The 288,358-nt window shown below is 43.7% G+C and overlaps 1 protein-coding gene across 2 annotated transcripts; it reads left to right on the forward strand.

The window, feature by feature from the left end:
* Window positions 1–75,612: 75,612 nt before the first annotated feature.
* Window positions 75,613–205,125, forward strand: ALKAL1 (ALK and LTK ligand 1). 2 transcript variants are annotated; one of them, XM_044295127.1, is made up of 6 exons: window positions 75,613–76,154; window positions 196,259–196,312; window positions 197,899–197,970; window positions 202,968–203,051; window positions 204,036–204,112; window positions 204,724–205,125. In XM_044295127.1, exons 1-6 carry the CDS (start codon window positions 75,821–75,823, stop codon window positions 204,727–204,729), a joined length of 627 nt encoding a protein of 208 aa, XP_044151062.1. In that variant the 5' UTR covers window positions 75,613–75,820; the 3' UTR covers window positions 204,730–205,125. The 2 variants fall into 2 exon arrangements, with proteins under 2 accessions (XP_044151062.1, XP_044151063.1); XM_044295128.1 differs by lacking the exon at window positions 197,899–197,970.
* The last annotated feature ends 83,233 nt before the right edge of the window (window positions 205,126–288,358 follow it).

The following is a 288,358-nucleotide window of genomic DNA, read 5'->3' on the forward strand; positions in this document are numbered from 1 at the left end:
GGAGGAGGAGGAACCATGTTCACAGCAGGGTGGCACCCAGACCAGCTCATGGCCATCACTGGTGCATTGTTAGGGGGATACAGAACAGACAATACACCTCCCACAGCTTTTCGTTGCCTCTGGGCAGCCTCGCACACATGAGCGATTACATGCTGCAGTGTCTCCGCAACGACCGAGGAGTTGCCCACATTCTAACTTGTGCTGATTACTGGGTGGCCACGCTGCTGGATCCCTGTTACAAGCAGTGGCGTACACACAATCCATGGGGCCCCTGTGCGAAACTGATCCAAGGGCCCCCCCGCCCCCCTAGTGTCCCCGCCCCCCCCAGTGTCCCCGCCCAGTCGCCCACCCTCAAGCCACACCTACGCACAGCCCTACCTATATATCGCGCCCATACCTCTTACATCCAGTGACGTCTCCTTTGATGTAGATGTTCTCTTTCTTCATCTTCTCCATTCAGACCGGACCACCATGATGATTTCTTTCAGCCATCTCTCATCTCTGCAGAGTTTGACAGACAGACATCTTAGTTTCCTACCCCCAGTCAGCCCCCATGAGACCTCAGATCAGCCCAAAGACCCCCAGTCAGCCCCCATGAGACCTCAGATCAGCCCCCATGAGACCTCAGATCAGCCCAGACCCCAGTCAGCCCCCATCAGACCTCAGATCAGCCCAGACACCCAGTCAGCCCCCATCAGACCTCAAATCAGCCCAGAGACCCCAGTCAGCCCCCATGAGACCTCAGATCAGCCCAGACCCCCAGTCAGCCCCCATCAGACCTCAGATCAGCCCAGACACCCAGTCAGCCCCCATCAGACCTCAAATCAGCCCAGAGACCCCAGTCAGCCCCCATGAGACCTCAGATCAGCCCAGACCCCCAGTCAGCCCCCATCAGACCTCAGATCAGCCCAAAGACCCCCCATCAGCCACTTTTGGGGTCATGGTAGGCCAGGGCCCCCAGGGGCCCTCACTATTCAAGTCAGGGGCCCAGCCTGAGGCGGGCTTTTCCTGCCAGGCAGCTCAAACCCCCCCCCCCGGGTGCCTGGGGGGCTGGGGGCCTAATGTGCCCTGCTGCTGCGGCCTGCCGCTGCCCCCCCCCCCGGTCATCTGGCAGGGGGGATGCCGGGGGCCTAGTTTGCCCTGTGCCCCAGAGAGCCGACGATTGCCAGGCCAGCCCAGGGTCCGGTCGGGTCCGGTCAGGTCCGGTCGGGTCGGGTCGGGTCGGGTCCGCTCCCGCCCGGCTTTTACTTACCGTAGAGTTACCGGCTGGCAGGGCAGGGGAACTTCAGTTCTTCTGTTCTTCCGGTCGGCGCCTCGGCGGTCCTCTTCTCGAATCTGACGTCCTCTCTGAATTCCCGCGAGACCTGCACAGGAGTTCACACAGGTCTCGTGGGAGTTCACGGGCCCGGCGCCGGCTGCAGGGAGGAAGGAGGAGGGAAGGAGGCGGGCCTGGAGGAGGGAAGGAGGCGGGCCCGGGGGGGGGCAACTTAAATGTGATGTGAATCAGACGGATGGATGGCAGACGCAGCTGCAGCAGGGGCCAGGGGTCCGCAGGCGGCCGGGCCCCCCTGGGGTGCCGGGCCCGGTCGCAAGTGCGACCCCTGCAACCCCTATATGTACGCCACTGGTTACAAGGACATCATACCATCCTTAATTCCCTCACTGGAGCATGATCGTAAGATGCGCGAGTACAAGTGCACGCTGGTAGACGCGCTGCTGGTGGCATTCCCACCTGACAGCGGGGGCACAGTGGAAGCACAAGGCGAAGGCAGAGGAAGAGGTCGCTAACGCAGCTGGGGCACCGCCAGCACCTCAGAAGGCAGGGTTAGCATGGCCGAAATGTGGAAAAGCTTTGTCAGCACACCACAACAACCAGCACCACCAGCTGACATGGAACGTCTTAGCAGGAGGCAGCATTTCACCAACATGGTGGAGCAGTATGTGTGCACACGCCTACACGTACTGAATGACGGGTCTGCCCCTTACAACTTCTGGGTCTCCAAATTGGGCACATGGCCTGAGCTTGCCCTTTACGCCTTGGAGGTGCTGGTCTGCCCTGCAGTCAGTGTATTATCTGAACGTGTGTTTAGCACGGCAGGGGGCGTCATCACAGACAAGCGCAGCCGCCTGTCCACAGCCAATGTGGACAAGCTCATGTTCATTAAAATGAACCAGGCATGGAACCCTCAGGACTTGTCCGTACCTTGTGCAGAATAGACATGTATACCGGCACTAACCAGCCATTGTTATACTGCAGCGCAATTGCTCATTCTTGTATTTTGGATATTTCACACTCTTTTAGAGTGTACCCTAATTTTTTTTATTATATATTTTTATTTTGTTTTAAATATAAGAGCATAAGTACAAGCAAATGGTGACGGACACGTATTTGTGTAATACAGCATCACCTTACATTAGATGATATGACAAGTAACAATAACAGAAACACAAACCTGCGGGGGTCTGAACATTAGATCAAGGACGCATTCTGCATCAAATGGATTGTATCTCCATAATGGATTAGAATCACAGAGAATATTTCCTGAAGTCCAGCCATAGTTTCCAAAGAGTGCTGAAGTTTCTGTGAGAGTGGTTCTCCCATGCAGACATGTCTTCAAACCTGTAAATGGAGTCAATTTTGTTAAACCAGTGATCGAGCGGGGGAAGGTCAGGGGACAACCAATGCCTGGGTATCAGCAGACGGGCAGCTATCAATAGCTTTTTGAAAAGTTTTAAGTGCAAGGAGCTAAGCAGAGGAGAGTGAAGTCCCAGGAGAGCTAGTTTGGGAGAGGGGGAAATTTGTGTTTTGCTAATGAAATTGCATTGCTTGAATATTTCAGACCACCATGATAAAATTGATGGACATGACCACCAGACATGATAAAATGTCCCCCTTCCGGACCCGCACCTCTAGCATGCGTTAGAACCCGAGGAGGAGAAACGGCAAGTTACATCTGGGGTTTCATACCATCTGGTAAGGAGTTTGTATCCATTTTCTTGGATCCTGATGCATCTGGAGGAAGAATGGGGTTCAATAAAGAGGCGTTGTTGTTCGTCTATGGTAAATGGTGTGCCTAGGTCCTTCTTCCAAGAACCAATTAAAGATGGTTTAGGCATAGCAACAGGGTAGGTGAATTTCCTGTACATGAGGGAGATGAGTTTTCGGGGGGAAGGGGGGGGATTTGCACAGATCAGGCTTTCAAACCATGTCAGGGGCCTAAGCATGTCTTTGTATTGGATATGCTTAGAGATAAAGGAGTGGAGGAAAGATATAAATAATATGGAGGAAGTGACTGTGGGGAAAAAACTCTGAATGGTATTTCTATCAACCAATTTGCCATCTTCTCCAAATAGGGAAGTCACTGGTAATGTGGAATATCTGATTAATGGAGGGAGGCTTTGTAGTAGTTCTATCGGAGCTAGATTCAAAAGATCCCTTACCGGAATAAGGGGGAGGGTAAGGGGACCGCTAAAGCCGATTTTTGAAATTTATTCCAGGCTTCCAAAGTGGCCCTGATATTCAAATTGTGGTGAATAAAGTTCGGGTGGGAGTTTTTGGGGCGTATTAGGAGAACTCTATCTGATGAAAGGAAGAAAGAAGATTCCATTCCAAACCAGGATTTAAATGGAGTTTCTCTAAACCATTTTATGGTTCTAGATAGTAGGCTAGCCATATTATATGCTGCAGGGTCAGGAAGATTGATGCCACCTAAAGATTTGGGTCTCTGCAGAATATGGAGGCCAATGCAAGCCTTTTTCTTGTTCCAGATGAATTTTACAGATATCTCCATTAAGGGATTGGAAGTAAGTGTTGGGGATAGGAAGAGGTAGGACCTGTTGCAGATAATTTAGTCTTGGTAGGACAAGGGAAGTAAATACGTTTTTTCGGCCAAACCATGATAGTGTTGGGAAGTATAAGTTATCAATTTGAGATTGCATGGATTGTAGTATAGGAACATAATTAAGATTTAATAGATTGGAGAGATCAAAACCAATTTTGACTTCTGGGTGAATCCCAGTTAAAAGGTGAACGGGAAGCGAGTTTAGATTTGGTGTGGGGGTTTAACCCTATATCTAGGACATGGGATTTTAAAGTTAGACAGGGGACTAAATCTTTCAAGGGACGTAACCTACACCGCTACGTCCACCGCCTCCTCAAACTCCTACTCAATATGGAACTCCACTGCATAAATCAATTTTTTTTTATTTATTTGTACGTATTTTATTTTATGTCATTTCACTACTTTGTCATTTACATTTTCTGGTGAAATTCATGAATTTTTGGGTGTGAAGTACCACTGCTATACCTAGTAGACAAGTAAAAAAAAAATTGTTATTTACTTTTTCAGTTGAAATTCAACAATTTTTGTGTGTGATGTACCACTGCTATACCGAGTAGACCGGTAAAAAAAAAAAAAAATTGGTCTGTTAAATTTTTGGGTGAAATTCACCAATTTTTGGGTGTAATCTACGCTTCCTCTATCTAGTTCACAGCTTAATAAATTTCAATAATTTTTCTTTAACATTTTCGAGTGACAATAAACTATTTTTTTCTGTCATAGACCCCTGCTCTACCAAGTAGACAGGTTAATACATTTCACACATTTTTCTGTTACATTCTTGGGTTGACATTATACAATTTTAGAAGTGAATAAACCCCTGCTCTGCATAGGTGACAGGGACTAAAATGTAATAAATTCTTCAGTAATTAATGCGCGCCACATCCTTTCATTCAATGCTTAAACTTTAAAAAGTTGTCACACTTTTATGCTTTAATAATTTCTCCCATAATTCAACTCTATAATTTTAAATTTGAAAAAATTAATCCTCCCTTGGATGTGGTCTCTCTTTCTCATGCTTTCTCTCTGGCGTGGAACCCTGATCCCCGCCACCCGTAATCACCATGGTAGGCGCAGAAAAGAACATCGAAAGTTGATAGAGCAGATGTCCAATTGGATCATGTACATCACGGGGACGTGCGACATGGTGGGGCAGTAAGTTTGAACACGCCTACACGAACTGACTGACAGGGGTCAGCCCCTGCAACTTCTGGGTCTCCAAATTGGGCACATGGCCTGAGCTTGCCCTTTACCCCTTGGAGGTGCTGCCCTGCAGCCAGTGTATTGTCTGAACGTGTGTTTATCACGACTGCAGGGGGTTATCACAGGTTATATTTCCCAATGTTTTGGGGTGTACTCTAATAAAAAATAAAATAAAAAATTAAAACCAAAAACCAGTGTAGGCTACCTCCTCCACCGCCGCTTCCACCTACACCGCCACATCCACCGCCTCCTCAACCTCCTACTCCATATGGACCTCGTCCTCCTAGTTCAAGATTATAATTTTTTATTTTTACGTATTTTATGTTATTTAAAGTCATTTCCCTATCCACATTTGTTTGCAGAGCACTTGTCATGCTCTTAACCACATTTTGATGCCATTTGCAGCCCTCTACCCATTTCCATGACATTTTTACAGCGATTTTAGTGCTCAAAAGTTCGGGTCCCCATTGACTTCAATAGGGTTTGGGTTCGGGGTTAAGTTCGGGTCCCGAACTCAAACTTTTTTCCAAAGTTCGGCCGAACCCGTCGAACCCGAACATCCAGGAGCCCGCTCAACTCTATTCAGGGCCTGTACTCCACTGGCTTGCAGTTAAATTGTTATCCACTGACCGTTTAATATACCTCCAGCCACATAATCCCTTATTCTTTTCTGTCCAGTGCATGCATAATTTTTGAGGCCTGTACTCCACTGGCCCACAGTAAAATTGTTATCCACTGACTACCTAATCTACCTCCAGCCACATAATCACTTGTTCGATCCGGTCAGGTAAATGCCTAATTTCTGGGACCTGAAATCCACTGGCCTACATTAAAATTGTTATCCACTGACTGTCTAATATACAGCCAGCCATATAATCACTTTTTCTTTTCTATAAGGTGAATGCCTAATTTTTAGGGCCCGTACTCTCGTGGCCTAAAATAAAAGTTTTCTAGGCTCCAGCAGGGCACATTTTTGAGAGTTTCCCTTTAAGACGCATAGAAATGGCCCCTGATTAAAATACATATTTTTGTGGGAATTCTTGCCATTGATCCCCCTCTGGTATGTCACTGTCTATGTTGTGGAACTATTAACATTAAAGTGAATGGGGCACGCCACGAAGGCGCGGTTCGCAAACATTTGATGTCCTGGCCGATGATCGGCTATCACTAATGCTATGCTCATTACATAAATGGGTGTCACCGCCAGATCTCTGAGAAGTTCTGACAGACGTTCTTCAGTACTTCCTGCATGATGTTCTTTTGTTTTGGTTTCGCTTTGACATCTCTTCTCCCTCTTCCAGCTGTCATCTATTAGCAGTGATTGCCTCCCTTTATATCCCCTCCCATACTGCCTCACTTTGCGGTTTATACTACTTCCTGGATTGTGTTCATTGCTAGATGCTACTACTGCTGGTTCCTCAAATAAGTCTATTTCTGTATTTGTTTTTTCCTGTTGGCTTGATTCTAGGTGACCCTAACTCCCTCCATATTAAGTGCAGGGAGCCGGTGGTCGTGTCCCCTCACTATTATAGGGTTTGCAGGTGTCACTCAGTCTAGGTACGTGGACATGCAACTTTCTATCATAAAGATCTTTGCATGGGCTGAGCAGTCAGGGAGAGCTCTAGGGCATTTATAGGGCTCACCCATTTGTTCCTTAGTTTGGGATCAAGCCAGTCGGGTTTTTATTTGTTACTTCTTGTTTTCTGCAACACCATCCGTGACATTATAAACCGCCCTGGAGTTAAGAATGTGAAGGCTGATGCCCTGTCACGTTGTTTTCCGGGAGGGGGGAACTTTAAAGACCCGGGTCCCAATTTGGCTGAAGGGGTGGTTGTCTCTGTTCTTTATCCTGATTTGGAGGCAGAGGTTCAGGCAGCCCAGGCAGAGGCTCCTGATCTTTGTCCTCCTCCGCTTTACGACATAAGGTTTTTAAGGAGCACCACGATACTATCCTTGCTGGGCACCCCGGGGGGTAGAGCCACAGTGGATCTCATTGCTCGGAGATTCTGGTGGCCGGCTCTTCGTAAGTCGGTTGAGGGTTTTGTGGCAGCCTGCGAGACCTGCGCTCTTGCCAAAGTCCCTCATTCACGGCCATCAGGTCCTCTCCTCCTGTTACCCATTCCTTCCCGTCCTTGGACACATCTCTCCATGGACTTCATTATGGACCTGCCTCGTTCCTCGGGGAAGACTGTGATTCTGGTGGTGGTGGACCGTTTTAGAAAAATGGCGCATTTTATTCCTTTTCCTGGGTTGCCCAATGCTAAAACGCTGGCACAGGCATTTGTTGATCACATTGTCAAATTGCATGGCATTCCTTCAGACATAGTCTCTGATAGGGGCACACAGTTTGTTTCCAGATTCTGGAAGGCTTTCTGTTCTCGCTTGGGGGTTCGGTTGTCATTCTCTTTTGCTTTCCACCCGCAGTCGAATGGCCAGACAGAGCGCGCCATTCAGAATCTGGAGACATATCTGTACTTCCTGGATTGTGTTCACTGCTAGATGCTACTACTGCTGGTTCCTCAGTTAGTCTATTTCTGTATTTGTGTTTTCCTGTTGGCTTGATTCTAGGTAACCCTGACTCCCTCCGTATTAAGTGCAGGGAGCCGTTGGTCGTGTCCCCTCACTATTATAGGGTTTGCAGGTGTCGCTCAGTCTAGGTACGTGGACATGCAACTTTCTATCATAAAGATCTTTGCATGGGCTGAGGAGTCAGGGAGAGCTCTAGGGCTTTTATAGGTCTCACCCATTTGTTCCTTAGTTTGGGATCAAGCCAGTTGGGTCTTTATTTGTTACTTCTTGTTTTCTGCAACACCATCCGTGACAATGGGAGATTCTTGGCAAATACATTTTGTACAAAAATATTTGTGCCTGTCTGCCAGTGTCAAAGCGATCTCTTTTAGACATGAGACTATGTTAAATACTACCTCTTTAGGTGCCAAATGGCCCCCATTAAATTCATGGGATGCAGGTTCCACATGTATGCTGAACCCACTCTGTATTTTACCTCTCCTGGTGCCAAAAGGCCTCCAGGGAATGCAGGGAGAGTAGGCTACACATTTATACTTAATAATTCTAATTAGTACAGTATTAGAATGTATTTGTTCCAATGAGCCAAAGTTATTACTTTGCAAAGTCTCACAAGACTTCATGTAATAACATCAAAGATTGATTTCTACTGTAAAAAAAACATTTCCCGAACTCAGGAAATGTTGCAGGAAATTACCTGAATGAGGCTTGCAGAAATCCATTTGCTTGCTGCCCCATTTAAATCAATAGAACTGATTTTCAGTTGTGGAAAAATCTGCTGGATGTGAAGGCCCCCCTTTAGGCACCTGCACATGGGTGCGGATGAACAGGCATAGGATCCACACAAATTTCTGTGCGGATTTATGTGCAATTTTGCAGCATATCTGCACCAAAATCATGGTTATAACGGAAAATAATAGAATTCTTAACACAGAATGCTAAATAAAATGGCCATTGAGGGGTTAAAGATAAAAAAAAAACTCATCTCATCCACTTGATTGCGCAGCCGGTATCCTCTTCTTTCTGCAGGACTTGCAATGACGTCACCACTCTCACCACGTGGTGAGCGTGGTGACGTCATCGCAGGTCCTGGTGAATGAAGATAGAAGGACCTGCGGTGACGTCACCGCGCTCACCACATGGTGGGCACGATGATGTCACCGCAGGTTTTTTTGCAGGTTCTGCAGAAAGAAGAAAGAAGAGGATACCGGCTGCGCGATCAAGTGGATAAGGTGAGTTTTTTTTATTATTTTTAACCCCTCAATGGCCATTTTATTTAGCATTCTCTGTTAAGAATTCTATTATTTTCCGTTATAACCATGTTGTAATGGAAAATAATAAAGTGAAGTACGGGTCCCCATTGACTCTAATGGGGTCCGGATTCGAGGTCAAGTTCGGGTGCCGAACCCAAACTTTGACCTGAAGTTCAGTTGAATCCGGCGAACCCGAACTTCCACGGGTTCACTCGCCCCTAACTGCAAACATTTGGAAATCTGCACGGCAGATCAATTTCCACACAGAAACAATCTGCAAAGTGTACATGAGAATTGTGTAATCTTTTACACTTTTCTGGTTATGTACTACGCTGTGTTTTTTCCTCACATGAATCTGCATGGAACAACTGCACAAATTCCGTAATGTGTGCAGGTGGCCTTATTGTGAGTATGGCATTTTATATATTTTGGTATTTGTGTTTGTAGATTGCTGTTGCATTGTGTTATGTTTTTTATATAACAGTAAGTTCACATCACTGTTTAGCTTTTTGTTCTCATCCATTTTAAGCATTCATTATGTACATTTTGCATCTATTTTAGCCATTTCCATATGAGATTAAAAAAATAAATAAAAAATTTGTGGCTAAAGGATGCTCAGTATCCTTTTTTTTCAGGATCCATTTTTTTTTCTGTTCTTCTGACGGATCAGAAGAAGGGAAAATGAAACAGTGATGAGAACCCAGCCTAACATAGTAACATAGGGGGTCATTTATTAAGACCAGGCGAATTGTACGCTGGTCTTAATTCCCATGCGCTGGCAGCGAATGCAACAAAATCACGTAGAGGCGCAGGCCGTGCGGCATGGTTTAAAGGGGTTCTCCGGGTATAAAAAAAATGAAAATACTTAAATATTGCTTTATTATAAATATACTCCCAAATACCTTTCATTAGTTATAATGGATCGTTTTGTCTGGGGAACAATCATTAGGAGAAATAAAATGGCTGCCATCCTATTAGTACAATAGAGTTCATGAGGAGTAGTGTTGAGCATGAATATTCGAATAGCAAATTTTTATTGCGAATATCGCCACTTTGAGAATTCGCGAATATTTAGAATATAGTGCTTTATATTCGTTATATTGAATATTCAACATTTTTTCCATCTGAACACCGATTCGTCTCTGCTTCTTGCTTGTGGGCCAATGAGAAGGAAGCAATGTCAAGTTTACAACAATACTTAGTGCACCAATCAGTAATCTGTAGTCAGACCTGCTAAAATGTGAAGTTGCACATTGAAAAACTCAGTCATTACCACACAGACGAGGCCCCTCAGTCATGAGGAATGCTCTCTGCAACATCTGGACATAGCCAGCAGCCGTTTGACACCCCTGCACTTCCTGAAGCTCCATTGTTCCACTGAAGGAAAAAGCATCCCAGACCATTATGGTGCCCCCTCCACTATGGTGCGTAGAAAACATCTCAGGTGGGATCTGCTTGTCATGCCAGTAACGTTGGAAACCATCAGGACCATCAAGGTTAAAAAAATTCTCATCAGAGAATAAAACTTTCTTCCACCTTTGAATGTCCCATGTTTGGTGCTCTCTTGCAAAGTCCAAACGAGCAGTTCTGTGGCATCCAAGGAGACGAGGTCTTTGAAGACGTTTTTGAAGCCCTTCAGTCTCAGATGCTGTCTGATGGTTATGGGTCTGCAATCAGCACCAGTAAGGGCCTTAATTTGGGTCGAGGATCGTCCAGTGTCTTGACGGACAGCCAATTGGATCCTCCGGCTCAGTGCTGATGAAATTTTTTGGGTCTTCCACTTGACCTTTTGTTCCATAACTCTCAGGATCATTTAAGAATTTAAGAAATTCCAAATGACTGTCTTACTGCGTCCCACCTCAGCAGCGATGGCGCGCTGTGAGAGACCCTGCTTATGCAGTTCAACAACCCGACCACGTTCAAAAAGGGAGAGTTTTTTTGCCTTTGCCATCACAACGTGTGACTACCTGACAGAAAATGACAATGAATCCACATCTTTGCACAGATTTGGCCTTTTAAAGGCATGTGGTCCTACAATTTTGATCAGCTGAAAAACTGCCTGTTTCAGTTTATTTGTTTTCATTAAATTGAATACTCAAAAAATGTTTTGTCTCACTCCCATTTCTTCTTGTTGCATGTTGAAGCTCTACTTGGAACCTTGTTAAGATCCAACAATGTAAAATATGATTTTTTTTGCCATTTTTCAAGTGGTCTTAAACTTTTGATCAGGACGGTATTATTACACTCCAGAAACGCATCCAGGCCCCTATTGAACTCTTTTAGTGAATTCACCATCACCGCGTCCTCAGGCAGAGAGTTTCATAGTCTAACTGCTCTTACCTTAAATAACACTCTTCTATGTTTGTGTAGAAGCCTTCTTTTCTCTAGACATAGTGTATGTGGATTTTGGTGCAAATATTGGTGTGGAGAAATCCACATTGAAATTCAGTTTGACAACCTGCACTCATGTGCAGGTATAGTATCATTACTAATTGTGCAGAACCCTGCAGCCCCTCTTGCTTCACTATCACCCCAGTGTGTCTCTGAACATTGCAATGGTAGGGAGAGTAGCAGGGCTACGGCATTCTTCACTGACTATACACTTACAGAATGCCATCAATATCTGGCAAATACCAACCATTAGATAAATTGGGAGTGGGTAGGGTGGTATAAAATATTATTATTAACCCCTTCCCGGCATGCTCCGTACTAGTATGACACAGAGGGAAGTGAGTTCCCAACACATACTGTACATGTACAGCACGCTGATTTAAGCGGGTGAAGAAGTTGTGACCGCTTGATTAGAAGCAGGGGCCCAACTGTTACTGATAGCTCAGCCCCTGCTGTATCTGCTGGCATTGCTGACAACTCAGATGCCAGTGGATTAACCCATTAGATGTTGCGGGCAATGTTGACCCTCTGTATCTATGGGGTTGGCAGAGGGAAGGGGTTCACTCTCTGACCCCATCAGCTCCCAGTGCAGTAATGGCAGGAGGGCCGATGGATGCTATGGCAACCCCAGACCTTGGGGCCTGCCAGCTACGGAGGCCTATGAGGCCCAGCCCCCAGGCTGGATCTCATAGGTGAACTCTCAATGTAAAACGGACAGTTTAAAGCTGCACAAAACAGTATGTATTGTAATGACTTGAAAAAGAAATCAAACCCTGAAAAGTCTCATAGTGGTACAAAAATAAAAAATAAAAATGTTTCAAATAATAAAGTGTCCTTTACCCTCATCAAGCCATGTACAATAAAATAAAATATAGGAGACGTCAGGTGATCGCTGTGAAAAAAAATAAATAAAAACTGTGCCAAAGAAGCAATTTTCTGTTCACCTTGCCTCACAAAAAGTGTAATGGCAAACAATCAAAAGGTACTATGCATCCCAAAATGGTAGCAATGAAAATTTACTGTTTTGTTATTGTACAAGGATGTTATAAGGAAATGTCTGTACCAAACTTCTTAGAAAATGATACATTTTGCAGTTTCTTTTTAAGTATTACTAGTTTTACACAAAGCATTTTTGTAAAAAACATCATGTTTTTGCGTCACCATTTTCTGAAACCCTAGGTCAAGATGCTCACTTCACTCCTTAATAAATACCTTGGGGGATGTAGTTCCAGATATTGGGTCTTGTCTCGTGTTTTGTTTGGACCCTCGCTAGAACATGACAGCATTGAATTGGCATATATGTGTAAATATTGCAATTTTTTACTTTGTACTGTCTGCTGTGAATTGATTTTTGCAAAATATCTGTGAGATCAAAATGCTCACTCCACCCCTTTCGAAAATGGAGCGACTTCTTGGAGGTTTCTTTAATAGATCTAATAGCATTCCAAAGTTATTATAACATATAGAGAGACATGTTCTGAAGGGGTTAAACGTAAAAATAAAAGACAAACTATAAAGAAAATTTTAAAAGAAAATAAATACTACTGTAATCAGCATGATTTTGTTGTCCCCGTACAGACACATCTTCCATTGTCTTTAAGAGGAGTCAACAGCAGCTTGTACTATATGCTGAGTGCACATGTGTGTAAGGAAGTCATGGAGGAGTTAACATAGCGACCGTTCTACAGTGCTTGGGTAGCTTTAAGCTAAATACAGACATGACATACTACAGATCATTGTCAGATCCAGCTTGTTTTAGATGCAGCATCTGCTGTTAATCTTATGTATATACCATGCACCACAGATTGTCTGCAGATCTGACCAAATTTGGCTGGATCTGACAACGGTCTGCAGTTTTCACCACATCTATGGCCTGCTTTGAAGTTCTGACCAATGTTGAGTTATTTACAGGGACATACTGTATCCTAAATGTGGCCATGCACCTTAGATGGCTGATGGTCAAACAAGCATTTGGCCAGACACCTCTGCTAGTGGCTTATCACCTGTGAGGGAAAAAAATGGATTGAGCATGTCCAAATTAAACTTGCATGAGCTTTCTTTGTTACAGAGAATTGGAACACCACCATGCAATCTAGATAACTGGCAGGCCAAGCCAAAAGTGGCAGGTTTTGGTAATATACACCCAGTGGTGTGCCTAAGGTGTTTGGCACCCAGGGCTGGGCTTTTCCCTGGCACCCCCACAATACTTTAAAAAAAATTGTACCACCGCACAGTAGTATTGCCCTCATTGTACAACCTTCACAGTAGTTTTTCCCAGATATGTGCCCCCTAACGGTAGTTATGCCCATATTGTGTCCCCTCACAGTATTTATGCCCTTACTGTACAACTTTCACAGTAGTTATGCCCACATTGTTCTCCTTTAAAGCACTTATACCTTCATTGCGCCCCTTCACAGTAGTTATGCCCACATTGTGCCCCCCTCACAGTAGTTGTGCCCCTTTCACAGTATTAATGCCCTATCTGTGCTCCCTTCACAGTTGTAATGCCCTCTCTGTCCTCCTTCAGAATAGTTATGCCCTCACTGTGCCCCATAACAGTAATAATGCCCTCTGTGCCCCTTCACAGTAGTAATGCCCATTGTGCCCCCTTCCCAGTATTAATGCCCACTCAGTGCCCCATAACAGTTATGCCCACCACTTTCACAGGAATTATCCTCTGTGCCCCCTTCACGGTAGTTATGCCCTTTGTTCCACCTTCATAGTAGTAATGCCCATTGTGCCCTTTCAAAGTAGTAATGCCCATTGTGCCCCCTTCATAGTAGTAATGGCCTCTGTGCCCCCTTCATAGTAGAAATTCCCATTGTGCCCCCTTCATAGTAGTAATGCCCATTGTGTCCCCTTCACAGTAGTAATGCCCATTGTGCCCACTGCATAGTGTTGTGGAAAAATTATTGTTCGCTGTATGGTCGCCATCTATCCTATGGAGATGCGCAGATTTGTTCTCTTTCGTATCGCGCATAAACTTTTGCATGATGGTTTGGTTGCCCCGACCTGTAGCTGATTTGTGTCTGGCCTGGTATTACTGCAGGATACCAGTGTCATGGCGCCAGCTGAGACGGGAGTGATGGGGCCCGTCGAACAAAGGTTTCTTCATCCACGAGGCTAAGCGCCGCAACAGAAAGGGCGCAAATAAGTGTGCGATCGCGCAATCATTCACATGTTCGCCAGCCAATCATTTCATACCATAACCTGACTCCCCATTGGTCATGATTGTAAGACCGCCTTCCAGCCAATCATTTTATACCATAACCTGTCTCCCCATTGGTCATGATTGTAAAACCGCCTTCCAGCCAATCACTTCATACCATAACCTGTCTCCTAATTGGTCAAAATTGTAAGACCGCCTTCCATCTTCTGGTATAAGTAAACCTCGCCTAGCTATTGGAAGGAGGCACATTATTGGATCCTACTTGAGAACGTCTCTGTGGCGTTATTTTGGAAGAATTGCGCACACATCGACACATAGTACACCAAGGATTTCCCGATTGTACTTCTGGCGGTCGTTTTCGGTTGTGAGAACGAGACAAAGGAGCAAACGGCGATATCAATAGTAATAAAGCTCATTGTATCCCAGTTTTAGTAGTATTGCCCTCTGTGCCCCCTCCATAGTAATAATGCCCATTGTGTCCCCTCCATAGTAGTAATGCCCATTGTGTCCCCTGCATAGTAGGAATGCCCATTGTGCCCTTTGTAGTAGTATTGCCCTCTGTGTCCCTTTGTAGTAGTATTGCCCTCTGTGCCCCCTTTGTAGTAGTATTGCTCTGTGTGCCCCCTTTGTAGTAGTAATGGCCTCTGTGCCTCTTTGTAGTAGAAATATCCATTGTGCCCCCTTCACAGTAGTATTGCCTCTCTGTGCTCCCTTTGTAGTAGTAATGCCCTCTGTGTACTCTTTAAATAATAAAGTCCTCTGTGACCCCTTTGTAGTAGTATTGCCCTCTGTGCCCCCTCCATGCTATAAATGCCCTCTCTGTGCCACCTCTGTTAAAAACAATAAAATAAAAACACAATACCTACTGACCTTGTCCCATTCCAGTGAAGCTCAGGTCCCTCTCTCCCCTGCAGACAGATCATTCTGCAGCCCTGTGTGGGAGGAGCTTATGCAGATTCCCGGGCTGTAGGCTCCTCCCACACAGGCCGGCAGCATGATCCATGAATGCAGACTGAATAGTGGAGCAGGTAGAAGTCTCCCTGCTTCATCATTCTGTGCACTGACGACCTGAAGGAGGGGAGGAGCTTGGGGAGCTGTGCTCCAGCAATGAGCGCTTCCATCTGTATAGAAGCGCTCATTGCTTCCAAGCTCTGGCATCCCCCTGACAGTGGTACCTAGTCCGGACCCCCCCCCCCCCCCCCCACAGACACCTTTAAAAGTCTCAAGTACTAGGCATGTCTCAAGTACTATTGGCTGACGCACCCCTTCCCTCGCTGTTTTGATCCGCGCGACGGCCGTTTTCGATGCAGTGGCGGCCGTGCAGGCATCAGAAGTGACGCGGGTGCCAGAAAGCGGCGTAAGTATGATGAGTATGAGGGTCCTGAGCCTTTTGGGGGCATTATAGGGGTTGGATGACCCCTTTAACATGCCTAGAAGACCATTTTTACATGCACAGTAGTTATCCAGGGAGAGGAGGATCTCTATCTGTCTCCTTTCTCTACAGCCTGGCACGTTCCCCATTGGCTTCCATATCACCTGCTCTCCGTTGACTGAGAACATAGCCAGCTGAAGGCGGAGACTGTTTTGAACGGCTCTATCTCAGGCAGCTAGAGATATGAGCCTGGTCTTGTTTTAAAGCTTTAAAACAAGACTGGAATCATGCTGCTAGCCACAATACAGCCAGATATAGAACCTTAGGTATATGCTAAGGTTTTAAAAATAAGTTTAGAATAATTAATAAAATAAGTAAAAATATAATTTTGTGATGATAATTATTATCGCTAACTTACTTTTAAGCTTACAGCTAGAGCAATAGGGACAAGTGGTTGGAACATGGCCAAGGATTGTAATCAACTGCATTGTTCTATTTTAAATCGGTAACTGTGACCCCTAACAAATACAGTGAAGAGATGGCATTAGAAGTTTTTACCTACCTCTTTCATGCTACTATGCTGCTCTTACATCCTCTAGCAGGAAGCTCCTGGGGGCTGCCGAAACAATCTGCGCCTCATTCCTTCTGCAAGGACAGTGGTACCAGGGTGACAGGTTGGTCAGTACTGGTTTAACTTCCCCATGAAATTGTTTTATACTAAAGGTGGCTCACTATCTATTTTCATATACACACCACATAGGTAAAAGCTCATACTGGTTTAAGCAAAACATTATGACATGGTAGTCATTCAATTTTATTTTCAGAAATACAATAAAAGGAAATACTTTTGAAATTGCTCTAAAATGGAAACATAATTAAATATCCAAGCTATGACGGCATCCAAAACTTTAAGCTGTATGGTCAAGTTGTCTTCTACTTTGCTGAACCTTGAATTTTTACTTGCCAATATTTCATAATTCTTCCTATAATAATGATAAATTCCACTTTCAATAATGCACAAGCTATGCAGTAAGGTTTTCATGGTAACATTAGCACACAATCATTCAGTTACATAACGTACAGTGTAGTCTTCAACGTCAATTAACAATTATGGCATCTTGTAAGTTAATTTCCTAAAATCATAAGGCCTTTATATGGTAGAATAAATTTCATTGTGCATGTACAGTGATCTCAGGAGAGGGGAGAGCTAAGGGGAGGATAGGAGTGATAGTAGCTAGAATGTTGGTAGTAGTGCTCACTCGCTCTGTCGCTACACACGGTCATGCAGTCATGGGAAGGGTGCACCTTTTTTTCCCTTTGGGGTTTGGGGTCCTCCTGCCTAATGTCGGTTAGGCTACCCTTGATGTTGCAGGGTTCCCTCATTCAGCTGCAGATGGTGCAGTGTAGTGGTGCAGAAAATAAAGAAACCAAGTGGACAGCAGAATGCAGCACAAGAAGCTGTCCCTCTGGTGGCCATCAATAGCTGCCATTTTCTGTCCTCCTCCAGTGATCTCTGATTAAGATATGGAGCAGGGGACTTAGGAGGTGAGATGCGGCTACAGTAGTTGAATTCAGGAGGGCATGTGTAGTCTCTGGCCAGGTACATGGGTATCTGATTCTCACAGAGTTAATTACTGCTGCAAGCTCATTATGTTAATGTTCAGGGGGAGAGAGGAGGGCTTGGGACCTTCGGCCCACTGGGAAAGTTCACTGGTTTATGGCCAGTCCGCCCATGTTAAAACATCATTTAGATAAGGGCAACAAAGATGTTTTCAGCTGCCAAGTGCACATGCAACAGGTCAGCCAGTTTCATAGGTACAAATTTGTTGACAGATGCCCTTTAAAGGGGTTCTGCACCTTCATTTAACTGATGATCTATCCTCTGGATAATTCATCAGCTTCTGATCGGCGGGGGTCCGACACCCGGGACCCCCGCTGATCAGCTGTTTGAGAAGGCAGCGACGCTCCAGCAGCGCCGCGGCCTTCTCACTGTTTACCGCCGGGCCGCCCGCCCACTGACGTCACGACTTGTATCAACTAGAGTGGGCGCGGCTAAGCTCCATTTAAGTGAACAGAGCTTAGCTGCGCCCACTATAGTTGATACAAGTCGTGACGTCAGTGGGTGGGCAGCCCAGCGGTAACTAGTGAGAAGGCCGCGGCGCTGCTGGAGCGTCGCTGCCTTCTCAAACAGCTGATCGGCGGGGGTCCCGGGTGTCGGACCCCCGCCGATCAGAAGCTTATGATCTATCCAGAGGATAGATCATCAGTTAAATGAAAGTGCAGAACCCCTTTAAGCAGGGGCGTAGCTATAGGGGGTGCAGAGGTAGCAGTCGCTACGGGCCCAGGAGCCTGAGCGGGCCCAAAGACCCTTGTGCTTCACAAGAAGACACCAGTATCACAGAAAGTCCATGCTGATTACACCTCTGGCTAGAGGGAAGGGGTTAGGTTGAGAATCTGGCAAGGGGGGTACAGTTTACATTTTTGGCCTCAGGCAGCATGAAAGCTATGTGCTTCCCTGCCCCTTGCCACAAAGCACTGACGGAAGGGGGGCCCAAGATGAAGTCTTGCACCAGGGTCCATACGCCCCTGCCTTTAAGTAATGCAACCGCAGGGTTGACTCAATATGTCAGACCATGCTCTGCACTTTTTTTGAACAGGCTTCTGTACTGACAATGTATGCATCCTCAGTGTCCTCTGCGTGAATATATTATGTAGGCACATGACAAAGGAGATTCAGTGTTCTTTTTATGTCAGCAATTCTCTAAAGGCTTCAGCTTTACCCTCCTTTTCATATGGCCTGCTTTTCCAAGTGAAATCGTTTTCTGGCCTGCCTCTGACTGGCACTTAATCCGGGGTTGACTCTTCTATCAGCTATCCCATTTTGCATCTGCTGGCCAGGCTTAAACTGACTGACTAATTTCCTGAATGTTCCTTCTCTCTATATAAAGAGGGTGATACCAGCTCCATCTAGTGGTGGCTGTAAATATAGTCTATTAATACCTTATGCATATATAGACATATAAAGAAATGCATTTACCATACAAAAATATATATATTTAACCCCAGTTTTGCAATGTTCCACTGATCTGCAGTGGGACTGTAAGACACTCTCCTGTTCTGCGATCCACTGGGGCCCCCAGGCATCCTCGTGGGGATTGGCATGCGGTGGACCCGTTGGAGTAGTGGGACAGGTCACGTTGGGGAATCTTCGGTTCCGATTCCTTTCCAGGCAAATGCGGTAGTCTGTCTGCATAGTCACCGGAGGGGGAAGACCGCCAGAGTCTCGGAGGTAAATTGACCGGACTGGTGGCGGCACGCAGCGGCCGGTCCTGTCTCCGTTATCACCTGTGGGTTCCGTTCTGGCCTCCTTGCCGACGCAATCGTGTTTTCATGCTGGGCCACTCAAGTGTCCACGTGCATGCTCGAGAGGAGGTTCGCAAAAGGATACGTGGCCGAACGTATGCGCATCTTATTTGCTACTCCGGCCGCTGTTGCGGAAAATACCTGTACGTAAATTCTACTAGATTAAAGGGCAGGCATGGGTTAAATGACTAAGGACCAGCCTAGGACGCACAAGTTTCAGGGATTAGGATCATTATATGACCTATGAGGAATAGACACATGGCCCTTTGTGATTGGCTATCAGGTACTTAAAAGGTGATCTCCCTGGTTGGTCAGTGCCCACTGTTGTTTTGACAACCTGGGTGTATGTTGCGGTTCATATTCTTCCAGACTTAACTGTGCATGACCTCTGCCATCCACGATGTATCTCTAGAGACTGCCTCTGGATTCCTCATCTTTGCTGAACAGTTTGTCTCGTGCATGACCTTGGATCGGACCCTGGAAATCCTGACGTCTCATCCCTAGGTATCACGTTACACGGACTAATACTGGTCACTGGCTGTCCCCTTGGTGTTTCCCTGCACAGGTTATTATTCGCGTTGGTTACCTGTATATGCTTACTGGTTTGGACTGTACTACTGTTTATTTAATAAATCCACTATTGTTTAACCTCTGTCTGGTTACTTGGGGTTCTGCACCATTACAGGGACGCTGCACATGGCTCTTAATTAATGGAAGCAAAAGAAGACATAGAATACAACGCATCGTCATGAAGTTATGGACCTAACCTTCCTCCTTGTAGGGTAACAAGTGTCCTAGAGGAGCAGAGAGCAGATTCTACATTGGCTCTCTGTTCTGGGACATAATTCACCTATCTGTGCAGAAGAGATCAGATGGGTTGTTTCTGTAGGGCAGATTTTTTTGTCTTAAAAATGTCACACATGGTGCCAATTGCAACAGTTTCTGCAACATTTGTTCGAATGTTGCAATATTTGGTGACCCTCGCCACTTTTCAAAGTAGTCTGTGTTTAAGAGTTTAAAGTGAGATTAGATCTGGATTATTATATGTACTATGTACAACTTTTGTAAAAGATGCAAGAAAGTCACAACCTATGCCAGGCAATATATTTTTACACATGTAGATGTAAACCACATTGCACTCATGCAAAATATATTATTAAGGTGCACCGTTTTATAAATTTGGAGCAGGCACACAAAGCAAAGAAAGTCTTAAAACTGACACAAAAACAACCGCAAAAACAATAAATGTCCTCCCAAAAATTTAAAACATCTCAAATTATTTTCTATTTGAGCACCACACACAGAAATTCACACAATTACATGCCTTGGCATACTATCAATGAGGTTATTAATGGTTGTCTGAGGAATGTTCTGTCACACTGAATGCATTTAGACATGCAAATCACCAGGATCCACTGCTGGTAGGTCTGTTTGCAATTGCTGACCTGACATCTCAGATGTACTCAATGGAAAACAAGTTCAGAGACACCACAGGCCATGGGAGCTCATTTATACCACACATACTGCTCAAGATAGCATGAGCAACATGAGGTTTGGTGTTGTTCTGTTGAAAAACCATTTCTGGGACACTTCAGAGAAATGGCCGTTCTACCGGTTCACAAACGCTGAGCTTTTTGTGTACCTGAAATTAAGACCAGAGGGGTCCAGTTTCCTTACATTATGCCACTCCACACTATAATCCCAGGAGTAGGATCAGTGTGACGTTCCATTGTGAAGGCTTCTGTCACGGAAGGTGTACAGGAAACTAGAAAACACAAAATGAATATCCTACTCACTGGATCCAAAACTAAGGAACAAAAGGGAGAGCCCTGCATCAGACTTGGCTCTCTCCCTGACTGCTCAGCCTATGCGAAAATCCCAATGGTAGATGATCGCATATCCTTGTACCTCGACTGTATAACACCTGAACACCCTATAATAGTGAGGGGACACGACCACCGGCTCCCTACATTTGATATGGAGGGAGTCAGGGTTACCTGGGATCCAGCAAACAGAAAAACACAAATGAATAAACAAAACTTATCTGTAGAAGACTCAGACGTAGGATCAGCATGCACACACTTCAGGAAGGAATATAAACCGCAAAGTGAAGCAGTCTGGGAAGGGATTTAAAGGGATGCAATCAGTGCAACTACAAACCGGATTCCAAAAAAAGTTGGGACACTATACAAATCGTGAATAAAAACTGAATGCAATGATGTGGAGATGCCAACTTCTAATATTTTATTCAGAATAGAACATAAATCACGGAACAAAAGTTTAAACTGAGAAAATTTACAATTTTAAGGGAAAAATATGTTGAATCAGAATTTCATGGTGTCAACAAATCCCCAAAAAGTTGGGACAAGGCCATTTTAACCACTGTGTGGCATCTCCCCTTCTTCTTACAACACTCAACAGATGTCTGGGGACCGAGGAGACCAGTTTCTCAAGTTTAGAAATAGGAATGCTCTCCCATTCTTGTCTAATACAGGCCTCTAACTGTTCAATCGTCTTGGGCCTTCTTTGTTGCACCTTCCTCTTTATGATGCGCCAAATGTTCTCTATAGGTGAAAGATCTGGACTGCAGACTGGCCATTTCAGTACCTGGATCCTTATCCTACGCAGCCATGATGTTGTGAGTGATGCAAAATGTGGTCTGGCATTATCTTGTTGAAAAATGCAGGGTCTTCCCTGAAAGAGATGACGTCTGGATGGGAGCATATGTTGTTCTAGAACCTGAATATATTTTTCTGCATTGATGGTGCCTTTGCAGACATACAAGCTGCCCATGCCACACGCACTCATGCAACCCCATACCATCAGAGGTGCAGGCTTCTGAACTGAGCGTTGATAACAACTTGGGTTGTCCTTGTCCTCTTTGGTCCGGATGACATGGCGTCCCAGATTTCCAAAAAGAACTTTGAATCGTGACTCGTCTGACCACAGAACAGTCTTCTATTTTGCCACACTCCATTTTAAATGATCCCTGGCCTAATGAAAACGCCTGAGCTTGTGGATCTTGCTTAGAAATGGCTTCTTCTTTGCACTGTAGAGTTTCAGCTGGCAACGGCGGATGGCACGGTGGATTGTGTTCACTGACAATGGTTTCTGGAAGTATTCCTGAGCCCATTCTGTGATTTCCTTTACAGTAGCATTCCTGTTTGTGGTGCAGTGTCGTTTAAGGGCCCGGAGATCACGGGCATCCAGTATGGTTTTACGGCCTTGACCCTTACACACAGAGATTGTTCCAGATTCTCTGAATCTTCGGATGATGTTATGCACAGTTGATGATGATAGATGCAAAGTCTTTGCAATTTTTCACTGGGTAACACCTTTCTGATATTGCTCCACTATCTTTCTGTGCAACATTGTGGGAATTGGTGATCCTCTACCCATCTTGGCTTCTGAGAGACACTGCCACTCTGAGAAGCTCTTTTTATACCCAATCATGTTGCCAATTGACCTAATTAGTGTTAATTGGTCTTCCAGCTCTTTGTTATGCTCAAATGTACTTTTTCCAGCCTCTTATTGCTACTTGTCCCAACTTTTTTGGGAGTTGTTGACACCATGAAAATTTGAATCAATGTATTTTTCCTTTAAAATGATACATTTACTCGGATTAAACGTTTGATCTGTCCTCTACGTTCTATTGCAAATAAAATATTGACATTTGCCATCTCCACATCATTGCATTAATTTTTTATTCACAATTTGGTTAGTGTCCCAACTTTTTTGGAATCTGGTTTGTACATGACAGCTGAGAGAGACTAACGAGATGAGAAAATGAAAGCAAAACAAAAGGAAGCTCAAGGAGGAGGTTCTGAAAGGCATCTGTCAGAGCTTCTCAGATGTCTGGTGGTGACAGTACCCCTCCTTCTACGAGTGGACTCCGGACACTCAGAGCCCACCTTCTCAGGATGGGACCTATGGAAAGCCCTGATGAGACGAGTGGCCTTAATGCCCGTCACTGGGACCCACATCCTCTCCTCAGGACCATAACCCTCCCAATGAACGAGGTACTGGAGAGAACCGCGGACAACATGAGAATCCACAATCCTAGAGACCTGAAATTCAAGATTACCATCAACCACAATCGGAGGAGGAGGCAAAGACAAGGGTACAATGGGTTGGACATAAGGTTTTAATAAGGACTTATAAAAAACATTATGGATCTTCCAAGTCTGAGAAAGATCAAGACGGTAGGCAACAGGATTGATGACGGACAAGATTTTGTAAGGCCCAATAAACTTAGGACCCAACTTCCAGGAGGGAACCTTCAATTTGATATTCTTAGTAGACAACCACACCAGATCACCAACATTCAGGTCCGGACCAGGCACACGTCTCTTATCCGCCACACGCTTATATCTCTCTTTCATGTTCTTTAGATTATCCAGAATCTTCTGCCAAATAGATGACAACGACGAGGAGAATCTCTCCTCATCAGGTAAACCAGAAGATCCCTCTCCAGAGAATGTCCCAAACTGTTACCATATGCACCAAACAGATTCTGATTGATGCGCTCTGTCTGACCATTCGACTGCGGGTGGAAAGCAGAAGAGAATGACAACCGAACCCCCAAGCGAGAACAGAAAGCCTTCCAGAATCTGGAAACAAACTGCGTGCCCCATCAGAGACTATGTCTAAAGGAATACCATGCAATATGACAATGTGATCAATAAATGCCTGCGCCAGCGTCTTAGCATTGGGCAAGCCAGGAAAAGGGATGAAATGCACCATTTTGCTAAAACGGTCCACCACCACCAGAATCACAGTCTTCCCCGAGGAACGAGGCAGGTCCGTAATGAAGTCCATGGAGAGATGTGTCCAAGGACGGGAAGGAATGGGTAACGAAGGAGAGGACCTGATGGCCGTGAATGAGGGACTTTGGCACGAGCGCAGGTCTCGCAGGCTGCCACAAAACCCTCAACCGACTTACGAAGCGCCGGCCACCAGAATCTCCAAGCGATGAGATCTACTGTGGCTCTTGCCCCCGGGTGCCCAGCAAGGACAGTATCGTGGTGTTCCTTAAAAATCTTGTGTCTTAAAGCGAGAGGCACAAAAAACCTCCCAGGAGGACAAAGATCAGGAGCCTCTGACTGGGCTACCTGAACCTCTGCCTCCAATTCAGGATAAAGAGCAGAGACCACCACACCTTCAGCCAAAATGGGACCCGGGTCTTCAAAATTCCCACCTGAACAACGTGACAGGGCATCCGCCTTCACATTCTTAACCCCAGGGCGGAACGTGAGAACAAAATTAAACCTGGAAAAGAACAAAGACCATCTGGCCTGTCTCGGGTTCAGACGCTTGGCTGACTCCAAGTAGGCCAGATTCTTATGGTCAGTAAACATGGTAATAGGGTGTCTGGCTCCCTCTAGCCAATGGCGTCATTCCTCAAAAGCCAACTTGATGGCCAACAACCCCCTATCTCCCACATCGTAATTTCTCTCTGCGGAGGAGAGTTTCTTCGAGAAAAAGGCACACGGTCGCCATTTGGCAAGAGAGGGACCATCAGACAAGACCGCACCCACACCCACCTCAGAAGCATCAACCTCAACTATGAAAGGTAGAGAAATATCAGATTGTACCAAGATGGGAGCGGAAGCAAAACTCTCCTTGATATTAGAAAAGGCTTTACACGCCTCTACCGACCAGGAGGAAAAATCTACCCCCTTTCTAGTCATATCAGTGAGTGGTTTAACAACAGAGGAATAATTCAAAATAAACTTCCTGTAATAATTGGCAAAGCCCAAAAAACGCATCAGCACCTTCTGATTCTCAGGAAGCTCCCACTCAAGCACAGCGCGGACCTTCTCGGGGTCCATGCGAAAACCAGAAGCGGAGAGAAGAAACCCCAGAAATTGAATTTCTGGAACCGCAAACACACATTTTTCCAGTTTAGCGTACAATTTATTCTCCCGCAGGATGAGCAAGACCTGACGTAAGTGTTCCTTATGAGTTTTGAAATCAGGAGAAAAAATCAAAATGACTTCTAGATACACTAGTACAAATTTCCCCATTAAATGATAAAAAATGCTGTTCACAAAATGCTGAAAGACGGCTGGAGCATTCATCAAACCAAAAGGCATAACCAAATTCTCAAAATGGCCCTCAGGGGTATTGAAGGCCGTCTTCCATTCGTCTCCTTCTCTGACCCTGACCAGGTTGTTTGCCCCTCTTAGATACCACTTGGAAAAAACTTTAGCCCCAACAATCTGGTTAAACAGGTCCGGGATCAGAGTAAGCGGATAAGGGTCACGAATTGTGATACTGTTCAGCTCCCTGAAATCCAGACATGGTCTTAAAGAATAGTGATGAGCGGCAGGTGCCATATTCGATTTCGGCGAAATTCGCGAATATTCGTTAGAATATTCGTTTTATATTCGTCGAAATCGAATATTCGTCATTATTCTAGTTATCGCGATTATTATGCGATTTATATAATCGCGTATTGCGATTTAAACTTTTAAAGGCTACTCTCCTATTGAAATAGCAATGCGATTAATTCAAGTTATAATAATCGACTTTCGATTTCAACAGTACTATATTCCATATTCATTAATTCTAGCCTAATATGGAATATAAAGTTGAAATCGCAATTCGATTATTTTAATAATCGAATTACGATTTCAACTTCAAAATCCATATTAGGCTAGAATTAACGAATATGGAATATAGCATTACTTCTAAGTTGAAATCGCCATGCGATTCCTTCGAGTTATATTAATCGCATGGCGATTTCAACTTGAACCTGGTTTACTATGGCTGGCTTGGTAGAATTAGCGAATATGACGAATATATTCGTCATATACCACAAAACGAATATAACGAATGTATTCGTCAAATTCCACAAAACGAAGATAACGAAGTATTCTGCATCTTCGTTTTAGCTACCTATTCATCAACTTCGCTAATTCTAACAATCATATAGGAAACTTTACTATAAAGACAGCTAAGTTTAATTCGCTAAAAATAAATAGAATAATTATAATACCTGATAATTATCATAATTATTCTATTTATAAAAAAAAGGAAAATAATATAATCGCATAGTGAATTAAACTTAGCTGTCTCTATAGTAAACTTTCCTATATGATTGCTAGAATTAGCGAAGTTGACAAATAGGTAGCTAAAGCCTAAAACGAACATGCAGAATACTTCGTTATCTTCGGTTTGTGGAATATAACGAATACATTCGTCATATTCGCTAATTCTACCAAGCCAACCATAGTAAACCAGGTGCAAGTTGAAATCGCAATTCGATTAATTCAAGTTATAATAATCGAATTTCGATTTTAACTTAGCACTGCTATATTCCATGCTCATGGAGCGTCCCCATCACCATGGGAACGTCTCCATATACTAGATAGTACTGTCGGATTTGAGAATTACGTTGAAATCGCCATGCGATTACTTCGAGTTATATTAATCGCATTGCGATTTCAACTTAGTGCTGCTATATTCCATATTAGGATAGAATTAACGAATATGGAATATAGCAGTGTTAAGTTGAAATCTCAATTCGATTATTATAACTTGAATTAATCGAATGGCGATTTCAACGTAATTCTCAAATCCGACAGTACATTATAGTATATGGAGACGTTACCATGGTGATGGGGACGCTCCATGAGCACGGAAGTCGGCAGAAGCGGCAACAGGCACTGACTGGAGCAGCCAGGAATCCAAAGGACAGGTAAGAACAACTTTAGGGAAGTGGAAAAGAAAAAAATATGACAATAAAAAAAAAACAAAAAAAAAACTGAATATTCGAAATATCGAATTTATAGCACTATATTCGAATATTCGCGCTCAACACTATTAAAGAACCATCTTTTTTCTTAACAAAGAAAAAACCAGCGGCAACAGGTGACTTCGAGGGTCATATGTGTCCCTTTCTCAGACTCTCAGAGATATAAGCACGCATAGCGACCCTTTCAGGTTGGGAGAGATTGTATAAACGAGATTTAGGCAGCTTGGCGCCTGGGGTGAGATTAATAGGGCAATCGTACTCCCTGTGCGGGGGCAAGTCCTGAACACCACTCTCAGAGAAGACATCCGAAAATTCAGAGAGAAAAGATGGTACAGTCTTAGTAGAAACCTCAGAAACAGATGTCGTGAGGCAATTCTCTCTGCAAAAGTCACTCCAACCATTTATTTGCCTCGCTTGCCAATCAATGGTGGGGTTATGTTTAGTGAGCCAGGGTAGCCCCAACACTAGAGGAGTAGGCAACCCACTTAGGACGAAACATGACACATCCTCAACATGAGTATCACACACAATTTAAACGGATATTGTGAACTATGCCCTTTAACGATTTCTGAGAAAGTGGAACGGAATCAATAGCAAAAACAGGTATATACTTTTCCAAAGTGCATACCTGGAAACCATGAGTTATAGCAAATTGACTATCAATGAGATTGACAGCTGCTCCACTATCTACAAAAATCTCACAAAAAATGTTCTTGCTCTCTAGCGCCACCCTGGCAGGTAGGACAAAACGGGAACTACAAGCCAACGGAAAACCTTCAATTTCCGCATCAACCTTGCCAATAGTAACAGATGGAACGTTTTTAGAGGATTTTTTTCTTTTTGTTTCTTTATTACTCTCAAAAAACTGCCTGAATCTCCTAGAGGGACAAACATTTGCCAAATGATTTATACCTCCACAACAGAAACAAACCTTCCCATGAGAGCTGAATCCTCTATTGTCAGAGGCAAGCAAACGCAGCTGCATGGGCCCCTGCTCAGAAGGGATTGAGAGCGACTGAGACCGCTGTGCACTGAATGAGACCGCCGCACTGTCCTTGGACTGAGTATGACAGGAAGGAGTGATCTCTCCTCTCTCTCTAAGACGCCTGTCAATACGAATGGCCCGCGACATGGTAGAGTCCAAGGAGGTAGGTCTCTCATGAAAGGCAAATGCATCTTTCAATCCCTCTGAAAGACCATGGCAAAATTGACTTCGGAGTGCAGCATCATTCCAACCAGTATCAGCTGCCCATCTCCGAAATTCTGAGCAGTATATCTCTGCGGATTGTTTACCCTGGCATAAAAGACGTACTCTAGACTCAGCCAGAGCAATACGATCCGGATCATCATATATCTGACCCAGGGCTAAAGAGAATTCATCCACTGAACGGAGGGGCCGTGCCCCCACCGGCAGCATAAAGGCCCAGGACTGAGCGTTATCCCTGAGCAGCGAGATGATGATCCCTACCCTCCGCTCCTCATCACCAGAGGAATGGGGATGTAGGCGAAAATGGAGTTTGCAAGCCTCTCTAAAACAAACAAAATTCTCACTACCCCCGGAGAACGTATCCGGGAGCGAGATCTTAGGCTCAGAACAAACTCCATGAACGCAAGCTGAACCGGTCACCTGAAACTGAGAAAGAGTCTTACGGAGATCTGCTACCTCCAATGAAAGACCCTGCATGCGTTCAGTCAAAAGTGAAACCGGATCCATGCTTAAGACGGTTTTGGCGGTTTATAATGTCACGGAAGGTGTACAGGAAACTAGAAGACACAAAATGAATATCCGACTCACTGGATCCAAAATTAAGGAACAAAAGGGAGAGCCCTGCATAAGACATGGCTCTCTCCCTGACTGCTCAGCCTATGCGAAAATCCCAATGGTAGATGATCGCATATCCTCGTACCTCGACTGTATAACACCTGAACACCCTATAATAGTGAGGGGACACGACCACCAGCTCCCAACACTTGATACGGAGGGAGTCAGGGTCACCTGGGATCCAGCAAACAGAAAAACACAAATGAATGAACAAAACTTATCTGGAATCCAGCAAACAGAAAAACACAAATGAATGAACAAAACTTATCTGTATAAGACTCAGACGTAGGACGTGCACACACTCCAGGAAGGAATATAAACCGCAAAGTGAAGCAGTCTGGGAAGGGATTTAAAGGGATGCAATCAGTGCAACTACATGACAGCTGAGAGAGACTAATGAGATGAGAATATGGAAGCAAAACAAAAGGAAGCTCAAGGAGGAGGTTCTGAAAGGCATCTGTCAGAGATTTTCAGATGTCTGGTGGTGACAGCTTCTTAATGGCTTTGCACACCTGGTCTGCAGATCAACATTGATTCAGAGACAAAAGTGGGACTCAATGCTAAAGAGGTTTGACCTCCACTTCAGCCTCCATTGCTGTCTTGCATTCCATCATGATAGAATTTAAAAGCAGTGGCGTGAAGATCAATGAAATAGCTGTAGCTGGATATCTGTCTAGTAACCCATTGTTGAGCAAACACCTTCTGATGGTTTGTGTAGACACCGTTTGCTGCTCTAGGCTTGGGATATGACATCCAATTTCACTTGAAGTACAGAATAGATCCCTAAGTACCATTTTTCTAATCAGGTGATCTCTCCATGCAGCAGTTAGCCTCTGTGCACTTCTTGCTTTTATTCCAGTTGATTGCTGTTCTCCCAACCACTAGGGAAGCGCAAACTCTGAACAATGCTGGCATCTTGACCTAGTTTCATAGCGATTTGCTGGAGTAATGAACCAAGGTCTCTCAGTTCAAGGATTCTGTCCCTCTCAGTTTGTGACAAATAACACATTGACAAACATGAGGCTTTGCATAATCATCCCACACAACTTGATCCATTATTTGAGGTTTTATGTGGCTAAAAACTTTGCTCTCAGTTTGACATGTATCCTCCCCTCCCCCTTTTCCACACACACACATGCACCACAGATTAGAGCTAGGTGCTTTAAACTTTGATCGTCAGAAAACCATGCAAAACCTGTTACTTCCTCATTTTTCATCACCTTAAGGCTTGTTCTTCACTGTGTTGCAATTTAAATTTTGAGTATTGTATTACTAATTCTACAAAAATACAAATATTCTTGTACATCCACTTGAAAGGGATGAGTAGTTATGATTCTACTGCACCACCTCCACAAGCAAGATGACATGCAAGTAATTTGGAAGTGGAAGCAGTGATGGCACGAGCATCGCAACCCCTTCAAACAGCTAATCACTTGGGATGCACTCTGCCAATCTGATTTTACTCTACAATAGGTTGTACTGAACATGAGATATGCTGTCAGGCTAAGCAGCTTGATGGCACATCTTATCAGTGTGAAGTGACTTCAGCATGGCACTAGAGAGCAGTGAAGCAAGGCCCTGACTCCTTCACCCTGCTAAACAGCTGTAGAGATGGAGACCACCTCTTCTAGCTACATTCTAGGTTGGGTTGCCAGAGGCCATCTTGATACATTCTTCTTTAAGGACAGTCAAGTTGTGCCAAATTTATTAAAGGTGGTGGTCCTTATAATAAATTTGCTGCAATACATTCCAACAATCTATTTATCTATGCGTTAGTAGGCCTTAACGCATGTTGGCATAGGGTCAAAATTAGAAATAATTTATTGGTTAGAAGGCAATTTCAGGGCTTTTAGTTCTCCTCGTTTTCCTGGAACAAGAAAGCTTTTTCAACCACTTCACCTAGTCATCTGAGATCCTTGTGTGATTATCTAGAAACAATCATGTGGTCAGGGAATAGGATGGTGGCTCTGGATGTACAGGACATTTTGTTACTAGCATAGTGCTCCTAATCCATTCCTCTCCTGAGTGATTTTTTTGTTTCAGCCGTTGTGAAATACTGAATACAGACCTTGTCTGGTTGAATCAGTTTGAACTCTAGATTTATGTTCTTAGAAGTTGACTTATGTAAAATGTTTTCACTGCTCAATCTGGAGTTAATTAGTTGGCACTAGTTTATTGCATATTGCTATGGAGTTATTTTAGTTGGCACTCATGGACACTGCTAGGGTTTTGGAAATCGATCATCGTTATAGTATTATACATGTTATCTGGGAGACTGTTATGTGGGAGACCAAACAATTATTCTCTAGAACGCCCTATCAGATAGCTATAAATCAACCTTAAAACATGACTTAAAAAGATGGTCCAAAGTCTGAATCTTTTCCAAACAACAAAAAGATACCTTTGATGGAGAGAACGGTACTAATTGGCTGGGTAAAGTTTCTCCCTATTCCAAGTTGGCCAACCAAAACGAAGTAGGCAACATAAATGTTACAATAGAGTAGTCAGGGCAGTATCAAGAAATTTGAGAGGATAATTTGCAAATATGTTATTGTACATTCTGAGGTCCATGGTTTCCATGTTTTGAAAAAGATACCACGCTTCCTCTCTATCCAACTAGATAATACTTCTAATTTACATATCTGGTATCTGACCATAGTCTGGCAATTTGTAAATAGCAGAGGTTGTGATTGCAGCCAATGAAGTGGTATTAGGGCTTTGGCTGCTAGTTTGTGAGCAATTGAGTAATCAGGTTTGTTTTAGAGGGATGTTACATACTACTAGGTCTCGCCAGAAAAATCTTTTTTGACGTAAGATTAAAATGTTGAATAGAGAGAGTTTGAATAGTAGTCTCAATTGGTGATGAGCGGCAGGGGTCATATTCGAATTTGTGATATTTTGCAAATATTTTGTAGAATATTTTCGAATTTGAATATTCATTATATTCTACCTTTTTTTTACTCGAAAATCGGCAAGGTAATGATTGCGTAATATGCGAATATTACGCGATCAATACAGGCATGGGTCAAAAACTAATATATAGCACTATAGAATATAGTGCTTCATACCGTATTTGTTTTTTAGAATTTTCGTCATTTTTTCCATCTGAAGTGAACACTGAACACTGTTCACTTCAGATAGAAAAAAATGACGAATATTCTAAAAACAAATATATAACACTATATTGAATATAGTGCTATATATAAAAAAAAAAATAATATTCGTCATTGTTTTTTCCATCTGAAGTCATGATTCCTCCCTGCTTAAGTTGCTTATGGGCCAATGACTCATTGGCCCACAAGCAAGAAGCAGGGAGGAATCATGTGTTCAGATGGAAAAAATGACAAGTATTCGAAAAAGGAATATATAGCACTATATTGGAAATATTAGCAAATTCTCGAAGTGCCGATATTCACGATTAAAATTCTTAATTCGAATATTCGCGCTCAACACTAGTCTCAATGTGGTCCCAAAAGTGCTTAATTTGTATGCACAACCACCAGATATATAAATATGCACCAGTGTGGGACTGAAATCTCCAACATGTATAAGTATGCGTGAATAAGTATTAAATAGTTTTACACCATCTACACAATAACTTGTAAGGCTTCGTTCACATCACTGTTCAGCGGAGAAAGCACATAACTGAGCCAAACATAGCCCTTAGGACCCCATACACTATAATGGGGTCCATTATGTTTCCACTCAGAAGATGATTTTGAACCGGAGACAAAAGTCCTGCATGCACAACTTTTGTCTCCGCTCCAAAATCATCTGAGCGGAAACATAACAGATACCATAATAGTCTATGGGGGTCTATAGGGTCCTTATGCTCAGTTCGGCTCAGTTATGTGCTTTCTCTGTCCTTTCGGTTCTCCTGCTCCTAAACGGAGCAGGAGAACAGAGAGGCTGAACGGTGATGAGAACGAAGCCTAATTCCTTTCTTTGCAGATGCACACATCCATACACCTTGTGCATGCTGAAGAATAAACTTTGTCTCATTATCTGAAACGGTTTTGTTCAGTTCCTTCTCCCATGTGATCAGGAAAGCAGATTTTGTCATAGAAGGCATCAATATATAACACTGGTAAAAAATAGAAATCCTTCTAGAGTGGGAGGTTTTAGCCACAAGAAGCTTTTCAAAATCAGTAAGGTCCCTCTTAGGGGAATGTATGGATAGGTACTCAGAACATGCAGTTGAAGTGTGTGTAGTATAAATCCAGTGGATTGGGCTAACAACTATGGGAACAGTGTTTGGAAGGCTGCCACACTGGAGATGTCTTTATTAAATAAAACTTTAACAATACAGGTGAAACTCGAAAAATTTGAATATCGTGCAAAAGTCCATTTATTTCAGTAATGCAAATTAAAAGGAATTGCATTAATGCAGCTTCAAATTTTAATTTTGTGAAAGGGTTCAATATTCTAGGCTCATAGTGTCACACTCTACTCAGCTAATTAATCCATACCACCTGAGCAAAGGGTACCTCAAAATTGTGACTTTGGGGTTCCATAAGCTGTAAGCCATAATCATCCAAATTATAACAAATAAAGGCTTGAAATATCTCGCTTTACATGTAATGTGTCTCTCATATATTAGTTTCACCTTTTAAGTTGCATTACTGAAATAAATCAACTTTGCATGATATTATAATTTTTCGATTTTCACCTGTAGGTAAAGAGGCCTTAAGTTCCCAAATATGTTGTATGAGGAAAGGATAGGAACTTAGGAAGCAAAGCATGGGGGAGGTTTGAGGAGCCAATGTCGGGCCTATAGACTTTCAAATTTTAAGAGGCTTCCCCTGCCAAACTAGCAGTCAGCAGTGAGTCGTAAGATTTCAGTAGTTTAGTGAATTCCTTAAGCAATGGAGAGTAGTTTAAATGATATGTAGGGTTGAGCGAACACCTGGAAGTTCAGGTTTGCCGGGTTCGGACGAACTTTGCCGCAAAGTTCAGGTTCGGGACCCGAACTTGACCCAAACTTGACCCCGAACCCCATTGAAGTCAATGGGGATGCGAACTTTGGGGCACTAAAATGGCTCTAAAAAAGTCATAGAAAGGGCTAGGGGGCTGCAAAAGGAAGCAAAATAGGGGTAAGAGCAGGACAATTGCCCTGCAAACAAATGTGGATAAGGAAATAAATTAAAATAACATAAAATTTAAAAATAAAATAAAAATAATGATCTTGAATAGGGATGAGCGAACTCGAACTGTATAGTTCGGGTTCGTACCGAATTTTGGGGTGTCCGTGACACGGACCCGAACCCGGACATTTTCGTAAAAGTCCGGGTTCGGGTTCGGTGTTCGTCGCTTTCTTGGCGCTTTTGTGACGCTTTCTTGGCGCTTTTTGAAAGGCTGCAAAGCAGCCAATCAACAAGCGTCATACTACTTGCCCCAAGAGGCCATCACAGCCATGCCTACTATTGGCATGGCTGTGATTGGCCAGAGCACCATGTGACCCAGCCTCTATTTAAGCTGGAGTCACATAGCGCCGCCCGTCACTCTGCTCTGATTAGCGTAGGGAGAGGTTGCGGCTGCGACAGTAGGGCGAGATTAGGCAGATTAACTCCTCCAAAGGACTTGATTAACTGATCGATCTGCAGCTGTGGATCATTGAGCTGCTGATCCTCAATTGCTCACTGTTTTTAGGCTGCACAGACCGTTTGTCAGTCTCATTTTTCTGGGGTGATCGGCGGCCATTTTGTGTCTTGTGGTGCGCCAGCACAAGCTGCGACCAAGTGCATTTAACCCTCAATGGTGTGGTTGTTTTTTGGCTAAAGCCTACATCAGGGTGAAGCTGTCACACCAAGTGCATTTAACCAGCAATAGTCTGTTCATTTTTTGGCCATATACAAAATCAGGGGCAAGCTGCGCCTGTCACCAAGTGCATTTAACCCTCAATGGTGTGGTTGTTTTTTGGCTAAAGCCTACATCAGGGTGAAGCTGTGACACCAAGTGCATTTAACCAGCAATAGTCTGTTCATTTTTTGGCCATATACAAAATCAGGGGCAAGCTGCGCCTGTCACCAAGTGCATTTAACCCTCAATGGTGTGGTTGTTTTTTGGCTAAAGCCTACATCAGGGTGAAGCTGTCACACCAAGTGCATTTAACCAGCAATAGTCTGTTCATTTTTTGGCCATATACAAAATCAGGGGCAAGCTGCGCCTGTCACCAAGTGCATTTAACCCTCAATGGTGTGGTTGTTTTTTGGCTAAAGCCTACATCAGGGTGAAGCTGTCACACCAAGTGCATTTAACCAGCAATAGTCTGTTTATTTTTTGGCCATATCCCAGTCTAATTCTGTCACTAAATCCATACCGGTCACCCAGCGCCTAAATACTAGGCCTCAAATTTATATCCAGCTAAATCTGTCCCTAGTGCTGTAGCTGGGCGAGTTATTTAGTGTCCGTTCAAGCACATTTCTTGTTCTGGGTTGAAATACAATTCCCAATTTAGCAATTTCATAATTTAGTGGTTCCTGCTATATCAGAGCTATTTGAAATCTATCCCAAAAAGGGTATATAATATTGAAGGTGCACATTGGGTCATTCAGAATAACTTCACACACACCCGCTACTGTGTATTTCCAAGTCTAATTCTGTCACTAAACCCATACCTGTCACCCAGCGCCTAAATACTAGGCCTCAAATTTAAATCCCTCTAAATCTCTCGTTACCGCTGTACTGTTGTTGCTGGGCAAGATATTTAGTGTCCGTCAAAGCACATTTTTTGTTCTGGGTTGAAGTACAATTCCCAATTTAGCAATTTCATAATTTAGTGGTTCCTGCTATATCAGAGCTATTTGGAATCTATCCCTAAAAGGGTATATAATATTGAAGGTGCACATTGGGTCATTCAGAATAACTTCACACACACCCGCTACTGTGTATTTCCAAGTCTAATTCTGTCACTAAACCCATACCTGTCACCCAGCGCCTAAATACTAGGCCTCAAATTTAAATCCCTCTAAATCTCTCGTTACCGCTGTACTGTTGTTGCTGGGCAAGATATTTAGTGTCCGTCAAAGCACATTTTTTGTTCTGGGTTGAAGTACAATTCCCAATTTAGCAATTTCATAATTTAGTGGTTCCTGCTATATCAGAGCTATTTGGAATCTATCCCTAAAAGGGTATATAATATTGAAGGTGCACATTGGGTCATTCAGAATAACTTCACACACACCCGCTACTGTGTATTTCCAAGTCTAATTCTGTCACTAAACCCATACCTGTCACCCAGCGCCTAAATACTAGGCCTCAAATTTAAATCCCTCTAAATCTCTCGTTACCGCTGTACTGTTGTTGCTGGGCAAGATATTTAGTGTCCGTCAAAGCACATTTTTTGTTCTGGGTTGAAGTACAATTCCCAATTTAGCAATTTCATAATTTAGTGGTTTCTGCTATATCAGAGCTATTTGAAATCTATCCCTAAAAGGGTATATAATATTGAAGGTGCACATAGGGTCATTCAGAATAACTTCACACACACGCTTCTGTGCATTTCCAAGTCTAATTCTGTCACTAAATCCATACCGGTGACCCAGCGCCTAAATACTAGGCCTCAAATTTATATCCCGCTAAATCTCTCGTTACCGCTGTACTGTTGTTGCTGGGCAAGATATTTAGTGTCCGTCAAAGCACATTTTTTGTTCTGGGTTGAAGTACAATTCCCAATTTAGCAATTTCATAATTTAGTGGTTCCTGCTATATCAGAGCTATTTGAAATCTATCCCAAAAAGGGTATATAATATTGAAGGTGCACATTGGGTCATTCAGAATAACTTCACACACACCCGCTACTGTGTATTTCCAAGTCTAATTCTGTCACTAAACCCATACCTGTCACACAGCGCCTAAATACTAGGCCTCAAATTTAAATCCCTCTAAATCTCTCGTTACCGCTGTACTGTTGTTGCTGGGCAAGATATTTAGTGTCCGTCAAAGCACATTTTTTGTTCTGGGTTGAAGTACAATTCCCAATTTAGCAATTTCATAATTTAGTGGTTTCTGCTATATCAGAGCTATTTGAAATCTATCCCTAAAAGGGTATATAATATTGAAGGTGCACATTGGGTCATTCAGAATAACTTCACACACACGCTTCTATGCATTTCCAAGTCTAATTCTGTCACTAAATCCATACCGGTGACCCAGCGCCTAAATACTAGGCCTCAAATTTAAATCCCTCTAAATCTCTCGTTACCCACCGCTGTACTGTTGTTGCTGGGCAAGATATTTAGTGTCCGTCAAAGCACATTTTTTGTTCTGGGTTGAAGTACAATTCCCAATTTAGCAATTTCATAATTTAGTGGTTTCTGCTATATCAGAGCTATTTGAAATCTATCCCTAAAAGGGTATATAATATTGAAGGTGCACATAGGGTCATTCAGAATAACTTCACACACACGCTTCTGTGCATTTCCAAGTCTAATTCTGTCACTAAATCCATACCGGTGACCCAGCGCCTAAATACTAGGCCTCAAATTTAAATCCCTCTAAATCTCTCGTTACCCACCGCTGTACTGTTGTTGCTGGGCAAGATATTTAGTGTCCGTCAAAGCACATTTTTTGTTCTGGGTTGAAGTACAATTCCCAATTTAGCAATTTCATAATTTAGTGGTTCCTGCTATATCAGAGCTATTTGAAATCTATCCCAAAAAGGGTATATAATATTGAAGGTGCACATTGGGTCATTCAGAATAACTTCACACACACCCGCTACTGTGTATTTCTAAGTCTAATTCTGTCACTAAACCCATACCTGTCACCCAGCGCCTAAATACTAGGCCTCAAATTTAAATCCCTCTAAATCTCTCGTTACCGCTGTCCTGTTGTAGCTGGGAAAGTTATTTAGTGCCCGTCAAAGCACATTTTTTGTTCTGGGTTGAAGTACAATTCCCAATTTAGCAATTTCATAATTTAGTGGTTCCTGCTATATCAGAGCTATTTGAAATCTATCCCAAAAAGGGTATATAATATTCAAGGTGCACATTGGGTCATTCAGAATAACTTCACACACACGCTTCTGTGCATTTCCAAGTCTAATTCTGTCACTAAATCCATACCGGTCACCCAGCGCCTAAATACTAGGCCTCAAATTTATATCCCGCTGAATTTGAATACAATACATTGGGCCAAATAATATATTTGTTGTTGTGGTGAACCATAACAATGAGAAAAACATCTAGTAAGGGACGCGGACGTGGACATGGTCGTGGTGGTGTTAGTGGACCCTCTGGTGCTGGGAGAGGACGTGGCCGTTCTGCCACATCCACACGTCCTAGTGTACCAACTACCTCAGGTCCCAGTAGCCGCCAGAATTTACAGCGATATATGGTGGGGCCCAATGCCGTTCTAAGGATGGTAAGGCCTGAGCAGGTACAGGCATTAGTCAATTGGGTGGCCGACAGTGGATCCAGCACGTTCACATTATCTCCTACCCAGTCTTCTGCAGAAAGCGCACAGATGGCGCTTGAAAACCAACCCCATCAGTCTGTCACATCACCCCCATGCATACCAGGGAAACTGTCTCAGCCTCAAGTTATGTAGCAGTCTCTTATGCTGTTTGAAGACTCCGCTGGCAGGGTTTCCCAAGGGCATCCACCTAGCCCTTCCCCAGCGGTGAAAGACATAGAATGCACTGACGCACAACCACTTATGTTTCCTGATGATGAGGACATGGGAATACCACCTCAGCATGTCTCTGATGATGACGAAACACAGGTGCCAACTGCTGCGTCTTTCTGCAGTGTGCAGACTGAACAGGAGGTCAGGGATCAAGACTGGGTGGAAGACGATGCAGGGGACGATGAGGTCCTAGACCCCACATGGAATGAAGGTCGTGCCACTGACTTTCACAGTTCGGAGGAAGAGGCAGTGGTGAGACCGAGCCAACAGCGTAGCAAAAGAGGGAGCAGTGGGCAAAAGCAGAACACCCGCCGCCAAGAGACTCCGCCTGCTACTGACCGCCGCCATCTGGGACCGAGCACCCCAAAGGCAGCTTCAAGGAGTTCCCTGGCATGGCACTTCTTCAAACAATGTGCTGACGACAAGACCCGAGTGGTTTGCACGCTGTGCCATCAGAGCCTGAAGCGAGGCATTAACGTTCTGAACCTGAGCACAACCTGCATGACCAGGCACCTGCATGCAAAGCATGAACTGCAGTGGAGTAAACACCTTAAAACCAAGGAAGTCACTCAGGCTCCCCCTGCTACCTCTTCTGCTGCTGCCGCCTCGGCCTATTCTGCTGCTGCCGCCTCGGCCTCTTCCTCCGCCTCTGGAGGAACGTTGGCACCTGCCGCCCAGCAAACAGGGGATGTACCACCAACACCACCACCACCACCTCCGTCACCAAGCGTCTCAACCATGTCACACACCAGCGTTCAGCTCTCCATCTCACAAACATTTGATAGAAAGCGTAAATTCCCACCTAGCCACCCTCGATCCCTGGCCCTGAATGCCAGCATTTCTAAACTACTGGCCTATGAAATGCTGTCATTTAGGCTGGTGGACACAGACAGCTTCAAACAGCTCATGTCGCTTGCTGTCCCACAGTATGTTGTTCCCAGCCGGCACTACTTCTCCAAGAGAGCCGTGCCTTCCCTGCACAACCAAGTATCCGATAAAATCAAGTGTGCACTGCGCAACGCCATCTGTAGCAAGGTCCACCTAACCACAGATACGTGGACCAGTAAGCACGGCCAGGGACGCTATATCTCCCTAACTGCACACTGGGTAAATGTAGTGGCAGCTGGGCCCCAGGCGGAGAGCTGTTTGGCGCACGTCCTGCCGCCGCCAAGGATCGCAGGGCAACATTCTTTGCCTCCTGTTGCCACCTCCTCCTTCTCGGCTTCCTCCTCCTCTTCTTCCACCTGCTCATCCAGTCAGCCACACACCTTCACCACCAACTTCAGCACAGCCCGGGGTAAACGTCAGCAGGCCATTCTGAAACTCATATGTTTGGGGGACAGGCCCCACACCGCACAGGAGTTGTGGCGGGGTATTGAACAACAGACCGACGAGTGGTTGCTGCCGGTGAGCCTCAAGCCCGGCCTGGTGGTGTGTGATAATGGGCGAAATCTCGTTGCAGCTCTGGGACTAGCCAATTTGACGCACATCCCTTGCTTGGCGCATGTGCTGAATTTGGTGGTGCAGAAGTTCATTCACAACTACCCCGACATGTCAGAGCTGCTGCATAAAGTGCGGGCCGTCTGTTCGCGCTTCCGGCGTTCACATCCTGCCGCTGCTCGCCTGTCTGCGCTACAGCGTAACTTCGGCCTTCCCGCTCACCGCCTCATATGCGACGTGCCCACCAGGTGGAACTCCACCTTGCACATGCTGGACAGACTGTGCGAGCAGCAGCAGGCCATAGTGGAGTTTCAGCTGCAGCACGCACGGGTCAGTCGCACTACAGAACAGCACCACTTCACCACCAATGACTGGGCCTCCATGCGAGACCTGTGTGCCCTGTTGCGCTGTTTCGAGTACTCCACCAACATGGCCAGTGGCGATGACACCGTTATCAGCGTTACAATACCACTTCTATGTCTCCTTGAGAAAACACTTAGGGCGATGATGGAACAGGAGGTGGCCCAGGAGGAGGAGGAGGAGGATGAGGAAGAGGGGTCATTTTTAGCACTTTCAGGCCAGTCTCTTCGAAGTGACTCAGAGGGAGGTTTTTTGCAACAGCAGAGGCCAGGTACAAATGTGGCCAGCCAGGGCCCACTACTGGAGGACGAGGAGGACGAGGATGAGGAGGAGGTGGAGGAGGATGAGGATGAAGCATGGTCACAGCGGGGTGGCACCCAACGCAGCTCGGGTCCATCACTGGTGCGTGGCTGGGGGGAAAGGCAGGACGATGACGATACGCCTCCCACAGAGGACAGCTTGTCCTTACCCCTGGGCAGCCTGGCACACATGAGCGACTACATGCTGCAGTGCCTGCGCAACGACAGCAGAGTTGCCCACATTTTAACCTGTGCGGACTACTGGGTTGCCACCCTGCTGGATCCACGCTACAAAGACAATGTGCCCACCTTACTTCCTGCACTGGAGCGTGATAGGAAGATGCGCGAGTACAAGCGCACGTTGGTAGACGCGCTACTGAGAGCATTCCCAAATGTCACAGGGGAACAAGTGGAAGCCCAAGGCCAAGGCAGAGGAGGAGCAAGAGGTCGCCAAGGCAGCTGTGTCACGGCCAGCTCCTCTGAGGGCAGGGTTAGCATGGCAGAGATGTGGAAAACTTTTGTCAACACGCCACAGCTAACTGCACCACCACCTGATACGCAACGTGTTAGCAGGAGGCAACATTTCACTAACATGGTGGAACAGTACGTGTGCACACCCCTCCACGTACTGACTGATGGTTCGGCCCCATTCAACTTCTGGGTCTCTAAATTGTCCACGTGGCCAGAGCTAGCCTTTTATGCCTTGGAGGTGCTGGCCTGCCCGGCAGCCAGCGTTTTGTCTGAACGTGTATTCAGCACGGCAGGGGGCGTCATTACAGACAAACGCAGCCGCCTGTCTACAGCCAATGTGGACAAGCTGACGTTCATAAAAATGAACCAGGCATGGATCCCACAGGACCTGTCCGTCCCTTGTCCAGATTAGACATTAACTACCTCCCCATAACCATATATTATTGGACTCCAGGGCACTTCCTCATTCAATCCTATTTTTATTTTCATTTTACCATTATATTGCGATGCTACCCAAAGTTGAATGAACCTCTCCTCTGCCTGTGTGCTAGGCCTAAATATATGCCAATGGACTGTTGCAGTGGTGGCTGACATGAAGCCTGATTCTCTGCTATGACATGCAGACTAATTCTCTGCTGACATGAAGCCAGATTGTCTGTTACGGGACCTCTCTCCTCTGCCTGGGTGCTGGGCCTAAATTTATGACAATGGACTGTTGCAGTGGTGGCTGACGTGAAGCCTGATTCTCTGCTATGACATGCAGACTGATTCTCTGCTGACATGAAGCCAGATCCTCTGTTACGGGACCTCTCTCCTCTGCCTGGGTGCTGGGCCTAAATTTATGACAATGGACTGTTGCAGTGGTGGCTGACGTGAAGCCTGATTCTCTGCTATGACATGCAGACTGATTCTCTGCTGACATGAAGCCAGATCCTCTTTTACGGGACCTCTCTCCTCTGCCTGGGTGCTGGGCCTAAATTTATGACAATGGACTGTTGCAGTGGTGGCTGACGTGAAGCCTGATTCTCTGCTATGACATGCAGACTGATTCTCTGCTGTCATGAAGCCAGATTGTCTGTTACGGGACCTTTCTCCTCTACCTGGGTTCTGGGCCTAAATTTATGAAAATTGACTCTTACAGTGGTGGGTGACGTGAAGCCTGATTCTCTGCTATGATATGAAGACTGATTCTCTGCTGACATGAAGCCAGATTGTCTGTTACGGGACCTTTCTCCTCTGCCTGGGTTCTGGGCCTAAATTTATGAAAATTGACTCTTACAGTGGTGGGTGACGTGAAGCCTGATTCTCTGCTATGATATGAAGACTGATTCTCTGCTGACATGAAGCCAGATTGTCTGTTACGGGACCTTTCTCCTCTGCCTGGGTTCTGGGCCTAAATTTATGAAAATTGACTCTTACAGTGGTGGGTGACGTGAAGCCTGATTCTCTGCTATGATATGAAGACTGATTCTCTGCTGACATGAAGCCAGATTGTCTGTTACGGGACCTTTCTCCTCTGCCTGGGTTCTGGGCCTAAATTTATGAAAATTGACTCTTACAGTGGTGGGTGACGTGAAGCCTGATTCTCTGCTATGATATGAAGACTGATTCTCTGCTGACATGAAGCCAGATTGTCTGTTACGGGACCTTTCTCCTCTGCCTGGGTTCTGGGCCTAAATTTATGAAAATTGACTCTTACAGTGGTGGGTGACGTGAAGCCTGATTCTCTGCTATGATATGAAGACTGATTCTCTGCTGACATGAAGCCAGATTGTCTGTTACGGGACCTTTCTCCTCTGCCTGGGTTCTGGGCCTAAATTTATGAAAATTGACTCTTACAGTGGTGGGTGACGTGAAGCCTGATTCTCTGCTATGATATGAAGACTGATTCTCTGCTGACATGAAGCCAGATTGTCTGTTACGGGACCTTTCTCCTCTGCCTGGGTTCTGGGCCTAAATTTATGAAAATTGACTCTTACAGTGGTGGGTGACGTGAAGCCTGATTCTCTGCTATGATATGAAGACTGATTCTCTGCTGACATGAAGCCAGATTCTCTGTTACGGGACCTCTCTCCTCTGCCTGGGTGCTGGGCCTAAATTTATGACAATGGACTGTTGCAGTGGTGGCTGACGTGAAGCCTGATTCTCTGCTATGACATGCAGACTGATTCTCTGCTGACATGAAGCCAGATTCTCTGTTACGGGACCTCTCTCCTCTGCCTGTGTGTGTGCTGGGCCTAAATATATGCCAATGGACTGTTGCAGTGGTGGCTGACGTGAAGCCTCATTCTCTGCTATGACATGCAGACTAATTCTCTGCTGACATGAAGACAGATTCTCTGTTACGGGACCTCTCTCCTCTGCCTGGGTGCCGGGGCCTAAATATCTGAGAATGGACTGTTCCAGTGGTGGGTGACGGGAAGCCAGATTCTCTGCTATGGAACCTCTCTCCAATTGATTTTGGTTAATTTTTATTTATTTAATTTTTATTTTAATTCATTTCCCTATCCACATTTGTTTGCAGGGGATTTACCTACATGTTGCTGCCTTTTGCAGCCCTCTAGCTCTTTCCTGGGCTGTTTTACAGCCTTTTTAGTGCCGAAAAGTTCGGGTCCCCATTGACTTCAATGGGGTTCGGGTTCGGGACGAAGTTCGGATCGGGTTCGGATCCCGAACCCGAACATTTCCGGGATGTTCGGCCGAACTTCTCGAACCCGAACATCCAGGTGTTCGCTCAACTCTAATCTTGAACTAGGAGGCGGAGGTCAAAGTGGAGTCTGAGGTTGAGGAGGTGGTGGAGGAGAAGGAGGTAGCCAACACTATTTTTAAGTTTTTTATTTATTTATTTTTTTATAAATATGGGAAGACCCCATAACATTGAGAAATATAAAAAACAAAACAAAGAGAAAGTGCGCTGGAGTATAACAATGTCTGGGTGTAGCCGATATACTTGTCCATTCTGCACAAGGTACAGACAAGTACTTTGGGATCCATACCTGGTTCATTTTAATGAATGTGAGCTTGTCCACATTGTCTGTGGACAGGCAGCTGCGCTTGTCTGTGATCACTCACCCTGCCGTGCTGAGCACACGTTCGGACAATACACTTGCTGCAGTGCAGGCCAGCACCTCCAAAGCTTAAAGGGAAAGCTCACAGCGTGTGACCCATTTGGAGACCCAGAAGTTAAATGGGGCAGACCCATCAGTCAGTACATGTCGGAGTGTGCACATGTACTGTTCCACCATGTTGCTGAAATGCTGCCTTTTGCTAAGATGTTCCATATCATATGGTGGTGCTGGTTGTTGTGGCGTGCTGACAAAGCTTTTCCACATTTCGGCAATGCTAACCCTCTCTTCTGAGGTGCTGGCAGTGCCCCAGCTGCGTTGGCGACTTCTTCCTCCTCCTCTGCCACTGAGCCCCTGGTGTCAGGTGGGAATGCCATCAGCAGCGTGTCTACTAGCGTACGCTTGTACTCACGCATCTTCCGATCACGCTCCAGTGATGGAATTAAGGACGGCTTGTTGTCCTTGTAATGGGGATCCAGCAGGGTGGCCACCCAGTAATCAGCACTGGTTAGAATGTGAGCAACTCGGCGGTCGTTGCGCAGGCACTGCAGCATGTAGTCGCTCATGTGTACCAGGCTGCCCAAAGGCAACAACAAGTTGTCCACTGCGGGAGGTGTATCGTCTGTGTCCTCTGTATCCCCCCAGCGACGCTCCAGAGATGCCCATGAGCTGCTTTGGGTGCCACCCTGCTGTGGACACGGTTCCTCCTCATCATCATCCTCCTTATCCTCCAGAACTGTGCCCTGGCTGGACAATTGTGTACCTGGCCTCTGTTAGTGCAGGAACCCACCCTCCGAGCCACTTGTGAATTACTGGCCTGATAACCGTGGAAATGATCCCTCTTCCTCCTCCTCCTGTGCCACATCCTTTTCCATCATCGCCTGAAGCATTTTTTCAAGGAGACATAGAAGTGGGATAGTAGCGCTTAGGACTGCGTTATCAGCACTGGTCATGTTGGTGGAGTACTTGAAACAGCGCAACACGGCACACACGTTCTGCATGGAGGCCCACTTGGTGGTAAAGTGGTGCTGTTCCCGCAGAACAACTCACCCGTGTGTGCTGCAGCTGAAACTCCACTGTCACCGGCTGCTGCTCGCACAGTCTCTCCAGCATGTGCAAGGCTGAAGTTATGCTGCAGAGCAGACAGGGGCGGGCAGCAGCAGGGTGAGAACGCCGAAAGGAGGCGCGCACAGACAGCTCTGACATATTGGGGTAATTTTTAAGGAATCTCTGCACCACCAAATTCAGCACATGCGCCAGGCAAGGGATATGTGTCAAACCGGCTAGACCCAGAGCTGCTACGCGATTTTGCACATTATCGCTTGAGGCTCGGTGGCACCAACCACTCATTGATCTGTTGCTCCATGCCCGTCCACAGCTCAGGCGCGGTGTAGGGGTTTTTCCCCAAACAGATGAGTTTCAAAACCTGCTGTCGCTTCCCCTTGGCTGTGCTGAAGTTGGTGGTGAAGGTGTTATGCTGACCAGATGAGGAGGCGGTAGAGGAGGAAGCAGAGTAGGAGGAGGAGGCAACAGGAGGCAAAGAGAAATGTCCTACAATCATTGATGGCGGAAGAACATGCGCCAAACTGCTGTCCGCCTCAGGCCCAGCCGCCACTACATTTAGCTAGTGTGCAGTTAGGGAGATATAACGTCCCTGCCCGTGCTTACTGGTCCACATATCGGTGGTTATGTGGATCTTGCCACAGATAGCGTTGCGCAGTGCACACCTAATTTTGTACGCCACTTGGTTGTGCAGGGCAGGGATCACTCACCTGGAAAAGTAGTGGCAGCTGAGAATCACCTACTGTGGGACAGCCACCGCCATAAGTTTTTTAATAGTCTCCGTCTCCACCAGGCGGAATGACAGCATTTCAAAGGCCAGTAATTTTGAAATGCTGGCAATTCAGTGCCAGGGATCACTGGTGTGTAGGGGGTTACTTCCTCTTCCTCTCCAGATGCCTGATGACAGTGACAGACATGGTGGCGTTGCTGCCACATCCTCTGTTTGCGGGGTGGCAGATGCCACTGTCATTCCAGAGGGGGAGGAAGAGGCCGAGACTTTAGCAAAAGAGGGACCATGAGTAGCCTGAGATCTTCTGTGGTTTTTGAGGTGTTTACTGCACTGCAGCTCGTGCTTTGCATTTAGATGCCTCGTCATGCAGGTGGTGCTCAGGTTTAGAACATTTATGCCTCGCTTCAGGCTCTGATTGCACAGCGTGCAAACCACTTGCATTTTGTCATCAGCGCATTGTCTGAAGAACTGCCACGCCAGGGAACTCCTTGGAACTGTCTTTGGTGTGCTTAGTCCCTTGGTGCGGTGGGCAGTAGCAGGCATACTGGATAGGGGCCGGCCACTCTGCTTTTGCACACTGCTCCCTCTTTTGCTGTGCAACTAGTGCTGTGTGACCACCACCTCTTCCTCCGAACTGCACACGTCACTCGCGTGACCTTGATTCCATGTGGGGTCTAGGACCTTATCATCCTCCACATCAGCTTCCACCCACTCCTTGCCAGTCTGCACACTGCAGAAAGCCGCCGCAGTTGTCACCTATATTTCATCATCATCAGAGATGTGCTGCGGTGGTCCTCCCATGTCCACATCCTGAAACATAAGTGGTTGGGCATCAGTGCATCTCTTCCACTTCTAGAGCAGAGCTATATGGACGTCCCTTGGAAACCCTGCCAGCAGAGTCATCAAAAAGCAGAAGAGACTGCTGCATAACTTGGGGCTCAGACTGCTTGGCTGATTTTCAAGGGGGTGAGATGAAAGACTGATGCCCATGGGCTGCTGGTGCCAATTCTGCACTTTCAGCACGAGACCAGGTGGGAGACAATGTGAAGGAACTGGAGGCACTGTCAGCAACCCAATCTACTACTGCCTCTACTTGTTCTGGCAATAATTTCATACACCGGTGTTCAGGCCTACAAAATAATGTTGAACATTCTTTCGCCTACGTGCACCTGAGGAAGGTGTTTTTATTTGGGCGTGTAGCTGGCACAGATCGACCATGTCCTCTCCTTGCAACAGGACCTCCACCAACCCCAGCAGCACCATGACCAGGGCCACGTCCCTTATTTGATGCTCTCCTCATTCTTTGAGGTCGCCCACTGAACTAACAGACGGATTAACTATATTATTTTCCCTGTCACGTATGCAGTGCAGGTGTACTTCACGCAATAAACGGGTGTATGACGTGCACTTAACTAACAGATGGATTAACTATATTAATTTCCCTGTCACGTATGCAGTGCAGGTGTACTTCACACCAAAAATGGGTATGTGATGTGCACCTAACTAACAGATGGATTAACTATTATATTTGTGTGTCAGGGGTACAAAGTACAATGTTGCATTGTACCCACACAAAAAATCGCTGTAGGTCACCCACAGAATTAACAGCCAGGTTTATGATTATCTTTCTGTGTCAGGGGTGCAAAGATGGTGTATTGCACCCACAAAAAAATCGCACTAAAACTATCCCTCACTTCAGCTGCCTGCTTTCTGTCCCTTCACTACTGAGAGCTGATGGGCGGTGCTACACGTGATCCAGCTTATATAGAGGCTGGGTCACATGATGCACTGGCCAATCACAAAATAAACCCCCATTACCCCTCCCCTCTAAATGACCTAAGAAACCTTAGCCCTGGCTCTCTATCTTGGCTTTTCCCCCTTCCAGCTCACCAAAGGGAAAACATGCTTTGGGTTGAGGCAGGGAAGGGGAATGTAAATGATATGCATGAATGTATATTGATTATAATGTAAACTAAGACTAAGAATTGTTTAAGATTTTGTAAGATTTATTTGTAAAAAAAAAAACAAGAATAAAGATTATTTAAAAAAATAAAAAAATAAAAAAAGGAAGTATTTGAACAAATCGACTTCAGATCTATTTGTCCGAAGGTAGATACGCTGAAGCCAACCTCTAATATAAGTTTTGTGCAGCTCCCAAACAATTGGTACTGCTACATTAGTTGCAAAGTAATTCTGGAGGTATATTTAGAGACCTTTATGCAAATACTCTCTCTATCCAATAAGGACTCATTCAGTCTCCATGACCATTCCCGTACACATAAATGTGCCCCAGAGAATGTTAAAGAACATGGAGCATGGGTTGAACAATTAATGCTACTAACTGCAGCGGAACAGGTTGAAGAAAGGATGTTATGTAAGAGAAAGATGTGAATTAGCCTTTGAAATGAGACATTTGATGAAGACCCAAAGGAGTAATCTCTAGGCTCTTGGAGTTTGCCTAAAGGTTTTTGTGAAATCTAGGATTTTACAGAGTAAGAATCTCAATTCAGATTCAAAATCAGATTCATATCCTCACCATTCGTTTTGAGCGTGAATATTCGTATTACAAATTTTTATCGCGAATGTCGGAACTTTGAGAATTTGTGAATATTTCGAATATGGTGCTACATATTTGTAATGATGAATATTCATTTTTTTTTTTATTACATTCCAAATCACATAGCTGATAGGGTCCAGTGCAGGGTGTAGTGTAGGTTATAGAGGTAGTTAGCTGAAATATATAATCCAATTAAATGTGCAAATTGTATGTGAGAGAGATTTCTCTGCTGTCCATACATACATGCTACAGAAATAGTGCTGTGATGTCACAACAATAACTAAGTTTAACAGTTATCAGTATTATGTTGTCAGACCTGATTAAAGGTGAAGTTGTATGTATTGCACTAAAATATCCGAATCAATAGTGTCGATTTGCGTGATCTCGAATACTTTAAAAAACTCTATCTGCATGTAAAGCTATTGTTATGACATGCATGGAATTTTAATCTAAAACAGTGCTGTAATATACAATTACTTAAACACAGAACAGGTGCAGATCTTTAATCTATACCTTACACTGTTCAGGCTCCAATTGTGGTTTTGGATCACAATCATTGATGGAAATCACTGACCAAAACACTGACATGTGAATAAGGCTTAACATGGTATAGAAACAGGTGTGAGTACAGTAAAATTGGCATCATAGCTGCCATGGTATCCTAGGGCAATATAGAAACAAGATTGAGAAACAGTAAAGCTAGTAGCATAGCCTACACTACAGAACGTGTACATATGAATTGCTCCACAGAGGTAAACAGCACAAGTAGGACTGCTTAGAGCTATACAACATTAAAGGGCTTCTGTCAGCCCACTAAACCCTTTTTTTTTTCCCCGTTAATATTAATCCCTACACTGCAAGCTCCCTGTACATATGCTAAATATTCATTTTCGTTCAGTAGATATTGTTAAAAATCAAGTTTTATAATATATAAATTACCTTGCTACCAGCAAGTAGGGCGGCTACTTGCTGGTAGCAGCCGTATCCTCCTCTCATCATGACGCCCCCTTCGCCGTTTGATTGACAGGGCCAGGGAACGGGTTCGTTCTCTGCTGGCCCTGTTCTAATTCAAAATATCGCGCCTGCGCCGTACCTTTCTTTAATCGGTGCAGGCGCACTGAGAGGCGGCCTCTCTCCCGGCCGCTCCATCCTCAATGCGCCTGCGCCGGGTGTAGATGTGACGTCATCGGCGCATTGAGGATGGAGCGGCCGACAGAGCGGCCGTCTCTCAGTGCGCCTGCGCCGATGACGTCACATCCACACCCGGCGCAGGTGCATTGAGGATGGAGCGGCCGGGAGAGAGGCCGCCTCTCAGTGCGCCTGCACCGATTAAAGAAAGGTACGGCGCAGGCGCGATATTTTGAATTAGAACAGGGCCAGCAGAGAACGAACCCGTTCCCTGGCCCTGTCAATCAAACGGCGAAGGGGGCGTCATGATGAGAGGAGGATACGGCTGCTACCAGCAAGTAGCCGCCCTACTTGCTGGTAGCAAGGTAATTTATATATTATAAAACTTGATTTTTAACAATATCTACTGAACGAAAATGAATATTTAGCATATGTACAGGGAGCTTGCAGTGTAGGGATTAATATTAACGGGGGAAAAAAAGGGTTTAGTGGGCTGACAGAAGCCCTTTAAGCTACTCACCAGCAGGCGCTAAGAACATCTTAAACAGGAATGACGTAAAAATAACTAAGAATCATCAGAAAAACACACCCACTGCCAGAAACATCACCTGTCAGATGGCCCTTAGTTTGAGCTTAACTATGCCACTGTACTGTTAACTTAGAAGAATGAATTCATCATTCACCAACAACCTGAGTCTCATGTGGTGCTCAATGCAGGTTTTCCCAGGATGTTCTTAGACTTTGGTGACTTTACTTTGTATACCGCCTTCCTGGGCTCCAGCTTTAGGAGTTGAAGCAAATCTTAGTCATCCAACATTGGTAGTCATGGGGGGATGGCCAATGTGCCCCATATCTTCACCAAGTCTGTCAGGGTATGGATGGTGATTCATATCCTATTAATCCAGACCATTAGGCTGAATGGGAATATAAATGTGTACTGCAGATATTTTGCTTTTAAAGCCTCCAGAAGCAGCTTCAGGATGCATCTCTTGACCAAAGTGTCCAGGGGTATATACTGATAGAAATGAATGGTTGCATCTGCATACTTCATGTCTGTTCTTTCTCTCTCTCTCTCTTTGCAGACAAGATCTGCGCAGTGTCCACAAAAGATATTAGGCCGCAGATAATATCCAGAGGCGGGTCCATCTGGCTTTGGACAGCAGTTCTGTCTGGGTCCAGCAACTTTGCAAACACTTCCAACGCAATTTGATGGGAGCAGATGCTGAATCGTTTTCCTCACCCTCCGCCATGCTTTCAAACTCAGAGTCCTCTGCTGTGTCTCCCGCTTTAGCAGCAATCCCCATCATCTTGGAGACATCACTGAGTGAGGGTCAGTTTCGCTTCCTCCAATATTTCTGTAATATCTATTTGTGCCCTTGCCGATTTAGGGTTGCTAGGGAACTCCCAGACATATGGTTCTCAGCATGAGTCAAAGGAACCCAGATTCTTTCAAGCAACGTTTTGGTCTGGAATAGACCTTTTTCTGGCCAATTCTGGAACAGGCCACTGTATGGTGAATGGTGGAGAACCTTATTTCTTCATGAAAGATTTGAGTTGACATGGTACAGCAACAATAAAAATCTAAGAGACTATAACGCACCTCCATATAGATTCACATTGAAAAAACTGGAGTGTGCTCACAAGGATGGAGAATATTTTTCATTTTTTATGCTACTATTACCATTATTGGAGTTTGATTGTTGGTTCATATAGCAGAAGAACTTTTTACTATATAGCTCCAGTGCAACTGTTGAAAGCAGTTTATGAGCTGCCAATCTAAACTGGATGCTTCACGGTGGCACATCTCTTGACTAGGCAGTGTCATGCTGTGGTCCAGTCTAACTTTTTACGCAGGAGATACTGGGCTCCTTTCACAGGGGGGTGTGGCTGGGCACCAAGAAGGTTAGTACAGCCTCTTGAGCACCTTAAAAGGCTCATTTACATATGTCTAAAATCATTTTTTAAATGAAATAAAAGGACACAGCCCTATAGGACAGGTATATTGTGGACATGCTAGCGGCGATCCAGTCGTGCATGTCCGCAGCTCTATAACCTAAAACGAGGTGACAGAATCCCTTTAATAACAAAATAGTGATCAGTCCATAGTTTGGTAAACTGTAGAGATACTTCCTTTGTACATTATAGTTAAAAACGAGCATCTCTAGTGGATCAGTTCTGGGTTTGCTTTTCACAAGAAGCATTGCCTGATGTGAATGATGCCTCGCACAAAAGAGCTCTCAGAAGACCTACTATTAAGAATTGTTGACTTGCATAAAGCTGGAAAGGGTTATAAAAGTATCTCCAAAAGCCTTGCTGTTCATCAGTCCACGGTAAGACAAATTGTCTATAAATGGAGAAAGTTCAGCACTGCTGCTACTCTCCCTAGGAGTGGCCGTCCTGTAAAGATGACTGCAAGAGCACAGCACAGACTGCTCAATGAGGTGAAGAAGAATCCTAGAGTGTCAGCTAAAGACTTACAAAAGTCTCTGGCATATGCTAACATTCCTGTTAGCGAATCTACAATACGTAAAATACTAAACAACAATGGATTTAATGGGAGGATATCACAGAGGAAGCCACCGCTGTCCAACAAAAACATTGCTGCACTTTTACAGTTTGCTCAAGAGCACCTGGATGTTACACAGCAGCACTGGCAAAATATTCTGTGGACAGATGCAACCAAAGTTGAGTTGTTTGGAAGAAACACACAACACTATGTGTGGAGAAAAAGAGGCACAGCACACCAACATCAAAACCTCATCCCAACTGTGAAGTATGGTGGTGGGGGCATCATGGTTTGGGGCTGCTTTGCTGCGTCAGGGCTTGGACGGATTGCTATCGTCAAAGGAAAAATGAATTCCCAAGTTTATCAAGACATTTTTTAGGAGAACTTAAGGCCATCTGTCCACCAGCTGAAGCTCAACAGAAGATGGATGTTGCAACAGGACAACGACCCAAAGCATAGAAGTAAATCAACAACAGATTGGCTTTTAAACAGAAGAAAATGCGCCTTCTGGAGTGGCCCAGTCAGAGTCCTGACCTCAACCCGATTGAGATGCTGTGGCATGACCTCAAGAAAGCGATTCACACCAGACATCCCAAGAATATTGCTGAACTGAAACAGTTCTGTAAAGAGAAATGGTCAAGAATTACTCCTGACCGTTGTACACGTCTGATCTGCAACTACAGGAAACGTTTGGTTGAAGTTATTGCTGCCAAAGGAAGTTCAACCAGTTATTAAATCCAAGGGTTCACATACTTTTTCCACCTGCACTGTGAATGTTTACATGGTGTGTTCAATAAAAACATGGTAACATTTAATGCTTTGTGTGTTATTAGTTTAAGCAGACTGTGATTGTCTATTGTTGTGACTTAGATGAAGATGAGATCACATTTTATGACCAATCTGTGCAGAAATCCATATAATACCAAAGGGTTCACACACTTTTTCTTGCGACTGTATATAATATCTCTGTTGGGTCTTCATGCAAATTAATGTTACTATTTTTCAGTACTAATAAAATTATTATAAAAATATATATATAAATAGAAATATACACTATATTAAGTTGGGACATTTATATATAAATATACGTATGTATAAAAATAAAAATAAAGATAAAAATAAAATTAAAATAAAAACAATAAGCATATAGGGGTGTATATTGAGATAGACATTTGGAAAGGATTTGTATATACAGTACAGACCAAAAGTTTGGACACACCTTCTCATTCAAAGAGTTTTCTTTATTTTCATGACTATGAAAATTGTAGATTCACACTGAAGGCATCAAAACTATGAATTAGCACATGTGGAATTATATACATAACAAAAAAGTGTGAAACAACTGAAAATATGTCATATTCTAGGTTCTTCAAAGTAGCCACCTTTTGCTTTGATTACTGCTTTGCACAATCTTGGCATTCTCTTGATGAGCTTCAAGAGGTAGTCACCTTAAATGGTCTTCCAACAGTCTTGAAGGAGTTCCCAGAGAAGCTTAGCACTTGTTGGCCCTTTTGCCTTCACTCTGCGGTCCAGCTCACCCCAAAAAATCTAGATTGGGTTCAGGTCCGGTGACTGTGGAGGCCAGGTCATCTGGCGCAGCACCCCATCACTCTCCTTCATGGTCAAATAGCCCTTACACAGCCTGGAGGTGTGTTTGGGGTCATTGTCCTGTTGAAAAATAAATGATGGTCCAACTAAACGCAAACCAGATGGAATAGCATGCCGCTGCAAGATGCTGTGGTAGCCATGCTGGTTCAGTATGCCTTCAATTTGGAATAAATCCCCAACAGTGTCACCAGCAAAGCACCCCCACACCATCACACCTCCTCCTCCATGCTTCACGGTGGGAACCAGGCATGTAGAGTCCATCCGTTCACCTTTTCTGCATCACACAAAGACACGGTGGTTGGAACCAAAGATCTCAAATTTGGACTCATCAGACCAAAGCACAGATTTCCACTGGTCTAATGTCTATTCCTTGTGTTCTTTAGCCCAAACAAGTCTCTTCTGCTTGTTGCCTGTCCTTAGCAGTGGTTTCCTAGCAGATATTCTACCATGAAGGCCTGATTCACACAGTCTCCTCTTAACAGTTGTTCTAGAGATGTGTCTGCTGCTAGAACTCTGTGTGGCATTGACCTGGTCTTTAATCTGAGCTGCTGTTAACCTGCAATTTCTGAGGCTGGTGACTCAGATGAACTTATCCTCCGCAGCAGAGGTGACTCTTGCTCTTCCTTTCCTGGGGCGGTCCGCATGTGAGCCAGTTTCTTTGTAGCGCTTGATGGTTTTTGTGACTGCACTTGGGGACACTTTCAAAGTTTTCCCAATTTTTCGGACTGACTAACCTTCATTTCTTAAAGTAATGATGGCCACTCGTTTTTCTTTACTTAGCTGCTTTTTTCTTGCCATAATACAAATTCTAACAGTCTATTCAGTAGGACTATCAGCTGTGTATCCACCTGACTTCTCCATAACGCAACTGATGGTCCCAACCCCATTTATAAGGCAAGAAATCCCACTTATTAAACCTGACAGGGCACACCTGTGAAGTGAAAACCATTTCAGGTGACTACCTCTTGAAGCTCATCAAGAGAATGCCAAGAGTGTGCAAAGCAGTAATCAAGGCAAAAGGTGGCTACTTTGAAGAACCTAGAATATGACATATTTTCAGTTGTTTCACACTTTGTTGTTATGTATACAGGGAGTGCAGAATTATTAGGCAAATGAGTATTTTGACCACATGATCCTCTTTATGCATGTTGTCTTACTCCAAGCTGTATAGGCTCGAAAGCCTACTACCAATTAAACATATTAGGTGATGTGCATCTCTGTAATGAGAAGGGGTGTGGTCTAATGACATCAACACCCTATATCAGGTGTGCATAATTATTAGGCAACTTCCTTTCCTTTGGCAAAATGGGTCAAAAGAAGGACTTGACAGGCTCAGAAAAGTCAAAAATAGTGAGATATCTTGCAGAGGGATGCAGCACTCTTAAAATGGCAAAGCTTCTGAAGCGTGATCATCGAACAATCAAGCGTTTCATTCAAAATAGTCAACAGGGTCGCAAGAAGCGTGTGGAAAAACCAAGGCGCAAAATAACTGCCCATGAACTGAGAAAAGTCAAGCGTGCAGCTGCAAAGATGCCACTTGCCACCAGTTTGGCCATATTTCAGAGCTGCAACATCACTGGAGTGCCCAAAAGCACAAGGTGTGCAATACTCAGAGACATGGCCAAGGTAAGAAAGGCTGAAAGACGACCACCACTGAACAAGACACACAAGCTGAAACGTCAAGACTGGGCCAAGAAATATCTCAAGACTGATTTTTCTAAGGTTTTTTGGACTGATGAAATGAGAGTGAGTCTTGATGGGCCAGATGGATGGGCCCGTGGCTGGATTGGTAAAGGGCAGAGAGCTCCAGTCCGACTCAGACGCCAGCAAGGTGGAGGTGGAGTACTGGTTTGGGCTGGTATCATCAAAGATGAGCTTGTGGGGCCTTTTCGGGTTGAGGATGGAGTCAAGCTCAACTCCCAGTCCTACTGCCAGTTTCTGGAAGACACCTTCTTCAAGCAGTGGTACAGGAAGAAGTCTGCATCCTTCAAGAAAAACATGATTTTCATGCAGCACAATGCTCCATCACACGCGTCCAAGTACTCCACAGCGTGGCTGGCAAGAAAGGGTATAAAAGAAGAAAATCTAATGACATGGCCTCCTTGTTCACCTGATCTGAACCCCATTGAGAACCTGTGGTCCATCATCAAATGTGAGATTTACAAGGAGGGAAAACAGTACACCTCTCTGAACAGTGTCTGGGAGGCTGTGGTTGCTGCCGCACGCAATGTTGATGGTGAACAGATCAAAACACTGACAGAATCCATGGATGGCAGGCTTTTGAGTGTCCTTGCAAAGAAAGGTGGCTATATTGGTCACTGATTTGTTTTTGTTTTGTTTTTGAATGTCAGAAATGTATATTTGTGAATGTTGAAATGTTATATTGGTTTCACTGGTAAAAATAAATAATTGAAATGGGTATATATTTGTTTTTTGTTAAGTTGCCTAATAATTATGCACAGTAATAGTCACCTGCACACACAGATATCCCCCTAAAATAGCTAAAACTAAAAACAAACTAAAAACTACTTCCAAAAATATTCAGCTTTGATATTAATGAGTTTTTTGGGTTCATTGAGAACATGGTTGTTGTTCAATAATAAAATTAATCCTCAAAAATACAACTTGCCTAATAATTCTGCACTCCCTGTATAATTCCACATGTGTTAATTCATAGTTTTGATGCCTTCAGTGTGAATCTACAATTTTCATAGTCATGAAAATAAAGAAAAGTCTTTGAATGAGAAGGTGTGTCCAAACTTTTGGTCTATACTGTATATAAGCATAAATACGTTTAAAATACTAATATATTATAAAAATATAAAAAAAGATAAGTGTTTAAATGTATAGTAGTATCATCAATATAAAACCACAAAAAATAAAGTGTATACGTGTAGTAGTATCATTTATCATAAGAACATATGAAAGAATGCATACGTAAATGTACATAAAACTACTTTTACTTCTGCCCTGCTTCCTCAAACCACCTTTTTGCTGCACTGATCCCCAAGGACCAATGGCCTGAGAGAATACACCATGATACAACACCTCATCAGCGCCACTACCTGTACCAGCTCCTCATGGGCTCACTGTACTTCCTATTATCTTAGTAAGTGGGGCTCAAACTAAAGTTTAAACCTTTTGCAGTAGCCTAAGATCATATTTAAAGTTTAACGAATAATCCATAAAATGTGAATGCATGGCCCTCATGCATGAAACGGCTGTCACCTCATTTGTCCACATCCTATGTACCTGCTTAAGGAATAAGACAAGATGCATTCCTATTTTCTGGATTATTTGCTATTGGATTTGTAGCATAGAGCACCACTCTGGATTGGTATGGACTGTATACTATTACAGACAGTACATTAGGGTTAAAGCAACGGGAGTGTAAATTTTTAAGTAAATATTACACTCCGAAACACTGAAATTCCAATACCAAGAAGGAAATGTCGAATTATGGAAAGCCAAGGATTGGTAGACATGTTAATGATATGCAAATAAAACAAAATATTCAAAACATCTGGATTTATTTAGCATTATGGGTATGAGCGCCATGCGCAGAAATGCACTCTCTTCCACGTTTTCGCATGCTGTCAATGAGCTTATTAATTGTTGTCTGAGGAATGCTCTGCCACACTGAATGCACTTGAGCATGCACATCCAGATTTCACTTCCAGTACAGAATAGATCACTGTGTACCATTCTTCTAATCAGATGATCTGTCTTGCTGGAAGTTGGTGTGAGGCGAATGCTGCAGGCGGTACCAACTAGGGAAAAGTCAGAGGTGGCGGCATGGCAGTGGGCAATGTTGTGTTCATGATTTTCAACTGTATCGCTGTCCTGAGGATGCCGATACAGTTAAATGTTGTCCCAGGACACAGATGCAATGACTACCTGCACATTGTTTCCTGTGATAGAATTCAGGCCTAGTGCCTGTAGCCTACCAGAGGCTGGTGTAGGCAGTGCGTTGATGTCATCATCACTCCACCTGACTCGGGCAGCATACAACTCAGGACACAATCCCAAAGAGACTTATTTCCTGCACTGCATTGCTGACAGTGATATGGAAGTAAGTATTTGAGTTTATTTTTCTCTGGCCCTGGGGCTACTATGGGGTTCATTATTATAACTGGGGGGAGCCCAGTTATAATAGGGACTTTGGTTCTACTGAGGGCGCTAAAAAGGGGTATTGTTTGTACTGGCACACATTATAAGGTGCATTTTTATACTGGCACACATAAGGGGGATTTTTTTTTTGTACTGACACATGTTATAAGAGGGCATTTTTTGTACTGGCACACATTAGAAGAGGGCCACTATGCAAACATTGGTTCTACTGGGGGCACAGAAAGGGGGTATTTTTGTACTGGCACAAGCTATAAATTGGCATGTTTTTGTACTGGCACACATAAGAGGGCATAATTTGTACTAGCACACATTATAAGGTGCATTTTTCTACTGGCACACATACAGGGGCTTTTTTTGTACTGACACAAATTCTAAGAGGGCATTTTTTGCACTGGCACACGTTAGAAGAGGGTCACTATGGGGACATTGCCAATGTCCCCATAGTGACCCTCTTCTAACGTGTGCCAGTACAAAAAATGCCCTCTTATAATGTGTGTCAGTACAAAAAAAGCCCTCTTATGTGTGCCAGTACAAAAATGCACCTTATAATTTGTGCTAGTACAAATTATGCCCTCTTATGTGTGCCAGTACAAAATGCCAATTTTTTGCTTGTGCCAGTACAAAAATACCCCCTTTTAGAGCTCCCAGTGGAACCAATGTCACATTGGTTCTACTGGGGGCACTAAAAGGGGGTATTTTTATACTGGCACAAGCAAAAAATTGGCATTTTTTGTACTGGCATACATGAGAGGGCATTTTTTGTACTGACATGCATTGTAAGGGGAATTTTTGGCACTGTACGCATTTTAAGGGGGCATTTTTTATACTGGCACACATTATAAGGGGCAATTTTTTTGTATTGGCACACATTATACAGAAAATTATGGTGGGCTTTATTGCTACTGGGGGACTATGGGGAGCATGATTACTAGTATGGCACTATGAGGGCATTTTTTACTTCTGGGGCACAATGGGGAACATTATTACTATTGGGGGCACTGTACAGACAATGTTAACTCAAAGTGTACTCTGACAGAGAGTTATTACTATTGATGAGATTTTTGGGAGCACTATTACTTTGGGGGGCATCCTGGCATCCTTAGCATAATTATTTTTGGAGGACACTAGGGTTACGACACTAATAGTGTCAGGGGCACTATTTGCTGGCTGCAGTTTTTTCTCAGGGCACTGTGTGCCAATAATTATTGAAGTGGTCACTATCAGTGCAGTACTAGTATTTTCAGGGGGGTTATCTGTTTCTGCAGTATAGTATTGGGAATCACAGTGGGCACAGTATTAGCGGTGGCTGGATGGGTTGTTCAGAAGGTGGGGAGGATGATGGAAAAGTAAGAAACTAAGATGTCTGTGTGTCACACTCTGCAGAGCCAAGTGATGGCTGAAAAAAATCATAATGGCTGTCTGATCCAAGTGGAGAAGATGAGAAAAGAGAACATCTAAATCAGAGGAGATATCACTGGATGTAAGAGGTATGTGACACTGTATTATCGTGTATGTTTTGTAGTGCTGTTTGTAATGTTTTCCAAGTATGTTTTTAACAGTAGTGCTGGAGATAAGGGGATAGATTGAGAAGTTGGCATCGAGGGGGCGCTGTTTCAATTTTCACTCAGGTATCAGAAAGGATTGGTGCACCCCTGACATTGTGTGCACAGGTTTGCCTCTGTGCACCTCTTGCCGTCATTCCAGTTCATGGTTCTTCTCCCAACCACTGGACACACAACGTTGACATCTTGGTGTAGGTGCACAGCAATCTGCTTATCCCACAGGACTTAATCAGAGTTTTGAGGTTTCATGTGGCTAAAAAAAAAACTTTTCTTTCAGTCTTTTCATACTCCATCCCCCCTCCCAACCTACATGCCATAGAGTTGGTGCTTGAAAATGTGATCATCCACTACTTCCTCAATTTGCATAACCTTATAGCTTTTACTTCTTGATGTTGCAGTTTCAATGTTAAGGATGCACAAAGAAAGTCCAGCTCACCCACAATCCAAGACACCTGCGTGCACGGAAAAGGCTGGTGAGCCTGTATATCGTTGATATTTGAAGAGAAAGAAGATTCCAGCACTTACGATTTTTGGAAGCTAAAAACTTCATCTTTTATTCAGGCAGTAGACAAAATACACAGGGGTGGATGTCCTGTGTATTTTGTCTACTGCCTGAATAAAAGACAAAGTTTTTAGCTACCAAAAATCGTAAGTGCTGGAATCTTCTTTCTCTTCAAATATCAATGTTAAGGAGTGTGTGTATACATCCTATGTGTATACTTGAATTACACCTGGCATAAGCCTGTAGCTGATAAATTGTTTTGTCTGAATACCTATTTTATTTATTTAAGGGTTAAGAAGCAAAGTTAACACTCAATTAGTATTGTAAAAAAAAGAGACCACAGTTTAAAAATGAGTCTGGGGAGACGAGTCATCAGGGTGGCTTCCCGCCGACTTCTCCCTGCCCAACTAAGTTGGATTAACAATAGTGTTGAGCGAACTTGTGTTTTTAATTTGGCATCTAAAGTTCGGGTTATCGAAGAATCAGCTTATGGATTCTAAATTCCGTTATGGTCTGTCGTAGTGGAATCCATAACGCGATTCTTCGATAACCCGAACCCGAACTTTAGACGCCGAACTTAAAACACAAGTTCGCCCAACACTAATTAACAAGTCTTTATGTATTTGTGTATGGGGAGAAGGCTGTCACTGTAGCCAAATTAAACAGAAAGAAGCCATCGGAGAACAGCCCAGGTGACTCTCCTCTGCTTTCAGCATCTCAGAGTAAAACATAGATATGCTATATTAGCTCCCACTGCAAGCTTAAAATACAAGGTATACGTTTTAATGTCACATAGCTGTCTTGATGATGATGTATTGTTGATAACCTGTTTCCTATAAATTGCCCTTTTGTTACATATATGAATAGAATTAATCAGAAAATGACCTATTGTTTAAATCAAGTTTCTTTGTCACCATCTATATTTAAAAAATAATAAAATCCTGCAGTTTTTGCACTCGTGACTGAGCCTATTATTATGCACCACCTATCAGCAGTCATCTCACGATAATCACAGAGAAGATTACAAGATATAATTTCAATATAGATAACACAGGATCAACGTTCACAATAGGTGTTTGTCAAAGCTTATGTACACAAGTCACAGAACATACCTAGAAAATCTCTGATAGAAGTCAATGAGTCACTTCCAGTCTATTGTGTCATATAATCCATGTGGTTGCTGTAAAGCATAACTCTAAATGCTGTTATCAACCCATCAGGCTTAATGGCTTCCCCAATAATCATGTGCAGAAATTAAAATAAAATAAAATCTACAATTAGAAAATAAAAACTGTTTAGAAAAAAATTATGTTTCTCTATCTGATTTTAACTGCAGAAAAAAGTTTAGGTGACACATTCCCCTTTAAGTTCACATTACACTTTTTTTTCAATTTTTTTTGAGGCAATTTCCCAGTACATTTATGCTGATATGCATTGTAAGGTATTACTGTACTAGGTCAATGCATTTTTTTTCATTCAAAACTGCTATGGTTGCTAGTAGCGTCATCAAACCATGAGCCAGTAACCAGGCATTCTCTAGTTACAAGAACTTCTAGTTACAAGCATCTTCTATGTTCTGAAAGTCCATGTAATTCTATCTTTCTCTCTATATTAAAAGGGATTATGTCTTTGTTTAGGCCTTTTCATATGGACAGAGAATGGGGCCAATTTTGGCAAAGAACATTCTGGCGAATACACATTCCTAATAATTGACTGGTGTATATGTGCCTCTGACCACTCATTTGTCAGGTGGTCTGTAATTTTTTGTGGGACATACAATCATTGCTTGTGGTTAGCATTATGCCCTGTGTAAGCAGAGATGTGCTATTGACAAACCATGAATTTATATGGGAATGAATGATCACAACAGTGATCATTCATCCCCATACAGAGGGCATGATTGCTGTACGTGAATGCAGCTGAATGTGTTGGCAAATAATCAGAAATGAATGGTTCATTCCCAGTCATTGACCTGAGTACCAGGATATATAAATAGGCCCTTAGTAGGTTCCCTCGATGATAATCTGATCATAAAGTATCTGCTGTAATTTATGGGAGATCCTGGCAGCAAATGTTTACTTCTACTGCAGCTCCACCTCAGTGGAATTAATGGAAACCTGCCACATTGAATTGTGTTTGATCTTCACCCAGCATGTCATAAACTGGATTCTGCAGTGGTCTTTTGAAACAGCTGATGGGGCGGGCAGTGTTGGACCCCCATTGATCTGATATTGATGATTTACCCTGGGGATAGGCCATCAATACAAAAATCCTGGATAATGCCTTTAAACATCCTGATTTGGGGAATTCAAATGTTGGCAATTATAGTTTGGTATCAAGGCAATCTCAGTCTGGACCATGTATTGATCTTTGTTTTTGAATGTATCAAATAATCAATACCCACCTACACACAGTAGACTGAAATGCGTGGGAGATTTTTTTCATGATCTCCTGTGCAGCAGAAAGGAAAAAAATACACAAGCTGTGGTTCTGATGTTAATGTATGTTACTTGAGGATATTTTCACAAAGGCAAAAGCCAACATTAAGCTATGAATTGAATTTCTTACAGAAGACTTAGAAAATCATATCAACATGTTTCATCATATTGAAAAGAGAAGGTCTTTGAAATCAAGCTGACACTTGCTATTCACACTAAACAGTTGCAATTATTGGGGAAAAGTGCCATACTGAAGTTATGGGAAGATCTATAGAAAGTGTTAACTGAATGGACTGGTGCTGTGATGACAATGGCCTGAGCAATGTACAAGTCCTACAACCCGCTGAGGGACATCAGGTCTTCAATGCTTTCTATCCTGGTATAAAAAATAAAGGTCTATAACCTGTAGGCTAACAGTAGTGTGACCACTCATTCTGTTACCGTGCGTGGGAGCTTTCTAAAGCTTGCTCAAAGACGCTGCTCTGAGATGTGTATTGTTTTGGTGTGTGGGTGGAAGAGCAATAAATGCACTCAGAGGGTTTTGGTGATAGAGTTGAAAAGCAAGGATTAATGATTTTGTTCTTAATGATCAACAACTCAAGTAGAGAGAGTTGGTAGAGTGAGAGAAATGTTCTACATGAAGATGGCAATGAGAACTGTGGATGAGGGTAAGGAAGGGAAAGGGGGCTAAAAAAGTAAATAAAACAGGAGTTGCATCAAGGAGCACAAGGAGAAATAAAACTTCCAGACAAGGTAATGATTTTATCATAACATGACCAAAAGCAGTGATGGCACCAAAATGATTGCAAAGGGTCAAAAAAGAATTCTGGACACACTGTCAAAACTTTGTTAGTAAAATAACTGCAAAAGTTGACAACCTGATCAAAAAGATTGAAAACAACAATTCATTGTCAGCTACGGAACTACTCGTGAATTTGTCATGTAGAACCTGGTTTGTACAAAATCCTAAGTACTATTTATACAATTTATGAGGTTGACCTTATACAATAGTTGTCTGCAAACTGCAGCTTTCCAGCATCTCATGTCATGAAACACCGTAGCGTTCATGCTATGCTGGGACCTGTAAATTCACGACAGCTGGAGAGTCACAGGTTGCAGACCACTGATACACTGTTTTAACTGTTTTAAGCACATGCATTTCTGTTGTATATTGTACTTTTAAACACTTCAAGCTTGTTCACAACACTAGGAAACAGAGAATATATGTACATGGTCTTCTTCTATGGTGACCACCAGGGACTTCTAAAGGTAGCAGTAGGCAGCAAGTAGCCCAAAGCTCTGCAGCAGTAGACAAATCGGATCAAGTACCCCTCTCTACAGTGAGAGTGATAGGGGTCTTAAAGGGTATCTGTCATCAGATTTGTACCTATGAAACTGGCTGACCTGTTGCATGTGCACTTGGCAGCTGAAGGCATCTGAGTTGGGTTCATATGTGCCCGGATTGCTAAGAAAAATTAAGCTTTGATATATGCAAATGAGTCTCTAGGAGCAACATGTATGTTGCCATTATACCTAGAGGCTCTGCTTTCTCTGCAACTGCCACACCCTCTCCACTTTTATTGACTTTAGGAGCAGCAAAGACCAGTGATGATCACATTTTCCATGGCTTGGTCGTGTTAATCAAAATGCATAGAGCACAGCAGTTGCAGACATACCTGATTATGCAAATTGAGTATCAGTGGGATGAATTTTTTAAAAAAAAACTCACGTACACAACTGGCTAATAAAAGTTGACCAATGGGTTATATGCATCCCACAATGTTTCCATTAGAAAATACCTGTATAACTTGTCCCACCAAAAAAAAAAAAATTCTTATACGTTTATGCCATAGGAAAAATTGAAAAGCTATGGCTTTTGGATTGCAACAGTAAAAAAAAGGAATTTGACTATATATGGGAAATATATAATCAACATATGTGATGGTACCTCTGTTCCAGAGTTTTGGACACATGACTGATTCTTCACAAAATGGCTGCTGACTTTTCTATGTAGATGTTCTCATAAAATCTAAGACACACCCCTTCCACCATCACTGTCCTGGGACAAAGATGGGATGGACAGAATGCTGACATCATTGACAGTGAACGGAGGTTATGTTAAGTTGCCCATACACGTCCATCCAACAGCTATCTCTCCTAACTCCTCTGGCATTGGCTCTGGAAAACAGAAGAATTAGGCAAAAAAATTCAATATGACAGATTTCTCTCCCCCGAAAGCAGGATGACAATAGTCTAAAGTGTGTGGCCGCCTTTAGACTTGCTGAAGGCATCTCCATAGCAAAGTCTAAAGGCAGTCATACACATTCCATAGCTGCCAGCTCCCTCCGGACTTCCACATATATATGCATGTTTGGTTCTGCCTAACAAATATATGTATAGAATAAGGAGCGAGAAGAAAGCCACTGGCAGACACTTCTGGCGGTGGCTTTTCTCCCGGGAGAACAAAAGAATGGTGAAAATATTCACTTTGCCCCATCCTTTTCCTCCTAGACATTATCTGTCTGCAGAGAGTTAGGAGCTCTCCATACACACATTAGACCAGTGTTTCCCAACCAGTGTGCCTCCAGCTGTTGCAAAACTACAACTCCCAGCATGCCTGGACAGCCTTTGGCTGTGCGGGCATGCTGGGAGGTGTAGTTTTGCAACAGCTGGAGGCACACTGGTTGGGAAACACTGCATTAGACTGTCAACCAAACCTGCCATTCTCGGCAAGTTCGGCTACAAAAACTAATGTGTATGGGAGCCTTAACGGGTTTTTCTGTGAATTAAGAAAATGAAATTACTAAAAATACTTAACTATTACTTTATTATAAATATGTTTCCAATATCTTTAATTAGTTAGAATGGCTTATTTTATCTGGGAAGCAATCAACAAGGTTAAAAATGGCCACCGTCCTGTTGATACTCACAAAACCTGTCCTAATAATAAAGGATGGTGGAAGCACTTGTCTGCAATCTCCATTACCAGAGCCCCACATTACCACAGTATGCCCTGTCTGTCCTCTCTGTACTTCATTTCTCCCATGTGCTCCATTCCTACAGAGATTCAGCTGAAGATTATATTAAACTGTAGAGTGTGGAGAGGAGGATGAGGGGCTTTTTAGCTCAGTGTGATGAAGTAACTTGTCCCGCTGTGTGATTAGGACAGGTTTTGTGTGTACTAATAGGATGGTGCCCATTTTATTTCCCCAGAAAAAACAAATCATTATAACTAGTGAAAGGTATTTGGGAATATATATATATATATATATATATATATATATATATATATATATATATAATATTTAAGTATTTTCAGTAATTTTTTTTTCTTCTGGACAACCCCTTTAATGTCTCACTAACTTTTCCAAAAAGCTTTTGATATGTCATAAAGACATCAAAAGTTTAGATCCATGGAGGTCTGAATGCTGAGACTCTAACTTATCTCTAGAACAAGGGGAGGGAAGTGCTCCCATATCGAATTACCTCTCCTCGTTGCAGGGGATGGAACTGAGATTGGCCCATGAAATTCTATGAAGCTTATCTGGCGAAGCGAAAAGAGAGAGCGCTATAAGTGCATGCTTCTCTCCCCTCATTCTAGAGATTGGTAAGACCCCCACCGATCAAAGCTTTTGATGTGTCTCCATGACATATCAAAAGTTTTTGAAATGTTTGTGACCCTTTAAGATCCTAAACACATTAGTATATTTTTTTTATAGAGAGAACTCATGATTTATATAGATTCTTTCACCATAGTACTGACACAGTGACACCAAAGCACCAAAGATTCTCAGTATAACTGAGGGCTCATTCAGATAAGTGATGTTAAACTAGTTTGCGCTCATGGACACATTTTTATACTGACCACTCACAGATGATGTCAGTGTCTTGTGTTTTTCTTGCAGAACCACTCACTTGAGTGAAAGAATCTTGAGGGAAAGTCAGAGCTGGATGGTGCATGCTATGATTTTTGTTATGAAAGCATGCATTATCCATTGAGATTAAGATGCCTTTAGACTTGTGCATTAGGTTTATATTTTACTGGAAGCTTTGTAAGGGTATATATTTAGGTGAGATGTTTTTAATCACACAGACAAGATTGCATTAAAAAAAAAGACGGTTTTACAATGTGGTAATTTGCCTTGCATTTTTTCCAGCTTAAAAATCTAACATACATGTATTTCACTTAAAGGAGTTGTCTTACCTGAGAGATTGGTGGCATATCGCTAGGATATGCCACCAATGTCAGATAGGTGCAGGTCCCACCTCTGGAATCTGCACTTATCTCTAGAGCAGAGTTCCCAAAGTGAAGGAGAGCACAGCGCGCACATGGAACTTCCATTTCTATGGGAACTCCAAAAATGGCCAAGTGGCACGTTCAGCCATCTTCGATAGTCCCGCAGAGATGAATGGAGAGAACTCATGTATTTTTAGCACTACCCTAGGAATGAATGGAGGACGACGATACATGCGCAATGTGCTCTTCTTCACTTTGAGAGCTCTGTTCTAGATCTAGGTGCAGGTCCCAGAGGTGGAACCTGCACCTATCTGACACTGTGATATGCCACCAATGCCTCATATGAGACAACCCCTTTAATTAAATTAGATGACTAGATCACAAAACCACAGCAATCACAGTGAAAACAAATGTGTATTCGATAGCATTTTTATTGCATGGTCTAAATAATTTGATGTAGCTGCCATATACCCTCAAGTCAATAGGCAGCTTTACCGAAACTAATAGGAGGTGTGAGCATAAAGTCTAAAGACAGCCCTGGTGTCTGATGAAATGTAATGTGGTGCAGAATATGTAAATAAATATTTTTTTTATTAATATTATTCACACAATGGAAATTTCCAGAACTTGCATGAAATCCACTGTTTTTGGAATGACACTAATCTATGTAGAACTGTACAGTGTATGGAAGATGTCCATAAACTACAAGCTGACTTGAACACTCTGAGTGATTGGGCATAAACTTGGCAAATGAGGTTCAATGTGGACAAATGTAAAGTTATGCATCTTGGTAGTAATAATCTCTGTGCTTCATATGTCCTAGGTGATGTAACACTGGGGGAGTCACTTATAGAGATGGATTTGGGTGTCCTTGTGGATCATAGATTGAATAACAGCATACAAGATCAATTAGCTGCTTCTAAGGCCACCAGGATATTGTCATGCATTAAACGAGGCATGGACTCACGGGGCATGGATGTAATACTACCACTTTACAAAGCGTCGGTGCGGCCTCATCTGTCAGTTTACGTCCCATCGCGGTGCTGGCTCACGGCGGCGGAAGATGTCAGCACAGCCGGGGGTCCGGTGCCGTGCTAAGGGAATGTTTGTTCAGCGTGTATGCGATATGCTGAGGGGACACGCTCACGGTCAGACGCAGTCATGTACGGAGTCGGGGTTGTTGTGTTCTATCTTTTTGGTTGGGGGTGGCAGCATTGGTCCGGTATTTAGTTAGTGTTCATACGATATATAAAAAATGTTTTTTTTTCTTTCCTGTTAATTGTCAGCTTATTAATCGGTCAACTTTGGTATCATGCACAGCAATCCATGAATCCTGAGGCCATTCGGCCATTCAATGGTAGCGTAATATTGAATATTGGGTTATTGTGAATGGTAGGTACTGTCATTTTTGTGGACCTCTTCCGTGACAATACGGTATAGGGTCGTCAAAATCCCTGCATGACATCTGCTGCACATAGAAGCTCAGGTATTTTAAGACGCCACTCGCTCAGGAGGAGAGCAGATGCCTTGGTTGGCCGGTGCTCTGCTGTTTTTTAAAATAGATACCTGTCAGCAGTATCTGTGATCAAAGACAGTTTTGAATCTCATACACTTAACCCTTCAAACGCCAGAGTATTGTGACCTCAGTGGAGGTGTAGAGTCAGCTCAGCATGCATGCATCAACCCAGGGAATGCAGGGCCCAGCATGCATGTGGTAGTGCACTCCCTGGGTGCTTTGATGGCCGTTGTGGCACATTATAGGTGGTGTTTGGTGTAGGCTTCTTGTCTTGTGGGGATCGCCAGGGCATTTGGTAGACTGTCCCAGAGGGTTAGGTGCGAGTGTGTTTGCCGAGAATCTCGGGTTGCAAATGGGAGTAGCATTGGCACCAGTATATTTTCTATATCTGAAAAATAAAATAATATATAATATATATATATATATATATATATATATATATATATATATGTACAGTACAGACCAAAAGTTTGGACACACCTTCTCATTCAAAGATTTTTTTTTATTTTCATGACTATGAAAATTGTAGATTCACACTGAAGGCATCAAAACTATGAATTAACACATGTGGAATTATATACATAACAAAAAAGTGTGAAACAACTGAAAATATGTAATATTCTAGGTTCTTCAAAGTAGCCACCTTTTGCTTTGATTACTGCTTTGCACACTCTTGGCATTCTCTTGATGAGCTTCAAGTGATAGTCACCTGAAATGGTCTTCCAACAGTCTTGAAGGAGTTCCCAGAGATGCTTAGCACTTGTTGGCCCTTTTGCCTTCACTCTGCGGTTGTCATCACCAGACATCTGAGAAGCTCTGACAGACGTCTAGAACCTCCTCCTTGAGGTTCCTTTGTTTTGCTTTCATTTCCTCATCTCGTTATCCTCTCTCAGCTGCCATGTAGTTGCACTGATTGCATCTCTTTAAATCCTTTTCCCATAGTGCATCACTTTGCGGTTTATACAACTTCCTGGAGTGTGTGCATGCTGTTCCTACTTTTCAGTCTTCTACAAGATAAGTTTTGTTCATTTATTTGTGTTTTTCTGTTTGCTGGATCCCAGGTGACCCTGACTCCCTCCGTATCTAGTGTAGGGAGCCGGTGGTCGTGTCCCCTCACTATTATAGGGTGTTCAGGTGTTATACAGTCGAGGTACGAGGATATGCAATCATCTACCATTGGGATTTTCGCATAGGCTGAGCAGTCAGGGAGAGAGCCAGGTCTGATGCAGGGCTCTCCCTTTTTGTTCCTTAGTTTTGGATCCAGTCAGTCGTATATTCATTTTGTGTTTTCTAGTTTCCTGCAAACCTTCCGTGACAGCGGTCCAGCTCACCCCAAACCATCTCGATTGGGTTCAGGTCCGGTGACTGTGGAGGCCAGGTAATCTGGCGTAGCACCCCATCACTCTCCTTCATGGTCAAATAGCACTTACACAGCCTGGAGGTGTGTTTGGGGTCATTGTTCTGTTAAAAAATAAATGATGGTCCAACTAAACGCAAACCGGATGGGTTTGATGGTTTTTGTGACTGCACTTGGGGACACTTTCAAAGTTTTCCCAATTTTTCAGACTGACTGACCTTCATTTCTTAAAGTAATGATGGCCACTCGTTTTTCTTTACTTAGCTGCTTTTTTCTTGCCATAATACAAATTCTAACAGTCTATTCAGTAGGACTATCAGCTGTGTATCCACCCGACTTCTCCACAACGCAACTGATGGTCCCAACCCCATTTATAAGGCAAGAAATCCCACTTATTAAACCTGACAGGGCACACCTGTGAAGTGAAAACCATTTCAGGTGAGTACAAATTTCCCCATTAAATGATGAAAAATGCTGTTCACAAAATGTTGGAAGACGGCCGGAGCATTCATCAAACCAAAAGGCATAACCAAATTCTCGAAATGACCCTCAGGGGTATTGAAGGCCGTCTTCCATTCGTCCCCTTCCCTGACCCTGACTAGGTTGTATGCCCCTCTTAAATCCAACTTAGAAAAAACTTTAGCCCCAACAATCTGGTTAAACAGGTCCAGGATCAGAGGAAGCGAATATGGGTCACGAATTGTGATACGGTTCAGCTCCCTGAAATCCAGATGAGATCTTAAAGAATCATCTTTTTTCTTAAAAAAAAAAAAAAATGCGGCAACAGGTGACTTCGAGGGTGGGATGTGTCCCTTTCTCAGGCTCTCAGAGATATAAGTATGCATAGCGACTCTTTCAGGTTGGGAGAGATTGTATAAACGTGATTTTGGCAGCTTGGCGCCTGAGATGATATTAATAGGGCAATTGTACTACCGGTGAGGGAGCAACTCCTGGACACCACTCTCGGAAAACACATCTGAAAATTCTGAGAGGAAAGATGGTACAGTCTTGGTAGAAACCTCTGAAAGAGACACCGTGAGGCAATTCTCTCTGCAAAACTCACTCCAACCATTTATTTGCCTTGCTTGTCAATCAATGGTGGGGTTATGTTTAGTGAGCCAGGGTAGCCCCAACACTAGAGGAGTAGGTAATCCTCTTAGGACGAAACATGACTCAACATGAGCATCACCCACAGTCAAACTGATATTGTGAACTATGCCCTTTAACAATCTTTGAGAAAGTGGAGCGGAATCGATAGCAAAAACAGGTATATCCTTTTCCAAAGTGCATACCTGGAAACCATGCATTATAGCAAATTGATTATCAATGAGATTGACAGCTGCTCCACTATCTACAAAAATATCACAAACAATGTTCTTGCTGTCTAGCGCCACCCTGGCAGGTAGGAGAAAACGGGAACTACAAGCAAACGGCAAATCTTCAATTTCCGCATCAACCTTGCCAATAGTAGAAAATGGAAAGTTTTTAGAGGGTTTTTTTTTGTTTCTTTTTTATTACCCTCAGAAAACTCCATGAATCTCCTAGAGGGGCAAACATTAGCCAAATGATTTATACCCCCACAACAGAAACAAACCCTCCTCTGAGAGCTGAATCCTCTAGTATCAGAGGCAAGCAAACCCAGCTGCATGGCCTCCTGCTCAGAGGGGATTTAGAGAGACTAAGACCCCTGCATACTGAATGAGACAGTCCCACTGTCCTTGGGCTGAATATGACAGGAAGGAGTGGTCTCTCCTCTCTCTCTAAGACGCCTGTCAATACGAACAGCTAGAGACATGGCAGACTCCAATGAGGCAGGTCTCTCATGAAAAGAAAATGCATCTTTCAATCCCTCCTAAAGACCATGGCAAAATTGACTTCAGAGTGCAGCATTGTTCCAACCAGTATCAGTTGCCCATCTCCGAAAATAAGAACAATATATCTCTGCGGACTGTTTACCCTGGCATAAAAGATGCAGTTTAGAGTCATCCAGAGAAATACGATCCGGGTCATCATATATCTGCCCCAGGGCTACAGATAATTCATCCACCGATCGGAGGGGCAGTGCCCCCACCGACAGCGAAAAGGCCCAAGACTGAACATTACCCCTGAGCAGGGAGATGATGATCCCCATCCTCTGCTCCTCATCACCAGAGGAATGGAGAAGTAGGCGAAAATGGAGTTTGCAAGCCTCTCTAAAGAGAACAAAATTCTCACTACCCCCGGAGAACATATCCAGAAGCGAGATCTTAGGCTCAGAACAGACTCCATGAACGCAAGCAGAACCGGTCACCTGAAACTAAGATACAGTTTTACGGAGATCTGCTACCTCCAGTGAAAGACCCTGCATGCGGTCAATCAAGGCTGAAACTGGATCCATGCTTAAGACGGTAATGGCGGTTTATAATGTCACGGATGGTGTTGCAGATAGCTGGAAGTTATGAATAAACATCTGACTGGCTTGATCCCAAACTAAGGAGCATATAGGTGACCCCTATAAAACTCTAAGAGCTCACCCTGACTGTTAAGCATATACAAGGGTCTAAAAGGTAGACAATTGTATGCCCCCGTACCTAAGACTGTGTGACACCTGAAAACCCTATAATAGTGAGGGGACACGACCACCGGCTCCCTGCAATTCATACGGAGGGAGTCAGGGTCACCTAGAATCAAGCCAGCAAGGAAACACAATGCATGAAAGGACTTATCTGAACAAGCAGCAGCAGAAGCCTCCAGCAGTGAACACTTCAATCCAGGAAGTTGTATAAACCACAAAGTGAGGCAGTATGGGAGGGAATATAAAGGAAAGAGGATTAGTCTAAATAGGTGACACCTGGGAGAAGGAAATGAGATGAGAAAGTGAAACCAAAACAAAGAACATCATGCAAGAGGTAGAGAAGGACGTCTGTCAGACCTTCTCACAGAAGTGGCGGTGACAGAATGTTGCAGCAGATGCTCTTTCCCGTCTTAACTTTCAGCTCTTCTTCCAGGTATTCCCAAAGGCAGACTCCTTGCCGACACCAACTCCTTATCACAATCAACTGGTGATGGATTAGCGTGGCACCTCGTAGTTTATTGATTAAAACAGCTATGTATTTAAGTTTCTACGGTTTCCTTAGGCCAAGTGAATTTGCCTATTCAGCATTGCCGAAAGCTTTCTTATGAAAAGGTCAGCTTGTGTGGCGGGACTCATGTTATATTTTAACCTTGGATTTGTTAATAACATCTCAGCCTGGGGAACTATTAGAGTTAAAATATTTTGCCACAGGTAACAATTGGTGCCCGGTCAGGGTCTTTCATGAGTTAGTCAGGGATGCTCCGGAGGAGTCGCCGTTGTTAGCCACTAATGACACCCCCTTAGTACTCAGACCTTCATGAAGTACATTTGCATTTTGTAAGTAAATATGGGGGTGAATTCTATGTCGATATCTGGCCACCCTTTCAGAATTGGCGCGGCATCCACTACTTCAAAAAACAACATCCCGATGCATATCATTAAGAGGTTGGGTAGGTGGAAATAATCCTGTTATGTACGGTATATTCCAGCCCCTCATCATGAAATGTCTCTTGCTTTTCAGAAACTGGTCATGTAATAATTGTTTAAATAAATATTTCTGAACCTACGGTCTGATCTTTTTGCCCTCTTTAGGTTGCCCTACTACAGCAGTTATGGCATAACTCAACTGCTAGGCATAGCTAGGGTGAGGTAGGTCAAGTACGTTTCTGATAGCCGATCTGACCATTAGTTGTAGGCAAGTTTTTTTGCCATGTTTGTGGGAGGGGAGGCTTGCTAACGGCCCTATTTATGGACGTCCTCGGGCCCTAGGGTGACGTCAGCATGCCGGCTTTTCACCCAGCCACCCACACCATCTTGCGGTTATTTCATATTAGGGTAGCCCCCTTTAGGTTGAACTACTACAGCAGTTATGGCATAACTCAACTGCTAGGCATAGCTAGGGTGAGGTAGGTCAGGTACGTTTCTGATGGCCGATCCGACCACAGATAATAATTACTGGTATATTAGTAATTTTATTTAAAAAAATTGCATTAAAAAAAGTTTAGAAAATCTGTAATTTCTATTATGAGAACCTAACGCATAGATGTAACCTAACATTCAACAGGTCTCCTTATCAGCAGGGGTGTGGACTACACTGTCCTAGGTTTCTGAGCTTACATGGCAATAAGTAGAACTTGTCTGCATTCCTCTAAAAGTCTCAGGGGAAGAATAGATTTTCCTCCTTCTTTTACTGTCATTCTTAGTGAATCCCCATAAGTCCTAAATTCTGTCTGAGGCTGTCAGCTTTATTAACAGACATTTCCTGATCTAAAGGGAGAATCTAATTCACAAATATATCTGAGTCAGTCTAATAAATGGCTCTCAATTACTATCCATTGGGGAGGGGGGGGGGGGGGGGGGGGTGATACTGTATGCCAGGAAGAGCCATGGTGACTCAAAGAATGAATTACCAAAGATGTTTTCATTACCTGCCACCCACCTAAAGTCAATACTATTCGCCTGTGCAGCCACCTAGAGAAAGTATATATAAGACAGGTGTATGGATATCAAATGATGCTCTCACTGTAACCCGCCTGCACATCTTACATCAGTGTTGGGATAAGTCCAGCTCACCAGGGGTAAGCTAGAAGAAAATCTGGTATCTATATACTTTACTTTTATTTCTTCCTTTCTTATTGCCTTTGCCTTGTGTATGCATGTTGTTTAGTAGCTTTTCTTAGATACTGTAATGCACAGTACACAAAATATTTATAGACCATTCCCTATGGCACAATTTTCTCACTACATTGAGACTTTAAGAACATTCTTTAGATACATAAGATATATAAATGACAGTGAATACGCTGACAGGTACACACATTATATACATATAAATTATACTGGCTACATTGGTTTTACACACATTATAAAACATAGAAATTATACAAAAAATATTGAGAGTTTACACACATTATATCAAAATATATACACATGTACATGATAAAGTCTACAAGCATTTTATATGTACAGTACATATATATTATACTGAATACATTGAGGCTCTACATACATATATATGCATTTACAAGTACATTATATAGACTACCTCCAGTGTATGTATATATATATATATATATATATATATAATGAATACATTGAGAGTTTACATACATTACATACATATACTGACTACATTGAAAGTCTACAAGAATTATATCTATCTATCTCCTATCTATCTATCTATCTATCTATCTATCTATCTATCTATCTCCTATCTATCTATCTATCTATCTATCTATCTCCTATCTATTGATCTCATATCTCTCTATCCATCTCCTATCTATTGATCTCATATCTATCTATCTATCTATCTATCTATCTATCTATCTCATATATATCTTCTATCTATCTATCTATCTATCTCCTATCTATTGATCTCATATCTATCTATCTATCTATCTCATATATATCATCTATCTATCTATCTATCTATCTATCTATCTCCTATCTATCTATCTATCTATCTATCTATCTATCTATCTATCTATCTATCCACCCATCCACCTATTATACTGAATACATTGACAGTTTACCCACCTTATATACCTGTATACATTAGGCAGTTGTTAGATTTGATGTAGTCCCTCCACCTTACCCTTCCTCCATTCCATAAATAACATATCCACCTGTAGATCCCAGTCTCTTACATCTGATTACACAACCTTCTCTGGTGCTTCACTTCCTAAGATATGTCATGTAAATATGGACAGAAGATTCATGTTTGTTACAGGAATGTGTCTGGGAGTTGGTATGCATTCACAGTCTGTCTTGAAACAAGTGATAGGCAAAAGATGCATAGAACCTGTCAGAACTACAAGTCCCAGCAAGTCAAACAACTTCATTGCACTGCACCGTACTTTTAGTCCCCTGTAAACTCTTGAATAAATGTGCACTTACTGTCACTGTACTGACTGTAGGCATTGCTCATGGTGTGGGCTGGGCAGTATCTACAACATCTGCATACCGTAGCTGTTACATTGCACCGAATCCCAGCAAGTGCCAGGCAGACCTTGTGAGTTTCATAAACCCGACAATAATGATGGAGAAGAAAGCTGAGTAAATCCCAAACAAAGCCAGGATTGTATCATCTGCATTGTTAATACCTTTTCTAATCCGGAGCTATAAATGTGCCCTGGAAGATGTGGGATGAGAGGCAGCCTGGAGGGTGGAGAGTCTGGCCACTCAATTAGGGAGGCCAGTCATTAGTGGCTGTGCCCTGGGAGGAGTGTGTGCTAGTTGGATGGATTATAACAGCTGGAGAAAGGGATGAGTGCGGATTGTTTGATCATTAATGGGAATTTAGCAGTAGTTATCATCATCAGCAGCTTCTCCTCCTCCTCCTCCTCAGCTTTGTCTTTTGCATTACTTCAGTACCCCTCTGCCTGCTTGAAGTTCTTCCTAGGAACACCCCAGGGTCCTGTATTGTCCAAGATCACCATGAGCAGCCCGAAGATGATGAAGGGCAGAAGCTAGCATGGGTAACCCTTGTCTTCCTCCCTCTCTCTTCCCTAGGATCGCAAAGGGAGAGATGCAGAGGGCGAGGAAATGGCAGGCAGTACTGGCCATCTCCTTCTTGCTGGTCACCTCCTCTGTCCAGGGCATCAGTGAAGCGCAGTCTGGAGAGAGGAGAACTCTTCTAGATCTTATTGTGCAGGTCATTGGGGACAGTAGCACTAGCAGAGAAAGTGGCAAAGTCATTACAAGGCGGTACAGCGAGGGGACTGCTTACTCTACAGAGCATGGTGGCAACCACAGACTGTCCTCCAGGGAGAGAACTTCTCCAAGGACCAGCAGCAAGAGACCTTCAGGTAAGTGAATCTCCTCCTAAGTTTCCTGATCTCTGCCCCTTCCATTCATGCACAGGAAAAGCACCAAGTTCCTACAGTGTAATCCAATCCTTAAGATATCCAGTAGTATTATCTCCCTCCAGAGTCTCTAATCGCTTTAGAGGGGATTTCATGCTGGTATCAGGCTTGGATTCAGCCCTGACTATCTACTGTATCTTCACACTGCTGAGCATTACTCTCAGACAGCCTGTGCTAATCTGACCATACACAATGCAATGATTTTTAAGGAGAAACATCACAATTCTTCCATGGTAAAGAACTTGTCATGTGCCTGGTGAAAGAATGTGTCAGGTATTGTGTTTACAACTGTCAGAATAAATCTGTAAAGGACCATCTCTTGTCAGGAGACAATGAGGTTCTTGTAGTTCTCAATGAATGTTCTACAGCAAATTCCTATGATCTTCTTTCAGCAGGATTTTATCTTTAGCCTCATGATTTGTCTATAACTTTTAATACGACATTGACGCAGGGTGCGCTATGGATAATTGATATTCTTTATTCACACTTGTTTGTCCAAACACAACATGAATACTCTCGGTACAAACATGAAAAACAGCACAAATCTATGCAGATGTCACACATCATTTTGTTCCTTGTTTCAGAACTCCTCTGAGGCTGATAATTTATCAGTTAATATGTATGGCTCAACATTTTGTAACTTATAGGAGTCCTAGTTTAGCAACTTTTTCTATGTAAACTCTAGCATTTGTATGTATATTTATATGCAGCTTTTGGCAAGGATAGCTACTAGAGATGAGTGAGTTTCCCAAAATGTATTTTGGGTCAGATTCGGTCATATGGGTTGTTCAGATTCAGTTCAAATAAGTTCAGCCAGAACTGAAAGTTCCTCAGTGGCCCTGGAATGACATGTAAGACACCCTGGGGTCTCTTAGGATTGTATCCAACCTCTTTCCCGATTTAACGCCAAGACAGCAGTAGTAATGTCAAAGTGAGAGTGACATATATGGCCATGGGTAAATGGATGGAAGCCAGCAGTAACAAGGAGACTGTTTAATATCACGCTGCACTGTCTGATTTTTATTTATTTTCTGATTGGTGGCAGATGTCCTCTTCTTGGTTTAGACAGAGTAGGGAACCCCGGCTCACCTGAGTTAGGACACAAGCCGTGCCCAAATAGGTCTGAATCAGGCCCGCTCAAACAATGTAGGAAGATCCAGCACAGGTCATAAAATCCATGAGTTCTTTATTGAAGATTCAAATCAATACATGCAATGGGGACAGAGCCTCCGATACCCCTGTTAACGCATTTTGGGCATATCAGATGGAGAAAAGTGGTATGTGCACCTGACAGAGTATATATACCGAGTCCGCATACCACTTTTCTCCGGTTATGACTAGTGACATCTGATATGTTCGAAACATGTTAACAGGAGTATCGGAGGCTCTGTAACCACACATGTATGTGTTGATTAGAGTCCTCAATAAAGAACTCATGAATTTTATGACCTGTGCTGGATCTTCCTACATGTCCTCTTCTTGGTTGTCTGATCTGTTAAGTCATGGCCACCATTTGGAATGATTCATGTAGAATGAATCACTGATGTTTCGGATTCCCCGAAATGTGTATTTGAGTAATTTGTAACAAATTTGATTAGTGTAGAATAGTTTTATTTGATTAGTGTAGAATTGTTTTTTCTCATCTCTAAAAGCTACACATCTTGCTGTGAGTGACTGGAAAGGAATTTCTATGCACGCAGTACATTTTTTTAATGTGAAGCACTATGTGTGATTTTAAGAGCATGGTATGATATTTCTAAAACACAGCAGGCTCTATGAGACACATTTATCCCATACGCCAGTCTTGATACCTGCGCGCCGGGATGCCTCTTAATAAATGTGTCGCTTCTCTGGTAGTCCATGCACCAGATAGGGGTTGGCATAGACTTCAGCTGTAACTTATACCAGTTTCTGCAAAGCCTCAGCTGCCCATTCCACTGAGCTCCCTCTACTTTTGGGTCACTTTACAAAAGCTCAAAAAGTCGCTGATTATGGCCCATATATGGCATATCCCATAATTTGTGACTTTTTTATGCCAAAAACAATAGTGGCATAAACACTACTGAATGCCCCTCTATTTGCAGCATTTTTCTCCCATAGACCTCCCAGTAGTAACAAACTCAATAAAAAATACTGCCCTGTGTTGCATTTTTTTTTCTTTTAGCATGTTTTAGGCTGTACAGCCATTATTTATGGCAGGTTTTTAACTTCTTAGGCCATGTTCACATCTGTATCCGTTACAGATTCTGTCACATTGCAATCAGCTGTATTCTCCTGGTAAAGCAATGGGCACCTTAGCAGGCATTGACAGCCCCAATCGTACTCAAGGCGGTCAATAGGGTACCGTAGGTGTCCATCCCATGACCGTTCCAGCACTGCATCATGGTTTCCGTTATAAACAGATGGGAATAGGGCCTTGCTGATGTTTTTGAAAATGTGTTTGCTAAAAAAAGGAAAGAGCCTAACACGAGTCTGTGACGTTCGCTGTGCACGTCTGTTATGAATGCAGTTTCTTACATTTTCTGGCAAAGTGTAGAACTGAAGGGTCCTTGCGTCTATAGACACATGTACCAATGCATTTATGAGAACATACTGCCCCCTTGCAGCTGTGGTGTTAAGCTGCAATAGTTAGTTTTCCTGTCCTAACCCATATTCGTATTCATCACTGTACGGTCTAGACTAAAGTAAAAAGACTGTAACCACTGCGGAATAATTTCTAAGGCTTTTGGTTGATTGTTTTAAATGCAGCTAAACACATAAGTGAAGGAAGTTGAAAAGCACAATGCAAAATCATATGTGAACAAGCTCTTAGCTCTCACAAGTCACCGAGTGCCATTATACCTTCTGTTTTGCACACAAGGATTTAAAGGGAACCTGTCACCAGGATTTTGTGTATAGAGCTGAGGACATGGGTTGCTAGATGGCCGCTAGCACATCCGCAATACCAAGTCCCCATAGCTCTGTGTGCTTTTATTGTGGAAAAAAGCTGATTTGATACATATGCAAATTAACCTGAGATGCGTCCTGTCCCTGACTCATCTCCAGGACAGGACTCATCTCAGGTTAATTTGCATATGTATCAAATCGTTTTTTACACAATAAAAGCACACAGAGCTATGGGGACTGGGTATTGCGGATATGCTAGCGGCCATCTAGCAACCCATGTCCTCAGCTCTATACACAAAATCCCGGTGACAGCTTCCCTTTAAGTAGTAGAACAGAGAATATGTAAAATATGAACGCAGTAAATTTTCATGGCTTACCTACTGTAAGTCTAACACTGGTGCTTGCAGCACTGGGGTCCTGGAATCGAATCTGACTAGGGAGTATATTGACATGGAATTTGTATGCTCTCCTCATATTTGCGTGGGTTTTTCTCTGGGTAATCCAGCTTCCTTACCCGCATCAAAAATATACAGACAGATAAATTGACTTCCTACGAAATTGACCCTAGTGTGCATTGTGTGTCGGGGTCGACAGCCACTGACTTTCAAGAGAGTTGCCCCAGCTACACAACTATCCCTACAGTTTCAGTCCTTGGGTGAAAAGCACATTACAATTCTTTGTCATTATTTTCCAAGCCTTCACATCAGTTTGAAAAGCAAAGGAAAGTCAAATTGGCTTCAGCTACATTCTCCATAAGTAAATGTGCTTCACAGATGACTTTTTACATTTATAGATCAGGTTAGTGTTTTGTCCCCGGACCATGCAGGGAGAAGAATTGATGCATAATGGGATGTAACACAGTGGAAAGGTCTTTGTGCTGAACTGATGTCTCTGTCCAGTGAGTTAATTTGAAACAAAAGCCAATAACGCTGGTCTAGTTTCTGCCTCACTTGGTAAAAACCCAATTCAGTGCTAGAGGAGGACAAATCAATGACTAAGGCCCTTCCCCCAGCTAACATTTGTTTAGACTGCTCACCTATCAAACAACACCATGAGTCACCATCTACATAGAAATATATGTTCTCCTGAGCTATCCTAGTTATGTACAGTTTACTAGTTATGGTTAGCTTGTGCAAGCTTAGGGGTGTCTTATATCACAAGTGCTCTACTGGAAACATCTAGTCACTAAGAGCCCTTGTACACCGGTCAAGTATTGGGCCAGTCTTCCGAACGCTCATTGGCCTATATAAAGGTGTCGTTGATCACTCGACAAATGTGCGCAATGCTGTTTTGTTGGGCGATCAAATGTTGCAGGAACATCTAAGCATTTTGTTTGTTTGAACAGGAGATGTCCTGATGACAATATGCAAAAAGAGTTAGGGATGAATGATCAGAATAATGATCATTTGTCCCCCTTTCACTATGCATTGGGACATTTGAATTGACCTTTAAACAAGTGCCAATTCACTTGCATATCATCGATCTATGCTTTTTTATTGCCTGACATCAATACAGTTGAGGCTGTGGGATCCCACTATATCACAGCAGAAGTAGGCAAAACAGATGGCAGATATTAGCCCATTAAAGTCTAGGAGCATGTTAGCATATATTGTAAGTTGGAAGAGATTCCTGGAGTCTACATGAAACACCACAAATGCGCTGTGAACCTAGTGTAAACCAGTTACTCTTTGCAGTACATGTAGCCATAAATTTTTCATGGACAATTTGATGTAGGCAGAGAAACATACGTCAGTAAGAAGCTATGACAAATGTATGTAGTTGACTTCACTTAAGCATGCCATTCATCTCTGTGTCGTAAACCATGGAAGGCACATCATACGATCATCCTAAAGTAGCATAACAAATGGCGTATCATGCACTATTAAATATTTACTTCTCTAATCTCTGAATCTTAGACTTGGAAAATTAGGAATGAACTCTGTTTTTAAGGCCACTTTACACTGCCCGCGAGGGATATTCTGCCGGAACACCAGGCATTCTAAAGGAGCCATTGACTAATTCTAGTCAGAAGTCTAGGATTGTTGGTTCCTAGACGATAACTAGTTTCATTCAAGGTGGTGTTACTTTATAAATAATGCACAGGGAATGCTCCTATTCAATCTCTAGTTAAAGTGTTAGTAAATGCTACAGATGATATCATAGTATATTATTTACTGGCCTATAGAGTTATTTTAGTTGATAACATTCTTTGCCTATCCTCCCAGCAATCAGAGCCCCACCAATCTCTAAAACAGGAGATTCCAGACACTGTATGCAGAGGTGGTCAATCATGCATGCTGCCACCATTACAACTCACCCAGCAGTTTTGTCAAGTTCTGAAGATCTTTATAGAGTTGAGGGCATACAGTGGACAGATGGTATATGTCTACTGGAATTATAATTTGCCAGAAATTCCAGAATGTATCTTTAAAGCAGCATATGGTCACCTGACACGCTCTTGACAAGCATACTTATGGAACTGTTTTCGGAACTCATATAGAAGTAAATGGAGAGAGCTACAGATGTGCAGTCACTTCTCCATTCCCAGCTGCTACGAGACCAAGACCTGTTCTTGAACATTTATGACATATCCTGTCAATATGTAAAAAATGTATAGATTGGCAATACGCGAATACAGAAAATAGTCTCTATCACAGAGCATTCGTAATTTATTACAGCTTCTATGTACTGTATCACTATAAATCTTGATCCAATCGTTTCTGTTAAGGTCAGGAATTTTATAGAAAGTATTTAGAGTGCATTGACTCTTTTTTTCCCCCCAAGATGGATCTAATAAATTTCTCCATCTCTTGAAAGCAATAAACATGAGCACGCATTATATAAAGCACAATTTCCTTTAAAAAGAGAATAAAATCAGAATTGTGAAGGAAACTGATTCCATATGTATCCAGGTCCAAATGTGAGTCCCTATGTTCTCTATTATTGATTCCAGCTAAGATCTGAGAATGCATTGATAGTCTACGCAGACATTTCTTCATCTTCTATGCGCAGATAACACATGTAACATCTGTATTAAGACACACTCCATCTCAACTCAAATTGTCAACTTCTGGGTTGTATTGGGGTCCATTTTATAAAATTGCCAACAACTCTAATAATAGCTAGCCAAATTCCTAGAGTTTTCACAGATAGATTACATGAAGCCAAATATATACGGCAGCTCTGAGGTGTCGTAGATTTCTGTTGAGGCGCACGGACTGTAAGAGGATGAGCCTAATTTATGATGACGCCTGCATCTCGCCAAAAATTAGGCACATCCTCCATATCCAGGGAATATCAAGACCAGTGCAGAGAGCGGTGGTCTTAATAAATCTCACCCAATGTATTTCACTTACATGGAAATAAATTTGACATGTTTTACATTACTACATATTGTTAGTTTATTACCCTATAATTACCAGAATATTACTTTTATAGTAGAGGGTAAAAGCACTAAGGCATAAAAAGGTTGATATTTGACAGTCTGGGAGAGATTTATGATATTGGCTATAAGAAAAATGGCCTCTGTTGCTCATAGCAGCCAATCACGGTGCAGGTTTCAATCCTTATTATGCTCCCGGAGTTAAATATTGATGACCTATCATCAGGAGAGTCCATTCAATAATAATGGAGGCAGCATGTCCGGTGAAAAAATCCCTTTATTGGGAACTGCTTACATGAACAGACGTGTAAAAAAGGTTGTTACGTTTCGGCTAACACATAGCCTTTCTCAAGGTGTTTGAGAAAGGCTATGTGTTAGCCGAAACGTAACAACCTTTTTTACACGTCTGTTCATGTAAGCAGTTCCCAATAAAGGGATTTTTTTCATCAGACATGCTGCCTCCATTATTATTGATTGGACTATATATACAGGAGCTTTTATGGATCTAGGGCTCCTGGCAGGCTGTTGCATTCCGGATGACCGCAAGATCTGGTGAGTGCGACTCTACATCACTACTTTTATACTATCATCAGGAGAGGTCATCTTTGTATGATCAGTTGGGGGATCCAACACCTGACACCCCGCCAAACAGCTGTTCGAAGAGGCAGGGGTGCTCCGGAGAGCACAGCTTAACAGGCACAGTGCTATACATTGTATAGTGGCTCAGCTTGGTACTGCAGCCCAGGCCCATTCACTTGATGCACCCTAAACGCAGGATTATGCCATAATCCTAATGAAGTATAGCAAATGTTGTATCATGACTTTCCTAATCTCAGGATGTGAAAAATCAGGGATGAACAAAGACCTCATCATTCACTAATGCATCAACGTTATGGAAAGGGTCATCCTGAAGAAGAGCATTAATCATTCAGCTTTATTCAGTATTGTTACCGGCTGTGATGTTATTACCATCTGCACTTATAAAAAGTTTTAGTGACATAACATTACCCTTAATTTAAAGTGACAGGTCTTTTTTATTAATTTATTTTTGTTTAACGAGAACCTATCTTCACAAAATGCAGTGCAAACCTCTGGCGACATGTTGTAGAGCAGGAGGAGCTTCTGATAGGTTCTAACAGCTTATCAGAGGTTTTGATGAGGTGAGGTCTGAATGTGGAGACCACCAAAGAGCGCTAGGACGAGCAGAGAGAAGCACTCAAATAGCGTCCTCTCTCTTCGCACTTTAGGAGACTGGCCGAATAGAAAGTTTATGGGCTTGTCTCGATTCCATCCTCTGCAGTGAGAGCGTACTATGCGAGCACTTCTCCCTCTTCGTTCTAGTGATTGGTAGGGGTCTCAGCACTCAGATCCTACAGATCCAAACCTTTCATATGTCGCTCTGACATAACAAAAGTTTTTTTTTCAATGTGCAGTAACACTTTAAGTGTCTACTTAAGTTCAGTTGTGACTAACATTTATCTCTGTATACACACTTACACAGAGAACTTAAAGGGGCTCTCTGGACTTTTAATATTGATTACCTATCCTCAGGATAGGTCATCACTAACAGATCGGCGGGGTTCAGACACCCGGCATCCCCGCTGATCAGCTTTTTGAGGAGACGGTTTTCGCAGTGCCCACGTGGCATATCCCTTCTCTATTCACGCTCTCCGCTGTGTGTCTATGGGCACACGCCGTCTCCTCAAACAGCTGATCGGTGGAGTTGCTGGGTGTCATACCCCTGCCAATCTGATATTAATCAATAGGGAAAGCCTGGACAACCCCTTTAAATGTATAACATTACAAGCTTTATTGAATCTTTAAAAAAAACTATATATCAATCTGTTCACCTCCTTCTGCATTTTGTGGTAACAGGGTCTCTTTAAATAGGTTGTGTGACCCCCAAAACAAATGACTTCCAGAACAGTATTTAAATGCAAGTAAAAAATGGACTCACCTACACGCCATGGTCCGGAAGAAATAGAGACCAGAGCATTGCCACTGGAGCGGAGCAGTGTGGAATCGCCAAATGCATTTTTTTCATTTGAACACTTCTGTGCAGTGCTGAAGTTATGAAGTGCACTGGTCAGACAGTTCTATGTGTACATGTATGCAGGACCGGATTAAGCATGATGGAGAAATGTCTGTGGAAAAAATCTGCTGCATTTGTGGAGGGGAAAGGCGATGTCCCTGAGCTACATGCCTGTCCGCTGCTGCCACATTAACGTCTGGCATAAATGCTGCTGCTAGTCAGTCCACAGTCTGGTATAAAAGCTATGGTCAGTCAGTAAGGTCAGGTGTAAGCTCTGCTTTCTGTCAGTCTATATTCTAGTGTAAATGCTGAGGTCAGTCAGTCCATAGTCTGCAGTAAACACTGCGGTCAGTCCATAGTCCAGTGTAAATGCTGCAGTCAATCCATAGTCTAGTTTAAATACTGCGGTCAGTCAGTCCATAGTCTAGTGGAAACACTGAGGTCACTCATTCCACAGTCTAGTGTAAACACTGCAGTCAGTCTATAGTCTAGTGTAAATGCTGCAGTCAGTCTATAGTCTAGTGTAAATGCTGCGGACAGTCTATAGTCTAGTGTAAACACTGCAGTCAGTCTATAGTCTAGTGTAAATGCTGCAGTCAGTCTATAGTCTAGTGTAAATGCTGCGGACAGTCTATAGTCTAGTGTAAATGCTGCAGTCAGTCTATAGTCTAGTGTAAATGCTGCAGACAGTCTATAGTATAGTGTAAACACTGCAGTCAGTCTATAGTCTAGTGTAAATGCTGCAGTCAGTCTATAGTCTAGTGTAAATGCTGCGGACAGTCTATAGTCTAGTGTAAACACTGCAGTCAGTCTATAGTCTAGTGTAAATGCTGCAGTCAGTCTATAGTCTAGTGTAAATGCTGCAGTCAGTCTATAGTCTAGTGTATACTCTTTTTGTATTTCTCTTATAATTATTATTTTTGCCAAAGAACCTAAGGCTTTTAGCCTGGAGACAAGACAGATCATTCTGCAAGGGCTAGCACTAAGTGGCAGGGCTCTGTGAGGGGATATGGGCAAGAGGAAGACACTACTTAGCAGGATTCTCTGGGGGGAGTAGGAGCAGGGGAACTCTGGCCCCCCTCCAACAATCACTTACCAAACATAAGAGTTCCTCATGCAGCCACTTCTTGTTGGAGAAATCTTCTTTCTTCTGTTGCCAGCTGCGAGGACCTGCCATATTGTTCAATTCATTTCCCATGTTATTTCAGTACCAATTGAGGCAGCATGGTTTTGTACTACTGGCCAGAGAAAATTCTCTCTTCTCTGAAACAGAGGAGAGATAAAACGTTCTCTGGCCAGTGCTGTGTGTTTCATACAGTACTAAGAGCAATAGAAGTGGGCATACTGTAGGTGCAGAAGCTGCTCATTCCTGTTTAGGGCCTAGTTTAACCTGTAGTGCCTTGCTGCTCCTGCAAGTCACTGACATATACAGGTTGACATATGCCCTGGGGTGTGCGACCCGTGTGCCCTCCCTTCAATCCGGCCCTGCACGACAGTACTGTGCAATTTACAATATAATATAGCATATAAACTGTACCTACAAACACTGAAAAAGACATATTCATGTAAGTGATATGTATATATATATATACACTCACCTAAAGAATTATTAGGAACACCATACTAATACGGTGTTGGACCCCCTTTTGCCTTCAGAACTGCCTTAATTCTACGTGGCATTGATTCAACAAGGTGCTGATAGCATTCTTTAGAAATGTTGGCCCATATTGATAGGATAGCATCTTGCAGTTGATGGAGATTTGAGAGATGCACATCCAGGGCACGAAGCTCCCGTTCCACCACAGCCCAAAGATGCTCTATTGGGTTGAGATCTGGTGACTGTGGGGCCTTTTAGTACAGTGAACTCATTGTCATGTTCAAGAAACCAATTTGAAATGATTCGAGCTTTGTGACATGGTGCATTATCCTGCTGAAAGTAGCCATCAGAGGATGGGTACATGGTGGTCATGAAGGGATGGACATGGTCAGAAACTATGCTCGGGTAGCCCGTGGCATTTAAACGATGGCCAATTGGCACTAAGGGGCCTAATGTGTGCCCAGAAAACATCCCCCACACCATTACACCACCACCACCAGCCTGCACAGTGGTAACAAGGCATGATGGATACATGTTCTCATTCTGTTTATGCTAAATTCGGACTCTACCATTTGAATGTCTCAACAGAAATCAAGACTCATCAGACCAGGCAACATTTTTCCAGTCTTCAACAGTCCAATTTTGTTGAGCTTGTGCAAATTGTAGCCTCTTTTTCCTATTTGTAGTGGAGATGAGTGGTACCCGGTGGGGTCTTCTGCTGTTGTAGCCCACCTTTCTTTCCCATTCTGACATTCAGTTTAGAGTTCAGGAGATTGTCTTGACCAGGACCACAACCCTACATGCATTGAAGCAACTGCCATGTGATTGGTTGACTAGATAATCACATTAATGAGAAATAGATCAGGTGTTCCTAATAATTCTTTAGGTGAGTGTATATATATATATAAAACAATAGGGGGCGCTCCCTTGTGAAATACCTCAGGGTTCCCAGATAAGGACTCAAGGTGAGAATACCTTACCGAATAATGTTGTGCAAATCCAGGCACAACACTAGGAAATGACATGGTCTATCCTATAGAGAGGATAGGTCAGGCTGCTGCGCTTGCTCGCCGGGATCCTCCAGATGGAGTGCGAAATACACTTAGGAACATATTTGCTCAACAAGGAACAGAAAAAGAAAAACAAAAGTGTGCTGCTCTGCTATCTATAAAAGTTATTTATTAAAAACAGACATAAAACACTATAATTAAAAGACTAGCTACGCTTTTCAGTGGCGGGCCGCCACCTTCATCAGGCTGTCCACTTTTGGTTTTTTTTCTCTGCTACTTGTTGAGCGAATATGTTCCAATGTGTAGAATAGCATCAGGATGTCTCTGCTGTACTTTGGTGTAACTCTGGTTGTATATACTATTTATAAGCCCAATGTATCTACCATACCACCTCTGAGATGATCACCCCAAATTGCATTGAAAAGTTGTCTTCTGGAGGTGAATATAAGGTGGCACTGAAAATGTAAAACAGAAAAAAAAAAATCTAATATTTTTTTTTTACTGTATTTTTTTTTGGGGTTAAATTAGTCTTTATTTCGATTTCATAGAAAAAACATCCAGAAAACACATTAATCTAATAGTAAAAAAACGTGAATATTGACAATTCACAATTACAGTTTATCTTTATTTATACCCTCCCACTACCCATAGGAAGAGGAGGGGGGGACGTGAAAAAAAAAATAATAATAATGTAATTACTGTATTAATAATTTTTCTATTTAACATTGGTTCTCTTGGGCTTAACCCTCTCTTATATATATTGTTACTGCTCCTTCTCGTTTTCTACCTCAGGCTGAAATCCTAAGGCCTCTTTCACACGGGCGAGATTTCCGTGCGGGTGCAATGCGTGAGGTGAACGCATTGCACCCGCACTGAATCCGGACCCATTCATTTCTACGGGGCTGTGCACACGAGGTGTGATTTTCATGCATCACTTGTGCGTTGCGTGAAAATCACAGCATGCTCTATTTTGTGCGTTTTTCACGCAACACAGGCCCCATAGAAGTGAATGGGGCTGCGTGAAATTCGCAAGCATCCGCAAGCAAGTGCGGATGCGGTGCGATTTTCATGGTTGGTAGGAGATGATCGGGATGGAGACCCGATCATTATATTATTTTCCCTTATAACATGGTTATAAGGGAAAATAATAGCATTCTTAAAACAGAATGCTTAGTAAATTAGGCTGGATGGGTTGAAAATGTAACTCACCTTAATCCACTTGTTCGCGCAGCCCGGCTTCTCTTCCAGATCATGTGATGGACCATGTGATGAGGCCAGTGACGTAACCACAGGTCTTTTTACTCACAGATGAAGGCAGAAGAGAAGCCGGGCTGCGCGAACAAGTGGATTAAGGTGAGTAAAACATGTTTAGTTTTTTTTTAACCCCTCCAGCCCTATTGTACTATGCTTTCTGTTTTAAGAATGCTATTATTTCCCCTTTTAACCATGTTATAAGGGAAAATAATTACATCAGCACAACCTTGAACCCAAACCTGAACTTCCGTGCGGCCGCTAGTGCACGCGTCTTCCTTGACTACCGCTCCGGCCCCATTGACTATAATGGGGCAGGCCGGAGTTCTGGTGGCAGCACGGCAAACATGCAGAGAGGCGGACGGAATAAAACTATAACATGCAGTTTTCCTCCTTATGTTCTTAATCCTCGTTATGTTCTTAAGAAAAAAAAAAACGGAATGGTCAGATGACATACCTTTGAGACCACTAGACAGTCAGTCTAGTCACATCTCTCACTTGATAGGGCAATGTGCTCCAGCCTGGAGTGTCAAATTTCCTGTTCACATGACTTGTCTTCTGGGTATATTCATCTAGACACATGAATATCACGTGTCTCACATTCTAAAGATTAAAGTCTTTAATTAGTATTTGTAAAATACTACATGTCATATGTATTATACTTCAATAGGTCAAATAACATATGTATATTCATCAAAGCCATATCATTTTTCTTCTGGAAAATCATTGGGAAGACCTGCAGGTTATAAAAATAGAGGCAAATATGGCTCTATTTCGTTGCACCAGCCAAAATATTGTAAATTGTGGAAATTTGGTATTTTATTATTTAAAATATTTGAACACCAGGCCACAGATAATGGTTTCTGGTTACAAGGTCTACTGAAAAGTTCTGTTTAGTGTCTATAAGCTACTACAGTATATACAGTATACTTGCACCAGTTACTGGGTGAAGGGGGTATAGATTACTATAAATGTATGGTCTTTGCAAAAACATTACTGTGGTCATTTAATAATATAAAATATGGATAAATTAGGCATATTTCAGGCACAGATGGTGGCCCAGTGGTTAGTTGCGCTACTATTTGCAACTTTTCCCCACTCCCACCAGGTCTAAAATTGTGGGCGTGGAGTGAGTGGGGAAGGGGACGGGCTGGTAGACCCATCTCATTCATCATTTTTAGGGATGAGCGAACTCGAACTGTATAGTTCGGGTTCGTACCGAATTTTGGGGTGTCCGTGACACGGACCCGAACCCGGACATTTTCGTAAAAGTCCGGGTTCGGGTTCGGTGTTCGTCGCTTTCTTCGCGCTTTTGTGACGCTTTCTTGGCGCTTTTTGAAAGGCTGCAAAGCAGCCAATCAACAAGCGTCATACTACTTGCCCCAAGAGGCCATCACAGCCATGCCTACTATTGGCATGGCTGTGATTGGCCAGAGCACCATGTGACCCAGCCTCTATTTAAGCTGGAGTCACATAGCGCCGCCCGTCACTCTGCTCTGATTAGCGTAGGGAGAGGTTGCGGCTGCGACAGTAGGGCGAGATTAGGCAGATTAACTCCTCCAAAGGACTTGATTAACTGATCGATCTGCAGCTGTGGATCATTGAGCTGCTGATCCTCAATTGCTCACTGTTTTTAGGCTGCACAGACCGTTTGTCAGTCTCATTTTTCTGGGGTGATCGGCGGCCATTTTGTGTCTTGTGGTGCGCCAGCACAAGCTGCGACCAAGTGCATTTAACCCTCAATGGTGTGGTTGTTTTTTGGCTAAAGCCTACATCAGGGTGAAGCTGTCACACCAAGTGCATTTAACCAGCAATAGTCTGTTCATTTTTTGGCCATATACAAAATCAGGGGCAAGCTGCGCCTGTCACCAAGTGCATTTAACCCTCAATGGTGTGGTTGTTTTTTGGCTAAAGCCTACATCAGGGTGAAGCTGTCACACCAAGTGCATTTAACCAGCAATAGTCTGTTCATTTTTTGGCCATATACAAAATCAGGGGCAAGCTGCGCCTGTCACCAAGTGCATTTAACCCTCAATGGTGTGGTTGTTTTTTGGCTAAAGCCTACATCAGGGTGAAGCTGTCACACCAAGTGCATTTAACCAGCAATAGTCTGTTCATTTTTTGGCCATATACAAAATCAGGGGCAAGCTGCGCCTGTCACCAAGTGCATTTAACCCTCAATGGTGTGGTTGTTTTTTGGCTAAAGCCTACATCAGGGTGAAGCTGTCACACCAAGTGCATTTAACCAGCAATAGTCTGTTCATTTTTTGGCCATATACAAAATCAGGGGCAAGCTGCGCCTGTCACCAAGTGCATTTAACCCTCAATGGTGTGGTTGTTTTTTGGCTAAAGCCTACATCAGGGTGAAGCTGTCACACCAAGTGCATTTAACCAGCAATAGTCTGTTCATTTTTTGGCCATATCCCAGTCTAATTCTGTCACTAAATCCATACCGGTCACCCAGCGCCTAAATACTAGGCCTCAAATTTATATCCAGCTAAATCTGTCCCTAGTGCTGTAGCTGGGCGAGTTATTTAGTGTCCGTTCAAGCACATTTCTTGTTCTGGGTTGAAATACAATTCCCAATTTAGCAATTTCATAATTTAGTGGTTCCTGCTATATCAGAGCTATTTGAAATCTATCCCAAAAAGGGTATATAATATTGAAGGTGCACATTGGGTCATTCAGAATAACTTCACACACACCCGCTACTGTGTATTTCCAAGTCTAATTCTGTCACTAAACCCATACCTGTCACCCAGCGCCTAAATACTAGGCCTCAAATTTAAATCCCTCTAAATCTCTCGTTACCCACCGCTGTACTGTTGTTGCTGGGCAAGATATTTAGTGTCCGTCAAAGCACATTTTTTGTTCTGGGTTGAAGTACAATTCCCAATTTAGCAATTTCATAATTTAGTGGTTTCTGCTATATCAGAGCTATTTGAAATCTATCCCTAAAAGGGTATATAATATTGAAGGTGCACATAGGGTCATTCAGAATAACTTCACACACACGCTTCTGTGCATTTCCAAGTCTAATTCTGTCACTAAATCCATACCGGTGACCCAGCGCCTAAATACTAGGCCTCAAATTTAAATCCCTCTAAATCTCTCGTTACCCACCACTGTACTGTTGTTGCTGGGCAAGATATTTAGTGTCCGTCAAAGCACATTTTTTGTTCTGGGTTGAAGTACAATTCCCAATTTAGCAATTTCATAATTTAGTGGTTTCTGCTATATCAGAGCTATTTGAAATCTATCCCTAAAAGGGTATATAATATTGAAGGTGCACATAGGGTCATTCAGAATAACTTCACACACACGCTTCTGTGCATTTCCAAGTCTAATTCTGTCACTAAATCCATACCGGTGACCCAGCGCCTAAATACTAGGCCTCAAATTTAAATCCCTCTAAATCTCTCGTTACCCACCGCTGTACTGTTGTTGCTGGGCAAGATATTTAGTGTCCGTCAAAGCACATTTTTTGTTCTGGGTTGAAGTACAATTCCCAATTTAGCAATTTCATAATTTAGTGGTTTCTGCTATATCAGAGCTATTTGAAATCTATCCCTAAAAGGGTATATAATATTGAAGGTGCACATAGGGTCATTCAGAATAACTTCACACACACGCTTCTGTGCATTTCCAAGTCTAATTCTGTCACTAAATCCATACCGGTGACCCAGCGCCTAAATACTAGGCCTCAAATTTAAATCCCTCTAAATCTCTCGTTACCCACCACTGTACTGTTGTTGCTGGGCAAGATATTTAGTGTCCGTCAAAGCACATTTTTTGTTCTGGGTTGAAGTACAATTCCCAATTTAGCAATTTCATAATTTAGTGGTTTCTGCTATATCAGAGCTATTTGAAATCTATCCCTAAAAGGGTATATAATATTGAAGGTGCACATAGGGTCATTCAGAATAACTTCACACACACGCTTCTGTGCATTTCCAAGTCTAATTCTGTCACTAAATCCATACCGGTGACCCAGCGCCTAAATACTAGGCCTCAAATTTAAATCCCTCTAAATCTCTCGTTACCCACCGCTGTACTGTTGTTGCTGGGCAAGATATTTAGTGTCCGTCAAAGCACATTTTTTGTTCTGGGTTGAAGTACAATTCCCAATTTAGCAATTTCATAATTTAGTGGTTTCTGCTATATCAGAGCTATTTGAAATCTATCCCTAAAAGGGTATATAATATTGAAGGTGCACATAGGGTCATTCAGAATAACTTCACACACACGCTTCTGTGCATTTCCAAGTCTAATTCTGTCACTAAATCCATACCGGTGACCCAGCGCCTAAATACTAGGCCTCAAATTTAAATCCCTCTAAATCTCTCGTTACCCACCGCTGTACTGTTGTTGCTGGGCAAGATATTTAGTGTCCGTCAAAGCACATTTTTTGTTCTGGGTTGAAGTACAATTCCCAATTTAGCAATTTCATAATTTAGTGGTTCCTGCTATATCAGAGCTATTTGAAATCTATCCCAAAAAGGGTATATAATATTGAAGGTGCACATTGGGTCATTCAGAATAACTTCACACACACCCGCTACTGTGTATTTCCAAGTCTAATTCTGTCACTAAACCCATACCTGTCACCCAGCGCCTAAATACTAGGCCTCAAATTTAAATCCCTCTAAATCTCTCGTTACCCACCGCTGTACTGTTGTTGCTGGGCAAGATATTTAGTGTCCGTCAAAGCACATTTTTTGTTCTGGGTTGAAGTACAATTCCCAATTTAGCAATTTCATAATTTAGTGGTTCCTGCTATATCAGAGCTATTTGAAATCTATCCCAAAAAGGGTATATAATATTGAAGGTGCACATTGGGTCATTCAGAATAACTTCACACACACCCGCTACTGTGTATTTCCAAGTCTAATTCTGTCACTAAACCCATACCTGTCACCCAGCGCCTAAATACTAGGCCTCAAATTTAAATCCCTCTAAATCTCTCGTTACCGCTGTACTGTTGTAGCTGGGAAAGTTATTTAGTGCCCGTCAAAGCACATTTTTTGTTCTGGGTTGAAGTACAATTCCCAATTTAGCAATTTCATAATTTAGTGGTTCCTGCTATATCAGAGCTATTTGAAATCTATCCCAAAAAGGGTATATAATATTCAAGGTGCACATTGGGTCATTCAGAATAACTTCACACACACGCTTCTGTGCATTTCCAAGTCTAATTCTGTCACTAAATCCATACCGGTCACCCAGCGCCTAAATACTAGGCCTCAAATTTATATCCCGCTGAATTTGAATACAATACATTGGGCCAAATAATATATTTGTTGTTGTGGTGAACCATAACAATGAGAAAAACATCTAGTAAGGGACGCGGACGTGGACATGGTCGTGGTGGTGTTAGTGGACCCTCTGGTGCTGGGAGAGGACGTGGCCGTTCTGCCACATCCACACGTCCTAGTGTACCAACTACCTCAGGTCCCAGTAGCCGCCAGAATTTACAGCGATATATGGTGGGGCCCAATGCCGTTCTAAGGATGGTAAGGCCTGAGCAGGTACAGGCATTAGTCAATTGGGTGGCCGACAGTGGATCCAGCACGTTCACATTATCTCCCACCCAGTCTTCTGCAGAAAGCGCACAGATGGCGCCTGAAAACCAACCCCATCAGTCTGTCACATCACCCCCATGCATACCAGGGAAACTGTCTCAGCCTCAAGTTATGCAGCAGTCTCTTATGCTGTTTGAAGACTCTGCTGGCAGGGTTTCCCAAGGGCATCCACCTAGCCCTTCCCCAGCGGTGAAAGACATAGAATGCACTGACGCACAACCACTTATGTTTCCTGATGATGAGGACATGGGAATACCACCTCAGCATGTCTCTGATGATGACGAAACACAGGTGCCAACTGCTGCGTCTTTCTGCAGTGTGCAGACTGAACAGGAGGTCAGGGATCAAGACTGGGTGGAAGACGATGCAGGGGACGATGAGGTCCTAGACCCCACATGGAATGAAGGTCGTGCCACTGACTTTCACAGTTCGGAGGAAGAGGCAGTGGTGAGACCGAGCCAACAGCGTAGCAAAAGAGGGAGCAGTGGGCAAAAGCAGAACACCCGCCGCCAAGAGACTCCGCCTGCTACTGACCGCCGCCATCTGGGACCGAGCACCCCAAAGGCAGCTTCAAGGAGTTCCCTGGCATGGCACTTCTTCAAACAATGTGCTGACGACAAGACCCGAGTGGTTTGCACGCTGTGCCATCAGAGCCTGAAGCGAGGCATTAACGTTCTGAACCTGAGCACAACCTGCATGACCAGGCACCTGCATGCAAAGCATGAACTGCAGTGGAGTAAACACCTTAAAACCAAGGAAGTCACACAGGCTCCCCCTGCTACCTCTTCTGCTGCTGCCGCCTCGGCCTATTCTGCTGCTGCCGCCTCGGCCTCTTCCTCCGCCTCTGGAGGAACGTTGGCACCTGCCGCCCAGCAAACAGGGGATGTACCACCAACACCACCACCACCACCTCCGTCACCAAGCGTCTCAACCATGTCACACGCCAGCGTTCAGCTCTCCATCTCACAAACATTTGATAGAAAGCGTAAATTCCCACCTAGCCACCCTCGATCCCTGGCCCTGAATGCCAGCATTTCTAAACTACTGGCCTATGAAATGCTGTCATTTAGGCTGGTGGACACAGACAGCTTCAAACAGCTCATGTCGCTTGCTGTCCCACAGTATGTTGTTCCCAGCCGGCACTACTTCTCCAAGAGAGCCGTGCCTTCCCTGCACAACCAAGTATCCGATAAAATCAAGTGTGCACTGCGCAACGCCATCTGTAGCAAGGTCCACCTAACCACAGATACGTGGACCAGTAAGCACGGCCAGGGACGCTATATCTCCCTAACTGCACACTGGGTAAATGTAGTGGCAGCTGGGCCCCAGGCGGAGAGCTGTTTGGCGCACGTCCTGCCGCCGCCAAGGATCGCAGGGCAACATTCTTTGCCTCCTGTTGCCACCTCCTCCTTCTCGGCTTCCTCCTCCTCTTCTTCCACCTGCTCATCCAGTCAGCCACACACCTTCACCACCAACTTCAGCACAGCCCGGGGTAAACGTCAGCAGGCCATTCTGAAACTCATATGTTTGGGGGACAGGCCCCACACCGCACAGGAGTTGTGGCGGGGTATTGAACAACAGACCGACGAGTGGTTGCTGCCGGTGAGCCTCAAGCCCGGCCTGGTGGTGTGTGATAATGGGCGAAATCTCGTTGCAGCTCTGGGACTAGCCAATTTGACGCACATCCCTTGCTTGGCGCATGTGCTGAATTTGGTGGTGCAGAAGTTCATTCACAACTACCCCGACATGTCAGAGCTGCTGCATAAAGTGCGGGCCGTCTGTTCGCGCTTCCGGCGTTCACATCCTGCCGCTGCTCGCCTGTCTGCGCTACAGCGTAACTTCGGCCTTCCCGCTCACCGCCTCATATGCGACGTGCCCACCAGGTAGAACTCCACCTTGCACATGCTGGACAGACTGTGCGAGCAGCAGCAGGCCATAGTGGAGTTTCAGCTGCAGCACGCACGGGTCAGTCGCACTACAGAACAGCACCACTTCACCACCAATGACTGGGCCTCCATGCGAGACCTGTGTGCCCTGTTGCGCTGTTTCGAGTACTCCACCAACATGGCCAGTGGCGATGACACCGTTATCAGCGTTACAATACCACTTCTATGTCTCCTTGAGAAAACACTTAGGGCGATGATGGAACAGGAGGTGGCCCAGGAGGAGGAGGAGGAGGATGAGGAAGAGGGGTCATTTTTAGCACTTTCAGGCCAGTCTCTTCGAAGTGACTCAGAGGGAGGTTTTTTGCAACAGCAGAGGCCAGGTACAAATGTGGCCAGCCAGGGCCCACTACTGGAGGACGAGGAGGACGAGGATGAGGAGGAGGTGGAGGAGGATGAGGATGAAGCATGGTCACAGCGGGGTGGCACCCAACGCAGCTCGGGTCCATCACTGGTGCGTGGCTGGGGGGAAAGGCAGGACGATGACGATACGCCTCCCACAGAGGACAGCTTGTCCTTACCCCTGGGCAGCCTGGCACACATGAGCGACTACATGCTGCAGTGCCTGCGCAACGACAGCAGAGTTGCCCACATTTTAACCTGTGCGGACTACTGGGTTGCCACCCTGCTGGATCCACGCTACAAAGACAATGTGCCCACCTTACTTCCTGCACTGGAGCGTGATAGGAAGATGCGCGAGTACAAGCGCACGTTGGTAGACGCGCTACTGAGAGCATTCCCAAATGTCACAGGGGAACAAGTGGAAGCCCAAGGCCAAGGCAGAGGAGGAGCAAGAGGTCGCCAAGGCAGCTGTGTCACGGCCAGCTCCTCTGAGGGCAGGGTTAGCATGGCAGAGATGTGGAAAACTTTTGTCAACACGCCACAGCTAACTGCACCACCACCTGATACGCAACGTGTTAGCAGGAGGCAACATTTCACTAACATGGTGGAACAGTACGTGTGCACACCCCTCCACGTACTGACTGATGGTTCGGCCCCATTCAACTTCTGGGTCTCTAAATTGTCCACGTGGCCAGAGCTAGCCTTTTATGCCTTGGAGGTGCTGGCCTGCCCGGCAGCCAGCGTTTTGTCTGAACGTGTATTCAGCACGGCAGGGGGCGTCATTACAGACAAACGCAGCCGCCTGTCTACAGCCAATGTGGACAAGCTGACGTTCATAAAAATGAACCAGGCATGGATCCCACAGGACCTGTCCGTCCCTTGTCCAGATTAGACATTAACTACCTCCCCATAACCATATATTATTGGACTCCAGGGCACTTCCTCATTCAATCCTATTTTTATTTTCATTTTACCATTATATTGCGATGCTACCCAAAGTTGAATGAACCTCTCCTCTGCCTGTGTGCTAGGCCTAAATATGTGCCAATGGACTGTTGCAGTGGTGGCTGACATGAAGCCTGATTCTCTGCTATGACATGCAGACTAATTCTCTGCTGACATGAAGCCAGATTGTCTGTTACGGGACCTCTCTCCTCTGCCTGGGTGCTGGGCCTAAATTTATGACAATGGACTGTTGCAGTGGTGGCTGACGTGAAGCCTGATTCTCTGCTATGACATGCAGACTGATTCTCTGCTGACATGAAGCCAGATCGTCTGTTACGGGACCTCTCTGCTCTGCCTGTGTGCTAGGCCTAAATATATGCCAATGGACTGTTGCAGTGGTGGGTGACGTGAAGCCTCATTCTCTGCTATGACATGCAGACTGATTCTCTGCTGACATGAAGCCAGATTGTCTGTTACGGGACCTCTCTGCTCTGCCTGTGTGCTAGGCCTAAATATATGCCAATGGACTGTTGCAGTGGTGGGTGACGTGAAGCCTCATTCTCTGCTATGACATGCAGACTGATTCTCTGCTGTCATGAAGCCAGATTGTCTGTTACGGGACCTCTCTGCTCTGCCTGTGTGCTAGGCCTAAATATATGCCAATGGACTGTTGCAGTGGTGGGTGACGTGAAGCCTCATTCTCTGCTATGACATGCAGACTGATTCTCTGCTGACATGAAGCCAGATTGTCTGTTACGGGACCTCTCTGCTCTGCCTGTGTGCTAGGCCTAAATATATGCCAATGGACTGTTGCAGTGGTGGGTGACGTGAAGCCTCATTCTCTGCTATGACATGCAGACTGATTCTCTGCTGTCATGAATAGAGTTGAGCGAACACCTGGATGTTCGGGTTCGAGAAGTTCGGCCGAACATCCCGGAAATGTTCGGGTTCGGGATCCGAACCCGATCCGAACTTCGTCCCGAACCCGAACCCCATTGAAGTCAATGGGGACCCGAACTTTTCGGCACTAAAAAGGCTGTAAAACAGCCCAGGAAAGAGCTAGAGGGCTGCAAAAGGCAGCAACATGTAGGTAAATCCCCTGCAAACAAATGTGGATAGGGAAATGAATTAAAATAAAAATTAAATAAATAAAAATTAACCAAAATCAATTGGAGAGAGGTTCCATAGCAGAGAATCTGGCTTCCCGTCACCCACCACTGGAACAGTCCATTCTCAGATATTTAGGCCCCGGCACCCAGGCAGAGGAGAGAGGTCCCGTAACAGAGAATCTGTCTTCATGTCAGCAGAGAATTAGTCTGCATGTCATAGCAGAGAATGAGGCTTCACGTCAGCCACCACTGCAACAGTCCATTGGCATATATTTAGGCCCAGCACCCAGGCAGAGGAGGGAGGTCCCGTAACAGAGAATCTGTCTTCATGTCAGCAGAGAATTAGTCTGCATGTCATAGCAGAGAATGAGGCTTCACGTCAGCCACCACTGCAACAGTCCATTGGCATATATTTAGGCCCAGCACACACACAGGCAGAGGAGAGAGGTCCCGTAACAGAGAATCTGGCTTCATGTCAGCAGAGAATCAGTCTGCATGTCATAGCAGAGAATGAGGCTTCACGTCAGCCACCACTGCAACAGTCCATTGGCATATATTTAGGCCCAGCACACACACAGGCAGAGGAGAGAGGTCCCGTAACAGAGAATCTGGCTTCATGTCAGCAGAGAATCAGTCTGCATGTCATAGCAGAGAATGAGGCTTCACGTCAGCCACCACTGCAACAGTCCATTGGCATATATTTAGGCCCAGCACCCAGGCAGAGGAGGGAGGTCCCGTAACAGAGAATCTGTCTTCATGTCAGCAGAGAATTAGTCTGCATGTCATAGCAGAGAATGAGGCTTCACGTCAGCCACCACTGCAACAGTCCATTGGCATATATTTAGGCCCAGCACACACACAGGCAGAGGAGAGAGGTCCCGTAACAGAGAATCTGGCTTCATGTCAGCAGAGAATCAGTCTGCATGTCATAGCAGAGAATGAGGCTTCACGTCAGCCACCACTGCAACAGTCCATTGGCATATATTTAGGCCCAGCACACACACAGGCAGAGGAGAGAGGTCCCGTAACAGAGAATCTGGCTTCATGTCAGCAGAGAATCAGTCTGCATGTCATAGCAGAGAATGAGGCTTCACGTCAGCCACCACTGCAACAGTCCATTGGCATATATTTAGGCCCAGCACCCAGGCAGAGGAGGGAGGTCCCGTAACAGAGAATCTGTCTTCATGTCAGCAGAGAATTAGTCTGCATGTCATAGCAGAGAATGAGGCTTCACGTCAGCCACCACTGCAACAGTCCATTGGCATATATTTAGGCCCAGCACCCAGGCAGAGGAGGGAGGTCCCGTAACAGAGAATCTGTCTTCATGTCAGCAGAGAATTAGTCTGCATGTCATAGCAGAGAATGAGGCTTCACGTCAGCCACCACTGGAACAGTCCATTCTCAGATATTTAGGCCCCGGCACCCAGGCAGAGGAGAGAGGTCCCGTAACAGAGAATCTGTCTTCATGTCAGCAGAGAATTAGTCTGCATGTCATAGCAGAGAATGAGGCTTCACGTCAGCCACCACTGCAACAGTCCATTGGCATATATTTAGGCCCAGCACCCAGGCAGAGGAGAGAGGTCCCGTAACAGACAATCTGGCTTCATGTCAGCAGAGAATCAGTCTGCATGTCATAGCAGAGAATCAGGCTTCACGTCACCCACCACTGCAACAGTCCATTGTCATAAATTTAGGCCCAGCACTAGTGTTGAGCGGCATGTCCCATATTCGAATTCGCGAAATTTTGTGAATATTCGAAAGAATATTCGTAAAATATTCGCGATTATTCAAATTCGTTATTATTTCGCATATGCGATAATTCGAATTATCGCATAATACATATGCTATGCAAAATTCACATGTGCGCTAATGAAATCGCCTTACGAAGATTCGCAACTCAATTCAATCACTAATGTATGAATGCAATGCCCTTTGCCTCTGTTCTGGGACAAGTGTAGATATTCGCATGTGCGCTAATAAAATCGCCTTACGAAGATTCGCACCTCAATCACTTTCTAGGGAATGTGAGACTTTTGGGAATCAATCGAGATACAGTGGGGGGTGATGACAGTAGTTGACAGAGTACAGATCAATGTAATCTGTAAGGTGGAAAGTAAAATAAAAAATACGAATATTCGTAAATCGAATTTTACGAAGTTCTACGTATTCGCGAATATGGTGCTATACTATATGAATGCACAGGCCTTTGCCTCTCTGTTCTGGGGACAAGTGTAGATATTTGCATTTGCGTTAATAAAATCGCCTTACGAAGATTCGCAGCTCAATTCAATCACTAATGTATGAATGCAAAGCCCTTTGCCTCTGTTCTGGGACAAGTGTAGATATTCGCATGTGCGCTAATAAAATCGCCTTACGAAGATTCGCAACTCAATTCACTAATGTATGAATGCAAAGCCCTTTGCCTCTGTTCTGGGACGTGCCGATATTCGCATGTGCGCTAATAAAATCGCCTTACGAAGATTCGCGCCTCAATCACTTTCTAGGCAATGTGAGTAAGATCTGAGCTGTTGGACCTTTGGGAAACAATCAATTATATGTGTACTGTAATTTTGTGGGGGGGGGGGGGGGGAAACAAAAAACGAATATTCGTTTTTACGAATATATAGCACTATATTCGAAATATTCGCGAAATCGCGAAGTTGCGATATTCGCGAAAAAAATTTGCTTTTCGAATATTCGCGCTCAACACTACCCAGCACCCAGGCAGAGGAGAGAGGTCCCGTAACAGAGAATCTGGCTTCATGTCAGCAGAGAATCAGTCTTCATATCATAGCAGAGAATCAGGCTTCACGTCACCCACCACTGTAAGAGTCAATTTTCATAAATTTAGGCCCAGAACCCAGGCAGAGGAGAAAGGTCCCGTAACAGACAATCTGGCTTCATGTCAGCAGAGAATCAGTCTTCATATCATAGCAGAGAATCAGGCTTCACGTCACCCACCACTGCAACAGTCAATTGTCATAAATTTAGGCCCAGCACCCAGGCAGAGGAGAGAGCTCCCGTAACAGAGGATCTGGCTTCATGTCAGCAGAGAATCAGTCTGCATGTCATAGCAGAGAATGAGGCTTCACGTCACCCACCACTGCAACAGTCCATTGGCATATATTTAGGCCTAGCACACAGGCAGAGCAGAGAGGTCCCGTAACAGACAATCTGGCTTCATGTCAGCAGAGAATCAGTCTGCATGTCATAGCAGAGAATGAGGCTTCACGTCACCCACCACTGCAACAGTCCATTGGCATATATTTAGGCCTAGCACACAGGCAGAGCAGAGAGGTCCCGTAACAGACAATCTGGCTTCATGTCAGCAGAGAATCAGTCTGCATGTCATAGCAGAGAATGAGGCTTCACGTCACCCACCACTGCAACAGTCCATTGGCATATATTTAGGCCTAGCACACAGGCAGAGCAGAGAGGTCCCGTAACAGACAATCTGGCTTCATGACAGCAGAGAATTAGTCTGCATGTCATAGCAGAGAATGAGGCTTCACGTCAGCCACCACTGCAACAGTCCATTGGCATATATTTAGGCCCAGCACCCAGGCAGAGGAGAGAGGTCCCGTAACAGACAATCTGGCTTCATGTCAGCAGAGAATTAGTCTGCATGTCATAGCAGAGAATCAGGCTTCACGTCAGCCACCACTGCAACAGTCCATTGTCATAAATTTAGGCCCAGCACCCAGGCAGAGGAGAGAGGTCCCGTAACAGACAATCTGGCTTCATGTCAGCAGAGAATTAGTCTGCATGTCATAGCAGAGAATGAGGCTTCACGTCAGCCACCACTGCAACAGTCCATTGGCATATATTTAGGCCTAGCACACAGGCAGAGCAGAGAGGTCCCGTAACAGACAATCTGGCTTCATGACAGCAGAGAATCAGTCTGCATGTCATAGCAGAGAATCAGGCTTCACGTCAGCCACCACTGCAACAGTCCATTGTCATAAATTTAGGCCCAGCACCCAGGCAGAGGAGAGAGGTCCCGTAACAGAGAATCTGGCTTCATGTCAGCAGAGAATCAGTCTTCATATCATAGCAGAGAATCAGGCTTCACGTCACCCACCACTGTAAGAGTCAATTTTCATAAATTTAGGCCCAGAACCCAGGCAGAGGAGAAAGGTCCCGTAACAGACAATCTGGCTTCATGTCAGCAGAGAATCAGTCTTCATATCATAGCAGAGAATCAGGCTTCACGTCACCCACCACTGCAACAGTCAATTTTCATAAATTTAGGCCCAGAACCCAGGCAGAGGAGAAAGGTCCCGTAACAGACAATCTGGCTTCATGTCAGCAGAGAATCAGTCTTCATATCATAGCAGAGAATCAGGCTTCACGTCACCCACCACTGCAACAGTCAATTGTCATAAATTTAGGCCCAGCACCCAGGCAGAGGAGAGAGCTCCCGTAACAGAGGATCTGGCTTCATGTCAGCAGAGAATCAGTCTGCATGTCATAGCAGAGAATCAGGCTTCACGTCACCCACCACTGCAACAGTCCATTGGCATATATTTAGGCCTAGCACACAGGCAGAGGAGAGGTTCATTCAACTTTGGGTAGCCTCGCAATATAATGGTAAAATGAAAATAAAAATAGGATTGAATGAGGAAGTGCCCTGGAGTCCAATAATATATGGTTATGGGGAGGTAGTTAATGTCTAATCTGGACAAGGGACGGACAGGTCCTGTGGGATCCATGCCTGGTTCATTTTTATGAACGTCAGCTTGTCCACATTGGCTGTAGACAGGCGGCTGCGTTTGTCTGTAATGACGCCCCCTGCCGTGCTGAATACACGTTCAGACAAAACGCTGGCTGCCGGGCAGGCCAGCACCTCCAAGGCATAAAAGGCTAGCTCTGGCCACGTGGACAATTTAGAGACCCAGAAGTTGAATGGGGCCGAACCATCAGTCAGTACGTGGAGGGGTGTGCACACGTACTGTTCCACCATGTTAGTGAAATGTTGCCTCCTGCTAACACGTTGCGTATCAGGTGGTGGTGCAGTTAGCTGTGGCGTGTTGACAAAAGTTTTCCACATCTCTGCCATGCTAACCCTGCCCTCAGAGGAGCTGGCCGTGACACAGCTGCCTTGGCGACCTCTTGCTCCTCCTCTGCCTTGGCCTTGGGCTTCCACTTGTTCCCCTGTGACATTTGGGAATGCTCTCAGTAGCGTGTCTACCAACGTGCGCTTGTACTCGCGCATCTTCCTATCACGCTCCAGTGCAGGAAGTAAGGTGGGCACATTGTCTTTGTAGCGTGGATCCAGCAGGGTGGCAACCCAGTAGTCCGCACAGGTTAAAATGTGGGCAACTCTGCTGTCGTTGCGCAGGCACTGCAGCATGTAGTCGCTCATGTGTGCCAGGCTGCCCAGGGATAAGGACAAGCTGTCCTCTGTGGGAGGCGTATCGTCATCGTCCTGCCTTTCCCCCCAGCCACGCACCAGTGATGGACCCGAGCTGCGTTGGGTGCCACCCCGCTGTGACCATGCTTCATCCTCATCCTCCTCCACCTCCTCCTCATCCTCGTCCTCCTCGTCCTCCAGTAGTGGGCCCTGGCTGGCCACATTTGTACCTGGCCTCTGCTGTTGCCAAAAACCTCCCTCTGAGTCACTTCGAAGAGACTGGCCTGAAAGTGCTAAAAATGACCCCTCTTCCTCCTCCTCCTCCTCCTCCTCCTGGGCCACCTCCTCTTCCATCATCGCCCTAAGTGTTTTCTCAAGGAGACATAGAAGTGGTATTGTAACGCTGATAACGGTGTCATCGCCACTGGCCATGTTGGTGGAGTACTCGAAACAGCGCAACAGGGCACACAGGTCTCGCATGGAGGCCCAGTCATTGGTGGTGAAGTGGTGCTGTTCTGTAGTGCGACTGACCCGTGCGTGCTGCAGCTGAAACTCCACTATGGCCTGCTGCTGCTCGCACAGTCTGTCCAGCATGTGCAAGGTGGAGTTCCACCTGGTGGGCACGTCGCATATGAGGCGGTGAGCGGGAAGGCCGAAGTTACGCTGTAGCGCAGACAGGCGAGCAGCAGCAGGATGTGAACGCCGGAAGCGCGAACAGACGGCCCGCACTTTATGCAGCAGCTCTGACATGTCGGGGTAGTTGTGAATGAACTTCTGCACCACCAAATTCAGCACATGCGCCAAGCAAGGGATGTGCGTCAAATTGGCTAGTCCCAGAGCTGCAACGAGATTTCGCCCATTATCACACACCACCAGGCCGGGCTTGAGGCTCACCGGCAGCAACCACTCGTCGGTCTGTTGTTCTATACCCCGCCACAACTCCTGTGCGGTGTGGGGCCTGTCCCCCAAACATATGAGTTTCAGAATGGCCTGCTGACGTTTACCCCGGGCTGTGCTGAAGTTGGTGGTGAAGGTGTGTGGCTGACTGGATGAGCAGGTGGAAGAAGAGGAGGAGGAAGCCGAGAAGGAGGAGGTGGCAACAGGAGGCAAAGAATGTTGCCCTGCGATCCTTGGCGGCGGAAGGACGTGCGCCAAACAGCTCTCCGCCTGGGGCCCAGCTGCCACTACATTTACCCAGTGTGCAGTTAGGGAGATATAGCGTCCCTGGCCGTGCTTACTGGTCCACGTATCTGTGGTTAGGTGGACCTTGCTACAGATGGCGTTGCGCAGTGCACACTTGATTTTATCGGATACTTGGTTGTGCAGGGAAGGCACGGCTCTCTTGGAGAAGTAGTGCCGGCTGGGAACAACATACTGTGGGACAGCAAGCGACATGAGCTGTTTGAAGCTGTCTGTGTCCACCAGCCTAAATGACAGCATTTCATAGGCCAGTAGTTTAGAAATGCTGGCATTCAGGGCCAGGGATCGAGGGTGGCTAGGTGGGAATTTACGCTTTCTATCAAATGTTTGTGAGATGGAGAGCTGAACGCTGGCGTGTGACATGGTTGAGACGCTTGGTGACGGAGGTGGTGGTGGTGGTGTTGGTGGTACATCCCCTGTTTGCTGGGCGGCAGGTGCCAACGTTCCTCCAGAGGCGGAGGAAGAGGCCGAGGCGGCAGCAGCAGAATAGGCCGAGGCGGCAGCAGCAGAAGAGGTAGCAGGGGGAGCCTGAGTGACTTCCTTGGTTTTAAGGTGTTTACTCCACTGCAGTTCATGCTTTGCATGCAGGTGCCTGGTCATGCAGGTTGTGCTCAGGTTCAGAACGTTAATGCCTCGCTTCAGGCTCTGATGGCACAGCGTGCAAACCACTCGGGTCTTGTCGTCAGCACATTGTTTGAAGAAGTGCCATGCCAGGGAACTCCTTGAAGCTGCCTTTGGGGTGCTCGGTCCCAGATGGCGGCGGTCAGTAGCAGGCGGAGTCTCTTGGCGGCGGGTGTTCTGCTTTTGCCCACTGCTCCCTCTTTTGCTACGCTGTTGGCTCGGTCTCACCACTGCCTCTTCCTCCGAACTGTGAAAGTCAGTGGCACGACCTTCATTCCATGTGGGGTCTAGGACCTCATCGTCCCCTGCATCGTCTTCCACCCAGTCTTGATCCCTGACCTCCTGTTCAGTCTGCACACTGCAGAAAGACGCAGCAGTTGGCACCTGTGTTTCGTCATCATCAGAGACATGCTGAGGTGGTATTCCCATGTCCTCATCATCAGGAAACATAAGTGGTTGTGCGTCAGTGCATTCTATGTCTTTCACCGCTGGGGAAGGGCTAGGTGGATGCCCTTGGGAAACCCTGCCAGCGGAGTCTTCAAACAGCATAAGAGACTGCTGCATAACTTGAGGCTGAGACAGTTTCCCTGGTATGCATGGGGGTGATGTGACAGACTGATGGGGTTGGTTTTCAGGCGCCATCTGTGCGCTTTCTGCAGAAGACTGGGTGGGAGATAATGTGAACGTGCTGGATCCACTGTCGGCCACCCAATTGACTAATGCCTGTACCTGCTCAGGCCTTACCATCCTTAGAACGGCATTGGGCCCCACCATATATCGCTGTAAATTCTGGCGGCTACTGGGACCTGAGGTAGTTGGTACACTAGGACGTGTGGATGTGGCAGAACGGCCACGTCCTCTCCCAGCACCAGAGGGTCCACTAACACCACCACGACCATGTCCACGTCCGCGTCCCTTACTAGATGTTTTTCTCATTGTTATGGTTCACCACAACAACAAATATATTATTTGGCCCAATGTATTGTATTCAAATTCAGCGGGATATAAATTTGAGGCCTAGTATTTAGGCGCTGGGTGACCGGTATGGATTTAGTGACAGAATTAGACTTGGAAATGCACAGAAGCGTGTGTGTGTGAAGTTATTCTGAATGACCCTATGTGCACCTTCAATATTATATACCCTTTTAGGGATAGATTTCAAATAGCTCTGATATAGCAGAAACCACTAAATTATGAAATTGCTAAATTGGGAATTGTACTTCAACCCAGAACAAAAAATGTGCTTTGACGGACACTAAATATCTTGCCCAGCAACAACAGTACAGCGGTGGGTAACGAGAGATTTAGAGGGAATTAAATTTGAGGCCTAGTATTTAGGCGCTGGGTCACCGGTATGGATTTAGTGACAGAATTAGACTTGGAAATACACAGTAGCGGGTGTGTGTGAAGTTATTCTGAATGACCCTATGTGCACCTTCAATATTATATACCCTTTTTGGGATAGATTTCAAATAGCTCTGATATAGCAGGAACCACTAAATTATGAAATTGCTAAATTGGGAATTGTACTTCAACCCAGAACAAAAAATGTGCTTTGACGGGCACTAAATAACTTTCCCAGCTACAATAGGACAACGGTAACGAGAGATTTAGAGGGATTTAAATTTGAGGCCTAGTATTTAGGCGCTGGGTGACAGGTATGGGTTTAGTGACAGAATTAGACTTGGAAATACACAGTAGCGGGTGTGTGTGAAGTTATTCTGAATGACCCTATGTGCACCTTCAATATTATATACCCTTTTAGGGATAGATTTCAAATAGCTCTGATATAGCAGAAACCACTAAATTATGAAATTGCTAAATTGGGAATTGTACTTCAACCCAGAACAAAAAATGTGCTTTGACGGACACTAAATATCTTGCCCAGCAACAACAGTACAGCGGTGGGTAACGAGAGATTTAGAGGGAATTAAATTTGAGGCCTAGTATTTAGGCGCTGGGTCACCGGTATGGATTTAGTGACAGAATTAGACTTGGAAATACACAGTAGCGGGTGTGTGTGAAGTTATTCTGAATGACCCTATGTGCACCTTCAATATTATATACCCTTTTTGGGATAGATTTCAAATAGCTCTGATATAGCAGGAACCACTAAATTATGAAATTGCTAAATTGGGAATTGTACTTCAACCCAGAACAAAAAATGTGCTTTGACGGGCACTAAATAACTTTCCCAGCTACAACAGGACAACGGTAACGAGAGATTTAGAGGGATTTAAATTTGAGGCCTAGTATTTAGGCGCTGGGTGACAGGTATGGGTTTAGTGACAGAATTAGACTTGGAAATACACAGTAGCGGGTGTGTGTGAAGTTATTCTGAATGACCCTATGTGCACCTTCAATATTATATACCCTTTTTGGGATAGATTTCAAATAGCTCTGATATAGCAGAAACCACTAAATTATGAAATTGCTAAATTGGGAATTGTACTTCAACCCAGAACAAAAAATGTGCTTTGACGGACACTAAATATCTTGCCCAGCAACAACAGTACAGCGGTGGGTAACGAGAGATTTAGAGGGAATTAAATTTGAGGCCTAGTATTTAGGCGCTGGGTCACCGGTATGGATTTAGTGACAGAATTAGACTTGGAAATACACAGTAGCGGGTGTGTGTGAAGTTACTCTGAATGACCCTATGTGCACCTTCAATATTATATACCCTTTTTGGGATAGATTTCAAAGAGCTCTGATATAGCAGGAACCACTAAATTATGAAATTGCTAAATTGAGAATTGTATTTCAACCCAGAACAAGAAATGTGCTTGAACGGACACTAAATAACTCGCCCAGCTACAGCACTAGGGACAGATTTAGCTGGATATAAATTTGAGGCCTAGTATTTAGGCGCTGGGTGACAGGTATGGGTTTAGTGACAGAATTAGACTTGGAAATACACAGTAGCGGGTGTGTGTGAAGTTATTCTGAATGACCCTATGTGCACCTTCAATATTATATACCCTTTTAGGGATAGATTTCAAATAGCTCTGATATAGCAGAAACCACTAAATTATGAAATTGCTAAATTGGGAATTGTACTTCAACCCAGAACAAAAAATGTGCTTTGACGGACACTAAATATCTTGCCCAGCAACAACAGTACAGCGGTGGGTAACGAGAGATTTAGAGGGAATTAAATTTGAGGCCTAGTATTTAGGCGCTGGGTCACCGGTATGGATTTAGTGACAGAATTAGACTTGGAAATACACAGTAGCGGGTGTGTGTGAAGTTATTCTGAATGACCCTATGTGCACCTTCAATATTATATACCCTTTTTGGGATAGATTTCAAATAGCTCTGATATAGCAGGAACCACTAAATTATGAAATTGCTAAATTGGGAATTGTACTTCAACCCAGAACAAAAAATGTGCTTTGACGGGCACTAAATAACTTTCCCAGCTACAACAGGACAACGGTAACGAGAGATTTAGAGGGATTTAAATTTGAGGCCTAGTATTTAGGCGCTGGGTGACAGGTATGGGTTTAGTGACAGAATTAGACTTGGAAATACACAGTAGCGGGTGTGTGTGAAGTTATTCTGAATGACCCTATGTGCACCTTCAATATTATATACCCTTTTTGGGATAGATTTCAAATAGCTCTGATATAGCAGAAACCACTAAATTATGAAATTGCTAAATTGGGAATTGTACTTCAACCCAGAACAAAAAATGTGCTTTGACGGACACTAAATATCTTGCCCAGCAACAACAGTACAGCGGTGGGTAACGAGAGATTTAGAGGGAATTAAATTTGAGGCCTAGTATTTAGGCGCTGGGTCACCGGTATGGATTTAGTGACAGAATTAGACTTGGAAATACACAGTAGCGGGTGTGTGTGAAGTTACTCTGAATGACCCTATGTGCACCTTCAATATTATATACCCTTTTTGGGATAGATTTCAAAGAGCTCTGATATAGCAGGAACCACTAAAATATGAAATTGCTAAATTGGGAATTGTATTTCAACCCAGAACAAGAAATGTGCTTGAACGGACACTAAATAACTCGCCCAGCTACAGCACTAGGGACAGATTTAGCTGGATATAAATTTGAGGCCTAGTATTTAGGCGCTGGGTGACCGGTATGGATTTAGTGACAGAATTAGACTGGGATATGGCCAAAAAATGAACAGACTATTGCTGGTTAAATGCACTTGGTGTGACAGCTTCACCCTGATGTAGGCTTTAGCCAAAAAACAACCACACCATTGAGGGTTAAATGCACTTGGTGACAGGCGCAGCTTGCCCCTGATTTTGTATATGGCCAAAAAATGAACAGACTATTGCTGGTTAAATGCACTTGGTGTGACAGCTTCACCCTGATGTAGGCTTTAGCCAAAAAACAACCACACCATTGAGGGTTAAATGCACTTGGTGACAGGCGCAGCTTGCCCCTGATTTTGTATATGGCCAAAAAATGAACAGACTATTGCTGGTTAAATGCACTTGGTGTGACAGCTTCACCCTGATGTAGGCTTTAGCCAAAAAACAACCACACCATTGAGGGTTAAATGCACTTGGTGACAGGCGCAGCTTGCCCCTGATTTTGTATATGGCCAAAAAATGAACAGACTATTGCTGGTTAAATGCACTTGGTGTGACAGCTTCACCCTGATGTAGGCTTTAGCCAAAAAACAACCACACCATTGAGGGTTAAATGCACTTGGTCGCAGCTTGTGCTGGCGCACCACAAGACACAAAATGGCCGCCGATCACCCCAGAAAAATGAGACTGACAAACGGTCTGTGCAGCCTAAAAACAGTGAGCAATTGAGGATCAGCAGCTCAATGATCCACAGCTGCAGATCGATCAGTTAATCAAGTCCTTTGGAGGAGTTAATCTGCCTAATCTCGCCCTACTGTCGCAGCCGCAACCTCTCCCTACGCTAATCAGAGCAGAGTGACGGGCGGCGCTATGTGACTCCAGCTTAAATAGAGGCTGGGTCACATGGTGCTCTGGCCAATCACAGCCATGCCAATAGTAGGCATGGCTGTGATGGCCTCTTGGGGCAAGTAGTATGACGCTTGTTGATTGGCTGCTTTGCAGCCTTTCAAAAAGCGCCAAGAAAGCGTCACAAAAGCGCGAAGAAAGCGACGAACACCGAACCCGAACCCGGACTTTTACGAAAATGTCCGGGTTCGGGTCCGTGTCACGGACACCCCAAAATTCGGTACGAACCCGAACTATACAGTTCGAGTTCGCTCATCCCTAGTCATGAAGCCAGATTGTCTGTTACGGGACCTCTCTGCTCTGCCTGTGTGCTAGGCCTAAATATATGCCAATGGACTGTTGCAGTGGTGGGTGACGTGAAGCCTCATTCTCTGCTATGACATGCAGACTAATTCTCTGCTGACATGAAGACAGATTCTCTGTTACGGGACCTCTCTCCTCTGCCTTTGTGTGTGCTGGGCCTAAATATATGCCAATGGACTGTTGCAGTGGTGGCTGACGTGAAGCCTCATTCTCTGCTATGACATGCAGACTGATTCTCTGCTGACATGAAGCCAGATTCTCTGTTACGGGACCTCTCTCCTCTGCCTGTGTGTGTGCTGGGCCTAAATATATGCCAATGGACTGTTGCAGTGGTGGCTGACGTGAAGCCTCATTCTCTGCTATGACATGCAGACTGATTCTCTGCTGACATGAAGCCAGATTCTCTGTTACGGGACCTCTCTCCTCTGCCTGTGTGTGTGCTGGGCCTAAATATATGCCAATGGACTGTTGCAGTGGTGGCTGACGTGAAGCCTCATTCTCTGCTATGACATGCAGACTGATTCTCTGCTGACATGAAGCCAGATTCTCTGTTACGGGACCTCTCTCCTCTGCCTGTGTGTGTGCTGGGCCTAAATATATGCCAATGGACTGTTGCAGTGGTGGCTGACGTGAAGCCTCATTCTCTGCTATGACATGCAGACTGATTCTCTGCTGACATGAAGCCAGATTCTCTGTTACGGGACCTCTCTCCTCTGCCTGTGTGCTAGGCCTAAATATATGCCAATGGACTGTTGCAGTGGTGGCTGACGTGAAGCCTCATTCTCTGCTATGACATGCAGACTAATTCTCTGCTGACATGAAGACAGATTCTCTGTTACGGGACCTCTCTCCTCTGCCTGGGTGCCGGGGCCTAAATATCTGAGAATGGACTGTTCCAGTGGTGGGTGACGGGAAGCCAGATTCTCTGCTATGGAACCTCTCTCCAATTGATTTTGGTTAATTTTTATTTATTTAATTTTTATTTTAATTAATTTCCCTATCCACATTTGTTTGCAGGGGATTTACCTACATGTTGCTGCCTTTTGCAGCCCTCTAGCCCTTTCCTGGGCTGTTTTACAGCCGTTTTAGTGCCGAAAAGTTCGGGTCCCCATTGACTTCAATGGGGTTCGGGTTCGGGACGAAGTTCGGATCGGGTTCGGATCCCGAACCCGAACATTTCCGGGATGTTCGGCCGAACTTCTCGAACCCGAACATCCAGGTGTTCGCTCAACTCTAATCATTTTCTAAGGCCTGTTTCACACTGGCATTACTCATTCTGGCAGGCTGTTCCCCTGCCGGATCCATAACTACAGTGTACATACATGAGGTGCTGGAAGTCCTTCCGGACCCATTCACTTTAATGGAGAGCGGAAAAATACCACTGCACACAGCGTTTTTTGTCCAGCTGCCTCTCGGCATATTTGCTGTCTTACATTTAGGCTACTTTCTCACTGGCGTTACTTGTTTCTGCTAGAACAGCCTGCCGGATCCATAACTATAGTGTAGATCCGTGAGCTGCTGGAAGTCTTCCTGGCCCCATTCACTATAATGGGGAGTGGCGTAAATCTGGCAACTCACGGATCTACACTATAGTTAAGGATCCGGCAGGCTGTTCTAGAAGGAACAAGTAATGCCAGTGAGAAAGTAGCCTAAATGTAAGACAGCTTGGATGCTGGTTCTGGATGCGCCGAAGTTATGGAGAGGCCTGCCCCTCTTTATAACTTCGGCGGATCCACCAACCTCTATGGGCCTTTATTAAGACCGGCATCTAAAACCCCAATCTTAATAAATGTGTCCATGCATTTCTTGCTATTTCCTAGCCCCCTCATGATCAGAGCTTAAATAGTAAATATATCTTGGTAGCTCAGATGTTAAATGATTCTTCCTGGTAGATCAATACTCAATATAGAGTACAGTATGTAGGACGTGATTCTGGAAGCATGTCATACATATCCCTTCACGTGCATAGGCAAAAATCAAGCTTAAAGTGTACCTTAGTTTTCAAAAAAATGTTTGCATAGTAGCTTCTTTGTACAATCATAACTGTGAAGGAACTGTTATTTTTTGGGCTTCTCTAAGACTCTTTCAGCCATATAATCCTCTGTTTCAGCTATACAGCTAGATGCATTTCTCTCACAATCAGGCGGTGTCTCCCTTTTTTGAGTACTGTGCTTATTTCTCAGGAACATGAAGGATGCTCCTGTGAATTCAGAAGCTGTGTAGATGTAGTTGTTTTATCAGGTTCACAAACTTGGCTAGCTCTGACACCCCTCCCCCCACTTCCTCTCTGCTGTCTTCTGAGTCAGGGACCAGGGACAGATCTTGCCTGAAAACAGGCAGTGGAGAGCAAATTAGGTGGATGGAAGTAAGACCCCTAGTGGCCATGACTTTACAGCTTTTTTTCAGGTGGGTCTAGGCATATTTTCTAAATGAAGTGATATAGAAATTTGCAAGTTATACCATTGGCTATTAAATTTATTAAAATTTTGTGGAAGTGCCACAACTGTTTAAATCTTGTTTGTCTTTTTGGTCCAGTTGGATATTAGTGAAAATATTAAATTTCTATGACAACTCTGTTTTAAACTAAGCCAACCTTACTGACTAATCAACACAGCTCCTGCTGCTGTAACCACTGGCTATCCACCTCTATAGCTTGGGGAAGTAGTTTAACAACTTCCAGACCTGGCCATTTTCTCTCTTCCCCTCTAGCCAAGTTTTGCTAATTTGACGTGAGTCATTTTATGTGCTAATAACTTTGGAATGCTTTTACTTATCCAAGTGATCTGAGATTATTTTTTTGCATAGCACTTAAAGTTAGTGCTAAATGTGTGTCAATTCATTACACCTTTGTTAATAAAGAAATCCAAAATTGGCACAAATGTTGGAAAAATTAGCAATTATCAAAATGTTCTCTACTTTTAATTCAGATGGTATCTTACAAAATAGTTATTAATATTTAACCATATGTCTATGATAGCATTATTTTGTCAATGTCATTATTTTTCTTAGGACGTAAGAAGTTTTAGAATTTTATAAGCAATTTCCTAAACCGATTTTTGCGGGGCTTACATAATAGAAACCACCAATAAATTACCCCATTTTTGAAAATACACCCTTCACATTCTAAACTGATTTTAGCAACTTTGTTAACACTTTAGGTGAAATTTAAAACAGTATTATTAATCCATTTTAATCCATTTTACTGTAACATGGCAACAATTACCAAAAACAAACCTCAATAATTATTACTCTGATTGTGCACTTTACAGAAACACCCCATTTGTGGTCATAAACTTCTGCATGGACACACAGCAGGGCTCAGTAGAGAAGGAGTTGCCATTGGTTTTTGGAGGACAGCCTGTCTCCTTCCCCGCCCATGCCACGCTGACTTTTTTAGACCTGGTGTGAGCTGGGAAAAGTTGCAGATGGGGACGCAAAAACACTTGCCAACGAAATATGTGGCAGAAATACGCCTAATATGGGCGTATTGCTGCTTAATAAAAGACCCCCTATGTCTTATTTGAAGAGGCCTTGAGGTACCCTTGCAGTGAAAAAACCAAAAAGTGACCCCATATTGGAAACTACACTCCCCCAAGGAATTTTTTAAGGCATTTCATAGAATTGAAAAACATGCACACACATATATATATTGGATTAAAAAAAAGTCTACACACCCCTGTTAAAATGTCAGGTTCCTGTGATGTAAAAAAATTAGACAAACATAAATCATTTCAGAACTTTTTCTACCTTTAATGTGACCTATAAACTGTACCACTCGGCCTGTACTTTGGGCAGGTGACTTTACCAGTCAGTACTGTGAATGATAATATTGTCCAGGTAGGCCGAGGCATACCGCCGATGTGGACAAAGTACAATATCCATTAGACGTTGAAAAGTGGTGGGGTCAAAGGGTAATAACTTATATTGGTACAGCCCCTCTGGTGTGATGAAGGCAGTTTTCTCTTTGGCAGCCTCCGTCAAGGGTACCGCCAGTACCCTTTGGTGAGGTCCAAAACAGAAAAATACCTGGCTTCGTATAACCTCTTAATAAGTTCATCTACCCGAGGCACGGGATATGCATCACATTTAGATATTTCATTCAACTTCCGAAAATCGTTACAAAATCGTAGCGTCCCGTCTGGCTTGGGAGTTAAGACTATAGGACTGGCCCACATTTTAGATTCCTCAATGATGTCTAGCGCAGCATGAGCTGCACTTCCTCCAAGATGGTTTTTCGTCGAGCTTCGAGTACCCGATATGGCTTTAACCGGACTTTTGCCTGAGGCTCAGTGACAATGTCATGTTGGATTGCATTGTGCGTCCAGAGAGGTCCAAGAACACATCCATGTTCCGACTAACGAACTCCCAGGTCTCTTGAGCCTGTTTAGAGGGGAGGCTGTCAGCAATTTTTATTGTGGCAACCACTTCCCTTGCATCAGACAGAGGAGCCGAAACCTCTTCCCCAAGCAAGCCCGGACGCGGGCTGTGTTCCGTACAGGTGTCCCTATCTTTCCAAGGTTTTAGTAAATAACATGGTACACTTGCTCTGGCTTTCGCCTCCCTGGCTGATGTACCTTATAATTTACCTCTCTAATTTTTTCCCATACCTCGTAAGGACCCTGCCATCTAGCCAGGAACTTACTGTCCATGGTCGGTACCAGAACCAAAACCTGATCACCCGGGTTAAAGATCCAGACCCGAGCCTGCCGATTATAGATCTGACTCTGGACTCGCTGAGCGGCCTCCATATGCTCCTTGACAAGAGGCAAAACGGTCTCTATGCACTATTGCATATTCCAGGACACTTTTGTACACAGTGGGTTGCTGTTCCCACGCCTCTTTGGCTACGTCCAATAGACCACGAGGATGTCTGCCATAAAGCAATTCGAAGGGCTAGAACCCAGTAGAAGCCTGGGGCACAGCGAACATGAGATAGGGCAGAAGAAGGTCCCATTCCTTCCCATTTTTAGACACCACCCTTTCTTACATGGTTTTTAGAGTTTTATTAAACCTTTCAACCAGGCCGTCCATTTGCGGAAGGTATATGGACGTCCGTAACTGTCTGATATGCAGTAACTGACAGAGTTCCCTCATCACCTTGGACATAAAAGGGGTCCCCTGGTCAGTCAGAACCTCTTTAGGTAGCCCAACTTGGGAGAACATCTCCATTAGCTCCTTAGCTATAAGTTTTGCTGATGTATGTCGCAGTGCACTGCCTCCGGGTACCGAGTGGCGTAATCAAGGACAACAAAGATGTATTGGTGTCCCCTAGCGGACTTCGGTACTGGGCCTACTAGGTCCATAGCAATTCGCTCAAACGGCACCTCAATGATCGGGAGGGGTACCAAGGGACTGCAGAAAATGTGCTAGGGGCTAGTTGCCTGGCAGGTCGGGCAAGACTTACAGAACTCGTCCACCTCCTTAAACACACTGGGCCAGTAAAACCGCTGTAGCATCCGGTCCTGTGTTTTCTGCATTCCCAGATGACCCCCGAGAACATGCTGGTGGGCTAACTCTAAAACGAGTTTGCGATAAGCCTGGGGCACCACCAACTGTTCAATGGATTCACCTTGCAGCTGGTTTACACGATACAACATACCCTGATGAACCACGAAACAGGGGGAACACCGTCTCTGCCCCTGGTTGTTGTGGTTCACTATCTACCATTAATACATTTTCCCAGGCTCGGGATAGGGTTAGATCTCGGTGTTGTGCAGTACCGAAATTATCCCCGGAGACATTGAGGTCTGCCAGCTCAGGACCTGGCGGCAAGTCCTCCAGGTCTTCCACCATTACACTTAGTGGGGTTGTCTCCTCCTCTTTCACCGAAGTGGCGGTCACCCCTACCGGTGGCCCTTCGGACTCAGGTTCCCAGGGTTCTGGTCTCCCCCTTGAGACGGGCCACTCTGCTACGGTTACACCTGTCTCATGGGTGTCAGTTGCTCTCAGAACAGGCCACAGTGCCGGGAAGCCCGGGAAGTCTCTCCCTATTATAAGTTTATAGTGTAGACAGGTTGCAACCGGAAACCGTGGACAGAGACACCATAGCAGTAGGTTAGTCTTTTAAGTCCCCATGTATACACATGACTCCGACTTTATGGCCAGTATACTCATGACTCCGTACCAGGGGAGCCCTTACCAGGGTCACCAGACTCCCTCAGTCCAACAGAGCCTCCGCTGGAGTGTCTCCCACCTCCACCTGGCACAGGTGATTCATTAACTCCGGAGCTCCCACTGCACACAGTTTCCTGGCATACAATGATTGACGGAAGCCATAGTTCGTGTCCATGTGTTCCCTCTGATGTGGACAGTCAGCTCGAACATGGCCAGGTTCCCAACACCACCAGCACATTATTGGAGCTGGGTCCACAGGGGTTACATCTCTGGCAGGTTTAATGGGCACCAGTCGCCGAATGTGGGATGGAGAGTTACAGGATTTGATTGCCCCCCTCCCAAAAGAACCCCCCTGCAAGTTTCAGGTCGTCTCATAGCGCTCCACCAAGTCGACCATCTCAAGCGCATTACCTGGAGAGACCTGGCCAATCCATTGCTGGATAGGGGGTGGCAGAGCTTTCCAGAACATATCTGCTAACAACTGGCCCAGCATAGCAGTGGGGCTGAGCACGTCAGGCTGTAGCCACTTTTGCAAAAGGTTGAGCAGGTTATAATACTGGGATCTCACGGGCTCAGCTGGCTTAAATCCCCACTGATGCACCCGCTGGGCCCAGACCAGCACATTCACCCCCAGTCTTGCCAAAATCTAACACTTTACCTTTGGGTAGTTGGCTGTTTGATCGTCCGGCAAGTCGAAATACACCTGCTGAGCAGGGCCGGCCTTAGGGGTGTGCGGGCTGTGCGGTCGCACAGGGCGCTATAGCAACATGGGCGCCTGGCGACCAGCACACATTCAGTCCTAAAAGCTTGTTTATAATCGCCCGCGGGCGCGGCGCCCCTCCGTGCGGGCGCTTGACAGTTTACCAACCTGTCGGCTCACAGCAGTGACAGTGTCACTGGCAGTCTATCTATGGATGATGACTCATTAAGATGGCCGCCGCTCGGCGACAGCGCGGTGGCCATCTTTAAAACTGGACAAAGTACTGGCACTCTGGGCTCTGGCAGGCCAGTCCACAGGCGGAATCAGGAGTCGGAGATCATATTTACTGTGCGCTGTGCACCCGCGGGCGCGGCGCCCCTCCGTGCGGGCGCTGGATGGATCAGCATCAGCTGTCGGCTTAGCCAGGCAGCACAGGCTGCAGTGACAGTGTCACTGGCAGTCTGTGTATTCATCATTAAGATGGCCGCCGCTCAGCAACAGCGCGGCGGCCATCTTTAAATCTGGACAATATATACTGGCAGCCTGGCAAGCCACAGGCGGATTCTGCCGGAAAGACACGTGGGAGGCTGTCCTTGCCTTGCTATGAGGAGCAGGGATGAGGAGCAGGAGCTCATATGCCATGCGCACTGAGAAGACAAAGGAGGGCAAGAATCCGCAGAAGCAGGCAGCAGATGTAAAAACTTTGTTCTGTAAGTAAATTCTTTTTTTTTATAAATGCAGTGTACTGCTTAATGTCTGTTTTGTATTTTATTATTTAAATAGAGTGTTTCTTAACCACTTCCTGGCCAGGCCATTTTTCAGTATTCAGCGCTGCGGTACTTTCACTGACGTTTATTCTGTCATGCAACGCTGTACTGAAATAAATTTTATACTATTTTTTAGGGACAGATAGAGCTTTATTTTGGTGGTATTTAATCACTGCTGGGGTTTTAATTTTTTACTATAATTAGGAAAAATTACAGAAAATGTTGAAAAAAAAAAAGTTTTTTTTAACATTATGTTAGAAAACATTTATTATTACCCAGTTTTTTGGTAAAATATAAAAGTCGGGGTCACGTCGGGTAAATAGACACCAAACATGGCAAGCTTTAAAATTGCGCGCAGCCGCGAAATCGCAGAAAACTACCATACCCAAAATGTGGTTACTGAGGGGTGTGGTTACTGAGGGGCGTGGTTACTGAGGGGCGTGGTCACTATGGGGCGCTGTAAAGCTTTCTCGCACAGGGCGCCTAAAGGCCTAAGGCCGGCCCTGCTGCTGAGACTCTGATGCCGGGAAAGGAGCAACGACCTCAGCCCACTGGTCCTGGGGCAGCCTTTCCCTGGTGGCCACTTTCTCATACATTGCCAGGTAGGTTTCGATGTCATCTGTGGGTGTCATCTTAGGGATCGCTGCACGGACTGCTTTCCAGGCATTGTGGACGCTTGGGGTTGCTCCTGATGTCTGCAAAGCCATCACGTGTTGTAGCAGCAACTGGTTGGTCTCTTGCTGCTGCTTGTTAGCCTCTCACTGGTGCAGGTTGGTCTCTCGCTGCTGCAAATTAGCCTCCATGAGGGCCTTCACAACAGCCTCCATTTTGTCGTATGACACCGGTTTGAATTTAGCTGGTTTGATAACTGACATATAACCGCGCCCAAAAATGCAAACCAAACATATTTCGGCGTTTACGCCAGCCTCACTGTGCTTGCCTGTATCCTCCACCAATTGTAGGGATTTGCTCTGGTAGGCAGGGTAAGCGGACACAGTACAGAGGCAAGAACACGGTAGTAAAGCAAAAGTTCAGTGTTTATTCACACAAAAGGAAAAAAGGAAAACAAACACTTTGCAGAGTCCTGGTGTTAATTCACACAGCAAAAGTCCACAGAACAAAGACGTCACCTGGCAGCCTGATTTATCCACGTCAGTCCACAGCTATCCACAGCAGGCTTTAGGGTGCCTGATTCCCAGCCTGTGGTTCTCCAGCATGGTACCAAACGTTTAGGTCCTAAAGCAGAGCCTGACAGAGCTCCACTGTCAGATGGAGGATCAATTCCACCCAGCTGAGACTGTTGGCTGGGTTTTTATAGCCCAGCCCACAACCTGGCCTGGAAATGTGGGGAACAGCCACCCACCCTGCTCCTTGGCTGCTCCCAATAAGAACCGTCCTGGATCGGCTTTACAGCCATATTAAGTAAAACAACAGTGTCAGCCTGCACTAGCTGCTTCTGACACAAAATTACCAGTTCTTATCTCACCGAGACCAGTAATCTCGGCGACACGTACCTTCTGTCAATGATGGACCCTTGTGCCCTCCTACAATCTATATATATATATATATATATATATATATTGTAGTATGAGGTGACATTTTCATTGGTACCTTTTTTGGATACATATGACTTTTTGATTGTTTGATTTTGGGGTTTTTGGAAGACAAGGGGACCAAATAATGGTTGTATTGGCATAGTTTTTTTGGTCATGGAATTCAGAGGTGAGATTGAGCAATTGTGTAATATTTTTATAGAGACGGTAGTTACGGATGTGGTGACACTAAATATGTCTATTTGATTTTTTTCTCTATTTTTTTACAGTGATAAAAAAAAACTTGTTGAGTGGAAGGGGCTTTTTTTTTTACAGTTCAAAGTTTTATTTTTATCAACAATAACAAAAGAAACACTTTTTTTTAACTTTCTTTTTTCACTTTGTTTCCCCTATACGGTCATGTAGCACCATTGGAGGACATTTACTACTACCTTTTTATATTTTTAATTGTTGACTTCTCCTGTAACAGCAGCTGACATAGTTATGGGGGGAATACAAGCCCGAGAGAGTATGTACAACACTATACACTGCTATACAACCTCACTGCAGAGCTGATCTTGGTCTGCTTAGATCCAGCAGCTCGCGCAGACTCCTGGTCCTTGGCATTCACATGAATGCTAGGGTGGGAACAGGAAGCAGCATAGCGCTTCCTGATCGCTATATACTGTGCTCCTTCAGAGCAGTATATAGAGCAAGAGGGAAGGCAGGGATGGTGGAAAACCATCCCTGCTTTATCTATGGGGAGCCTGTTTCATTGGGACTCCCACTCAGCAGCTGCATGATTACCGCATGTAGCTGTGATCTCTATCAGAGATAAGTCTCGACCTCAGAAGTTTATTGTCTATGGACAATCTGGAACTGGTTATTATTTTAATGTAGGCGTTCAAATGACAGTCCGTCCATGTAATACATAGAGAAAAGGGGATAGGGTATTTGAAAATAAGTTGTCTAAAACTTAAACTCCAATATGCTGATACAGGGAGCAGAGATCTAAGGCGTTTGATGGCATCTGTATAACTATCCTGTTGCCTTTTTTATTGAAGAAACACTATGAAAAGGTATTTGACTATACAGCTGAAAAGATATCCACTGATGACTAGTGTTAGGCGCGATTATTCAAATAGCGAATATTAATCGTGAATATCGGCACTTCAAGAATTCGTGAATATTTAGAATATAGTGATATATATTCATATTTTCGAATATTCTAGATTTTTTTTCATCTGAACCCATGATCCCTCCCTGCTTCTTGCTTGTGGGCCAATGAGAAGGCTGCAATGTCTTTGTCTAAGCTTAGCAACATCCCTAGCAACCAATAGGAAAGTAGCCTTCCCCTTTACTATATAAGAACCTCCCCAGCATCCATTTTCTGCAGTTTTTTAAAGTTCTGAGAGAGACAGCAGTGTCATTGCTGTGCTCTGTGCTTTCCATTTATTACATTAGATAGATAGTTAGATAATATATATATATATATATATATATATATATATATATTACAGATGGTTACTGGGGGATAGTCAGTGTAGGTTAGATCCTGATATAATGTAGCTGTTCCAGTGCAGGGTGATAGGTAGTGTAATAGGTTTTGCTGTCCATACATACATGCTACAGACATAGTGCTGTGATGTCACAACAATACATAGTACACCAATCAGTAATATGTAGTCAGACCTGGTAAAATGTGAAGTTTCATTTATTGAGCCAAAATATGCGCATCAATAATTGACGATTAGCGCAATCGCGAATATATTGGAACTCTATCTACATATAAATCCATTTTTAATGTTCTGCCATGCCAACCATTTTATTCAGTCTCAAGAAACTTCTAGCAGCTTGGAAAATGTAGCAAAAGTGACCCACGCCTGTACTGCGCACGCTTTACGCAAATATTACATTGCCGATTTTTCGCAATCAAGAAAATAATAGAAAATCTCGAACTCGCAAATATATGACGAATATTTTTTAAAATATTTGTGAAATATCACAAATTTGAATATTGCCCCTGCCGCTCATCACTATTGATGACCAATGAGCTGCTTATATGTTTGTTTTCTGGATCCCTGAATGTGGCATGGGGGGGGGGGTGACATGTATTCAAAGGTAGTCAAATAGAAACATTCATATATTAATTGGAGTTAGGCTTTAGAACTTTGCCAGTACAAAGTTTGGAAAGTAATGTAATCTATATTATTGCATATATATATATATATATATATATACATATATATATATATATATATATATATATATATATATATAGAGCAAAGAAGTAGGACTGCACTCCAAAATGTAGCAAAATAGCAGTGATTTATTCACCCATAATATGGCAGGTCTTGCGACGTTTCGGCTCACAAGAGCCTTCCTCTTGTGAGCCGAAACGTTGCAAGACCTGCCATATTATGGGTGAATAAATCACTGCTATTTTGCTACATTTTGGAGTGCAGTCCTACTTCTTCGCTTTGTACAATTTTGGGGTTCGCCACTGCCCTGCGTTGGACCTTGCACCCGTACTCTGGTGGTGCTCCCATTGGACTTTCTTCATCCTATATATATATATATATATATGTGTATATATATATATATATATATATATATATATACAGTACAGACCAAAAGTTTGGACACACCTTCTCATTCAAAGAGTTTTTTTCTTGCCACAATACAAATTCTAACAGTCTATTCAGTAGGACTATCAGCTGTGTATCCACCTGACTTCTCCAGAACGCAACTGATGGTCCCAATCCCATTTATAAGGCAAGAAATCCCACTTATTAAACCTGACAGGGCACACCTGTAAAGTGAAAACCATTTCAGGTGACTACCTCTTGAAGCTCATCAAGAGAATGCCAAGAGTGTGCAAAGCAGTAATCAAAGCAAAAGGTGGCTACTTTGAAGAACCTAGAATATTACATATTTTTAGTTGTTTCACACTTTTTTGTTATGTATATAATTCCACATGTGTTAATTCATAGTTTTGATGCCTTCAGTGTGAATCTACAATTTTCATAGTCATGAAAATAAAGAAAACTCTTTGAATGAGAAGGTGTGTCCAAACTTTTGGTCTGTACTGTATACGGTATATACATATATAGTCAATTTACATGACATTGTGTATACATACCATAATATTGAACACAGACACGTGACATATGTGAGCTTAGCGTGTCTGGTATTAATATGAGAATAACCATACATTCCAAAAAATACAGAAAGAGATATCAAAGATTTTGAAGGGGGTTCCGACAATGAAATTCATGCCTGAGTTTTCTGTGACTCACAAAGCACTTCCACCCTTAGGAGGTTTTGTAATGCTATAAAAGCTGCAAACACTTGTGACTGGGTTGTGGTCAAAGAAAAAAGAAACGTCTATAAGACCACATTAATTATCTAATGTGGTTAGGTCAAGAAATATATAATTTGAAACACCAAATTTGAAAGTATTATAAAACAATACCGTTTTTCATTAGAAAATCATCATGTTTCATGGTGGAAAAATGCACAATGTGAAGTCCGATAGGAAAACAACACACTTGATGTCTAGGGTTTGATGTAGGAAATAAATGTGTATGACAGCAGGTAGGGAATAGGTACTGTATGTATAGGGTAGAGAAACTGGCATGAATGAAGGCAACTGCCCACCTTCTGGTTCACACCACCATAGAGAGGAAAATATCAGTTTGGCCGCTGGTCTGTTCCCTTATTTATGTCACAGTGACTGCAGAGATGGACTTTCATTTTAAAGTCCACACCATCCTTGTGCCAACCCATGTTATATGTAGCAATTTAAAAGCTAACTAATAAGAAAAGTATACAGGGGGAGATTCACTGAGCTATATGTGCCAGAATTGAGGCTCAATCCTTGCCTATCATGCACCAGATGTATATTGTGCTTTAAATACTTATTGCACCTCAGTTGTCAGCTGACCCACTGGTGGAACCACCCAGAAGCTCAAGATGCAGAAATCATACCAAACCCAGTCTGAGCAGTTACTTAGGCTTGAATGCTGGTTTTAGAGATGCAGCCAGCACATTGGTAGCGTGGATGAAGGTAGACAGAGGACTGACTTGCAGACAGGGTCCTAGTGAGGACACAGACAAAGCAGGCCAGCAGGCAGGCTGGATACTTGACAGAAATACAGACAAAGCGGACGGACAGGGTTTACTCCAACATGAACACAACTGAAAATGAAACTGGAAGTGCATGCACGGTGGCTCAGTGGTTAGCACTGGTGCCTTGTTCAAATCCGACCAAGGACAACATCTGCATGGAGTTTGTATGTTCTCCCCGTGTTTGCGTGATTTTCCTTCCACACTCCATACTGATAGGGACCTTAGATTGTGAGCCCCATTGGGGACAGTTGGATGCTAAAGTCTGTTAAGCGCTGTGGAATATAGTAGCGCTATATACAGTAAGTGCATAAAATAATAAATAACATGGACAGGGTAGAAACAGGGTTGGAGCGCAATAGCAACACATGCAGGATAAACACAGGTAAGTCACAATAGCACTAGACTATTAACCGCTACCCGACCTTCCTGCGGGCGGCCGGGTTATTCCTCTTTGACGCGCCGGCGCGTCATCTTGCGAGACGCAAGATTTCCTGTGAACGCGCGCTCACAGGAGCGCGCGTTCACAGGATCCGAAGGTAAACGAGTTCATCTACAGCCTGCCAGCGGCGATCATTCGCCGGCAGGCTGTAGATGCAATTTTTTTTAACCCTTGAAAGGTATATCAGACGCTGTTTTGTTAACAGCGTCTGATATACCTGCTACCTGGTCCTCTGGTGGTCCCTTTTGCTTGGATCAACCACCAGAGGACACAGGCAGCTCTGTAATAAGTAGCACCAAGCACCACACTACACTACACACCCCTGTCACTTATTAACCCCTTATTAACCCCTGATCACCCCCCTGTTATTGATCATCCCCCTGTAAGGCTCCATTGCGGATCCGCAAAACACGGACACCGCGGATCTGCAAAACACGGGCCCCAGCAATGTGCTTTCCGCATTTTGCGGATCCGCACATTGCCCGAACTATATAGAAAATGCCTTTTCTTGTCCGCAATTGCGGACAAAAATAGGACATGTTCTATAGGCTCTAGAAAAAATGCAGTGTTCGCCCGATCAGGCCTGATCTTGTGCGCACACTTGTGTTCAGTCCGCCCCACCGCAGTGACAGAATTAATTTTTTTCTGATCACTGCAAAAGCACCGTAAAATCGCTGTGGTGCTATAAAGATCTAAAATCTCACATGAACTCACCATACCCCTCACGGAATCCAAATGCGTAATTTTTTTTTGACATTTATATTCCAGACTTCTTCTGACGCTTTAGGGCCCCTAAAATGCCAGGGCAGTATAAATACCCCATAAGTGACCCCATTTTGGAAAGAAGATACCCCAAGGTATTCCGTGAGGGGCATGGTGATTTCCTAGAATTTTTTTTTTTTTGGCACAAGTTTGCGGAAAATGTTTTTTTTCTCTTACAAAATCATTTTCCGCTAACTTGTGCCCAAAAAAAAATTCTAGGAACTTGCCATGCCCCTCACGGAATACCTTGGGGTGTCTTCTTTCCAAAATGGGGTCACATGTGGGGTATTTATACTGCCCTGGCATTTTAGGGGCCCTAAAGCTTGAGAAGAAGTCTGGAATCCAAATGCCTAAAAATGCCCTCCTAAAAGGTACTCATTGGAATTTGGGCCCCTTTGTGCACCTAGGTTGCAAAAAAGTGTCACACATGTGGTATTGCCGTACTCAGGAGAAGTAGGGCAATGTGTTTTGGGGTGTCTTTTTACATATACCCATGCTGGATGAGATAAATATCTCTGTAAAATGAACGCTTTGTATAAAAAAAATGGGAAAAGTTGTCTTTTAGAGAGATATTTATCTCACCCAACATCGGTATATGTAAAAATACATTCCAAAACACATTGCCCTATTTCTTCTGAGTACGGCGATACCACATGTGTGACACTTTTTTGCAGCCTAGGTGCTCAAAGGGGCCCAAATTCTAAAGAGCACCTTTAGGATTTCACAGGGCATTTTTTACGCATTTGGATTCCAAACTACTTCTCACGATTTAGGTCCCCTAAAATGCCAGGGCAGTATAAATACCCCACAAGTAACCCCATTTTGGAAAGAAGACAACCCAAGGTATTCCGGGAGTGGTATGGTGAGTTCATGTAAAATTTTATTTTTTGTCGCAAGTTAGTGGAATATGAGACTTTGTAAGAAAAAATATATATACCATTTTCCGCTAACTTGTGACAAAAAAATCTAAACTTCCATGAACTCACTATGCCCATCAGCGAATACCTTAGGGTGTCTACTTTCCGAAATGGGGTAATTTGTGGGGTGTTTCTACTGTCTGGGCATTGTAGAACCTCAGGAAACATGACAGGTGCTCAGAAAGTCAAAGTGCCTAAATTCACATTTTTGCACCATAGTTTGTAAACGCTATAACTTTTACCCAAACCAATAAATATACACTTATTGCATTTTTTTTTATCAAAGACATGTAGAACAATAAATATAGAGAAAAATTTATATAGAAATGTAGTTTTAATTGAAAAATTTTACAACAGAAAATGAAAAATTTAGTTTTTTTGCAAAAATTTCGGTCAATTTTGATTAATATCAAAAAAAGTAAAAATATCAGCAGCAATAAAATACCACCAAATGAAAGCTCTATTAGTGAGAAGAAAAGGAGGTAAGATTCATTTGGGTGGTAAGTTGTATGACCGAGCAATAAACCGTGAAAGTAGTGTAGTGCAGAATTGTAAAAAGTGGTCTGGTCATTAAAGGGAACCTGTCACCGGGATTTTGGGTATAGAGCTGAGGACATGGGTTGCTAGATGGCCTCTAGCATATCTGCAATACCCAGTCCCCATAGCTCTGTGTGCTTTTATTGTGGAAAAAAAACGATTTGATACATATGCAAACTAACATAAAAGAGTCATATCTTACTTGTGTAACCAGAGAAGAGTCATATTTTCAAGCTCTGACTCATCTCAGGTTAATTTGCATATGTATCAAATCGTTTTTTATGCACAATAAAAGCACACAGAGCTATAGGGATTGGGTATTGCGGATGTCCTAGCGGCCATCTAGCAACCCATGTCCTCAGCTCTATACCCAAAATCCCGGTGACAGGTTCCCTTTAAGGGGGTTTAAGCTAGGGGGGCTGAGGTGGTTAAACACCTTTGCTTGTTAACAGGAAACCTACAAGCTCAGGAACCCTCTGCATGAGGAGGGTCCCTTAAATACCCAGGGACCCAGCCATTTTTTGGGGAAGGTTTTAGAAGTGCATTGGCCCTTTAAGTAGTTAGAGATGGGAGTCCATGTGTCTTAAAGGGAAATAGGCTGAAGTACTAGGCAGAAGAATTAGAGCAACATGGTGGGTAGCAGGGTGTCTTCGAGAGAGCAGAGCACGCTGGCCATGGGCAGATGTCCTAACAGACAGATGCATCTATCACACAACATGCTGTAATGAATTTGGTTGTATCAAACTGATAAAAATAGATCCAGGTTATGTTGTTTCTCACATTGTAACATTTCGGACTTGGTTTTCAAGTAAAAAAATGTAAGTCCTGTGGCAAACAAGAGTTAGTCCTATGTAAATTAGGTTAATGCTACTAAACATTCAGTGATTCAGACATGGTTATCACAGCATAGTCACTGTGGTGTTTCTTTGCAGCAGTGCAGTATGGAAGAGTAAAGCTAATATTACGTGGGTAGATCAGGCAGATGATTGTCGGGAAGGAAGCATGCCTTCCTGGCAATCACCTGCTCATCAGTGTCAGCGGAGGAGACTGCTGCTATTACATGCAGCGATCCTCTCCACTGTATGAGGCGCGATCAATAATGCCATTGTTTGTCCCCAAACTAAATCACTGTTTTCCAGCAGCAGATGATGATTACACAGCATGATCTGGTGCCAGAAAATGAGGATTTTTAAACCTGTTAAGAGATTCTAATTATCCGATGAACCAGTGTTTGCTCATTCATCGGGTAATTAACTTCAGTATTACACTTACAGGGTCATCACTAACGAGCATTTATACGTGTGCTTGTTAGAGATCATCTGAAAGATTATCTGCCCATGTAATATAAGCTTTAGGTTGTTTAAATCCTGAATAACTGGTATATCAACAGATTATTAAAGAATCACTGTACTTTCGCACAACTTTACATAAAATCAGCAGTACAGTTGAGCACAAGAAACGTTGCAAAATATGTTATCAGTAAGAAATGTCTAGTTTTTATGTTATCAGCTATTTTTACTGCCCCTCCCCCCCTTGCTAATTGCTTTTCATCTAAAAAAATGCTTTCAATCCATCTCAAGACAGACGATCTCCACATGTTAATACAAGCCTGTGGAGAGGGGAGGGGGGGAGTGAGCAGGAGCACAGACAAAGAGACACTGCACGGCTGTATAGGAAGGTTATACTTAGCTCTGCACAAGTGCTTCATTCACTAAAATACAGGTCAGTACTTCACTGTAATGTCCTCCATGATCCTGAGGCTGGTTATAAATCCCTGTAGACAGGAATGAAATTAACCTCTACTTTCTGTGTGCAAAGGATGGCAACTAGTCTCGACCCACTATCTCTAAGAGTGCTAGAGTTACAGCATGCACACAGGAAAATGTTACATTTTAAAGTATATGGAACAATTACTGCGGGTAATGTAAATATATCACTGCATCACTCGTTTCTAAAATGTTAAAGGAAATTAGTAGATTTTTGGGACACTCTACAACCCTGTATATTTTAGTTTTTTCTTAGTTAATGGCATGAAGCTCAGGTTCCCTTTAAACATTTACTTATCCGTTAGCAGACAGTTTTTTTCCCACACTTAAAGGGATTTTCTCATCTCAGACAATGGGGGCATATCGCTAGGATATGCCCTCATTGTCTTATAGGTGCGGGTCTGCACCTATAGCAAGAACAGAGCCCCGAAAGTGAAGGAGGGTACACTGCACATGCGCAGCCGCCCTCCATTCATTTCTATGGGGCTGCCGAAAATAGCCGAGCGCTGGCTCAGCTATTGCTGTCTGCCCCATAGAAATTAATAAGAACATGGGCCACGCATGCGTGGCACGCTCCCATTCACTTCCATGAGAGAGGCGGGGATTAGCGTTTGGTGGTAGACGGACCCCGGGAAATCTGCTGCTCCATTCTCCCCGCTCCGTTTTCGATATAGGTGCGATATGCCCCCATTGTCTATGATGGGAATACCCCTTTAACTACTTGGCCATAAATTCATAAGTGATTTCTTCTGTTTGGCAGCAGGAATATTTCGGTACAGTGTGCATGCTCAAAGAAAATCATGGAAATGTTTGGCCAAACAAAGCACAATATAGGAATAAGATGATGCTTTAGATAAAATAATGTTATCTGAATAATTGTATTATATTGGAATTTATATTCTCCTTTGATTACCTGCTTATAATGATATTCTGCTTGACACTAAAAAAAATCAAACTGTAATGTATTTTTTTTAACCATTTGAAATGAAAAACTCAATAAATACTACTGAAACAGATAATCATGGAAAATGATTTCAAATAAAAAGTGATTGACTAATGTCAAAGGAAATATCTGTGTAAAACCAATGCTGTTGCGTGGGTTGTATATCTTGTTCATTTGTCTTATGACGTGTAAAAATGTGGCTACTAGCTGACCACACATCGGTGTGGTCAGCAACACCAAAAGACCCGGAAGACCACAGAAAAGAACTGTGGTGGATGACCAAATAATTCCTTTCCTGGTGAATAAAACACCCTTCACAACAGTTGGCCAGATCAAGAACACTCTCCAGGAGGTAGGTGTATGTGTGTCAAAATCAACAATCAAGAGAAGACTTCACCAGAGTGAATACAGAGGGTTCACCACAAGATGTAAACCATTGGTGAGCCTCAAAATCAGGAAGGCCAGATTAGAGTTTGACAAACGAAATCTAAAAAAGTCTTCACAGTTCTTGAACAACATCCTATGGACAGATGAGACCAAGATCAACTTGTACCAGAGTGATGGGAAGAAAAGAATATGGAGAAGGAAAGCAACTGCTCATGATCCTAAGCATACCACCTCATCAGTGAAGCATGGCGGTGGTAGTGTCATATTGTGGGCATGTATGGCTGCCAATGGAACTGGTTCTCTTGTATTTATTGCTCATGTGACTGCTGACAAAAGCAACAGGATGAATTCTGAAGTCTTTTGGGCAATATTATCTGCTCATATTCAGCCAAATGCTTCAGAACTCATTGGACGGCGCTTCACAGTGCAGATGGACAATGACCCAAAGAATACTGCAAAATCAACCAAAGAGTTTTTTAATGGAAATAAGTGGAATGTTATGCAATGGCCAAGTCAATCACCTGACCTGAATCCAAGTGAGCATGCATTTCACTTGCTGAAGACAAAACTGAAGGTAAAATGCCCCAAGAACAAGCAGGAACTGAAGACAGTTGCAGTAGAGGCCTGGCAGAGCATCACCAGGGATGAAATCCAGCATCTGGTGATGTCTATGCGTTTCAGACTTCAGGCTGTAATTGACTGCAAAGGATTTGCAACCAAGTATTAAAAAGTAAAAGTTTGATTTATGATTATTATTATGTCCCATTACTTTTGGTCCCTTAACAAGTGGGAGGCACATATGCAACTGCTGTAATTCCTACACCGTTCACCTGATTTGGATGTAAATACCCTCAAATTAAAGCTGACAGTCTGCAGTTAAAGCACATCTTGTTCGTTTGATTTCAAATCCATTGTGGTGGTGTATAGAGCCAAAAATGTTAGCATTGTGTCGATGTCCCAATATTTATGGGCCTGACTATGATCTGATCTGAAAGTTTAGATGCTAAGGACTGGAAGGCTGGTGAATGAATCCTTGGTGTTGAAACGGAGCAGCCTGACTTAGCCACATTAAAGGGAAAACCCTGATGGCCATATGTTTAAAGAGGACCTGTCACCAGAAATAGGATTCCTGTTCTATGTGAAAAAGAAAGGAATATTTTTTCAAATACATGTGATTAGAAAAAAAAAAATGTATTAGAGGAGCATTTAATATTTAAATGCCCTGAATCCCCACAGAAATGAATAGCCAAACATATTGGACTGAACAGAACCATAATTACAACTTGAAAAGTTGGGAAGAATGTTGGGGAACTGCATGGTGGTTCTCTAGTGTACAAAAATTCTGACATTTTTTTATACAGGCAGCACTTTGCACAAGAAATGATGCTGCTTTAAAAAAAGTGGGCTTCGCGGAAAGGTGCGAGGTCTCCTCTTCCCAACACTTGTAACATAATTTATAGCTGAAAACTGCTGTAAATTATAATGATATCTGTCAGCCCGTAGCTGTCCTAGAATTAACTTTCTGGCCCACATACAGCGCAAGGTGAAAAAACTGTATTAAGTTTGTTGCATCTCACTTAATAAACTTCTTACTTAGACTGGCGCATTGAACACCATTTGGATTATACGAACAACACTAATTCCCATTTCAGAAAACTGGAGTAGAAAAGTGCAACATTTCTAGCACAAATGCAATTTCTACAGCGCCCTCGCTACTTTCTGAAAAGGGGTATCGGAGTAGGCAGGGTGTGGACAGGGCCATTGGAAAATATATAATTTATATCCATTTTCTGGTGTAGCTGATGGCTGAAGTCAATATCTGCTATGAGCTGGAGTAGATGTCATTCTAAGTGCACCTCGTCATAAATTTAGCTCATCTAGTGTAGAAAACACCAGGCTTCATAAATCTCCCCCAAAGTCTTATTACTTATTATAATATTTATGGAGCTTTTTATGTAGTTTTTTTTCTTGCTCCATGATTTATGGTTGCATGTTACATGTCTATAAACCAGTGAAAAAAAATCATTTGTTCCTATAAATGTGGTTGTTAAACTCTTCTATAATGTGTGTTTACACCGCAGGGAAATCACAATTTTTCTGCATACAATTCAGAAAGAATAAGACGAACATCCCGTCACACACTGCCTGATTTTTCAGGGAGAAATGCGTCTGTATAGACGTCGTGCTCCGCATAAGGCCGCATTCACAGGACCGTAAGTGTTTTGTAGTTTTGAAGTCAATGGGTCCGCAGTGTGCACATGGCCGGTAACCGTGTTTTTCGTATCCACTGTTTGAGGACCGCAAAACACAGTCATGTGAATGCAGCTTAAATTGCAAATATTTCCTTTAGAATTTCCTCTGTACATTTGTTCCACAGCCAAAGTTATTTTAAACAATTGACCGTTTGGCCTTTCTAAGTGTCCTTTCTCATTCTGGATATACTTATTTATCAAATGTCATGAAAGAGTTGGTTGCCATAGTTAACTCATTCTACTATGATACTGTACGTCCAGCTCTGCAATGCTTCACTTTGTAAAGCAAACATTAACCACTAAAGTGCACATAGACAATTCTTGCATTTGGCTTTAAAATAGTTTCCAGTGAAAACAATTATAAAATGGCTTAGCCGGTCAAAATTAATTTAAAAAGGTCCACTTCCTTTAAGGATCTTCTGCCCTTTCAGTTCGATGAATGCTTGGTCCCCCACCATTTTCTACTTCCGGCTGCAGCAATGATTGTGCATGGAAACCCCTTTAAGATAACATTCTGTATCAGGGTGTACTTCAGGACTCAAATCTAAAACCTGGAAATGAATATGAATTTTCTGTGATTCAGTTTGGGAGAATCAAGGAGAGATTAAGGAGAGAGAGACTTTTCCAGGCTATTTGGGCAATTTCAATTTGTATCGAATTTATTCCTACCCAAACTGAATCAGCCCCATATCAAATATTAAGAAATTCGCTCTTTTTTAGTAGAGGCAAGAATTACCAAAAGGGTGAGGGTAGATGATAAGTAAGAAACTTTTGTATAATGGAATTCACATCCACAAATAATCTATGATTCAAATCAGAAGATGCATTTGAGTATTCTATTATAATTGCACAATGGTAGAAAAGGGAAAGGCCCTTTGTATTAGATTACTCTGACAAAGATTACAGTTCTAAGGTAATATCTTGACTTGTATGTTGCATGATTGCCATTATGTGTATTCTACTGATCTGGAATTTGTCCTGAATTTCTTGTGATTAATTTAAGACAAATGAAAGACACATGCATAATACTCCTCTGGAAAAGAGATATGCCACCAGTTCTCCTTCCAATAGGACACAGAAACTTAATGTCTCAAGAGGAAATTCCCCTGGTTAGCTGAGTGGCCTTGGTGTTACTCTTGGGGGTGCTTTTTCATTAGGCAGACCACATAGTATGCATAAGGAATTAGCTTTCCTTCCAAAAAGAAAAGAAGACTAAGCTTATCTGATGCTAACAGATGTAAAATATTCTAATTTCCATATATGTTTCCCATAAATGCAGTTCAGCGTTGGCTGGACTACAGTACTCCTTGTGTATACTAGGTGGTCTCCCTAATGAGAAAATAGAGCACTCCCAAGAGCCCCCAATAGGCCACTCAGCTAACCAAGATATTATATATATATATATATATATATATATATATATATATATTTTTTTTTTTACAGAAACTCAGTACTGGTACATTCAGTACTTTTGTCCTTTATATATCATTATTGTATAACATATCATCAGATGAACTGCATGCTTTAAATATTAAGCTTTAAAGAGTTACTGTAATTTCTAAATATCTTTATTTAAAAAAATCCACCTGTAAAGTCATGGTCACTAGTCTCATTTCCAACTAATTTTCAGTCCACTGCCTGTTGTCAGGCAAGATCTGTCTCTAGTAACAGAGATTCAGAAGATGGCTCAAAGGAAATAGGGAAGTGTCAGAGGTAGCTGAGATTGTGAGCCTGGTAGAACAACTTTCACATCTTTCTATGTGATTTCCCCCATCTTATCTGTTCTATGAGCCCTGGAGCTGAAAACTAACATTGGGGAGTAAGGGAAAGGACGTCACAAAAGTACAGTGCTGGCAGACCTCACAGAAGGGATACACTAACTGCTTCTGAGTGAAATGTATCTAGCTTTTCAGCTGAAACAGGGACTAATATGGCTGAAAAAAAGACTTCAGGGAAGCCCAAACATAACTATTCCTTCATCGTTATGATTGTACAAAAGCACAGCCATTATGTAATTATTATTTTTTTTAAACACAGTTACGCTTTAAGGGTTTAATCCCTTACAGAGGTGTTCTGGTTTTAATGACTACATTTTTTTATTTAGAGCCTCCTCCAGAAATCTAGTAGCTATATCTTATAATACTATAATATTATTTCATATAGTATATGATCATGACTGCAGTAAGAATTAGTATACATTGATGAGCTTATCCATGAATCATCAATTCCTTTTTCAGTACTGCCAACTAGGAGCATTATGGTGATCATTATGGCCCAAAATATTATCACTGAAACTGTTTTTTGCAACCCCTTATCTCTCTATTGCATCAGTTGAATCCCCACTAGAATGTGCAAATTACTTAAGAGTTGATTCAGATCTGATTTGGCATAATTGGCTGCCCAATTGGCCAGATAAATTTGAAATGAATCAAAAACACCACAATTGCAAGGAAATGTGTTTCCCCCTCTCCCTCCCTACCGCTCTCTCTCTCTCTCTAATTTAAGAATCATTTTGATCATCTCTAATTCTCACTTATAAGACATTTATGGCATATCTACAGGAATGGGAAAATCCAGTTAGTATTCTCAATAATGAATATAATAATATATCATTCTGTAATGAAGGCAGAATGCATGCCAGTATACAGGCCAGTGCACTGATGTTTTTGTTTCTGAACTTATGTAGATATTGACATTAGCTGGTAAATGGTATTATATATTTAGCTTGTGATTTTTTGTTTCCAGGCACTGGTGCACCAGTGTCCTTAGCAACAGGATGCAATGCTCCTTCTCCCCACAGCGGACATGCCAGAGGAGATTAGCAGTGGGCTGATTGCTCAGATGCTCTATTCCTATGTGCTAGTGTTCTGACCAATGGAACGAAGAGTCAAGACCTATCAGGTTCCGATCCTGGAACTGATCTATTTAAACCCCTTCCTGGCCTTATACCAGTGCCAGTAATAGTCTCTGACTCACTAGCTGTGTTCATAGTTGCGTATTTTGGATAACTAGTGATTTGACCTCATATTGTCCTTGTGACCACTTCCCATCTGGTTCTGATCTCGGCTTGGCTATTTAAAACTTCTCTGTCTCCCGATTTGATATATTGTTTTCCTCCTGCTTCTGACCCATTTCAGTATGACTGTGTCTCTGTGGCTTGTTTTTGTCTCTTGGTGTTGTTTGTCTCACATCTTAGCAGAGTAGGGAATGTCGACCAGTTCTGGTCTTGACACTTAGAACTAGCACTGCGAGTAGGTAGGGAAAGTGGGCGGGGCTCTAGTTAGGTCTCAATGTCCCTATCTACTGACATTACAATTAGTTTAAATTTCATCTCTAATTTTTTAAATAATTGCACTAAAACAAATTGTGACAGATGATTCTTAATTCATAAATAATGTCAGATTTATTAGATTTATTCAATTTTTTTAATAATTATATTTTTTGTAGTTAAAGCGTTCTAGTCTACATAGAATCATTTACAGTGAAAATGCAGAGGAAGTGGATTTGCTTTTCTCAATGAATATTAAGGATAAGGCTATGAATTATTTTTATTGTATAAAATACTTTACTTAGAAAATTGTTGTTGTATGTGCTTTGTATGTTTAGCGCCTCCTGGAAAAAAATTATGCCTTGCCAAACACATTGGGGGTGTAATGTTTTAAGACTGGCCTCTCATATACTATTGTTAATAGGAATCCTCATTGGAGTATAGTGCGCAAGAAGTAGAGGTAATAATTCTGACACATAGGCGGAGTTCTTTGGAATAGAAAAAAAAAAGTCTACACCAGGAAAGGAGAAGGTGTAAGTTTCTTGTCTGATGCTGTGCTAGTTTTTTGGCATACTGTATGTTGTTAAACAAGTCGGATCTCAGAGGTCCTGCCCACAGCCTGCCTCCTCCCGACCATACCCCCTTATTGTAGAAGTTGCAAGGGAGGTGAAAAAGTGCAAAATGTCCCAATTTTGGGCACAAAATGGCAAAAATAGCTATACCCCTGTATACATGCCCCTGGACTTCTGACCATGCATTCTAGAGATTTGGTATAGCACAGACCTTTGTATTGGATGATGTCACATTTTCTCTTTTTTTCATCACTTCCTATTTCCAAATGTATTTAATATCGTTTTGAAGGTTATTAGGAAACATTTCTTTGTAATATGGAATAGTGTGATATTAGGACAGTGCATATTATCATTTTTGTACATTATCTTTTGTTATGGTCTGGGCCAGATATTGCTTACCCTTTGGAGACGTTGCTCATTTTTCACCTAACCACAGTATTTCTGTATATCTGAATGCACTTGTTTTGGCTACAAGATAAATAATGCAATTTTGCACATCTTGGACGTGTAAATGTTTACATGGTCTTGCTTTGTGTCTTTACAGATCATATTTCTGCATGTAAGTGTTTTGGCTATTTTTGATTCATGTGTTCCCCCTTATTTGTCTTTCTACAAACTTGATACATTCCCCTTATTGTATTTTACACAAGCCTTAATATACTAAGTTGATACGAAGATTCATTTTCTTATCCTGGTAAAAAATGGTCTATATTAACAGCTTTAACCCATTAGGGACGCCTCTATATTTAATTCTTTGGAGACTATGACTGCTATACTTACTCATGCCACTGATGTGTAAGTTAGGAATAAAGGAAGAAATGCATGTGGCTGTTCTACCCAGTGTTCTACTGGTTTACTGTTTAACCCCTTAGTGACCAAGCCGTTTTGTTGGGTTTTTTTTGTTGGTTTTTTTCATAGTCGTATTACAAGAGCTATAACTTCTTTATTTTCCCAACAATGTAGCCGTGTGAGGGCCTATTTTCTGTGGGACAAGTTTTTTTTTTAATGCACCCTTTTGGGATATACATGACTCATTCATTAATCTTTATTAACTCTTTCTGAAGGATATGGAAAACAACAGCAATACTGCCACTGACTTTTTATGTTGCAAATTTTGTGACATTCACTTTGCAAGATAAATTACTTGATAACTTTACTCAGAGCCCATCCCTTTTTTTCCATCTATGGAGCTGTGTGGCCCATGATCTCATTCAGAGGTGCTGGTGGGTGATGGAGCTGCAACATTTAAGGGATGTGAATAGCAGAAGCTGACTGGAAAGGCGACGACCATGTTGCAGCTGTATTCCACTATTGCCCTCTTCTGCTCACAAAGCCTGGCCAACATGTGGAACGTGGAGTTCCAGCATGTGCTCACGTCGCACAACAGCCGGTGAGCTGGCAATTTCAAGCGCTGCTGCAGCGTTGGCAGACCAGCTGAAGCTGTCGATGACTTGCGGAAATGGGTGCACACGCGGCGCACCTTCACCAGAAGCTCAGGAAAAATGGGGTAGGTCTTGAGAAACCGCTAAACCACTAAGTTTAAGACGTGGGCTAGGCATTGGATGTGTCTGAGCTTGCCAAGCTCCAAAGCCACCACCAAATTACGGCCATTATCAGACACAACCATGCCTGGTTCTAGGTTGAGTGTCGAGAGCCACAGCTAAGTCTCGTCTCTTATCCCCTGCCAGTCTCTGCAGCGGTGTGCTGTTTGTCCCCTAAGCATATCAGCTTCAGCACTGCCTGTTGCCGCTTCCCCACTGCAGCGCTACACTGCTTCCAGCTACCGACTGATGACTGACTGGCGCTGCACGCAGATAATTCGGAGGTGTAAGTGGAGGAGTAGGCGGAGGAGAAGAAGTGGGTGTTTCAGCCACTAATGTTGGTGCTGGTGGAAACCCTGATCAATGTAGGACTCGCAATCCTTGACGTCGGTAGCACCTGTGCCATCTCAGAGTACGACTCGCTCCCAGCCTCCACAACATTCACCCAGTGTGCTGTCAGGGAAATGTAGTGTCCCTGGCCAAATGCACTTGTCCATGTGTCCGTGGTTAAGTGGACCTTCCCAGTAACTGCGTTGGTCAGGTCACGTGTGATGTTATGGGACACATGTTGGTGTAAGGTGGTCACGGCAGACGTTGAAAAATAGCGGCAGCTGGGGACTGCGTAACGCGTGACAGCCGCCAACATCAAGCTGCGGAAGGCCTCAGTGTCCACAAGCCTAAATGGCAACATTTCCAGGGACAGTAATTTGGAAAACTGTGCTTTTAGTGCTATGGCCTTCGGGTGGGTGGCTGGCTATTTGCACTTGCGTTCAAATGCCTGGGGTAAGGACATTTGTACGCTGTGACACGGAAGTGGATGTGGTCGCTGATGGCGCCTGCGAAGGTCCAGGTGCAGGGTGGAGGTTTCTGGGCCTGTGTCTTGGACAGGGGATTGGCTAGCACATATCACAGGGGAAGAGGAGGCAGTGCTGTGATCGCAGACACAGATTGTAAACCCAGGCATTCGGCCCACCTATTATGGTGCTTTGATGCCATGTGGCGGATCATGCTGGTGGTGGTGAGGTTGCTAGTGTTCACGCCCCTGCTCATTTTTGTATGGATTTTTGTTGTATGCACTTGTATGCACTTTCATAAAACAAGCGCCAGACTACAGAACACCTACCCCTTGGCAAGGGAGATTTGCTCCGGGGAACAGTTGTGGGCCTGTTTGGTGTGGTCTGCCTTCTCCCTTTTGCCACCCCACTGACTCTTCCAGCCTGTTGCGGTGCAGAAGATCCCTCCCCCTCTGTACTGCTGTCCTCGCTTGGCTTTCCACCTTCCCAGGTTGGGTCAGTGACTTCATCGTCCACCACCCCCTCTTCCACTTCCTCACTCTGCTCATCCTCCTGACTTGTTGACCTAACCACTACCTCAGTGATTGACAACTGTGTCTCATCCTCTTGATTAACCTCTTGAGAAAGTAATTGCGGTTGAGTTATTGGCAACTGTGCCTCATCATCAGCCACCTCATTAAACAGCAATTGCCATTCCCCACCATCATCTTCTTGCAGATGCTCAAGAGTTTGGGAATCAGGGCACAAGATCTGTCCCTCTTCAAGGGGGCTTGGCGAGAGGCCCAAATCAAAGAATGATGCTGAAAAGAGCTCCTCTGAATATCTGGGTGTGGGATCACTTGTTTGCCCAGACTCTCCATGGTGGGAGGAAGGAGGATCAGGGTGAGGATTGGGTTGAGCAGACTCTTGGCTACTGAGACTGGACTTGGTGGAAGACAGGGTGGTGCTTAACCGACTGGAAGCATTATCTGCTGCAATCCAACCGATCACCTGGTCGCACTGGTCTGACTTCAATAGTGGTGTCCTGCACCACCCTGCAAACTGGGACATGAGGCTAAGTATCATGGATGATTGTTTTTCTTGTGTATTGGCAGTAGGAACTGTTTCACCGCACCCAGGGCCACGGCCTCTGCGTGCACCATCAGCATCACGGCCACTGCCCCGTCCCTTACTGCTTTCCTTCTTCATATTAAATGTTATATATGATTGAAAGTCTGTCACACGTATAGTAGCGTAGGATTTGGAAGTGTATGCGCAAACAAATTTAAAAAGGTATTTGGGATGTGGAAACGTCACACCTGCAGATAATGTCAATGCTGTCACTAGCGGCTAATGAAGAATTACAGGGAATGTCACAGGTATTTGGGATGAGGAAACATTATACAGGATAGGTACCACCAGTAATGTCACTGCCCGCAGCGTCTATGCAAAAAAGTACACTGAATGTCACAGATACATTTTTGAAGCGCACACTTTACACTGCAGATGTGGCAAAGCTAATGTCACTGTCCACAGCGGAGACCGTCTATGGAAAAAGTATACTGGATGTCAGATATTTTTTGGATGCGCACACTTTACACTGCAGATGTGGCGCAGCTAATGTCACTGTCCGCAGCGAACACCATCTACGGAAAAAGTTCACTGTATGTCACAAATACAATTTTTAGGCGCACACGTTACATTGCAGATGTGGCACTGGTTATATCACTGTCAGAATGCGTACACCGTCTATTGAAAAAGACACTGGATGTCACAGATATTTTTTTTGATGCACACACTTTACACAGGAGATGTGGTGCAGCTAATCTCACTGTCCACAGCGGATACCGTCTATGGAAAAAGTACACTGCATGTCACAGATTTTTTGGGGATGCGCACACTTTACTCTGGAGATGTGGTGCGGCTAATGTCGCTGTCTGCAGCGGCCTAACTATTGTATGCTATTTAGCACAGGATGCGCTAAAAATAGATATTGCTGCCACACACAATAGTCCTCAGAAGGACTTTTGGGTCTGTAAAGTTTTAGCTATTTAGCGCAGTTTGTGCTAAAAAAAGATATTGCTGCCGACACACACAATAGTCCTTAAAAGGACTTTTGAGGCTGTTAAGTTTTAGCAATTTAGCGCAGGTTGCGCTAAAAATATATATTGCTGCTGCCACACACAATAGTCCTTAAAAGGTCTCTGAAAAGTTTTTCTAATAAAATTATTTCTATTTCACTGCCTACACTGTCTGTCCCTTCCTCAGCACAGCTCTCCCTGACTAAGAATGAGCCGAACATGCTTCATTGGGTGCTATATAGCACCCGATGACGCGTTCTGGCCAGCCAATCACTGCAATGCCAGCAGCCAACATGGCTACGGCAATATAGTGAGGGCAGTACTTACCTGCACGTTTATTGGCTGCGTAGTAGCCAAGAAACGTGCAAGGATTAGATTCGAGCTTTGCGCTCGACCACATGCGGTATTTGGCCGAGCATGCTTGATCATCACTATTCTTTGGGCATTTCCTGTGTGTCAAGATGGAACCAGGACCAAAAGATCAATGTGGATCGGGAAAGCATCAGAATGGAGCAAGGTTGGATTGCAGAGATGGATATCGCTTCTTTTTATTTTTACCCACTTTGAACACTTTTCCAAACCTTTTTCCTGATTGACAAACAGATTCAGCACAGTTTGTTCAGTATAGGTCAGTATAACATTTATCCCTTTCTGTGAAAGATGGTCTAATCTATCTATTTATCTTCCTTTTGTTAATCTATGTAATCCTATGTATCAAAAAGTATATACGCTATGGTCTGATACTTTTTTGGTGGCGCTGTCAAAATGATGTCCATATTTTTTAAATAGCCTATTTATGTGTGAACCTAGTGCTGTTGATCTTATTGGATTGGTGTGTTTTTTCTTAATTATAATTTTTGTCTACTTGGTTTTAGTAATCTTTCTAATTTTCTCTATGATGATATTAATGACTATGGGTGTCTGGCAAGGATCTAATTGTCTTTGTATGGTGTGTATATATAGCAGCAACTGCTCAATTAAGGTATATTCACACATAGCAATACTCTAAATACACTCCACCATCAGGGAAATCACTGTACAATTATTATTTTATTTAAAAAATTCTAAAGCTGTAGTGTCCATTGCAAAACAAATTTAGACTAATTTAAACTTCAGTGCATAAAGACAACGGAGACTTCATAACTCAGTATAGCTCTCACATTCCTCATCATCATATGGAATTTAGACATCAAAGGAATAACAAACCACATTTAGTCTTCATGACTTTACTGCTTTCTTCTCTCTTCTCCTTTATCTTCTTTTCTTTATGTTTCCTACTTTCTCTCCTTTTATTTTTTATTTTATTGCCTCCAAAATGGAGGTTCTGTATTTGAATTATTTTTGTTTACTGCATTTAGGGGTGGGCGATATGGCCTAAAGTTTAAACTTTTTTTTTTTATATACTTTTTTTAAAAATAACTATTAGCCTCCTTAGGGGCTAGAACCCTTCTACTATTCACCCTAATAGAGCTCTATTAGGGTGAATAGGACTTCACACTCTCCCTGCTGCCCTGTGCATAGTACACACAGCAGCAGGGAGCTGACTATGGCAGCCAGGGCTTGAGTAGCATCCTGGCTGCCACGGTAACAAATCAGAGCCCCGCGATTACACTGCTGGGGCTATGATCAGAAGCTGCCACCCTGGGGCCACTGCCACCAATGAATTAATCATGTGGCGGGGGGGCCCACAATTATTATAATACTTAGAAGAGGGGGAGTAGAAAAGAGAGGCTGTGGCCACTGCGCCACCAGTGAATATAGTTAATATGCCTAAATACAAACTTAGCCTGCATGTGCCGGCCATATCCCATACCTGGCCTCTACATTCAGGACCTAAGGGGTTCATTTTGGCGGACGCAGCGTGCAGTAATAGAAGCCGGGTATCGGATATGGCTGGCACATGCAGGCTACGTTTGTATTCAGGCATATTAACTATATTCATTGGTGGCCGAGTGGCCACAGTCCCTCCCCTCCTACTCCTCTTTGTTCTCATTGGTAGCGCAGTAGCCACAGTCCCTCCTCCTACTACTCTCTGTTCTTATTGGTGGCGCAGTGGCCACAGTCCCTCCCCTCCTGCTCCTACTCTGTTCTCATTGGTGGTCAGCGGCAGCCGCACATAGTGGGGAGGGAGGGACTCCTTCCTTCTCCACTGTGACGGCTCAGGAGAACATGGTGCATGCCGAGAGGGGCGCATGCCATGTTCTACCGCGATATGGCGACATAAACAAAATCTCTATCATTGGCCAAATTTATATTGTTTATATCGCATATCGTCTATATCGCCCTCCCCTAACTGCATTGTTATCTATCTATCCTTATATTAACAAAAGCTTGACTTTCTACATTTTGGCCTTTTGGACCATTAAGCAGATATCTAGAACTCTGTGCTCTGACTCTAGTGCTGTTGGGTACTCAAACATGGTATAAAACATACCTTTGGTATTCTGTTGTGCATTTGCTATTGTTAGAAAATGATGTTTGTTTTATATGCAAATTAGGCAAAAAGTGCCACGTAGAGAGTTTCCAAAGTTCTAAAGAGCCCAGGCCTGGCTATTCAATGAGCCCAAGCCCGATAATTCAGAGAGCCCAGTACCTCCCCCATGTGCTCCTAACTCCCTGACTAGTCGTTCAGTAGCACAACAAGACACAGGTCACATTTCTTTTTCTTGAATTGTTTGAAAATGCAAACTAAAATTTTGTCAGAGTTTAGCTGAGTTTATTGCATTTCCATCTAACACATTATGGAGTTAGTCCAATAGTGTTGTTGGGCTGCACTCTATGTCCGTTTGTGAGGTTCAAGGTGGAGTGGATGTAGTCCCAAATCAAATAGTAAGCTAAATACCCCTGCACACTAAAATTATGATGCAAGTAATTTATTAATTTTTTTTTACAATATCTTTCAAATAGATTGGCAAAAAAAGAATGCCTAAGGTATATGTGACAGTTTTGTCTCTGACATTTTGGTCTAATACACAACCCTGGTCACATAGTCACATAGGAGGGAGTGATAAGGTTGGAGGAGACCCTTGGCTCAGCGTGGAGGCGCTGCAGGGAAGGCACATGGCGTGTAGGCCATTTTACTTGCATCATATTTTGAGTGTGCAGTGGTATTTAGCTTACTACATAATGGCGTTAGAGCGCACAGTTATTGGTAACTTAAAGGCTTGCGCATACTTCCATGTTGTGTAAAGAGGGACACGAAGATTAGTGATGAGCGGTAGGGGCTATATTCGAATTTGCAATATTTCACGAATAGGTTGGCGAATATTCGTCATATATTCGCAAATTTGAGATTATTTTCTTGATTGCGAAAAATCGGCAATGTAATATTCACATAATACGCGCGTGGTCACTTTTGCTACATTTTCCAAGCTGCTAGAAGTTTCTGGAAACTGAAGAAAATGGTTGGCATGGCAGAACATAAAAAATGGCTTAATATGCAGATAGAGTGCTCCAATATATTCTCAATTGCGCTAATTGGCACTAATGATGCAAATATTTTGCCGCAGTCCGTGAAACATTTTAGCAGGTCTGCATGCATGTATGGACAGCAGAACCCTGCATACCCTGCACTACAACAGCTACACTATATAACCTACACTGACTATCTCCCACTAACTATCTGTATTATATATATAAGCTAACTAACTAACTAACTATCTAATGTAGTGTGGAAAGCACAGAGCACAGTAATGACACTGCTGTCTCTCTCAGAACTTTTAAAAAACTCCAGAAAATGGCTGCTGGGGAGGTTTTTATATAGTAAGGGGAAGGCAACTTTCCTATTGGTTGCTAGGGATGTTGCTAAGCTCTGACAAAGACATTGCAGCCTTTTCATTGGCCCACAAGTAAGAAGGGAGGTTACTGATGAAAAAAAAATCTGGAATATTCAAAATTACGAATATATATCACTATATTCTAAATATTTGCGAATTCTCGAAGTGACGATATTCACGATTAATATTCGCACCCAACACTAATAAAGATGCAGTGCTATGTCATATTGCCCAGCTCTTTTATCACAGTGACAAACACAATACACCCAGTGCCAGCCTAAATGCCCATACAAGTGATATCCCATAAAATCAACTAAATAATTACCAACGTTTCAGTTGGTAAAATTAGGGCACCTAAGCCCCACCCCTTGAAACGCCCACTCCCACATGGGAATACCCACTTATGGGTGGGGTTTGAGTTAGACCTACCCATTTTTAGTCCAGGACAGCAAGAATTTGCCGGAACTGTCTCTGACAAATTTGGGACAGTTGACAACTATGCAGCTGTAGTGTATCCAGTGCTAGCTTTATGGTGCTCCCAGTGACTTACCTGCCCATGAGCCTTCTGTCTTCTTCAGTTTAGTGTGATACCCTTGTAATCTTCCTGTTCTTGTGTTGATTCGCACAAGTGTCCTATCTAGGCTGACATGGTTTAATACTTATATCATGCAATGAAAGACCGTTGGTAATCAGAGATTGCCCTGCTCAGTGACTGGGGGTTACATTTGAATGAATTTTTTTTTATAATTGAACCATCCAGGATCTTCTATTTCTCAAAATGGCAACATTCATTGACACTAAGTAGTAACCCTTATTCTGGTATATGCGTAAGAAATACTTTTTCAGTACTCATTTGTGTCAGACCCCTATAATGACCCCCTCAATGCTTGGGCACCTAATATAGGTTATACTTACCCCGCTCCCTGGCACCCGCATCGCTTTTTATCACCGCACGGCCTCCGCTGCATCTCCCTGTGGCGCAGATTAAAACATCAGGCGACTGTGGGGGCAGCCAATAGCAGGCCGCTAAGGGGACTTGCCTCCCTAGTGTCACCCTTGATGTTACAAAGGCTTGTCCTTGTTGTAGCCTTCTATTGGCCGTCTCCCCCCCCGCAAGATGTTTCGATCCGTGTGACAGGGAGATGCAGCAGTGGCCTCAGGGATCAGGATCGAAGTAGGTGTTGGGGAGAAGGGAAAGTATAACCTACAGTTGCAAGAAAAAGTCATCTTTACAGGACAGCCACTCCTAGGGAGAGTACCAGCAGTGCTGAACTTTCTCCATTTATAGACAATTTGTCTTACCGTGGACTGATGAACAGCAAGGCTTTTGGAGATGCTTTTATAACGCTTTCCAGCTTTATGCAAGTCAACAATTCTTAATCGTAGGTCTTCTGAGAGCTCTTGTGTGCGAGGCATCATTCACATCAGGCAATGCTTCTTGTGAAAGAAAAAGTCATCTTTACAGGACGGCCACTACTAAAATTAGTCTAGGGGTTCACATACTTTTTCCACCTGCACTGTGAATGTTTACATGGTGTGTTCAATAAAAACATGGTAACATTTTATTTTTTGTGTGTTATTAGTTTAAGCAGACTGTGATAGTCTATTGTTGTGACTTAGATGAAGATCAGATCACGTTTTATGACCAATTTGTGGAGAAATCCATATCATTTCAAAGGGTTCACATACTTTTTCTTGCAACTGTATATGAGGTGCCCAGGCATTGGGTACCTCATATAATGCCTTTTATAATACCTGCCGTGCAGAGTACTTACTGTACATATCTGAATATAATGACCTTCAGGAACAAAAATCACATTTTTGAAAGTACATTTATGAACTTATCCCATAGTCATGATAAGGTTATGGGGAATTTCCTCGGGTCCTCTACGCCCACCTTACAACATCACTTTTCCCCCCCACCTACCAACCCACCAAAAATGACACCACACCGTATGTTGAAATTAAATGGCCACAGCAGCCTTTTATTAATATAAACATAACATGTAAAGATCCATATAATTATATATATAACAATATTCATAACAATATTATATATAAACCTTGACGAAGGAGGTCCTAGAAGCCCCGATTCGATTCCAGCTGATGCCCCAAACACCTTAAGCCACTCTGCCTCCAGCCGTATCACTCCAGCTCGGAGACACCGAGTGATGGTCACCCACTGAAACCAATTAACTTTCCACACCTGGGAGTCCAGCCCCACCGTTTGAGGCCCTCCCATCCACAAACACCAAGCCCTACCACCGTCTTCCAGGACCTCCTACCACCACAGACGCGCAACTTGATCCTTAACCTCAAGCTTGCGCGGCCCTCCACACACCCAGGGCTCGCTCAATCCCACCCTGCAAACCCAATGACCACAAATCAATGCCCACCGCATTGAGGTGGACACCATCCGCCCTCCAAAACTCACCAATACCGGACTCTAACTCCAAATGCCGCACCACCACTGCCCCATTCCGCGCCACAAACTTCCCAACCGCCCTGTTCACTTTAATCCGGGCCTTATTTATCCTCTCCACCGAACGCGCCTCGCGCCAACGCTGCCTGGGAACTATATCCGACCACACCACTACCATCCCGGGAAACAACGCCCACAACCGTAACAGGTCGAACTTAACATCCCTGATCAGCTCCCTAACCGGTTTCACACCTAAGTCATTCCCTCCTGCATGTAACACCAAGACATCCGGAGGACGGTCTAGCTGAACAAACCTGTGAACCTCCCTCAAAATCCCCCCCCACAACATACCTCTGTAACCCAGCCACCGGATGGCCGCCACCTCCCTATCAAAGCCCAACTGACGACCATTAGGCCTCACATCCGCCCTCAACGCCCCCCAAAACACAAACAAATGGCCGATAATCCACACCAGAGCCGGAGAACCACCTGCAACGAAATAAGCAGACAAAACAAACTCATTACTGCCAGGGCCCAAAACCACCGCCCCTACAGACCTCCTAAGCGGACATACGAACGAAATCGTCCCGACTCCCACCTACCAATCCTCTTAATAACCTCCTCGCTCATACCTAGGCGGGCCGCCTCTGTCGCCCGTATAACGCTTCGGATCCACATCCAACTCCCTTAAACATCGCTTCAATACCACTATGAACTGGAATCTGGACAAAAAGGACCCATCCGCATGCCGCAACAGAGGGATCTCTCCTGTCCCCCTACCAACCTGATACCGACCCAAACAAAAAACTGGGCACATCGAGCAACCCGGCACTGCAAACAGGCAAACACTACACCCCTTCCCCTCCTGATCCATTTTCGACTTCCGCAACCGGACCACCACCCTGTCATGCAACACCTCCACATCCTCATCCCTCAACCCCCCGGCACAACTAACACTCCCACTCACCAGCTCACCCAAACGAAATGCCCCAAAAAAGGCCAGCGAAAATGCTGCTTTAAACAAGTGAACCTCCCCCCCAGAGCTACATACCACCTCCAACCGTCCCCCCAGATTCAACAACAGCTCGAATGACACTGGCAACCGCCTGTCCTCCGTCCGACAGCCCCGCCGCCAACCCTTCAGCACCTGCCGCACTACAAAAGCCTTTGTACAGTCAACCAACCCCCGCAACTTGAAGCCAAACGCCAATCCTGACATGCACTTGTTTACTTGTGCCACCGACCACCCCTCCTCCTTTTTCTCCCCCAAGAACAACAACAAGGGGACCTCACCCGCACCCACCCCCACACCCAGCATGTCACACCAACCAACCCAACATTCCCAAGCACCCTCATACGCTGCCCACGTACCGGTCGAAAAAAAAGCCCTGAACAACCCACTCACAGTACCTCCAAGACCTCCCACAACAGCACCGGACACTCCAACCCAACGACCTCCGCTTCCGGTGCCAGCTGCCGAAAGCGCTCCCACTGCGAACGAGAAAGAGCATCCGCAATACCGTTAGAAACACCCGGAACATGGACTGCAACCACCCACACATTCAGCTCCAAACAACGCAACACCATATGCTGTAATAACCTAATTACCGGGGGAGATGAAGCCGACAAACTATTAATCACCTGCACCACCCCCATGTTATCACAATGAAACCTCACCTTTTGGTTGCGAAACATATCCCCCCACAACTCCAATGCCAACACAATAGGAAAAAGCTCCAACAAGGCCACATTCCTAGTCTATCCCCTCCCCTCCCACGACCCAGGCCAGCGATCTGCGCACCACTGCCCGTGACAATAAACCCCAAAACCAACCCCCCCTGCCACATCCGAAAACAACTCAAAATCCACGCTCTCCACCGCATCCCCCAACACCAACGCCCTCCCGTTAAATTCTGCTAAAAACCGAGCCCAGACCTCCAGATCACGCCGCAGCTCCCACCCCAATCTAATAAAATGATGCGCTGCCGTCACCCCCGCGGTGGCCGCCGCCAACCGCCTGCAAGAAATTCGACCCATCGGCATAATCCGACATGCAAAATTAAACTTCCCCAACAACGACTGTAAATCCCTCAAACGAATCTTAACCGACCTCCTCGCCCTGTCAACCTCCCCCCTCAAGTCGCACAACTTATCCTCCGGTAACCTACACTCCATAGCTACCGTGTCCACAACAATCCCCAAAAAACTCAACTCAGTCGTGGGCCCTACCATCTTCCCTTCCGCCAGCGGCACACCAAAAGACGAAAACACCGACTGTAACGTGGAAAGCAACAACTGACACACCTGCGAATCCGCCGGTCCCAAGCACAGAAAATCATCCAGGCAATGGATGACAGACCGACAACCTGAAACATCCACTACCACCCATTCCAGAAAAGAGCTAAAAGCCTCAAAGTACGCACATGACCACGAACAGCCCATCGGCAGACACCTATCCACATAAAAAAAAACATCCCATTAACATCCCAAAAGATGCAAACTATCTGGATGAACCGGGAGCAAACGAAAAGCCGCCTCGATGTCCGTCTTTGCCAACAGCGTACCCGGACCCAACCGCCGCACCCACACCACAGCCGCACACAACCGAACACAATTCGGGATCAATACCCTCGTTGACCGACGCCCCCTTTGGAAAGGACAAGTGATGAATCAGCCGAAACTTGTTCGGCTCCTTCTTCGGCACCACCCCCAGCGGTGAAACCTTAAAGTCAGCCAGCGGCGGATCCACAAACGGGCCATCCATCCGCCCCAATAACACCTCCTTCAGCTTATCGGACACTATTTCCGCATGCTCCCCTGCTGACCGCAAATTCCTACCAGTGAACCTGGTGGGACCTGCGTCCGACGGGATCCTAAAACCAAAACTAAAACCATCCAACAATAACTGAGCCGCCACCCGAACCGGATACCTATTTAAAAATGGCTCCATCCTTTCCACCCGCACCGTGTCAAACCCCTTTCCACCAGAATCCCCCCCCCCCCGCGGCCTACCCCCCCCCCCGAAAACATCTGAATGCCCCATGAGCCCCCCCACTGCTCATCATAGCGCAGCCAGCCCACACCCCCATACACCCAATACGCTTCCCCGATCGCGTCCATGTAACAAAACAGAGCGGAGCAGCACTCCGGCGCCTTCTCCCCAATGACGCTCGCCAGGATAGCAAACGCCTGCAACCAATTAGAAAAGGTACGCGGAATCAGCCGATATCTACGCTTCTCCTCTTCCTCCTTCTTCCCTTCCTCCCGCCGCGTTCTATCTAACTGAAATCTCTCCAAAGGTAACAATGAAAAAATCTCAATATACTCCCCTTTCCAAATCCGCTCCCTCACCTCCGCCTTCAAATGCGCCCCCAATGGGCCCTCAAAACAAACGTACACTTCTCCCTGGGCCGTGTCATCTACCTTCCGACGCTCCTCCTCGCCGCCCGCCTGCGTCTGCACTGACACCGACTCCCCCCCACGAACCGGCGCACCAACCACCCCAGCTTCCCCCAGCACCGGCACCGTAGGGGCCCCCCAACCCCCCAAACGGGCAGCGGAGACAAACCCGCTCCCCCAAGACCCGCAACCCACCCCGCCAGACTCCCCAACAACTGACTCAGACTTCCCACTAACTCACCTTGACTCCCCCCAGCCCCCACCCCCCCGGGGGCCCCCGACAATGCACACAGAGTTCCCGCAGTGTTCTTACCTGGCTGCCCGGGAGCTGTGAACCCCGCAGCCGTCAGTCCTGACTCCAGACGATCTCCCCTCAGCAAGTCCACGTCCTCCTGTGCCGGCACCCCAGCCTCCACAGTGCTGGGTGCGCACGATGACGGTGACAATGCCTCTTCTGGCTGGCCCCTACCAGCGCTCTCCCCGACTCTGTCCTCCTCCCAAGGCCTGGACCCCTGCCCGCTAGCAGCCAGCCCAGCCTCGTGACCGCTCTGCCGCACGCTCCCTCGCCGCGCAGGCCTCCCAACCCCAGATGACAGGGGGGATCCAGCAGGTCCTGGACCCGATCCCTCGCCGCAAGCTGGAGAGAGCAGGGGGGGAACCCCTGCCCTGCGCTGGGCTCCGCCATACAGCGGGATTCCTCCCACACCGACAGGCCGCTGCCGCAGCTCTAGCAGAGCCTCCCCGGCGTGAAGGGTCCCTGGAGGGGCTCCCAATCCGGCGCCGATCCCGTGGAGTCTCACTAGGGCTAAGGCGCGCCGGCGGCCATGCCCGCCGCGGCCGCTGCCCTCCGGTGCCAAGCTAACTGTGCCTGCCAACCTCCCCACTAAGCACTCCTGCCACCTGTGCCTCCAACCAGTCAGGGCCGCCCGCAATCTATCCAGAATCGCCTCCATGACCGGCACGTCCGCTTGCCCTGCAGTTAGTTTCCTAATCCTAAAATGGTGCCCGTTTTCCCGCTTGTATCCCTTTTAAACCTGAAGCTCCGCCCCCCCTTTGCTAACCCGGCCCCCCTTCCTTAACCTATACCTACCTACGTCCGACCACTTGTTAACCCCGCCGTCCCGTCGTCCCCCAAACCTCTCATGACAGCCTCCCCTTAGGCTGCGCTTTTTAGTACGGCTGCACTTGAAAAGATTACTTTGAAGAGCATGCCTGTAAAAGGCACAAGTCACATGATGACCTTGGCCCTGGGAGGAATGTCATATTCACAGGGACCTTTTTGTGACCTTGGGCTTAAACTTTTAATCCATTTGGTTGCCACCAAAACTATTAAGATGAATGGAACTGATTTATATTTGCAGACATTTCTGCAACAATTCATGCTTTGATGATTAACTACTAACTTGTACTGACAATTTAATCTGCTATTATGGCTGCATTAGACCTGCAGATGAGCATTACGGTTGTCAATCACCTGCTCTTTAGCGAAGGAGACTGCTGCTATTGCCTGCAGTGAGCTCCTCCACAGTATGGAGAGGAGAGATTGCCGTCGCTCGTCCCCATACTGAATTGTTGTTTCCTGGCAGCAGAGCATGATTAGACAGCACAATCTGCCACCAGCAAACCATGATTTTCTAAGCCTGCATAAAAGATGCAACTACAGGCCTTAGCCATTAATGTCCTACTGACACATGGGGAGTTCTGTGCTATGAGTTCCCCTAAATGAGCAAATGTCTCAGTCAAGACACCCACCCTTTAATCATCAAACTAGAGATCAGCTTCATGGGGTTGTGCCTAGTTTAAAAGTTATCCTCTATCCACAGGATTGGTAGGGGTTTATTCACCATTCCTCTGACCTGATGGTCCGGCAGGTTGAGCAGGCTCCCTGTTACTACATTTATTCTCTTTTAGAACTGCTGGAAATAGCTGAGCAATGTACTTAGCTATTACTTGACCACCAATGATTAATCATGCCCTATCCTGTGAACAGGGGAGAACTTCAAAACTTGACACAACCCTTTTAGTGTCCACAAGTTACTATGGTAGATATACATGACAAGGCTCAGCTATATTTCTGTTACTATTGCATATCCAGTCATTTCATGAATTCTGCATGTCATGCATGGTGTAATAGGTGACTTGGGAGGACTTTTGATATGTAAATATGTTGTGTCTTGGATTTTCTACTCTCCAGAAATATGTCACTTTCAAAGGACCACCATAAAAGACTAAACATGTTTTTGACAATATTTAAATGGGTTTAATAAAAATAGCTAAATATCACTCACCTCAAGTGCATTTGTGCTTATCTGTTTGGGGCATGATAGGGCATGTTCGTATGCCCTAACTTGAAGGAAACCTATCCTCTGAAGACGTTTTATTGTCCCTCCACATGATGTACATTCAGGGTATGTTGAAGTTACCTAAACAGTCCAAGATTAATATAATTCAGGGTTCAGGCGAGTTTCACGGCTGGGTGTCATGCATGGTTAAAACGGACAGCACCCACAGTGAAAACTGACTCATTGCAGTCAATGGGGGAGATTTATCTGGTCTAAAGGAAAGGTGGCTTAATTGCCTATAGCAACCAATCAGATTCCATCTTTCATTTTCCAAAGGAGCTCTGAAAAGTGAGAGGTGGAATCTGAGTGGTTGCTATGGGCAACTTAGCCACTTTTCCTTTAGACCAGTTTTGATAGAAATGAATGGGTGTGAAGTGACGCGATGTTTTAGCTCCAACATGAAGCCTTTCTCAACGCTTGAGAAAAGGCTTCATGTTGGAGCCGAAATGTTGCGTCACTTATGGGTGAATAAACACATCCTTTTTTTTATTGCAATCTCGGAGGGCTGTTCTACTTTTCAGTTATACAATTTGGGTAAGCCTCTCATCTGAAGCTCGCACCCATTCTCAATATTGGTTGGTGCTGCCATATTTTCATATATATATATCTAGTACAGACCAAAAGTTTGGACACACCTTCTCATTCAAAGAGTTTTCTTTATTTTCATGACTATGAAAATTGTAGATTCACACTGAAGGCATCAACACTATTAATTAACACATGTGGAATTATATACATTACAAAAGAGTGTGAAACAACTGAAAATATGTCATATTCTAGGTTCTTCAAAGTAGCCACCTTTTGCTTTGATTACTGCTTTGTACACTCTTGGCATTCTCTTGATGAGCTTCAAGAGGTAGTCACCTGAAATGGTTTTCACTTCACAGGTGTGCCCTGTCAGGTTTAATAAGTAGGATTTCTTGCCTTATAAATTGGGTTGGGACCATCAGTTGCGTTGTGGAGAAGTCAGGTGGATACACAGCTGATAGTCCTACTGAATAGACTGTTAGAATTTGTATTATGGCAAGAAAAAAGCAGCTAAGTAAAGAAAAATGAGTGGCCATCATTACTTTAAGAAATGAAGGTCAGTCAGTCCGAAAAATTGGGAAAACTTTTAAAGTGTCCCCAAGTGCAGTCACAAAAACCATCAAGCGCTACAAAGAAACTGGCTCACATGCGGACCGCCCCAGGAAAGGAAGACCAAGAGTCACCTCTGCTGCGGAGGATAAGTTCATCCGAGTCACCAGCCTCAGAAATCGCAGGTTAACAGCAGCTCAGATTAGAGACCAGGTCAATGCCACACAGAGTTCTAGCAGCAGACACATCTCTAGAACAACTGTTAAGAGGAGACTGTGTGAATCAGGCCTTCATGGAAGAATATCTGCTAGGAAACCACTGCTAAGGACAGGCAACAAGCAGAAGAGACTTGTTTGGGCTAAAGAACACAAGGAATGGACATTAGACCAGTGGAAATCTGTGCTTTGGTCTGATGAGTCCAAATTTGAGATCTTTGGTTCCAACCACTGTGTCTTTGTGCGATACAGAAAAGGTGAACAGATGGACTCTACATGCCTGGTTCCTACCGTGAAGCATGGAGGAGGAGGTGCGATGGTGTGGGAGTGCTTTGCTGGTGACACTGTTGGGGATTTATTCAAAATTCAAGGCATACTGAACCAGCATGGCTACCACAGCATCTTGCAGCGGCATGCTATTCCATCCGGTTTTCGTTTAGTTGGACCATTATTTATTTTTATACAGGACAATGACCCCAAACACACCTCCAGGCTGTGTAAGGGCTATTTGACCATGAAGGAGAGTGATGGGGTGCTGCGCCAGATGACCTGACCTCCACAGTCACCAGACCTGAACCCAATCGAGATGGTTTGGGGTGAGCTGGACCTCAGAGGGAAGGCAAAAGGGCCAACAAGTTCTAAGCATCTCTGGGAACTCCTTCAAGACTGATAGAAGACCATTTCAGGTGACTACCTCTTGAAGCTCATCAAGAGAATGCCAAGAGTGTGCAAAGCAGTAATCAAAGCAAAAGGTGGCTACTTTGAAGAACCTAGAATATGACATATCTTCAGTTGTTTCACACTTTTTTGTTATAGATATAATTCCACATGTGTTAATTTATAGTTTTGATAGTTTTGATGCCTTCAGTGTGAATCTACAATTTTCATAGTCATGAAAATTAAGAAAACTCTTTGAATGAGAAGGTGGGTCCAAACGTTTGGTCTGTACTGTGTATATATATCTATATATATATCTATATATATATATATATATATATATATGTATATGTAGAAAAGATGGCAGCACAAATTCACAAAAAAATGCAGCGGGTGCTATGTCCCAGGCTATAAGTTCTTAGCCCAAAATCAAGCATGAGAAAGGTTCTGTGTCCGAGCCGAAACATTGCCTCACTGTCTCACATGTGTCAATAAACCACGATTTTCTACTGGATGTGCTGTCCGCTTTATATATATCTATCTATATATATATATACAGACGTGGACAAAATTGTTAGTACCCTTTGGTCAATGAAAGAAAAAGTCACAATGGTCACAGAAATAACTTTAATCTGACAAAAGTAATAATAAATTAAAATTCTATAAATGTTAACCAATGAAAGTCAGACATTGTTTTTCAACCATGCTTCAACAGAATTATGTAAAAAAATAAACTCATGAAACAGGCATGGACAAAAATGATGGTACCCCTAACTTAATATTTTGTTGCGCAACCTTTTGAGGCAATCACTGCAATCAAACGCTTCCTGTAACTGTCAATGAGACATCTGCACCTCTCAGCAGGTATTTTGGCCCACTCCTCATGAGCAAACTGCTCCAGTTGTGTCCGGTTTGAAGGGTGCCTTTTCCAGACTGCATGTTTCAGCTCCTTCCAAAGATGCTCAATAGGATTGAGGTCAGGGCTCATAGAAGGCCACTTTAGAATAGTCCAATTTTTTCCTCTTAGCCATTCTTGGGTGTTTTTAGCGGTGTGTTTTGGGTCATTGTCCTGTTGCAAGACCCATGACCTGCGACTGAGACCAAGCTTTCTGACACTGGCTAGTACATTTCTCTCTAGAATTCCTTGATAGTCTTGAGATTTCATTGTACCCTGCACAGATTCAAGACACCCTGTGCCAGACGCAGCAAAGCAGCCCCAGAACATAACAGAGCCTCCTCCATGTTTCACAGTAGGGACAGTGTTCTTTTCTTGATATGCTTCATTTTTTCGTCTGTGAACATACAGCTGATGTGCCTTGGCAAAAACTTCGATTTTTGTCTCATCTGTCCACAGGACATTCTCCCAGAAGCTTTGTGGCTTGTCAACATGTAGTTTGGCATATTCCAGTCTTGCTTTTTTATGATTCGTTTTCAACAATGGTGTCCTCCTTGGTCGTCTCCCATGTAGTCCACTTTGGCTCAAACAACGACGGATGGTGCGATCTGACACTGATGTTCCTTGAGCATGAAGTTCACCTTGAATCTCTTTAGAAGTCTTTCTAGGCTCTTTTGTTACCATTCGGATTATCCGTCTCTTAGATTTGTCATCAATTTTCCTCCTGCGGCCACGTCCAGGGAGGTTGGCTACAGTCCCATGGATCTTAAACTTATGAATAATATGTGCAACTGTACTCACAGGAACATCTAGTTGCTTGGAGATGGTCTTATAGCCTTTACCTTTAACATGCTTGTCTATAATTTTCTTTCTGATCTCTTGAGACAGCTCTTTCCTTTGCTTCCTCTGGTCCATGTCGAGTGTGGTACACACCATATCACCAAACAACACAGTGATTACCTGGAGCCATATATATAGGCCCAATGGCTGATTACAAGGTTGTAGACACCTGTGATGCTAATTAGTGGACACACCTTGAATTAACATGTCCCTTTGGTCACATTATGTTCTGTGTTTTCTAGGGGTACCATCATTTTTGTCCATGCCTGTTTCATGAGTTTATTTTTTTACATAATTCTGTTGAAGCATGGTTGAAAAACAATGTCTGACTTTCATTGGTTAACATTTATAGAATTTTAATTTATTATTACTTTTGTCAGATTAAAGTTATTTCTGTGACCATTGTGACTTTTTCTTTCATTGACCAAAGGGTACCAACAATTTTGTCCACGTCTGTATATATATATATATATATATATATATATTCACTTGTGGGAAATGATTCAGTAAAACCTGTCATTTATACATTTATATCTCTCCTTTTTCTACCTCCTGTGAACGGTTATCGGTACAGGAGGGAGGGGTTACCAGTGATTAAATAGCCTTGTTTGTATAACTGTCCATTCAGAGACATCTGCCAATCACTGATAACCCCTACCTCCTGTACCGATAGCTCTTCACAGTGCTGCAGATATTAATGTAAAATTTACAGTAATGTAAAAGTTTTACACAATCTTTTCCCACAAAACTATATATCAATCTGTTCAGCGCCCTGCTCTGCTTTTAGATTGCATTGCATTTTTGGTGACAGGTTTTCTTTAAAAAACAACAACTCTGAATTGGAACGTTTCAATACAGTGCTGGAGTTTTAAAAAAAATATATTTATGATTCGAGGTGGGACCCCTACTCCAGACACACAAGACTGGTACAGGACTATTCAGTGAAGTATTTTTAAGTGATGGTTGGCAGGAGAAGCTGTGCGTAATTCTTGACACTGACCCTGATGATATCTGTGCAGAAAGAACACAAATGGCAAAAAACACTGAAAAACCTGAAGTAAAACTGAGGGAGTTTAATATGGGTACATGCACACCACAGTGTAATTTATGCGGATTTTCATGCGGTTTTTGCTGCACTTCTGCATGAAATCCGTACCAAAGGTACGTCTGGATTTGCCTCAGATCTCTCTTGGCATTGCAAATGTGCCTTCCTGTGCATCCTACTTCAGATAATCTGAAGCTGGGAACTAGATAAAAGATCACACAACTTTACAACATCAAAGCAAATAAAGGGCACTGATCACTTAAGGCAGTAGATGATTAAAAGTATAAAAATATAAATAGACCCATGAAAACAGAAACACACTGTCAAAATACTGTTTCTAAGTATAGAACCTTTTAACCTTTGCTTTTGAACCCTAACCACAAGAATGTCAAACTATGCCTAAATAGTGGTACAGTATGTACTTCATGGACTAATTTTCAAATGTTCTAAGCATGAGGCTTAGTAATCATCATCCCTTTTTTATAAGCTGCTTGAGAAGTTGTTTTATTGATTACAGATTAACAAACAGCAGTGGTGTTCATTCTTCAGGTAGACCGTGGGCCCTGGGCTGTGGCCAAAACTTGACCAAACTCCAGTATAAATATACCAGGAACCGATACAGAGCCCTAACCAAACTCTCTAAATGAATAGATACCCCAGACCCCTAAACTATTTTAGTTCCCAGACCCCCTAATAAAATGCAGAACAGACACCTTACATTATGACCCAGGCCCCATATAATTACACTCTCCTCACCTGTGAAGCCTTCCTGTTGATTTGCCTTCTGGCTTTAGGACCTGTACAGATACAGTCATTTGACCTTAGCTATGCAGGTCCTTCTGCAGGTCCTGCACACATCTGTGCCACAGATCACTGTGCTAAGCAGTTTTGCTGTGGCTTCTGCAGCAAATCATGGCAAAGAGTGCACCAAAATTGAAGCCATGGACACTTGCTGATGGTGTCTACAGGTTAGCAATGTGTAATGTAAAATCCTGTTAGGGTTGGTTGTATTTCCAATACTTCCTTCCATGTGGTTGCATGCCAGAGCTTCTTGGTAAGGCAGTCATACATAGTTATCAACAGTCTCATTTTTGCAGGGACTGTCCCTAATGTTCAGAGACAGTCCTCAAAAATGTGGGATGTCCTGGGCCCAAAAATGGGCATGGCTTCTGTAAGCTCCGTTTATAAGTGGGTGGTCCTGTGTAGGTTTGGGCATTCTTGGAGTGGGCTTACATTTCCTGAAGTTATCAACTGGATTGTTGGTAAATATGAGTCATAACCAGCACAGGCTTTAGCTGCAGCCTAGTAGGGGACAGTAGGTGAAATAATTACATTCTCATTAAGAAATACATGGATATGACCTTAGTTCATTTTGTTAGCTGTAGATGAGCTGATAAGGGTGGCTTTCTTCCCTGCAGAAAGCCGTTTCTATTAGCAGCTATGGAGTTAACAGAGGATCACTATGCAGAGACCTGGCTGGGGGATAAGTGACTGATCCTAGGAGATGAGCAGAGTTCATTTCAGTAGAAGGACATTGGACATTGCTATACACTTTGAACACCAGGTGGCATCGTACTATGTAAATAAATGTTAGCACTCTTCACTGGATCATTTTTTTTTTTTAGCAGCAAGTAATTTCATACACTTCATTTTTTATGATCTATAAAATGAAAGTGACTTGTAATGGTGGGACAAGCCCTTATAGAGCCGTCCAAGTATATTCATTTGCAGACAAAAAAAAATAAAAAAAATTACAGTTTAGCTGGGACTCTGGTATCAATTTGGAGAGTCAGACCAAAGCTGAATTATGTCTTATTTTTCCACCCTAGCCTTAAGGAGAGCTTATAATCTTAATACTTTTAAAAAGTATAGTAGAATATAAAATAAAAATTATGACCTTGTATTAGTAGAAGCATACTATACTAAACCAAATTACAGTGCGCTGTATATAACCAAAACTTTAAAGGAGTTTTCTGAGCCTGTCCTCTGGACTTCTCCCAGCTAATTGATTGGGGAGCATATTCCTTAGGAGATCTGAACACATTGTTTTTATATTTTTATTTATTTATTTGTTATAGGGGTATATGTTTTTTAAACAATAAATGTGCTGTCTTGCCGTGAGCTAGCCAATTGTATATATTTTTGCGTCTATTCTGAGACCTTGTGGTAGAAGGTAGGCTGAGCTCTAGAGCGTTAGTACCTGGTTAGCCTACCCATTTTTTAACATATTCTGCCTTCTCGTGGCTTACCCTAGGCCAGTGACGTCACGTTCATCGGTCACGTGGCCTAGGCCTCATAGAAGTGAATGGGGCTGAGGTCTATACCAAGCATAGCCGCTATTCAATGTACAGCGCTGTGCTTGGTAAGTATAAAGATGGAGCGTCAGTGTTTTGTCAAACAGCTGATCAGCAGGGTTTCGGGGCATTGGACTCCTAACGATCAGATGCTGATAACCAATCCAGATGATAGGTCATCAATATAAAAATCTTGGAATACCCTTTTAAAGGGAATGTATCAGTCAGGTTCTTATGCTAATATTTTTTTTCCAGTTTGATTAGGTGTTTTGCTGATTTTCACAAAAATATTATTTTTTCACTCTATATCACTCTATATTAAAAAAAAAAATCCTGAATTGTTATTTTCAAAGTGGCCAATCAGCTTCACAACCTCTTTTTGCATAGAGATCACGCTTCACATTATCACATCCTTGCAAACCAGCAAGATTTTGGTATGGCAATCCTGTGACCTGGGCCACAAAAGGTTCAGAGATTGTTCTAACCTCTACAAAACATTGGCATTTTAGGGGCTTACCTGAACATTTTGGTGGCATTCCCTTACTAAAATTAAAATACAGTTTAGATAGAGAATATTCTGAGAAAAGAAGACCTGGTAACTTTTCTTTTTAGTAGCTTTTTGTACTCCTTTTTGTAATAACAATTATGGGGAATCTATTCTTACAACTCTATGATGTGCCATTCCTCTATTATTCCTGCTAGCAGATTGTGGTAAAGGTCCATCTGGGCGCTACCAGTAGTGTTTACCGCGAATATTCAAATCACAAATTTTAATCGCGAATATCGCCACTTCGATAATTTGCGAATATTTAAAATATAGTGCTATATATTCGTATTTGCAAATAGTTTTTAATATTCTAATCGTGAATTTATCGCAAATATATGACATTGCCGATTTTCGCAATCAAGCAAACAATGACTGGCGATCACGAAGTCTCAAATTTGCTAATTTATGGCGAATACTCTGCCAAAAATTCGCAAAATATCGCAAATTCTAATATTGCCTATGCCACTCATCACTAGTTACCAGGTGGCGTTGTATTTCTGTACACTGGCACCACTGATGGAATGTGTCTCCATCTCTGTATAGTCTAGCACTATCCAAACTGTTAACACTCAGATGGACCTTCATTGCAATCTGCTGCAATTCTAGTAGGAATAATAAAGCAATGGCACAACACAGACTCATACGAATAGATGCTCCAGAATTTATACTACATGGGGGATCCAAGTAATTGCTTAAATAGACATGCCAGAAGTTGTTGCATACATGGACTGTCCTATAGGTAATCTATCATTAGAGAGGATCAAATCAATTTTAAGCAAATCAAATTCAGCTCAAATATTCAAAATAAAATGGTGTCAAATCCAAATCTGAATTGGTGTCAGCTATTTTTCAGATCAGAGGATTGGAAAGATGAAGTAGGAAACCCAGGCATTGTGTGTATACACACGGGCAGGCATTTGCTGACAACAAGCAAACTTTTTCAAACTTTTTTTTTTTTTCAAATGCTAAAAAGTCCTACAGTGCAGTTTGCAATACCACCAGCAGCCATAGCCACAAATGTCACTTTACTAATGCTAGCTTGGCCTTAAAGAGCTTGGTCAGTTGCATACAGTGCTAGGAGACCACAACATGTCATCCACAACTAGGGATGAGCGAACTCGAACTGTATAGTTCGGGTTCGTACCGAATTTTGGGGTGTCCGTGACACGGACCCGAACCCGGACATTTTCGTAAAAGTCCGGGTTCGGGTTCGGTGTTCGTCGCTTTCTTCGCGCTTTTGTGACGCTTTCTTGGCGCTTTTTGAAAGGCTGCAAAGCAGCCAATCAACAAGCGTCATACTACTTGCCCCAAGAGGCCATCACAGCCATGCCTACTATTGGCATGGCTGTGATTGGCCAGAGCACCATGTGACCCAGCCTCTATTTAAGCTGGAGTCACATAGCGCCGCCCGTCACTCTGCTCTGATTAGCGTAGGGAGAGGTTGCGGCTGCGACAGTAGGGCGAGATTAGGCAGATTAACTCCTCCAAAGGACTTGATTAACTGATCGATCTGCAGCTGTGGATCATTGAGCTGCTGATCCTCAATTGCTCACTGTTTTTAGGCTGCACAGACCGTTTGTCAGTCTCATTTTTCTGGGGTGATCGGCGGCCATTTTGTGTCTTGTGGTGCGCCAGCACAAGCTGCGACCAAGTGCATTTAACCCTCAATGGTGTGGTTGTTTTTTGGCTAAAGCCTACATCAGGGTGAAGCTGTCACACCAAGTGCATTTAACCAGCAATAGTCTGTTCATTTTTTGGCCATATACAAAATCAGGGGCAAGCTGCGCCTGTCACCAAGTGCATTTAACCCTCAATGGTGTGGTTGTTTTTTGGCTAAAGCCTACATCAGGGTGAAGCTGTCACACCAAGTGCATTTAACCAGCAATAGTCTGTTCATTTTTTGGCCATATCCCAGTCTAATTCTGTCACTAAATCCATACCGGTCACCCAGCGCCTAAATACTAGGCCTCAAATTTATATCCAGCTAAATCTGTCCCTAGTGCTGTAGCTGGGCGAGTTATTTAGTGTCCGTTCAAGCACATTTCTTGTTCTGGGTTGAAATACAATTCCCAATTTAGCAATTTCATAATTTAGTGGTTCCTGCTATATCAGAGCTATTTGAAATCTATCCCAAAAAGGGTATATAATATTGAAGGTGCACATTGGGTCATTCAGAATAACTTCACACACACCCGCTACTGTGTATTTCCAAGTCTAATTCTGTCACTAAACCCATACCTGTCACCCAGCGCCTAAATACTAGGCCTCAAATTTAAATCCCTCTAAATCTCTCGTTACCCACCGCTGTACTGTTGTTGCTGGGCAAGATATTTAGTGTCCGTCAAAGCACATTTTTTGTTCTGGGTTGAAGTACAATTCCCAATTTAGCAATTTCATAATTTAGTGGTTTCTGCTATATCAGAGCTATTTGAAATCTATCCCTAAAAGGGTATATAATATTGAAGGTGCACATAGGGTCATTCAGAATAACTTCACACACACGCTTCTGTGCATTTCCAAGTCTAATTCTGTCACTAAATCCATACCGGTGACCCAGCGCCTAAATACTAGGCCTCAAATTTAAATCCCTCTAAATCTCTCGTTACCCACCACTGTACTGTTGTTGCTGGGCAAGATATTTAGTGTCCGTCAAAGCACATTTTTTGTTCTGGGTTGAAGTACAATTCCCAATTTAGCAATTTCATAATTTAGTGGTTTCTGCTATATCAGAGCTATTTGAAATCTATCCCTAAAAGGGTATATAATATTGAAGGTGCACATAGGGTCATTCAGAATAACTTCACACACACGCTTCTGTGCATTTCCAAGTCTAATTCTGTCACTAAATCCATACCGGTGACCCAGCGCCTAAATACTAGGCCTCAAATTTAAATCCCTCTAAATCTCTCGTTACCCACCGCTGTACTGTTGTTGCTGGGCAAGATATTTAGTGTCCGTCAAAGCACATTTTTTGTTCTGGGTTGAAGTACAATTCCCAATTTAGCAATTTCATAATTTAGTGGTTTCTGCTATATCAGAGCTATTTGAAATCTATCCCTAAAAGGGTATATAATATTGAAGGTGCACATAGGGTCATTCAGAATAACTTCACACACACGCTTCTGTGCATTTCCAAGTCTAATTCTGTCACTAAATCCATACCGGTGACCCAGCGCCTAAATACTAGGCCTCAAATTTAAATCCCTCTAAATCTCTCGTTACCCACCGCTGTACTGTTGTTGCTGGGCAAGATATTTAGTGTCCGTCAAAGCACATTTTTTGTTCTGGGTTGAAGTACAATTCCCAATTTAGCAATTTCATAATTTAGTGGTTCCTGCTATATCAGAGCTATTTGAAATCTATCCCAAAAAGGGTATATAATATTGAAGGTGCACATTGGGTCATTCAGAATAACTTCACACACACCCGCTACTGTGTATTTCCAAGTCTAATTCTGTCACTAAACCCATACCTGTCACCCAGCGCCTAAATACTAGGCCTCAAATTTAAATCCCTCTAAATCTCTCGTTACCCACCGCTGTACTGTTGTTGCTGGGCAAGATATTTAGTGTCCGTCAAAGCACATTTTTTGTTCTGGGTTGAAGTACAATTCCCAATTTAGCAATTTCATAATTTAGTGGTTTCTGCTATATCAGAGCTATTTGAAATCTATCCCTAAAAGGGTATATAATATTGAAGGTGCACATAGGGTCATTCAGAATAACTTCACACACACGCTTCTGTGCATTTCCAAGTCTAATTCTGTCACTAAATCCATACCGGTGACCCAGCGCCTAAATACTAGGCCTCAAATTTAAATCCCTCTAAATCTCTCGTTACCCACCGCTGTACTGTTGTTGCTGGGCAAGATATTTAGTGTCCGTCAAAGCACATTTTTTGTTCTGGGTTGAAGTACAATTCCCAATTTAGCAATTTCATAATTTAGTGGTTTCTGCTATATCAGAGCTATTTGAAATCTATCCCTAAAAGGGTATATAATATTGAAGGTGCACATAGGGTCATTCAGAATAACTTCACACACACGCTTCTGTGCATTTCCAAGTCTAATTCTGTCACTAAATCCATACCGGTGACCCAGCGCCTAAATACTAGGCCTCAAATTTAAATCCCTCTAAATCTCTCGTTACCCACCGCTGTACTGTTGTTGCTGGGCAAGATATTTAGTGTCCGTCAAAGCACATTTTTTGTTCTGGGTTGAAGTACAATTCCCAATTTAGCAATTTCATAATTTAGTGGTTTCTGCTATATCAGAGCTATTTGAAATCTATCCCTAAAAGGGTATATAATATTGAAGGTGCACATAGGGTCATTCAGAATAACTTCACACACACGCTTCTGTGCATTTCCAAGTCTAATTCTGTCACTAAATCCATACCGGTGACCCAGCGCCTAAATACTAGGCCTCAAATTTAAATCCCTCTAAATCTCTCGTTACCCACCGCTGTACTGTTGTTGCTGGGCAAGATATTTAGTGTCCGTCAAAGCACATTTTTTGTTCTGGGTTGAAGTACAATTCCCAATTTAGCAATTTCATAATTTAGTGGTTCCTGCTATATCAGAGCTATTTGAAATCTATCCCAAAAAGGGTATATAATATTGAAGGTGCACATTGGGTCATTCAGAATAACTTCACACACACCCGCTACTGTGTATTTCCAAGTCTAATTCTGTCACTAAACCCATACCTGTCACCCAGCGCCTAAATACTAGGCCTCAAATTTAAATCCCTCTAAATCTCTCGTTACCCACCGCTGTACTGTTGTTGCTGGGCAAGATATTTAGTGTCCGTCAAAGCACATTTTTTGTTCTGGGTTGAGGTACAATTCCCAATTTAGCAATTTCATAATTTAGTGGTTTCTGCTATATCAGAGCTATTTGAAATCTATCCCTAAAAGGGTATATAATATTGAAGGTGCACATAGGGTCATTCAGAATAACTTCACACACACGCTTCTGTGCATTTCCAAGTCTAATTCTGTCACTAAATCCATACCGGTGACCCAGCGCCTAAATACTAGGCCTCAAATTTAAATCCCTCTAAATCTCTCGTTACCCACCGCTGTACTGTTGTTGCTGGGCAAGATATTTAGTGTCCGTCAAAGCACATTTTTTGTTCTGGGTTGAAGTACAATTCCCAATTTAGCAATTTCATAATTTAGTGGTTTCTGCTATATCAGAGCTATTTGAAATCTATCCCTAAAAGGGTATATAATATTGAAGGTGCACATAGGGTCATTCAGAATAACTTCACACACACGCTTCTGTGCATTTCCAAGTCTAATTCTGTCACTAAATCCATACCGGTGACCCAGCGCCTAAATACTAGGCCTCAAATTTAAATCCCTCTAAATCTCTCGTTACCCACCACTGTACTGTTGTTGCTGGGCAAGATATTTAGTGTCCGTCAAAGCACATTTTTTGTTCTGGGTTGAAGTACAATTCCCAATTTAGCAATTTCATAATTTAGTGGTTCCTGCTATATCAGAGCTATTTGAAATCTATCCCAAAAAGGGTATATAATATTCAAGGTGCACATTGGGTCATTCAGAATAACTTCACACACACGCTTCTGTGCATTTCCAAGTCTAATTCTGTCACTAAATCCATACCGGTCACCCAGCGCCTAAATACTAGGCCTCAAATTTATATCCCGCTGAATTTGAATACAATACATTGGGCCAAATAATATATTTGTTGTTGTGGTGAACCATAACAATGAGAAAAACATCTAGTAAGGGACGCGGACGTGGACATGGTCGTGGTGGTGTTAGTGGACCCTCTGGTGCTGGGAGAGGACGTGGCCGTTCTGCCACATCCACACGTCCTAGTGTACCAACTACCTCAGGTCCCAGTAGCCGCCAGAATTTACAGCGATATATGGTGGGGCCCAATGCCGTTCTAAGGATGGTAAGGCCTGAGCAGGTACAGGCATTAGTCAATTGGGTGGCCGACAGTGGATCCAGCACGTTCACATTATCTCCCACCCAGTCTTCTGCAGAAAGCGCACAGATGGCGCCTGAAAACCAACCCCATCAGTCTGTCACATCACCCCCATGCATACCAGGGAAACTGTCTCAGCCTCAAGTTATGCAGCAGTCTCTTATGCTGTTTGAAGACTCCGCTGGCAGGGTTTCCCAAGGGCATCCACCTAGCCCTTCCCCAGCGGTGAAAGACATAGAATGCACTGACGCACAACCACTTATGTTTCCTGATGATGAGGACATGGGAATACCACCTCAGCATGTCTCTGATGATGACGAAACACAGGTGCCAACTGCTGCGTCTTTCTGCAGTGTGCAGACTGAACAGGAGGTCAGGGATCAAGACTGGGTGGAAGACGATGCAGGGGACGATGAGGTCCTAGACCCCACATGGAATGAAGGTCGTGCCACTGACTTTCACAGTTCGGAGGAAGAGGCAGTGGTGAGACCGAGCCAACAGCGTAGCAAAAGAGGGAGCAGTGGGCAAAAGCAGAACACCCGCCGCCAAGAGACTCCGCCTGCTACTGACCGCCGCCATCTGGGACCGAGCACCCCAAAGGCAGCTTCAAGGAGTTCCCTGGCATGGCACTTCTTCAAACAATGTGCTGACGACAAGACCCGAGTGGTTTGCACGCTGTGCCATCAGAGCCTGAAGCGAGGCATTAACGTTCTGAACCTGAGCACAACCTGCATGACCAGGCACCTGCATGCAAAGCATGAACTGCAGTGGAGTAAACACCTTAAAACCAAGGAAGTCACTCAGGCTCCCCCTGCTACCTCTTCTGCTGCTGCCGCCTCGGCCTATTCTGCTGCTGCCGCCTCGGCCTCTTCCTCCGCCTCTGGAGGAACGTTGGCACCTGCCGCCCAGCAAACAGGGGATGTACCACCAACACCACCACCACCACCTCCGTCACCAAGCGTCTCAACCATGTCACACGCCAGCGTTCAGCTCTCCATCTCACAAACATTTGATAGAAAGCGTAAATTCCCACCTAGCCACCCTCGATCCCTGGCCCTGAATGCCAGCATTTCTAAACTACTGGCCTATGAAATGCTGTCATTTAGGCTGGTGGACACAGACAGCTTCAAACAGCTCATGTCGCTTGCTGTCCCACAGTATGTTGTTCCCAGCCGGCACTACTTCTCCAAGAGAGCCGTGCCTTCCCTGCACAACCAAGTATCCGATAAAATCAAGTGTGCACTGCGCAACGCCATCTGTAGCAAGGTCCACCTAACCACAGATACGTGGACCAGTAAGCACGGCCAGGGACGCTATATCTCCCTAACTGCACACTGGGTAAATGTAGTGGCAGCTGGGCCCCAGGCGGAGAGCTGTTTGGCGCACGTCCTGCCGCCGCCAAGGATCGCAGGGCAACATTCTTTGCCTCCTGTTGCCACCTCCTCCTTCTCGGCTTCCTCCTCCTCTTCTTCCACCTGCTCATCCAGTCAGCCACACACCTTCACCACCAACTTCAGCACAGCCCGGGGTAAACGTCAGCAGGCCATTCTGAAACTCATATGTTTGGGGGACAGGCCCCACACCGCACAGGAGTTGTGGCGGGGTATTGAACAACAGACCGACGAGTGGTTGCTGCCGGTGAGCCTCAAGCCCGGCCTGGTGGTGTGTGATAATGGGCGAAATCTCGTTGCAGCTCTGGGACTAGCCAATTTGACGCACATCCCTTGCTTGGCGCATGTGCTGAATTTGGTGGTGCAGAAGTTCATTCACAACTACCCCGACATGTCAGAGCTGCTGCATAAAGTGCGGGCCGTCTGTTCGCGCTTCCGGCGTTCACATCCTGCCGCTGCTCGCCTGTCTGCGCTACAGCGTAACTTCGGCCTTCCCGCTCACCGCCTCATATGCGACGTGCCCACCAGGTGGAACTCCACCTTGCACATGCTGGACAGACTGTGCGAGCAGCAGCAGGCCATAGTGGAGTTTCAGCTGCAGCACGCACGGGTCAGTCGCACTACAGAACAGCACCACTTCACCACCAATGACTGGGCCTCCATGCGAGACCTGTGTGCCCTGTTGCGCTGTTTCGAGTACTCCACCAACATGGCCAGTGGCGATGACACCGTTATCAGCGTTACAATACCACTTCTATGTCTCCTTGAGAAAACACTTAGGCCTCTTTCACACTACAGTATGTTGCATTCAGTGTTTTGCGTTCCGTTTTTCACGGATCCGTTGTTCCGTTTTTTGCTTCCGTTGTGGTTCCGTTTCCGTTCCGTTGTTCCGTTCCGTTTTTCCGTATGGCAAATACAGTATACAGTAATTTCATATTAAAAATTGGGCTGGGCATAACATTTTCAATTGATGGTTCCGCAAAAAACGGAACGGATACGGAAGACATACGGATGCATTTCCGTATGTGTTCCGTTTTTTTTGCGGCCCCATTGACTTGAATGGAGCCACGGACTGTGATTCTCGGCCAAATATAGGACATGTTCTATCTTTTCAACGGAACGGAAAAACGGAAATACGGAAACGGAATGCATACGGAACACATTCCGTTTTTTTGCGGAACCATTGAAATGAATGGTTCCGTATACGGACCGTATACGGAACGCAAAAAACGGACCGTATACGGAACGCAAAAAACTGTAGTGTGAAAGAGGCCTAAGGGCGATGATGGAACAGGAGGTGGCCCAGGAGGAGGAGGAGGAGGATGAGGAAGAGGGGTCATTTTTAGCACTTTCAGGCCAGTCTCTTCGAAGTGACTCAGAGGGAGGTTTTTTGCAACAGCAGAGGCCAGGTACAAATGTGGCCAGCCAGGGCCCACTACTGGAGGACGAGGAGGACGAGGATGAGGAGGAGGTGGAGGAGGATGAGGATGAAGCATGGTCACAGCGGGGTGGCACCCAACGCAGCTCGGGTCCATCACTGGTGCGTGGCTGGGGGGAAAGGCAGGACGATGACGATACGCCTCCCACAGAGGACAGCTTGTCCTTACCCCTGGGCAGCCTGGCACACATGAGCGACTACATGCTGCAGTGCCTGCGCAACGACAGCAGAGTTGCCCACATTTTAACCTGTGCGGACTACTGGGTTGCCACCCTGCTGGATCCACGCTACAAAGACAATGTGCCCACCTTACTTCCTGCACTGGAGCGTGATAGGAAGATGCGCGAGTACAAGCGCACGTTGGTAGACGCGCTACTGAGAGCATTCCCAAATGTCACAGGGGAACAAGTGGAAGCCCAAGGCCAAGGCAGAGGAGGAGCAAGAGGTCGCCAAGGCAGCTGTGTCACGGCCAGCTCCTCTGAGGGCAGGGTTAGCATGGCAGAGATGTGGAAAACTTTTGTCAACACGCCACAGCTAACTGCACCACCACCTGATACGCAACGTGTTAGCAGGAGGCAACATTTCACTAACATGGTGGAACAGTACGTGTGCACACCCCTCCACGTACTGACTGATGGTTCGGCCCCATTCAACTTCTGGGTCTCTAAATTGTCCACGTGGCCAGAGCTAGCCTTTTATGCCTTGGAGGTGCTGGCCTGCCCGGCAGCCAGCGTTTTGTCTGAACGTGTATTCAGCACGGCAGGGGGCGTCATTACAGACAAACGCAGCCGCCTGTCTACAGCCAATGTGGACAAGCTGACGTTCATAAAAATGAACCAGGCATGGATCCCACAGGACCTGTCCGTCCCTTGTCCAGATTAGACATTAACTACCTCCCCATAACCATATATTATTGGACTCCAGGGCACTTCCTCATTCAATCCTATTTTTATTTTCATTTTACCATTATATTGCGATGCTACCCAAAGTTGAATGAACCTCTCCTCTGCCTGTGTGCTAGGCCTAAATATATGCCAATGGACTGTTGCAGTGGTGGCTGACATGAAGCCTGATTCTCTGCTATGACATGCAGACTAATTCTCTGCTGACATGAAGCCAGATTGTCTGTTACGGGACCTCTCTCCTCTGCCTGGGTGCTGGGCCTAAATTTATGACAATGGACTGTTGCAGTGGTGGCTGACGTGAAGCCTGATTCTCTGCTATGACATGCAGACTGATTCTCTGCTGACATGAAGCCAGATCGTCTGTTACGGGACCTCTCTGCTCTGCCTGTGTGCTAGGCCTAAATATATGCCAATGGACTGTTGCAGTGGTGGGTGACGTGAAGCCTCATTCTCTGCTATGACATGCAGACTGATTCTCTGCTGACATGAAGCCAGATTGTCTGTTACGGGACCTCTCTGCTCTGCCTGTGTGCTAGGCCTAAATATATGCCAATGGACTGTTGCAGTGGTGGGTGACGTGAAGCCTCATTCTCTGCTATGACATGCAGACTGATTCTCTGCTGTCATGAAGCCAGATTGTCTGTTACGGGACCTCTCTGCTCTGCCTGTGTGCTAGGCCTAAATATATGCCAATGGACTGTTGCAGTGGTGGGTGACGTGAAGCCTCATTCTCTGCTATGACATGCAGACTGATTCTCTGCTGTCATGAAGCCAGATTGTCTGTTACGGGACCTCTCTGCTCTGCCTGTGTGCTAGGCCTAAATATATGCCAATGGACTGTTGCAGTGGTGGGTGACGTGAAGCCTCATTCTCTGCTATGACATGCAGACTGATTCTCTGCTGACATGAAGCCAGATTGTCTGTTACGGGACCTCTCTGCTCTGCCTGTGTGCTAGGCCTAAATATATGCCAATGGACTGTTGCAGTGGTGGGTGACGTGAAGCCTCATTCTCTGCTATGACATGCAGACTGATTCTCTGCTGTCATGAAGCCAGATTGTCTGTTACGGGACCTCTCTGCTCTGCCTGTGTGCTAGGCCTAAATATATGCCAATGGACTGTTGCAGTGGTGGGTGACGTGAAGCCTCATTCTCTGCTATGACATGCAGACTAATTCTCTGCTGACATGAAGACAGATTCTCTGTTACGGGACCTCTCTCCTCTGCCTGTGTGTGTGCTGGGCCTAAATATATGCCAATGGACTGTTGCAGTGGTGGCTGACGTGAAGCCTCATTCTCTGCTATGACATGCAGACTGATTCTCTGCTGACATGAAGCCAGATTCTCTGTTACGGGACCTCTCTCCTCTGCCTGTGTGTGTGCTGGGCCTAAATATATGCCAATGGACTGTTGCAGTGGTGGCTGACGTGAAGCCTCATTCTCTGCTATGACATGCAGACTGATTCTCTGCTGACATGAAGCCAGATTCTCTGTTACGGGACCTCTCTCCTCTGCCTGTGTGTGTGCTGGGCCTAAATATATGCCAATGGACTGTTGCAGTGGTGGCTGACGTGAAGCCTCATTCTCTGCTATGACATGCAGACTGATTCTCTGCTGACATGAAGCCAGATTCTCTGTTACGGGACCTCTCTCCTCTGCCTGTGTGTGTGCTGGGCCTAAATATATGCCAATGGACTGTTGCAGTGGTGGCTGACGTGAAGCCTCATTCTCTGCTATGACATGCAGACTGATTCTCTGCTGACATGAAGCCAGATTCTCTGTTACGGGACCTCTCTCCTCTGCCTGTGTGCTAGGCCTAAATATATGCCAATGGACTGTTGCAGTGGTGGCTGACGTGAAGCCTCATTCTCTGCTATGACATGCAGACTAATTCTCTGCTGACATGAAGACAGATTCTCTGTTACGGGACCTCTCTCCTCTGCCTGGGTGCCGGGGCCTAAATATCTGAGAATGGACTGTTCCAGTGGTGGGTGACGGGAAGCCAGATTCTCTGCTATGGAACCTCTCTCCAATTGATTTTGGTTAATTTTTATTTATTTAATTTTTATTTTAATTAATTTCCCTATCCACATTTGTTTGCAGGGGATTTACCTACATGTTGCTGCCTTTTGCAGCCCTCTAGCCCTTTCCTGGGCTGTTTTACAGCCGTTTTAGTGCCGAAAAGTTCGGGTCCCCATTGACTTCAATGGGGTTCGGGTTCGGGACGAAGTTCGGATCGGGTTCGGATCCCGAACCCGAACATTTCCGGGATGTTCGGCCGAACTTCTCGAACCCGAACATCCAGGTGTTCGCTCAACTCTATCCACAACCTTTCAATTGGAGCCCTATTGATTCGGATTACATTTTTGAACCTTAATCGAATAAACCGATCAAATCAAATCTGAATCAAATTTCAAGAAATTTGCTCATCATTATATATCATCAAAAATGTTATTGAACACCTTAATCAATCTTTTTTACTATCCATCTCACTATTCGAATTAATAAAATTCCTGAAATCCTGCAGTTTTCATTCTGGCCACTGAGCCCCAAAACTTTCTGTTTTGTAGCGATCACTTCTTAGCAGGCATCTCATTATCTTCATAGCCAGAGTTACAAAGAAAGATAACACCTCAGTTATCAAACAGGAGGATCACACCATTAACAGGTTAATAGGACATCTTATCTCCTTTTCCTCCCTGACAATGACTTCTTAGCAGGTCACAGAGAATGCCCTCAATGCTCTTATGTAGACATCAATGAGTCTTTATTTCTGTGCCATTTTATGTTCTTGTGGCTGCTGTAAAGCATTTGCGAATACCAACATAATAGTAAAATGTTTTTAATTAATTTTGCAATTTGGTTTTAATTAGTTAAAAAGGTGATATGTTGCCTTTATAGCATCACAGTCTTGTGTTTGAGACTAGCGCAGTGCTGGCTTTCATTGTCTAGATTAGGATATGTACAGTATGTAGGGAAAGCTATATACTCAGCAGGACTTTGGTATAATCAGATCCTACTGAAACTTAAAGGGAGTCTGTCACCACATTTGAGCATATTAGACTGATCAAATAGCGTTATATGTGCCACCGAGAACTTAAAAACTGTACCTTTGTTGTATCTAATGGATTTTTCTTTAAGCCAAAAATGAACTTTTAAGATTCTGTAAATGCGCCCTCTCAAGTGCCCAGGGCGGCGTCTCAATCGTCCGAGCCCCAGGCAGCACCTCCTCAACGGCTCATAACCCCACCCTCAGTGTGCTTTACTCTCCTCCTCTCTCCTTTTCCACTGCGCCCGGTACGAATTTGACCACGCAGCCGCAGTGGAAAAGGAGAGAGGAGGAGAGTAAACGGGCGGGCAGAGGCACACGGAGGGCGGGGTTATGAGCCATTGAGGAGGTGCTGCCTGGGGCTCGGACGATTGAGATGCCGCCCTGTGCACTTGAGAGGGCGCATTTACAGAATCTTAAAAGTTCATTTTTGGCTGAAAGAAAACTCCATTAGATACAACAAAGGTACAGTTTTTAAGTTCTCGGTGGCACATATAATGCTATTTGATCAGTCTAATATGCTCAAATGTGGTGACAGACTCCCTTTAAAACAGTTTTAGACTGAATTTCTTGCTAACAATCAAGAACTAAGATTCTAGGCAAACAGGACATAGTGTAGCCTTGGGCTGTCTGGAAAACAAGGACACAATACAGCCACTGTGTCTTTGCTATCACTTTGGAAACTGTTTGATATAAATAAATGAATAAACTGCTGTGTGTTTCTTTTTATGCTTTAATAAATGATCATAATATTTTTGTCTATGACAAATTTGCTATTTATACCAGTGGCATTCAGCCATAGCCCATATCACAACATTATTATCATTTTTTGCGGATCTGTCATGGATCTACAAAAACGCTTCCGTTACAATAATACAACTGCATGCATCTGTCATGAACGGATCCGTTTGTATTACAGTGGATATCAAAAGTCTACACACCCCTGTTAAAATGTCAGGTTTATGTGATGTAAAAAACATGAGACAAAGATAAATCATTTCAGAACGTTTACCACCTTTAATGTGACCTATAAACTGTACCACTCAATTGAAAAACAAACTGAAATCTTTTAGGTAGAGGGAAGAAAAAATAAAAAAATAAAATAATATGGTGTGCACACCCTTAAACTAATACTTTGTTGAAGCAACTTTTGATTTTATTACAGCACTCAGCCTTTTTGGGTATGAGTCTATCAGCATGGCACATTTTGACTTGGCAAGATTTGCCCACTCTTCTTTGCAAAAACACTCCAAATCTGTCAGATTGCGAGGGCATCTCCTGTGCACAGCCCTCTTCAGATCACCCCACAGATTTTCAATCGGATTCAGGTCTGGGCTCTGGCTGGGCCATTCCAAAACTTTAATCTTATTCTGGTGAAGCCATTCCTTTGTTGATTTGGATGTATGCTTTGGGTCGTTGTCATGATGAAAGATGAAGTTCATGTTCAGCTTTCTAGCAGAAGCCTGAAGGTTTTGTGCCAATATTGACTGCTATTTGGAACTGTTCATAATTCCCTCTAGCTTAACTAAGGCCCCAGTTCCAGCTGAAGAAAAAAAAGCCCCAAAGCATGATGCTGCCACCACCATGCTTCACTGTGGGTATGGTGTTCTTTTGGTGATGTGCAGTGTTGTTTTTGCGCCAAACATATCTTTTGGAATTATGGCTAAAAAGTTCAACCTTGGTTTCATCAGAAAATAGAAATAGAGGGGCACTCCATATAAGGGAACGGAAGACTGTAGTAAAGATTAGTGTTTAATCTATTATAGACATAGCATCACACAGAATAAAAGACATCCATATAAAATGACATAAAATAACAAATCATAAAATCTATATATAAACTCAAGTCCAAAGATCAGGGTCCTAGAGAAACACTGGATAGTGATAGAGGTTCAAAAGTTCATAGATGTGCACACTCTCCACAATAGGATCAGTCCCAGCAGGTGCAGATCCACCTTAATACAGCTCCAAATAGCAGCGTCTGCAGCATCAAATGGCAGGTATAACACACTCTCCAACTGCAGCTTTCAGTATAGGAGGGCAAAATTGCTTCCAATCCTAAAGGGAGTCACTTTTCGTGTGTTTGTAACAAATGTATCAAAGCGTCTCTTACCCTCTGCCTGGATTCAATGCAATAAGTCGAAGACAGCCGAACACAGCTCAACGCGGCGTCCCACGTGGTATGGAGTCTGAACGTGACGTCTCACGTGATTCCACGGCTGAAGCAGAGGTTGACGTACTTGTTAAATCCTGGTAAGCACCACCTCAATAGGAGATTCGCTGTGCAGATCACCCCGACCGACGGTATTTCTTCTCGGTCACTTGTAATTACTTTGGGGGAAATTTACTCACTGTCCTCACAAGCCCAAACGCGTTTCAGGGAATACACCCCTTCCTCAGTGGTAGAGACAGTGAGCATTTGGCAGCATTTTATATCCTCCCAGGAGACCAGCCGTGGGTAGGGCTGTTCTAATTGGGACATCCTAAAAGTCCGGCATGGAATTTCAATCATCAATCTCTCAGGCCATATCATGAATCTGATCATATAGAGCTCCCATCAAAAATAGAAAAAACATAACAATATAAATGTCATAAACCATATAAACTGACAAAAGACGCATATGTGGTCACATGCGTCTAATATATCATCCATGTCCATTCTTAGTTAAAAAACACAATATTTAATAGAAAATTCATACATAGACTCTAAAATCATTATAAAACCTATAAATAACCTTGTGGATGTTATAATCAATATAAAAAAAAATAAAAAAAAAATTTAAAAACCGCACAAAAAACGCACATGCGTTTTTGATGCGTTTTTGATGCGTTTTTCTTAAAAACGATAAAAAAGCGGTTTCAGGGATCCAGAGGCATACACACATACCAATTTTCTCAAATATAAATATATAGAGACATAAATCACTGTCCGACGATTATAGGAGATCTGTCTTCGCTTTTCCAGCTGCCACCTACCCAAATGGTTACTTAATATACCAGTTAGCCAATTTAGGCGATTGAAGCGTAATTGTACCGACCAGAAACAATTTGAAAAAGAAGCCATCGATCTTAGCCAACAGTTTTTGGTGAGGGAATACCCAGATCAGACAGTGAAAAAAGCTCTAGAAAAAGTCAGGAACATGAATAGACAGGACTTTTTTGTCCTGAAATGTGCTTCTCCAATAGATGAAGTATTGAGAATAATCTTACCCTATCATTCACAACACCGACAGGTAGAAAAAATCAATAGGAAACACTGGCACCTCCTCCTAGATGATAAGGTTATAGGGTCATCTCTTACAAGAGATCCTAGGATTACCTATACGAGGGCCATGAAGTTGGCTGCAAAGGTAGCACCCACACTGAAAACTACTAAAAAAGGTCCAACTGAAGGCCACAGTTGGTTAACAACTGGCGGCTTCCATCGGTGTGGACGGTGTGGAAATTGCAAAGTGACTAACTTTGCGAGGAAAACGACCAGTGTTACCTCCACTCAGAATTCTTTCAGGTTAAACATTAAAGAATGTCTGACCTGTGATTCAACAGATGTGATCTACCTGTTACAGTGTGGGTGTCGAAAACAATACATAGGGAGAACTAAGAGGACACTGAAGAAGAGAGTGGCAGAACATCTGGCCAACATTAGAAAGGGCTATTTATTGCACTCCCTCTCGAAACATTTCAAGGACATACACAATTGTGATCCCTCATCCTTGATATTTATGGCATTAGAAAGGGTTAAAAAACCGTGGAGAGGAGGTAACCATGTGGCCGCTATGTCCAGGCAGGAGTCCCACCGTATTTTCGAATTCGAATCCCTGATTCCCAGGGGCTTGAATGCTGAATGGGAATTATTTGGGGGGTGAGCCGGGTGGTGATGTAGATTCAGAGTTTGGCTGTTCCTCAGCACTCTGTTCCTTCCTCCCTGCCCTGCTCCCCTCCCTTTTTCCGACGTAGACAGATCTCCTATACTCGTCGGACAGTGATTTATGTCTCTATATATTTATATTTGAGAAAATTGGTATGTGTGTATGCCTCTGGATCCCTGAAACCGCTTTTTTATCGTTTTTAAGAAAAACGCATCAAACACGCATGTGCGTTTTTTGTGCGTTTTTTGTGCGTTTTTTTTTTTATATTGATTATAACATCCACAAGGTTATTTATAGGTTTTATAATGATTTTAGAGTCTATGTATGAATTTTCTATTAAATATTGTGTTTTTTAACTAAGAATGGACATGGATGATATATTAGACGCATGTGACCACATATGCGTCTTTTGTCAGTTTATATGGTTTATGACATTCATATTGTTATGTTTTTTCTATTTTTGATGGGAGCTCTATATGATCAGATTCATGATATGGCCTGAAAGATTGATGATTGAAATTCCATGCCGGACTTTTAGGATGTCCCAATTAGAACAGCCCTACCCACGGCTGGTCTCCTGGGAGGATATAAAATGCTGCCAAATGCTCACTGTCTCTACCACTGAGGAAGGGGTGTATTCCCTGAAACGCGTTTGGGCTTGTGAGGACAGTGAGTAAATTTCCCCCAAAGTAATTACAAGTGACCGAGAAGAAATACCGTCGGTCGGGGTGATCTGCACAGCGAATCTCCTATTGAGGTGGTGCTTACCAGGATTTAACAAGTACGTCAACCTCTGCTTCAGCCGTGGAGTCACGTGAGACGTCACGTTCAGACTCCATACCACGTGGGACGCCGCGTTGAGCTGTGTTCGGCTGTCTTCGACTTATTGCATTGAATCCAGGCAGAGGGTAAGAGACGCTTTGATACATTTGTTACAAACACACGAAAAGATACTCCCTCTAGGATTGGAAGCAATTTTGCCCTCCTATACTGAAAGCTGCAGTTGGAGAGTGTGTTATACCTGCCATTTGATGCTGCAGACGCTGCTATTTGGAGCTGTATTCAGTGGTGTATCTTGGTTTTGTGCTGCCCTAGGCGAGACTAAACTCGGGCACCCCCCTAATATAAATTTGACCCACCCCTTCCTTGTTAAAAAATAATGTGCAGCTAGAGTTAGTACAGTATTAATCCCTCCCTAATTCTCCCCCCTCTAACCACCCAACGGATCCCAACCCCCTTACCCCATAAAACAACTAAGTAATAGATTTTTTGTGAATTACTGTAATTTACGCAAAGGGCAGGGGAGGTCGGGAGGAAGTCAGGAGGGGGAGGAAGTAAGTTTTTCAACTCCATTATGCGGCGCCGGCGATGCCGCTCGCATAATGAAGGATCGGACAAGGGGCAAAAAATATATTTAGCATATTGTGTAACTATCACTAAGCAAACAAGGCATTTTGCCACCCCCTTTTCAAGTGCCGCCCTAGGCAAATGCCTTGTTTGCCTTGTGATAGATACACCCCTGGCTGTATTAAGATGGATCTGCACCTGCTGGGACTGATCCTATTGTGGAGAGTGTGCACATCTATGAACTTTTGAACCTCTATCACTATCCAGTGTTTCTCTAGGACCCTGATCTTTGGACTTGAGTTTATATATAGATTTTATGATTTGTTATTTTATGTCATTTTATATGGATGTCTTTTATTCTGTGTGATGCTATGTCTATAATAGATTAAACACTAATCTTTACTACAGTCTTCCGTTCCCTTATATGGAGTGCCCCTCTATTTCTATTTTCTAATTTTGTCTACCGTGCGGTTTGGGTGGACCGAGAGGTGAGCACCCACATCCATTAGGTTTATAGGTTGAGCCGCTGGTCTGTAATACTTGGTTTCATCAGACCATAACACCTTTTCCCGCATGCTTTTGGGAGACTTCAGATGTGTTTTTGCTAAATGTAGCCTGGCTTATATGTTTTTCTTCGTAAGTAAAGGCTTTCGTCTTGCCACTCTACCCCATAGCCCAGACATATGAAGAATACGGGAGATTGTTGTCACATGTACCACACAGCCCTTGCCAGATATTCCTGCAGCTCCTTTAATGTTGCTGTAGGCCTCTCACTAGTATTTTCATTAATTTTAGAGGGAAGTCCAGTTCTTGGTAATGTCACTGTTGTGCCATCTTTCCTCCACTTGATAATGACTGTCTTCACGGTGTTCCATGATATATCTAATGCCTTGGAAATTCTTTTGTACCCTTCTCCTGACTGATACCTTTTAACAATGAGATCTGAAATACCAACTAGAACAGCTAAACTTTATTTGGGGTTGAGGCAGTTTAAATGATGGCAGGTGTATGCTGACTCCTATTTAACATGATTTTCAATGTGATTGCTTAATTCTGAACACAGCTACATCCCCAGTTATAACAGGGTGTGCACACTTATGCAACCACATTATTTTAGTTTCTTTTGATTTCTTCCGTTGAAAGCAGCGTTTTGGTGTCCGCCTCCAAAGCGGAATGGTGACGGAATGGAGGCAAACTGATGCATTCTGAGCGGATCCTTTTCCATTCAGAATGCATTAGGGCAAAACTGATTCGTTTTGGACCGCTTGTGAGAGCCCATGACGAATGTTAGAAACGGAAAGCCAAAATGCTAGTGTGAAAGTAGCCTAAATGAGAGGCTATTGATGGGAAGTTTGTTTTATACAGATTTCCATGCCAGTAATTTGTAATGGTCAGTTATGACTGCCCCAAAAAATAAATGTGTCCTTTGATGGTATACATGAATAGACTGTTCAGGGAACACATTTACAAACATAATTTTCCTCTATACAACGGCATGCCCTGAGATTGTGGCTTGGTAACCACATCACTATACAGTCTAAGGTTAACGTCACATGTGCAGCAAAACTATCCGGCAGCTTGCCGGTGTTCTCCGGATCTAGCATAGCCGGAAAGTGCCACATGCCCTCCAGACCCCATTGGCTATAATAGGATCCGGCCCCTTCCAGGCATAAATGCTGGACAACCATTTCTGCTTGTCTGAATCCTGGGCATTTATGGGGTCAATGGGGTCCAGAAGGCAGAATTGCATTATTTTTCACACTCAAACATTCCAAACATTTTTTTAAAGTTATATAATACAGTAGAGGTTCCCCAAAAAGGTGGCATTAATAAATAAAACTTGCCTTGCATAAAACAAGCCCTCATACAGCATTTGAATGGTAAAGCACTGTGATAGCTTACCTCCTGCACGCCATCTGTGGTAAAACTACAACTTCCAAGATGCCCCCTTGCTTGGCTGTTCTCAGAACTCCATAGAAATGAATTGAGCATGCTGGGAGTCGTAGTTTCACCACAGCTGGAGTGCCGGAGGTTAGCCATTATAGCGTTTGAAATGCAAAGATACTGTAAAAGAAAAAAAAGAAAAAAACGATGGAGCCCTGAATCCTAACTGCAATGCCGGGCCAACTTTGCACTTCTGGTCTTATTCTAGAAGTCAGAATAGCTGTATTTGCCATTGCCAATCATTGTGACGCACTCAATAGGTAATGGAAAATGTTTTCTTTAAAAGAGAGGAGAGGATGTTATAAAAATGGATCTGCAGCGTACTCAAAAGAAGGGAGGGGAGTTAAGGACAGAAGTGGTGGAGGTAGTAGTTACTCAAGGTGGTGGTCCTCACTCTGGCTCTCCCTGGGGCTGTGCGGTGATGGGAACGGCACTCCCTTCTTCCCTTCAGTGTACTCCCTGGCTTTGAGACTCTTGCCTGGTGCTTTTTTTTTTTTACAGAAAGTATAGTTTTAACATTGATACGAATTGGGCTTGAGGAAATACCCAGCTTTGCATGATTGACCGGTCTATTGTTAGAAAGTCAGGGCACCTGTTACTAAAGCTGCCTATAATTAGGGCAGTATATTCTTTCTGACAGGTTGAAATGGTTGTTAGTATTGTCTTTAGTTGGTTCAAGGTGTACGTTTACTCTACCATCTACATGGAGGTATTTTCTCACATACAGTATGCCACTGACAATAAAAAGTATCCAGTAATTACAAAAAATATGTCATTCTCTTTGTAATCTGGATGCAGGGTTGATAATTAAAGGGCTGTTTCTCTTAGAGAACATGCACACAACAAAAAAAAGTCTGTTAAAGACACAATGTAAGTTTTTTATGCTCATTTTTCAACCATTTGTGCATCCATTTTCTGTCCGTCTGTTTTTAATGGCCGTTTTACATCCGGTTGTCATGGCTGGTAAAAATGGCCGTGAAAAATGTATAAATTTTATTGGCTTTTTAAAAAATAAAGATCTCAACCCCTTCAGTGCCCTTGGTATACATAATGTCACCCGTAATAGACTCCAGCGGTAATAATGTCCCCCATTGTGACCCCCAAAAGTAATATTGCCCCCTCTAGTGGCCCTAACAGTAATAATGTCCCCAATGGTGGCCCATAATGTTCCTCATAGTTACTCCTGCAGTAATAATGCCCCCCGTAGTGGCCCATAATTTCTCCCACAATGTCCCGTGTCCCCCAGCTGTAATGTTTCGTTTTGGCAAAAAATAAAAATAAAATACTCACCTCATCCACTTGCATGCAGGTGGATGAGGTGAGTACCTTTTTAATTTTTTTTAATCCCTAAAAGGCCATATTGTCCTAGTGTCCTGTTTTTAACAGCCGTTAGACGGGTGCACTTCTGTCTTAGCGGCCTTGAAAAATGGTCCAATTGCTTTCAGTGGGGTCCATCTGGCTGTGAAAACAGCCAAAAATAGGACATGTCCTATTTTTTTAATGGCCGCTATTCACTGGCTGTTAAAGGGAACCTGTCATGTGGATATTTGATTATAATCTAACTAATTATATACAATCATTAACTACTAAAAAGAGCCTTAGATGTATTCACTTACTGGTGTGACAGATGGTTACCTCATAATATAGAAAAGAAATGGTGGCTCTCTCACTGTTTCACTTCTGGAGTGGTGCACAACCCCACAGCACTCCCAAATGCTGGAGAAGAATGTGGATGAAAAATTTGTAATGGGGGTCACTCAATATAAGGCAAACACACGGTGATTGGTATCCATATAAATTCTTTATATATTATATATAGGCTTCAAACTATGCAAATAAAACAATATACATAAAACATTTCATAAAATTGAATGAATAAAATATACTATACGTTTAAAACGCCGCACAAAAGACCTCTAGCTCTGTAATTCAATATATGGAGTCTCTCAAGAGCTATTTTCTATTGACCCTGATTCATGTCCGGGGACTATAACTATTAGCAGGTAGGTACGGGTTCAATATCAATGTTCCAGAGATGGCAATGATGATAAGAACATTGGATTTCCCAATTGTGTTAAAATGTACTTTACCACTCCTGCAGTAGATCCACACAAGCGTCCGATTTCAGCAGAATGTATTGCTGTAAGCTGTAAGGACCTGTTGGTAGGCTCTGTATATGAAGTTCCCCACGCCGTTAGTAGCGATGCAGCTTGGTGTTGCCGCTCTGACCTTCCAGGACCTAGGTGGCGTCCCACGTGGTTTACTGGGCGGTCACGTGATCTGTATTTCCAGGCGGGGTTTTCAAACTTCTTTAACGCGAATTCATGTAGATATGCGTTTGTAGAGTCTTTTCTTTAGTTGTCCCTCACTGTCATTCACCAGACGCGTTTCGGGGTAAAAGGGACCCCTTCCTCATAACCACTGAGGAAGGGGTCCCTTTTACCCCGAAACGCGTCTGGTGAATGACAGTGAGGGACAACTAAAGAAAAGACTCTACAAACGCATATCTACATGAATTCGCGTTAAAGAAGTTTGAAAACCCCGCCTGGAAATACAGATCACGTGACCGCCCAGTAAACCACGTGGGACGCCACCTAGGTCCTGGAAGGTCAGAGCGGCAACACCAAGCTGCATCACTACTAACGGCGTGGGGAACTTCATATACAGAGCCTACCAACAGGTCCTTACAGCTTACAGCAATACATTCTGCTGAAATCGGACGCTTGTGTGGATCTACTGCAGGAGTGGTAAAGTACATTTTAACACAATTGGGAAATCCAATGTTCTTATCATCATTGCCATCTCTGGAACATTGATATTGAACACGTACCTACCTGCTAATAGTTATAGTCCCCGGACATGAATCAGGGTCAATAGAAAATAGCTCTTGAGAGACTCCATATATTGAATTACAGAGCTAGAGGTCTTTTGTGCGGCGTTTTAAACGTATAGTATATTTTATTCATTCAATTTTATGAAATGTTTTATGTATATTGTTTTATTTGCATAGTTTGAAGCCTATATATAATATATAAAGAATTTATATGGATACCAATCACCGTGTGTTTGCCTTATATTGAGTGACCCCCATTACAAATTTTTCATACCTCATAATATACACACAAAGATGCCACATGCTGCATGCTAATGAGCTGATTTGAGTCCAGCGTGATGCCATTGAGTCCAGCGTATATTTAATTAACAGCTATAGCCACTCCCCTGCCCACCTGCTGCTGATTCATATGGAAAATAACTGTCATTCAGCAGCATGTGGGCGGGGAGAGTCAGGAGCTCATGAATATTCAGGACTCATCATTATCAGCTGGAAATTTTCAATACAAGATGTTGGCAGATTGACTGGGTCAATTAAAGAAAGTGACCCAGCATTTTACAAAGTGAATCAGTCACTTATTTATGTTGCCCTTAGTTAGGACACCATAAAACTGGTGACAGGTTCCCTTGAAAGAAAAACGACCTTGTGAATAACCCCATAGTCTACATTGGTTCTGAAAATGGCTGTGTGGATGTAGCCCCACAAATTATCCCCTTTCCACTGGGTGGGGAATAACTGTTGGGGGTCTGACAACTGGGGCCCCAACCGATTATGTGAACAGGGGGTCTTAACCTATCACATATTTGCTGCATACAGGGTATTTATCATTAATATGTCATTCATTTATTTTGCAGTCATTAGTTCTGTTCAAAAGGATTTCCAGAACTGGAATGTATTGTTACATGTGGGTTTAAATTTATGATAGAAAGACATTCCTGGAAAGATATTCCTTGACTTAGGGAACTCTGGAGTTGAATTTCCATTCTGTGTATAATTTAAACTATCAGCATAATGTTGAAATCATTGATTGCATAATACGGCACAGTACAGCATGTGAGCCCTATTTATAGATGTGGTAGCTGTAGCGCTGTCCAATCGCAGCGCAGAGCGTTTTAGCTAGGGAGAAAAAAACTCCCTATGACGCTCTGCGCTGCGATTGGAGAAGGAGATGCCAACGGAGAGACTCAGTCTCCTCCTTATTGCTCCGGCGGGGCACAGCGGGGCATAGGAAGCATATTTTAAAAAATCAAACAGGATGGCAGCATCAGCAGGGGGTACCCCACAAGTACAGGTATACACTCACCTAAAGAATTATTAGGAACACCTGTTCTATTTCTCATTAATGCGATTATCTAGTCAACCAATCACATGGCAGTTGCTTCAATGCATGTAGGGTTGTGATCCTGGTCAAGACAATCTTCTGAACTCCAAACTAAATGTTAGAATGGGAAAGTAAGGTGATTTAAGCAATTTTGAGCGTGGCACGGTTGTTGGTGCCAGACGGGCCGGTCTGAGTATTTCACAATCTGCTCAGTGACTGGGATTTTCACGCACAACCATTTCTAGGGTTTACAAAGAATGGTGTGAAAAGGGAAAAACACCCAGTATGCGGCAGTCCTGTGGGCGAAAATGTCTTGTTGATGCTAGAGGCCAGAGGAGAATGGGCCGACTGATTCAAGCTAATAGAAGAGCAACATTGACTGAAATAACCACTCGTTACAACCGAGGTATGCAGCAAAGCATTTGTGAAGCCACAACACGCACAACCTTGAGGCGGATGGGTTACAACAGCAGAAGACCCTACCGGGTACCACTCATCTCTACTACAAATAGGAAAAAGAGGCTACAATTTGCATGAGCTCACCAACATTTGAACTGTAGAAGACTGGAAAAATGGTTTCTTAAACATGACAATGAGTTCACTGTACTAAAATGGCCCCCACAGTCACCAGATCTCAATCCAATAGAGCATCTTTGGGATGTGGTGGAATGGGAGCTTCGTGCCCTGGATGTGCATGCCTCAAATCTCCATCAACTGCAAGATGCTATCCTATCAATATGGGCCAACATTTCTAAAGAATGCTATCAGCACCTTCTTGAATCAATGCCACGTAGAATTAAGGCAGTTCTGAAGGCAAAAGGGGGTCCAACACCGTATTAGTATGGTGTTCCTAATAATTCTTTAGGTGAGTGTATATCTCCCTTAATAAAATCACATGAAAGGTCCTCTTTAAGACTAGGTTCACACCTGAGTGTTTTACAGCGCATGTTTCTCAGCTGAGCGTTTTACAGCGCTTACGAACGCGATGTAAAACGCCCTATGCACCAAGAAGTACAGGAGCTTCTTTGGGGCGTATTGTCGCGCGTAACACCTCTGTTTTTTATTGTACGCCTCTGTGGCCAATAGCAAGAACGCGCGTACGACGCGCGTTTCCAAAATCCAAAAACGCCCCAAAATTTGCCTCAGAAACGCCCGATAAAAACGCCTGTAAATAGCGCTTATCGAATACGCTCAGGTGTGAACCCAGCTTTAAGGTATGCATATGGGCTCCGATACCAAGCACAGCCACTATACAATGTACAGAGCTATGCTTTGTATCCTGTGAGGAGGCTGCAGAGCTCGGACACTTTTAAACAGTTGATTGTGAGGGTGCGAGGAGATGGACCTCCACTGCTCCTCTAGTGCTAACCTATGCTGAGGGTAGGTTATCAATACTGTGCTCCTGGGAAACCGCTTTACAGAAGGGCATAAACAACCAGACCCAGGCACATCTTTCACTCTGTGATTCTAAACCAATTTGATTTCAATTACTATGACTTGCATAATAAAATACTCACTTTTTGATGTACTTCCTTAACAATACACAAACAATATGCGGCCATGACAAAGATCACATTCATCACTGACGTTCATGCTAACTGGCGTGTCAGAAACCATTTTCTATTTGGCATGCAAACACTAGACTGTGGCTGGTTCAGATTTGACATTGGCTGAGTAACTCTGCTGTAATTAGAACATATAATGGCATACAAATGGTTTACCAGACAAGAAATAAATATATGAGAAGTATTGTTTGGAATGATCTGACTTCATTAAAATGGAACTCCAAAGATGTGTCACAAAGAGATACAAGGAAATGTAAAACAATTAGTTTTCTGGAGAGGGAGGAAACATTTTGTTCAAATGAGTTGAAATTGCAAAATCTTGGAGTGACTATAAAGAGTAGAGATGAGCGAATTTCTTAAGAGTTTGATTTGGATGATTCGCCAAATTTCACCCAAAAATTTGCTTTGTGAGTAATTACTTCTTCTTTCTTGTAAGTAGCAGGTGCAAAGACAATGAACATCACATTTTTTTTTAGCAAACTTACCGCCTCCATTTGCTCACGTCGGGCCAGCTGCCGCCATCTTGCTTGAAGATCTCAGCTGAAATTCTGTGCAACACGAGATTACATCATCACGCCGGCTGGGGTGGTGGCATATGACGTCATCACGCCGGATGGTGTGATGATATAATCTCGCGCCGCATGGGTTTCGGCATAGATCTTCAAGCAAGATGGAGGCTGGCGGCCCGTCACGAGCAAATGGAGGGGCAAGTTTGAATTTTTTGTTTTTTATACTATTTAAGGTTAAATCGTTTCGCTGACATGAAGCACGAGAAAATTCGGCTTCTAGGCGAATCAAATTTATCCTGAAATTCGGATCGAATTCCACTTTGTGGGATTCGATTCGCTCATCTCTACTAAAGAGAACATGTTTGAAAAGTAAAAAGTGACATGTAGGTTTGGCAAAGCATTAGCAAAACTATTTAGATTCCAGTGGATTTATATAGAAAATACAAAAATTGGATACAGTTTTAAAAATATTTTTGCTAGTATTGTAAATGGCTGAGCTATAAGCATGGAGCCTACATGCAACCTATGGTTTAGTACATGTACCGTCTTGTGGTAACTCTGTACAGCACCATGCTAAGCAAGCATTGCTTTTAGGGGAAATATCTCTGTTATATGGCAGTTAAAATTTAATTTGATTCTGTTAGCTTATATGGGGATATAATCAGGGTAAATATAGTAAAAACAATAAGCAACAGTAAAAAGAGAAATAGTAAATTAGATTTATCCACCCGTAGAGTGTTTAGCCCTATTATATATTAAATAATTCATCAAGGAGTGTATTTTAATCAAAGTAGCGTAGAGTTTTCAAGAGATTTTTCCTTTTTTCTACTCCCAAATCAATTTAAAAGAGTTGCTTTATACAATAAAAAAAAAATGGTCCAAAAATGGTGGTATCTGGAGAAGCAATGGCTTTTTTTTAAGAAGCGGAACAAATATTATTTGAAATAATCGTTTTGGTGATCAACCGGAAAAGTAAAGATGCAATAGCTTTTAAAAGAAATCATTAAACATTTATCCCATTTTTGGGAGCAGGTCAGGTTATGGACAAGACTGGAGATAAGTAGCTGTATAGATAGTTGTAGTGACGCAAGCACCACATGATGGATACGGTGGGAGATAATCAGTAGCAGCAGCAACAGCACCCCGGTATAAAAATGATGGACAAGACAGAGGTTGTGCTGCTTTGTAGGGGTTGTAGTGGCAGCAGAAGTAGCAGAAGCTGCAATGCATTAGCAGCAATACAGTATGGAGTATGTTGGACAGGCGGATTTTGAATTATGTGATGATTCACATTAATAACAAATTGAGGGGTTTGCCTTTAAATACTGCACAGTGGCGCAGTCTGACAAATGGCTGACAAAACCAGCTTCCCTGAGGCAACCTGAATAAGTTACACAATATGGCACATTGACTACTGTCTCCAACACCTAACTCTCTAAAATAGTAATTGTCCTCCCTTCACAATGAAGTGACCTCTCTGACCCTAAACTAGCTACCGTATATTGTGTTCTCTTTCCTCTATCTAACAGATGTGCTCACGATCTTCCTTCTTCATCTTCTCATCAGCCCTGTATTCTGATATGTACAGATCCGGCAAGCACCAACGTGGGTTAATGCGTTAACCCGATAGTGTAACAAGCTTTGCACATTGTTAAACTAAGCCAGCATGATAGGCTTGTGTGTTACAGCACCAGGAATTACTGCAACACCTGCTACATCTGTAAAATGGCAGAAGCTATTTTGATTGATTCATTGAAAACCAACGTTTTTGGGAAATTCCTAACGGATTTGGTCATCTCGAATTATTCCCAAACATTATTTTAGCGTAGTGCAAGTGCATTTTTTCAGTATCTTTGTTCTTTGTGATAATTTATAAACCAATGAACCCCCCCCCCCCCTCGTCCAAATCAACTCACACTCAGTTTTTACAGGAGAGTCAGGAGCCACCATTACTAGTTAAGCCTGTTTCCTATAATATTCCTTTTTATTGTCAGCAGTAAAACAAAGTGCTCATTGTATCTGCCTGCACTGTACCCTCTCTGGCCACCAGATGTCTGTAAATTTGCAATATTCCATATTTTTTTTTATGAATAGACTTGACAAAATAAAAATAAAATTCTTTAAAAATTCTTTAAAAAAAACACAAAACAAAAGATATGTGACAAATAAGAAGATTGTTTTCTGCATTTATGTTACACTATAAAGCAAGCCAGAATCAGAAACACACATACACATATGTATTATATATAAAAATGAAAAACGATCTGTCTGTCTAAACCTTTTTTACAGGATTAAAACTGGGTCAAATCAGGATTAACACAATGAAAAAAGAAACCATAAAGCAAACACAATCCTTTCTGTTAAAAGCAGAGTGTACTTAGCGTGCATGCTGCACCTGCGATCCCTGGACTTTATGTGGCTGTCATGGCCCATAAAGGGTAGGAACTAGTGTTAGGGACCACTCATGAAGGCGACCTTGACGCGGTGAGTGGCTTATTACGCTTTGGCCAAAATGTACACCAATGCCTTATTCAACATCCAGCATAAAGGTAGGGCAGAGAGCTGGTTGCAGTGTGCGATTGCATTTTGTGTTTTTACATTCATATCTCTATTTCGCCACAGCAATCTGCACCTGCTAAGGGTTGTGCGGGCTGAAATTTTCCATATTTTTCTCCTTGTAGTACGTATTGGAGGCGTGGCGATCTCCAAGCAGTCAAGCACACCTGTCCAGTTAATCTTCCCCCTGGAGGCTGGTTTTAAAGTCAGTATAAAACTGAGTCTGCTTATACAGCACCTACCAGTAGCTATTAGGCTCCAGGAGAAGTATAAAGTGGGCTCAGCATGCATGTGAGTACTTGCATCCCTGGATCCGATGAAAGCTGTAATGGCACCGGACAGGGTTAAAAGCAGAGTGTACTTAGCGTGCATGCTGCACCTGCGATCCCTGGACTTTATGTGGCTGTCATGGCCCATAAAGGGTAGGAACTAGTGTTAGGGACCACTCATGAAGGCGACCTTGACGCGGTGAGTGGCTTATTACGCTTTGGCCAAAATGTACACCAATGCCTTATTCAACATCCAGCATAAAGGTAGGGCAGAGAGCTGGTTGCAGTGTGCGATTGCATTTTGTGTTTTTACATTCATATCTCTATTTCGCCACAGCAATCTGCACCTGCTAAGGGTTGTGCGGGCTGAAATTTTCCATATTTTTCTCCTTGTAGTACGTATTGGAGGCGTGGCGATCTCCAAGCAGTCAAGCACACCTGTCCAGTTAATCTTCCCCCTGGAGGCTGGTTTTAAAGTCAGTATAAAACTGAGTCTGCTTATACAGCACCTACCAGTAGCTATTAGGCTCCAGGAGAAGTATAAAGTGGGCTCAGCATGCATGTGAGTACTTGCATCCCTGGATCCGATGAAAGCTGTAATGGCACCGGACAGGGTTAAAAGCAGAGTGTACTTAGCGTGCATGCTGCACCTGCGATCCCTGGACTTTATGTGGCTGTCATGGCCCATAAAGGGTAGGAACTAGTGTTAGGGACCACTCATGAAGGCGACCTTGACGCGGTGAGTGGCTTATTACGCTTTGGCCAAAATGTACACCAATGCCTTATTCAACATCCAGCATAAAGGTAGGGCAGAGAGCTGGTTGCAGTGTGCGATTGCATTTTGTGTTTTTACATTCATATCTCTATTTCGCCACAGCAATCTGCACCTGCTAAGGGTTGTGCGGGCTGAAATTTTCCATATTTTTCTCCTTGTAGTACGTATTGGAGGCGTGGCGATCTCCAAGCAGTCAAGCACACCTGTCCAGTTAATCTTCCCCCTGGAGGCTGGTTTTAAAGTCAGTATAAAACTGAGTCTGCTTATACAGCACCTACCAGTAGCTATTAGGCTCCAGGAGAAGTATAAAGTGGGCTCAGCATGCATGTGAGTACTTGCATCCCTGGATCCGATGAAAGCTGTAATGGCACCGGACAGGGTTAAAAGCAGAGTGTACTTAGCGTGCATGCTGCACCTGCGATCCCTGGACTTTATGTGGCTGTCATGGCCCATAAAGGGTAGGAACTAGTGTTAGGGACCACTCATGAAGGCGACCTTGACGCGGTGAGTGGCTTATTACGCTTTGGCCAAAATGTACACCAATGCCTTATTCAACATCCAGCATAAAGGTAGGGCAGAGAGCTGGTTGCAGTGTGCGATTGCATTTTGTGTTTTTACAATCCTTTCTGTGCATTATAAAGACCACACAACAAAAGGAGGACAGAAAGAAGGATATATTTCTTAAAAGTTTTTAATGGCTCGTGCTTTTTGTTTCTTTAGCATTGTTATTAAGACGTTATTATATTTTGTGCGCTAAATGTAGAACATTTTGAAAGGGCCCCGTCAATGTACTTTCAATATAGACATTCCCTTCAGTTTAAGATTTCTATTGTATGGTTTATACAGTATGCTGGAAGTTTAGCTTGGATGAAAAAGACGCTACAGAAAGCACTAATAAACAGCTCCCAAAACACTCCCAAATCTGAAACCTACAAAGAGTTGAAGGGGGAATGTAATTTATAACTTTTACAAAGTATATGATAAAATGATGAATAACACCACTATTACAGTACATAAATATAGGGAATAGGTCTAGTCAAATGTACCCCCATACTGGTAGTCAAGCAAACACATATAAATAGAAATGTCAATGATAAGGTATATATTTGAACATTCTTACCGGATCCAGTGCAGATCAGTCAAATGAGATCCAGTATAATGCAGAAGACCGGATGCAGTACCAGTCTGTCAGATTGGATCCGGTAAAATGCAGGGGACCTGTTGAAGATACCGGAGAGGTCCTGGTGTCTGTGTAGCAGTGGTAATTGTCACTGGGAGGGATATTGTCCCTAGTTTGTCCTAAAGATGAGGGGGGAACTAGTTAGACCCTGCCTATCTATACAGTGCACCCATCCCGATGGGGGGAGACCCCATCCAGATACCTACCTCTATATTCAGCCAATTAACTAAATTGTAGTCCCTAATACCCACTCCCCAATTTAGGAAATTGGCCGAATATAGAGATATCTCTAGTTATGTGTGTTTGCTTGACTACCAGTAAGGGGCTATATTTGACTAGACTTACTCCCTATATTTATGTGGTTGCTCGACTACTAGTATGGGGTTACATTTGACTACACCTACTCCCTATATTTATGTATTGTAATAGTGGTGTTATTAATCATTTTATCGTATACTTTGTAAAAGTTATGTTTCAAATTACATTCCCCCTTCGCTCTTTGTAGGTTTTTCTCTGGAAGTTTAGCTTGGATGCCTTGGGCATATGTGCAGAATCTATATCTGAACCTTCTACCATCAATGATGATATACTATGCCACATAGACATAAATATCTTAAACAGGTTGCACAGGATCATCATTGCAGCACATTGCCCTGTGTAAAATGGGAAAATGATGCCTAGTGCTTACAGTATACAAAGTGAATTGGGGATGAACTATCGTTGTAACAATCATTCGCCCACATCTCACTTTGTATTGGGACATGTGAAATGCACTTAAAAAGAGGGCTTATTGCCTTGTACATCGTAGATTGGCTTGCGTTTACTGCCTGACATTGGCTCGTTATTCCTTTGATTTAACTTTATTTCTTTACTGTTATACTACTGTGTGTATCATAGACATGCTGTGACATCACAGTGTGCTTTATTCCTGTACATGGGGGAATGATACAAGCACAGAGTGGAGAGACCTAAATATGCATGTGATCTTAATGTTCTGAACTTGAAAATATCTATCTATGAATAAATGTGAGCCCTAAAAAACAAGACCCCAAGAAAAAGGATAAAAGTATTGGGTGTTCCAGTATTATGTTTCTCTGAATGAGACATGCAAGCCAGTTCTCCTTCTAAAAGCACAAGAGTATTGAGCAGAGCACCTAAAGAGAAAATTTCCCTGGTTAGCTGCGTAGCCTTAGGGGTACTCTTGGGGGTGCTCTTTACCATTTGGGAGACTAAGAAGTGTGCATGAGGAGTATTATGGTCCAGTCAACATTGCTCTGCCTTTTAGGAAACCACAATTTAAATTATAGTATCTCATACCTGCTGACATCAGATATGCTTAGTGTTCTTTTCTTTTTGGAAGGAAAGTTAATTTGCATACCTTTGGCTTTTTGGCTTGCATATTTTGTTTTATTAGAGTATTATGCATGGGTCCCTCTCTCTCTCTCTTTCTCTCTGATATTTGCCTGAAGAAATTTGGATTTGTTAGAATCTGACTTTTTCAGGAAATTCAGAACATAATCTGAATCTATAGAATCTATAGAATAAATTTGCTCATTTGTTTATTCATATTGTCATAATATAGTTCTATTATGCAATATTACATTGTTATTGTTAAGTCCTTGCAGTACCTTCATATAGTCCTTCTTGATACTAGGCTCTTCCTCTCGCCCAACTCGGTCTTCTAAGATGAACAGTCTTCTAAGCTGATTTACGTCCAAAAGAAAATTTGAAAAACTAAAAAAGGATAAATACATGTCTAAAAACATATTAACACAGCCCTACAGTGTGTGTTATAAAGAAAATGTAAACATAATTTTGGTATTCCAACAAATAAAAAAGTTAGGGTCATTAAACCATGTGCAAAAAAACCTCTAAAAACCGGCTGGTCATTTAAGACTTCAAATTCCTGCTCATTAAGAGGTACAATAATAAAGAGTCTGTATTATTCCCAGAAACTCAGCATCAATTTTGTCTACTTGTATTTATGCAGCCCTTTCAAGTGGGGCTGAGCTACAATTCCAGAGACAGCCCATGGAATAGAATAGTACTGGAAAAAAGCTGGCCTTTATATAATCCTGTACAGCTTATTATATTTGAAGTGTTGCTATAATCAATAGAGTACACAGCACAAGGGATTGAACCTGGGAATAGAGGTGACCTGTACAATGACAGCTGACCATTAAAATGGATATGACAACAGGAAGCAACAAGAACTTAAAACATAGGGGGAGATTTATCATTTCCTTTCCTTTTTGCCTGAAAAGTGGCGTTAAAAAGTCACAGGTGCGACTTTTTAACCTCAACTTGGTTGCCTTTTCCCTTCTTTGCTGTCCTCGATACTTTTCTAAAAGAAGGTGTGGCAAGGGTGGCCAGCTGCAGTGACAAAATTTATCTTCATTTACGCCAGTTTTGTGGTCTAAATGAAGCCAGAAATCTACGGCAGCCATGAGCTACTTTTTTTGACGCACCAGATCTAATTCTTTTCTGGTCAGAATGATGGTCTGACAGAGAGTATTAAGAAAACCCTCATTTCAGTCTACACAGAGATTCAAGTAAAGTATCTAAATGTTTCTAAAGTTTTTTGTTAGGCAGTTAAAGTGCCATAAAAATAATTTGTAATATATTTTATTAAAGCAAACCTTTCACCTCCCAAAACCATCCCAAGCCGCCAGCAGTACCTGTGTGTAGCCAGCAGTGTGTTTCTGATGATGCCTTTCTTCCTGAAGGCAGATGCAGAAAAAGTACTGAAAACGCTGTTTTATCCCCTGCCCGGCGCGCTTCTCCACATATACTTGAAGTCAAGGAGGCAGCGGCCTCCTTGCTTCAAGTCACGGTAACCATGGCCCCTTCCTGCCCCTTCACTGTGACTGACAGCTCTTATGCACGAGAGTCCGGCTGCCTTTGCCGAACAGCCAGCTGTCAGTCACAGCGAAGGGGAGGGAAGGGGGTGTGGTTACCGTGACTTGAAGCAAGGAGGCCGCTGCCTCCTTGACTTTAAGCATGTGTGGAGAAGTGCGCCTGGCAGGGGATAAAACAAAGTTTTCTGTATTTTTGCTGCATCTTCCTTCAGGAAGAAAGACATCATCAGAAACCCGCTGCTGGCTACAAGCAGGTACGATGGTTTTGGGAGGTGACTGATTCCCTTTAATTGATTTATTGTTTTACTGGCAAAACCAGCTCCTGAAGTAAGGTCTCTCTATAGCGCTTTTTGCTGCAGTGCATCCAGAATCTGTAGACCATAGCCATGTGTGCTGTGTATGGATTCTATGTTCTACAATATGTGCTATGCTAGGCTTTGGTGGCGTGAGGACAGGCAGGAGCAGATATGTGCTGTGCTAGAGCCCCTGCCTGTCCTTTTTCCTCTCCGCTAAAGACTGGCAAAGCACAGCGGCGCAGGGTACCTTGCATCAATGTGTTATACAGAGGTTTCATCAGAACAGGACAGAAGCAGTGTGCTCCAGGCAGTACGGTACTCACTTCAGCTCATAATTTAGAACACAGAATCCATACACTGTATATGTGTCTATGGTGTATGTATTCTATATGTGCTGCAGTGAAAAGAAGCTATAGAAAGGCCTGAACTTTGGGGACCTGTTTTGCCAGAAAAACAATAAAATCAATTCAAAAATATATTCTAAAAATGTTTAGGACATTTGTAAAAGTTTAAAACATATATTTATAAAGGCACACTTTAAGACACAGGACAGGTGTACATGGTGTACATGTAGTGACTTAAAGTGTGTGTAAATGCTAATATTACGTTTCTTTAAATTATGTCCTATAGGTATGTATAGACCATCTGAGGTTATAGATAATATTGCTTCATGAACAGAAAAATAGAAAGTCATGTAAAAAAAAAAAAGTACCCCGTAACCATAGCACACAGTATTAGGCTACTTTCACACTTGCGTTCAGAGCGGATCCGTCTCAGACGGATCCGCTCATATAATGCAGACGGTGGCTCCGTTCCGATACGGATCCGTCTGCATTATATTGTTAAAATATTTCTAAGTGTGAAAATAGCCTCAGACGGATCCGTCCAGACTTTCAATGTAAAGCCAATGGGGGACGGATCCGTTTGAAGATTGAGCCATAGTGTGTCATTTTCAAACGGATCCGTCCCCATTGACTTACATTGTAAGTCTGGACGGATCCGCACGCCTCGGCGGACACCCGAACGCTGCAAGCAGCGTTCAGGTGTCCGCCTGCTGAGCGGAGCGGAGGCTGAACGCTGCCAGACTGATGCATTCTGAGCGGATCCGCGTCCACTCAGAATGCATTAGTGCTGGACGGAAGCGTTCGGGTCCGCTTGTGAGCCCCTTCAAACGGAGCTCACAAGCAGACACCCGAACGCTAGTGTGAAAGTAGCCTAAACAGTAAATTCTTGAACTTCATGGGACACTTTCATTTTAAAATGTCTCTCTGATTCTTTAGCGTTTATTGTAATTAACGGTATGCATTAATGCTGGGGAATAAATAGAGTCCCAAAGTCATAGGATTTATTTCTATAATTATTTGGAAACCTTAAAAAATAAAATAAATGAATGCCATCCTAAATCTTCACAGAGCCTATTTATGATACATATTAATCTATTTTCAAGCCGTAATAATTTTCCACGTAGCCTCATTAATCAGAAAACAGTTAGACTTCTGGGTAGAAGTTATAGGGTTAATCCTTGGTGAACTTAGAGCTATATATACTTTTATTATGCAACCAGTGTGTAGTTAAAAGGGTTGACTGAGTGTTTAATACTGATGACCTGTCCTTAGTATAGGTCATCAGTATGTGATGGTTTGGGGTTCCGACTCCCAGGACCACCGACGATCAATTGTCTGAAAAGGCTGTGGTGCTACGGCAAGTTCCGCGGCCTCCTTGCAGTTTACCAAGCACATCACCGTCCATTGAATAGTGGCTGCACTTGGTAACACAGTTCAGTCTTATTTCCTTGAAGGCCATGTGACCAATGAAGGTGACATCACTGGCCTAAGAAGAGACTGCGATGCTCAATAGTAAAAAAAAAAATTCTAAAATGAGGCAGGAAGTCTTGACATATTTTAGGTCCAGTGACCAGTGTGAAAACGGCATGATTTTAGATTTAAAATCATGTGAAAAACACCAAACATTCTAAAAATACATATATATATATATAGGACATCGCTCTGTGCCACTTTATGGGTGAATAAAGTTTTTTCATTGACTATTTGGAAAGTCTACCGGAGTGCAGTCCAATTTTTCGTCCTATATCAGCGGGTAAGCACCTTCTGCCATACTTGGGCTCTACACCCTTTTCCCTCCTTTTTTTCCTTGGATGGTGCTGCTGGTGGTTTTTCCCTTTTATATATATATATATATATATATATATATATACATACAGCATGTGTAACATAAAAACTTGATTTAAACAATAGGTAATTTTCTGATGTCACATTAAACTAAAACATTTTATAAGTGAAAACCAGACCACGTCTGACATATGAGTAAAGATGTAAAATATTAATAATTAGGTTAAAATCAAGTAACGTTCATACATTCAATGATATGATTATAGGAAAACCTCATATTTTGCCATTGAGGTGAATCAGTATTGATATACATATTTTTTATTTTTTTTCCAGAAACATTTTCCAGCGATTCCAACCTTAAAGAAAAGTTCTTAAATCATTTGACAGGTAAGGATTATTGTAAACGATTCATGAATAAAATTTGCTTAAATGGACAACTTGTAATGCCACATTTCTCCTGCAGTGGCTGCTGTAAGGGGCATTTTCTTCTTCCGGTGATACCCGCAGCTTGCCTCCTCTAGGGGAAGAATTATGCTTACTTTCTGCGGTCCTGCACGCTGGCTTCCGTGTGTCTTCTGATCCTTGGCTTGTTTCTACAAGAGACAAGAAAATGTCTCCTCTCCACAAGAGACACATTGCCGCAAAAGCCAGTAATTGGCTGCAGCAGAGCAGCTGACCACGTCCATGGTAGGGAGGAAGTAAATAAGCCATGGACCGGACGATGGACACACGTGTCGAGCATGCAGGGACATAGTGGTAGGGAGCAGGCAAGTATGATTCTTTCCTTAGCAGAGGTAAGCTGCGGACATAATGGTAAATTACAGTTAGAGATGAGCGAAGTTTTGGAAAATTTGATTCGGCTGCTTCGCCGAATTTTGCAAAAAAATTAGCTTAGTGGCAAATTACTTTGTCACGAAGTGCATCTTTTTGTAAGTAGCGGATGAAATGACAGGGAGCTGAGATAGCACCGCTCCCTGTTATTGTACCCCTTAGAATCTGCGTTCATGCATGATCGCAGCATTTGAGACAAAAAAACTGTGTAAATTAACAAAGAAAAAAATGAAATCATACTTACCGCCTCCACTTACAAAGGTAGAAATCTGCAGCGCTCAACTGTGTTCGCTTAATGGGAGGCATGGATCAGAGCTCGGACTTGGCCGCAACAGTGTAAGGAAAATAAAGGTAAAATCCAGCTTCCCATAAAAAGCAATGTCTTTATTTCTTAAGCGGTAAAAGCATATTCATTACACCAAAGGTCTACGCGCTTCGGACAGTAAAATCTTAGTCCTTAATCATGACATACCAAGTGAAAAGAAACACCACTTCCTTTTAAACAAAGTAACACCTGATGCTGATTACCCACACACGTCACACGATTGGGGAGGGGGGGGAACCTCAGCAAAGACACCCAACTTGTGCATTAAAAATCACCCATAATTTTTTTTAATTTATATTGTAAAACTAGGTCATATTTTTTGTTCAAACCATTGGGTGCGCAGCTCTCCAAACTGAACATCCAATATGCTTCTCTGCTCAAGAGCTTGCGCTTGTGGTCACCTCCTCTAATAGGGCGAGACACTTTTTCTATTCCCCGGACTGAAAAAGCCACAGTATTCTGCTTGTGAACTACTGCAAAGTGTAAACTGGCGGCAGAAAAATTTTGTGTTTTAAAATTAGGAATATCTAAAAGGTGCTTACGGACCCTAGATTTTATCTTCATCCCACATATTGTAAGCGGCATTCTTTACATGTAATAACATATATTGCAAAATCAGTGTTGCAGTTCAGCAGTTGATTTATTTTGTGGGTTTTGCCATTAGCTGTGGACGTAATGCTTTTGCTGACATCCATATATCCACAGGAAATGCGCCTATTTCTACCGCATTTGTAATTTCCTTTGTAGGATAACCATGTCTTCTGACATTTAGGGTGGTCATAGAATAGACTCGGGCTAATCTTTTGTCCCACCGTAGGTGCCCTGCGTGCTGCACACCTAACTCCCGAGGACACTATTCCGTCCCATCCCTGGTCACCATTGAGGACAGGTAAGGGACATCTGACAATGTCACATACCATCACATATTATTCACTGTAATTGGTTACAAAGGTGATTGGTTTGTCCCCATCAGAAGCCAAATTGACATCATTCTTCTGTTTGTTACTGTTCCTATTTTTATTTTTATCTTTGTTTTTATTTTTTCCTATTAACCGTTCATGTGGGAAAACTAAATTTTGCCTCTTGAGGGACTGATACAATGGCATCCTGTATATTTTTAGTACAATATTGTCTAGCCTTGCAATATGCTTTTACCGCTGAAGAAATAAAGACATAGTTTTTTATGGGAAGCTGGATTTTACCTTTATTTTTCTTACCGCCTCCGTGATGCATGGGATTTCAGCCGAGATCTTGAATCAAGAGGGCAGCGCCTGATTTTTTATTTTTTTTACACTATTTCCAATTAAGTCGTTTTGCTACCTGAAGTACGCTCATTTTTCTAATTATAGCTCTCCGATCCACACACGTATTACAATACATAAATGGATGTGTATGCATATCTACTGTATGATCATGCAACTTTGTTCCTTAAGACTGTATTGCATTATGCATCTTATAAGGTTTAAACATTCCATACGTTTTTATCTACTCAGATGTATTAATTTTTATACATTGCTTGACGAGGCCAACATATGGTATCTGATCTTCATTTTGTAAGAAATGCTGGGGGAGATTTATCAAACTGGTGTAAAGTAGAACTAGCTTAGTTGCCCATAGCAACCAATCACATTCCACCTTTCATTTTTCACAGCTCCTTGGAAACAGTCATTAGGGTTAGATCAGGCCAACCTGAGGCTCTCCAGCTGTTGCAAAACTACAACTCCCAGCATTCCCAGATTGCCTATAGCTATCAGCCTACAGCAGGGCATGGTGGGAGTTGTAGTTTTACAACAGCTGGAGAGCCGCAGGTTGGCCATGCCTAGGTTAGATGAACCTTAATTTTAAACACTGTGGGATAGATTTATCAAAAGTAATGATACCACCCAGATTCCACCTTTCATTTTTCAGAGCTCCTTTGGAAAAAGAAAGGTTGAATGTGATTGGTTGCTATGGCCAACTAGGCCAGTTCTACTTTACACCAGTTTGGTAAATCTCTCCCTTACATTAATAGATGAAGCGGAGCTGCACTCGGCATATACCTAAGCTGAAATTGCATAGTGATGGCTATCTACCATAATATAATTGATTAGTTGCCATTTTTATTAAAAGCTTAATAATACACAGTTGAGTCACATTATTATGACCACCCTCTTATAACAGGGGATGTAGCTGTGTTTAGAATTAGGCAATCACATTCAAAATCGTGTTAAATAGGAGTCAGCATACACTTGCCATCATTTAAAGTGCCTATGATTAACCCCAAATAAAGTTCAGCTGCTCTAGTTGGTCTTTCCTGAAATTTTCTTAGTCACATCCCACAGCAAAAGCCATGGTCCACAGAGAGCCTCCAAAGCATCAGAGGGATCTTATTGTTAAAAGAGATCAGTCAGGAGAAGGGTATAAAAGAATTTCCAAGGCATTAGATATACCATGGAACAGCTCCAAGCAGCTGTGGGTGCCTGTGACAACCTACCAGGACCAAATTGAGTCACTCAATCTGAACACAGCGGCTACTCTGGATATTACATGGTGGTCATAATAATGTGACTTCACTGTGTACATTCCAGCTTAGGCTACTTTCACACTAGCGTTCGAGCGGATCCGTTCTGAACGGATCCGATCATATTAATGCAGACGGTGGCTCCGTTCAGAACGGATCCGTCTGCATTATATTGTATAAAATTTTCTAAGTGTGAAAGTAGCCTGAGCGGATCCGTCCAGACTTTTTACATTGAAAGTCAATGGTGGACGGATCCGTTTGAAGATTGAGCCATAGTGTGTCATCTTCAAACGGATCCGTCCCCATTGACTTACATTGTAAGTCTGGACGGATCCGCACGCCTCCGCATGGCCAGGCGGACACCCGAACGCTGCAAGCAGCGTTCAGGTGTCCGCCTGCTGAGCGGAGCGGAGGCTGAACGCCGCCAGACTGATGCATTCTGAGCGGATCCGCGTCCACTCAGAATGCATTAGGGCTGGACGGAAGTGTTCGGGACCGCTTGTGAGAGCCTTTAAACATGAGCTCACAAGCGGACAGCCGAACGCTAGTGTGAAAGTAGCCTTATATTACAGGTTTGCACTAGTTATGATTTGTATGGAGCCACCATAAATGTGGCTGAGCTCATACATTTTTGTCATATGGATTGTGTAATATCAAAGGCACTACAGATTTTTTTTGTCCCTGCCTCTGTAATAAGGTGCCATAAGAAGACACCATATGGCAGTACTTAGGGTAAGATGAATTCATCATCTGCCCCCGCTCCAAAATACTTGTCAATGTGATGCAAGATACAATTTACCATTATGGGATGTTTGAGATGCCACTGTCTAGAGAATGCTATTCCTTTAATAATGTGACTTGCTGTTACACTAAAATTGGGATTTTTATGAAAGTCCAGATGCAATCTTTTATAGTTAGCAAATAACAGAAATGCTGTTCTGGGCAATCCATTTGACTGGATTGATCACCAAAGCAGAAGTTGTTTCTGCTTATAATTTAGCACATAGAGTATAAAGAGTACTGATATCTCACCCTAACCTCAGTGTGTGTGATCTCGGGCACTGGAATGTATTATAGCCCCATCTGACATGACTATGTGCCTAGGAGCCAGGTGAACTGCTATGCATGAATAACATTGAAGTATATTTTCATTTTTTGAATATCTAGATTTTTTTTCCTTTCTTTCCCCGAAAGGAATTCATCAGTACAGTATGTAAAGATAATAACATGAAGGTTCATACATTCCTGTTATTCCATGATTCAGACCAATGAATCACAAAGCTTCTACCCATCTGTACCATGTCTTCATTTATTTATTTTTTAGATCAAAATAGTTTTTTATGATGGGACCTGCTAATACATAAAAAAATGAAAAAATCTGTATATGGAAACATAGAAATTGGTGCCAACTGCTGTATGTCACTAAAATATTCATATTGTCACTGGTGACAAAGTTATACTGTCATAGTGATTATCTGTGGCTTTCTTTTGAGAAGATCTCCTCAGCGGTGGCTTGCTGTAGCTAGCATTACATGGGTTATGCAAGTTTAAATTCTAACCTTAGGATAGGTCATCAATTTTAGGTCAGTGGTGGCTCGAGCCTTGATACCCCTGATGATCATCTGTAAGTGAATTTAAAGGGGTTGTGTCACTTCAGCAAATGGTATGTATTATGTAGAGAAAGTTAATACCTACTAATGTATTGTTTTAGGCTACTTTCACACTAGCGTTCGGGCGGATCCGTTCTGAACGGATCCGCTCATAATAATGCAGACGGAGGCTCCGTTCAGAACGGATCCGTCTGCATTATTTTAGCAAAAAAAAGCTAAGTGTGAAAATAGCCTGGGACGGATCCGTCCAGACTTTCAACGTAAAGTCAATGGGGGACGGATCCGCTTGAAGATTGAGCCACATTGTGGCATCTTCAAACGGATCCGTCCCCATTGACTTACATTGTAAGTCTGGACGGATCCGCACGGATCCGCACGCCTCCGCACGGCCAGGCGGACACCCGAACGCTGCAAGCAGCGTTCAGCTGTCCGCCTGTCCGTGCGGAGGCGAGCGGAGCGGAGGCTGAACGCCGCCAGACTGATGCAGTCTGAGCGGATCCGCTCCATTCAGACTGCATCAGGGCTGGACGGCTGCGTTCGGGTCCGCTCGTGAGCCCCTTCAAACGGAGCTCACGAGCGGACACCCGAACGCTAGTGTGAAAGCAGCCTTACCCATATTGCCTACTAGCTTGATTCATTTCCCATCCCATTATACACTGCTCTTTTCCATGGTTACGGCCACCCTGCAATCCAGCAGCAGTGGCTCTGCTGGAATACCATAGGAAAAAGCACCAGCCTGTGTGATCCCCCATGGTCCCGACCACCAGAGAAGCCGACTTTTTTTCCTGTAGTGTGCAAGCACTGGATGGAAGAGTGGTCATTACCATGGAAACAAGACATGTATAACGTGATGGAAAAATGCGTCTAGCCAGCAAAGGAAGCAATATGGACAATCACAATACATTAAGAATTGGCTTGTATTAACTTACTCTGCATGATAAATGCCACTTGCTGAAGCGAGACTACCCCTTTAACAAAGCTGCAATACCAAGCGCAGCCACGTAAAAAAGTATGGCTTTGTGAGGTACTTAGCAATATAACCAGTGAATAGACTGCTGCTCTCGTAAAGCATTGCAACCCCTTCAAACACTTAAAGGGGTATTCCCATCGCATACATAGGGGGCATATCGCTAGGCTATGCCCCCATTGTCTGATAGGTGTGGGTCCCACCTCTGGGACCTGCACCTACAAGGAGAACGGATTGGGGAGAGCCGAGGCTGGAGGCCCACCAAGCGCTGCTCCCCGCTGCTCCCATACAAGTGAATGGGAGCGCACCGTGCATGTGCAGCCCCTGCTCCCATTCATTTCTATGGAACAGATGGAAATAGCCCCATTGAAATGAATGGAGGGCGGCTGCGCATGCACAGTGCGCCCTCCATTTTATTTCCCTGCTCCGTTCTCATTGTAGGTGTGGGTCCCAGAGGTGGGACCCACACCTATTACACAATGGGGGCATATTCTAGCGATATCCCCCCAATGTATGTAATGGGAAAACCCCTTTAATTGGTGGGGGTACCGGCACCCCCACTGATCTAACATAGCCTATCCTAAGAATAGATCATCAATTAAAAAAAAATCTAAATCAAAGTGTAACCACTTTAAATAATTTCTAAATTTAAAAAAGGGAATTACGGTCCTTAAAATGCATTTATAAAAGTGCAGTACATTTGATGGGCAGTGGGTCCCTTCTGAATATTACTATGTGGCCTTATGATTTCTGTGTTAGACCCTAGTCAAATCTTGATCCCAATTGTTCTTTCTCTGTTTTCATTACAGCAGGTCGAGTAGTAGTCTCAGCAGAATGCAGAATGCAATTCTATCGACTCTACCACAACACAAAAGACTGTTCAATACCAGCTTGTAAGTAGACCGACACCTGCTATCTAAATGCGTATCAAATTGTAATTTAGCCAGCCCGGGGCTACAGTTTGGTCCTGCCTTTTCTATAGGTAGCATTTTTTCATACAGTGTAGTAATAAAACATTTAGTTGGTGCAGGTGCTATCTTTACTTTAGCAGGTCATCTCAAACGCATTCATTTAAGATCACAGGTTACATACATCTCAAAACAAATACTTTTCTTACCTTGAATTGGGTCTTCTGAGTTCATAGAGCTAGAACTAATATCTGTGTCCAGCTTGCCCTTCAGTTCTGTTAAGGCCCCTATACATATTCTTGCGGGTTCGGCAAACAGTTGAATATATATATGGATAGCTCCTAACTCTCCCCCCACAGATGATGTCCGGGGAGAGAAGGATCAGGCAAAGTGAATATCTTTGCTTGATCCCTTTGTTCTCCCTGGACATAAGTCTGGCAGCAGCATTCTCCTCTCTCTTACTGATAACATATACATGCTCGGTAGAACCAAACATGTATGGGAGAGTTGGAAGGTAGTCGGGTGAGAGAGCTGTTGGCCAAACAATTTTTGAGTGACATTTGTTAAAAGTGTATGGCCAGCTTTACCATCTCAAGTCATTGTACATTCACTGATTTGAGCAGATACCATGCTTAATGCATTATACAGTGAGTTCGCTGGTTAAAGTGATCGACTGAAGAGTCTTCCAGCAGCAAAACTCTCTACATCAAATTAGCAATTTGAACAGGGGATTTCCTACCATGCCGGCCATCCATATTCGTATGTGCGCACAACTAGCCTGATGAAGGGCATGCTTTCTGCCCGAAACGTTGTTTCAGTTTCAAAAAGGACCACTATGTCCGGCTAATACAAATAAAAATCAATTAACCAAAATCTGGAGTGCTGTCTAAATTGTTGAATGATAGTTAATATCATCTGAAAGGTTTCTTTATTATATAGACTTATGTTTTATTTTTATTTTTTATATAGTATACATGAGATGTGCAAGGATGCTAACACGGTTGGCTAAAAGCCACTTGTGCTCACAATCCTCAAAAGTAAATGTTGTAAGTATTATGCATTGATTTTCTTATTTTTGTATTGTATGTTGTGTGCTATGATATCACGTGATATTAAAATAGACTGAGGTTATAAAGCCACAAGAGGGTGACAGATTGAGATTTCATTTGCGCACCTTTTATTCTTCTCATACAGTAGTTAGATGAATTCTGTTCTGCTCTAATCGGGTGGTAGTAGATTTAGAAATGTAGTAGAGATCAATTTATAAATGAATTGTGTACATAATGCAGTTTCCTTATATTTTAGTGAAGGTGACTCCAAGCCCAGAATGAGCAGGAATGTAAATACAAGTGATACTGATTTTCCCACAAACTATATATCAATCTGCTGCCTGGAAAGCAGACACTGTGTTTATTGTGATGGGTTCCCTTTAACGGAAGGCAGGGATTTAGAGGCTTTGCAACATATACCGTTATTTTTGAAGTTCAAGTATTCTCATTTGGGAAATGGAGAGTGATGGAACAATATATGAAAATAGTTATGTAGTTCATTTGAGAAAAATTTGAAAATGTAAGAAAAAAGTGCTTTATTTGTCATGCATAATATATACATTTATTTTGATGTAGTTCACTGTATATTTTTCATTTTTTCATTGTAGATGTGACCTACTAAAACAGAACTCTGATTTGCCAAGAATGTGCCTTGAAATCGGACGTCTATACCATGATGATCTGAGTTACTGTTTTTTCATTGAAAGCATCATTTTCTTTAAGTTGAACATTCCATAGTCATGTGAATAAAACATTTTTATCACATTGCCCAGGGCCGAAAATAAATTTAGCTATTTATTTAAATACTTTGTACATAATATTTACTAATGATATACTAAATATATATTATAACCACTTGCAGAGTTCGTTCTTCATTTTTTGTATTTGTGTATTTGCTATTTAACATTTTCCATTGTTATTAAATATGTTGCTCAGGCTCAAATATTTTTTTATTTGCACTAACTTGAAAATATATATATTTATATATATATTTATATATGTGACTAAGCTTTAAGGGAGATGTTTTAATGTCAGAAGAAACTATCTGAAATTGTTCGGTAAAGCTTTTGCAAAATATTGCACATCAGAATCGCACAATGTATTAGTAAGTATGGAACATCTGAAAATAAAGTTATACTATATGACTGGAAGACTGCAATGCAGTTTACATTGATTCAATACTTTACACACGTGTCTAATTCTTTTACTTTTCACATTTTATTTCAGTCAATGATTAGAAAACCAACCTGTGTGCTTGCGGATTTCCGCTAATTGCGGTGCCTATACTTCCTGTGGTTTCAATTTTATTTTTTTATCCAAACTTTAAGATAAGTAAACAACACAACAGGTAACTTAAGTAATGCACAATTTAAGCACAAGAGAAATTTACAAATAATCAGGAAAGGTTGATTAGCATATGTTAGAAAGGTGGTCAATCTCTCGTATAGGATAGCATGACATTTAAAGGGATTCTGTCAGCCTGATTTTTCGATACAGAGCTGTTCATATCATCATATCAGTCTCCTTTATCTAACTAAAAATATACTAGCTTTACCCCCCCACCTGTCCTTTCATTTTTGATAAAAATCACTTTTATTTATATGCTAATTACGCATGGGACCTGCAAAAATGTATCAATTTCTGAAATCCCTGAATGTGCACACAAGAACAGGGCAAAAACTGCTGTACTTAGTTCCGATTAAACAGCAGTTGATTATCTTCAGGAGGGGGATAGAGAGAGGGTGGATGAATTGGATACTCCCATGGCAGAGCCCTCCCCTCTAGAAGAAATTTTAGCTACCGTTAAAAATGACGGAAAATTGATACAAAATATTGCTTCTCAGCTTGGGACTGTTCAGTCGGATGTGTCTTTAATAAGGGACGAGGTTACAAAAATACGAGACAGAGTTTATTTTATAGAAAAGTCCATGGGTTCCCTACAAAATGAAGTGACAGTATTAAAATCGGAAATTTCCACCCTGACTACGAATTACAGTTACCTACAAAAAAAACTTGTCGATCTAGAAAATAGGTTGAGACGCTCCAATGTAAGAATTTTGGGGCTCCCGGAGGGTGCCAAGAGGAAAGACTCTGCTGGAATGCTACAATCTCTTATTTTTGAGAATTTTGGGAAGGAATATCTTTCTTCTATGTTCTTAGTGGTGAGGGCTGATCGCATCCCTGGGGGAAAACCAACTCCTTGAATGCATCCTTAGGCTCTTTTGGCATTAAGTATTCCTTTATGTACCCAGCCAAACTTAGGATATTCTTCAATGGAGCAACTCACTTCTTTGACACTCCTGCGTTAGCCACTGACTGGCTTGATCAGAATGGCGTTTAGGCATTGGCGCACCTTTTGATTTTTCTTTTTTTCACTTGTATTTTGGTTGTTTGGTGGGGGCAGGTCGGCGGGAGGAGAGATGGTCTGAGATGAGAGGTCTGCTGTTAGGTAAGGGTGGATCATGGGTTAAGGGGGGAGGATGGGGTGCGATGCATCTCTTAGGAGGTTTTTTATATTTTTTTCTCTTTTGATTACCTGAAAATATATCTGCAAGATTTTTAACATAGAATGTACGAAGACTTGGGGATAAGTTAAAAAGACAGGCAGTGTTTGATCTAGTCCAGAGACATCTACCCGCGGTTGTTTGCTTAATAGAAACTCACCTTACTGATGAGGCTTTGGTGCGGATTAGTAGAGGATGGGTCTTGCAGGCATTTCATTCAACGTTTACCAGCCACTCCAGAGGGGTGACGGTACTTATTCATAAAAATATCGATTTTGTCTGTGAAACCTCCTCTATTAATAAGCAAGGGAGATTTTTTTTCCTTTATGAGAAACTTCTTGGAAGACCCTGTATTTTGGCTTTTATTTATATCCCTCCCCCTTTTTATTTTTCTGTACTAAACTCGTTATTAGCATTTATAGAGCAACAGCCAGACTGTCTTACCCTAATAAGCAGGGATTTTAACTGTTTTGGACCGATTTCTATGGGTAGAGATGCCCCTATTCCTGTATTTAATCTGGGATCCCACTTGGCTCGATTCTGTCAGGAGTCGGGCTTTATAGATGTCTGTGTTGTTTTGGGAAGAGGGAGGAGAGCCTATTCCTGCTTCTCAAGGTCTGGGAACTGTATTTTCAGGATTGATCTGGCTTTAATAAATGACAAATATCTGAGATATACAGTTGTGTTCAAAATAATAGCAGTGTGTTTAGAAAAAGTGAATAAAGCTCAAAATCCTTCTAATAGCTTTTATTTCCATACACACAAATGCATTGGGAACACTACACTTTCTATTCCAAATCAAAACATGAAGAAAAATATATCAAATTTGTGTTGTTCCTCAAAAAAAAATTAAATTTAAGAAATGTAAGAAATTTAAATAGCAGTGTTTGTATTTTTCTTTACAAACTCAAACATTCACTATATAAACTGATTTTTTTTGAAGATTTTGCTTTCCTTTGAATCACTTAACTAATATTTAGTTGTATAACCGCTGTTTCTGAGAACTGCTGTACATCTGTGTTGCATGGAGTCAACCAACATCTGGCACCTGTGAACAGGTATTCCAGCCCAGGATGATTGGACTACATTCCACAGCTCTTCTCTAGTTCTTGGTTTTGCCTCAAAAACTGCATTTTTGATGTCACCCCACAAGTTTTCTATTGGATTAAGATCCGGGGATTGGAATGACCACTCCATAAGGTCATTCTTGTTGGTTTGGAACCAAGATTTTGCACGTTTACTGGTGTGTTTGGGTCGTTTTCTTGTTGGGACATCCATTTCAAGGGCATTTCCTCTTCAGCATAAGGCAGCATGACCTCTTCAAGTATTTTGATTTATTTAAACTGATCCATGATCCCTGGTATGCGATAAATAGACCCAAACCTGTAGTATGAGAAACATCCCCATATCATGATGCTTGCGCCACCATACTTCACTGTCTTCACAGTGTACTGTGGCTTGAATTCAGTGTTTGGGGGTCGTATGACAAACTGTCTCTGGCAACTAGACCCAAAAAGAACAATATTACTTTCATAAGTCCACAAAATGTCTCTTTAGGCCAGTCAATGTGCTCTTTGGCAAATTGTAACCTCTTCAGCACATGTCTTTTTTTCAAGAGTGGGACTTTGCAGGGGCTTCTTTCAGATAGCCTGGCTTCACATAGGCCCCTTCTAATTGTAACAGTACTCACAGACAACTTTAGAGCTTATTTGATCTTCCTGGAGCTGATTGTTGGCTAAGTCCTTGCCATTTTGGCTATTCTTCTATCCATTCGAATGGCAGTTTTCCGCTTTCTTCCACGTCTTTTAGGTTTTGGTTGCCATTATAAAGCATTTGCGATCATTTTAGCTGAGCAGCCTATCATTTTCTGCACTTCTTTATATGTTTTCCCCTCTCCAATAAACTTTTTAATCAACGTACGCTGTTCTTCTGAACAATGCCTGGAACGACCCATTTTCATCTGAATTTCAGAGAGAAATGCACTGTAACCAGCATATACAACATTTGCTGCCTTCCATTCTTAAAAGGGCAATAATTGCCACCTGTTTTTTAAAGAATGAATGACCTCACTCATTGAACTCCACACTGCTATTACTTTAAACATGCCCCTTTCAATTAGTGATTCAATTGCACAGAATCAGCAGCATGCATGTCATGACTGTTGGGTCTGTTGGATTTCTATTACTCTACTACACCTGCTAGTAAATTATTTGCCATGTAGAAATATAATTTCTACCAAAAACAGTAATTGATCAGGTAAGTGATGTCTGACTGCTATTATTCTGAACACAACTGTATGCAAAATGTTGAACATGGAGGTTGTTGCTGGCAGGCTCCCTTTAAGTGCATGTACATAGTTTTTTAACTCACAAAACTTGCTACTATAAATGATGAAAATAACAAGAGACTCTACATTTCTGTTCCTCTTTCTGTCAATAAACTGTGGGATTTTTTAAAATTCAGTTGGTAAATTATTACTGCATTTGGCTACAATATACTTGTCAATTTAAGATAAAAATTGTTGTTATTGCTATAGCTGAAAAAAAAATAAACTGGAGTCTTATAACCTGTAACGGATCTCCTAGCACCCCTACCAGGTAACTCCATTGATAGATGCTCCTAGTGCTTCCTGAGGACTCCAAGCACTCCACTTGACACCGTAAGCGATGCAGACTCCACGAACCGCCAAAGCTTGGTTGAGGTCTCACCGTCTCCTACCCACCCTGGACCTACGACAAGGCTCCAGGCTCCAGTAGGTGAACCTCTCCTACATCCAGAGAGCAGTAACAGCTCTTACAAGAGCTAGTAGTTATGCCAGGGGAGTATAGCAAATCTTCAGCGTATAGCAATCCCCCAGTGTCGATCAGTTACCCAAACAGCAGCCTCAACTTGGTAAAGGGTAAAAACAGGAACTCTTTATTTGGACACACAAGCATTGATTTATACACATTTTCCAACAAGGTTACCACCCACAGGGTTTTGTAAAAACAGCCAATAACCACGTACAATACACTCAGACACTCCCACACAAAATCCTCCCCTCAGCCTGTGATACAATTACCTCACACTGGGTTGATGGAATTATCACAGGCAGGAGAATACACAATAGTCTTCTGTCCTGGAGACAACCGAAACATAATTCAATTATCTCTCAGGACAAAGGGAATTTGCCATTACACACAGAGAGACAATGGAACAGACCTCACTACTCAACGTATACAATGTCCCACCCTTTACAATACACATAGACATTTAACATACCAAAATGGCACGAATTAGACCAGGGGTTCAAGTTAGTACAAGTCCTTTGTGAACAAAGGAGGCCTGGCTGATGAGAGGGCCCGTAATCCAGGGGCAGGAGGCGGGCAAACAGCCCCCTCCAAAACACCGTGGCGAAGTGGCTTTCACCACAAAACCCCAGAACAGAAAAATGATGTGTATATTATATTGATACCAAATTATTGATATTACAAAAAGTATTCTCTATGATGTAGATAGAGTTCTCATCCAACTGGCCATAGATAAATTGGTTGAGGAGGGGAAAACATTTACTCCACTGGAAATCCTATCAGAGGCGTACATAGAAATGATTGGGCCCTCATGCCTCATCCACAGCTCCTCCCCTTTCACCATGTACTGTGTGTGCTGCTGCGTGCTATATAGTATGCTATCAGGGCCAGACTGGGATTAGAAAATAGCCCTGGTATATAAGCCCCACCAGCCCACATATAATATTGCATAAAAATAACGGTTCTCAATAGACACTGTGGAGGTGAATTTTGCTTTATTTTGTTATGCCACTATGTAAACCATCAATACCAGAAAGAAAATAACAGTGGACATACATTTCCCTCACCACAGCAACATATACCATAATAAAGCTCAGAATTAGTGTTGAGCGCGAATATTCGAATCGCGAATTTTTTTCTCGAATATCGCAATTTCGAGATTTCGCGAATATTTAGAATATCGTTCTATATATTCGCGAATTCGAATATTCGTCTTTTTTTTTTTTTTTTTTTTATTATTATAATTTTTTCCTTTCCCACTTCCCTAAAGTTGTTCTTACCTGTCCTTTGGATTCCTGGCTTCCTGGCTGCTCCAGTCAGTGGCGTTTTCAACTTACTGCTATATTCAATATTAGCTAAATTACAATCTAATCTATATGTGTATTTTACGAAATTTCGCAAAAGCCGAAATTGCGATGCGAGTAATATAATACGAAATAATCGCATGAAGATTTCAATTTAGCACTGCTATATTCCATATTCTAGCCTAATATGGAATATAGCTGTGCTAAGTTAGCACTGCTACATTCCATACTAGGCTAGAATATGGAATATAGCAGTGCTAAAGTTGAAATCTTCATGCGATTATTTCGTATTATATTATTCGCATCGCAATTTCGACTTATTCAAATGTTCTTATTATTGCTCTAACTTCGTCTTTTCGAAATTTCGTAATATTCTGAAAGACGAAGTTAAAGCAATATTACGAATATTCTAAAAGACGAAGTTAGAGCAATATTACGAAATTTCGTAAAATACACATATAGATTGTAATTTAGCTTATATAGTGCTATAATCCCTTTTTTTTCCTCTAAGTTTTTTTTTGCCTCTTCTGAACTTAAGTTTTGTAAAATATGTACACTATTAAAAAATATTACTATAGCAGTATATTAGCTTAAATACAATCTATGTGTATTTTACGAAATTTCGTAATATTGCTCTAACTTCGTCTTTTCGAAATTTCGTAATATTGCTTTAACTTCGTCTTTCAGAATATTACGAAATTTCGAAAAGACGAAGTTAGAGCAATAATAAGAACATTTGAATAAGTCGAAATTGCGATGCGAATAATATAATACGAAATAATCGCATGAAGATTTCAACTTTAGCACTGCTATATTCCATATTCTAGCCTAGTATGGAATGTAGCAGTGCTAACTTAGCACAGCTATATTCCATATTAGGCTAGAATATGGAATATAGCAGTGCTAAATTGAAATCTTCATGCGATTATTTCGTATTATATTACTCGCATCGCAATTTCGGCTTTTGCAAATGTTCTTAATATTGCTCTAACTTCGTCTATTAGAATATTACGAATATTCTAAAAGACGAAGTTAGAGCAATATTACGAAATTTCGAAAAGACGAAGTTAGAGCAATATTACGAAATTTCGTAAAATGCACATATTAGCCTAGCCATTGTCAATTAGCATAGGAACGTTGCCTTATACTATCAAGATAAATAATCGCAATACGCGAAAATTTTTATTCGTATATTATTCGCGATAATTGGAATAATTACGAATATTCGATTTCGACGAATATAACACGAATATTCATTCGAATATTCGCGAAATATCGCGAAATCGAATATGGCACCTCCCGCTCATCACTACTCAGAATACCTCCCCAGCAGTGTGTGATGCCGCCTTGCAGCATAAAATACCTCCAAGCAGCATTCAATACTAGAGTGCAGCCCAAAATACCTTCCTAACTTCTTCATACAAATACCACATTACAGCACAAAATATCTCCCCAACAACGCTAAATAAATACCACCATGAAGTACAAATGCCCAGCATTATTGTCCCTGAAAAATCCTCCACCATTGACAGCAGCATTGACCTGATTTAAATGTCTCACCTCTGTTCAGGACTTGCAGGACAGGAGCAGACTGGAGTTGGAGGGAGAGAGCCTTCTGATAGCAGATAGAATGGAATGGGTAAAAGGAGGTGTGACGTCACTGGTCCCACGATAAGAGGTACATGGAGTATGTACAGATATATAGTATATACAGTGGTGTACTCATATGTGAGGTAGAATGTATAAATTACACCTCGTACCTCACATATCAGTACCCTGCTGTATATACATACATCTGTACACACTACATCTATTATACCTTGTACCTCACATATCAGTACACTGCTGTGTATACTATATATCTGTACACACTGCATCAATTATAGCTCGCACCTCACATATTGGTACACTGCTGTATATTCTATGCTAGCAGAAGGACCCGGCTTCGCACGGGTATATTTCATCTATTTCATTTAATGTTTCTGTGTGTCGTTAAAAGATATCGACAGTATCCCCCATGACAGTGACCTCTACAGCACCCCGCCCCACTGTCTGCTGAGCTGTGTATCTAATCCTATCCTGTGTGATACTGTCTGCTGAGCTGTGTATCTAATCCTATCCTGTGTGATACTGTCTGCTGAGCTGTGTACCTAATCCTGTCATGTGTGATACTGTCTGCTGAGCTGTGTATCTAATCCTATCCTTTGTGATACTGTCTGCTGAGCTGTGTATCTAATCCTATCCTGCGTGATACTGTCTGCTGAGCTGTGTATCTAATATCCTATCCTGTGTGATACTGCCTGCTGAGATGTGTATCTAATCCTGTCATGTGTGATACTGCCTGTTGAGCTGTGTATCTAATCCTATCATGTGTGATACTGTCTGCTGTTTATCTAAGTCTATTCTGTGATACTGTCTGCCGAGCTGTGCATGTCGCCGTGTAGCCCGAGCTTAAAGCTGACTTACAGCAGTGAAGAAAAATGGCTGGGTTCTTAATAAAAGCCTGGAGTAAAACTGTGTGTATGTGGAGACTAAGAGCCTGCGAGCTTCTATTGGCTGATAAGAGACATGTGACTATGTGCATGGCAGTTGGGGACTTATATTGGCTAATGCAGGTAATTTTTTGGGAATATCTCAGGAACAGTACGTCCTTGAGAACTGAGACCCGGTCTAAAACCTTCCCGGACACCTGATGTACCCGTGTGCCAAAGATTGGTGCCGTCGTTTGGTCGTGCATAAATAACAAACAGACGTCGGGACTAGGGTTAAGCAAACTTTTCATTAAAAGTTTGGGTTTGAGTTTGGTGTTCGGCGATTTAGTGTCGCTGTTTGAAAGGCTGCAGGGCAGCCAATCACAAAGCGTTTCACTCGTGTGCCCTTAGAAGCAATCACAGCCGTGCCTACTATTGGCATGGCTGTGATTGGCCAGTGCAGCATGTGACCCAGCCTCTATATAAGCTGGAGTCACGTAGGGTTGCGCGTCACTCTGCTCTTACTAGTGTAGGGATAGGATGCTGCTGCTGTGAGGGACAGAATAGGAAAGAATCTATCTGAAATCACATCACAACTTTTTAAATCTGCGATCTACAGCAATTTTGTTTTGTGGGTGCAGTGCAACTTTTTTTTGCCCTGCCCTTAGCCCAGTGACACAGAAAAATAAGTTTTATCCGTCTGTTGTTAGGTGGGTGTCGGCGGCCATTTTGTGCAAGTTCAGTGCACCAGCACTGCAAATGTGCCAGGGACAATAATTTAACCCTGTTCTTTTAGTTCAGTGGGCAACATATACCCATTTTTTAAGTGCACCTGCACTGCATATGTGCCAGGGGAAGGCAAAATAAAATTGGGAATCGGTCTGTGAGTTCAGGGACCCAGGGGGCGACAAATTCACAATTTTTTCTGTAAAGTACAATCCAAGTAAATCCATCTGTTAGATTCTGTGGGGACAATTTTTTTTATTTATTTTTGCTAAAAAAGTACATTTGCGTCCTGCACTGCATTTGTGACAGTCCAAAACAAGCTTTAAATACTGCAGTTATATTCTGGTATAAAAAAAAACACCTATTTTGTGCAGGACACTACATTTGGGGCCTTTGCTGCCTTTGTGACAGTCCAATACAAGTTTTAAATACTGCAGTTATATTCTGGTTTTAAAAAAAACACCCATTTTGTCCAAGACACTACATTTGGAGCATTTGCTGCATATGTGACAGTCCAATGCAAGTGTTAAGTACTGCTGTTATATTCTGGTTTAAAAAAAAACAAACATTTTGTGCAAGACACTAAATTTGCGGCCTTTGCTGCATTTCTGACAGTCCAATACAAGTGTTAGATACTGCTGTTATATTCTGGTTTTAAAAAAAACACCCATTTTGTGCAAGACACTAAATTTGGAGCCTTTGCTGCATTTCTGACAGTCCAATACAAGCGTTAAATACTGCAGTTATATTCTGGTTTTAAAAAAACACCCATTTTGTGCAAGACACTTCATTTGCGGCCTTTGCTGCCTTTGTGACAGTCTAATGCAAGCATTAAATACTGCTGTTATATTCTGGTTTAAAAAAAATAAAAAATTTGTGCAAGATACTACATTTGCGGCTTTTGTGACAGTCCAATACAAGTGTTAAATACTGCAGTTTTATTCAGTTATTAAAAAAACACCCATTTTGTGCAAGACACTACATTTGGAGTCTTTGCTGCCTTTGTGACAGTCCAATACAAGCTTTAAATACTGCAATTATATTCTGGTTTTAAAAAAAAACACCCATTTTGTGCAAGATACTACATTTGCGGCCTTTGCTGACTTTGTGACAGTCCAATACAAGCATTAAATATTGCAGTTTATTCTGGTATAAAAAAAAATATATATATATTTTGTGCAAGACACTACATTTGTGGCCTTTGCGACAGTCTAATACAAGCTTTAAATACTGCAGTTATATTCTGGTTTTTGTAAAAAGCACCTATTTTGTGCTATACACTACGTTTGGGGCCTATGCTGCATTTGCGACAGTCTAATACAAGCTTTAAATACTGCAGTTATATTCTGGTTTTTGTAAAAAGCACCTATTTTGTGCTATACACTACGTTTGGGGCCTATGCTGCATTTGTGACAGTCCAATACAAGCTTTAAATACTGCAGTTATATTCTGGTTTTAAAAAAAACACCCATTTTGTGCAAGATACTACATTTGCGGCCTTTGCTGCCTTTGTGACAGTCCAATACAAGCGTTAAATACTGCAGTTATATTCTGGTTTTAAAAAAACACCCATTTTGTGCAAGACACTTCATTTGCGGCCTTTGCTGCCTTTGTGACAGTCTAATGCAAGCATTAAATACTGCTGTTATATTCTGGTTTTAAAAAAATAAAAAATTTGTGCAAGATACTACATTTGCGGCCTTTGCTGCCTTTGTGACAGTCCAATACAAGTGTTAAATACTGCAGTTTTATTCAGTTATTAAAAAAACACCCATTTTGTGCAAGACACTACATTTGGAGTCTTTTCTGCATTTGTGACAGTCCAATACAAGCTTTAAATACTGCAATTATATTCTGGTTTTAAAAAAAACACCCATTTTGTGCAAGATACTTCATTTGCGGCCTTTGCTGACTTTGTGACAGTCCAATACAAGTGTTAAATACTGCAGTTTTATTCTGGTATTAAAAAAAAAACATATTTGTTCAAGACACTACATTTGGGGCCTTTGCTGCCTTTGTGACAATCCAATACAAGCTTTAAATACCGCTGTTATAGTCAGTTTTTTTAAAAACACCCATTTTGTGCAAGACACTACATTTGCGGCCTTTGATGCATTTCTGACAGTCCAATACAACTAGTCAATACTACAGTTACATTGTTGGTTGACAAATTAACATTTTTTGTGACCATGGAGTAATTGTATAAATTTCACCTGTCACAATATTGTGTGACCTCAAGAAATCTTTCCTTTTTATGACACCGGCAATGCTGTACGGTCAGTGAACTTAATTGTTGACTATTGGCAGTTACATTGTCGCCTGACATAAACCATCTGTTAGGTTGGTGGGTGAACGGAAAGAATGTGGAGAGCGTCAAATAAGGGATGTGGCCCCTCTCGTGGTGCTACTGGTGTTGGTGGAGCTCCTGTTGCACGGAGAGAACGTGGTCGATATGTGCCAGCTACACACACAAGTAAAACACCTTCCTCAGGTGTGAGTAGATGACAGAACCTTCAGCGTTATTTGGTAGGGCTGAATGCGGCTCTACGAATGGTGAGGCCAGAGAAAATACAGGTGATAGTAGATTGGGTGGCTGACAGTGCCTCCAGTTCCTTCACATTGTCTCCCACCAAGTCCTTTGCTGAAAGATCAGAGTTGGCACATGCAGCCCATGGCCATCAGTTTTTCACCTCACTCCCTTACAAATCAGCCAAGCAGTCTGAGCCCCAAGTCATGCAGCAGTCTCTTCTGCTTTTTGATGATTTCCCAGGGCCATCCACCTAGCCCTGCCCCAGAAGTGGAAGAGATTGAGTGCACCGATGCCCAACCACTTATGTTTCAGGATGAGTACATGGGAGGACCACCGCAGCACATCTCGGATGATAATGAAACATAGGTGCCAACTGCTGTGGCTTTCGAAAGTGTGCAGACCGACAAGGAGGGCAGGGGTGAAGACTGGGTGGAAGATGATGTGAAGGACGATGAGGTCCTTGACCCTACATGGAATCAAGGTCATGCCAGTGGCCTGTCTAGTTCGGAGGAAGAGGCGGTGGTCACACAGATCCACCAGCACAGCAGAAGAGGGAGCAGGGTGCAAAAGCAGAGCGGTCGTCCCCTAGACAGTACGCCTGCTACTGCCCACCGCACCAAGGGACCAAGCACACCAAAGCCAGCTCCAAGGAGTTTCCTGGGGTGGCAGTTCTTCAGACAACGTGCTGACAACAAGACACGAGTGGATTGCATGCTGTGCAATCAGAGCCTGTAGCGAGGCATAAATGTTCTAAACCTGAGCACAACCTGTATGACCAGGCATCTAAGTGCAAAGCACGAGCTGCAGTGGAGTAGACACCTCAGAAACCAAGAAAGGTCTCTGGCTCCTCCTGCTTCCTCTTCTGCTACAGTCTCGGCCTCTTCATCCCCCTCTGGAGTGACAGTGGCACCTGCCACCCCGCAAACAGAAGATGTGCCAGCAACACCACCACCTGTGTCACCAAGCATCTCCACAATGTTCCATGGAAGCATTCATCTGTGTATCTCCCAAACACTGGAGCCAAATAGGAAGTATCCCCCCTACCCACCCGCGATCCTTGGCCCTGAATGCCAGCATTTCAAAATGAATGGCCTTTGAAATGCTGTCATTCCGTCTGGTGGAGAAGGAGAGTTTCAAAAGCCTTATGGCGGTGGCTGTTCTACAGTACGTCGTGCCCAGCTGCCACTACTTTTCCAGGCGAGCCATCCCTTCAATGCACAACCAAGTGGGGACAAAATCAGGTGTGCACTGCGCAACGCCATCTGCGGCAAGGTCCACCTAACTACAGATACGTGGACCAGTAAGCAAGGTCAGGGACGTTATATCTCCCTAACAGCGCACTGGGTAAATGCAGTGGTGGCTGGGCCTGAAACGGATAGCAGTCTGGCGCATGTCCTTCCACCACCGAGGATTGCAGGGCACTTCTCTTTGCGTCCTGTTGCTTCCTCCTCCTACTCCACTTCCTCATCCTCTACCGCCTCTTCATCCGGTCAGCTTAACACCTTCACCACCAACTTCAGCACAGCCAGGGTAAATGACAGCAGGCAGTTTTAAAGCTTATCTGTTTGGGGAACAAACCCCACACCGTGCAGAAGCTGTGGACGGGCATAGAACAACAGACAGATGAGTGTTTGATGTCAGTGAGCCTCAAGCCCGGACTGGGGGTGTGCGATAATGGGCGGAATATCATAGCAACTCTGAGCCTAGCCGGTTTGACGCACATCCCTTGCCTGGCGCATGTGCAGAATTTGGTGTTGCAGAAATTCCTTAAAAATTACTCCAATATGTCAGAGCTGCTGCAGAAAGTGCGGGCCGTCTGTGCACGCTTTTGGCATTCTCACCCTGCTGCTGCTCGCCTGTTAGCGCTGCAGTTTAACTTCGGCCTTCCCGCTCACCGCCTCAAATGCGACATGCCCACAAGGTGGAACTCCACATTGCACATGCTGGCCAGACTGTGCGAGCAGCAGCAGGCGATAGTGGAGTTTCAGCTACAGCACGCACGTGTGAGTTGCTCTGCGGAACAGCACCACTTCACCACCAATGAGTGGGCCTTCATGCGAGACCTGTGTGCCTTGTTGCGCTGTTTCGAATGCTCCACCAACATGGCCAGTGCCGATGACACCATTCTCAGTGTTACTATCCCACTTCTATGCCTCCTTGAAAAAACGCTTTGTGCGATGATGGAAGAGGATGTGGCACAGGAGGAGGAGGAAGAGGAATCATTTACAAGGGTTTCATGCCAGTCATTCACAAGTGGCTCCGAGGCTGGGTTTCTGCCCCAACATACGCCAGGTACACAATTGTCCAGCCAGGGCACAGTTCTGAAGTATGACGAGTTGGAGGATGATGAGGAGGAAATGGAGGAGGAGGAACCGTTTTCACAGCAGGGTGGCACCAAAACCAGCTTATGGCCATCACTGGTGCATGGCTGGGGGGATACAGAAGACACAGACGATACACATCCCACAAAGGACAGCTTGTCGTTGAATCTGGGCAGCCTGGCACACATGAGCGATTACATGCTGCAGTGTCTCCGCAATGACCGCCGAGTTGCCCACATTCTAACTTGTGCTGATTACTGGGTGGCCACGCTGCTGGATCTCCATTACTAGGACAACATACCGTCCTTAATTCCGTCACTGGAGCGTGACCATAAGATGCGCGAGTACAAGCACATGCTGGTAGACACGCTGCTGATGGCATTCCCACCTGACAGCGGGGGCACAGTGGAAGCACAAGACGAAGGCAGAGGAGGATAAAGAGGTCGCCAACGCAGCTGCGCACCGCCAGACCATCAGAAGGCAGGGTTAGCAAGGCCAGACTGTAGAAAAGCTTTGTCAGCACGCCACAACAACCAGCACCACCAGCTGATATGGAACATCTTGGCAGGAAGCAGCATTTCAGTAACATGGTGGAGCAGTATGTGTGCACACGCCTACACGTACACGTACTGAATGATGGGTCTGCCCCCTTCAACTTCTGGGTCTCCAAATTGGGCACATGGCCTGAGCTTGCCTTTTACGTCTTGGAGGTGCTGGCCTGCCCTGCAGCCAGTGTATTGTCTGAACGTGTGTTTAGCACAGCAGGGGGCATGATCACAGACAAGCGCAGCCGCCTGTCCACAGCCAATGTGAACAAGCTCACGTTCATTAAAATGAACCAGGTATGGATCCCACAGGACTTGTCCGTACCTTGTGCAGAATAGACATGTATACATGCCTTACCCAGCCATTGTTATACTCCAGCACACTTTCTCATTGTTGTATTTTTAATATTTCCAAATGTTTTGGAGTGTACCCTAATAAAAAAAAAAAAAAAAAAGATTAAAACCAAAAACAAGTGTTGGCTACCTCTTCTTCCTCCACTGCCACTTCCACTACACCGCTACGTCCACCGCCTCCTCAACCTCCTACTCTATATGGACCTCCACCTCCTAGAACAAGATTGTTATTTTTTATTTTTACGTATTTTATGTTATTTTAAGTCATTTCACTAATTTTTCTGATACATTGTTGGGTGACATATCCCAAATTTCTGGCTGTGATATACCCCTGCTCTACATTGTGGACAGGAAAATACATTTCACTAATTTGTCTGTAACACTGTTGGGTGACATTCACCTATTTTTAGTTGTGATATACCCCTGCTCTACATAGTGTACAGGAAACTACATTTCACCAATTTGTGTTACATTGTCAGGGGAAATCCACCAATTTTTGGCTGTGATATACCCCTGCTCTACATAGTGGACAGGGAAATACATTTCACTAATTTGTCTGTTCCATTGTTGAGTGACATTCACTAATTTTTGGCTGTGATATACCCCTGCTCTACATAGTGGACAGGAAAATACATTTCACTAATTCATCTGTTACATTGTCGGGTGAAATTCACCAATTTTTGGCTGTAATATACCCCTGCTCTACATAGTGGACAGGGAACTAGATTTCACTAATTCGTCTGTAACATTCTTGGGGTGACATTCACCAATTTTGGGCTCTGATATACCCCTGCTCTACCTAGTGGACAAGGAAATACATTTCACTAATTCGTCTGTTACATTGTGATAAATGCTCATCTTTTGCGCTAAAAAGCACATTTACGGCCTACATTGCATTTAGGACAGTACGAATGGTGAGGCCAGAGCAAGTACAGACGATAGTAGATTTGAGGGGATGACAGTGCTTACAGTTCCTTCACATTGTCTCCCACCCAGTCCCCTGCTGAAAGATCAGAGTTGGCACCTACAGCCCATGGCCATCTGTCTTTCAACTCACCCCCTTGCAAATTAGGCAAGCAGTCTGAGCCCAAAGTCATGCAGCAGTCTCTTTTACTTTTTGATGACTCTGATGGCAGGGTTTCTGTGGGCCATCCACATATTCCTGCCCCAGAAGTGAAGAGATTGAGTGCACTGATGCCCAACCACTTATGTTTCAGAATGAGGACACGGGAAGACCACCACAGCATGTCTCTGATGATGACAAAACACAGGTGCCAACTGCTGCGTCTTTCTGCAGTCTGCAGACCGACAAGGAGGGCAGGGGTAAAGAGTGGATGGAAGATAATGGGGAGGATGATGAGGTGCTAGAAGCCACATGGAAGCAGTGGTCACACAGAGGCACCAGCACAGCAAAAGAGGGAGCAGGGTGCAAAAGCATCTGTTACATTCTTGGGTGACATTTTAGCCGTGAATTAACCCCTGCTCTGCATAGTTGACAGAGACCGAAATTTTTAAAAATCGTCTGTTCCATTGGTGGGTGACATTAACCCATTTTTGCTGATGAAAAACCCCTGCTCTGCATAGGTGACAAGGACTTATATTTCTGAAATTCATCTTTAATTGACGCGCACCCCCTCCTTTCATTCAATCCTTCAGCTTTAATAACTTGTCCCACATTTCCGCTTGATCACATTTCAGCCATTGACCTCCCTTGGATGTTGTATCCCTTTCTCACGCTACCTCTCCGGCTTGGAACCCTGATTCCCCACTACCCGTGATCATCATGGTAGGCGCAGAAAAGAACATTAAAAGTTAATAGAGAAGATATCCAATTGGATCGTGGACGTCACGGGGACGTGCGATAAGGCAGAAGTTATCTAGAGTCAACAAAGCTGCAGCAGGGTCTCTCTTGTCTAACGTTTCCAAATCCAAAATACCCCAGTGACATTCCATGTAATTTTGTATTAATCATTCCAATAACAAGGCATCTTAAGAGTCCTGTATTGTTATTTATCGTCACTACCTCCCCGAGTCGGGAGTGGGTAATTGCTGCTCGCCCCCTCCTTTACTTGGATGCTTCTGCTTCAATAACTTCTCCCACATTTCTCCCCCCGATCCCATTGCAGCCATTGACCTGCCTTGGGTGTGGTATCCCTTTCTCATGCTCCCTCTCTGGCATTGAACCCTGATTCCCTGCTACCCTTGATCACCATGGTAGGCGCAGAAAAGAACGTCAAAAGTTGATAGAGAAGATATAAAATTGGATCGTGGACATCACGGGGACATGCGACATGGTGGAGCAGTATGTATGCACACGCCTACACATACTGACTGATGGGTCTGCCCCCTTCAACTTCTGGGTCTCCAAATTGGGCACATGGCCTGAGCTTGCCCTTTACGCCTTGGAGGTGCTGGCCTGCCTGCAGCCAGTGCATTGTCTGAACGTTTGTTTAGCACGGCAGGAGGGGGTTATCCAAGACAAGCGCAGCCGCCTGTCCACAGCCAATGTGAACAAGCTCCCATTCATTAAAATGAACCAGGCAAGGATCCCACAGGATTTGTCCGTACCTTGTGCAGAATAGACATGTATACCGGCCTCACCCAGCCATTGTGGTACTCCAGTGCACTTTCTCTTTGTTTTATTTTCTATATTTTCCAATGTTTTAGGGTCTACCCAAATTTAAAGAAAAAATAATAATAAAATATAATTTAAAATAAAACCAAAAACCAGTGTTGGCTACCTGCTCCTCCTCCACCGCTGCTTCCACCTACACCGCCACATCCACTACACCGCCACATCCACAGCCTCCTACTCCATATGGACCTCCTCCTCCTAGATCAAAATTATTATTTTTAATTTTTACGTATTTTATGTTATTTTAAGTCATTTCACTATCCACATTTGTTTGCAGAGCACTTGCCATGCTCTTAACCACATTTTACTGCCATTTGCAGCCCTCTATCCCTTCCCATGACTTTTTAGAGCCATTTTAGTACTCCAAAGTTCAGGTCCTGATTGACTTCAATGGGGTTCAGGTTCAGGGTCAAGTTCGGGTCAAGTTCGGCCGAACCCGTCGGACCCGAACATCCAGGTGTCTGCTCAACTCTAGTTATGGGGGATACTGTTGATATTTTTTTTACGACAATAGATAGGTGAAATATACCCATGCAAAGCCCGGTCCTTCAGCTAGTCTCTTATATACATAAAAATTAGTTTCTGTCTGTCTGTTCTTTATGCACGACCAAACCACTGGACCGATCTTCACCAAATTTGGCACACAGGTACATCGGGTGTCCGGTAAGGTTTTAGACCGTATCAGCTATCTAGGATGTACCATTCCTGAGATATTACCCCAAAAATTACCAGCATTAGCCAATAGAAGCTGTCAATTCTTTCACTCATATCTCAACTGCCATACACACGGTCACATGTCCCTTATCAGCCAATAGAAGCTCACAGGTCCTTAGTCTTCACATACACACAGTTTTACTCCAGGTTTCCATAACAACCGAGCCATTTTTATTAACTGCTGTAGGTCAGCTTTAGGCTAGGGCTACACAATGACAATAAGTCGCACGACACATAGGGCACAACTACACTGCTACATGTATCCATCTTTTATGTATTTTTTGCATTTGTCATGTCGCAGCATGTCACATGTCACAGTGCGACACCATAGCCTAATTTTATAAAATTTGCTGCATGACATTGGTACGACAAAATGTCGCATGCAGCCCTAGCCTTAAAGTGGCAAGCTGCTGTAGAGGTCACTGTTAAAGGGAGGTTCAGTGTGTATATTATTGTTACAGGGGTAGGGGACACTATTTAAGGGGCAGCTGCTGTGGAGGTTACTGTTAAAGGGACATTCACTGAGGATGTTACTGTTAAGGAGGCAGGCCCCTGTGGAGGTCACTGTTAAAGGGTCGAGCACTGTGGAGGTCTCTGTTAAGTGGACAGGGGCCACTATTAAAGGGGCAGCTGCTGTGGAGGTCACTGTTAAGTCAGCAGGGTACTGTGAGGTCACTGTTAAGGGAGTGGGGTACTGTGGAGGTCACTGTTAAGGGAGCAGGGTACTGTGGCAATCACTGTTAAAGGGACGGGTGCTGTGGAGGTCTCTGTTAAGGAGGCAGGGAACAGTGGAGGTCACAGATAAGGGGACAGTCCTCTATGGAGTCAGATTTAAGGGGCGGGGTGCTGTATAGGTCACTGTTAAGGGGGCGGGCCCCTGAGGAAGTCAATGTCAAGGGAGTGGGGTGCTGTGAAACTCACTGTTAAAGGGGCAGGCTGCTGTAAAGGTCAAAGTTAAGGGGATGGGCTGCTGTGGAGGTTCTATTTTAAGAAGGCGGGACACTGTGGGGGGTCAGTGTTAAGGGGTGAGGGGCTGTGGAGTTTACTTTAAAAGGGCGGGGTACTGTAGAGGACACTGTTATGGAGGATACTGTCAATATCTTTTAACAACACACACAAACATTAAATGAAACAGATTAAATATACCCACGACAAGCCAGGTCCTTCTACTAGATCAAAATTATTATTTTTAATCTTTAGGTATTTTATGTTATTTTAAGTCATTTCACTATCCACATTTGTTTGCAGACCACTTGCCATATATTCCATTTTCTGTGTTTAGTGTTTCTTTAACTACAGTTAAATAATTAATGTTTAGCTTTTGTCCTAGCTATCAGAAAAAAACGGTAATCAAAACTGTAAAAGAAACAACCATGAAATGCTGGAGAGTGGATCTTTTGCATACCAGCTGTATGTGTGAGGCCTTAGAGTACTTTTAAATGATGAGCTCAGGTAATCCAGGGCAACACTGCAGTAAATGTGCTTGATTTTCAAACTTGAATATTCCTTTCTATGTCCTTTTGAAGTAATTATATCTCAATTTACATGTAAGCCTCATCACAAAGCCCTAAATTTCAAGCTTTAGCTTTCTTGAATATTTCAAAGGATATAAATCCATGGAAAAACATACCAGCTCGAGCTATGAGTGTGAGAAAATGTTAGGTTCTCTTACCAACAATTTTCATTTATTTATATTACACTTATTACGCTTTATGGTACAATTCTCAGCAAAGAAAAATATTATCCACTGCAGAAAATGTCAAGGCCTGTATGGACTTGTGAGAAGAAATTGTATTTCTTAAAAACATTTAGATCGCAATCCACTTAAAGATCCACTTTCACATTCATTATTAATCCTTATTAATGTCAAATATTTCTGCTAATATCCTTCCTAATCAAATTTCTCAAATAAATAAAACACATAAAGCATATATAAAAACAGCCCAGCTTTATATGTAAAGACCCTCAACTTTCTTTACAAGATGATCAAATATTGACGTAGCTGCATAAAAATTTTAAGGGAGTTTGTCACCTAATCTGAGCCATTTAGACTGCTCAGATCAGGTTATAGACTTCTGTGCCGTCATTACAGTGGTACCTTTATTTGTGCTGTCCCTCGCCGAGATCTTCCAAAAAAGACTTTTAAAACATGTGCTGAATGCTGATGAGCCACAGCAAGTACCCAGGCCCCTCGGCAATATGCCCAGAAAACCACACCTATTTCACCCCTTATTTGGCTTCACTGCAGTCCTCTGCATTGGCTGGTTACTTCCGCCCGCTGGATTTCGAGCTACGAACCGGCGCATGTGCAGTCCAACTCCCTGTTCCTCTGCCCATAATGGGCACAGCAGTGCGCAGGTGAAGGACAAGTGTGGAGCGGCGCAGGAGCAAGATTTGTGAGGGAGAGGAGGAGGTAATAGGAAAGGAGGACGGATCAGAGGGGTGAAATAGGTGTGGTTTTCTGGGCACATCGCTGAGAGGCCTGGGCACTTGCTGCAGTACTGCCGCCCCTGGGCACTTGCCGAACCTCATTAGCAAAAGTTTTAAAAGACTTTTTTGAATGATTTCGGTGAGAGACAGCACAAATAAAGGTACCATTGTAATGTGGGCAAAGGAGTCTGTAACCTGATCTGAGCGGTCTAGAAGGCTAAGATTAGGTGACAGATTCCCTTTTAAACACTATCAGGGGACTTTATCAAGCTCTGAACACCATATTACTTTTATTCGTTCAGAGGGAGAGAGTTTCCACTCCCTGTTTTGGTGACATGATGAAGGGGCCGGCTGTGTGGCTTCATTAGCTAAGCCAGACCCATTTTCTGAATCAGATGTGATGGTGAAGGAGCCTGGCTTAGCTTAAAGGCTATGGACAGAGGGGCGTGGCTAGGCTGCCGAGAGACATGGCTGCATAACTGAAGCGCTCCTGGCAATCAGAGGCTAAAGCACAGCACCATCTCGCTTCAAGCGAGCCCAAACGGGATAAAACCTCTGGGCAACCTCTCCTGAATATGGGGAAGACAAAGAGGCTACTCCCCAAGCTTAAAAATAGTCTAGAGCACTATTTTGAAAAGGACTGGGGGAAAGATGGGGCCGATGCGCAGGAACAACCACCCTTTTCTGCGTCTTAACAAAGCTCACCATCAGCGCAGATACCCTGCTCATGCTCTCCAGCCTCTTACCTGGAACCTCAGCTTTCACCGAACCCCTCTACTCCCCAAGACGGCGGCTGCACAAGGGGAAACCCTCCTGCAGTCCCTTGAGTCAGCGACCAAGGACAGCAGCACCAAACTTGATCCAGGTCAGTGCATCAGCAGAGAGGTTAACACCGGCGGAAAGACCGCCAGGTTCAATTATAGACTTTCCAGCTATGGACAAACCAGCGTCAGAAGCCATTCTTAAGTAAATGTTGGTTGCCCTGAAAACTTCCCTACATACTGAAATGGCACAACTTTTAGTACCTCTGTCAACTGCTATTCAGCACTTAGAGGACAGGGTACAACACATTGAAAATAAGATGGGAGATTATGCAACTTCTCAAAATAATGGTATTGATGCGCACAATGATATGGCAGCCGAAGTAGAGGCATTAAAAGTAAAGATGGCGAACATTGAAGACCGTTCCTGCCATAGAAGCGTTATAAGCAAAGATGACGGACATTGAAGACCGTTCCTGCCGTAACAATATAAAGTTTAGAGGCATACCAGAGTTAGTGCCTCCCAGTGAGCTGCAATCTTATTTACATAAGCTATTCTCTACACTCCTACCAGATTTAACACCCCGAGATATGATAATAGACAGAGCACACATAGTGCCAAAACCAAAATTCTTTGATAAGGATATACCTGGGGACACACTGGCTAGGATTCATTTCTTCCACACTAAAGAAGCCCTGATGGCGGCAGCAAGTAAATGTAAAACCCTGGCGTCTCCCCACCAGTCGGTCAAGTTATTCACAGACCTATCTGCAACCACACTCCGCCAAAGAAGGTCTCTTATCCATCACAGTGGCACTCCGCAGTCAGCTTCTTATTTCCGCAGACGTTTAAATACACGTGGTGAAATCCTTTGAAGAGGGAAAACGACTACTACAAGAGTGGAAAATCCACATGGAACCACAGAATGGCAATGGAACTTTTACTCACCCATTACCAAGCAGAGAATGGACAAATATGCAAGAGGTGACCATCAACCAGCTGTCAACTTGCCTACCCGCTTTGAACAACTGTGGTACTTGGTAACTACATGGAACTTTTCCCCCAAGCTATTACAAGCGGAAAACTGATGCAAGGTTATTCAATTATAGGTTATATGTTCACAAATGTTATTAATCAGTAACTCAGTTCTCTAATCATGCTCTCCAATACCTGCAATACTCAACAGTCCTGTATTTATTGGTCAAATGGAGATTAAATTCATGTCACTTAATGTCAAGGGGTTAAACAGCCCTCAAAAGAAGGCCTATGCTTGGAGGAAGGCAATAGCTGCACATGCTGATGTCCTCTGTGTGCAAGAGTCACATTTACTGCAGGCAGACACCAACCACATGAAACACCACCTCTAACGAACCATCATACATGCCTATAATTTTAAAAAATCGAAGGGTGTTTTTATAGCATTGAGAAATACACTGGCCTTCTCGGTGTTAGCTCAAAAGATAGACGATAAAGGAAGATTTATTATTTTAGTTTGTTCTTTCAACAATATAGTTTATACCTTGGTGAACATATGCACCCCCAATACTCACCAAATGGCCTTTCTACAGAGACTAGTGAAGAAGGTGAACGGTATGAAACAAGGAAAGCTAATTATTTGCAGGGATTTTAATACTGTAGTGGACCCAGCTGTTGATTCCACTACTGCTAGCCGTCGAGCAGAAAAGGGTTTGTCAACATTACTACATGCAGAGGAGATCTTTGACATATGGTGAGCTTAACACAGCAATGAACGGGATTACACCTACTTCTCTCCCTCAGATTCTTCATATTCTCGAATAGACCTATTCCTAGTAGATCGCATAACTGTTTCACCCAACATCCACACTACAATAGGGATCATACAATGGTCAGACCACGTACCTATAACCCTATCAGTGAAAGAACAGTCCCAAAAACATTCATATTGAGCCATAAGAAATACACCCAAGAAATATCAAATGCGTTAACAGAGTATTTGAACCTTAATACGGGTTCGGTTTTAGATCCTTACATTGTGTGGCAAGCGCATAAAGCATACGTTAGGGGATTAATGATCAAAATAGGCCATCAAGAGAAAAAAGCTAGAGAAAAAAATATTAATTTTATTCTGGCCAGACTCACCTCTCTAGAACAGGTCAATAAACAGCAACTAGCAAGCTCACGCTCAGCAGAAATAGCGTTAGAAAGAGACAAGCTTAGAAACCTCCTTTTATTTACCTAAGAGAAGGCCCTCTCCCATACAAAAGCTAGATACTATGGACAGGAAAATAAAGCGGGCAAACTCCTTGCCTGAAAGTTAAAAGCCACACAACTCAGATCCCAAATTTCCCACATTCTACACCCACACATTCAGAGGAAACTTACAGATCCTAGAGACATAGTGGACCAATTCAGATCATACTATGAGCAACTCTACAACTTGAAAGATCAAATCCCGCTGCCAGAATCCTACTCGACCGTAGTACTCGATTTTTTTTACAAAAGCAAGCCTGCCTTCCATCTCAGACGCCCAATTAACCGATCTAAATAAGCCTAACTTGGAAAAAGTGATTGAGACAGTGATTAAATCCTCCAACTGGGTAAAACCCCTGGCCCGGACGGCCTTTCAGGTGAATATTATAAACAATTCTCCAAACCATTACTCCCGCACCTTGCCTCTATATACCAGAGGGCAGCCACAGGAATACCATTCCCAGCGAAAATGCAAACAGCACTCATAATTACACTTCCTAAACCGGGTGAGGCCGACAATATCCCCCTAAATTTTCGCTCCATACCATTGCTTATTTCAGACATAAAAATATTCTCCAAACTGATAGCAAATCGCTTAGCCTCCATATTGCCCTCACTTATTAATGTAGATCAGACAGGCTTCATTAAAGGACATCAGGCGGTTGATAACACCAGAAGGCTGCTAAATATATTTGACTATGCAGAATCAAGGAAAATTCCACTTCTTGAAATAACCCTTGATGCCGAGAAGGCATTTGACAGACTCAGATGGTGATTTGGCTTCTCTGTGCTAGACAAACTTGAATTCCAGGGCCAAATTAGACAAGCCATGTATAGCCTATATGCAAATCCATCAGCCCAAGTATACTGTACACGAATGGCATTACATCTAGCAGATTTAATATAGTAAACGGGTCGCGTAAAGGGTGCCCCTTATCACTATTAATAGTCATCCTGGCCTTGGAGCCCCGAGCGCAACACATCAGGAATAATGCAGCGATAGAAGGAATAAATCTTGGCCATCATGTGTATAAGATCGCACTATATGCTGATGACATTATCCTCACTCTGACAAATCCGAAACAATCCTTGCAAAGAGCTATGGAAGTCATTTCACACTTTGATAATCTATCTTATTGCAAAATAAATGAAACTAAGTCGCAGGCACTACCAATTCAACTAAACGCAGAGGAGTTACAAGTCCTCGAAGCTACACACCAGCTAGACTGGCAAACCACCAACATCACCTATCTGGGAGTTCACCTCACAATGCCATGCTCACTCCTGTACAATAACAACTATCTACCATTACTAACCACTTAGGCGGGTTTGCAGAGAAAGAAATATAGTGGGTGGGTAAAGCAAGCGAAAAACAATCTTGGATAGCACACTCCAGGCTGACTAGGAGGAAAAAGGTGGGCGGTATAGGCCTATCTTCAATTAAGGACTACTACAAGGCCATAGGGTTATCCTTCTTGAAAGAGTGGTGGCTAGACGATCACCAGAAACCTTGCATACAAATTGAAAACCATACTTTGGGTGGCTGTTCCTTAAGAGACTTACTGACTAACTCTGTTTGGAAGAGAGAAACTACAAATCACCCTCTACTTATAACAAAACATGCTACAACATTATGGGCTCATCTACACTCTTAACATGGGAAACCAACATCCTTCCTGAAACAACTTATAACTGTTTCAATGGTAGAACGGGGAATTGGAGACATAGATCTAACCATCTGGTACAGGGCAGGGATTAGAAACAGCACATGTGGTGGATAATAGTTTAATGAAACCTTTTGAAGCTATCAGAGCATCCTTCCTGATCCCAAACAGGGAATTTTACAACTACTTGAGAATAAGACACTTCTTAAATCTAATCCTTCTCTCTCCTCCTAAATATAACTCTGACATGATCAGAATGTTCCAGTCCTCAAAGCTTTCCACAAAAAACACCAAACACATCTATGATATTCTGGGTGATAAAATGTTTTTACCGAAACGCCTTCCTTCCTAGCATGGGAAGCTGATTTACAACAAATATTCACAGATGAGGAGTGGACCAAAGCACTGGCCTACCTATCCACCACATTTAAGTGCATAACCCATTATGAAGCAGGGGTAAAGACACTGTTTCGTTGGTATTTTACTCCTATTAGACTAAGTAAAATATACCTAGGAGTGGCAGCGTGTTGTTGGAGAGAATGCGGTCAAACTGGGACCCTGCTACACATATTATGGGGTTGCCCCAAACTACACACATATTGGCAGGAGATATTCGCATTGCTATCTGATATCAACACTGAAGCAATCCCACCACCTCCATCTTTGGCCCTGCTATTTATAAATATCCACCAGTTTACACCTTCAATAAGACCGCTCATTGGTCATGTAGTCTTAAGTGCTAAGTTGGTGATATTTTTGGTGACCCCCCCAAAAAATAGATGGAGTATATAACACCCTAAACACAACATGTCACTACGAGATGATGTTACCAGACACGATGCTGAACAGGAAAAAAAGTAGAGAGTACATGGGAGCCATGGCTGAAACACTCCAGATACCAACCTTGACATACCCAAATAGGTGCTTATAAATAAATTAGAGACAACAACACAAGTAGGTATTAAGAGAGCTGGTTTTATTAAAACCTTAGGTTTACTTTTAATTGTGTTTATTCTGTTGATTGTATTTCTGATGAACCCACACTTTCGCCAGACTAAGTACCATGATTGAAAACAATATATTTTGATAGATTTGGTACTCAATGTACTGGAGGTGTATGGACACATTGCACAAGTTGGGATATAAAATTTGGGTTTTTTAGATGCCACAAAATATACCTCACATAAAAAAAGAACAGACTATATTATTAGTCAATTGTTCAAATTCACTCAATTAAAAATATATATATATATCTCACTAAGAATTTAAATATCCTAAACACAATTAAAATAGGTTGGTAGCTAAATATGGTAGTTACTGGCAACTGGGTATAGTCCCACAGCTAGTAAGGCATATGTCCTTCAACTAAAAGACAATAGTCTGTATTACCTCCAGGTACCAGTAGTGTAACTCAAGCAATCCGCACTTGTATTTATGAAACATAAGTAGCTTTGAGAGTATACAGGACCATGAGTCCTTGATTCCAATATTCTTCCATGCTTTCACAATATCAATATTGTATTATGCTAAAACGCTTGTATAGTTTACCCAAGGTGGTACACACCACAGTGGTCAAATTTGGACAAATGGACAACTGGCTGTAAAAGACATTCCATTGTATATCAAAGACACCACAGATATCATAAACACATTGGAACATCTGGACTATAAAGAACATTGGATTTTAGGTAATCTCCATGTTAACTCCCTGTACACAGTAATTGAACATACCCAAGGATTAAAGGCCCTCCATAAACAACTCACTTGGCACAACACACTAAAGCAAGAAAAAATCTCCTTCCTAATGGAAGGAGTTAGATTTATACTAACTCACAATTATTTCCAATTTGATTCTGAGTTCTTTATACCGGAAAAAGGGACAGCCATGGGCACCAGATTTGCCTCCAGTTACACCAACCTCTTTTTTGGCTTAGTGGGAAAGAGAGACTATCAAGCCAAGCCTGGTGCTATGGCACCACTATATAGACAACATCATTTTTATTTGGCAAGACACTGATGAGGAATAGAGTTGAGCGAACACCTGGATGTTCGGGTTCGAGAAGTTCGGCCGAACATCCCGGAAATGTTCGGGTTCGGGATCCGAACCCGATCCGAACTTCGTCCCGAACCCGAACCCCATTGAAGTCAATGGGGACCCGAACTTTTCGGCACTAAAAAGGCTGTAAAACAGCCCAGGAAAGAGCTAGAGGGCTGCAAAAGGCAGCAACATGTAGGTAAATCCCCTGCAAACAAATGTGGATAGGGAAATGAATTAAAATAAAAATTAAATAAATAAAAATTAACCAAAATCAATTGGAGAGAGGTTCCATAGCAGAGAATCTGGCTTCCCGTCACCCACCACTGGAACAGTCCATTCTCAGATATTTAGGCCCCGGCACCCAGGCAGAGGAGAGAGGTCCCGTAACAGAGAATCTGTCTTCATGTCAGCAGAGAATTAGTCTGCATGTCATAGCAGAGAATGAGGCTTCACGTCAGCCACCACTGCAACAGTCCATTGGCATATATTTAGGCCTAGCACACAGGCAGAGCAGAGAGGTCCCGTAACAGAGAATCTGGCTTCATGTCAGCAGAGAATCAGTCTGCATGTCATAGCAGAGAATGAGGCTTCACGTCACCCACCACTGCAACAGTCCATTGGCATATATTTAGGCCTAGCACACAGGCAGAGCAGAGAGGTCCCGTAACAGACAATCTGGCTTCATGTCAGCAGAGAATCAGTCTGCATGTCATAGCAGAGAATGAGGCTTCACGTCAGCCACCACTGCAACAGTCCATTGGCATATATTTAGGCCTAGCACACAGGCAGAGCAGAGAGGTCCCGTAACAGACAATCTGGCTTCATGTCAGCAGAGAATCAGTCTGCATGTCATAGCAGAGAATCAGGCTTCACGTCAGCCACCACTGCAACAGTCCATTGTCATAAATTTAGGCCCAGCACCCAGGCAGAGGAGAGAGGTCCCGTAACAGACAATCTGGCTTCATGTCAGCAGAGAATTAGTCTGCATGTCATAGCAGAGAATCAGGCTTCATGTCAGCCACCACTGCAACAGTCCATTGGCATATATTTAGGCCCAGCACCCAGGCAGAGGAGGGAGGTCCCGTAACAGAGAATCTGTCTTCATGTCAGCAGAGAATCAGTCTGCATGTCATAGCAGAGAATGAGGCTTCACGTCACCCACCACTGCAACAGTCCATTGGCATATATTTAGGCCTAGCACACAGGCAGAGCAGAGAGGTCCCGTAACAGACAATCTGGCTTCATGTCAGCAGAGAATCAGTCTGCATGTCATAGCAGAGAATCAGGCTTCACGTCAGCCACCACTGCAACAGTCCATTGGCATATATTTAGGCCTAGCACACAGGCAGAGCAGAGAGGTCCCGTAACAGACAATCTGGCTTCATGTCAGCAGAGAATCAGTCTGCATGTCATAGCAGAGAATGAGGCTTCACGTCAGCCACCACTGCAACAGTCCATTGGCATATATTTAGGCCTAGCACACAGGCAGAGCAGAGAGGTCCCGTAACAGACAATCTGGCTTCATGTCAGCAGAGAATCAGTCTGCATGTCATAGCAGAGAATCAGGCTTCACGTCAGCCACCACTGCAACAGTCCATTGTCATAAATTTAGGCCCAGCACCCAGGCAGAGGAGAGAGGTCCCGTAACAGACAATCTGGCTTCATGTCAGCAGAGAATTAGTCTGCATGTCATAGCAGAGAATCAGGCTTCATGTCAGCCACCACTGCAACAGTCCATTGGCATATATTTAGGCCCAGCACCCAGGCAGAGGAGGGAGGTCCCGTAACAGAGAATCTGTCTTCATGTCAGCAGAGAATCAGTCTGCATGTCATAGCAGAGAATGAGGCTTCACGTCAGCCACCACTGCAACAGTCCATTGGCATATATTTAGGCCTAGCACACAGGCAGAGCAGAGAGGTCCCGTAACAGACAATCTGGCTTCATGTCAGCAGAGAATCAGTCTGCATGTCATAGCAGAGAATCAGGCTTCACGTCAGCCACCACTGCAACAGTCCATTGGCATATATTTAGGCCTAGCACACAGGCAGAGCAGAGAGGTCCCGTAACAGACAATCTGGCTTCATGTCAGCAGAGAATCAGTCTGCATGTCATAGCAGAGAATGAGGCTTCACGTCAGCCACCACTGCAACAGTCCATTGGCATATATTTAGGCCCAGCACCCAGGCAGAGGAGGGAGGTCCCGTAACAGAGAATCTGTCTTCATGTCAGCAGAGAATCAGTCTGCATGTCATAGCAGAGAATGAGGCTTCACGTCACCCACCACTGCAACAGTCCATTGGCATATATTTAGGCCTAGCACACAGGCAGAGCAGAGAGGTCCCGTAACAGACAATCTGGCTTCATGTCAGCAGAGAATCAGTCTGCATGTCATAGCAGAGAATCAGGCTTCACGTCAGCCACCACTGCAACAGTCCATTGTCATAAATTTAGGCCCAGCACCCAGGCAGAGGAGAGAGGTCCCGTAACAGACAATCTGGCTTCATGTCAGCAGAGAATTAGTCTGCATGTCATAGCAGAGAATCAGGCTTCATGTCAGCCACCACTGCAACAGTCCATTGGCATATATTTAGGCCCAGCACCCAGGCAGAGGAGGGAGGTCCCGTAACAGAGAATCTGTCTTCATGTCAGCAGAGAATCAGTCTGCATGTCATAGCAGAGAATGAGGCTTCACGTCAGCCACCACTGCAACAGTCCATTGGCATATATTTAGGCCTAGCACACAGGCAGAGGAGAGGTTCATTCAACTTTGGGTAGCCTCGCAATATAATGGTAAAATGAAAATAAAAATAGGATTGAATGAGGAAGTGCCCTGGAGTCCAATAATATATGGTTATGGGGAGGTAGTTAATGTCTAATCTGGACAAGGGACGGACAGGTCCTGTGGGATCCATGCCTGGTTCATTTTTATGAACGTCAGCTTGTCCACATTGGCTGTAGACAGGCGGCTGCGTTTGTCTGTAATGACGCCCCCTGCCGTGCTGAATACACGTTCAGACAAAACGCTGGCTGCCGGGCAGGCCAGCACCTCCAAGGCATAAAAGGCTAGCTCTGGCCACGTGGACAATTTAGAGACCCAGAAGTTGAATGGGGCCGAACCATCAGTCAGTACGTGGAGGGGTGTGCACACGTACTGTTCCACCATGTTAGTGAAATGTTGCCTCCTGCTAACACGTTGCGTATCAGGTGGTGGTGCAGTTAGCTGTGGCGTGTTGACAAAAGTTTTCCACATCTCTGCCATGCTAACCCTGCCCTCAGAGGAGCTGGCCGTGACACAGCTGCCTTGGCGACCTCTTGCTCCTCCTCTGCCTTGGCCTTGGGCTTCCACTTGTTCCCCTGTGACATTTGGGAATGCTCTCAGTAGCGCGTCTACCAACGTGCGCTTGTACTCGCGCATCTTCCTATCACGCTCCAGTGCAGGAAGTAAGGTGGGCACATTGTCTTTGTAGCGTGGATCCAGCAGGGTGGCAACCCAGTAGTCCGCACAGGTTAAAATGTGGGCAACTCTGCTGTCGTTGCGCAGGCACTGCAGCATGTAGTCGCTCATGTGTGCCAGGCTGCCCAGGGGTAAGGACAAGCTGTCCTCTGTGGGAGGCGTATCGTCATCGTCCTGCCTTTCCCCCCAGCCACGCACCAGTGATGGACCCGAGCTGCGTTGGGTGCCACCCCGCTGTGACCATGCTTCATCCTCATCCTCCTCCACCTCCTCCTCATCCTCGTCCTCCTCATCCTCCAGTAGTGGGCCCTGGCTGGCCACATTTGTACCTGGCCTCTGCTGTTGCCAAAAACCTCCCTCTGAGTCACTTCGAAGAGACTGGCCTGAAAGTGCTAAAAATGACCCCTCTTCCTCCTCCTCCTCCTCCTCCTCCTGGGCCACCTCCTCTTCCATCATCGCCCTAAGTGTTTTCTCAAGGAGACATAGAAGTGGTATTGTAACGCTGATAACGGTGTCATCGCCACTGGCCATGTTGGTGGAGTACTCGAAACAGCGCAACAGGGCACACAGGTCTCGCATGGAGGCCCAGTCATTGGTGGTGAAGTGGTGCTGTTCTGTAGTGCGACTGACCCGTGCGTGCTGCAGCTGAAACTCCACTATGGCCTGCTGCTGCTCGCACAGTCTGTCCAGCATGTGCAAGGTGGAGTTCCACCTGGTGGGCACGTCGCATATGAGGCGGTGAGCGGGAAGGCCGAAGTTACGCTGTAGCGCAGACAGGCGAGCAGCAGCAGGATGTGAACGCCGGAAGCGCGAACAGACGGCCCGCACTTTATGCAGCAGCTCTGACATGTCGGGGTAGTTGTGAATGAACTTCTGCACCACCAAATTCAGCACATGCGCCAAGCAAGGGATGTGCGTCAAATTGGCTAGTCCCAGAGCTGCAACGAGATTTCGCCCATTATCACACACCACCAGGCCGGGCTTGAGGCTCACCGGCAGCAACCACTCGTCGGTCTGTTGTTCTATACCCCGCCACAACTCCTGTGCGGTGTGGGGCCTGTCCCCCAAACATATGAGTTTCAGAATGGCCTGCTGACGTTTACCCCGGGCTGTGCTGAAGTTGGTGGTGAAGGTGTGTGGCTGACTGGATGAGCAGGTGGAAGAAGAGGAGGAGGAAGCCGAGAAGGAGGAGGTGGCAACAGGAGGCAAAGAATGTTGCCCTGCGATCCTTGGCGGCGGAAGGACGTGCGCCAAACAGCTCTCCGCCTGGGGCCCAGCTGCCACTACATTTACCCAGTGTGCAGTTAGGGAGATATAGCGTCCCTGGCCGTGCTTACTGGTCCACGTATCTGTGGTTAGGTGGACCTTGCCACAGATGGCGTTGCGCAGTGCACACTTGATTTTATCGGATACTTGGTTGTGCAGGGAAGGCACGGCTCTCTTGGAGAAGTAGTGCCGGCTGGGAACAACATACTGTGGGACAGCAAGCGACATGAGCTGTTTGAAGCTGTCTGTGTCCACCAGCCTAAATGACAGCATTTCATAGGCCAGTAGTTTAGAAATGCTGGCATTCAGGGCCAGGGATCGAGGGTGGCTAGGTGGGAATTTACGCTTTCTATCAAATGTTTGTGAGATGGAGAGCTGAACGCTGGCGTGTGACATGGTTGAGACGCTTGGTGACGGAGGTGGTGGTGGTGGTGTTGGTGGTACATCCCCTGTTTGCTGGGCGGCAGGTGCCAACGTTCCTCCAGAGGCGGAGGAAGAGGCCGAGGCGGCAGCAGCAGAATAGGCCGAGGCGGCAGCAGCAGAAGAGGTAGCAGGGGGAGCCTGAGTGACTTCCTTGGTTTTAAGGTGTTTACTCCACTGCAGTTCATGCTTTGCATGCAGGTGCCTGGTCATGCAGGTTGTGCTCAGGTTCAGAACGTTAATGCCTCGCTTCAGGCTCTGATGGCACAGCGTGCAAACCACTCGGGTCTTGTCGTCAGCACATTGTTTGAAGAAGTGCCATGCCAGGGAACTCCTTGAAGCTGCCTTTGGGGTGCTCGGTCCCAGATGGCGGCGGTCAGTAGCAGGCGGAGTCTCTTGGCGGCGGGTGTTCTGCTTTTGCCCACTGCTCCCTCTTTTGCTACGCTGTTGGCTCGGTCTCACCACTGCCTCTTCCTCCGAACTGTGAAAGTCAGTGGCACGACCTTCATTCCATGTGGGGTCTAGGACCTCATCGTCCCCTGCATCGTCTTCCACCCAGTCTTGATCCCTGACCTCCTGTTCAGTCTGCACACTGCAGAAAGACGCAGCAGTTGGCACCTGTGTTTCGTCATCATCAGAGACATGCTGAGGTGGTATTCCCATGTCCTCATCATCAGGAAACATAAGTGGTTGTGCGTCAGTGCATTCTATGTCTTTCACCGCTGGGGAAGGGCTAGGTGGATGCCCTTGGGAAACCCTGCCAGCGGAGTCTTCAAACAGCATAAGAGACTGCTGCATAACTTGAGGCTGAGACAGTTTCCCTGGTATGCATGGGGGTGATGTGACAGACTGATGGGGTTGGTTTTCAGGCGCCATCTGTGCGCTTTCTGCAGAAGACTGGGTGGGAGATAATGTGAACGTGCTGGATCCACTGTCGGCCACCCAATTGACTAATGCCTGTACCTGCTCAGGCCTTACCATCCTTAGAACGGCATTGGGCCCCACCATATATCGCTGTAAATTCTGGCGGCTACTGGGACCTGAGGTAGTTGGTACACTAGGACGTGTGGATGTGGCAGAACGGCCACGTCCTCTCCCAGCACCAGAGGGTCCACTAACACCACCACGACCATGTCCACGTCCGCGTCCCTTACTAGATGTTTTTCTCATTGTTATGGTTCACCACAACAACAAATATATTATTTGGCCCAATGTATTGTATTCAAATTCAGCGGGATATAAATTTGAGGCCTAGTATTTAGGCGCTGGGTGACCGGTATGGATTTAGTGACAGAATTAGACTTGGAAATGCACAGAAGCGTGTGTGTGAAGTTATTCTGAATGACCCTATGTGCACCTTCAATATGATCTACCCTTTTAGGGATAGATTTCAAATAGCTCTGATATAGCAGAAACGACTAAATTATGAAATTGCTAAATTGGGAATTGTATTTCAACCCAGAACAAAAAATGTGCTTTGACGGACACTAAATAACTTTCCCAGCCACAACAGGACAGCGGTAACGAGAGATTTAGCGGGATATAAATTTGAGGCCTAGTATTTAGGCGCTGGGTGACAGGTATGGGTTTAGTGACAGAATTAGATTTGGAAATGCACAGTAGCGGGTGTGTGAAGTTATTCTGAATGACCCTATGTGCACCTTGAATATTATATACCCTTTTAGGGATAGATTTCAAATAGCTCTGATATAGCAGAAACCACTAAATTATGAAATTGCTAAATTGGGAATTGTATTTCAACCCAGAACAAGAAATGTGCTTGAACGGACACTAAATAACTCGCCCAGCTACAGCACTAGGGACAGATTTAGCGGGATATAAATTTGAGGCCTAGTATTTAGGCGCTGGGTGACAGGTATGGGTTTAGTGCCAGAATTAGACTTGGAAATACACAGTAGCGGGTGTGTGTGAAGTTATTCTGAATGACCCAATGTGCACCTTGAATATTATATACCCTTTTAGGGATAGATTTCAAATAGCTCTGATATAGCAGAAACCACTAAATTATGAAATTGCTAAATTGGGAATTGTATTTCAACCCAGAACAAGAAATGTGCTTGAACGGACACTAAATAACTCGCCCAGCTACAGCACTAAGGACAGATTTAGCGGGATATAAATTTGAGGCCTAGTATTTAGGCGCTGGGTGACAGGTATGGGTTTAGTGACAGAATTAGATTTGGAAATGCACAGTAGCGGGTGTGTGAAGTTATTCTGAATGAACCTATGTGCACCTTGAATATTATATACCCTTTTAGGGATAGATTTCAAATAGCTCTGATATAGCAGAAACCACTAAATTATGAAATTGCTAAATTGGGAATTGTATTTCAACCCAGAACAAGAAATGTGCTTGAACGGACACTAAATAACTCGCCCAGCTACAGCACTAGGGACAGATTTAGCGGGATATAAATTTGAGGCCTAGTATTTAGGCGCTGGGTGACAGGTATGGGTTTAGTGCCAGAATTAGACTTGGAAATACACAGTAGCGGGTGTGTGTGAAGTTATTCTGAATGACCCAATGTGCACCTTGAATATTATATACCCTTTTAGGGATAGATTTCAAATAGCTCTGATATAGCAGAAACCACTAAATTATGAAATTGCTAAATTGGGAATTGTATTTCAACCCAGAACAAGAAATGTGCTTGAACGGACACTAAATAACTCGCCCAGCTACAGCACTAGGGACAGATTTAGCGGGATATAAATTTGAGGCCTAGTATTTAGGCGCTGGGTGACAGGTATGGGTTTAGTGCCAGAATTAGACTTGGAAATACACAGTAGCGGGTGTGTGTGAAGTTATTCTGAATGACCCAATGTGCACCTTGAATATTATATACCCTTTTAGGGATAGATTTCAAATAGCTCTGATATAGCAGAAACCACTAAATTATGAAATTGCTAAATTGGGAATTGTATTTCAACCCAGAACAAGAAATGTGCTTGAACGGACACTAAATAACTCGCCCAGCTACAGCACTAGGGACAGATTTAGCGGGATATAAATTTGAGGCCTAGTATTTAGGCGCTGGGTGACAGGTATGGGTTTAGTGCCAGAATTAGACTTGGAAATACACAGTAGCGGGTGTGTGTGAAGTTATTCTGAATGACCCAATGTGCACCTTGAATATTATATACCCTTTTAGGGATAGATTTCAAATAGCTCTGATATAGCAGAAACCACTAAATTATGAAATTGCTAAATTGGGAATTGTATTTCAACCCAGAACAAGAAATGTGCTTGAACGGACACTAAATAACTCGCCCAGCTACAGCACTAAGGACAGATTTAGCGGGATATAAATTTGAGGCCTAGTATTTAGGCGCTGGGTGACAGGTATGGGTTTAGTGCCAGAATTAGACTTGGAAATACACAGTAGCGGGTGTGTGTGAAGTTATTCTGAATGACCCAATGTGCACCTTGAATATTATATACCCTTTTAGGGATAGATTTCAAATAGCTCTGATATAGCAGAAACCACTAAATTATGAAATTGCTAAATTGGGAATTGTATTTCAACCCAGAACAAGAAATGTGCTTGAACGGATACTAAATAACTCGCCCAGCTACAGCACTAGGGACAGATTTAGCGGGATATAAATTTGAGGCCTAGTATTTAGGCGCTGGGTGACAGGTATGGGTTTAGTGCCAGAATTAGACTTGGAAATACACAGTAGCGGGTGTGTGTGAAGTTATTCTGAATGACCCAATGTGCACCTTGAATATTATATACCCTTTTAGGGATAGATTTCAAATAGCTCTGATATAGCAGAAACCACTAAATTATGAAATTGCTAAATTGGGAATTGTATTTCAACCCAGAACAAGAAATGTGCTTGAACGGACACTAAATAACTCGCCCAGCTACAGCACTAGGGACAGATTTAGCGGGATATAAATTTGAGGCCTAGTATTTAGGCGCTGGGTGACAGGTATGGGTTTAGTGCCAGAATTAGACTTGGAAATACACAGTAGCGGGTGTGTGTGAAGTTATTCTGAATGACCCAATGTGCACCTTGAATATTATATACCCTTTTAGGGATAGATTTCAAATAGCTCTGATATAGCAGAAACCACTAAATTATGAAATTGCTAAATTGGGAATTGTATTTCAACCCAGAACAAGAAATGTGCTTGAACGGACACTAAATAACTCGCCCAGCTACAGCACTAAGGACAGATTTAGCGGGATATAAATTTGAGGCCTAGTATTTAGGCGCTGGGTGACAGGTATGGGTTTAGTGCCAGAATTAGACTTGGAAATACACAGTAGCGGGTGTGTGTGAAGTTATTCTGAATGACCCAATGTGCACCTTGAATATTATATACCCTTTTAGGGATAGATTTCAAATAGCTCTGATATAGCAGAAACCACTAAATTATGAAATTGCTAAATTGGGAATTGTATTTCAACCCAGAACAAGAAATGTGCTTGAACGGACACTAAATAACTCGCCCAGCTACAGCACTAAGGACAGATTTAGCGGGATATAAATTTGAGGCCTAGTATTTAGGCGCTGGGTGACAGGTATGGGTTTAGTGCCAGAATTAGACTTGGAAATACACAGTAGCGGGTGTGTGTGAAGTTATTCTGAATGACCCAATGTGCACCTTGAATATTATATACCCTTTTAGGGATAGATTTCAAATAGCTCTGATATAGCAGAAACCACTAAATTATGAAATTGCTAAATTGGGAATTGTATTTCAACCCAGAACAAGAAATGTGCTTGAACGGACACTAAATAACTCGCCCAGCTACAGCACTAGGGACAAATTTAGCGGGATATAAATTTGAGGCCTAGTATTTAGGCGCTGGGTGACAGGTATGGGTTTAGTGCCAGAATTAGACTTGGAAATACACAGTAGCGGGTGTGTGTGAAGTTATTCTGAATGACCCAATGTGCACCTTGAATATTATATACCCTTTTAGGGATAGATTTCAAATAGCTCTGATATAGCAGAAACCACTAAATTATGAAATTGCTAAATTGGGAATTGTATTTCAACCCAGAACAAGAAATGTGCTTGAACGGACACTAAATAACTCGCCCAGCTACAGCACTAAGGACAGATTTAGCGGGATATAAATTTGAGGCCTAGTATTTAGGCGCTGGGTGACCGGTATGGATTTAGTGACAGAATTAGACTGGGATATGGCCAAAAAATAAACAGACTATTGCTGGTTAAATGCACTTGGTGTGACAGCTTCACCCTGATGTAGGCTTTAGCCAAAAAACAACCACACCATTGAGGGTTAAATGCACTTGGTGACAGGCGCAGCTTGCCCCTGATTTAGTATATGGCCAAAAAATGAACAGACTATTGCTGGTTAAATGCACTTGGTGTGACAGCTTCACCCTGATGTAGGCTTTAGCCAAAAAACAACCACACCATTGAGGGTTAAATGCACTTGGTGACAGGCGCAGCTTGCCCCTGATTTTGTATATGGCCAAAAAATGAACAGACTATTGCTGGTTAAATGCACTTGGTGTGACAGCTTCACCCTGATGTAGGCTTTAGCCAAAAAACAACCACACCATTGAGGGTTAAATGCACTTGGTCGCAGCTTGTGCTGGCGCACCACAAGACACAAAATGGCCGCCGATCACCCCAGAAAAATGTGACTGACAAACGGTCTGGGCAGCCTAAAAACAGTGAGCAATTGAGGATCAGCAGCTCAATGATCCACAGCTGCAGATCGATCAGTTAATCAAGTCCTTTGGAGGAGTTAATCTGCCTAATCTCGCCCTACTGTCGCAGCCGCAACCTCTCCCTACGCTAATCAGAGCAGAGTGACGGGCGGCGCTATGTGACTCCAGCTTAAATAGAGGCTGGGTCACATGGTGCTCTGGCCAATCACAGCCATGCCAATAGTAGGCATGGCTGTGATGGCCTCTTGGGGCAAGTAGTATGACGCTTGTTGATTGGCTGCTTTGCAGCCTTTCAAAAAGCGCCAAGAAAGCGTCACAAAAGCGCGAAGAAAGCGACGAACACCGAACCCGAACCCGGACTTTTACGAAAATGTCCGGGTTCGGGTCCGTGTCACGGACACCCCAAAATTCGGTACGAACCCGAACTATACAGTTCGAGTTCGCTCATCCCTAATGAGGAATTAAACAACTTCGTGCATACTATCAACACAAACAACACAAACTATAGAAACCTTAGATTCACATCCACTATCAGTAGTACAAATGTAGAATTTTTGGATCTAAATGTTAGACTAAACGATCAGAGGTTGACATATAGTAAGTATAAGAAACCTGTAATGAGGAATAGCTTCATTTTACATACAAGCTGCTACCTCCCTAGATGGCTGTTAAACATACCTACCAACCAATTTAGGAGACTCAAACAAAATCGTACGTATGAACAACAATTTTAAATTGAAGCCACTAATTTGAAACAACAACTTCTAGAAAAAGATTACCCTAGTCAGACACTTGAGGACTCACTAAACAAAGTTAGATCCATGAACAGAAAGGACTTCATTAAATCTAAATAAGAAAATAAATCAGATGAGACATTCGGAATGATCTTACCCTTTCAATCCCAACATAAAGCAGTTGAAAAATTGTCAGAAGACATTGGCACCACCTGTTGAATGATAAAAGGATTGGACTGCTATTGACAAATAGTCCACGAATAATGTACACTCAAGTCCCAAAGAAATAAGAATAGCCCCATCTATCAAAAATAATAACTGGCAACTGACAAATCCGACTGGCTATCATTTAAAGGGAGTCTTTCACCTAAACTGACCATTATAGAACACTAACCCTATGATCTGCATTATAGCCCCATATTTGAATGCCACTTACCGTATAGCTGTCCATCACTTATTCCCATTAAAAAACACTTTTATTCAATATGTAAATTAGGTTCTGAAGATTAAAATAAGCGATGGACAGCTATATGGTAAGTAGCATTCCAATATGGGGACTATAATACAGATCATGGGGTTAGTGTTCTATAATGATCATTTTAGGTGAAAGACTCCCTTTAAAGGAATCTATAGATGCACATGTCAAAATACAAAATCACATCATTCCCCAAAAAAGTATCCAGGGTAAAATCAACACAAAATATATTTTACCTGGAAATAAAGGATGGACTAACGTGCAATTCAGCTGATGTCATATATCTGTTACAGTGTCCCTGCAGCAAACAATATGTGGGCAGAACCAAGAGACCTCTCAGGAAAAGAATAGCAGAGCATATTACAAATATTCTGAAAGGATTAGAATTTTTATTATATCTCTAAACACTATAAAGAAGTCCACCAATGTGATCCCAATATGTCAAGACTCGAATCCAAAAATATATTTGATTTCAACACTCTGATTCCAGCCGGTTTGAATGCTGAAATGGAACTATTTGGATTCCTGTGATTCCCTGGGGTGGGGGACTGTTGGTGACGGGACATCGGGGTCTGGCTGTTCTACGAGCACCCCGATCTCCACTCCCCATCAGTCAACTTCTCCCAAAGACACGTCAGTCAATATCTATAGATAATGCCTATACAAAAATACCCATGTATACTTTCCACTGTGTCTAACAAAGAAAATAACAACAATACAAGAATATGAAAGCAGGTTTGCAGATAAAAAGTTACAAGTGTCTCTGTTTTTTCACCCTTTTTTTCTGCAGTTTTTTTTTTTGAGGAAACAGGGAACTTGTGTACTAACAGGGAACGGAATATAGGTCCCGTAATAATAATATGGAAACAAACATTAAAATATATAAAACAAATAGATAACGCATGAACACCGCACAAGCACTATGTGGAAAACATGCGCCTCTAGTGCATATGTATCTACATCAATACTGTATGGATTCAATAATATAGGATAATGTATTTTCTGTTTGCCTTCTATATAATCCTCACATCAATTTATGTAATTGATATTTTTATTTATATTTATTATTTATTTTATAATGCTGTATGATTTATATTTATTTTTATTATGTTGATTATTTTTATCATAGTTATTCTGTTGAACATACTTGAGGGGGACCATGGACCATTAATTACATCTTTCAGACAGCAGAAGAATAATATATATATATATATATATATATTAGTAATGTACATGTATGGTTGCTCTTAAAAACCCAAATAGATGCAACCCCTGTTCAGCGATCCAGCCCACCTTTCATGTAAAACCTCAGTAAATACCTCCCATCAAAGTTCACCTATAAAAAAAAGGCAATGGTATATTCACTTTTAGCCACTAAAGTAGGAGCATTTAGACTCCGAAATGCGTTTGGTAAAAGTGTACATTACAGACCAAAAGTTTGGACACACCTTCTCATTCAAAGAGTTTTCTTTATTTTCATGACTATGAAAATTGTAGATTCACACTGAAGGCATCAAAACTATGAATTAACACATGTGGAATTATATACATAACAAAAAAGTGTGAAACAACTGAAAATATGTCATATTCAAGGTTCTTCAAAGTAGCCACCTTTTGCTTTGATTACTGCTTTGCACACTCTTGGCATTCTCTTGATGAGCTTCAAAAGGTAGTCACCTGAAATGGTCTTCCAACAGTCTTGAAGGAGTTGCTTAGCACTTGTTGGTCTTTTGCCTTCACTCTGCGGTCCAGCTCACCCCAAACAATCTCGATTGGGTTCAGGTCCGGTGACTGTGGAGGCCAGGTCATCTGGCGCAGCACCTTATCACTCTCCTTCATGGTCAAATAGCCCTTACACAGCCTGGAGGTGTGTTTGGGGTCATTGTCCTGTAGAAAAATAAATGATGGTCCAACTAAACGCAAATCGAATGGAATAGCATGCCGCTACAAGATGTTGTGGTGGCCATGCTGGTTTAGTATGCCTTCAATTTTGAATAAATCCCCAACAGTGTCACCAGCAAAGCACCCCCACACCATCACACCTCCTCCTCCATGCTTCACAGTGGGAACCAGGCATGTAGAGTCCATCCGTTCACCTTTTCTGCGTCACACAAAGACACGGTGGTTGGAACCAAAGATCTCAAATTTGGACTCATCAGACCAAAGCACAGATTTCCACTGGTCTAATGTCCATTCCTTGTGTTCTCTAGCCCAAACAAGTCTCTTCCGCTTGTTGCCTGTCCTTAGCAATGGTTTCCTAGCAGATATTCTACCATGAAGGCCTGATTCACACAGTCTCCTCTTAACAGTTGTTCTAGAGATGTGTCTTCTGCTAGAACTCTGTGTGGCATTGACCTGGTCTCTAATCTGATCTGCTGTTAACCTGCGATTTCTGAGGCTGGTGACTCGGATGAACTTATCCTCCGCAGCAGAGGTGACTCTTGGTCTTCCATTCCTGGGGCAGTCCGCATGTGAGCCAGTTTCTTTGTAGCGCTTGATGGTTTTTGTGACTGCACTTGGGGACACTTTCAAAGTTTTCCCAATTTTTCGGACTGACTTTCATTTCTTAAAGTAATGATGGCCACAAATTTTTCTTTACTTTGCTGCTTTTTTCTTGCCATAATAAAAATTCTAACAGTCTATTCAGTAGGACTATCAGCTGTGTATCCACCTGACTCCTCCACAACGCAACTGATGGTCCCAACCCCATTTATAAGGCAAGAAATCCCACTTATTAAACCTGACAGGGCACACCTGTGAAGTGAAAACCATTTCAGGTGACTACCTCTTGAAGCTCATCAAGAGAATGCCAAGAGTGTTCAAAGCAGTAATCAAAGCAAAAGGTGGCTACTTTGAAGAACCTAGAATATGACATATTTTCAGTTGTTTCACACTTTTTTGTTATGTATATAATTCCACATGTGTCAATTCATAGTTTTATGTAAAAGATAAAAGAAACATTTTTTGGAGTGGATGTGTGGAGAAAGGGAATGGGACAGGGAAAAGGAGAAGAAGGAAGGATGAAGCGCCAGAGGAGAACTATGAACTAGCGTTTATCCACCAGCTCGTGATTAACTGGCTATAGTGTGAGGCAGCAGCCCACCTAAAAAGAAACAGAGCACAGGGACACCAACAGTGCGCCACAGGCAAGGAAACACATAACAGTATAGTGGGGCACCAGTTACACGTGACCAGTATCACAATGGTGGCAATATAGACATGTATGTATATATAATGATAGGAAGAGTAGCTACAACAGTTCGGTTAACAAGTCTATTATTTTTATATTGTGGCTGTATGAAAACATGCCATCACCATATTTAAAATGAAAAATTGGAAAAAACATTAAGTCAGGGGACTTACTTCACCAGGGAGGAGGATGAACAGGATAAGCTCAAGACACCTGTTCCCCTTACCTCCCTCGCCGAGGTCGCCTGTAAGATGGATACACACCCCGTCCTCGTGATGAAAGAAAACTGGAGGGCTTCAGACCAAGGATGCTTGTTTTATTCCTATTAAAAAGCTTGACGCGTTTCGGGGATTACATCTAAGTCCCCTTCATCAAGAGCATAAGTATACACATAATATAACACTAGACAGACTCTTCCTATCATTATATATACATACATGTCTATATTGCCACCATTGTGATACTGGTCACGTGTAACTGGCGCCCCACTATACTGTTATGTAATTCATAGTTTTGATGCCTTCAGTGTGAATCTACAATTTTCATAGTCATGAAATCAAAGAAAACTCTTTGAATGAGAAGGTATGTCCAAACTTTTGGTCTGTACTGTATACAATTCCACATGTGTTAATTCATAGTTTTGATGCCTTCAGTGTGAATCTACAATTTTCATAGTCATGAAAATTAAGAAAACTCTTTGAATGAGAAGGTGTGTCCAAACTTTTGGTCTGTACTGTATATCTATAGCAAAAAAAGTTTGCAGCACTCCTTGAAAGATAAAATGTGCTCTTTTATTCACACATATCAAGTGACTATCAATATAGTCACTTGATATGTGTGAATAAAAGAGCACATTTTATCTTTCAAGGGGTGCTGCAAACTTTTTTTTGCTGTTTGCTGCCCTGAATCGAGGGACCATCGCGGGCACCCTATATTCTACACAAGTTCTCAAGGGAGTGCTGCCACAGTTTTCTTATGGATATATATATATATATATATATATATATATATATAAAACTTGAAGAAAATGGACTGCACTCCAATTAAAAGTGAAAAATAGTGAACTTTTATTCACCCATATTGTGGCAACTTTTTTCCAGCGGAAGAAGGCTCTTGTGAGCCGAAACATCGCAAAAGTTGCCACAATATGGGTGAATAAAAGTTCACTATTTTTCACTTTTAATTGGAGTGCAGTCCATTTTCTTCAAGTTATATTATTGGGGGGTTGCCGCGGCCCCTGTGGACATTGCACCCGCTTCCTGGTTGGTGCTCCCGCTGGACTTTTCTACTATATATATATATATATATATATATATATATATATATATATATATAATTTATTTTTTTATTGAGTGAATTTTAACATTCTGTGACTAATAATATACACTCACCTAAATAATTATTAGGAACACCATACTAATACGGTGTTGGACCCCCTTTTGCCTTCAGAACTGCCTTAATTCTATGTGGCATTGATTCAACAAGGTGCTGATAGCATTCTTTAGAAATGTTGGCCCATATTGATAGGATAGCATCTTGCAGTTGATGGAGATTTGAGGGATGCACATCCAGGGCACGAAGCTCCCATTCCACCACATCCCAAAGATGCTCTATTGGGTTGAGATCTGGTGACTGTGGGGCCATTTTAGTACAGTGAACTCATGTTCAAGAAACCAATTTCAAATGATTCGAGGTTTGTGACATGGTGCATTATCCTGCTGGAAGTAGCCATCAGAGGATGGTGTCATGGTCTTACCTCCTTGCTGTTCCCTTCGTTTGACATGTGCTGGCGGCCATCTTGGTTTCTGGGTTTTCTTGTAGCCTCCCACCCTGCGGCTCCTCCTTCCCACTGGGAGGAGCTGGATGCCCAGCTCATATATATAGGAGGTCTGTGGCTTCAGTTCCTTGCTTGGTCCTCCTGTGTTCACATGCTTCCAAGACTGCTGCTGCTTCTGGTTCCTGATCCTGGCCTCGTCTGACTACCCCGTTGGTTCCTGATTCCGGCTTCGTCTGACTACCCCGTTGGTTCCTGATTCCGGCTTCGTCTGACTACCCCGTTGGTTCCTGTTCCTGGCTTCGTCTGACTACCCTTCTGGTTCCTGACCTCTGTCTCCGCAAGACCCTGCTTCGGTTTAGCCATCCGTTCGGACTTTGCTTACGGCTGCTCTTCAATAAAACCTTCTTATTTTCCACTTATCTCTTGTTGTACGTCTGGTTCATGGTTCCATGACATTAGGACCAAGCCATGAATTCTGACGGTACAGGGCCACCCTCGCTACCTACGCTGGTTGCCAGACTTGATCAGCAGGATCACCTGTTGGGTCGGTTCGCTGTGGCGTTGCAAACCCTGCTTGAACGCACGGCTCATTTAGCTTCCGTTGCCGATGGGTCGGTTGTCGCTCCTGGGCCCGCTCCTACTGCCGCTCCGGTTGTTGCGCCAGAGTCTACCCTGACACCTGTTGCTGCGCCTGTGGTGTTTCAGGGTATGACCGGTTCTGCCCCCCTTCCACAGCGCTTTGGGGGAGAGCCAACTCAGTGCCGAGGTTTCCTTAACCAGGTGGGCATTTACTTCGAGTTGCTGCCACATGCCTTTCCTACTGAGAGATCAAGGGTGGGCTTCTTGATCTCGCTGCTCTCGGACAAGGCCTTGGCCTGGGCCAGCCCTTTATGGGAGAACAACAATCCGGTGGTTGCCGAGTTTTCCGGTTTTGTTGCTTCTCTTCGGAAGGTATTCGATGTGCCGGCTCGTGCTGCCTCTGCTGCGAAGCTCCTTATGTCCATCAGACAGGGTTCACGATCCGTAGCTGAATACGCCATTGAGTTTCGTACCCTGGCAGCAGAGGTGGGCTGGAATAATGAGGCTCTGGTCGCTGCTTTCTCTCATGGTCTCTCGGATGCCTTGAAGGATGAGGTTGCAGCTAAGGACCTACCAGTGGAGCTCGAGTCTCTTATTTCTTTCCTGATTTTGATTGACACCAGACTCAGGGAGAGACCTTCCTTTAAGGAGAGCCTGCGGAGGTCTCCTAACAGATTGGCGCCTACGTTTGCTGTCCCACCCGTGCCTCCCTCTCCTCCCACGCCTCCTGGGGATGACTTGTCTGGGGGTGAACCCATGCAGCTGGGGTTTGCTCGCCTGTCCGAGGGGGAGAGGGTACTCCGGAGACGCGAGGGCCGATGCATGTACTGTGGTCTCGGTGGGCATTTTCGGTTGGCATGTCCGAACCGTCCGGGAGAACGCTCGCACCTGAGGTCCTGTCGGGGGCAGATCTTGGGTGGAGTCTCCTCGTCCCCGGTTTCCCGTGTTGACAAACCACTGATCACGGTTGTCCTCTCCTGGGTCGGGGGCTCGGTGACGACCCAGGCGTTGGTGGACTCTGGTGCTGGTGGTTTGTTCATTGATAGAGTGTTCGTTGCCGCCAATTCCATTCCTCTGCAGCCTCGAGGTTCCCCACTGGCTCTTGAGGCGATAGACGGCAGACCCCTTCTGCCGCCACACGTGACTCATGAGACCCTTCCAGTGGGGATAGCCATTGGTGCCGTTCACAGAGAGTCGGTCTGTCTCCAGGTTATTTCGTCTCCACACTACTCGGTGGTCTTGGGGTACCCCTGGCTCCAGAAGCATAATCCGACTTTCGATTGGAGATCGGTCGAGATCCTCTCGTGGTCACCGCAGTGTGGGGCTAGTTGCATCCATGGGCCTGTCAAGTTGCTGTGTACTTCCTCGGACTCTCTGTTGCCTCCTGAATACGAAGAGTACCGGGATGTATTCGATAAGGTGCGCGCGGTTGCCCTACCTCCGCACCGCCCATACGATTGTGCCATAGAGTTACAATCCGGTGCCGTTCCTCCTCGTGGCAAAGTCTATCCACTGTCGGTAGCGGAGAATGAGGCCATGGAGGAGTACGTGAGGGAGGCGCTTTCACGCGGACACATTCGCAAATCCTCGTCCCCGGCAGGGGCTGGATTTTTCTTTGTGAAAAAGAAGGGCGGCGAGTTGAGGCCTTGCATCGATTACAGGGGTCTCAATCGCATCACGATCAAGAACGCTTACCCGATACCCTTGATTTCCGAGCTGTTCGATCGCCTCAAAGGGGCCACGGTCTTTACCAAACTCGACCTGAGGGCGGCATATAACCTGGTAAGGATCAAGGCGGGCGATGAGTGGAAGACCGCGTTTAACACCAGGACCGGTCATTATGAATCCTTGGTTATGCCCTTTGGGTTGTGCAATGCGCCCGCAGTCTTCCAGGAATTCATCAACGATGTTTTCCGTGACCTGTTGCAGCAGTGTGTGGTGGTCTATTTGGATGACATCTTGGTATATTCTGCATCCATGGAGGCCCACATTCTGGATGTCAGACGAGTGTTGCAACGCTTACGAGAGAACAAGCTGTTCGGTAAGCTTGAGAAATGCGAATTTCACCGATCCCAGGTAACCTTCTTAGGTTACATCATTTCCGCTGAGGGGTTCTCCATGGATCCTGAGAAGGTTTCGGCTGTCTTACAGTGGCCCCAGCCCAGTGGGCTTCGTGCCCTGCAGCGCTTTTTGGGCTTTGCCAATTATTATCGGAAGTTCATCAGGGACTTTTCCATGCTAGCCAAGCCTCTCACGGATCTGACCAGGAAGGGCAGTAATCCTCAGGTCTGGCCGCTCGAGGCCATCCGAGCTTTTGAGGCTCTAAAGTCCGCCTTTGTGTCGGCTCCGATTCTGTCGCATCCCAACCCTGGGTTGCCTTTTGTCCTCGAGGTGGACGCGTCTGAGACGGGAGTAGGCGCCCTCCTGTCTCAGCGTAGAACACCAGAGGGTCCTCTGCTTCCTTGTGGGTTTTACTCCCGGAAACTGTCTTCCGCGGAGTGCAACTATCAGATTGGTGACAGGGAGTTATTGGCCATCGTGCAGGCCCTTAAAGAATGGAGGCACTTGCTCGAGGGCTCGGTGGTTCCGGTTCTCATCCTGACGGACCACAAGAATCTGACCTACCTCTCTGAGGCCAAGAGATTGACACCACGTCAGGCCAGATGGGCTCTGTTCTTGTCACGTTTTAATTACGTGGTCTCCTACCTACCCGGCTCCAAGAACATCAGAGCGGATGCCTTATCACGGCAGTACTCCGAGCTGTCCGGGGAGGAGTCGATTCCGACTACGGTCATACCCCCGAATCAGATCCTGGCCGCTATTCGCACCAGCCTGACTTCTCCTCTGGGTGAGCAGATTTTGGCGGCTCAATCTGGTGCTCCCTCTGGGAGACCCAACGGCAGATGTTTTGTGCCTGAGGAGTTGCGCACTCGGTTGTTGCGAACCTACCATAACTCCAAGGCCGCGGGGCACCCTGGAAAGAATCAGCTGTCCTGGGCGGTTTCACGTCTGTTCTGGTGGCCTTCTCTACGTTCCGACATCGCCGCATATGTAGCGGCATGCTCCGTTTGTGCCCAGAGTAAGTCCCCTCGGCACCTTCCGTTGGGCCTTTTGCAACCCATAGCCACCGGGGAGCGTCCATGGTCACACCTGGGGATGGATTTCATTGTGGACCTCCCTGCATCCCGAGGCCATACGGTCATTCTCATGATTGTGGATCGGTTTTCCAAAATGTGCCACTGTGTTCCTCTCAAGAAGTTACCCTCTGCACAAGAGTTGGCCTCGATTTTTGCCAGGGAGGTCTTCCGGTTGCACGGTTTGCCCAAGGAGATTGTGTCGGATCGGGGGAGTCAGTTTGTGTCCAGGTTCTGGCGCGCCTTTTGCTCCCAGTTGGGGATTCATCTCTCTTTCTCCTCGGCCTACCACCCTCAGTCCAATGGGGCCGCAGAACGATCCAATCAGGCCTTGGAGCAATTCCTTCGTTGCTATGTCTCCGATCACCAAGACAATTGGGTTGACCTCCTGCCTTGGGCTGAGTTTGCCAGGAACACGGCGGTGAACTCTTCCTCTGGGACGTCTCCCTTCATGGCCAATTATGGGTTCCAACCTGCCGTGTTACCGGAGGTATTCTCTCCCCAGGATATTCCGGCTGTGGAGGATCACCTTTCCGTCCTACGTGCTTCTTGGGTACGGATCCAGAGGTCCCTTGAGGTCTCTGCGCAGCGCCAGAAACTCCAGGCTGATCGCAGACGAGCGCCCGCTCCTTCCTACCAGGTCGGAGACTGCGTATGGTTGTCCACCCGCAACCTCAACCTTCGAGTGCCCACTCCCAAGCTGGCGCCTCGCTTTGTTGGTCCCTTCCGAGTGCTTCGCAGGGTAAACCCGGTAGCCTATGCCCTTGCGCTTCCTCCTGGCATGCGGATCTCCAACGTGTTTCATGTCTCCCTGTTGAAGCCACTGGTGTGTAATCGTTTCACTTCCTCGATTCCTCGGCCTCGTCCGGTCCAAGTGGGCAATCGTGAGGAGTATGAGGTGAGCAATATCCTGGACTCACGCCTGGTCCGCGGCCGGGTGCAGTTTTTGGTCCATTGGCGTGGTTATGGTCCAGAGGAGCGTTCCTGGGTTCCCTCCGCAGATGTCCATGCTCCTGTCTTGCTCCGAGCCTTCCACGCACGCTTCCCTCAGAAACCGTTCCTTACTCCGCGGAGGAGGGGCCCTTGAGGGGGAGGTACTGTCATGGTCTTACCTCCTTGCTGTTCCCTTCGTTTGACATGTGCTGGCGGCCATCTTGGTTTCTGGGTTTTCTTGTAGCCTCCCACCCTGCGGCTCCTCCTTCCCACTGGGAGGAGCTGGATGCCCAGCTCATATATATAGGAGGTCTGTGGCTTCAGTTCCTTGCTTGGTCCTCCTGTGTTCACATGCTTCCAAGACTGCTGCTGCTTCTGGTTCCTGATCCTGGCCTCGTCTGACTACCCCGTTGGTTCCTGATTCCGGCTTCGTCTGACTACCCCGTTGGTTCCTGATTCCGGCTTCGTCTGACTACCCCGTTGGTTCCTGTTCCTGGCTTCGTCTGACTACCCTTCTGGTTCCTGACCTCTGTCTCCGCAAGACCCTGCTTCGGTTTAGCCATCCGTTCGGACTTTGCTTACGGCTGCTCTTCAATAAAACCTTCTTATTTTCCACTTATCTCTTGTTGTACGTCTGGTTCATGGTTCCATGACAGATGGGTACATGGTGGTCATGAAGGGATGGACATGGTCAGAAACAATGCTCAGGTAGCCCGTGGCATTTAAACGATGGCCAATTGGCACTAAGGGGCCTAAAGTGTGCCCAGAAAACATCCCCCACACCATTACACCACCACCACCAGCCTGCACAGTGGTAACAAGGCATGATGGATACATGTTCTCATTCTGTTTATGCCAAATTCAAACTCTACCATTTGAATGTCTCAACCGAAATCGAGACTCATCAGACCAGGCAACATTTTTCCAGTCTTCAACAGTCCAATTTTCGTGAGCTTGTGCAAATTGTAGACTCTTTTTCCTATTTGTAGTGGAGATGAGTGGTACCCGGTGGGGTCTTCTGCTGTTGTAGCCCACCTTTCTTTCCCATTCTGACATTCAGTTTGGAGTTCAGGAGATTGTCTTGACCAGGACCACAACCCTACATGCATTGAAGCAACTGCCATGTGATTGGTTGACTTGATAATCGCATTAATGAGAAATAGAACAGGTGTTCCTAATAATTCTTTAGGTGAGTATAGTCTGCCCTTTTTTATGTGAGGTATATTTTGCGGCATTTAATAAACCCTAATTTTATATCCCAAAATTGTGAATTGTGTCTATACACCACCAGTACATTGAGCGCCCCCTAAATCTATCAAATAATATTGTTCTCAATCCTTTATATCGACATTTGGTGATTTTCGGGGTGTGCACCATTCCATATACTGGTATACTGGTTGAGCCACTAATTACGCCCTTTAAGTTACATGTTTGGCAGCATCCATGCGGATGCTATGGTACATATGTATCAACAACATGTACACTGCAACAATTATTGCAAAAACTGAGGCTGCGTTCACAAAATTATGTTTATACAAAAACCCAATAAAACTATTGAAAAATAAAGGCTATGGACACCTTTGTGCACTAAAGATCAATAAACCCATATCTTACCGTAATGCATCACATAATAAAATTGCACTTTTTTGTTTACTGATATCAGCTTTGCTTCACATCCTCTCAGAAATGCTCTTCTATGAATTTTGCTGACTGCTGTCATCTCCTGTGAGAATCTGTGGGCATCCCTGTGGATTTCACATGCACCAGCACAAACTCTGCTGCCCCCCTCAGAACCATGGCATTATAAGCAGGATATAGATCTCATTACTAACAACTGTGCAGTCCGCACAGTGAACTGTCACTTGTCCCACCACACAGATTAGTACAGTGTGACAATACACAATGCTATGTACACATAGAAGTACACAGTGGGGGAGATTTATCAAAACTGGTGTAATGTAGAACTGGCTTAGTTGCCCATAGCGACCAATAAGATCCCTCCTTTCATTTTCCAATGAAGCTGTGAAAAATGAAAGGTGGAATCTGATTGGTTGCTATGGGCAACTAAGCCAAGTCTACTTTACACCAGTTTGATATATAAGAAAGAAATGTCCGCACTCTCAAACACTTTATTCACTTCTGTGGTTGCAATGTTTTCAGCTCATTCACAGAGTCTGTTTTGAAGCTATGAGCTAAAACGTTGTGACTAGTGTTGAGTGAACTTATGTTTCAAGTTTGGCGTACAAGGTTCAGGTTATCTAAGAATTCCGTTATGGATTCCACTACCATGGACCTTAAGGCCCGAATGCACACGGCCGAGAGAGGTCCGTGGTAAAATGGCCTGGCATCCTGTTAAGAGCAGGCCCGCACGGCATCATAGCAACCAATGACACAGTTTTTTTTCTACTCTCAACAGGATGCCAGGCCGTGTTACCACGGACTGCTCTTGGCCGCGGAACACGGCCGTGTGCATTCGGCCTTAAGGGTCCATTCACACGTCTGCAACTGTTGGCCGGCGCTATCATAGAAATGCCTATTCTTGTCCGTGGCTGCAGACGTATATAGGACATGCTATATTTTATTTGGGGGGCCGCATCTTTTGCAGCCCCATTGAAAATGAATGGGTCCACACTCCTTCCACAAAATTGTGGAAAGGATGCAGACCCATTATGCGGACATGTAAATGGACCCTTAACCCCTTAGGGACGGGCTAATTTTCACCTTAAGGACCAGGCCATTTTTTGCAAATCTGACCAGTGTCACTTTATGTGGTTATAACTTTAAAATGCTTTGAAAAACTTATCCAGGCCATTCTGAGATTGTTTTTTCGTCACATATTGTGCTTCATGACACTGGTAAAATACCAAATTTACCAAAATTTGGGAAAAATTAGAACATTTCCAAGTTTCAATTTCTCTACTTCTATAATACATAGTAATACCTCCAAATATAGTTATTACTTTACATTCCCCATATGTCTACTTCATGTTTGGATCATTTTGGGAATGACATTTTAGTTTTTGGGGGCGTTACAAAGTTTAGAAGTTTAGAAGCAAATATTAGAAGTTTAGAATCAAATTTTTCAGAAATTTTCAAAACACAATTTTAGGTGTTAACCCTTTAGGTGTTCTACAAGAGCTAATGGCAAATGGAGATAACATTTCTGAATTTTGATTTTTAGAAAATGTTTACATTTTAATCATTTTTTTCCAGTTAAAAAGCAAGGGTTAATAGCCAAACAAAATGCTATATTTATTGCCCCGATTCTGTAGTTTGCAGAAACACCCCATATGTGGCCGTAAACTACTGTACGGGCAAAGAATAGGGCGTAGAGAGAAAGGTGCGCCGTGTGGTTTTTGGAAGGCAGATTTTGCTGGACTGGTTTATTTGCACCATGTCCCATTTGAAGCCCCCCTGATGCACCTCTAGAGTAGAAACTCCATAAATGTGACCCCAGCTAAGAAACTACACCCCTCAAGGTATTCAAAACGGATTTTACTAACTTTTTTAACCCTTTAGGTGTTGAACAAGAGTTATTGGCAAATGGAGATGAAATTTGAGAATTTACATTTTTTGTCACATTTTCCATTTTAATATTTTTTTTCCAGTAACAAAGCAAGGGTTAACAGCAAAACAAAATGCTATATTTATTGCCCCGATTCTGTAGTTTGCAGAAACACCCCATATGCGGCCATAAACTACTGTAGGGAAAGGTGCGCTGTGTGGTTTTTGGAAGGAAGATTTTGCTGGACTGGTTTATTTACACCATGTCTAATTTGAAGCCCCCTGATGCACCCCTAGAGTAGAAACTTCATAAAAGTGACCCCATTTTGGAAACTATGGGATAAGGTGGCAGTTTTGTTGGGACTATTTTTAGGGTGCATATCATTTTTGGTTTATCTATATTACATTTTTGTTAGGCAAGGTTACCAAAAATAGAAATCCACCTGGAAAGTGTTGGCCAGGGACGATCCCAGCGCCTCCAGTCCCCAAGGTACTTTGGCCTGCTCTTACCCAGTCAGAAAAGATCAGGTCCTTGAGGACTGCCTCATAGAACTGAAGGAATTTCCCTGTGTTGCCAGCGCTCTGGGACAGCACAAAAGAGTTGTACAAGGCAACCTGTACCAAGTAGACCGCAACTTTTTTGTATTATGCCTGGGTTTTATGCATGGCATTATATGGCTTGAGGACTTGATCAGAGAGATCAACTCCTCCCATATACCGATTGTAGTCGATGATACAATCGGGCTTGAGGACCGTTGCTGCGGTACCTCGCACAGGGACAGGCGTGATGCCGTTACCATGAATTGTGGACAGTACGAGGACAACCCTCTTGTCCTTATATCTGACCAGCAACACGTTTCCACTGGTAAGGGCACGGGTCGTACCCCTGGGGATAGGTACCTGGAGGGGGTGGGTCTGGCGGCGAGGGACTGGAACAAGGGTCCCTTAACAAGAGAGAAGTACATATTCAAACTGTTGTAATTCCTACACCGTTCACCTGATTTGGATGTAAATACCCTTAAATTAAGGGTCCATTCACACGTCCGTGGTGTGTTGCGGACCTGCAAATTGCGGATCTGCAACACACCCGGTCGGCACCCCCTATAGAAATGCCTATTCTTGTCTGCAGCTGCGGACAAGAGTAGGACATGTTCTATCTTTTGCGGAGCTGCGGACCAGAAGTTCGGGCCGAAACCCAGAAGTTTGGGGCCGCGCTCTGCAAATGCGGAAGCGGAGAGCATATAGTGTGCTCTCTGCTTCACGTCCGGGCCCATAGAGAATGAATGGGTCCTCACACGTTCCGCAAAATTGCAGAACTGGTGCGGACCCTTTTGCAGACATGTGAATGGACCCTAAAACTGCAGTTAAAGCACATCTTGTTCATTTCATTTCAAATCCATTGTGGTTGTGTATAGAGCCAAAAATGTTAGAATTGTGTCGATGTCCCAATATTTATGTGTATATATATATATATATATATATATATATATATATGTAGTCTACATATATATTTTTAACCATTTAATATAGAATATTTTAATATGTAACAACTAAATATAACATACAAAACATTCCATTTATATATTCTAAATCATTGTATTAGTGTATATTTACGATTTTGCATGTACCGTATAATAATAAGACAAAAAAACTTCATTATTATTATGATTATTATTATGATCTTATTGCTGTTATAACTAAAGCAAGTAATGTGTAGACATATGTGGATAAATGGCAATGATTTAACAAGATTAGTAGACAAAGAAAAGTGCAGATTACATTTTGGAACATTTTCATTTCATTTTCTTCACATGATTTGATTTCTTTGATGTGAAGAGGTCAAGTTTTTTGGAGGATTAAAGGATATTCCTTAAAAAAAGACCTGGATAACATAATACACAAAGTTGGGGGTTTTGGTTTGTATCTATTTAAAAAAAAGTGTACCATGTGGTGAAAGTCTCCTGTGTGTCTTCAATCTCAAGAAGGCCAAAAAGTAGACAGGATGAAGGCGTTCATAGGGTAAGTACTGCCTGTGTGACTTAAGGAGAGATGGTAATGATCACCTTTTTGTGTTGTGCTACATTGGACACAAAACTAATAGAGAGCCTTTTGTATATAATGGGGTCCTCACTGCATGGGGTGCTGGCCCTCAGGAGAATAAGAACATTCAGAATAAGTAGGTGGATGAAGGGACTTAAAATTCATCTGCACAGGGACATGAATTGGTGCAGAAATAGGGCCAAATTTAGTGAAGGATTATTTCTTTATTGGAACTTCTATAGATAAACAACACATTTCTGAGTTCAAAAGACTTCTTTCACAAGTGAGGAAGCAGGAGCTCTGCCTGGCCTTGGCAGAACTGTATTCCCTGGTCTGCAGGGTCAGTGTGCCACAGGCCAAGTACGTTCAACTTAAACAGGTGAGATTTCCCAGTTAGAGCTAAAGGAGCACATGTTGACAATCCTTGGTTCCTCAGCTTCATTTCAGTATTACTCTCAAGGGTCGAGATTTTCTACAAGATGGTGGACACAAGGGAGATGTGACATCATGAGGAAGGAAGAACGGAGAGGACAACCTGTATGTCTTCAAATGAGGGCATTATACTATGTATGACAGTGCACCAGGATGAATTGAAAAAGATAAGGAAGAAGGCAGTTTTACTTGTTGGAATATACATAATAGGCATAATGATCATAGTCTCAATGGGTGCAACCCGGAACAGGCCCAGAGGGAAAGGTGGGTCCCTGGCCCACACTGAATACCGACAAGCAACACCTTCAACTGTATCCACATTCTCAGATTGGAAATTCAGTTGAAAGCTATGGTGCAGACACATGCTGCTGTAAGCGTGCTGCCTTCCAGAGGTGTTTTCTACAAGGCATCGGCTCCCAGGAGGCCAGAAGCACAGATGAAGTCAGGCATCATGATGACATAATTGCCTGCACTGGACCACTCACAGCAGGAGGGACTAAGTGGACTTTACTGCTGTTCTCTTCTGTGTGCTGTCAATTTAATAACAAACAACACACAGACCCATACAAATCAATGTCACACATCAGTTTTTTTGTGTGGATCCATGTCGCCCAATCCAAGAAATTCAGTGATTGTTTTATTCTTGTCCATTTTGTGAATGAGAATAGCCCATTCAAGTATGGGAGTAAGGAGAAAGCTGATAACTTCCATTTTTCATGGATCTGTTTTTTTTAAATTGGACACAGTTCTGTTCTGCTTTTAACAGTGAAAATAAACATTGGTTGTGTATAAAAAAAATAACTATAAACAATATAAGAAGGGTGCTGCCATTTAGTTCATAAGATTTCTTACAAAGTAGTGAGTTCATGATATGCCAAAAGGTGGCTTTATGGTGATTCTGTTGGCTAAATAACCTGCACAAAAAACACCCTACCACCATATCATCATGCCATCATAAGAGTAACAGGCCCTCATAACCTCACTTGAGGTCAGAGATAAAGGCCAAGGAATCTCTTAGCCTCTGTACAGAAATTTTGCAGTAGTTTTTAACTTTCACAAATTAATATCTGCAATTTACAGTATTTCAAATTGTTCACATTTTGGAACTCAATGCCCTAACTAAACAAATGATCAATGTGTGTCTTCCACCTAATGAATAGTGATGAGCGGCAGAGGTCATATTCGAATTTGTGATATTCTGCGAATATTTTGTAGAATATTAGTTGAATATTCGTGAATTCGAATATTCGTTGTATACTACTTTTTTTTTACTAGAAAAATCAGCAAGGTAATGATCGCGTTATTATGCAAACATTACGCGATCAATACAGGCATGGGTTAAAACGAATATATAGCATTATAGAATATAGTGCTATATATTTGTTTTTTAGAATATTCATCATTTTTTTCCATCTGAAGTCATGATTCCTCCCTGCTTAAGTTACTTAAGCAGGAAGGAATCATGACTTTATATGGAAAAAAATGGCGAATATTCTAAAAAACAAATATATAGAGCAATATAACTTATATAGTGCTATATTTGTTTTTTAGAATATTCGTAATATTCTAAAACAAGAATATATAGCAATATAGAGAATATAAAAAAAATAAACAAAAAGAAATATAGAGCAATTTAGCTAATATAGTGCTATAATCTTTTTTTTAATAGTCGTAATTTTTTTCCAATCTGAATTTCAGAGGAGAAAAAAAATACAACTATTAGACAAAGAAGATTATAGCACTATATTAGCTAAATTGCTTGTTTTTTTTTCGAATATTCACTATATTGCTATATATTCTTGTTTTAGAATATTACGAATATTCTAAAAAACAAATATATAGCACTATATCGAATATATTTGTTTTTTAGAATATTTGTCTTTTTTTTTCAATCTGTACAGTTTTTCCACTTCGGCATACTCCTCCACGACAAGCGTTCCAGTCACCATGGGAACGCCTGGGGGTTAGAATACACGAACGGATCTGAGTTTTCACAATCTCACTGAGATTGCGAAAACTCAGATCCAAAGGTATATTCTAACCCCCAGGCAAGCATCCCCGTCACCATGGGAACGCCTGGGGGTTAGAATATACCATCGGATCTAAGTTTTAACGATCTCAGTGAGATCGTGAAAACTCAGATCCGATGGTATATTCTAACCCTCAGGTGTTCCCATGGTGACAGGGACGCTTGTCGGGGAGGAGTAAGTGGAACAACTGATATATTCGATATAGTGCTATACTGTATATTTGTTTTTCAGAATATTCGTAATTTTTCCCATTTAAAGTCATGATTCCTCCCTGCTTAAGTTGCTTGTGGGCCAATGACTAATTGGCCCACAAGCAAGAAGCAGGGAGGAACCATGTGTTCAGATAGGAAAAAATGACGAATATTCGCTATAACGAATATATAGCATTATAGTCCAAATATTCGCGAATTCTCGAAGTTGTGATCTTCGAGATAAAAGTTTGCTATTTGAATATTCGCGTTCAACACTACTAATGAAGCAATTTAGACCTTTTAATATCTGAAAGACTATTTACTTCAGCTTGAATTATAGATTTTCCATACATTATCCATAGACACAAGCCTTCTCTAAGGTAAAATGCTATCTCTGTGGCTTCTTCTTAATACCATTTTCTCCTTTGAGAAAGAGATCTGCTATTGGTAATTGTAAGCATATGGTGAATTTGGACTTAAAAGAAGGCTATCACCTCTTCAGGGTGCCAAGATACCAAGCTAATACCTATATGGATCATAGAAATCAATAATGTCTTCATTTTCAAATCTTCATATGGATTGTGGCTTCAGGTTTTTTTCCTCAACTTTAACTTCATCTACACCTATCCTACAGCTGGAAAAAAAAAAACATAGAACAAAAGTCTTGAAGTCTTGAAATTCAACTCGACAATCTTTTGGGCAATACTGTCCATGTCATCAATTTCTGTTGTATTTTGAGATTTTGATTTTAAACACCCACTGGTCTGCAGTCCAGTTCTTTTACAAATCTTCAAAAGGGGTCATGGCACTCTTATTTAGACATCTTGAAGTCAAAGGACTTCTGAATGTTTATTTTGATCTTATTTATAAATTGGCTGGAGAGAAGCTATTTAGGGTTAAACCTCCAACCATGACTAGTTAAAACCTTTTTAAACCTTTTTAAAATTACTTGTTATTTAGTATCCAATCAAGATGTACAACCAGATATTAAAAGGGGTTATCCGGGAACTTGATTTTGATGGCCTATCCCCAGGATAGGTCATCAATATCAGATTGTTGGGAGTCTGACTCCCGGGAACCCAGCTAGTCAACTATTTAAAGAGACTACTGCCCGCTCTGGAGCTCTAATGAGCACTGCAGTCTCAAAGCTTATCAAACATGCTCCATACATCGTATAGAAGTTGTGCTTGCACTATTCACTTGAATAAGACTGAGTTTCTTCTAGGTTAAATGATTGATGTACAGGAACATCACTGGTTTAGGAAGAGGCCTAAGTGCTCTCTGAGGGGGTCCCGGGATGAGTCATCAATATAAAATTCCTAGAGAACCCCTTTAAAGCACTTATTATTTTCTGATCTCTTCAATGTTCCCTGATGTATCTTTAGTATATCATGTGGGGTCAAATGGTCTAAGGGAACAGATCAATCAGTTCCTGTGTAATAAATCTGGGCATAGCTTCATTGATTGCTGTGTAAATTATTGTGTGTTGCAAGTCATATGTATCAAATGAATTATCACACCGTATAAAGACTGGCCAATTGTGTGAAGAAGAAAAACTATATTTAGTTTATTTAATTTTATCAGGATCATACAGTAGGCTAAAGAATTTAGTTTTGAGCCAGTTTTTGGCAGTGTGTGCTAAAATACTCTACTTTATTCAGATATGAAAATATCAGGAAAATTTTGGCCTCAGTCTATAATCTGTTTTAACAAGCTGCAACCACAATAATAGTTAATCCATTCTGTAGGTACTGTGCCATCAGTATTAGGGCGTGTTCACGCTACTGTATGTATTTTGCGGTCCGCAAAAAATACGGGTGACATCCGTGTGCATTCTGTATTTTGCAGAACGGAACAGCTGGCCCTTCATAGAACAATACTATCCTTGTCCGTAATGCGGACACTAATAGGACATGTTCTATCTTTTAGCAGAATGGAAAAACGGATATACGGAAACGGGTTGCACACGGGTTAACTTCCGGAAACGTAAAAAATATACGGTCATGTGAATGAGCCCTTAGAGGTATATTCAGTTTTCAGTATTTATTGCCATCTACATCACTGTGCAGTGCACCAAGATTCATAGCTAATCCTTTGTGTTAAACAAAAAGAAAAGCATACAGCACCCATCAGTAAAGAAAAAGACCTGTGCGTACCCCTGAAGTGCAATGGCTCCTTAGTGAAACAAGAAATGGAGGCAGTACCAATAAATAGTGAAGAAAAAAAATATTCTTTTAATGCATGTTGTTGGTTGTGATAGTCCAAACACATGCTTTTTAATCCCTTCTGTTAGCTGTAGAGTTACTGTGCGTCAGTATTACAGGTCACTGTTACCATCAGGTCTAATTTATCAGCCTGGACCTAACCATGCAGTGCCACAAGATTCAAGTTGTGGTCCAATGAAAGAGTGGGGATTGTGGCAGCAGTTAAACAAGATAAACACAGCAATATATTAGACCAGCCTTTGATACTAAGGTACAGTAATTCACATATAAAAAACTAAAGGGGACTGTGCCAGCAGTTAAACAAGATGCACACAGTGATATATTAGACCGCCCTTTAATACTGAGGCACAGTAATTCTATATATAAATTAAAAGATAAATGGGCATTAGGGGTCATTTATTATCCTGAAATATGCCTATATTAGGTGTATTCCAGGTGCAGATTGCAGCGCAAGAGTTAGTTCGCAGCTTATTCCAGGTCTAAAAAAGTGGGTGTGCCGTGGGCTATCCCATTATTAGGCATAAAAAATGGTCTAAGTGTAAGCCAGCTAGGAAGCTGGCTTACATTTACACTGGCGCTGAATGCGCCGAAGTTATGCAGATGCCAAATACACTACTCAAAAAGTTAGGGATATTTAGCTTGCGGGTGAAATTTCCGGATGACCCTAAAATGCACTCTAACTTTTACAGGTGAACTTAATGTGACCTTCTCTAAACTTTTAAATGCACATATCCAATAGTTAAATGTTTCAGTACTTTTTGCACAACTTGCTGTTCTCTAACAAGGAGCTTAATGAAAAAATTCACAATAAATTTATATTATATTAGATTTGGTATTTAAAGAATACTCCTCATCTTGCTGTTTCCATTTTGACATCATGAGACAAAGATGACACCTGACAATTGATCAATGGTACCTCGCCATTGTTAGGCTTCAAGCAGGATGTTCTCAGTCGGAAGTGGCTATTGAGCTTAGAGTGTCACAGAATGTCATCATCAGGTTGCAACAGGGATAAAGAGAGACTGGAAGAGTCAGGCATAGAAGTGGAAATCCTTTGACCAAATCCCATACTAATGACCGCTTCACTGTGAACAATGCCCTGTGAAACCAGATGATGAATGGCACACAACTCCAGGCACATTTAAGGGAGGTGAGAGGCACCCACGTGTCATGTGAGACCATTTGAAACCATTTACATCAGCATAGTCTGAGTGCTAGACGACTTTCAAGGGTACCTGGCCACAGGCGTCATCATCTTGCATAGGCTGTGGAGTATCTACTCTTGACGAGGGACCAGTGGGCCTCAGTGCTGTTCACTGATGAAAGTCGATTGACGCTGAGCAGAAATTATGGCAGCCAACAGCATGAGATGGTTAAATGGCAAAAGAGAAAAGGGGAGAAGGCGCTCATAGGTGGTGGTTGACAAGAGATGTTGTTACTTGTTCTTAGCCAGGGTGAGTGGTTGCTACTCACCTTGGTTAGTTTGTACTTTTTGGTAGTACAGTTCTGGTGGTGGTAAAAACGTGGGGTGTTGTGGGTTGGTGCAGCCGATTGACGTCCAAGTTGACCATGGGCGGGAGCCAAGCCGCCACTTTGGTGCGAATTGTGGTGTATGGGGAGGTTGCTCGTCTGCACTGGGTTCATGCAGTGAGCGGATGGACACAAGGCGCAATTCACAACCCAGTTGAGGATACGAAATATTTTTTATTTTTTGATTAGCAAAGACGACGCGTTTCGGGGTACGCAGACCCCTTTATCAAGTCTAAAAGGATCAACACAAAATTTGATGATGTAATATGTATAAAAATACAATTAAAATTTAAATTAGAAATGAAAATTAATATGTAAAAAAATATATATATATATATATAAGCATATAAAAAAGAGACGGATCCATGAGTATAAATGGACGAATCAATAGGTAAAGTAATTTTGTTGGGTTAAAACAAAGACGAGAAAATAGTATAAGCATAAGCATAAGTATAGCTTGCATATAGAGCGTGTAAAATGATATAAAAATAAGGAATAAATGAATAGTACATAATGCAGACGGATATTAATTTCTACAGATGTGAGCGGTTGTATGTGTATCTGGTGCTGGGTGATTCTGTTTGGTTGTATGGTCTGAATTTCGACTGATCAATGTGTGGAAAAAGAGTTGTTTTCTTTTTTTTTTTTTTTTTTTTCTCTTTTCTCAAAAGACAAATGTGTTGCTGAGTGAGTGTGTCATGTATGGGATGCTGTGTGTGGGTCATAAGTTGTATTATAATGTAATATAATTACCTGTATCCTTGTCACCGTAGGCTAATTGGAGGTCACTCTCGTTGGAGATCCCTTATTTGGGGGGGGTTTTATGTTGCGGTCCGCACTGCTGTGGTGGGTGATAAAGTTATGTTTAGTGGGGTGGCGTTTGGATGTGGAGATGGGAGGGACAGGGTGAGTGAGGGGTTAATGAGAGAATGTGAGGATATGTGAATCTGCTGGTTTGGTTATGTAGCATGGTTGGTATTGATTGTTCGGGTTGTGGTGGTTTTTATTATTATTATTTGGTTGCTGGGGGACGTGGGTGGGTGGCAGGTGTGGGGAGAGTGACTGTGAGTGATGTAAGGCAGGGATCCGGGTTTGATGCAGGATGCGATAGGCACTGGGTAGTGATCGATGGGCAGTGATGGTGTGCATGGGATGTGGGGGATAGTGGTGGTGGCTGGGTGGCAGTGGCGTTATGTGAAGGGATGGAGGGGGCAGGATAAGCAGGGGGTACCTGTGTAGTAAGGGGTTAATGGGGGAAGGTGGTCTGCTGGTTGGGCTGTGTAGTTTGTTGGATGTTTCTGGGGGGAATAGTATGCTGGGGGACGTGAATGAGTGGCAGGCATGGGGGGAGTAGCTGTGAATAATGTGGGGCTTGGGTCCGGACTTGGTGTGGATTTGTGGTGGGCAGTGAACAATGGCGTGTGTGGGATGTGGGGGATAGCGGTGGTTACCTTTTGGATGCGGCCGGTGAGTGTCCTCCAGTGATGGCGCTTCTGCACTATGCTTCTGCACGTGTGGCCAGTGGTGTGCAGAAGCGCGCTCTATCCAGGGGTTATGAGGGCGGTGACGGGGGCGTGGCCGGGGCGTGTGTGGTGAGGGGGTGGGTGGTGATGGCTGTGACTGTGTCCACTGGAGCGGGGGGCGGGGCTGAGTGCGGTGGGTGGAGAGGGGGCGGGCATGGTGGGGAGCCGGTGTGGAACGGAGTGAGGGTGGGCGGTGGTTCCTAGTGGTGGAGGAGGAGGCTGGCTGTAGCGATGCAGGCGGAGGCGTGGCAGTGGGCGTGATGGGGAGCCGGACCTGGGTGTGTGTGGTGGTGGTGGGCGGGGCGGCGTTGCGGTGCAGCAGCGGGCTGGACGGGGTGTGGTGAAGATACATGTTAGCTGATGGTGGGGGCGGGCGTGGAGGACATGGGCGGGGCATGTTGCTGAGGACGCGATCGGGTAGTCCGGAGTGAGGAAGGGTGTTGAGCCTGCCTTGTGAGGGGCTGGTGGATGCCGATGTTGGGGTGTGTTGTGAGTGCTGGAGGGGGGAAACGGGATTGGAGATGATAAGACTGGGTGGCCAGAGGGCGGCGTGATGGGGGGCGGTCCTATGGCTGGTGATGCTGAGTGGTCGGTGGATGCAGTGGTGACTGCTGTTGCAATGTGAGACGGAGGGTGGATAAGTGGTGTGAGTTGACCAATGAAGGGGGACTGGTGTGGGAGGATGAGGGGGGGACTGGCTCGGTTTTGGGGGTTCTGGAGTGGTGGGGGGGGAAAAACTTTTGTGAGGAGGATGATTGGGGGTGGTGGTAGGTTCTGTAGGATGTGGAGGGGAAAGTGGGGGTGTGTGGGGTATGAAGGGGAGGTGTAGGGGTGTTGATGTGGATGAAATGTGTGGTGAGATGGGTGTATAGGTGTGTGGTCTGGAGTTGTGGGGGTGACTGGAATTGGGATGGGGATGTGGACCGGTGGTGTGCAGAGTGGACCGGAGGTCCGGATGGGGTGTGTAGCTGGGAAGGAGATGGGATGAGAGGCCGGGTGTCAGCGGGATGGGTGATGGGTCCTGGGGTCAGACCGAGTGTCCTGGTGTGTGGTGCAGGGGTGGGAGAGTGTGGAACTGGAGGTGAGGGGGGGGTTTGCGGGGTGGAAAGTGACAGCGCAGGTGCTAGAAACACTGGTTTTCCATGCTCTCGTTTAGTCCATTGGGTTACAAAAAAAAAAAAAAAAAAGCACAGAAAATCTAGCACGCTGTAATTTGTGTAGCTGCGGACTGAGCCAAATGTACACATTGTGATCAAAACACAATATCACAGTGCCATCCTCTCCCCCTGTCCCCTAATGTGCCAGTATCAAGTTCCTCTCTCCTACCCCCTTCATGTGCCAGTATCATGGCGCCAATAGCCCGCCTCCCCCGTGGCAGTAAAGTAACAGTCCGGTATTAAAAAAAAAAAAAAAAAACACTTTTAGAAAAGTTTGTCATGGGATTCGAACTCATGACCCCTAAACATCAGAGGCAAGGCATTTACCCTCACAGCCATGAATGCTGTCTAGGTAGTTGCTTAAAAAAAAATATATAAGACTTCTACTGTAGGTAACTTTGCCCACTGTGTGTGGATGTAGCAGAGCTGGGTGTGTTGGGGCAGCTGTCATGTGTATGGTTGTACACTAGGTATCAGTACACTAGGTATCAGTAGGAGTCTTAAAAAAAAAAAACACTTTTAGAAAAGTTTATCCTGGGATTCGAACTCATGACCTCTACACATCAGAGGCAAGGCATTTACCCCCACAGCCATGAAAGCTGTCTAGGTAGTTACTTAAAAAAAAAAAAATAAGACTTCTACTTATACCTAGTGTACTGATACCTAGTGTACAACCATACACATGACAGCTGCCCCAACACACCCAGCTCTGCTACATCCATACACAGTGGGCAGCTGTCATGTGTATGGTTGTACACTAGGTATCAGTACACTAGATATAAGTAGAAGTCTTATATTTTTTTTTTTTAACCAACTACCTAGACAGCATTCATGGCTGTGAGGGTAAATGCCTTGCCTCTGATGTGTAGAGGTCGTGAGTTCGAATCCCAGGGATAAACTTTTCTTAATGATGAACTTCTAAATGATCTCCTATGTGTCAGCTGCGAAGTGACTGAACATACTCGCAGCGTATTAGGCCGACAGAAGAAGTGAAGGAGATGAGGTCAGTAGGGGGCGGTTAAGTGTGTGGAGCTTAAATATCCAAAACATTTCACGTCTTTGGAGGGTCCTGTATCTGTCTGGGCAATGGGCCTCGATGTGTTCTATGGGGGTGATAGATAGTTGGGAGGGGTCCTGGTTGTGAGTAGCCAGGAAGTGTCTGGAGACGCTATGTTTTAGGTATCCCTTGGTGATGTTGGATCTATGTTTGTTGATGCGTTCCCTTAGGGCCTGGATTGTCCTGCCAACGTACTGTAAGCCGCAATCGCACTCCAATAGGTAGATCACGTATGATGTTGCACAGTTGATGAAATTCTTTATTTTGAAGTCTTCGCCAGTGGTTTTGCTCCTAAAGGTCTGTGTTTTGTTGGAAATGTTGGTACAGCATTTACATCGGGTATGGCCACATCTGAAGCTGCCAACAGGGGCAGGGGTCCCGCTGATAGTACTCGATGAGGCTGTTTTTTTCTTTTTCAGTTTGCTTGGGGCCAGGATGTTTTTTAGTGACTTTGCTTTTCGGAATGTGATTTGTGGTCTCTGTGGTATGTTGGGTTTGAGGTATGGATCATTCGTTAAAATGTGCCAGTGTTTCATCAGGATCTTCCTTAAAGTTTCGTGGTTAGTGTTGTAGGTGGTGATCAGTGATGTTTTGTATGGATTTGTAGTTTCTGTTTCTTTTTTAGGTTTGGTTTTGATTGTCAGGCATTCCTCTTGGCTTAGGTTGTTTGCCCGGGAGAAGGCGTTCTCCACGATCTTACTCGGGTATCCTTTATTCATAAATCTGTTCTGTAGGATTGTACTTTGGGTGATGAAGTCCTCTTTGGTAGAACAGTTCCTCCTTATGCGTTTAAATTGGCTGTATGGAATGTTGTTCTTCCATTTTCTGTAGTGCGCGCTCCTAAAGTCCAGATAGTTGTTTCCGTCTACTTTTTTGAAAAAGGTTTTGGTTTGTATGTTTTCATTGCAGGGAAATAAGAGTAGGTCCAGGTATTCAATTGAAGTGGTTGAGATATTGGCTGTGAAAGTGAGGTTCCAGGTGTTGGTGTTGAGGTATGTAATGAATGCTTCTGCCTCTTTAATGCTTCCTCCCCAGATTATGATGAGGTCGTCGATGTATCGTTTGTAGAAGATGATCATGTCGTTCCAGTTGTGGTTATTGTAGATTAGTTGTTCTTCAAAACGTCCCATGTAGAGGTTAGCGTAACTCGGCGCGAAACGCGTCCCCATGGCGGTCCCTTTCTGCTGTTTGTACAGACAGTTTTCGAAGTTGAACACATTGTGGGTTAGGATGAAACGGATGGCATCTGTGACAAATGTCTTATGTTCTGAGGAGAGTTGAGTATCCGTATCCAGGTAATGTTGAGATGTTGTGATACCTGCTTCGTGTGGAATGTTTGAATATAAGGATGCTACGTCTAGTGTCATCCAGCAGTACGAGGGGTTCCATTTGATATCCTTTAGTAGGGAAATGAGTTGGGCTGAATCTCTAAGGTGAGAACGGAGATTAGTGACATGCTTCTGTAAGAAAAGGTCGACGTAGTGTGAGAGGTTACTGGTCAGGGAGTTGATTCCTGATATGATGGGTCTTCCTGGTGGGTTTTTGATGTTTTTGTGCACCTTTGGTAAATGGTAAAATGTTGCTGTGGTTGGGTGATCAATGGTGATGAATTCCCTTTCTTTTTTGTTTAGTATGTGGTTGTCTTCAGCTCGTTTTAGTAGTATTCCGAGTTCCTTTGTCTCCTCGGTGAGAGGGTTAAAGGTGAGGGGTTTGTAATAAGAGGTGTCTTCCAGGATCCTGTGTGCTTCTTTGATGTAGTCAGATTTCTTTTGCAGTACAATCCCGCCTCCTTTGTCCGCACTCCTTATTATGATGTTGTCGTTAGTGCTTAGTTCTTTCAGAGCGTCTTTTTCTTTCTTAGTGAGGTTCGGTTTGGTGTTGGTGTTTTTGTTGATGGTTCTGACTTCTTTGGAAACGAGGGAAAAGAATGTATTTATGTGGTTGCCTCTATGGTAAATGGGATTGAAAGTGGATTTTGGTTTGAGTTCAGTGTGTAGAGTGATATCCAAGCCTGGGTCCTGTGGGGGGTCTTCTTTTCTCGCTGTGGGTTGTTCAGCTCGAATAGCGAAATGTCGCTGTAGTGTGATTTTACGAATAAATGAGTTGAGATCAACGAATAATTCAAATTCGTTGAACTTCTCAGTTGGGCAGAAGGTTAGCCCTCTTTTGAGTAAGGAGATCTGTGCTGGTGTGAGGTCATATCCAGAGAGATTGAAAATTTTCACGGTTGTACAGTTTTGTTCCGTTTCGGACTGTGTTTGCTCTGGGGGGTTTTCTTTGGTTCCTTTGTTTTTGATATGACGTCTGATGGTTCCTCCTCTCCGTCCTCGTCTGCATTTTTTCTTTTGGTCCCTTTTTGGGTTGGTGCTGCTTTTACTTTGAAGAAGTCTGTTATTGTAGAAATGTTCCCTGATGGGTGTTTGAGGACGTAAGTTGTTTGCGGGGTCAGGGTCCCCGGGAGCGGTAAAAAAGAGACTGATGAGATGTTGGTGTGGTAGGGGGATACAGGAGGGTTGTCTAGGTTGCTGTCATTATGAACTGTGAGTAGTGAGTCCTCATAGGCCGAGGAGTCTAATCTGTTTTGGGGTGGTGAAGGTTTGGTGGAACCAAATGAAGTGGGGGGCAGGTTGAGTGGACATCCCTCTGGGAGTTCCAACGGTGAGACAGAGGTGTGATTGCTCTGTTGAGGTATGGATGGTGGAGTGAAGAAGATGGGGGTACCAGAGTGGGTGTCTGGATGGATGGTGAAGGAGTGTGGTTTGGTCGTGCGTGTGTTGGGGTTTGTGGGTGTTATTGGAAAAATTGAATGGTGTACATCTCGGTTCGGCTGATGTCCAGCTGGAGGTGACTTACGGTGTGGGGTGGGGTGGGGACTGTGGGATGAGGTAGTGGTATGCGGATTGTGGGTGGGTTTGGTTGTGGGTTGGTGGTGGTGGTGTGTGTTTGTTTTGCGGAAGAACATGCCGGGTGGCCGTTTGGGTGGTGCTTTTTGAAGTGTATGTGGGTGATACTGTGTGTGATGTGTTTGGGTGCGGTTTTCGGTTGGCAAGTGTGTGTTGGGTGGATCTTGGTTGGGCGTGTTGGTTGGGTCGGTGTTTTTGGACCAGAAGTGGATGTTATTGTTCTGGAAGTCGGTTCTATCTCTTTTGAGTTTGGCTGTTTTTTTCTCAATGAGTTCACGCTCATGTTGTATGAGTCTACCTGTGGTCTGTCTGTTTAGTCTGATGTAGTCTGTGTGGGATTTGTGTGTTAGAAGAAGTTTGTTGTGTTCTTGTATTGTGTCTTTGAGGTTGTGGCAGAGAGATTCTCTTTTTGTTACTAGGCGTGTGATCATGCCACGGGCACATTCTAAGAGGTAATTGTTCCAGTCTTTTGTGAAGTCTGGATCGTTGAGAAAAGGGCTTTTGAATCTTAGGCGAAGTCCTCTTGGAACCAGAGACTCACTCAGATAAGTCTCTAGGAGGATCCAGTCCAAATGGTGTTGTGTTTCTTCTTTAAGAGTGGATTCTAGGCGAAAAAATAGGTTCGCTAGGTCTTTTTGGCTTATCGTCTCTATAACGGGTTCCCCCATTGTTGTGCGCTTGGCAGTGCTTCTGGTGGTCTCTGTCTCGGTCCATATGCTGGTGAGTTTCTTCCGTTCATGTAGACGGTGTTCGCAGTAGTCCATTCTTTGTGGTTGTCAGTGGAGGGTTCCTTGGGATAAGACCTAGAGCCGCCGTATCTCTGAGTGGGTTTAGCACTCTTTACCCGAAGGTTCGGGACAATACAGTGGTTAAATGGCAAAAGAGAAAAGGGGAGAAGGCGCTCATAGGTGGTGGTTGACAAGAGATGTTGTTATTTGTTCTTAGCCAGGGTGAGTGGTTGCTACTCACCTTGGTTAGTTTGTACTTTTTGGTAGTACAGTTCTTGGTGGCGGTAAAAACGTGGGGTGTTGTGGGTTGGTGCAGCCGATTGACGTCCAAGTTGACCATGGGCGGGAGCCAAGCCGCCACTTTGGTGCGAATTGTGGTGTATGGGGAGGTTGCTCGTCTGCACTGGGTTCATGCAGTGAGCGGATGGACACAAGGCGCAATTCACAACCCAGTTGAGGATACGAAATATTTTTTATTATTTTTTGATTAGCAAAGACGACGCGTTTCGGGGTACGCAGACCCCTTTATCAAGTCTAAAAGGATCAACACAAAATTTGATGATGTAATATGTATAAAAATACAATTAAAATTTAAATTAGAAATGAAAATTAATATGTAAAAAATATATATGTATATATATAAGCATATGAAAAAGAGACGGATCCATGAGTATAAATGGACGAATCAATAGGTAAAATAATTTTGTTGGGTTAAAACAAAGACGAGAAAATAGTATAAGCATAAGCATAAGTATAGGCTTGCATATAGAGCGTGTAAAATGATATAAAAATAAGGAATAAATGAATAGTACATAATGCAGACGGATATTAATTTCTACAGATGTGAGCGGTTGTATGTGTATCTGGTGCTGGGTGATTCTGTTTGGTTGTATGGTCTGAATTTCGACTGATCAATGTGTGGAAAAAGAGTTGTTTTCTTTTTTTCTTCCAAAAGACAAATGTGTTGCTGAGTGAGTGTGTCATATATGGGATGCTGTGTGTGAGTCATAAGTTGTATTATAATGTAATATAATTACCTGTATCCTTGTCACCGTAGGCTAATTGGAGGTCACTCTCGTTGGAGATCCCTTATTTGGGGGGGGTTTTATGTTGCGGTCCGCACTGCTGTGGTGGGTGATAAAGTTATGTTTAGTGGGGTGGCGTTTGGATGTGGAGATGGGAGGGACAGGGTGAGTGAGGGGTTAATGAGAGAATGTGAGGATATGTGAATCTGCTGGTTTGGTTATGTAGCATGGTTGGTATTGATTGTTCGGGTTGTGGTGGTTTTTATTATTATTATTTGGTTGCTGGGGGACGTGGGTGGGTGGCAGGTGTGGGGAGAGTGACTGTGAGTGATGTAAGGCAGGGATCCGGGTTTGATGCAGGATGCGATAGGCACTGGGTAGTGATCGATGGGCAGTGATGGTGTGCATGGGATGTGGGGGATAGTGGTGGTGGCTGGGTGGCAGTGGCGTTATGTGAAGGGATGGAGGGGGCAGGATAAGCAGGGGGTACCTGTGTAGTAAGGGGTTAATGGGGGAAGGTGGTCTGCTGGTTGGGCTGTGTAGTTTGTTGGATGTTTCTGGGGGGAATAGTATGCTGGGGGACGTGAATGAGTGGCAGGCATGGGGGGAGTAGCTGTGAATAATGTGGGGCTTGGGTCCGGACTTGGTGTGGATTTGTGGTGGGCAGTGAACAATGGCGTGTGTGGGATGTGGGGGATAGCGGTGGTTACCTTTTGGATGCGGCCGGTGAGTGTCCTCCAGTGATGGCGCTTCTGCACTATGCTTCTGCACGTGTGGCCAGTGGTGTGCAGAAGCGCGCTCTATCCAGGGGTTATGAGGGCGGTGACGGGGGCGTGGCCGGGGCGTGTGTGGTGAGGGGGTGGGTGGTGATGGCTGTGACTGTGTCCACTGGAGCGGGGGGCGGGGCTGAGTGCGGTGGGTGGAGAGGGGGCGGGCATGGTGGGGAGCCGGTGTGGAACGGAGTGAGGGTGGGCGGTGGTTCCTAGTGGTGGAGGAGGAGGCTGGCTGTAGCGATGCAGGCGGAGGCGTGGCAGTGGGCGTGATGGGGAGCCGGACCTGGGTGTGTGTGGTGGTGGTGGTGGGCGGGGCGGCGTTGCGGTGCAGCAGCGGGCTGGACGGGGTGTGGTGAAGATACATGTTAGCTGATGGTGGGGGCGGGCGTGGAGGACATGGGCGGGGCATGTTGCTGAGGACGCGATCGGGTAGTCCGGAGTGAGGAAGGGTGTTGAGCCTGCCTTGTGAGGGGCTGGTGGATGCCGATGTTGGGGTGTGTTGTGAGTGCTGGAGGGGGGAAACGGGATTGGAGATGATAAGACTGGGTGGCCAGAGGGCGGCGTGATGGGGGGCGGTCCTATGGCTGGTGATGCTGAGTGGTCGGTGGATGCAGTGGTGACTGCTGTTGCAATGTGAGACGGAGGGTGGATAAGTGGTGTGAGTTGACCAATGAAGGGGGACTGGTGTGGGAGGATGAGGGGGGGACTGGCTCGGTTTTGGGGGTTCTGGAGTGGTGGGGGGGGGGAAAAACTTTTGTGAGGAGGATGATTGGGGGTGGTGGTAGGTTCTGTAGGATGTGGAGGGGAAAGTGGGGGTGTGTGGGGTATGAAGGGGAGGTGTAGGGGTGTTGATGTGGATGAAATGTGTGGTGAGATGGGTGTATAGGTGTGTGGTCTGGAGTTGTGGGGGTGACTGGAATTGGGATGGGGATGTGGACCGGTGGTGTGCAGAGTGGACCGGAGGTCCGGATGGGGTGTGTAGCTGGGAAGGAGATGGGATGAGAGGCCGGGTGTCAGCGGGATGGGTGATGGGTCCTGGGGTCAGACCGAGTGTCCTGGTGTGTGGTGCAGGGGTGGGAGAGTGTGGAACTGGAGGTGAGGGGGGGGTTTGCGGGGTGGAAAGTGACAGCGCAGGTGCTAGAAACACTGGTTTTCCATGCTCTCGTTTAGTCCATTGGGTTCAAGTGTGTGGAGCTTAAATATCCAAAACATTTCACGTCTTTGGAGGGTCCTGTATCTGTCTGGGCAATGGGCCTCGATGTGTTCTATGGGGGTGATAGATAGTTGGGAGGGGTCCTGGTTGTGAGTAGCCAGGAAGTGTCTGGAGACGCTATGTTTTAGGTATCCCTTGGTGATGTTGGATCTATGTTTGTTGATGCGTTCCCTTAGGGCCTGGATTGTCCTGCCAACGTACTGTAAGCCGCAATCGCACTCCAATAGGTAGATCACGTATGATGTTGCACAGTTGATGAAATTCTTTATTTTGAAGTCTTCGCCAGTGGTTTTGCTCCTAAAGGTCTGTGTTTTGTTGGAAATGTTGGTACAGCATTTACATCGGGTATGGCCACATCTGAAGCTGCCAACAGGGGCAGGGGTCCCGCTGATAGTACTCGATGAGGCTGTTTTTTTCTTTTTCAGTTTGCTTGGGGCCAGGATGTTTTTTAGTGACTTTGCTTTTCGGAATGTGATTTGTGGTCTCTGTGGTATGTTGGGTTTGAGGTATGGATCATTCGTTAAAATGTGCCAGTGTTTCATCAGGATCTTCCTTAAAGTTTCGTGGTTAGTGTTGTAGGTGGTGATCAGTGATGTTTTGTATGGATTTGTAGTTTCTGTTTCTTTTTTAGGTTTGGTTTTGATTGTCAGGCATTCCTCTTGGCTTAGGTTGTTTGCCCGGGAGAAGGCGTTCTCCACGATCTTACTCGGGTATCCTTTATTCATAAATCTGTTCTGTAGGATTGTACTTTGGGTGATGAAGTCCTCTTTGGTAGAACAGTTCCTCCTTATGCGTTTAAATTGGCTGTATGGAATGTTGTTCTTCCATTTTCTGTAGTGCGCGCTCCTAAAGTCCAGATAGTTGTTTCCGTCTACTTTTTTGAAAAAGGTTTTGGTTTGTATGTTTTCATTGCAGGGAAATAAGAGTAGGTCCAGGTATTCAATTGAAGTGGTTGAGATATTGGCTGTGAAAGTGAGGTTCCAGGTGTTGGTGTTGAGGTATGTAATGAATGCTTCTGCCTCTTTAATGCTTCCTCCCCAGATTATGATGAGGTCGTCGATGTATCGTTTGTAGAAGATGATCATGTCGTTCCAGTTGTGGTTATTGTAGATTAGTTGTTCTTCAAAACGTCCCATGTAGAGGTTAGCGTAACTCGGCGCGAAACGCGTCCCCATGGCGGTCCCTTTCTGCTGTTTGTACAGACAGTTTTCGAAGTTGAACACATTGTGGGTTAGGATGAAACGGATGGCATCTGTGACAAATGTCTTATGTTCTGAGGAGAGTTGAGTATCCGTATCCAGGTAATGTTGAGATGTTGTGATACCTGCTTCGTGTGGAATGTTTGAATATAAGGATGCTACGTCTAGTGTCATCCAGCAGTACGAGGGGTTCCATTTGATATCCTTTAGTAGGGAAATGAGTTGGGCGGAATCTCTAAGGTGAGAACGGAGATTAGTGACATGCTTCTGTAAGAAAAGGTCGACGTAGTGTGAGAGGTTACTGGTCAGGGAGTTGATTCCTGATATGATGGGTCTTCCTGGTGGGTTTTTGATGTTTTTGTGCACCTTTGGTAAATGGTAAAATGTTGCTGTGGTTGGGTGATCAATGGTGATGAATTCCCTTCAACTCTTTTTCCACACATTGATCAGTCGAAATTCAGACCATACAACCAAACAGAATCACCCAGCACCAGATACACATACAACCGCTCACATCTGTAGAAATTAATATCCGTCTGCATTATGTACTATTCATTTATTCCTTATTTTTATATCATTTTACACGCTCTATATGCAAGCTTATACTTATGCTTATGCTTATACTATTTTCTCGTCTTTGTTTTAACCCAACAAAATTACTTTACCTATTGATTCGTCCATTTATACTCATGGATCCGTCTCTTTTTTTATATGCTTATATATATATATATATTTTTTTTTTACATATTAATTTTCATTTCTAATTTAAATTTTAATTGTATTTTTATACATATTACATCATCAAATTTTGTGTTGATCCTTTTAGACTTGATAAAGGGGTCTGCGTACCCCGAAACGCGTCGTCTTTGCTAATCAAAAAATAAAAAATATTTCGTATCCTCAACTGGGTTGTGAATTGCGCCTTGTGTCCATCCGCTCACTGCATGAACCCAGTGCAGACGAGCAACCTCCCCATACACAACAGCATGAGATGTCATTGTCAAACTGCAATTGAAACTCAAGGCCACGTTATTGCGCCTGCTACATACAAAGGGATGAGCTTTGTGACTAAGTAATTAATCAAGAATCAAATTTCTTTGTGAAATTCGGTGAAGCAGACGCATCAAATTTTTCTTAACTTCACTCATCACTAGTGTGACGGACTGAACCATCACTGGGGCTGCTGGAGAGGCCTGGGGGCTAGCCTCCTTCCTATGGACTATGGACCCAGAACTATGGAACCCCCCCCCCCAGTCTCTTGGGGTTACAAGGGACTATTAACCCTGATTTATGTGTGGAGTATTATAGGCCTCATCGTTCCTATTGCCCAATAAAGGTGGGTGCAGGGGTGAACCCAGCAACACAAAAAGGGTTAACTCTGCACTAAGGCTCCCAAGGAATGTGTTAGTTCATTTGTTCCTTTGTTCTATTGTGTTAGTGATGGGATAGAGTAGCCGACTCCAGTGTAGAGGAGTAGATCATCCTCTGATTCACTCAGGAGATAATCTCATCACATGTGTCTCCTCTTTCCCTATTCTTTCATTAGGACACTGGGGAGGGGGATGTATGTTTGCATGCTGTTCATGTTTGATTTAGTTATGTTGTAAGACCTCTTGAACTGTATATGTATACTGAGTTAGTCATTGTCTTAGTTAACTGTATCACAGGCAGAGGGGGTGTGCCTCTGGCATGTAGAATTGTATAAATTGTGATTTCTGGCTGGCATTAAAGTGTCCTGTTCTACTCTTCATGAAGTCTGGGCTCATGTTTGGGGGATTGGAGAACTACACTTTGGGGATTGCTATAATCATTATACTCTCCAGAGTATAATAGCTAGCTCTTGTAAGAGCTGTTCCTGTTCCTGTTTCGCTCTCTGGACTAAGGAGAGGTTCACCCACTGGAAGCTGGAGCCCGACCTTGGGTTCAGGGTGGCTGGAGTATGGCGAAACCCCAAACCAAGCTGCGGCGTATCGTGGGGTTTGCGGTGGTTATGGTGTCGAGTGCGGTGCTGATGGTCCTTGGCGAGCACTAGGAGCATCGTTCGACGGATGCACCCAGTCGGGGGGGCAGGTGATCTGTCACAACTAGTATCTACTAATTTGCTCAGTGTACCTTTGATATTTTTAACAAATCCTAAAGTATTTTTTTTTAACTTACGCTTCTGTTCATAGAGATGAAGTTATGTTGTCTATTTAGGTGTGCATCGGGAAAGCTCCTGACGTACATGCTAAATGTGTTCATATTGTTACATTAGCTTGATGTAGACAAAACAGGTGCTCTTTTGGCCTTCTTTTGGCTGCTATATGTCTGTATACCGCAATAAAACTGAATGTAATCGCATACATCTGCATCCAGTAACAGCAGTTTGGCATCAAATGTATATATACTTTCTTTTTATGCATATTCTTACATATTCTGCAGCGCTTTACAGACATTAGCATCATGTTGTTCCCAATGGAGCTCACAGTCTATGTTTCCTATCACTATGTCTTTGGCGTGTTGGAGAAAACTGGAAGAAACCCACACAAACACAGGAAGAACATACAAACATCTTGCAAATGTTGTCCTTGGTTGACGTCTACATACAGATGGTAATGATGGTCACGAATAGTCGGGCGGCACTGCGTGAAGGTATGGGTGCACGGTTAGCGGACGTCACTCCGGATGCTTAAATAAAGGAAGAGACCGGCACTCCTTGGTACTGCAATTATATCAGGTTTATTCGCCAATCATAGAAGAGGTGACGCGCGTTTCGACACATGCAAGTGCCTTTAGCAAAGCAATTTGAGCAGCAGGATCACTGTGAGTGGCGAATAAACCCGATATAATTGCAGTACCAAGGAGTGCCGGTCTCTTCCTTCATCCTTGAAAATGCTGTCAGTTGTTGGATTTGAACCTAGGACCCCAATGCTGCAATGCACCAATGATAACCACTGAGCTGCCATGCTTCCCAATAGCATCAGGGTTCATGTTAATCTAAAAATCGAAATATATTGCCAGTCACTTGTCACATAATGGTTAGTGAGCAGGGGCAATATTCGAATTCGCAAATATTTTGTAGAATATTCATCATATATTCGAGAATTCGAGATTATATTCTTGATTGCGAAGATCGGCAATGTATTATTCGCATAATGTGCGCAAAATACCAGCGTTGGTCACTTATGCTACATTTTTCAAGCTGGTAATAGTTTCCTAAGACTGGAGAAAATGGTTGACACGGCAGAGCATTAGAATAGCTTTATATGCAGATAGAGTGCCCCAATATATTTGCGATTGCGAATTTTTGGCAATTAATGATGCACATATTTTTTCGCATTACGTAAAACTTGTATATTAAGGGGCAGGCAACTTTTATATTGGTTGCTAGGGATGTTGCTAAGCTGTGACAAAGCCTTCTGATTGGCCCACAAGCTAGAAGAAGGGAGGGATGATCACCTGATGTGTACTGTGTTAAAAAAAAAAAAAAAAAAAAAAAAAAAAAAAATTTGAATATTCGTCATTACAAATTTATAGCACTATATTCTAAATATTTGCAAATTCTCGAAGTGCCGATATTCACTTTTTGAATATTCGTGCTCAACACTAATACACGTTTTAAACTGTTCCTGGTGCCCTATAACTTACATATACCCTATCCCAGGCATACTTTTTTGTTCCTTTTTAAATTATTAATGCCCATGAAAACCATCTTTATATTCTTATAGGTATTCAAATAAGCATAAAAGACTGCAAAATGGCACGGCTTAGTAGAAAAGTGGTGTTAACATTTATAGATGAAGTTTACATACACGCTTTGGATCTTTGCAGAGGTCAACAGGCAAGGAAAGAGATGAGTTACCTTTCATTGTAATCCTGCCTGACTACTGAGATAGAATCTCTCCAAAACAATTAGTGTCAGGCAACTGTGAATCACAGTGGCCAGCATGCAAGATTTTAGCCTTCATTTTTAATATTGATAGGGACATGAGAAATTCAAAACAGATAAAAACATAAAGTACACACTTAGGACAAGTTGTTTTCAATGTGTTAAAAACAATAAATATTAATAACAATGTGAACACTAAAATGTTCATGTGTATATGTTTGAATGCTGCTTACAGCAATGATCAAAAGGGTCCTACATTAACATTCCTGTGATATTTGCCATAGATCAAACAGATGAAGAGGTCAACATTAAGACTATTATCTTGTGCCTTTAAGTCAAATTGAACGTTTAATAGACTTGTTTTTTACTTACCGGCCCAGTTTTACTAATGAGTCTGCTCTAGTGATGAGCAAGCACCAAAGTATTTGGGTTTTTGGCCCAAACACAGTGCTATATTCGTGTGCTCAGCCGAGCACCCTAGTATAATGGAAGTCAATGGGAGACAACCAGGCACCCCATGCTCAAAAGAGAAGAGGGTGTCTGGTTTATAAAAAAAAGGTTAGAAATTGATGGAAACCCCATCAAAATGGTTTGGAAACAGCATTAAGAGGAAAGCTGGATGTGTCTTAGACTCCTATTATGTACGACATATAATAGACAACCACACAAAATCTGGATGCCAAAAGCCAGGTATGTACAAGCCATTAATCTATCCATGAGACAGGCTTAATGATCATATCTTACAATGGCAGCCTTGGGCACTATGAGATATTCCAAACCAGCTCTCATCTGACTGAGAACCAGTAAACCTCAAAGTTATTTTGCATCTGTTAGGTGGCTTGGGTGGACCTGCACACCTAGATCAATATCATTAGGGTTCCAATTGTCCTAGCATAATATTCAATAACCTTGCTATACAGTTTTGTAATGTAAAAACTAATTTGCATAAACAAGGATATATGGGAAAGACATGCAAATGAGCAGAATCTGCTTTGTTTTTCAGCTGTCATAAGACTATGAAAACCAATAGATGGCGCTATTGAGTTTTGAACAGCCCCTCTATTGGTTTCACAGTTTTATGACAAGACAAATATGCTGCAAAGGTGCTGTTCATAACTCAATAGTGCCATCTATTAGTTTCATAGTCTTCTCACGAGAATATTAGACTGAGTCTTATGGCAAGCTTATTAGTGTAGCTTTTTGCATGGAAAATTTGAGATTAGAATATTTGCGATCTACACTAGGATGATATCTGACACTGGGAAAGCTGGGTAATAACTCAATAATAAAAATCTGACACTGGGAAAGCTGGGTAATAACTTGCGATCTACACTGAGTTATTACCCAGCTTTTCCAGTATCAGATATTATCACTGACTTATTACATCATTATTACATAATCTTCACTATATTGCTATATATTCATTTATTAGAATATTACGAATATACTAGTTCTCAGTCAGATGAGAGCTGGTTTGGAATATCATATAGTGCGCAAGGCTTTGTAAGGTATTCTGGCTGTTATCTGTCTAATGGATAGATGGATAAAGGCTAAGAGAGAATCAAGGCTAATATTATTGTTTATCTATTAAACAAGGTGGACACCCCAAGAACAGTTGAATGAGACAGGTTATTTACCCAAATTTGAGATTTAAGACATAATAGAATTGTTTAACTTTTAAACAAAGTTGACACTCCAATAATAGTAGAACAAGACAGGTTATTCACCCCAATTTGAGAATCAAGGCTTAATAGAATTGTTTCTCTATCAAACAAAGTGGACACCCCAATAACAAAATAATTAGACAGGTTATTCACCCCAATTTGAGAATCAAGGCCTAATAAAATAGTTTATCTATTAAACAAGGTGGACACCCCAATAACAGTTGAATGAGACATGTTATTCACCCAAATTTGAGAATTAAGGCGTTTTTTTATTTTTTTTTATCTTTTAAACATGATGGACACAACAATAACAGCAAATATGACAGGTTATTCACCCCAATTTGAGAAGCAAGACCTAATGGAATTGTTTATCTATTAAACAGGGTGGACACCTCAATAAGAGTAGAACAAGACAGGTTATTCACCCCAATTTGAGAATCAAGGCCTAATATAATTTTGTATCTATTAAAAAAGTTGATGGGGGGGGGGGTGGCTTGACGCACTGGCTGCCTGACGCACCTAGAGAGAGTTCTCCCTGAAGCGCTTGTATCAGAGGGGAGAAATATTACAAATATGGGCAAATAAAGGCAAAAGAGGGCCCCAAAGGGCCCACCAACCACCAACCACCGAATCTTCTCAGTTGATTTCAGCATTTATTTTACTGGTTGCTGAGCAACGAAAGGGCTCTGACCTGCTGCCACAAGTTGAGACGCCTCCATCTTGCAATCTTCCGCCGGCACCCATGTTGCCCGAGACAAGCGTGCTGCCCCCGCCAATCTCACTGCTGGACTCTCCGGTCCCAAACCTGCTGAGGGAGCTGAAGAAAAACTCCAGCCCCTAGTCGCATGGTTCGAATGGGAAACAGCCACAAACCTCGGTCGCGGCCACGTGTCTGGGCCTACATCAATGACTACCAGCCCTGGCTCGCCAGCGATGCCAGAGATGCCCTGGGACGTTACGGGAGATTATGTCTCAGGTACCTCTTTGCCTGCTCCTAGAAATGTGGAACCCCCAGCCTTTTAGATAGCAGGCACAGGCCATCTAAAAGGGCCCATTTGGCTCAGCCTGTAAACGGGACTATTGCCACCTCAGTGATGGCCAACACCTTCTCTCCCCCTCGGGTCTCAGACCCCGACAGACCCCATACTGGAGTTAAGTGCTTTCTGTTTCCACATACTGGCTGTGGTGACCCTCTAACATTGAACCCTTACACGGGACCAGTTCCCAGTCCGGTTCTACCAACCTCGTGTTGAATCGCTGAAACTACTAGATGGTCATCTGGAACTGAAAGCTCTACTGGCCCTGCTTCCCATAAAGCATGACATGTCTGCCCTGGCCTCAGACCTTAGACAAGCATGAACCCTGGATTTGCAACCTATATATTCTGATATATCTACTCTCCAGGAGTAGGTCGCAGCACTGGAATAGTTTAAAGAGATGGTTTCACAATCTCTTCAAGAACTTTGCAACTCAGCCCTAACCTCTAAGCAGCAGCACCTGCTCCTTGCTGACCAAGTGGACGATCTTGAAAACATAAACCGGAGGAACAACATCTGTATCAGAGGCCTCCTGGAAACTATAGCCTGGTGGACTTAATGCCAACTCTTTTGCACATTTTCAACTCCCTTCTGAGTAGACCTCCTACTACTCACATTGAGATTGACAGAGCACACAGGGTGCTGCGGGCCAAAAACCAAGATCCTGCTAAACCCCGCAATGTCATATGCTGCATACACTTTAATGCTCTCAAGGAAGAAATAATGTCTAAGGCTCGGACTAGCCCAGCTATTTCTTTTCCATAATATCCAGATACACCTCTTTCCGGATCTGTCCAGACGGACTTTGAGACAAAGAGCTTGCTTGAAACTGCTTCTGTCAGTTCTGCAAGCCCATGAGATACCCTACAGATGGGGCTCCCATTTGCCCTACATGCTCGTAAGGATAACAAAACAGCTTCTCTTAAGGCCCCGTCGGACCTGTCCAGCTTTCTTCAGACTTTAAACCTCCCACCTGTGTCTCTCCTGGACTGGGACACTTTCCTGCTGGTACTGCTTTGTCCATTCCCGGTCTCCCCTGGATTGCTGCAACTCTATTCAGAAGGACTGCTGCCTAGACCTCAAGAGATGCCAATGTCGGCACTCTGGAAGATGAGAGGACTGGGATCCAGAAGAACAATCGGTTCCTTCAGAAGCCTATTGTCACGGATGGTGTTGCAGAAAGCCGGAACTTATAAATAAACAACCGAATGGCTTGATCCCAATCTAAGGAGCATATGGGTGAGCCGTATAAAACCCCTAGAGCTCTCCCTGACTGCTATGCCCATGCAAAGGTCTTAATGGTAGACGATTGCATGCCCTTGTACAAACTGGATTCCAAAAAAGTTGGGACACTATACAAATCGTGAATAAAAACTGAATGCAATGATGTGGAGGTGCCAACTTCTAATATTTTATTCCGAATAGAACATAAATCACGGAACAAAAGTTTAAACTGAGAAAATGTACCATTTTAAGGGAAAAATATGTTGAATCAGAATTTCATGGTGTCAACAAATCCCCCAAAAGTTGGGACAAGGCCATTTTCACCACTGTGTGGCATCTCCCCTTCTTCTTACAACACTCAACAGTCGTCTGGGGACCGAGGAGACCAGTTTCTGAAGTTTAGAAATTGGAATGCTCTCCCATTCTTGTCTAATACAGGCCTCTAACTGTTCAATCGTCTTGGGCCTTCTTTGTTGCACCTTCCTCTTTATGATGCGCCAAATGTTCTCTATAGGTGAAAGATCTGGACTGCAGACTGGCCATTTCAGTACCCGGATCCTTCTCCTACGCAGCCATGATGTTGTGATTGATGCAGAATGTGGTCTGGCATTATCTTGTTGAAAAATGCAGGGTCTTCCCTGAAAGAGATGATGTCTGGATGGGAGCATATGTTGTTCTAGAACCTGAATATATTTTTCTGCATTGATGGTGCCTTTCCAGACATGCAAGCTGCCCATGCCACACGCACTCATGCAACCCCATACCATCAGAGATGCAGGCTTCTGAACTGAGCGTTGATAACAACTTGGGTTGTCCTTGTCCTCTTTGGTCCGGATGACATGGCGTCCCAGATTTCCAAAAATAACTTTGAATCGTGACTCGTCTGACCACAGAACAGTCTTCCATTTTGCCACACTCCATTTTAAATGATCCCTGGCGGCAACGGCGGATGGCACGGTGGATTGTGTTCACTGACAATGGTTTCTGGAAGTATTCCTGAGCCCATTCTGTGATGTCCTTTACAGTAGCATTCCTGTTTGTGGTGCAGTGTCGTTTAAGGGCCCGGAGATCACGGGAATCCAGTATGGTTTTACGGCCTTGACCCTTACGCACAGAGATTGTTCCAGATTCTCTGAATCTTCGGATGATGTTATGCACAGTTGATGATGATAGATGCAAAGTCTTTGCAATTTACCTCGCACAAGGACAGGGGTGATGCCGTTACCATGAATTGTGGATGTGGATCTGGCGGCGAGGGACTGGAACAAGGGGATACTAGTATAAACGTTTTCAACATAAAGGTGGTAACCCTTATCTAGCAGTGGGTACATAAGGTCCCACACAAGTTTCCAGCTAACACCCAGAGTGGGGGGACATTCTGGGGGTTGAATACAGGAATCTCGCCCCTCGTACTCACGTAATTTGTAAGTGTACCCTGAGGTACTCTCACAAAGTTTGTACAGCTTCACGCCATACCTCGCCTGCTTTGAGGGAACATACTGGTGGAAAATTAGTCTCCCCTTGAACGCAATGAGAGACTCATCAACCGCGACCTCCCTTCCAGGTACATAGGCCTGTACAAATTTGGCCCAAATTGATTGATGGCCGACCTGATTTTGTACAGGCAGTCATAGGCAGGATCACCTCGGGGGAAGGGGGGGGGCATGCTGCATTATCTGAATAATGCAGGCATTTCCGGATGGCCTCAAACCGGGAGCGTGTCATGGCCGTACTGCAAAGTGGGGTCTGGTAGAGGACGTCCCTACTCCAGTAATTCCTGACACTAGGTTTCTTGACTAGGCCCATATGCAGCACAAGCCCCAAAATGTCCTCATCTCTGCTGCACTGACTGGCGTCCAGCCACCGGGCCTAGCCAAAAAGGAGCATGGGTGTTGAGCAGCGAACTGTTGGGCGTACAGGTTCGTCTGCTCCACCATTTACCAGTTGGTCACTGAAAAAATCACTAAAAAAGTCATATTCAGTGAAGCCCACTGTGGAAATCTGGATTACTGTTTGTCCTTCAAAATCAGGAATCACAGCTCAAATCGCTCTGGGGTACACCAGACAAGTTCACCGGCAGGGGGCTCGGGTGGATTTAACTGGTGGGCCAGGAAACTAGTATGAGCCCCAGAGCTGCTCGTACTAGGGTGGGCCACAGAGTCCCTAACATGGCGGTCCCCTTGCTCTGCCTGGCAGCGTCTCCGTGCCTTGGGGGCTCATCATCATCGCTAGATAATAAGGAGGACGCGGATGACAACAGGAAAGTGGGGTCGTCCTCGTCCTCACTGGGACTCTCGGATTCGGAGGCAAGCTGGGCGTATGCCTCCTCGGCCGAGAAAATCCAGCGGGCCATAGGGGAGTGTGTGTCTGCGTGTGTTTGTGCGTGCGTGTAAATCTTTATTGTGTGTGTGGGGGCACGGGTGTTCACGGACTTATCCCTAAAACTAACAGAAAAAAAAAAGACTAACTCAAAAGGGGCAAAAAATAATAAAAAAATAAAAACCGCTGATCAACCGTCCAAAGTTGATCAGCGGTAGGGTGTGCGATGCGTTAACAGTGGCTGGGCGCTAAAAGTGCCGGCCACAGTCAGTGTACGCACAAGGGATGGGGGGAGGGGGGCAAGTGGCAACACCCCTGGAGGGTCTAGGGTCACACAGCTGTGCTGTGGACCCCAGGCACCCTACTTAGGGTGATGCAATAAAACTTTTTTCCCCACTAACTTTCCCTTTTATATCCCTGCCTAGCCCAACCTAGCCTTTCCCTAATTACCTGGCTGATCAGATGGGGGGTGCTGGGGCACAGATCAGGTCCTGGGGGCAAGGATGGTTGCTGGGGCACAGATGGGGTGATGCTGGCTCAGATCCACTCATGCACTGCAGCGCTCCTCTCTCCTCCCCTCCGGGATACAAAAGGAGGAGGAGAGGAGCGCTGCCAAGATTTGAATCTCACGCCCGCCCGCCCACCTACCAATCAGAGGCGATCCTGAGAGGTGATGCCACATCACCTCTCAGGATCGCAGGATGGTGATTGGTGGGGTAAAATCACACCTATTAGGTTACCTAAGACCTTCTTCATCCAATTGTCTCTTCTTATATCTGGATATCTCGCTCTCCCAGAGTGGCTAGATCCACTCTCATAAGAAGGAAACAACAAGGAGGCTTGGGTTTTCCAGACTGTTGTTCTTATTTTCTAGCCTCCTCAATGAATCGGGTGTTGGATTGGTTCACCATGCGGGGAATAAGCTCTGGGTAAAACT

Source organism: Bufo gargarizans, chromosome 5 (assembly GCF_014858855.1).
Source record: "Bufo gargarizans isolate SCDJY-AF-19 chromosome 5, ASM1485885v1, whole genome shotgun sequence".
NCBI classification, from domain to species: Eukaryota; Metazoa; Chordata; class Amphibia; order Anura; family Bufonidae; genus Bufo; species Bufo gargarizans.

Coding starts and splice junctions, on each gene's coding strand:
- ALKAL1 (XM_044295127.1), top strand. CDS start 75,821: ATGGGTAACCCTTGTCTTCCTCCCTCTCTCTTCCCTAGGATCGCAAAG. Junction 76,155..196,258: donor CAGCAGCAAGAGACCTTCAG/GTAAGTGAATCT, acceptor TTTTTTTTCCAG/AAACATTTTCCAGCGATTCC. Junction 196,313..197,898: donor GTTCTTAAATCATTTGACAG/GTAAGGATTATT, acceptor GTCCCACCGTAG/GTGCCCTGCGTGCTGCACAC.